Source organism: Gobio gobio (assembly GCF_949357685.1).
Source record: "Gobio gobio genome assembly, chromosome: 14".
In the NCBI taxonomy this organism is placed as follows: domain Eukaryota; kingdom Metazoa; phylum Chordata; class Actinopteri; order Cypriniformes; family Gobionidae; genus Gobio; species Gobio gobio.
Genome location: NC_137107.1, coordinates 25,649,459 through 25,909,950, shown reverse-complemented (window position 1 = coordinate 25,909,950; position 260,492 = coordinate 25,649,459). Strand labels below are relative to the sequence as shown.

General features: G+C 38.2%; 12 protein-coding genes across 16 annotated transcripts in view; 7 read left to right on the top strand and 5 right to left on the bottom strand.

The window, feature by feature from the left end:
* Positions 1 to 5,621, top strand: part of esrra (estrogen-related receptor alpha) — a 22,767-nt gene extending 17,146 nt beyond the window's left edge. Inside the window, exon 7 of the mRNA XM_079834565.1 lies at positions 2,330 to 5,621. Coding sequence (XP_079690691.1) covers positions 2,330 to 2,640 — 311 coding nt within the window. The 3' untranslated portion in view covers positions 2,641 to 5,621. The remainder of the gene's footprint in view (positions 1 to 2,329) is intronic.
* A 3,184-nt stretch (positions 5,622 to 8,805) lies between these two features.
* On the top strand, positions 8,806 to 13,848 carry prdx5 (peroxiredoxin 5). Its single transcript, XM_079834786.1, has 6 exons — positions 8,806 to 9,148; positions 10,671 to 10,805; positions 12,633 to 12,764; positions 12,874 to 12,912; positions 13,031 to 13,095; positions 13,473 to 13,848. Exons 1-6 carry the CDS (start codon positions 9,026 to 9,028, stop codon positions 13,576 to 13,578), a joined length of 600 nt encoding a protein of 199 aa, XP_079690912.1. The 5' UTR covers positions 8,806 to 9,025; the 3' UTR covers positions 13,579 to 13,848.
* Positions 13,849 to 13,955: 107 nt separating this feature from the next.
* On the bottom strand, positions 13,956 to 27,881 carry nxf1b (nuclear RNA export factor 1b). The gene is made up of 21 exons (XM_079834785.1): positions 27,617 to 27,881; positions 26,277 to 26,529; positions 23,214 to 23,388; positions 23,027 to 23,110; positions 22,824 to 22,928; positions 22,552 to 22,632; positions 22,390 to 22,459; positions 22,201 to 22,289; positions 20,206 to 20,313; positions 20,015 to 20,124; positions 16,400 to 16,436; positions 16,175 to 16,246; positions 16,035 to 16,090; positions 15,842 to 15,949; positions 15,693 to 15,751; positions 15,243 to 15,358; positions 15,121 to 15,163; positions 14,960 to 15,029; positions 14,693 to 14,875; positions 14,532 to 14,592; positions 13,956 to 14,430 (listed from the first exon to the last, which is right to left on the bottom strand). The coding sequence occupies exons 1-21, from the start codon at positions 27,648 to 27,650 to the stop codon at positions 14,392 to 14,394; spliced, it is 1,953 nt and encodes a 650-aa protein (XP_079690911.1). The 5' UTR covers positions 27,651 to 27,881; the 3' UTR covers positions 13,956 to 14,391.
* A 476-nt stretch (positions 27,882 to 28,357) lies between these two features.
* On the bottom strand, positions 28,358 to 35,130 carry bscl2 (BSCL2 lipid droplet biogenesis associated, seipin). Of its 5 annotated transcripts, none has more exons than XM_079834715.1 (11): positions 34,871 to 35,130; positions 33,850 to 34,437; positions 33,590 to 33,671; positions 33,066 to 33,209; positions 30,587 to 30,721; positions 30,401 to 30,498; positions 30,173 to 30,314; positions 30,003 to 30,084; positions 29,836 to 29,910; positions 29,648 to 29,713; positions 28,358 to 29,113 (listed from the first exon to the last, which is right to left on the bottom strand). In XM_079834715.1, the coding sequence occupies exons 2-11, from the start codon at positions 34,164 to 34,166 to the stop codon at positions 28,917 to 28,919; spliced, it is 1,338 nt and encodes a 445-aa protein (XP_079690841.1). In that variant the 5' UTR covers positions 34,167 to 34,437; positions 34,871 to 35,130; the 3' UTR covers positions 28,358 to 28,916. The 5 variants fall into 5 exon arrangements, with proteins under 5 accessions (XP_079690841.1, XP_079690843.1, XP_079690842.1 ...); XM_079834717.1 differs by having other exon boundaries at positions 30,185 to 30,314; positions 34,871 to 34,980; XM_079834716.1 differs by having other exon boundaries at positions 34,742 to 34,979.
* A 1,070-nt stretch (positions 35,131 to 36,200) lies between these two features.
* Positions 36,201 to 42,163, top strand: gng3 (guanine nucleotide binding protein (G protein), gamma 3). Its single transcript, XM_079835837.1, has 3 exons — positions 36,201 to 36,494; positions 37,899 to 37,998; positions 40,617 to 42,163. Exons 2-3 carry the CDS (start codon positions 37,900 to 37,902, stop codon positions 40,743 to 40,745), a joined length of 228 nt encoding a protein of 75 aa, XP_079691963.1. The 5' UTR covers positions 36,201 to 36,494; position 37,899; the 3' UTR covers positions 40,746 to 42,163.
* banf1 (barrier to autointegration nuclear assembly factor 1) lies at positions 41,945 to 43,535 on the bottom strand. Its single transcript, XM_079835836.1, has 3 exons — positions 43,437 to 43,535; positions 42,673 to 42,855; positions 41,945 to 42,579 (listed from the first exon to the last, which is right to left on the bottom strand). Exons 2-3 carry the CDS (start codon positions 42,796 to 42,798, stop codon positions 42,433 to 42,435), a joined length of 273 nt encoding a protein of 90 aa, XP_079691962.1. The 5' UTR covers positions 42,799 to 42,855; positions 43,437 to 43,535; the 3' UTR covers positions 41,945 to 42,432.
* Positions 43,536 to 46,630: 3,095 nt separating this feature from the next.
* slc3a2b (solute carrier family 3 member 2b) lies at positions 46,631 to 50,672 on the top strand. The gene is made up of 9 exons (XM_079835037.1): positions 46,631 to 46,780; positions 47,540 to 47,777; positions 47,867 to 48,051; positions 48,413 to 48,586; positions 48,839 to 48,927; positions 49,039 to 49,184; positions 49,407 to 49,716; positions 49,793 to 49,849; positions 49,946 to 50,672. Exons 2-9 carry the CDS (start codon positions 47,563 to 47,565, stop codon positions 50,288 to 50,290), a joined length of 1,521 nt encoding a protein of 506 aa, XP_079691163.1. The 5' UTR covers positions 46,631 to 46,780; positions 47,540 to 47,562; the 3' UTR covers positions 50,291 to 50,672.
* Positions 50,673 to 51,529: 857 nt separating this feature from the next.
* Positions 51,530 to 56,150, top strand: calm3b (calmodulin 3b (phosphorylase kinase, delta)). Its single transcript, XM_079835542.1, has 6 exons — positions 51,530 to 51,940; positions 52,719 to 52,749; positions 53,157 to 53,300; positions 53,380 to 53,486; positions 53,589 to 53,724; positions 53,960 to 56,150. Exons 1-6 carry the CDS (start codon positions 51,938 to 51,940, stop codon positions 53,986 to 53,988), a joined length of 450 nt encoding a protein of 149 aa, XP_079691668.1. The 5' UTR covers positions 51,530 to 51,937; the 3' UTR covers positions 53,989 to 56,150.
* On the top strand, positions 56,079 to 215,606 carry pcxa (pyruvate carboxylase a). Its single transcript, XM_079835538.1, has 21 exons — positions 56,079 to 56,469; positions 65,948 to 66,089; positions 66,817 to 67,001; positions 69,005 to 69,170; positions 69,910 to 70,055; positions 70,268 to 70,385; positions 73,295 to 73,446; positions 89,752 to 89,870; positions 107,147 to 107,309; positions 142,387 to 142,569; positions 189,947 to 190,091; positions 191,367 to 191,456; positions 191,983 to 192,204; positions 194,710 to 194,866; positions 195,725 to 195,965; positions 196,180 to 196,429; positions 200,328 to 200,572; positions 206,861 to 207,040; positions 209,572 to 209,820; positions 209,969 to 210,109; positions 213,381 to 215,606. Exons 2-21 carry the CDS (start codon positions 65,948 to 65,950, stop codon positions 213,630 to 213,632), a joined length of 3,546 nt encoding a protein of 1,181 aa, XP_079691664.1. The 5' UTR covers positions 56,079 to 56,469; the 3' UTR covers positions 213,633 to 215,606.
* lrfn4a (leucine rich repeat and fibronectin type III domain containing 4a) lies at positions 157,139 to 168,031 on the bottom strand. The gene is made up of 3 exons (XM_079835539.1): positions 167,621 to 168,031; positions 163,722 to 165,380; positions 157,139 to 159,057 (listed from the first exon to the last, which is right to left on the bottom strand). The coding sequence occupies exons 2-3, from the start codon at positions 165,356 to 165,358 to the stop codon at positions 158,037 to 158,039; spliced, it is 2,658 nt and encodes an 885-aa protein (XP_079691665.1). The 5' UTR covers positions 165,359 to 165,380; positions 167,621 to 168,031; the 3' UTR covers positions 157,139 to 158,036.
* A 14,494-nt stretch (positions 215,607 to 230,100) lies between the features above and the next one.
* On the top strand, positions 230,101 to 232,047 carry fkbp2 (FKBP prolyl isomerase 2). Its single transcript, XM_079834326.1, has 6 exons — positions 230,101 to 230,178; positions 230,584 to 230,744; positions 230,825 to 230,937; positions 231,227 to 231,273; positions 231,361 to 231,396; positions 231,636 to 232,047. The coding sequence occupies exons 2-6, from the start codon at positions 230,586 to 230,588 to the stop codon at positions 231,695 to 231,697; spliced, it is 417 nt and encodes a 138-aa protein (XP_079690452.1). The 5' UTR covers positions 230,101 to 230,178; positions 230,584 to 230,585; the 3' UTR covers positions 231,698 to 232,047.
* Positions 231,903 to 239,273, bottom strand: ppp1r14ba (protein phosphatase 1, regulatory (inhibitor) subunit 14Ba). The gene is made up of 5 exons (XM_079834327.1): positions 238,712 to 239,273; positions 238,380 to 238,576; positions 233,423 to 233,506; positions 233,104 to 233,136; positions 231,903 to 232,987 (listed from the first exon to the last, which is right to left on the bottom strand). The coding sequence occupies exons 2-5, from the start codon at positions 238,569 to 238,571 to the stop codon at positions 232,904 to 232,906; spliced, it is 393 nt and encodes a 130-aa protein (XP_079690453.1). The 5' UTR covers positions 238,572 to 238,576; positions 238,712 to 239,273; the 3' UTR covers positions 231,903 to 232,903.
* Between the last annotated feature and the right edge of the window lie 21,219 nt (positions 239,274 to 260,492).

Genomic DNA, 260,492 nt, shown 5'->3' with positions numbered 1-260,492 from the left:
CTTGTACAAATTCTTCCCCACTTGGAAGAACTCATGAAACTTTTGATTACTGTAAATAATAAATTCAACCCCCGTATCTGCTTCACCCACAGAATCTGTATTTGTTATGCAAATACTGGGAGTCGCATGCTTTGAATCTTGAACACACCCAAGACCTCTTCCTTACCCCTCACATATCTGTGTGTACATGCTAAACATTAACCCCCACCAACAGACTTATCCATGGGTCAGTGACATTTAGCACACGTGCCAACAGTTAATAATTAGCACAAAATGAATATTATGTGTATCAGATTTATTTCATTGTTGTTCCATACCTGTATTCGTAACCGCTTCTTGCAGTAATTCTCAAGCTGGGCATGCAGAATTTCTTTGAACATAACAAACTAAATATGACGGTCAAGCTCTTCGTTTTAATAAATGATAAATAAATAAAAATTACAAAATGTGAAAATATACACTTAGCATTCAAAAATTGAGTCAATTTTTGAAATGTCATACTTTTATTTAGAAAGGATGCAGTAAATTGAGGTATGGTTCTTTAAATTCGGCCATGAGGTAAATTTGTAGGTCCTAAATTGGTCAAATGTCTCTGTGACTTGCCAATTCGTGTGTGACCAAACTTGATCTCTCAGGTTTACATCTACATAATTTTATGCAAAATCTAAGATACAAAAAATGTCCTACGTGCACATACAAAATGTAAACATTCGCTTGAGGTGGAGAATGTTTTATTTCAGTTAGAAGGTCTGTGCATAAACAATAATAGAATCACATTTCCTGGATAAATTCATTAAAATGTCATTATGACTGAATAATTTGCTCTGAGAAGAAAAGAAGATATTGTTCTGGTTATTCAGATACGCCAACATTTTTGGCTAATATAACCTCACGGAACGGTCTGACACGTCACGCCAGATAAAGCATCTGCGACAATTTCTGCCTTGTCCACACTAATACGCTTTTGTTTGAAAACCAATCTTTTTTTTGGCCTCCCATCCACACGGAGACTTTGAAAACGCATTCCCAAGTTGAAAAATGTGAAAAAGGTGTTTTTGCGTTGTAGTGTGGACTGTGAAAACGGAGGTATTTGAAGGCGATGACACGTTTAGTCATGTGATACATATTGAACCGATTATAATTATACCGGTATTGTGCCTGTTATGTGCTATTCACTTATTTCACACGGTTGACTAAAAATATACTCGCAATTGCTGTCCTACTGCGTTTTAGACCAAACATATAATGGTGTGAGTGAGTGCGACCTGGACGCATCAGTGAATGGTGAGAGATTTTGCTTTTGAGGTTTTATGCATGCGTAGTAAGGTGAATTTAGAGCTTCCCGACGTTTCAGTGTGGATGACAAACACTGATGTGGACTGAGAGCAATTTGAAACGTTTTCAAATGTATCCGGATTAATGTAAACCTAGCCTTCATCAAAGGGTTTTGTCTGCACGCTCTTAAATCATGTAATTTATTACATTTAATAAAAGTGTCTTCAATAATAATTACTATTTCTATTCTGTGCTGGTTTCTCTGGAAGTGACTATTTTGTTCTTATAAACACTTGGGATTGAAATGTTGGTCACTTTTTAGGTTAGGGTCCAATTCTCACGATTAACTTTTGCCTCAGTAAACTCCTAATTACTGCTTATTAATAGTTAGTAAGGTAGGTAAGTTTAGATATAGGGTAGGAATAGTATTAATGCTGCGGTCCACACGAGGTTGGACGTGGGAATATCCCAAATTAAATTTCCCACTTCAGAGTTCCATGCAATCAGACATCACATGTTCATGTTGACCACAATGTCGCCGCCACAAAACAAGAGCATATCATGTTTTTGTGTCAAATATGGCAAAAACCAAATTAAAAACAACATAAAATCGCTTTGAAAACAGTAGGTGAAAAACAAAAACGAAAGCATATTATATAAACTTAGTGTCTAATGTTTTTACGTTTATGCTCAATGGAAGCAGGACTTGCCGACATCTTGAAAGTGACATCAAATGACGCAAGTCTCGCTGAGGTCGGGGTTGATCGAGTTTACATTCGAGGAATGTCCGACTTTGAGTGACGTCCCAGAAGATATTCCTTAGAAGGAGGTGGGAAAAATCTAAATTCCGATCGGTCTAGATCACAGCATAAGTGATGCAGAATTAGGCATTAATATGTATACTAATAAACAGCCAATATCCAAGTAATATGCATGCTAATAAGCAACTAGTTTATAGTGAGAATTGGACCCTGCCTAGAAAGACCTTGATTAGCTGGTTCAGCTGTGTTTCATTGGGGTTGGATCTAAACTCTGCAGGACAGTGGCCCTCCATGAGCAGGATTGGACGCCCCTGGTCTAAACACCCGTCCTCTTCTTCCCCTCTCTTCAGATTCGGTGTACATTGAAGACATGGAGGCTGTGCAGAAGTTACGGGACCTGCTGCATCAGGCTCTCCTGGAGATGGAGGTCCAGCGACGTCCTGAAGACCCCCAGCGTGCCGGACGACTCCTCCTCACCCTGCCCCTCCTCAGGCAGACCGCTGGCCGGGCCCTCACCACCTTCTACAGCATCAAGACCCGCGGCGGGGTGCCTATGCACAAACTCTTCCTGGAGATGCTGGAGGCCATGATGGACTCACCCTAGACTAGAGAATAGACGACGGATGGATGAAGGATGAAGAAAAAGCGCAAAAAAGTCTGCCCATAGTCTTTTTGTGTGCGCAAGGGCTACAAAAGCCAAAAGATAACTTTTTTGGGGGTTGAATATGAAGAAGACGCTTTGTGTAGATGTCCGCCAGTACTGGTCTTTCACATCCAATCCTCATCCTTCATTTGATTTCAATGGGCTCGGGCCTGATCAGACACACTTCATATTTATATCAGTCAGTGTTAGGTGAACAGCAGACAACGTGTAATTCATTCTGTCACTTCACGGCCATCCTGATAAGTGTTTCTAGGAGCTAACCATTACTGTAAACTCAGAGAAATTTACGTGCCAAGGGCGCCTACTGAGACTGCAGCAATATGAACTCTTACCTGAATCGTACGATTCAGTGATATCTCCTCCTTTACCGATAGTAGGCCACCGTAACAATCTCTATCACTACAGTTATAATCATGCGAGTAAGCGTTCTTTCTCTCCTTAAATTGGTGCATAAAAGGCACTTGTGTAGAGTTAATGTCTTTTATAATGCACTCGCCATACTACAAGTGCTATCTTACTTTGTCCCGCTAGCTTTTTGTGGAATATGCAAAACATAAGTGAAGACTTACTGGAGGAAAGACAAACTTCAGTTTACTGGTGTACGCTGGTACTGCAAATATACTGCAACATCATATTACGGAAAGCAATATGAAAGACTTCATAACCCATTTGATGTCAGCCATTTTTAAAAACCGCGAGTCTGCCCTGCCACGTCCTGCTTTGAAGCGAAATTTAGTAGTGGAGTAGTCGCGTAACAACGTTTTTTTTTTATTGTAGAAAATTTCCAAGAAAACCAGGCCGTCCTTTGTATAGTAGCCAGTTGTTTTAAAAGATTAACGTCATCGTTTTTGGGATATGGATTGTGTGAACAGGAGACTATGGGTACTTTAAATGCTGAACTGAACCAACAGTGCATCTAAATCAGGGTAAACGGGGAGTTTTTCCTCCTGTAGGCCACTGCTGTCGTTTTGCTGTGATCATTTGTTTGGACGCCGTGGGACCTTCCGGTGGCGTCCTCGATTCTTCAGATGACACTGGCCTGCTTGTGACCGATTGAGCCATTTGTTGGGAGACATTTTTCACTCATTCAGAGGACAGATCATATTCCTTATTGTAATCCTCCGTTTATACGTGGACGCGCCTTCTTCTGAGGTTCATTCTGTGATATTCAAATTCAAACTGAAAGCCTCTGTGGTGCAGAGCAACATTAAATGCAAATTGGAAAGCCTCACGAGACGGGCTCAACCCGAGCCGTCGCTTCGAGACTCTTTGTTCGGTTCTTTTAAGATGTGTTTGCATAGTCTCCTCATAGTTGTTGGTTTGCAGACGCTTGTCTGGTATTATATGCAATCATACTCCTTTCAGAGTGCTACAACTCCGCTACCTTTTATTTATTCAACACGTGTGAAAACAGGAGGAAGAAAAGCCAGTTGCCATTTTGGCATCTTTACCAATTTAAGTTCTGAAAATGAAAACCACTGATGTACTGAGTCGGACCTCGGAGGTGAGACGCCACATTTTCAGGGTGATTTTTTTCACTGTATGTTTGCAGCAATGATTGTATGAGCGCTCTGAAAGTGGTTCACTGCAAATAGTGTGGATGGAAAGAATCTTCCATGGTTGATGATTTCTTATATTTTCAGCTCAAGACTAGTTTCAATCTGGGTCTGCGTAGTTTTAGTCCAAAATACTAAGGAGACATATTGTGATTCAGGCCTTTCAGATGATCATGATGATATGAGTTGCTGTTGCTCATTCTGTGCTCATGGCATGATTTTAGTTTTTGGTTTTCCATATACACTATGAAGCTTGGCCTCAGGTTTGGTATTGAAATAATAAAGCAATTCATTTGGGAGATTGTTATAAAATGTCTGTTTTGTATTGAATTGGTTTTTTAGATTTCTCTTTTTGTGGTTGAAGTACTAACTTTTAAGACATATGAAAGCCAGTGGACATTATATTCTTGTGTCTTTTTTTGACATTTTTGTTCAATATACTATTGCAGGTTTCAGGCACTAATAGGTGTTGATCACTGCAAAACTTTCCTTCTGTTTTTTTCTCTCTCTCTTAAAAATACTGCCAGTTTGGCTGTTAAGGGAATTTAGGGATTTTTCAATAACTCGATTTCATTTTTGACTCAATCTATATGCGTTTATCGAAGCTAAAAAAAAAAAAATTCCCTAACATTTCAATAGGTTTTTTTCTTTCACGCACAGGAGTTAATGTCTCTCCTAAGTGGTTATTGGGATGTCATGATTTGTGTACATAACCATGAATGAGTGGGTCCATTCAAAGACAGCTGTAAAATATGTCAATGTTTGTGTCAATAATAACTAATATAATGATGATATTACAGTAGTGTTTTCATAATGGTAAGCGTTATATAAAGCCATTTTGTCTGTCAAACTTAGAACATAACATATGACTGAGAGATAAATTAAATTCATGGCTAGGTGTTTTTGTGTGTCTGTGTATATTTATGTAAATGAGCAATACCAGAATTTACCAAAATGTTTGTTTTCACATTTTACTGTATATTCATATACTGTAAATCAAACCTCAACAGTAACACTAGTGACAACAGTCGATAGTAATAAGTACAGTAAAGAGCAAATCAATATTTGTATTCCAAAATATTGTATTTAAAAGATTAAAATCTATTTTTTACTCAATTTGCGGATGTTTATTAATATTATTGTTCTGGTATTTGTGTGGGTTGAAGTCAAATGATTGTAAATGTCTGTGCTTTTTTTTGTTTCCTTTTTGTAAAGCTCAGTGGTTCAGCAGTAGTAACTATTTCAACACGTTGTTCATATTGAATCACTGTGAAGAGAAAGCAAACACTAAAACAACAGGAAAAATAGAGGTATTTTAAAATATTGTCAGTGTCAATGTGTTTTGTAATAAATTAACACGCGTCATCACTTGTCATTGGATTTTTATGTCGTTTTGTCGTTATCCTGTCTGTTCTTTCATGTGCTCGAAAACAAACGGTCAGTTTTTAGATTCGAGGTTTATTTAACTGGAATGATATTCGATGAGCATTCATGTAGTCTATGGTCCATTCCATTGTTTTCATGTTTTATGCAAATGGTGCTAGTCTTTCATTGATAGTGCCCGTTGTTTGCAGTTACTTTAAAAGTATGTTTGTATAAATTTAGCGATTTTATAATCTCGTTTTGTACTTACACAGACAAATCACTTACTTACTTACTGCATGTAAACAGTATATGCTAATAATGAATACTGCTCCCATGTGGTTTTGTGCTGTATAACGTCAAACACGTTCACACGACCAGCAGGGAAACAGCGCCATCATGAGGCCATTTAGGGTCAGAATTAGTGTGTAAAAGGGCCTGTTTTATTGAAAATATTCTGCATAAAATAAACCAGTGGACATACCAGCTATTGAACAATATTTCATATTCATTTCGAAGATTTAACTTTATTTTAAAAAGATTAAACATTACATATTTACCTTTAGTGCGTTTGAGGCAGTGCTGTAGATTTGATTGCTTTTAGTGAGAAAGTCACATTTTTTATGTGCTTAGCATTGATATTGTGTACATTTAAATTTTAGCCTTCAAACACATTTTGATGCTTTCCATTCATATTAATCACATACCATCATTCTTTAGTAATATAATACTGAACAATGGTATTTTCTTTCTAGTATTCTTTAGACGTTGGAAATTAAAAAATGATGGTTTCAGCTGAGAAGTCATTTTCAAAGTATTTCAGGAAGGGAAAATGGTACCGCAGTGATTTCCTGCTTATGTTTTGTCCTGAGGGAGACATTACATTACATTACAAAAAATGTTCTATGACGTATTAATTCAAATACTATATGTCAAGACATTATTCCCATTATTTGAATTCAATTGTTCTTTTGTATCAGGCTACAAGCCCATATTTCTATATGTTCTATAAAGATAATGTCAAAATAATCTTATGAATAAACCTGTATAATAATTTCCAGCATGATTAATTGCAAAGTGTGCATATTGCACATTGATCTTTGATTTTTCATGATTTCGACTGATACCTCATCTAATGTGCCAATTGTCACATGTCTGTCCTGTCTCGTTGAGCACATGTGGTGTTTTGTTATTTTGGGCCATGTGCTCCTGTCTGCAGTCTTGACCCCACCCTTCTTGTCATCTAATTAGTGATTCATTTGCCCCACCTGTTGTCCTTGTCACCTGCCTTGTTTGTCTCCTATTTAATCTCGTTCCCGTGTTCCTGGTGTTTTGTTCCAATTTTTTTGTTTGTTATTTCATGTTTGATTATTTCCCCCTCGTGGGTTTTTGTTTTTGTAATATGTTTAATAAATAATCCATTCCCTGCACTTGAGTTCTCAAACCAGTTTATCCTAAGTTAAAGCATGACACCAATTTTTCTTTTCCCCACAAACATTACAGGTGTCCACTGCTTAATTCTGGGCTCCCTAACTGATGCCACCTTTTTACATTTTAAAAATTATTATTGGCCCCCTTGACCTGTGGGTAGCTAGAATATTTTCCCATACGCCTCTGAAGACATATTTTGTAAGATATTTATTCTGTCAATATTTTATCATTCAAAGGTATATTGCCAAAAGTATTGGGACACCCCTCCAAATCATTGAATTCAGGTGTTCCAATCACTTCCATGGCCACAGGTGTATAATATAAAGCACCTAGGCATGCAAACGCTTCTACAAACAATTGTGAAAGAATGGGTCGCTCTCAGGAGCTCAGTGAATTCAAGCGTGGTAAGGTGATAGGTTGCCACCTGTGCAATAAGTCCATTCGTGAAATTTCTAAATATTCCACGGTCAACTGTTAGTGGTATTATAACAAAGTGGAAGCAATTGGGAACAACAGCAACTCAGCCACGAAGTGGTAGGCCACGTAAAATCACAGAGCAGGGTCAGCGCATGCTGAGGCACACAGTGTAAGATATTACACTGTGTGCCTCAGAAGTCGGCAACTTTCTGCATATTCAATAGCTACAGACCTCCAAACTTCATGTGGCCATCAGATTAGCTCAAGAACAGTGCTTAGAGAGCTTCATGGAATGGGTTTCCATGGCTGAGCAGCTGCATCCAAGCCTTACATCACCAAGTGCAATGCAAAGCGTTGGATGTAGTGGTGTAAAGCACGCCGCCACTGGACTCTAGAGCAGTGGAGATGTGTTCTCTGGAGTGACGAATCACGCTTCTCTGTCTGGCAATCCGATGGACGGAACTTGCCTGTGTAAAGTTTGGTGGACGGGGGATTATGGTGTGGGGGTTGTTTTTCAGGGGTTGGGCTTGGCCCCTTAGTTCCAGTGTAAGGAACTCTTAATGCTTCAGCATACAAAGACATTTTGTACAATTTCATGTTCCCAACTTTGTGGGAACAGTCAGGCCTTCTCGCCCAACATCAGTGCCCGATCTCATAAAAGCGCTTCTAGAAGAATGGTCAAACATTCCCATAAACTCACTCCTAAACCTTGTGGAAAGCCTTCTCAGAAGAGTTGAAGCTGTAATTGCTGCAAAGGGTTGGCCATTTCCATATTAAACCCTACGGATTAAGAATGGGAATGGGATGTCATTAAAATTCATGTGCATGTAAAGGCAGGCATCCTTAAACTTTTGGCCATATAGTGTCGTTGAAACAGCCTTGTTGCATCATATTTTCCATTTATTATTGCATAACTCAAAACACAAAGAAAAAAAAACCCTTTGTTGCAATGACATCATCCTTCTTCTTCCAAGAAATAAAGTGACTTTAATTGTCCTTGAAGAGTTTATCACATTATGTTGTTAAGTTTGTAAGTATAGCAGATGACTTTGATGAATAGCAGCATTAACTCTTTTTAAAAGCACGTTGTAATTTAATTTGACCTTGAGCTCAAGGCTTGTAATGCAAAGTGTCAAAACTCATTAAACTGTTATCATTAACTTTATGAAGGCATAATTATATCCCAGCTTAGTTTTCAAGATGGCGCCACACAATCGATGAACTCTTAAACACATTATTTGTCTAAAATAATTCCTACAGAAATGAAGCCTACTTGTTTCATAATAAAAACATAGCAACAAATCTGTTTTTATTGTTATGAAACAAGGCAAGGGGAAACGATGTCATTCAACTAAACTAAAGGAGGGAGTGTTTTTTAGTTTCCTCCTGCATAACGGTTAATTGTGACGTTATTGTCCAAATAACAGTGTATTATCTTTATTATAATATTAAAGTTAATAGTCGCAGGTGAGCAGGTGCTTTGATTCAGATCCCTATAACGGGGCGGGGAGGTGGAGGCGTGACGGGACGGCTGGATGAGTGTGTTCCCGTAGGCGCTGATGGGCCAGTCTACGCTGGTATATAAAGCGATGATTTCCACTGTACTGCTACAGAAAGGCGTCCGTGCCGCTCACAGTATTAGACTGCTACACTCCACACACATCGCCAGCATGCCGATTAAGGTAAGAACTTTTAACAGGCACATCCAGAGACACTGTCGTCGGCTTTTACACATGACCTTGGCACTATTTTCGCCGCGCGGTGCCTAAAATAAACGCATTAGATGCTTCTGGAATACTGTGGCAGCTATGGGTTTATTTTTATTGCGCGCATTTCATAACATGAGCACGGGTTTGTGTTCGCGATGTTACGTGATCAGAATGACATTTTTGCTGCGGTTTCCTTTCCTGATTCTTATTCAAATAAGCTGTGGGTGATCAGTTAAAATCAGATGTTAGTGAAGGAAGTAAACGATTTCCTTGTAGGCCTGTGACGCGCAAAGGAAAGCACGGAAGCGTGCGCGCTTGGGGTGTAGATCCGATGTTCGCGAGCAACACCACAATTACGTACTTAAGTTTATGTTATCGATTATGTGTTTAATATCGAGCCAATATGCGCCGAGAGAAGAAAATGTAGGCTACTTACGTTTTATCCAACAACAATATCACTATTAAGTCATTTTACATACATTAGCAGACACGAGTTTGGAAACCTCCATTCTTTATTATGGATATAATAATTAATATTTAAGTAAAGCCATACAATTAAGTTATTTAAAATAAGTAAAGCCATATAGATTATGAAAGACCATAAATGGCTGCCTACTTTGGGAATTAGGTAGGGGTGATTTTCAGGGTGATTGGGACACTTTTTGCCATTAAGATGACTTGGAAAAAGTGTCCCAATCACCCTGAAATCACCCTATTGCTTGACTGTTCCAGTTTCATATAGGGGTGAATTGGGACACTTTTTCCAAGTCATCTCAATGGCAAAAAGTGTCCCAATCACTCTGGATTCACCCCTATTGTGGTGTGGGTATATATACATTTAATTTTACGAACTTTACCAATATATATTTCTACAGTATTTTACTGTTAAAATTACAACATTTGTTTTTATACTGTGTATGGATTTTTATTGCTAGAGAAATGCACAAATCATGGAAAGTTTCCAAATTGTCCCATATTTTAGTAACAGGGATACAAAAAAAGCATAACAAAATGTGGGTTTTGACCTCCTACAATATATAATCCTTAAATATATTGATTGATAAAATCTATTTTTATTTAAGGTCCTTGTTAAGAGTGAGCCATGAAGGAGTTCCCATGTTTGCTGGACGCTCTGCTCTTTGGCTGCTTTTCCTTGACTATCGAATACAACGCATAAAAATAAAATATTACAACTTTAGCTTTTGTCTGTAAATTAATATGTAGGCACAGCTTATATTTGTATACAAAATCAATTTAAGCATTGAAGTACAAGACTTTAGATCATAAGGTTTTTAAGATCACAAGAATCATTTATTTAAGTGTGTCCAAACTTATTAAAGTGATGTTGGTGACAGCGCATGATCTCTGAAATTAGAACAATTGTTGTCATCAGAGCTCTGGTGTTTGTGTTGCTGTGGCAATGAATTAACTCACTGATAAATAACTGATTAAGAAATGAAGCTGTTTGATCAGTTTTATGTGTTTTATTCTTAAGGTTGGTCAACATCTTCCCGCTGTAGAGGTCCAGGAGGGAGACCCGGGGAATAGCATCTCAATGGCTGAACTCTTTAAAGGCAAAAAAGGAGTTCTTTTTGGCGTGCCAGGAGCATTCACTCCTGGATGTTCAAAGGTACCAACATGGGATCTGCTGGAATTAATGCTGACAATTGTTATTCAATTTCAAGCTAACATAAAATACACACTTCTATATATCCACCTTATTTTTCAATGCGGAAGTAAGGTGTATTTTCTGGGAATGTGCGAGACTTCTGATTTATTTTCCGCTATAAGGAAATAATGGCAAGAATATATCAAAGTCCAGTAAACTGTAAAACTGTTTGCACAACAAACCATTGTGTTTATAATTAAGACAATACATTAAAATAATATGGTAAGAAATACCAGTTTGCAGTATCAAGCAGCAAAACAAGCTGTTTTATACAGCTAAAAATAACTGGAAGCGTTTGACACCGGAAGCCAGACACATTCAAATTACAAATGGCAGCGCCCGCTCTTACCTGTTAAAATTAGGTGGATACAGTGGTTGGACAATAAAACTGAAACACCTGGTTTTAGACCACAAATGTTGATTAGTATGGTGTAGGGCCTCCGTTTGCAGCCAATAGAGCATCATTTAGTCTTGGGAATGACAGCTACAAGTCCTTCATAGCGGCCAGAGGGACTCTTCCAGAACAGCGGCCAGGTCACTATGTGATGCTGGTGGAGGAAAACGTTTTCTGACTCAATCCTCCAAAATACCCCAAAGTGGCTCAATACTATTTAGATCTGGTGACTGAGCAGGCCATGGGAGATGTTCAACTTCGCTTTCATTTTCATCAAACCACTCTCTCACCAGTCTTGCTGTGTTTATTGGTGCATTATCATGCTGATACACAGAACCCCCTTCAGGACACAATGTTTGAACCATTAGGTGCACATGGTCCTCCAGAATGGATCGGTAGTCCTTAGTCATCAAGCACAGAAGGGAATGCCATGATATTACGGCCCAAACCATCAATGATCCTCCCCCGTGCTTCACTCTGGGTAGAAAGAGTCCGGGTGTTAAGCCTCTTTGGGTAACTCACACCACACCGTAACTCAGTGAAGGTGGACTCATCAGAGAATGTTAAGTTATTGGCATTGGCCCAAATGACTAAATGTTTGCTATAGCAGCCCTACGATGAATATTGACCCTGTGGAGCCTGTTTTTCCCTTTCAGACAGCTTCCTCATGACAGTTACTTCTGTTGGATGTGGTTCTTCCTACGTAGTGGTGTGCCGACATCACCCTGGATACTATAGCTCTCGATACACCACAAAGACTTGCTGTCCTGCTCACAGATGAGCCAACAATTTGTCCTATTTTGAACTCTGACATGTCTCCCATTATTTCACGAGTTCGCACTTAATAATAAAAAATACGTTACTATTAACTTCAACAAATGCTAAGAAGCTAAAGTTGCAAAAATTTTCTTTCTACCACTTTAAAATGTAATGTACTACGGCTCAGTACATCAATAATAAGAAACAGAAGGTTTTTTTTTTCTTCTCCCTATTGTGACGTATATGAAAAAGAAAAAAGAAAAAAAATGTAGGGCGGGTGTTGATTTTGTCCATTGGGAATTGATTGGATCATTGTGGTTTGCTATTGGTTGATCTCATGTGAGTGACAGGTTGTTATGCCCTTGCGTCAGTAAAGCTATTTAATAGCTTTATAATGCATTTATATAGTACTATATGCATGTTATTAATGGCCAGGCCTGAAATTCGACACTCAAGTGGTCCCTGAAAAGCTTAAAGACCCCTTTATAATAACATAATTTGTGAAGGAAGTATAATAAACCTAATTTGATTAATAGTTTTGAATGAATGTGTGCATGTCTCTTTTCATCGTATTACTGCAGCACCTGTCACAGTCTCTTGTTTGTCTTTACTCTGTTCACCCGTGTTTTTTTCAGACTCATCTCCCAGGGTTCATACAGATGGCTGGGGATTTGAGGGCCAGAGGTGTGGGCGAGATCGCATGTGTGTCGGTTAATGATGTGTTTGTTATGTCCGCCTGGGGAAAGGACAACGGAGCAGACGGCAAGGTGGGGAAACTCACCACCCTTTAATTGACCTGATCTTTACTAAATCACTGTCTAATTATTCTCTTTAAGGATTTATCTATTTAGTCATTATATGCTTGACTTATTATAGGTGCGGATGCTGGCTGATCCCACAGGAGCATTCACAAAGGTGACACACAGCACATATTATAGATCTGGATGCATTGAAATGAGGAAATAGTGTTTTTACTGTGCCAAATGTTAATTGCTGTCTGAGATTTATAGATATTATACATTTCTTTATACAGGCTGTTGATCTCTTCCTGAACAATGATCACTTGTTCCAGGTGCTTGGAAATTTGAGGTCTCAAAGGTGAGATGGTCTTCCTGAAAAATCATAATTATGGTGTCCACTTTATTCTGCAACGTATTTTCTATGAATGTACGAGACTTTCGATTCATTGGCCGCTATATGTAAATAACTAGAAGAATGACAAAGGGCAGTAAATGATAAAACTGTTTGTTCTACAAATCAGTGCATTTATAATTAACCAATTCAATTATTGATGAACAAGTTTGCAACATCAAGCAGCAAAACATAAACGGCCTTACATAAATAAGGTGAACTAGTCACAACTAGACACAAAATATGTCATTGTGAAATAAATGTATAATTCAGTCTACTTCTCGTGGAGGTGACACTTTCACTTCTCAGTTGCATCTGCTGATCCTGGTTGTGTGTGTGTGTAGGTATGCCATGCTGATTGAAGATGGAGTGGTCAAGAAGCTCAATGTGGAGCCTGATGGGACGGGCTTGACCTGCAGCTTGGCCACAAACTTTCTCACAGAGATTTAGGTTACTGACTGTAACCAGTTTACACTGTATAATCGGTCACCCCTTGTAATCGACCTGATTGCCCAATTATCATTCTAAAAAAATAAAGGACGGAAATTCTCATCAACAACACTATTGTATATTCTGTAGGGAAAACCATGCAAGGAACTAACTTGTTTACTTGGAGCATAAAAGTTTGGCTGTATAGCGCACAAATCTTTGGTTCTGATGGTTGTGATCTAACCTGTAATGGTTACCCAGGCTGCAATAAATGTTTTCCTCATGACTGGATCTAATTTTGAGAGTTTTTCTTTTAGAAATGCATGGGTGCTCCATGATGTAACTGATTTTATGATGGCCCATTCACCTTTTTTGGTAGACAGAGAAACTTAGTACATAAGATCATAATTAATATTTAATTAATATTTATTTTACAAAACACAACAAACAATGAAGACATACTTTATTTGTCATATATGTCCCATATTGAACATGACAACACAGTTAAAACTTACAGAAAACTTGAACCACAAAGTTGGAATGGGGAGAGGATGAGTATTCACAAAAAAGGAAGTGGAAAACAAAATTGGTCTTGGTGCCTTCCTGAGTTTTCCCCTCTTTCTCTTTATTTCCTTCTTTTTGTCTCAAATGCTCAGTAAACCTTATTTCCATTTCTTTTTAAATTATTGTGGATAACTTTCTTTAGAAAAATTTACAGGGGGGGAAATTAAGACCAAATAATAATAATAATGAGATTTTATTTGAGATGGGAGGATAGAATTAGGAAGGCACCTTGTGGTTCAGAGTTTCCATAAAATCCCCAACAATAACTCTTCATTTGACAAATGCAACATCTGGGATCTTTCCTTGTGCCTGTAAGAGAAGAGACCCTTGTAAGATGAATGCAGGACACATGATTCTTTATTCTAGAAGACTTCCTGTGAACCATGAGAAAGGGACACTGGCGGTAGTACCTTAAGGCCGGTGAAGATCTGAGCAGCTCTGTCAAAATCCCAATCGTTGTCTTGTAGGCACCTGAAATAACAAGCAAGTCTGACCTTAACAAGCTGTCCATCTTTGTATGAATCTAGAAACAGGACTATATCTAGTAGAAGCAATGTATTTTAGTCCTTACTTTTGAGACCATTCTAGGTTCATGCCAGACTTTAGGGAGAAAGCAGCAAGCATTTCTTGTTGAGGGGCGGACAGAGTGGGCACAGGGCTGCTGGACGGTGTGGGGGCGGGAGCAACGAACGCACGGCGGATTTCTTCTGTAGTGGCGTTTCGAATGAACAGCTCGTCATTCACAATGCACAGACTGAAAAGTTGAAAATAGGTTACAGTGATGTGACCAATGGCACATTTTATTTTTATTTACATTTAATTTTAAGCGAGACCGTACCCATTTCCAGCAGGAACAGCAATGAATACTCGAGAGAAGGCTCTGTGTAGTTCTCGGGATTTGCCGTCCACTTAAAAAGGAGAAGAGGAAAACATGAGGCCATGTGTCTCAGCTCAGAGTAAAGCTGCCGATTCTGAATCATTCTAGATAGAGGAACTCACTTTCTTTGAAAACTCCACTGACTGTAAACGCCAACAGTGTAGCCTGGAAACGACAAGCAATTAGAACTGCAAATTTGATGTCAAATATAAAACCAGCAAACTGAACCGCGAGTTTAACTCACTGTGTAGGTGTTGACATCTACGTTAAAGGAGGCGATGTCGTGCTGGGTTTTGGGGAGTTCGTTTAGGAAAGCCACCACATTTAATCGTGTGTGTTTAATCAAACGAAACCGTGTAGCTGAAAGAAAATGGCACAACTCATCACAGAATTCAGGACACAAACTAAAAGGTGCGGTCACATTTACCACAGCTCTGTGAAATCCAGGCATTTCAACATGAATCTGTGCAATCGGGTGTTTTTGCGTGATGCCGAAAAAGTTCCCCACACAAGTTTCACTTGTGTTCAAGTTAGTCATGCACATTTTACTAAAAAAAGCTGCTTGTTTTGTTTGAAATGTAGCCGAAATGTGATCGCACCTTGATGTTGCAAAAACTAACCCACAGAAATTAGATGATAGAAACTCACAACAGAGACTTTCCAGATTTTTTTAGATTATTTAACAATTACTTACTGAGGTCTTTCATGCGCTTGATATTGCGACTGTCTTTCTGGTAATCCCCTAAACTACTCCTGCGGACAAAAAGATGAACACACTGTTCAGAAGAAGTCAACAGTGGTGATGCTGACAACATGATATAGCACAGAGAAAGTATACTGTACTTTGAAGGGTTCTGCACGATGAAGGGAATGGTGAGGGAAAAAGATGCTCCATCATGGTAACCATCCAGGAGGGGCTGTCTGTTTCCTGAGTCATATATGCTGTAATACCTGGAGGGTGACAGAGGGTGAACATTTTGATCTGAACATATTAGTTCTTAAATATATGCATGTGTTAAGACCAAAAAATACGTACTGTTGCAGGAAGCAATGGATGATGTTCTTGATGTCTTCAGAGCAGAAGTAGCTAGGCTGTGTTTAAAGTGAAAGAGAGAGGTTAAGTATGAAACATGATATAAAATAGATCTCAAATTGAAGAACAGATCTCGATCAAACCTTGCAGGGAGGAAGAGTCGAAGGAGCGACCTCCAAATCAAAACCAATGGGAGGCGGAAGGTCGTGTCCATCCTGTTGTAAACAAGGAACATACAAACAATGTGTCTAATACCCAATTAAGCCAATGAGCGAATGTGATAACATTTCAATTATGATTACCCCACTTGTGTTCTCAAGCAAATAACGTTGGGTTACAACAAAAGATAAACACTGTGGATTTCCTACCAGTTTGAGCAGCTTGGGGAATCGTTCCCGAATGGCACTGTCCAACAATCACAAAGACAGAACAAAAGAAACGAGGTTAGTACGAACTGCACATGCGCCAATGAAACAGTCACAAACAAACACTCAAAAACTTGAGCCGGGACATCTTAAGTGCAGGACAAATAGGTAAAAGGTGTATTCAATCAGAGAAATATTTACTCACAGATAATTATCCATCGGGCTTGAGATATTGTGATACTGTGAATTTATTTCCATGTACACTACCGCTCAAAGGTTTGTGGTCGGTGCGATTTTTAAATGCACACCAAGGCTGTTTTTTTATTTAATAAAATACAGCAAGAACCATAATAATGTGAAACAGTTGCACAATTTAAAACAACTTTTCTAACCGAATATATCTTCAAATGTAATTTATTCCTGAGATGGCAAAGCGGGATTTTCAGCATCATTAGGCCATTCTTCAGTGTCTAATATGCTGATTTGCTGCTCAAGAAACATTTAATGTTATCATTAATTTTGAAAACAGTTGTGCTGCTTCATATTTTAGGCAAAACAGCAATACAGGATTATTTGATGAATAGAATGTTCAAAAGAACAGCATTTATTTAAAATAGAAATCTTTTGTAACATCTTTTGATCAATTTAATTATGTCCTTAATGAATAAAAGCCTTCATTTATTTCCTAAACTTTTGAACAGTAGTGTATGTAACCAAGTTTACACCAACACCAAAAAACAGTAACCATTACTTCCATTTGGATAAGTAGTGAAGGTTTACTGAATACTCGAGCAAGTTTGTCTTGTACTTATGAGAATGAAAAACGTGGGCATTTGTGCCATGCCACCAATGAGCCAATCACAGCCCTGCTCCAAATCCCACCCACCCCGGCACATGGTACTTACCCATCCACAATACTCACCACTGGTGCCCCCTACAGGCCGAAACAGACACAAGCAGGCTGGCAAACGATGGGGCCAGTGGGGTGTTGTGAGGGGTAGAGTTTGGTGAACATTCACACCAATCAATCAATCAATCAATCAATCAAGCAGTCAGGCAATCAGTCAGTAATTTTTGCACAATTAGGAAGTGTGCCCAGTGGAACGGGATAGTTTAATGTTCCTGGACCAGATCTGACGCCCTATAATCTGGTAATACTAGTGGTTGTAAATGGCAAAACTCTATGGGGCTTTTTTATTTATTTTTATAATTCATATCATCAGGCACGGACATACAGATTGACAAATATTGGCACGCTGAGTTGTTAAGAGCAAAATACAATGCTTTTTCATAACATGCTTTAATATCTCAAATTAACGATGTACGCATCTACGGAGGAAACAAATTTCCTCGAGGACAAATATAATGATCATATCATATGATGCAGAACCAGGCTGCTCAAGATGACAATAAGAGAAATATGATAGTATGAATAGCTATTAAGAGTTTATGGGAAAAATTATAAATTTATAAGACATAATTCGTAAGTGACTCTTCTCTTAGGGAGTGAGGTTTCGATTTACGGATCAGCCACAAAGCAGACAGCTATACAGCGAGAAACCACACCAAAAGAGTGGAAAGTTCATAAAAGAGTCAGATTTAAATAAATAAACATTAAAATCAAAAGGAAAAAAAAAAGGTGAACCCTGAGCCTCTGAACAGATCATAATATGATCAAATGAGTGTTATAAAGGTGTATGGGTTTTATGGCCTACTTAATTTGGACCCTACTATTGAATTTAAGAACAGCAGGGTATATATATATATATATTCAAGCAATTAATTAACGCTACATTTGAGCCCAGACACCTTACGTTTCTATGTCCTATTTAGTCTAATTTGTACTTTAGTCGATTTCATATTGAAATTAATAATTGAAATTTGTTTCCTGTGATCCTCCTCCAGTATTTTCCTCTCAAAGTTTTGTCTTTGACGTTTTTCCTCCAATGTGCTCTAGGACGAGGATCATGAAAGTGGTCAATCTGACCAACTATACTCCACCTTGGTTTGAATACTGAAACAGAGAGAGACAACGAGAATCGCCTCTACTCTCATTATTCATTATGCACTATGCAGCAGAGCTCATGCTTTTGAGCGGTGCTTGGCTCAAGGTTTCTCTTAAACACCTTCCCTCTCCATCTCCACCCATGGCATCTCCTCACGAACAATTCTTCATCTTCTGTGATCATTCTTCGTATCCAAGGCGTTGGCTGTGGCCAGTTTTGCGGCTGTGCCTGCCTTAGGTTGTCCCTGAATCATGAGGTGGGATCTTACCCGTCTTTGGCTAACCAGCCTCTCACTGGCCAAACAGCATCAGCAGTACTTCAGGTGTCAGACATGTGCAGAGTGGGTGGAGGGAAGAGGGTGCCAGCATTTTAGAAAGGTGGAGTACAAATGTACTTAATAGAGCATCATCTCCAAGGTTATGTTCTGTCTTTCCATGCCAACTTATCCATGGATATTCTGGGAGGTCACATGTCGAAGCTGCTGCTTAAATTGAATTAACTACTGAAGTGTAAACTAATGAAACTTACAATATGCTAAAATGCTTGGATATTTACAATATGCCAAAAAGGCACTCGCTGTGTTCTGTGCAAAAAGCTACAGGGCCAACCAGGTGGGAACAGAGAAAAAGGTGGTGGTGGTGGTGGGTAGCAAGAATGAAAAAAAAGCAGGTGTGAGAACCATAAAAAAAGAACCAGTGGTGTTGACAAACTAATGCTGCTTACTCGATTGCCACTGGAACACGAACAAGTAAATATCACATGCCTGATGATAGAACTAGTGGAAAATAACCAAGAGCTTACTGGTTAAGAGTTAATACACCTGCATATTACAGACAGGCCTGAATGACTATGGTGGATGGGACTTTATGAATTATGTTTTATTTTCTTTAGAATAACATGCAGTGATTAGAGGCAATAATTAAGAAATAGCTCATTGTTTTCAAGTGTGATAAAAATAAAAAAAAAGCTTAAGGACACTTTCTACTAAGAATGTCCTCGCATCAGATTCCTGCCGGGCAAATATTATTCCTCCAGAATAAATTAAAATGCAATTATTATTCCTCCAGAACAAATTAAAATGCAATGTATTTTTAATGTTCAACAAACATTATATGTCTGTCTCTAATTAAGCTATAAATAATCTTCATGTTTTCTAGGTGCATTTTACACAGTTTTGTTTACCGTTTTTGTTAACGGTGATACAAATGTCCATGCATATACATGCTTTCAACCACACAAATGAGCGCACAACCACACAAACACTCAACTATTCTATTCCAGGGCTGAAACATACTCTACAAATGTACGTAGAAGCATAAACTTGTAACTGTGCAAGCTAGACTTTGCATTGTGTTCCTAAAATGGTCACATTGCAATTAATGATGCAACACATGTATGCGTTGTATTCTCAGTGCTGCCAGAGTGCTTTAGTGGCCATTAGCACAAACTATTTTTCTCTTTCATATCAACCTCTATAGTTTGAGGCACACAGAGGCTCGTTACTGCTGAGTAATGTAAAAGCACGTTTGCAAGTCTTGTGCTTGGATTTGTGTACTTGTGTATAGTATTTTTCTGGCTTTATTTTCAACAGGCAACAGTTGAGAAGACTAACCTGACATAGTCGGCCTGGATCTTGAAGTGGCCACACAGAGGATTTCCCTCCAATGAGAGATCCACCAGCTTCAGATCTCTCAGTTTATCAAGTTCTCTCTCTGTCTTCAGCTACAAGACGACACAATGACACATGACTAACAAGATTACAGGAAAAGGCAAATCTATAGGTCTCAGACAGCATACTCATACCTCATTGTGTGACAGATTGAGAATTTTCAGGTTGGGAACCTTGTTGACAATTTCTGCCAAGTCATCCAGCCTGAATATCCGGTTGTTACTCAGGTTCAAACAAACCAGCTTTGAATGGGGGGAAAAAAGAGAGATTTAATTGGCATCGGTACAGTAGAATTCATGTGCACTACCGTTCAAACATTTGGGATCTGTAGAATTTTTTAAGCTTTTGAAAAAGTTCACCATTCATTGGATCAAAAACATAGCAAAAACTGTAATATTATCAAATATAATTTTAATATAAAAGATTTGTTTTCTATTTGAATATATTTTTAAATCTAATTTATTCCTGTGGTGGTTAAGAAAATTTGCAGCAGTCATCACTCCAGTGTCACATGATTAGGGATGAAACGGTATGGAAATTTCACATCACGATTAAAGTGACCCAAATGATCACGGTTATCAATATTATCACGGTTTTGTTCAAATGAGATGAAAGTGATGAAAAGAACAGACGCACACACTGAAAACAAATTGTTTTTTGTTACATGTAAATGAGCATTGTACACACCCAAATCAAGTCTACATGAAATGTATACCATGACAGGTTATCAAATAGGCCTATTTAGCTCTGATAAGGTTATGTGTAAAGCTCCTTAATCTAGAAACACTAACAGTTGCCTGTCTGAAAAAATAATAATTTGGTGTAAATACAATCTCAAATATTATCTCTGTAAATATATTCTCAAGCAATATTCTCATCAGTGTTCTATCAGCTATGACGCATTTAAATCTAGCATATTTTGAGAACGAACAGTATCCTAGTGAAATAATACATATCCATATTTTCATATGATTTGACAGTTTATTTTATTAAAAATCCATAAAGGTGTGCATTGTACACTGACGCCTAGATGAACACTTTACAGTTGGTTTTATGACTAAGTAATTCTCTTCAAATGCTATTGAAGTTAGAAACGTGTATATCAATGTTGTATGTAACTTTAGAGACGGTCCCTAAATTTACGAATATCAAACGTAAAGCCAACTTTATGCCAGTCATATCAGATGCACTATGGTTCTGTTGTGTTTGTTTGCAACTATTTTCGCTGCTGAAATAGAACAAAAATAGTCAATCAGTATGATGAATGAACCTCCGGCATACATCGCATGTTCATCTCTGCTATGAGTTGAGATTTCAGTGAGTGAGAGCGCGCTCTGAACAAAACTCTGGCTAATCTGAACGCCTCTGATTATTAGACATTGCATTCATAAACTCACGGAAACACGCATGATTGGTTATAATGCGCAGCGCGATTATAACAGATGGCTTTTGAGAAGACAATAATAAGTTAAACCGCCAAAGTGGCTAGTGGGAGTGACTGTGTTACACGCCACAGCCTTAATACACCAGCAAATGGCGAGCCCCGATTATTATCCCATAAATGTCACCCTAGTCTTGTCTGAACTTGTTCGTTCGTCTTTGGCTCAAGCTTCACATTATTATTTCCCAGACGTAGTTGTGCCATTGAGATCAAAGACCACTTGCCTTGCTTTTGCAGATTTGAAGTGTTTCACCCCATTACAGCGACTTTCTTCTGGCATTTTCTACATCTTTTGTAAAAGCCAAAATATGGCCACACCTCAGATTTGGTCCTTTTAGAAGGCTGAACAATTGCCCCCGAGTGCTGTCACTGCCTTCTGCCATTTCTTCTCATTAAAAAAAAACAACGGTGCGTGCTGCGCCTGCACCAGACTGACGCTGACTGGACAGGATTTAAAGCGAGTTTTCCAAAATCGTGATAATCACACATGGTTTTAATGATACATTTTAAACAATATTACTAACCGTCAGTACATTTTATCGTGTTTTATGGTGAAACCGGTAATCGTTCCATCCCTACACATGATCCTTTATAAATATATAAATATCTAATATGCTGATGCCTGCTAAGCTTTTTGCAAGAAATTTATATTTTCAGGCAATCATACATGTAAAATGTCATTTCATACCTCAGGAATGTTCTCCTCAATTATTTTGATAACTCCCAGCATGGAGTTCCTCCTATTCAAAGTGACCTCAATATTTTGAGAAACCAAATCTGGCAGAAAAGAAGGATCAACATTTGAGCAACAGCCCACAACAAACAAAGCTGAACAAGTGTTTTTGTTTGGAAAAAGAGGACTGTATGCAAGTCAAACCTGGATCAACTCTGATGTTGTTCAGATCAAGAGCCTGCTGTGATCCATCAAAGCGTTTAGCCATGCATTGCTGCAGAAGACAGTCAGGTTTATGTATATTATCCATAAATAAAATGAATGAGAACACCCTCTTAAAGGCTGCTGCAGGTAACCATTACTCACCTTCAAATGCCCCAGATCTGAGGTCTTCAGATCAGTGTGAATCATAGTGGGTGGTGGACAGGTGTTCATAACAATAGTCACCTATCCATCCAACAGATTGACACTAAATTAGATTCTCAAACCAATGATTAAACTAGAATTTTACACAGATCTGCACATAAACCGAATAATAAATAACTTAAAATATAATTAGAATGATGACTAAATGCATCATAAACACTGAAAGATGGCAGAAATGGCATCAGGTGAAGTGAAGGTTTTTTTTTTTTTACCTTATACCCTTCTTTGTCTGTTATTTTCCTTGACACTTTAAACAAGGCATTAGCAGTTGTGGAGTCTTCAATATAAAACTGGGCCTTGTTGCCATCAGTGTGATACTATGACCAAAAAAGACAAGACAGAACAGATTTAACAATTTGACATATTGGCACTTTTCTATGGCATGCCGAAGAAATATATTTTATCGTAGACTTACTTGAACTGCATGGAATGGCATAGAACATACACTCTGAAGTGAAGACAGAAGCCAATCTTTGTCGTATTTCTTCCCGAAAGGAATCTGTGGTACAACCACAATGCAATAAGGTCATAAACATGCTTTCAAGTAAGTATAAATATGCTTTCTGCTTAATTCATGCGCTAGTAATGTCTAATATACTAACAGTCATTTTAAACCAGTTCTTGCGACTTCCATCAGCACCACCGACACCTCCGCCACCTCTGCCTCCATATCGGTTGCCAGTGCCACCTCGATCTTCATTTCCACCTCCACCGCCACCTCGTCCACCTTTGCGATTGCGCTCCTCACGGCGATTCTGTGGTCGGCCATATGGATTGCTGAAAGGAAGTATAAAATCTTGTCTGTTGTACCATGACGATTACATAAGAAAATATGTATAGGGTAAACGTACCTATTAAGCTCAAGAATCCATTAAGCACACTACTATCTTTGAGCTCAGATTATAAAAAGAAAAAAATATATATTTATCATCCAACTCGATGTCTTACCCAATTGATGTTTTTTTTTTTTTACTATATACCTTGTGTAATTTCAAGCTAATCAGATCATTGTACACTGAGATATGGGTATCTGTGTGTTCACACTGTCTGTGAAAGCTGTCTGAAAACTTTGACCAAAAGGGGAGCCCCTTAAATGTGCATTTTTTTTTTTTTAGATGTTTAACCCTTTATTTTCGATAAATATAACTTATTACTGCAAAATTAAGAGATTAATGTTTAGACTTTTGCATATTATAACCTAGATGTGGGAATTAATTACAGTTAGATCCAAAAGATAGTTTTAGCAACATAGCGCAGGTGCTACGGAACATTGTTAGCTTACTAGCTATATAAGATTGTGAGCTACACTAATATATTACTTCAAAGGCATTACTGGCTTGTACTTTTAAATCCATTATATTATACATTTACAGTTTATTGATGTTCTGTGGTTTACACTGCTGTATTTTTTTATTAATTCATATTATTGTATGGTGAGCTTAAAGGGTGCACTACTATGAAAATCACAGCTTCAGTGTGAAATCGACAAGAAAAAGTATAATTTCCTAGATATTTTCAATAATAGCTGTTCATATTAAAATATGTATGAACTTAATACATGACCTAGATAATTTATTTAGCAAAATTGTCCTTTTCAATTTAATTTAATAAAATGTATTAATTAAAATAAAGGTTTGCTGTTCCAATAAAGCTCAGTGTGCTCCCTTTAAGCTCATCCACATTAAAGGTCTATGTAAATACTTCATAAATAGACTTTAAATATTAACTGATGGTTGTCACTTCAAGTTTATCTTCATAAAATTATTCTTTAAAAAAAGTTTTCCCCAAAACATTGTTGTGAGCTTAATGGCAACAGGGGTGTGCTTAAAGGGTACAAACATGTACCCATTAAGCACAGGCAGACTTTTTGCATTTAAAGATGTATATCTTAATTTAAATGCTTTTGTAATTTAAAATAAAATTAAATATTATTGTGTGAGAGATTAATATTTTATTTTAACATATCTTAGCCTGATGTTGTCATACCCAATTCTAATCAGAATATGAGACTGATTCTGCTCCGTTGGGCTGTGATTATGGGGCGTGTTTCAACCGAACCAGGAAAGACCTCAATTGGATAGGTCTACAACTAGAGCTGTACGATGAATCGAAAAATAATCGAAACCGAAATTCAGAACCTCTAACCGACATATTTTTCCCATGTCGGTTATTTTGGTTTTAGTCACGTGACGCCGCCCCGTCACTCACATCAAGTGCAGTTTGCAGGCACACAGAGAGATGCAGGAGCAGTTATCTGTGTTTATAGATGTCCAGAATCACTATAGTAACTGCATGTTTTACACAGTTATATAGGCAAGTTAATTGCCGTTCTTCTAATAGCCGACACACACACACACACACACACACACACACACACACACACACACACACACACACACACACACACACACACACACACACACACACACACACACACACACACACACACACGGTGCGCGCAACCCCCGAAGCCAGATCGCTTTCGTCCTCATAATGTTTGTCAAGTAAATGCGTTTAAAGTCTTGAACATTTAAAGCGATTGTGCACTATTCAAAAACAACAATAAGGAAAACGTATCCGTTCAGTGCTCAGCTTTTTTCTGTGACACAGAGAGCCGAGCCGTGTCACGTCTCTGACAACGTGCGTGTGCCCTGAAGGCAGAATCTTTCACCTGCGTCCTCACAAAGCTGTCATTTGTATGTGTTTTAAGGCCTGCCAGTTTGAACATTGGTACGATTTTATACCATCAGATGTGTGTTATGTTGAACTATTGCCTGATATATTGTGACCAACGAACACTCAGACAGAAGCTCGCACATCACGTGAAGATCGCGCGCAGAAACGCAGTGTCAACGCTGTCCTGTGACTAAAGTAAAGTCACTAAAGTAGCTTAGAAAATCAACCGTTATAGGTGTACATTTTAAAACCTTTGAAGCAAGTACAAACCACAGCTTCATAATGAATAGAGACGGTATGAGTAATTCACACACACAATCACCCTCTCATTAATACATTCAAATAAATATAGGCTATGTAGGCCTACTGTGTTAATTTATCTGAATTTGATGTACAACAAACAGAAATCTTCTGCCCCATTAACTGCTGAAAGTGAACTGTATTTCCTTCAAGTATTGTAAAATGATAGAATGAAAGAAGAAATGCACTTTCATTAGAAAAAAAAAATCCACCTTTTATAGTAGAAAATATTTACAGTAAAAACCTTATCAGGAACTTACTCAAAAACCTTATGAGGGCAAAAAATGGAAAGCAAAGAAAAAAAAAAGCAAAAGCAAAATAATCGTTCATTAATCGTAATCGAGGTAAAATGTTCAATTAATCGAGGTTTTTATTTTTGGTCAAATCGTTACAGCCCTACCTACAACCAATCAGAGCAACGCATAACGTTAGTTGTCAAATGTCAAACTCAACTGCACACAGGGTTGCCATGTCCGCATGTTTCTCGCGGGTTGTTTTTCCATGTCCGTGGGTTGAAGTGACCCCAATTATGTGATATTTAGACCCGGGAATGTACATTTTAGCAGGCAACCCTGCCAAAAAACACATATTTTACTCCCCAAGCGGCATTTTTTCAGAAGAGTTCGGCTGGCATCCAGGCTAGAGCTTAATAGGTATGTTTACCCTAATTATGCATCACACGATCTTACAATCTGCGCTGGGAGCCGCTGTCTTGTGGACCTTCCGCCATGGTCACATCTCCATCATCATCATCATGAAGTCTCGACCGGGGACCGGGACCGGGACCAGGGCCGCCTCCTCCTCCTCCTCCACCACCACCACCACCATTGTAACCGCCTCGCTGCCTTGGCCGAGAAATCTGCTCGCTGTACAAGGGGGCCCTGAAAGGGCCTCTGCCTTTGCGGTTGCGATGCTTTGGTACACCGACACGGTCATCATGCTCTGAAAGATGCAAGATGAAAGAGTCAGAGGTGTGAAAGATTGCAAGTGACGTGTCGTAACCCCTGATCAAACAAGTGCTAATGTGCAACTGCTTGGATATTGGCTGGAAAAAGTTTTTTGTTGCTGGACAAGAAACAAAAAAAAAAAAAAACATTTCACGCTATATAGCACATTAGCTATACCCCCAAAACCTAATAAATCCTGGAATTAATGTTGAAAGTGTCACATTTTAGAAAGAAATGCTGGGTTGGTACACTGGACAGAATACGCATTAGTACAATATGTGCTCGTCTCATTTACCCCACCTCTATCTGTTTTGTTGTATATGTTTAAAAAAAAAATAATTTTAGTTAACCAAATTATCAATAAAGAGTAAAAGCTGCATCAAATTTGATATCCAATTTTCTAAAGATCAAACATTATAATTATCAAAAGAAACTATTTGAAATATAAAACAATTACATTTTAAAAGTGAGCGAGACAACTAATCATATAAATTACATTTAAATGATTCTAAGCAAAATAGTCGGTTATAAATCTAATTTAATTATATTACAAGCTGTCAGAATTACATTTTACATTTGGCTAACTGCATATATTGCTCAGTGAGGGCCTCTGAATTAAAGTTAACTTCGAATATGAGCTCCATATTCTCATTATTATTTCATACTATATTCAACTTTGGTCAAATTTGATAATAAACAACACGTATGCAAACTTGGCAGTTCAACACGACCTCAACACACATTCTCACCATGCGGTCAGACTGTTCACCCCGCTCAATTTTCTTCGACAAAATCCCCAAATAAAACACGAAATGTGGCTAAATCAGCTGAGACAATGCGATTACTGTTAGTCTAAACTAACTGCTAACAACAAAAACACATCACGCACCTACAAAAACAAAAGCTAGCTGGCTAGAGGTAACTTATGTAAATGTTAGGGTAACGTCACAAGGCAAAAGACCCCAGAGAACTAGAAAATGGTCTTTGGGGTGCAATAAGAATGTGAATAATGTAACTTAAACTTCATTAATGGTACAGATTTTAAATGGATGTAAGCGCTTTTGCTAACGGCTCAAACTTACCATTATAGTAGCGCGAGCCGTCCGCTGTCGCCATCTTTAAAGAAGGCTTTTACGCTACTTTATACTTAAAATATAGGATTCCCACGTATTATTTCCTATTTTTGTAACGTTATATAAAACTAAATCAAGATAACGCAAGATAAACGCACTGAAAGCCTGCGAGATCTGAAGAGATCCTTTCTTGACAGTGTTTTGTGTCCGAATCCGTCTCAAACGCAGCTGCGCCAGATTCTTCTTCTACCGCTCAGTTGTACGTTTGCACACCACGTCACCGTTGCCACCTAGTGACAGTAAAGGAGTGACTGTTGCTTTAAAAAAATGGAAAGCAATTGCTTTAATGTCTGATTTATTAAATAAACACAAAAACCATCAAAGTAACATAAGGCTATATGAACGTTCTTCGTTTCATAATAAACTACTGATATGCTTTAAAATTGCTCTGCAAAACAATAAAGCAGATATAATAGCGAATCTTTGGTGAGAGTGGACAAATATGCATAAACTATTAATAGAATTTAATTCAATAAATATTACAAATAAAAACACCATATCCTTACATATTAGTATTCCATGTAGAGTTGGAATATTATTGTAAATTGTAACCGTAACAATAATAATTTATAATTATATACACACACATTATTTATATATATATATATATATATATATATATATATATATATATATATATATATATATATATATATATATACATATATATATTTATGTATAGTTTTTTTTCTCCCTCCCATATATCATTTATACTTCTGTGTCTGTGTATTTTCGATTATATGTTACATGGTTCTCTTAAAATATTTTACTTTTTTTTTTTTTTTTTTTACATTAAAATAAATTAAACAAAATAGTTTTCAATACCCCCAGAAGTTGAACGGAACTGCTAAACCTTGTTAAATATTTTGTAAGAACATCACAGCGCAGAGGAATGCAAAGAAATATAAATAAAATGGAAATGCTGACATATTTTACACACATAGTTATACTTTACATGCAAAACTGATATTGTAACAGAACCACAAACCTCAGCAATAACACATTAAAACATGACTCTAGAGGTGACGTTTAAGTCCTATAGGAAGCATTCAGCTAAAGGAAAACAAAATCAGGAAATTCTGTCGAGCTTCACATCAGCACTATGAGGTAAACTGGTTTCCAAATGCATCCGAAAAATTCTTATGGTAATACATAAAGGAATGTCTCAAATAAGCTAGATATGAGTCACACAAGGTGTTCTAATGTAACAGAATGCATGTGCGTATGTGGTTACTCCAGAGTTTGGAGCTCAGAGCCTCATCCAGGGTCCATGCCTTTGTCTAAGGCTGTTGTCTGAGGACTGTGGTTGGGCTGTTTCTTCTTCTTGAGTCCCATTTCCTATTCCTGCTCCCCTCTGCTCTTGATCTGGGTCCCCCTCACTCAAACTGGTCTCTGCAATACGAGGAGCCTCAAGGAAAATGGGAGCTTCATCTGTAGAGTCCTGAGCTGATGGCAGAAACATTAACCAATGACCATTGAGAACGGACTTGTTTGATAAAACTACATATATATATTTTTGTTGTTGTTATTGTTGAAAGAAATGAATGATTTTATTCAGCAAGAATACATTAAATTAAAAGTAAAACATCAATATTGTTAGAAAATAATTATATTTAAAATAAATGATGTATTTTGGTTTCCACAAAAATATCACAACATTGATAATAATAATAAATGTTTCTTGACCAGCAAATCCGCATATTATAATGATTTCTGAAGTATCATGTGACACTTAAAGATTGGAGTAATGGCTGCTGAAAATCCAACTTTGCCATCACAAATAAATTACATTTTTATATATATTAAGTTAGAAAATAGATATATTACATTGTAATAACATTTCACAATATTGCGGTTTATACTGTATTTGTGATCAAATAAACACAGCCTTGATGAGCATAAGATATTTTGTCCAAAAGCATTAAAAAAATCAGACCAACCCCAAATTTCTTATTCGTATGCTTTAGTTAACATTTTTACCAGCTTCATCCTCTTGCATCTGGTTCAGGTCTTCTGTCCCGATCACACTAGGAGTGTCCAAATCACCTGCACAAACAAACATGATTTGCATGATTCTTCAGTGACTTGATCATTGCATTTATTGTACATATATGCAATTTATGCAAATAATGTATTACAGAAATCCACATTTCCCTTTTGTCGTTTACCTTTGTTTCGAACTGTTTGTTTGGGTTGTTGTGGTGGATCTGGAAGCTCACTGCCTTCTCTTCCGTACGTAATGACTGGGGACAGTCAAAGAATGGTGTATTAGTTACTGATCTGTTTGACTGATGTGTTTAGGTGTGTGAGGCAGTAAACAGAACTGTGTTCTTACTAGGAGAGCTGGAGGATGAGTGCATGCGTTTACGTGCTTCTTCCCTCCTCTGCTGAAGACGCGTCGAGTCTCCCATCATCACCTATGTATGCAAACAGACATCTGGAATGAATCCAATGGAAGTGTGATAGGATGAAGGTTGAATAGATTAGGCAGACAGATGGTCTTACCCTCACTCTGACCTGCTCAGGGGGATAGAGCCCTCCCCAGATGAATTGCAGGTAACTGAAGAGCACAATGACACTGAGGAAGGTGAAGTTACTCGCCACCCCAACGATTGCAGACATCACAGGGAAATTATACAGGAGGTATCTGTTGCAAGAGAGAAGGACATTACAGGATGGTAAGATAGAAGCATCATTTGATGGAAAATTATACAACCAAATGATGGCAAATACCTAATGCCAGTGAAGTAGGCATGGATCCTGAGCTGGGCAGAATAAATCTGGACCCTGCGAGACTGAATCTCAATCACAGCACCAATGGCAGGTTGATACTGCGAAGGACAGATCAATTTAATGCATGTCTTTAGTGCAAAACATTTTTTTTTTTTAAAAGGTCTTGTTCATACTTTACAAACTTACAAGGTCTGATTTGAAATCTGGGAAGAGCTCCACTTCAATGAGCTGTTTCTGCTCAGACACACCTGTGAGCAGGAGTGGCGAAAACAGCAGTGTGCTCATGGTCTGCAGCAGATCTGAGCGGTAGTGCAGCATCGTCTGATGAGAATATACAAGGAACAATACTTATGAGTTCAACGGCCAATTAATGACTGTCATTACAATATTACAATATAAAAAAACCATTAACTTTAGAGTCACATGATCCTTCAGAAATCATTATAGTATGCTGATTTGCTGCTCAAGAAACATTTCTTCTTATTATTATCAGAATAATGTATAAACCGTATACATTTATAATTTAAGGATTTTTGATGAATAGAAAGAACAGTATTTATTTGAAATAGAAATCTTTTGTAACATTATTAACCCCGGTTTCACAGACAAGCCTTAAAATAGTCCCAGGCTAAAATGCATTTTTGAGCTGTTTTAACTTCAAACAACTTGCACTGACATATCTTAAAACATGTCAGTGCCATTGTTTTGTCTCAAGATGCACATCAGTAATGTTTTTTTCTAAGACACATATATAAAAGAGTCCTAAATTTTATACATATACATTATAATTTTAAAAAAAGTCTGTAAACCGACTGATACAGGATATTTAATTGTGCAGGCTCATTTCTCTTATTTTTACATTGACACAGAGGAAGGTAAAGTTACTCGCAAGACGCAACCCCAATGATTGCAGACAACACAGGGAAATTGCAAGAGAGAAGTAGTAGTGTATACCGACTGATATAGGATATTTAATTGTTCTTGCTTATTTCCCTTATTTTTACATTTACATTATATTTACTAAATATTTACTATAATTTATCTTAAGCTCACTTAAAGTTACTTAATAATTTAAAGGGTTAGTTCACCCAAAAATGAAAATTCTGTCATTTATTACTCACCCTCACGTCGGACGAGACTAAAATAAATAATGAATGGCTTGATTCAACAGTTTCTTCTCTTCAGTGTCAGATTCCTATGCTGTTCACGTAGTAAACACAGTGCAACGCTTCCAGGTTCTATGTCAGAATGCCGGCTCCCTATTGGCTGGCTCCTGCATCAGCACATGCATCGTGGTGCTTATGCGAACAGCGTCAGAGACTGACACAGAAAAGAAGAAATTGTTGAATAAAGTTGTTTTTTTTTGGGTGGGGAGGGTGGGGACAGGGGTTTTGCTCACAAAAAGTATTCTTGTCACTTCATAAGATTAAAGGGTTAGTTCACCCAAAAATGAAAATTAGCCCATGATTTACTCACCCTCAAGTCATCCTAGGTGTATATGACATTCTTCTTTCAGACGAATACAATCTCAGTTAAATTACAAAAGTCCAGGCTAATCCAAGCATTATAATAGCAGTAATAGTTGCTCAGTTTTTTGAAGTCCATAAAAAATGCATCTGTCCGTCAAATAACATGCTCCACGCGGCTCCGGGTGTTAATAAAGGCCTTCTGAAGCGAATCGATGCGTTTGTGTAAGAAAAATATCCATATTTAAAACTTTATCAAGTAAAGTTCCAGCTGATCGCCTTCCGTGTTCAATTTATGGAAAAAGTGTTGAAAGGTCCTCTGCCGATCGAAAGACTAACGTGACCAGGTAGGCTCGTCATGACGTCACGTACGCATCTTGAGTTTCACTTTCAACACTTTTACACGGAAGGCGATCGGCTGGAACTTTACTTGATAAAGTTTTAAATATGGATCGTTTTCTTACACAAATGCATCGATTCGCTTCAGAAGGCCTTTATTAACACCCCGGAGCCGCGTGGAGCACATTATTCGACTGACAGGTGCATTTTTTATGGACTTCAAAAACAGAGCAACTATTAATCCAGTTCTAATGCTTGGATTAGCCTGGACTTTTTTAATATAACTCTGATTATATTCGTCTGAAAGAAGAATGTCATATACACCTGGGATGACTTGAGGGTGAGTAAATCAAGGGCTAATTTTCATTTTTGGGTGAACTATCCCTTTAAGGTTGAACCACTGTAGTCACATGGACTCTTTTAATGATGTCTCTACTACCTTTCTGGGCCTTGAAAGTGGTAATACAATTGCAGTCTATGGAGGGGTCAGAAAGCTCCTGGATTAATAAAAAATATCTAAATTTGTGTTCCGAAGATGAATGAAGGTCTTATGGTTTTGAAATGACATGCGGGTGAGTAATTAATGTCTGAATTTTAATTTTCGGGTCAACTAACTCTTTAATAATGCTATTAAATGTAATCTTCCAAAAATGTCCAATTGAATATCCAATTTTCATACTGTACATTTTAATGCTTAAAATTACTGGCAATTAAAATTGTGGTTTTGTTATTATTTTTAGGCTAAATAAAACCCCTGATATATTTGATGGTCGACTTAGCAACAACTGATTTGCTAAATCTTTTAAATCAGCCATACAGAATAAACAGCAGAGAATTTGGGGAGAGCAGTCTTCACTCACTGAGCGGACCACAGAGGGAACGACTGTCCTATCAGTGGTATAGCAAGACATTTTGACCATGAACATGCCGAGCTGTTCGTTAACAGGAGATTCAGGCATTTCCAGCTCCAGAGAGATCCTGTAGGCCTGACCGGACATCATCACCTACCAGAAAGAGTGAAGCAAATCAGCTGTAAATATGACAGAAAAAACATTTTTATTCTCAACCATTAATATTAGTTATTTAACATACAAGCATTATAATTTTTCTTGTTCATCATTAATGGGCTTGTTACATAATGTATACAGCAAAGCTTTAACAGGTCATTTAGGCGAACCCTGTAAAAACATGTCTATAAATTGTACAGATGTTACGTGAGGCCCTTTTCTACTAAAAATAACTTTTAAAAAATTCAGGAGCTACTTCAGTCTTACTCTGATGGTGTATCCCCCAAAACATTGACCTTCATACATTAAGTGTGGCTTTTTTGGTCCACTGTATGTAGTCATTAAATGATGTCACTCTGAGTGGGATTGGGATGTACCTGGTCTCTTCCATTCTTCAAGAGTGAGACATTAGCCGTGGGGAAAGAACAGAGGACTGAATCTGAAGCATCGCAATCTGTACTGTTAAGAGTGAAATGGAAGAGAAATGAATCAACCACAATGCATTACGAACTCTAGTAATGCCTCCAACAGTATTTGTTCATTGGACCAGACTAATTAAGGACTCAGTCATGCGCAAACAGACGTTGTCAAAACAAGACAGGAATGTTCCTGATCAGCCCTGATGATGTGTCTGTACCTGTAGGAGAAGTGAACAGGTGTGGAGAAACTGACGCTGGGCATGTAAGAATAGTAGAAGCTTCCATACAGGAAGATGGAGACCCAGAGGAGAAGCACCAGGACACACAATAGGATGGCGACTCTTAGAAGCGTCCTGCGAGCTCTCAGCAGGGTCACCGCTGCCACATCCTGGAGCCAAAGCAGTAACGGTCCCATTGCTGCTCCCATAGCCAGCAGTCCTTCAGTGTCACGTCCAGGCGAATGACCTCTGATCTCACGTTGTCTGCCCAACAGTCCTCCCACTCCCGACAAAGGCGTCTGTCCCGCTTTACTCATTCAAACCTCCTCACACACTATCCAATAATGTGTCCCATCTGCATCACTACATCTAATAATGCTTATCTACAATAAGAATTAATTGTTTGAAAACACAGAGGGTTAAAATATCATGATGACCAAAGTCAAAATTAACATATATTCAGAGAGTAATGTTTGGATCTAGTTGTCGTTCTGTGACTGAAGATATGATGTGCCAGTTTCTTATCTGACCAAATGAATTTGCTTTTCCACCGTTTGTCTGTTACCGTCAATGAAGTCATAGGGTGCCCTAAAAAAGGAACAAGAGAAAAAAGATGGAATTAAACAGTAATATATTATAATTGTTCTAATTACTTTGCAATTATAATATAATTATATTATACCACAATGCATTAATAATAAATTATTATTATTATGTATAGTTATAAAGTAATTATAAGTATACAACATAATAATTACTGCAAAATACATTACTGCATTATGCATGTTTGTACATTTGACAGACTGACTCGAATGGAACAAAACAAATTGTAGTAAAATAGGAAATAAAATGTGTAGTGTCACTTCAGCACGTTCTTTACATACGACTGTACCTTTAGAACTATTTTTGGTGTGTCTCTGAACTGGATTTTAAGTGCCTTCCTGTCTCCATTTCGCAGTTTTTCTTACGCTGTTGTCTTGTCAGTTAAGTATATTACATTGGGAAAAAACGGCAAACTCACCTTCTTTAATCAAAAAATACGCCATGGACAAAACAAAAAATTATGCTTCAGAATAAACTGATGAACAACTCCAGTGGACCGACGCCTCTCTTCCTTTCCTCTGTTGTGTGCAAGAGTGACGCATAATTTATGCATTTCATGGCAGAGCAATTGATCTCCAAATCATATTTAATCAAAAACTAAAACATTCGGTTGTCATCTACTTTATATAGATCCGAGAAAAACAACCATCTCTTTAACTCAGTGGGGCCCCTAGTGGTGTGACAGAAACATAATGTACGGCAACAGAAGAGGTACAAAATATGTCTGTTCGAAGCGTTTGCGTGTCAGCGTTGGTTTAATTTACGTAAACGAATTGTGGCAGAAAAGTAAAATCCCAAATACAAAACAATATCTTTTTCCCCTTCATTTTGATTCATTTATATATATTATAAATAAATATATATCTTTACCAAAGTAATAGTTAATGGTCAATGACGTGACACACATTTTTAAACCATTAAAGAAACGAATTAAAATGCGATTCATAAATTACCTGAAAACACATAAAACACCTTAAATTAAATTTAAAACGTATAAATCAAATTTACCATTTACCAGGCACGTTTTTTATTTATGTAAAAAAAAAACCTAACCTATTGATATTCGTGTATGTTTATGTTATGATCATAATAATAATAATAAAATAATCATCGTCGTCTCCGTTGGTCCGAAACTATTAATTTTGGTTTAAAATGGTACAAAAATATTTTTCTCTATGTATAAATCCAACATGAATAATACTGATTAGAAATTATTTTTAAAACAGATTTTTATCAAATGATATATTCAGTGTATCGAACCATTAATCAATGTCCAATTGAATGTTGCTTAGCATCAAAAAGATTTTCGATTTATTCTTTCTTTCCCCCGCAGATATTTCAGATTAACAGTATTCTCATTTCTCGGGAGGAAACTAGGGGGCAGATGTGCGACAATGTGAATGTAACATGGGAATGAATGCAGTGGGAGGGTGGAGTGATGTAAAGCTGTGGGGGGTATAAAATCTTAACCAAGGTGGGAGAGACCACTGAGTCAAAATGGTGCCACAAATACAAGACAAAGAGGCTGAGACTGCAGCAGTTCCCATGGTAACAGAGCAGAGAGAGGGAAGGCTCGCGCATTCAGGAGGTTTAGCAGCATTACTGGCAATTAACTAAATACGTATTTCATGCTATCAAATGTTTCATTATAATTCGTGACAATATAAATCCATCTTGTTAGATTTTATTCTTCATACACTGCCTTTCATCATTGCATTTTCCTCCCCCTTCCTCCACCCCATGCTGCTGGAAAGGTGGTATGAGCCACCCCACAGAATAAATCAATTCCAATAGGGCGCCCCTCCTCCTGGTTGGCACATTCCACTCGCTGCAGAGGGGAGTTTTATGTATGTACCAAGAGACTGGTGTTCATTGTAGCAGAATTGCAGTGCACTGGACTGTACAGAACTGGGTAGCATCCACACTGTCTATGAGGGTGCGGTCCGGCTGCACTGAAAGCAACAGCACAGGCAGATAGAGAGAGAGAAGGAATAAGAAAGAAGAGGAGGGAGAGAAATCACCACAAGAGGAATACAGCAAGGGTAAGAAATAGATTGAATGGGGGAAAGAGGGTAAAAAAGGGCCCAGAATGACAAAAATAGACGATTACAGCCCTGTGGTCTTTTTATGCTTCTTGCTCTCCATTCACTCTCCATTCTTCTTTAGATCCTTTTAAATTCATTGCTTTTATTTCATTTGATCAATTTAAACAAATTGCATATTTTTTTACACATTATATTTAAGGGTCTTCCAAATGATTACTGATATCTGTTTGAGCATTTATGATTGTAATTTCTGTATCTGGCCTAGTTTTTTTCTCCCCATGTGATTTCCATGCCTAAATGTTTACGTTCAGTCAGGTTACGTTCAAAACGGCTGGTTTTTGTGTGCTATTGCTCAGAATAATATGGTATATTCCATGTGGTGATGGATCCCTGCAAGCACATCCTATGAGCAAAATGGGGCCGGCATTCCCCATAACACTCCTGAAATCCCATTCAAAATCATTAATGTTACCCAGACCACTTTAGGGAAATATATTGATATTTAGATTTTTTTTTTTATAGCTCTAAATCTATTAAAATAACGATTTCTGATCCTCACCTGGTACTGAAAGGTTTCAGGATGATGAAATGTGTTGCTATCAGATCATTGCATTCCAAGGTGAGGTTTTGGTTTTCTAGGGCAGCAGCTTTTAGCAAAGCAGTAGTAAATGATACCAAGGGAGGAAAGACAGGAAGTGAAGGAGAGGGTATGAGAGTCCTGGACCGCAGGAAGATGCTTCCATTAGAGGGTAGAGACTGTGCACTATTAACAGAATCAGAAACACTTTACAATAAGGTTTCATTTGTTAACATTAGATAACAGCATTAGTTGTCAGGGACCTGATCTGAACAGTGTTGTTTTTAAAATAATGTTAAAATTGATTAATATACTGTAACAAATGTTTTGTTCATTGTTAAAGCATCAACTAATGTTAACTAATGGGACCTTATTACCACAGAATCTGTACATAATTTATCCCCTAATGTTCTATATTAGTAGTGGTAGCATCATACATGTGAGCAGATTATGTGGCAAAATATATTTTTATTGGCTGGCTTGTATGATAATCAACTTCTTAAACAAAATATCAAAAAAGGTTCTTGGCTCGTAATCATAGGGGAACCTTTTTTAGTGCTATATAGCACCAATTTTGGTACTTCAGTGGTTCTTCAGCTATATAGCACCTTAGTCAAAGAACTGGTGAAGAACCTCTGAAGAACCGCTGAAGAACCACTGAAGCACCAAAATTGGTGCTATATAGCACTAAAAACTTTACGAGCCAAGAACCATTTTTGGTGCCATTTAGAACCTTTTTTTTTTTGAGTGCCCTCATGTGTATTTTTGTATTTCAAAGAGATTTAGCATTGACATCTGTTTAATTGTGTGGGTGTATGTGGCAGAATGAAAGAAGACACCCCTGTGAACAGCACCATGAGCGTCGGTCAGGCCAGGAAGCTGGTGGAACAGCTGAAGATTGAAGCCAGTTTTTGTCGAATCAAGGTAAGGGCTGCCATGCAAAAACAACAGGCAAGCGAGAATCAGATCAGTGGTAATCCTGCATGCCTATAAATGCGCCTTATTATCCCAGCCTGTACATAGCAGACTAATTTGTATCAGATGTGATCAAAGATGTGGAATCAGGTTAATAGGTATGACCTATTTCTACAATCCCTCGGTAAAGTGTGTCCTACAAGTACAGTTTGAAGCATTCAACAGTCTTTACGCTTTGACCTCAACCTTGCATTTCACTCATACAATGTTCTATTTTACCTAAAATGCTGTTTTAATAAAGTATTAAAGTGTAGTATTCATCATAATTTACTATTGTTTTTTCATGCACTGGTCAATTTTGAGACTATTTTGCTTCCATAACATCTTGTCTTCTCTCAGAATACAGTGAAAGAAAACCTCCATAATACACATTTATTACACTTTATTTGTGTATGTAGTTTTCCATTACAATACATATAGCTGTTTTCTCAAAATGAGTTTTTTCTCCTGCACTGAACCAGAAATCTAGACCGAGTAAACCCAGCCTGCATCTGCCGGCGATTTGAGGCTGGAAACCTGTACATTAATTTATCATGGTTCTGTTACACATTTATGAGAACCAATCACAGACTGGCTTATCCACCTGGCACACTATTGGTGGGTTTAACACAATGACGGATAGAGAAGTGATGGATCGATGCTCGTTGATCACGCCTCTTGTGGTCTGATTGGTTGAAGGAATATCCAATTGCGTACAGAGTCAGTTGAATTAAGCTCGTTGATCACGTCTCTTGTGCAGACTCCGCAGACCAATGTTCAATCTTAAAAGATTGAGATAGCCAGTCAACAAGAAATCTTCACACAGAGAGACAGTGTAGGGGAAAGTTACTATAATGCATAACAATATTGCGTTACTCCCTAAAAAAAGTAGCTAATTGTGTAACTTAGTTACTTTTTATGGAAAGTAATGCGTGATGTTACTTTTGCATTACTTTTTTTCATCTGGGATGGGCTTGCTTGTTTGTTTTTAATATTTTTGACAAATGCAAATGCCCTTTCAGACCAAAAGTGAAATGAATAAGCCTCAGGCTGAAGGAAATGCAAATTCAAGCCTGTACAGTAGAGGACGGACCTCAAACAAACCTTTCAGCTGTGCTGCCATTCTGGATTGCAGAAGAATAAGATGCAGGAGAACAAAGTTCAACACTATTACTTCAGCAATAAAAAATAAAATAAAAAACACAAAAGTGATGTTTGTCTAAAGTCATTTTTGATTATTAGTATGGTTGAATTGGATAATTGAAGGTCAGCAGCAAAGACATTGCTTAATAAAGTGAGATTAGTGCTGTCAAATCGATGAATCACATCCAAAATAAAAGTTTGTGTTTACATAATATACAGTATGTGTGTGTACTGTGTATAATTATTATGTATATATAAATACACACACATGCATTTAAGGAAATTGTTATTTATATATAAAATATTTAAATATAACATAAATGATATTAATATATATATACAGTATATACATGCAACTATTTCTTAAATGTATACATGAATGAGTGTGTATTTATACATACATATTAATTATACACAGTACACACACATACTGTATATTATGTAAACACAAACTTTTATTTTGGATGCGATTCATCAATTTGAAAGCACTAATATATGCATAAAGTATATTTGTGTAATTTAACATTGAATTGTTGCAGGATTGCATAATATTCTGAGTTTGCATTTCACTGTTTTTATTCATTTTAAGGAATACTGAGGGTTTTTTCGTGCAAGTGAGATGAGTAAATGCTCACATTTAGATTGGAACTACAATAACCATCATGTTTACACAGCGCATGCACACAACGCATCTGCAACTTACGCCCGATTTCTCTCAACATGGAGACATGCGAAGTATCAGTCAAATGGGAAAGAAAAGTAACTTGCGTTACTTATTTGAAAAAGTAACAGGTATTTTCTTGTAAATTTAAAAGAAATGCGAACACTACAGAATGACTGTTCATATATAACATTCGTATTTCCTAAAAACATGGTGAAAATGTAATTTTCTGTCGTTTGACAGTATTTTCTGATGTATGACGTGGTAAAAAGTGTTATCCAAAACCCCCTCTGAAAAAACCTTATCTCTAATATGTCCACAAAATGAAACTGGGATGAATTTTGAATTTGGCTTTAAACAATGTTCAGATTTGTTCTGGAATGAGTGCAGATTTAATTAGATAATTCCGTATTTACATATTTAAACATAACAATTTATAAAACTACACTGTAAAAAAATTTATATGATCAATAAGTTATGATAACATCTTTTTATATTGCTTTAACTCAAGTTATTTTAACTTTTTTATTAGTTATACAAGATTCAACAATTTTAATGAGTTGAATAACAAGTCAGTCTAATGTAAGTTTATTTAAACATTCAAGTTGATTGTACTTTTTTTCTTACAATGTTGTACAAAGCCTTAATGTACTGTGATTGATCAACTGGGGAATTATGGTGATATCTATTAATTACATTTTTTACCCTCTTCACCTGAGGTATCTTGCTTGAAAATCCATATCTGATAAAATTTGGCTCTGACAATCTATCCTGCATTCTATAGGTGTCTAAAGCAGCGGCAGACTTGATGGCCTACTGTGATGCCCATGCATGTGAGGACCCTCTCATCACCCCAGTGCCCACTTCAGAAAACCCCTTCAGGGAGAAAAAGTTCTTCTGTGCTCTCCTCTGAGCAGGACACAAGAAGGGCAGGATTAGTCTCATTTAAATAATAATGATCATTTGTGTACGCACATCACACAACACAACACTCAGAGACCCGACACAGAAAAATAAATCCCAAATTAAGGTTCAATAAATGCAAAGTTGTTTCTAAATTTCAGCAATTGACAGCGTCAAATATTTACAAAATCAGGTTTGTGAAGATATGTTTAATTTCCTGTTTTTTATTTTATTTTTTGTTGTTGTTGAGAAACCCTGTTCCTTTTCATCAAGGGGACAAAATAACATCAAGATCAATGTAAGTTGATCAGATCAAATGACACACTGATACACACGTATGCAAGCACAGTTTTTTAATCAAGCAAAAGGAAATAGGTGTGGGTCTGGATATTTAAATATTATATTCGAAACATTCGTTGCTTTCTTCACATAGCATACTATGGAGATTTACAAATTCTGTATGTATATTTTGACTTTTTTTGTTTTGTTTGAGGTGGCAATGTATGCTGGTAGACATTTCTAGTGAACTGGTAGAGCTTTTAAAGTTTAGATCATTGTGAGAAAGCTAATATCTACTGTGCCGTAGATATTAGCACTCCTAAAGGGGTTTGTAAAACAATTAAATTTTTTCTGACCACTTAAACAAGTGGTATCTAGTCACTAATTGTTGGAAATTAGCTCAAAAGAAGAACTGTTTAAGAAAAATGTCAAGAGAACATCTGTCAAATAGTTGTGGTCCCAAGTAATGAATTAAAATACTGCAGAACCCAATGAAGGAATGAATAAACCTTTTAAAACACACACTTATGTACATCGCTTATTGAGATTTAGGAGAAAATGTAATACATTACAGATAAATGCAGCTTTGGTACGCATAAGACAAATCTAACAAAAGTTTGAACATTGATTTTTTTTTTTAAACGGTTACATAAAGGCCTCTTATTTAACTTGAATAGGTAATTCCACTTTTGTAACAGCACGTTTAACTGGATTAAAATGTCCACGCACTAATAACACACACTGCCAATTATTACTTCTGAGATTTTCTTTTCCAAAAGAACCAAGATGCGAAACATAACAGTTCAAAAAGATGGACTTGGAGCCATAAGAACATTTATCAGTTTCATTCAGGCAGATGTCAACCAATATGTGAGTTAAGTGGCTACACCACAAAGAACGATTCAGCCCACAAATCTTCAAACACACATGCACAGTTAAAACAAATCCATATCTTTATTAAGGCAATTTAGGGGTTGGAGAGCATAAAAAACATATGGCAATATGACACCATTATGCATGGGACCCTTTGGGCAATACATAGAGAGCAGTGACAAGTTCACAAACCTCGAAAAGCTTAAGTGTGCCATATTTTGGACATTGTCAGTTAAAACCTGCAAACGGCATCATAATAAACAAAGTCGGATCTGTGTTGTGCCCAGCGAATGTGTCTTTGCACCTCTGGTGTATGCACATATGTAGTCTGGAACCAAACTGCATATGATAAATTGATTTTTGGATCATTTGCATCCTTCTGTGAAAACTAAAGATACAGTGTGAAAGATGTTTGAACAAAAAAAAAAAAGGAGCAGTGATCTTACAAGTGTACCAATCTAGGGATCTTCTAGAGCTTCTACAATTCTGGGCTAAGAGTTAATATTAATACATCCAAAAAGAAAATACAACAGCAGATGAGTTAACTACAGGAAAGAGTCACACCACTCTCGCAGACAGCCATAACAGTCGCCTTGCTGTTTGGTGTTGGCTCCACATGTATCCTTCAACCATTCCCGAAACAGCTCCTCATCTTTCCTTAGAACCAGAAACTGTCCTAGGACAACATATGCCTGTAGGAAGAAACATGAAAGAAATTAAAAACTGACAACTTAATGACCAATGGGCTGTCTACTGTACATATGAAACATGATGGTAAAAATCACCTTGTCAAAGCCCTTCTCTTCCAATCTTTTTCCAAGAACGTCCCCGATTCCTGCTAGTGAATTCACAGACTTCTCCCCCATGGGCTCTGCCACAAAGTCCTTGTGTTTTTGTGATGTCGACGACATTGTTGATTTGTAGTATAGAGGGTTGTTGGGAGAATTCAAGTTGACTTTCTTCAGTGGCTTAGAGGATAAACAAGATATGAATATTTATGCTAAAAGTCATTTTGAAATGCTCCAAAACTAACAAACACAAGTCAAAAGAAAATACACACAGAGTGTATTGAACAAATAAGTTTTAAAAACTTCAACTCAATATATACACTAATACTATATATGTATTATTGACAAATAAGCGGATCTCCTACCAGACAGGCTATATTAGCCCTTTATACACCCCTCGTGTGTTATACTGTAAGACTGATAATGGAAAGTGAAGGTAAGCTACTGAACTAACTTGCTGGGAAAATGAAAGTGAAAACTACACAAACACAGGGAATTAATAAACCCTTTAACAATGCGACGGAAAGATAATAGCGGACTCAAACATTATTATAATGAAAAACAGCAGTTCATAATACAGTGCTCTCAATTTACACGCTTTGGGGGTCCCGCTTCATTTCCTCGCGTTCAGCGGCACACAACGACAGCTAACACGCCATTCTTCACTCATTTATAAATAAAAAACAACCTAAGTGGCAAAAACACCAGTATACACAGTATCTATAAAAACACATGCGGCTACAACATATTTTAAATCATACCTGGACACTTTCATCGAGAAATGTCGATCCTCGTCCACAGGCGCCGTGCTGTTCGCAGACTCAATGCGCCCAAAATAACTCACACAGCGCAGCTTCCTGATCCCGCCTTTAGAAAGAACTTCGCCACTTCCGCTCTTATGATGCTGCTGTGCAAAAAGAGACACTACTGACCCCTGGTGGCTCCAGCTATTTGCTGGAAATCAATATATATATATACATCTTCACATAACAAATAGGCGTTGTCATCGTTAACAAAAACATGTTTTCCAAGCAGACACATTGAAAGTTGATGATGATAATAATAACTATTATTATTATTATTATTATTATTATTAATATTGTTAGAAGTAGTATTATTATTAGGCCTATTATTATGCAAATTTATTACAAATTATTAAAAAAAAAAAAAAAATTGTTTTGGCCGTCTGAAGTGTCTGAATCCCTTTCAGTTTAGCTAGTTTAAACTGTTTTTTTTTCTGTTTTTTTTTTTTTTCTTGAATATTGAAAAAACTTACATTTGCAGTATATTTCTATTTCGCTATCACACAGATTATTCTCAGCATTTTGGAGCATTTGCCAACAATGTAATATCACTACAAATGACATTAATATAAAAGTACTGCTTATCTTGTAATGCTCTTTCATTAATGCTCAGGCAAGTTGATAATCTTTTGGAGAACTTGAAGAATGGTAGGATTATTTGAACATAAAGCATTGGCACATGAAACTCAAAGTTTGAAATAATTAATAAAATAATAAAAAATCTACATAATTTCATCATATATAATTATTAAATCCTTAACAACAGCAATAGGGTCTCTGAAGATTTATATTTGAGTAAAAGCGTATAGTTCAAATTTGAGTACAGATTGTCTGCAAAAACTGGAAAGGGACCGGGTCCGGAAGAGCGCACACTTCTCACATGAACACCAGGGGGCAGAGATAGATTAAAAATGATAGTTTTTGTGATAAAGGAATTTTTATGCCAAGTAGAAATGTGTGGAAAATAGTTGTTGATTTGCACCAATCATTTGATCATTTGCACTGATTAGAACAGATGCACAATTTTTATGTGGACTTTAAAAAAGTGCTTTATTTGGTTAGTGTGCCTACATTTTGCATGGTTCTCTAGGACGACAGAGCTAATCATTTTTGTTCACTAGTAGTATTAATGAATTACTTGTAAGACTACCTCAAGAGGAAATTTTGGGGTGAATGTTTCAGATGTCTCATGCCGATCAACCATCATGATATGACCAGTAGGCCTATGTCTTCTCCCAGGCTCCAATCCAAGAATTGGTGCTGTGAATACTTGCCTGGAAAGGAATGAGGGCACAGCATGCTGACTCAAACTGGCATGGTCAAAAAGTGTCTTGGCATATGGAAAAGGTTAGCCTGTAATGCTCTACAACACAACCCAGTTGGCTTAATTTAGTTTTGTTGAACTTTTTTCACACAATGGTTTGTGTAGTGTTGATTGGCTTTCAAGATGCTTGATTGATTTCTGGAGAGATGATCAAGGACAGTGCAAATGAGCATTTATGCTCTTTTGTTCTCAAGTTTTTGCTACTCTCACTTCTTCTTCGATTTCATTACAACATACTGAGGAATGATGAGATGATGTATTCTTGATAAGAAGCCAGTTTATTAACCAAAAGGAAGAAAACTTTTGTCCCTGCTTGTAAGCCACAGGTCAGAACCATGTGTCTTTAATGTGCAGTGGACACAATGTGCTCTGCTGTGTTTACATGATATCTGAGACTAGAGGGAGGAGCTTCATTCTGTGAGTTAGGCTTATGCTCACTTATTCTCCGTATTTGAGAGAAAAAAAAGTGCTATAGAAGTTTGTGTTGCACATGTAGCGCTCCACAAACATTCAGACAATTACACAATGAACCTTTGTGTTTCTACAAAAATGGTATATTAACCCAGTCAAACATGTGCTCATGTTAGGCAAAGTTGTGTTCAAATATTCCATATTCTCTCATCAAAATACTAGCACGTGTTCTCCTCACTGTCTGCTGCTAGATCATATTTCAGTTTTCCTGACGGGTTCTTGGAGACACGTATGTTGTGAATGTTTTTCTGAAGCATGGGTCTGTACTGCATTGAATGGACATTATTTATCACTAGGAACGCAAAAGACAAGCAAATAAGGACAATAAAGTTATCAGGGTTTTTATACATTTAGATTTTTTTGAATAAGCGCTTTTGTGTTTCTTTTGCTGTTTCATTAAAATTCCTGATTGATAAAGCATTTTTACTGTACTCCATGTCTATCGCAAATTCAAATAAGAGCTTTGGAGCTGCATTTAATCAGGCTTAGCTGCTTAAATGACCAAAGCACATGATTAGGGTAAAGGTTGAGCAAAACATATTTTGAGCTATTTTTCACTTAGTGGTCTTTTTAAAAATACATTAAACAACAAACAGATTAGGCTACAGTATAGATATAGGCTAAAACCTATTATAGCCTAAATAAAGCATGATTATAATATAGAACAATTTGGGAAAGTGACTTTGAAGATTGAATAGAGCACTGAAGAACTACTGTACATTGAGATTCCTGTTCACAATGTGTTTTGCTGTTTCTGAGATCTTTCTAGGAAAGAAACTCAATACCTTCAACCCCCCAAACATGTTTATGGAGGTCTTGTACAGTCACGAAAACAACAGGGAGGAGAAAGAATTGGGTAGTAATGACAGGCTCCTTTAAGGTGGACTATCTCAAATGCTATGAAATGCTATAGAATTAACAAACTGAGCATTGATTAATTAATTTGTTTGTTTTCTTCTCTATTCATGCCACAGATATAATTCTAATATACACGATTCTCTAAAATATATACTGACAACAATAGTAGCTAAATAGCCAAACTGTTTCAGCTTTAATGTGCTAGTTTCACTCGATTCACGCCGTGGACCATTTATAAACGCATCGTTCTTTTGAGTCGGATCTTAAGAGTTAAATATAACAGGATTTGACTGACGTAGCAGATTTTTTTTTTTTTTTACTGATTAAAATGTAGCAAAATAAAGCCTACTGGTAATATTTTTTTCGACCCGATTATATGGCAGTTTTACCATGATACAAAGAAACATATTCTTGAAACGAATTGTTCAAAAGAATCGATTCGTGTAAATAATGCAGGCTAAAACAGGTTTTATGGTGATGTTCCCCCTTAAATGTGGGCGGAGAAACTTGTAGGCACGCGGCTCAGACTCTTTGCCATATAAAAAGCTTGAGCATCACTGTTGGAAAGACACGAACGATACCAGCAGGGTATTTCTTATTTATCACCGTCGATTTAAACGAAGATTTCATCATTATTTCACTGCAGCTGGTAAGATCTGGGATTGTTACAAAATAATTTTGCGTAGTTCCTAAATTTGCCAACGTCCTTGATATGTGCGAGTATTACGAGCTGTAACTTACGTTATTGTTTATTCACATTCACATTTAAAAGCATTAACGTTACATTGGCATGGCTTCTGGTTTAAATGGATTATTATTTGTTAACCGGTGTAAATTGAGGCTGAATGAGTCAGTGAACAGACAGGCGCAAACAGAACTGGACCAATCCGGTTTACAAAATGTCGCGTTATCATTTACATTTACATTGGAGTTTCCTCTGAAAAGTACTGCTTTGAACGAATCGATAGGGTAATATACTATTAATCTCACAAAAGCTCTATTTAAGCCCTACGTCAGTTATATATAAAATAATAACTAACGTTAGATTCGATGAGCGTAGTTATGCTGACCTGGCACCCGGCGTTTGGTTGCTATGTCTACGGTCAGGGCCCACGGGAGGTTAGATTAACTGTTGTTTTTCTAACAGCCCAAATCTTTATGGTCTACCAAAAAGCTTTGGTGTATTTGTGTAATTCGGGGTATTAGTACATGTCATAAATCGCTTTTTTGTCGCCATCTCCGCGTGAATTGATAAAGTGATGCAACGTTCAGTGTGTCTTGCGGCTCTTGAACGCGTGTCTTGCCCATGACGTCAAACATCTGCTTCCTCAACCTGTAATTCTTGTGCCGTGACGGCAGTGATGTGCTTGCTGCTAATGTACTTACATTCTCATTTAAATATTTCCAGGGCATCCAACATAAACTGACAAAATGAGCAAGGATACTGAAGTGGATATGAAAGATGTGGAGCTCAATGAAGTGGAGCAGGAGAAGCAGCCTATGAGAGAGGGAGAGGCTAGAAACAATTATGCCAATTCGCCTGTAAGTGAGAAGAACGGCATTGTGAAGGTGAAGATTCCAGATGAGGAGACTAAATTCACTGGGTTATCCAAAGAAGAACTCATGAAAGTAGCTGGAACACCAGGGTATGACATGCACCATGGATAAGCCTAATTTATTTTCAGTTGGAGCTTGGTGTGGAGTTTGCAGGTACTCAGATGTTGTATATTCTTAGGTGGGTTAAAGTTCGTTGGGCACTTCTGATTCTGTTCTGGCTTGGTTGGCTGGGCATGCTGGCTGGCGCTATTGCCATCATTATTCAAGCTCCTCGATGCAAGCCCCTCCCTGAGATGAACTGGTGGAACTACGGACCACTGTACCAGATTGGAGACGTGAACTCCTTTACTTCAGACCTGCAAGGTAAAGACAGACAACTCCTTTGGCCTACATCCAATAAACCAAAATGGATCTTCTGGGGAAAGAGGGAGTGTTTAATTATTTGCAGGGTTGGGTCAAGCTCTGAACACATTCAAACGCATAATCACTCTTTCTTTATGCTGCTGAATCAACAAATCCGGTTTCCTCCACTTGTATGCCATCCTGTTTGCTCCGCTCATATATCTGTCTGCAAACTATATTAAGGAAATATACACTGATTTTAAGTGAAGGGTTGCAGAATGTCTTTTAATGAATATTGTTAGGTACAATGAAGTTGGTATTAACATGGATGTGGTCTTTGATCTGAATATCTCCCTATTTATTCTCTTTTTTCCCCCCTCAGGTTTGGCTGGAAAGGTACAGGCGCTGGATGAGTTAAAGGTGAAGGGTCTTATCATAGGCCCGATCCATGTGTCCAGTGCCGACAAGCCTGAGGATCTCAACTTGACTGAGATTTCCAAAGAGGCTGGCAACGCGACGCAGTTTAAAGAAGTAATCCAGGCTGCTCACAAAAGAGGTGAGCTAGAGTTTACTAATACTATAAAATGTAGTATTTGCTATTTATTGTATTTTGTTGGCTTTTATACTAAAAGGACTTACTGACACCACAATTTTATGAGTACACAAGTCATCTATTTATAATATAATATCTCAAATAGTTTTTTTTAACTTTACTATTTATCAAAGAATCCTGAAATGTATCACAGTTTCTACAAAAAAAATTACTTTTTTCCGCATTGAGTTATATATGTTTGCGTTTTACCCCTAGGTATATCTGTTGTTTTGGACCTTACCCCTAACTATAAAGGAGAAGAGCCCTGGTTTGCCAATGTTGCTTTCAACTCTTTGGAACTTGAGGTATGACTTGGATCTGGATAATTTTGTCCAATAATCTATGTTGTCACTTGAACTTGATTTGTGTACTTGAGTTTCCAGAGTAATAATTAATTATGATCCTTTTCTTTGTAGCCTGCTCTGAGGCATTGGCTAGCAGAAGGTGTAGACGGATTCCTCTTCTACGGTGTCGAGAAGGTTTCCACTGTAGCCCCATCCCTTTGGAGGGATGTTGAAGACCTTTTCCGCAATCAGACAGAATCTGATGGAAAAACGAAAAAGTGAGCACTCAACAGTTACTTACTTCACAAACGGACTTGTAGATTCTTCTTGTGAAGTAAAGGAGCCACCTTGTGGTAGTTGAGAGCAACTTTAATAAACTGAACTCCAGTTGAGGGGACTTTAGTGGGCTGTTTATTGGTTTGAAATTGTATTGCCAACAAACTTACTCCATTCAATACTTTTATTAAATAACTCAACCTTACTGACTTTTTTCTTTCCAGGGTCTTAATTGGCGTTACAGAGAAGTCCTCTCCTGATGATATAGCTGCTGTGTTGAACAAAACTGGTGTTGACCTGCTCCTCACTGGTGCTCTACGGTCCAGATCTCCTCTGGATGTTGCCCATTCTGTTGCTCGCTTGTATTCCACTTACAATCAGACCAAACTGACTTGGAACATCGGTGGGCGTATCGCTGGACACCTGGCTACAATAGTGGGGCTTACCAAAGTCAAGCTGTGTCAACTGTTGCTGCTCACACTGCCTGGCACACCGGTGTTTAGTTATGGGGATGAAATCGGATTGCAAGATGAGGTAAGTCAACTGAAGGTTTTTATCAAGAGTAAGCAGCAGGTTCAAGTGTTTAAAATGCTGTTATCCTTCCATTTAGCCTACCAAAAACCCAACCATGGTGTGGGACTTCTCTAATGACACTGAGACTCCAAAGGTAAGAAGCTTGTGCACATGGTGCTAAAGCCCCAGAGTTACAACATTTAATATTGTGTCCAGCAGTTTTAGTAAAATGTTAACGTTTGCTTTACAGAACACACTGGAGGAAATGAGCGTTTTCCGTGCGTTCTTCAAGACTGTGAGTGAAAAAAGAACGAAGGAGCGCTCTCTGCAGCACGGGGAATATTTGCCTTTGTTCAACTCGACCTTCGCCATGGCCTATGTGCGAAAGTGGGACCAGAATGAACGCTACATTATTGCACTCAACTGGCACTCGAACGAAACGGTCACTCTTCAGCTGAAGCATGCTGAGATTCCTGAACAGGCTACAGTAGTGTTTAGTACTATTGATAAAGATGTTGATAAATTGCTTGACCTTGCAAGCCTAGAGTTGAAGCCAGAAGAGGGAATAATGCTGAAGTTTCCTTACACATCCTAAAGACACACTTTAAATTTGCAGTTAGTGTGAGGACATGGATTTGGCTGATCTGTTACATTATTTGTCCTTTTTAGGTACATAAACACTGGCATACAGCATCAGATTGTACTGTTACATGCATCACATGCACTGCATGACTACTAAACAGAACTTTTAAATGGTAGTTTTTTTTTCTTCATCTGTTACATAGAATACATTCCATAGGAAGAATTCTTTTTAAATGAAACCCTTTTTTTTATATATAGTTTTGTTTTTCAAATGTAGTGCAATTCTGCACACGATAAGTGTCCTGTCAATCTTAAATTGCTGTTTCTTCAATGTAATTGGAAAAAGATGCATGAAAACGAAAGCTGTGGACAATAAATTAAGTGAAGCAATTCTTCTTTGTTGTTTGTCATTGTATTATTTCAGGGGGGCTTCCCTCATCTATTTTCATAAGTGTTGCCAGCATAATGAGATGTAACGGAGACATGGTTGAATTATTAAAATCTACCGCCCTAAAATGGAGCAGCTCTCAGTGTCTCCACCATAGCATATCGGGTGTCTCTACTGATGACTTCTTTATTTAGAGCTATTCATTATGCATCTAGAGAGCTCAGTCTCACCTGGCTATTTTAACTCATTACAGATTTACGAACCCCTGCTAAGATCGGCTCAGTGCCTTGAGTGATGATGAGGGAAATTGTCTCAAGTGTATAACAGGTCTGAGAGAACAGACCTACTCATCCCAAACAAAGGCTCGTCAACTGTCTTCACAAAAGATATTTGTACAGTTTATATAATTTGTTAGTTGCTTTGGATAAAAGCGTCAGCTAAAGGATTAAATATAAAAGGGAAAATGAATGATGAATGAGTTCTCTTCTCCTTATGTCCTCTACATTTTCACAACTCAAACTTTTCTAGGTCAATTACTCATTTGGGACCACAAACCTGACCAAGAATCTCCACTTTTAGGCAACGCGTTGTGATCCCTTCTAATCTAAACGTGTTTTTTAGTTGAACTTTATTTCTTTGAATAATACATTCAAAATCACTGTATTGATCATAAAATGCGCCTAATTATAACAACAGACTCTTGCTTTGACATGCTGCCAGTACTGCATCTGCAGCACTATATATTCTGACTGCACTACTCGATTTGCTGCGTCTGTCTCTTTAAGAACTGCTCTCTGCGAGGACTCCCTGACGCATTGCAGGTGGCTGAAAACCAATCAAAATATATTTCCTAGGTCAGCTGACGAGTGCCATCAGACTTCTATATATAAACTCACCGGACCATCCATTCAAACCTGAAAGCCACCGATGTATGCTATGGCTATTCAAAAGAATAATCCTAAAACAGAAAGTTACAGTCGATAAACAACGCCGCACAATATATCGTTTTAATAAACGAAAACGGGAAAGTTTCACTGTGCTATTTGGAGTTCAATCATTTTGACTACGTGGCGTAGGAATACCTTAGTAACAGCTTTGTTGTCAAGGAGTGCGACGTCCCAGTTTGGACCGAAACACTAAGGCGTAGTGATATTGAAATTTGGGCGCACAGCAGCAGAAGATAGTGCTTGACAATCTCACGGGTGGAAAGAAAACGCTTGTATTTCCAAATTTTCTCTACGTAAAGAGCAACGTAGTTCACACTAAAATACAATGGTAAGTAAGCCTTTATAACACTTTATTCTAATAATTAAAGTACAAAGTAGCTACAAAAATGGCTGAGCGTCCACGGCGAAATGATAGGTGTGAATGGGCTAGTGTTAGCTTAGCTCCTTCCGAGCTAACCGTCATTCTATGGAAAGAGCGCGCCAGCTCCCGGGCTAACGTCATTTAAACGGGTTACACACAGTTTTCATATTTCTCAATGTCGCGTAAACGGCGATGTCGCATGCCGTGTGACATTTGGCAGCACTTCCTATATTTGCAAATAAGCGCGAGACATTTACAGCATAAAATGTGCTATATTAGCACATCCTCCTTGACTGATTCCCTGTTGCTAGCCCGCCTCATGTCGGCGTCAGCAGGCAGCGGCTTGAAAATAGATGCACACATCTCACTTATTTACATTAGACAGGACACTTGTGCAAAAAATAGTTTCCCACAGCACGCTCACTAATTCATTCAGCTCGTCTCTAACAGTGAACCACATTATAGAACAATACAAATAATGCACATAAGTTCGTCAAATGCCGTAAAATACAGCAATGTAGTCTGCTGTGACTGTTTTGTAGTCTGCTCATTCACATAGTCCTGTTATATAGTCCTGTTATATTCGCTGCAGTTATGAATGACATCATCAAACTTGTAAAACACAAGCTATCACGTGTTAGACGCGTTCAGTTTAACACGTTGAGATTCAGACTGAATCTCAGTGCTATCTTGCTATGCTTTAATAATAATAATAACTGATTATGTGTGTTTGTCCTTCCTATAGGCTGATCAGCTAACAGAGGAGCAGATTGCTGGTATGGAAGATGAACCTTTACCTTAAAGGGATAGTTCACCCAAAAATGGAAATTCTGTCATTTACTTCACCCTCGAGTTGTTCCAGGCCTGTATGAATTTCTTGATTCTGCTGAACACAAAATACCACATTTTAAAGACTGCTGGAAACCAAACAGGTGATGGATCCCATTGACTTCCATAGGATTTTTTTTTTTCAATAGTATGGAAGTCAGTGGATCGACTGTTTGGTTAACCATATTCTTCAGAATATCATATTTTGTGTTCAGCAGAAATTCATACAGGTTTGGAGTAACTTGAGGGTGAGTAAATTAAAATTTTAATTGTTGGGTTAAAATTAAACCAGCAAAATGTGCTAATAATTGTAGAATATTTAACCCATTATCTATGCTTTGCATTTCTTTTTCAGAATTCAAGGAGGCCTTCTCCTTATTTGACAAAGACGGCGATGGCACCATCACTACTAAAGAGTTAGGCACTGTCATGCGCTCTTTGGGCCAGAATCCTACAGAGGCAGAGCTTCAGGATATGATCAATGAAGTTGATGCTGATGGTGAGGAACCCCTTCCAAAGAGTAATGCCATGTTGCTGTAGCTGTTTTCTAAATCGGTTATCTTTTTTACCCCTCTCAGGCAATGGAACAATTGATTTCCCAGAGTTCCTGACTATGATGGCCAGGAAGATGAAGGACACAGATAGCGAGGAGGAGATCAGAGAAGCATTCAGAGTGTTCGATAAGGTAGAATAGGTTTTCTTGGAAACGTGTACTCACTTATTGAGAAAAAAAAAAAAAACAAATGGGAAAGAATATTTTCCTCACTCAGTGACTAATGCTTTACAGGATGGGAACGGTTATATCAGTGCAGCAGAGTTGCGTCATGTCATGACAAATCTGGGGGAGAAGCTTACAGACGAGGAAGTGGATGAGATGATCCGGGAGGCAGATATTGACGGTGATGGCCAGGTCAACTATGAAGGTATTTCCACATGTTAATGTCATTCATGCATAGTGATCTTTTCATATGCAAGTGTGTATTGTCCTGCTTTAACGCCAAGCTTGTGGTTAAGGCATTTAGAACAATACAAGGGTCACATGGACATTTTTAGAAAAAGCCATTACGAGAGGTTTATTTTGTTGTAGATTGTTGTTTTTTTATTTGCAGAATTTGTCTGTAAAGATTTGCTAATTTTTCTCCCTCCCCAATTTTTCAGAGTTTGTCCAGATGATGACGGCGAAGTAAAACTGGAAACCAAAAGGAGCACAACAGACCAAACAGTGGGCAGCACTCTCACTGTCAACCTTCAACAAGCATTCACAACCCAATCTTTCACTCCTCTCCATTTAGTTTTGCTCTCCTCTACTTTCCCTTAGTTGAAACAGTCCCCTGCTCTGCTTGTTTTTACTTATGATCTTCTGTAATCTTTTTCCTACATGATCTGGTTTTCTTTGGAAGAAAATATTTACATGCACAACAAAGTTTAAATCTTGCATATATGATGGTGATAACAGCAGTGTAACACATGTATCAATATTTTAAAGATTGTGACATACTATATGGACAAGAGCAATGCATGCTTTGTTTACGTTTGGCATGTTTCTGTGTTTTTTTTTTTTTTCTTTACTTCCCAGCTTGCCTCTTTTTCTAACTTGCTAGTTCTCCTTTAACTGCATGTTTCTCATGCAACCTCTGCTCAGTGGTCTTAGAACTGTATGGTGAATAACCATTCATGGATAATCAGGGGCTTTATATAACAAAATGGCTCAAACTTCCATGTCATAGTGTGATTGTTTTTAGTGTAGATCTGTGTGTCTGAGCGAGTGCTTGTAGTGGGATTTTAAAGCGGAGCCACTCAGTAAAGTTTACGTTCTGGTATAGGGCTTGTTCTTAGGGACTGCATAATTAATGTGCAAGATAAATATTAAAAAAAACTTAGACGAACATGTGTAGAATAATCCAGAGATGGTTAATTGGGGACCAATTATTTCAGTTAGTCTGCTGGTTTTGCCCCTTTTTGTATTATTTGAGAGAAACCTGGTGGAAAGTCTTTAACCTTCTTTCCAACTTCAATTTCCTCACTAATTTTAATACCCCAAAGCAATTGCCACCTATTTGTTCTAGACTGGTGTTGGGAGGTTTAATGTTTGGTTTGAGCTCTATAAGTGTGGAGTTTTGCTGAAGATGTAGAATAGTTTTCACCTTAATATACAGTCTTACATTTTGATGCTGCACTTGGTGTCCTAGTCAGTGGACAATTTCTGTCTAGGGAAAAATATGAAATTTAAGCTGTGTGCTGATTCTTCCTGCAGGCTGTTCGATATATTTGATACATCCATAGCACCTGCATTTTATGATTTTTTTTTTAAAAAGAATAATTTCTCAGAAACAATGGTATGCTCTCCTCTTCCATGGTCCTGTAGTTGTGGTCCATGCACAGTGGCAATTGGGATGCTTGTCATCCAGTTAGACTTTTGTCTGCTGTGTTGGTGCATCAACTGCTGCCATGAAGTGCAGCTTTGAATGAAATCTGTTTTTTTTGTAACTGTATAGACCGTTAAACAAACAAGTGGTTAAGGTTAAACAAATGGCGTATAATGGTAGAATCACATACATTATGGTGGTAGTATTGCATCTTCTGCCCCAGTTCTTAATTTATTCTACTGTTATGTTTTTTATTACCTTTATATGTTGTTGTTGTTGTTTTTTTTCTTCTGAGATCTAAGTTTACGGTCTGGTTCTTTTTTCTCTCTTCCTCTGCCCATATGGTAATATAGTAAAAAGAGAAAGGTTATGCATTCCATTGCAGAACTCTGGTTTTCTTGCTAAATAAACATCTTGGACCTCTGTTTCTAAATTACCTCTTTTTGTTCACAACACTGTTGCCTATATAACTGTAAATCTGCATGGGCTTATTATTAAAAAATAGTGTAAGAGAGACAGAAAAGTGCATTTAATGTATATCTATTGTGTTTATTGTCATTTGTTTGCACACGGCAATATTAGGCCTTATTTTATCATTTTGAATTACATGATTACTTAAGTAATAAACAAGTATACGTATCACTTAGAAACACATGCATACACCTTTTTTTTCTAACTTTGGGATGTGTAAAATTAGAAACGAGTGAGTGTAACAGAAACGTCCACATGACAAAAGTCTGCAGTTATTATAATCCGTCTGTAGTTTTGTCCCGTCATGAAACTACAACACCCAAGGTTCCCCCAAACGTCCAATACCGGTACTGTTCAGAGCTGATGATGATTGACGTGACGCAGAACGAATAGGGTACCGCCAATTTCAGCCAACCAATCACATCAATGACAAGTGAGACGTGGGCGGGGACGCCAGTCTCAGAACATACACCAATAGTTTGCCAGTATACAGATGGGTGGTTTATTGATTCAAGAAAGAAAAAAAATGTTGCAACGGGCCAAATACTAAAGGGTATTATATTGATTTGCCAACTCAAACAATTTGAACGAGTTGAACGTCCAGCCGGGAATCTAAACACATCGCCTGCGATATAAGTTAACGCCCTGTCAGGAGATGTAAATACGCGAGTTCAGGCCAGGCGCATTTAGTTACTTCACCACGTATCCACGATTGACGTACAAGTGATATTCACTGAACTTACGCACCGAGGTATTTACGTCTTCACGTTCCTTCCTCAAGGAACAGGATTGGATACCAGAACGCAACTGCTGTGAGAGTAGAATAAGAAGGTAAGACTGCATTCTCGCATTTTTGTCAGATTAAATTAGATGACACGGGTTTTTGGAGACTGCTGTCATAAGATATGTTATTTTGCAAGTGTGACGAGCAAAAGTTGCTGCCCTAATAAACACTAGCTGGTTGATATGTTAACTTGGTCATAAATGCAATTGTTTAAATGAACACAGTCGTGGCTTCTGCAGTAAACATTTATGAAACGTGTTAGATGGAGTTTCGTGCAGCATGCGACCAAAGGGCATTGTGCTCTCATGCTTCCTCTGTTTGCTAATACATCTGCCAATCGAATGAATCAAACTGGAGAAATGTATGTAGAACATAAGTTACACCAATAGTTTGCCAGTTTAGATGGGTGGTTTATTGATTCAAGAAAAAAATACTGACCTATTAACTATTCATTGCCACATAACCAAACATAATCACTTCATGGATGCACGTCCGTTTAAAGAGGAAAGTTGAAGCTTTCTAATGGGACAGTGGTTATTCATTACGCAGCAAATTCATGTTCATATTTAAGCTGGCAACTGTCGATGACAGTTTTAACGCCCATCTATCCATTCCAATCCCAACCCAGGTTCCTTATGATGCCGAAAAGTTTAATACAAATAAATAAATGAACAGTGATTTGCATATCAGTAACATGATTTTAGATTTTTTGTAATAAAAAAACAACTTTTAAAATCTTTTATTAAACTTTTACTTGTAGGTCGTTGTAGCTACATCTGTCATGTACTTTAAGATCCAGGTTTTATTTGGTTGGTTGAGGAGATTCAGCATGACTTTTTAAAATCCCCTTTAAAACTACATGCAGTTCACATTAATTAGAGCTTAAATAAAATATTTGAACTAAAAAAAATGCCATAGTCCATTTAAAATGGACTAGTGAAGTCAAAATGTAATTTTAAAAAGAAATCGAAGATATGGTGAGCAGTTACAAAACAATAGTTCTCTTATGTAAATCTTGAAAAAGGATGTAGTTCATGGATATGTTCTAGGCTTTATCTACTGGTTTTCATTTTTGTTTACTGGTCACCCCTGACTTTCCTTATATTTTATACACAGTAACGCAACACTGAACATGTTTTATGAAAAGCGGCAGGTGTCTGATAATATGACACTTATGGACATCTTCAGAAACCTGATGACTCTTGAACTATGGGATACATTGGAGTGGAGTCATCATCATCAGCCACATGGTGGCAACCGATGAAGTGCTAAAATAGCAGAACTGTGCAGGCTGACTGTCTTCTAAGCCCAATTCACATAGACCTCTTACCATTGCTTGAGATATACTGTAATGTAAAAAAGTACACCCAATTTTAAGTTTTTTCTTTTTTTTTATCAGGTTATAATAAAATGGATCTGGCCTTTAAAATGAGATAAATACATTAGATGAACAACACATGAGATATTACACCGTGCCATTTATTTATATAACAAAACTAGGCCAAAATGGAAAAGCCATGGGTGACAAACTAAATACATTCTTGCTTGCAGAGCCCTTTTTAGCAGCAATAACTTGAAGTAATCATTTTCTATATGACTTTATCTCTCACATTGTTGTGGAGGAATTTTTGGCCCACTATTTTTTACAATGTTGCTTCAGTTCATTGAGATTTGCGGGCATTTGTTTATACACTGCTCTCTTAAGGTCCTGCTGCAACATTTCAGTCGTGTTGAGGTCTGGGACTTTGACTAGGCCACTGCAACAGCTTGATTCTTTTCTTTTTCAGCCAGTTTTTGGGATCGTTGTCCTGTTGCAGGAGTCATGACCCAATTTCGTTCAAGGTCTAACTGTCAGACAGATGACCTCACATTTGACTCTAGAATACTTTGGTTTACAGAAGAGTTCATGGTCAACTCAATGAAGTGCCCAGGTCCTGTGGCTTCAAAACAAGCCCAAATCATCACCCCCTCCACCACCACCGTGCTGAATGTTGGGATGAAATGTTTGTGCCAATATGCTGTGTTTGGTTTTCGCCACGTGATGCTGTAGCCTAGAAATCTAGACCCACCCTTGCGGCAGCAAATGTAATCTGCCGCGAGTATATACTCTCGGTTGACCTGCGAGCTGGAAAAACCAAACTCTGGTATAGTGTATAGAGTCGGTGGGCGGGCTTAACATAATGACGGCACGTTGTGGAGTTGCGGATGTTCTACGTGCTACTTGTAAACAAAGAAGCTGGCGAAGAGCGGTCTTTCGAATCGGCTTTGGCTGCGACTCTGGAAGACTTTGAGTTAAGCTTTTCTTTGAGAAAAGAACAAAGAACGGCACTGAAGTCATTCTTAAGAAAAGAAGTGTTCGTAGTTTTGCAGACTGGATACTAAATTTAATCTATCAACTAACGTTAGCTCCGCTTCACCTTCTTCTTTGCTCTGGTTGGTTGTGGCTCTCATGGCGCTATCCAATTGCGTGCAGAGGGAATTTGAAAGACAAGCGTTTATCCCGCCCCTGGGATTGAGCCCTGCTAATGGTGAGTTTCCAGACCCAACATCTTGATGTGGGTCTGGCTTGTCAGGCTAGTGATGCTGTGCATCATCTCCACTATGGTCTCATGGGTCCAAAGGAGATTGTTCCAGAAATATTGTGATTTGGTTCAGATGCAATTTTGCAAACCTAATCCGTGCTGGATCTGTGCTTTTCCACTTATGAAAAATCTTCCTCAATGTAAAATGATGGACTTCAAATTGTTTGGAACTAGCCTTGTAACCCTTTCTATATTGATGGGCAGCAACAATTGTTTCTCTAGGATCATTGCTGATGTCTTTCCTCCTTGGCATTGTGTTAACACAAACCTGAATGCTCCAGACCAGCAAACAGCCAAAACTTCTGCTTTTATAGAGCTGATCACGCTTGCTGATGATCAGTTAATCAAAGGCATCTGATTAGCAGCGCCTGACTGCTACTAACCCTCTTAATTCCCATGAAAGCAGTAAGACTTAAGGCCCCAACCACACAAAGCCAGAGCTTTCCTTATGGCTGTCGTTTTCAGATTTATCCACTCCAAAAAAATATCGATTTCAGGCTCCCAAAACGCCGGATCCGTGTGGACAAAACGCTGATACGGTACAAAATTGTTATGTAAACAGCTAAACGCATCTCAAAATGCCAAATCCCATGGCGTTTTGGGAGCCTGAAACCAATATTTTTTGAAACCGGGTCCCAGAGTGGATAATTCTGAAAATGACACCCTTGCATTTTCGTGTGTACAGCCAATCCGTATATTTTGTGAAACCGTGATGTCATCACACCACGTCCCGCACGGGAAAGACTAGAAGGGAAATGGCTACGGGCACTGGGCAAGCGCACATCAATATTGCATTATTTAATCACTGTATTATTAAATAATACAGAGATTATTGTAAGGGTAGGTTTAGGGTTGGGGTAGGTGTAGGCGTTAATAAAACATCTGGTAAGTAGCAAATGTATTTATTGTTATTTTATTGTGAGATTTTGCCTCACTTCCTACCATTGCTGTACCCCTTCTTGCCACAACTCTTCTCCGTTTTTAGTATATCTCTGTGGCAGAATTACAGCGCCACATACTGGTCTGGCATGTATACTGCATAGTTTTGAGTCGGTTTCAGTGCTCTCGTGTGTACGCAGATATTTCTTGAAAGGAGGGGGAAAAAAAAGATCGAATAGGACCCTGACCTCACTGGCTTCGTGTGGACGGGGCCTTAGTTTGGCACACACAACAACAACTTGTCATGGTTTATTTAACAAAAACTAGGCCAAAAGGGAAAAGCCCCATTTTGGCCTAGTTTTTGTTAAATAAACCATGACATGTTGTTCATCTGAGGTTGTGTTTACATAATTTTAAGATATGCCAAGCACTAGATTTCTTTTTTTCCTGAAAACCATATAATTCAAAAGGGTGTCCTACTTTCTTTATCACATGATTTGTATTATGTACATCATGCATACATTGTGATTGACACAAAGACTGCATTGTTTGTGGTGCATTTTGGGATTGGAATGATCCAAGAAGAAAGTTGTTGGTTTATTGCATGTTTAAATATTGGATTGGTCTTGTATGGCAGAATGAGTAAGACTAGAAAACATTCTGGACTTGTTTTTTTCTCTATTGTATAGGCAAATAAATGGCCCTGTGTTCTCATAAGTTGGGCTGTGAGTGCGTTTGTAAGTGGATCTCTGAGCATTACTAAGGTTTTCTTTTGAGTAGAGTAATTCTTTCTTCTTCTTTTTTTTATAGACCAAGCCCACAGGTTGTGCCAACATACTCTTGATAAAAGGTTTTATGTGAATGGTTCACTAAATCTCTAAAAGCCAGCTGCTTCCACCCAGTCAGAGTGGAATCATTTTCATGAAGATAATCATTTTGCTACCAAATCACACCAATTCACCCCTCACTGTTTTACATGGCCCATTACACATGCAGAATGCCATCCAATACATCTCCACAAACCTTCACACAAATGTCCTGCTGTAGTTTACAGCAGCTTCATATTGTGTCTCTTCTGCAGTGCTCATGTATCAGTGTCAGGTTCTCTCTTTCAGGCAGGACACAGTTGCTGTATTGTTGTGATTTTGGCAGAGGTATGTCCCTTATTCAGGAAAAGACAAGTATAAGGAACAGTCAAACCACTCCGTGACCACAAAAGAGTTGGAGTGAAATGGGACACCTTAAATATGCTCCCATGTGAAATCAGCCTTAGCTTTTGTAGAGGAAATTTGAGTTTTGCCGATTTAGATATATATATATTTTTTTCTCTGCCCTTTCATTTGAGGGGCCATATACTGTGCAAATACCTTTCCTTTGCAGTAGGTAGACTTTGTTTATGTTTTTGCAATATCTTCCTATGTAACTCCTTATCAAAAGCATGTGTTCCTTTGGAAATGGGCAAATATGAACTAGATCTGTTCTCTCTCTTTTTTCCCCAACTGAATTGATTTAAAACTGAAATTTTCAACTGGTTTTACTTCAGTACATTGGATGTCATTTGACCCATCATAGTACCAAGATGACAAGATGTAAAAAAAAAAAAGTCAATAAAATATTACAGTTTTAAAAATCTGCAAAATTATTAAAGTGTTAGTTCTCCCAAAAATGTTGTATATTGAATAATTAATATACAATTAATTACTTTAATTTATTACTCACCCTCATGCCGTTCCACACCCGTAAGACCTTCGTTCATCTTTGGAACACAAATTAAGATATTTTTTGTTGAAATCCAATGGCTCAGTGAGGCCTGCATAGCCAGCAATGACATTTCCTCTCTCAAGATCCATTAATATACTAAAAACATATTTAAATCAGTTCATGTGAGTACAGTGGTTCAATATTAATATTATAAAGCAACGAGAATATTTTTGGTGCGCCGAAACTTAATAGTGACTTATATAGTGATGGCCGATTTCAAAACACTGCTCAATGAAGCTTTTGAGTAGGGTTGGGTACCGAAATCCGGTTCCAATATGGCACCGGTACTTATATAACCGGTATGTACCAGACCGAATCAGAACGCAGATTTCGGTTCCTCATTTCGGTGCCAAAATTCAAACGTGCTTTCGCGCTTTGGCTGAGCCAGAGACAGACGCTCAGCGCTGGTCACATCACAACTATTCAGTGTTTTCAACCACATCATGTTTATTTCAGGTTTCAGACATTTAAATGTTCATAAGTACTAGCAAAAAACACACACTGATGTCTATGAAAGCGGCAATGACAATCCTTTCAGACGTTTATAATTTGACTAACGTTACGTGTTTTATTCACATCAGATACATGCACATTATATAGTAACTATATAGTTTACTCTATTCTTCTTCCAGTTCACTGGTCACTTACTTTCATGTATTTCGTGAGACGAGAATGAACTCAAGTGTTGTAAATCCGACAAATCCGATTCTGAGGCGCAAACTAACATGGCGCCGCCCATTGCGCTTTATAGATCAACTAACACACATTGACTCACACATTTGAACATCAGATAGTTCGTGACACAGTTAAGAAGTTTGTGAATATTTTGAATAAAAAGAAAAAACGAAATAAACCCGATACAGCTGAGCTGTCAGCGCTATTGCGGCTGCTGTGTGTCATGTGAGAAACATGACGCGTCACCATGGAAACATTAAGGCGACGTGTTCTAAAATATTTAGCCAGAGAATATGATCATATTTCAAAATAAAGCTGAAGCTCGAAGCTGGTTTGTAGCAGAGCAAGAATACAGACAACTGCTGTTATTACTGTAACTGTTATTTAGAGTTATATTAGGCTTGTTGTAGTTGGGTGGCTTAGGTTTTACTGTGAATGTGTAAATATGTCAATTATAATTTGTAAATAAGTAAATTGTGTTTTGTATTTATTTATATTCATACATTTAAGTATACATTAAACTTTTAATAAATGGTTCAATTTAAATAATAAATAAATAAATAAAAAGCCATTTAATGTCATCCACCTCGTTTGGTGGCCTTTAAAAAAAAAAAAAAGTATCGGTTCAGGCACCGTTTAGGCACCGGAACCGTTTTAAAAGTATCGGTTTGGCACCGGAATCGAAAAAAACCCAAACGATACCCAACCCTACTTTTGAGCGTTATGAATCAGCGTATTGAATCATGAATAGGATTGCGTGTCAAACCGCCAAACTGCTGAAATCACGTGACTTTGGCGCTCCGAACCGCTGATTCATAACGCTCCGAAGTTTCATGAAGCAGTATTTTGAAATCCATCCAATTAACAACTAATAGATGGAACCAAGTCACCATCCTACATTAAAAAAAAAAAAAACTTTTTTGATAATCCGTTTCACTTGGATGTACATCACAATGCGGAAGAAAAGATCTGTCGCTATGTTTCATCGTGACTTTAAATGCATTTTTGGATGCACATTTACATTTTTGGTGTTTAATTTTGAATTTAGACAAATAATAAATACATTATCATGTCATTTTGCATTTTTAGTTGCATTTTATTATTTGCATTTTTGCCTTGCTGTCTATAGTCCACCAATTGAACCCTAATTTAAAGAGCTTTTTTTCAGAATGACTTTAAAATTCCATTAAGTCTTTTGTTACTGTACAGTTATCCATCCATCCATCTTCTTCCGCTTATCCGGGGCCGGGTCGCGGGGGCAGCAGTCTAAGCAGAGATGCCCAGACTTCCCTCTCCCTAGACACTTCCTCTAGCTCTTCCGGGGGGACACCGAGGCGTTCCAAGGCCAGCCGGGAGACATAGTCCCTCCAGCGTGTCCTTGGTCTTCCCCGGGGCCTCCTCCCGGTTGGACATGCCCGAAACACCTTCCCGGGAAGGCGTTCAGGAGGCATCCGGAACAGATGCCCGAGCCACCTCAGCTGTCCCCTCTCGATGTGGAGGAGCAGCGGCTCTACTCCGAGTTCCTCCCGAGTGACTGAGCTTCTCACCCTATCTCTAAGGGAGCGCCCAGCCACCCTGCGGAGAAAGCTCATTTCGGCCGCCTGTATCCGGGATCTTGTCCTTTCGGTCATGACCCAAAGCTCATGACCATAGGTGAGAGTAGGAACGTAGATTGACCGGTAAATCGAGAGCTTCGCCTTACGGCTTAGCTCTTTCTTCACCACGACAGACCGGTACATCGACCGCATTACTGCAGAAGCTGCACCGATCCGTCTGTCAATCTCCCGTTCCATCCTCCCCTCACTCGTGAACAAGACCCCTAGATACTTAAACTCCTCCACTTGGGGCAGGAACTCTCCACCAACCTGGAGTGGGCAAGCCACCCTTTTCCGACTGAGGACCATGGCCTCGGATTTGGAGGTGCACAGTGTACAGTTAGTAGTTAAAAAAAAAAAAACATAAGTGAGAGGCTGGTTTATGGTTTGTGACCGGCTGTATGACTGCAAAATCACTTGCCGATGTTGTCCAACTTAGCCAAGTGAGCCATTTTACTTTGGGATTGATCCACACGATTCATGTTTTGATTAGTCATGCTCTTTCATTAGATTTTAACTTTTATATCAATTAATCTCCTTTTATTTAATGTTGCCTAATCTGCGGTTTTCACACGGAATTGGGATACTTTTACACTGTTGCCATGGGTTGTTTTTTTTAGTCTGTGGGTTGAAGTATTGCGTGAATTTTTACCACCTCATAACGCAATTTTTCCTGAGGGAACTCCCCACCCCGAATGCGATTGGGCTAGTTTGTGCGGGTTTTGTTACACAAACCTAGCAACCTGTCTGTTTTGTAGTCTTTATAGCCTTTGGGCCAGATTTACTAACAGCTTGCGCCAGCGCAAACCCTCTTTTGGTGTTTAAAACTACTTTCAGCTTCCACTACTTTGCACTGGGATAGTGATGGCAGAGAGGAAGAATATATGTCATGTCTTATGCTACTATCATTGCTTTGGAATTCCAAGAATTATTTTTGAAACACTAAGACATGGTTTCACTACTTTCCAGGCAACAAAGTTGTATCTGGATTTGTCAAGTTTTTGACATTTTCTCATGCAAGTTTAAATAAAGTAGCATAAGATGAAATGGAATGTTATGCTTTTTAATGTTTTTTTTTTTTAAACACTAAGACCTTTTTTGTTACTTTTCAGATCGTGAAAATGCATTTTAATGTCCGTGAAGTTTCAGACAATTTGCCAAAAATCGTTTACCCTATAGGACAATGTCAGAAACCCTAAAAAAAAGGTACGATTTTGAAAACTAGCTTTGGAAAAGGATTTTAGTCTTAAATATATGTAAATATATAATATCATTTATTTTTTCTAGGTGTGATTTCATAATTAGTCCCATGGAGGGTTAAATCAGATGCTAATTTGTGCTGCTAGATTGCGTTGGTCATTATGGAAATGATCCGGCTGCGTCTGCGTTCTTTAATTTGTGCGTTGTCAGTAGATCACGCGCAGAACTTTCCACTCCCATTGGATTTTATGGAATTGTGTTCTCATGCTAATTTGCCCTGTTTAGTAAATCTGGCCCTTTGCCTCCTGAGGCTTCGTAGACTCTTCATAAACGGGTTCCCACTGAGTTTAATCAGTTCTTCTGTTGTTTCAGGTGTTCAGTCTCAGCCTTTGAAGCTTTCTCCGCAGGCAATAGGATCACAATATGACATTGTTTTGTTCTTTATGGCCCTGTGGGTACTTGACCTTGTTCATGTTTTTCAGTATGGGAGGATACGCTTGAAATTCAGCATTTTTTTTAAAGACAGCCTTGAGTATATTCTCACGTAGTAGAGGCCAGTCTTCTTTCTTCTGTTTTAGGATTTGTTTGTCATTATATTTTGCAGCACTCATTTGTACTATATCAGGCTCACATATGCATTCTTATCCCTGACCTCACTTTCCCTTTAGTTCGAGTGTTGACTCTTATTATCTCCTGAGCTCCTGTGTGAAACACTGCAAGGCTACTAATCACTTTGGTTCTTTACAGATGCAGATAACACTCTGTAGATAGCACTACAGCAGCCTGAAGGAACTGCTTTCTGTAATGCCTATCTTTTGGCTTTCGCTCTCTAGATGCTGCTACAGGTGGGAGGACAGCGCACTGCCCTGGGGCTGTTGGGCATCAGGAGGGTGTGGGTTATGACTCGCTCCGCCCATACCACACCCCAGACACTGGAGTACAAACCCATCAAAAAGGTCATGGTGGCCAACAGAGGTGTGTCAGCGGCTGTGTTTTGAATGGAGTACTAGCATACTGCATATTAATGATGTGTGCTGCTTGCTATTAAATTATACAGTTATAAAAACATTAATTTGACATTTAAAAAAACTGATTTTAGTTTAGATAATTTTTTTGTTGTAGTAGTAGTAGTATATATTTTTCGAATTAAATAAATATAACTTAGAAATTAGTTCCTTGTAATGCTGCTCTTATGATATAAAAAAATCTGAAAAATGTTTTTCCACAAAAAAGTTTTCAACATTGATAATAATAATAATACATGTTTCTTGAACACCAAATCAGCATATTAGAATGATTTCTGAAGGATCATGTGACACTGAAGACTGGAGTACTGATTCTGAAAATTCAGCTTTACCATCACAGAAAATATAAAATATGTTATGCATAAAATATATTAAAATAAAAAAATGTGATCATCTAAGGGACTTCTTTCAAAAACATGAAAAAATCTTACATACCCCAAACTTGTGAACTATTAAAAACCCCCAAATCTGATTAATGCAATCAGACAGAAATTTAAAACCAATGCATCAATAAAATATAGTTTAAGATGCCGTTTGCGGCAGAAATAACAAAGGTTGTATCCTATTCTGAACATAACTATTCTCAGTCTCTTTGTGTTCTGTCGTTCCTCAGGATATTAAAATACATGAATGAATTGTATACACATGAATTGTAATTTATGAAATGCTCTTTGCAGGAGAGATTGCCATCCGGGTGTTTCGGGCATGCACAGAGCTGGGTATCCGTACAGTGGCCGTCTACTCCGAGCAGGACACGGGACAGATGCACAGACAAAAGGCAGATGAAGCTTACCTCATCGGCAAAGGGCTGCTACCTGTAGCAGCCTACCTGCATATACCAGACATCATCAAAGTGGCCAAGGTCAGACTTTTCTCGCACTCGAGTGGGTTCAGTGAAAATTTGTGCATTTATTTGAACAAAAATACAGTAAAATCAGGATCTATTATTACAACTGAAAATCAACAGTTGTAATGCTTAATATACCTTTTTCAGGATTCTTTGATGAATAGAAAGCTCAAATTATTTTAAATTGATTTTTGTAACATTAGATTTTTTTTTTTTTAATGTAATGATTTAAATGAATAAAAGTATTAATTTAGAGTACTATGCCCAAACTTTTGAATGGTAGTGAATTAAATTTTAAAAATTAAATAAATTTTTGCAATATTATGCATTTGTCACACACAAATAGTTATTTTTTTCATCCAATACGTTTCGTTACAAAGAAAAGATGAAGTAATAGCTAGAAATGAAACAAATACTATAATTATCCAGGAAACTCCAAGACTTTGTTATAAATTGTTACTAATTGGTTTTATATTTTCAACCCATTATTACTGAACTGCCAAGACTCTCCAATTCTTATTGTCATTCTTATTGTTTCGATTAAACCTCATTTATTCCTGCCAGCAATGTAAATTTAACTGGCTGAATCAACAACCAAATGTCACAGAAAAACGAATTGTTTGATTTTGCAAAGCATAAAAATATAAGACATAGCGCTGACACAACATGGTAAGTGACAGTTCCATCAACTGTCCCATCGCTGTTTGTGTGTCAAAAACCAGACCGTGTTTGGTTCAAAAGCAGCAATGTACTCACATGTTTTTAACACCTGCGACTTTTGTTGTGTTTGTGTGGTGAAACATTAGATTACGATCGCGTGACCTGTAAAGTACAGTGTGCAGAGATTGGACTGAGCACAAACAGACCTGCAAAGAGCAGTAATTGCACATAATTATGCCTTCTAACAAAAGAGTTCAAAGTCTGCAGCCAAGAAGCTGTAAAAACCCTCAATAAGCAGGTGTTGTTCCACATCTCATTTTCTGATTAAATACTGAATTTATTATTTTTTTTATTTTTTTTTCATTTTCCGAAAAATATACAAGTTAGTCAGTTATTGGCTTAATCAATAAATAAACAAATAAATGAATTGCCTTTGCTTATCAATTCAACACTATACCTAATATGTGTTTTAGAAAATGTCCTATGTTGTGTTAAGTGCATGAAACATTCCTAACACCTTGTCATGACTTGTTTAAGAGAGCTTCACCAGTTAACCTTAAATACAGGTCAAGAAACAAAAGGATTCAGTCATTTGGGGAAGTTGGGCTGTATTCTTGGAAGGAAGCCACTACTGAGATTTAGCTGATCATGAAATGAGAGCCATATCTACAACTTTGTGGCTCAAAGTAATGATGTACAGGATTACTGTCAACACTAAGGTCATAGGTTCGAGTTCTCAAGGTATGCATACTGATAAATCTAAACTGCGAGCACGCTAAATTACAGTAGAATAAAAGCTTCCACTAAATGTGTAAATGCATTGGGGTCGTTAGGATATTTTAAGATTTTTTTTTTAAAGAATTCTCTTTAAACAACAGTTTTCTATTTAATATATTTTGAAATGTAATTCATTCCTTTAATGGCACAGCAGAATTTTCAGCAGCCAGTCTTCAGTGTCACATGATCCTTCAGAAATCATTCTAATATGATTATTTTCTGCTCCGGAAATATTTCTTATCAATGTTGAGCTGGTTAATATATTTGTGGAAACCCTAATACTTTTTTCATAATTATTTGAATAAAAAAAAAAATCTGGCTTTATTTAAAAAGGACATTTATTTAAAATAGAAATCTTTTGTAACAATATAAATATCTGTCACTTAAAAGTAGCCATTTATAAAAAAAAAAAAAAAAAAAATGTTGAATGGTAGTTTATATGAATCTCCTCTTTTTGCGTTTTCACTTGTCATTCTGAATAATAAATGTGACCATACCGCATTCATAATGGGTTATGAGGATTCATTGTGACAGACTACTTGTGCTCCAAATGTTAATATTTCACAATATGTGTCTGGCAGGAGAATGACGTTGATGCCATCCACCCAGGCTATGGCTTCCTGTCAGAACGAGCAGATTTTGCCCAGGCATGTATGGATGCTGGGGTACGTTTTATCGGCCCCTCCCCAGACGTGGTGCGCAAGATGGGGGACAAAGTTGAGGCTCGTACCATTGCCATCAATGCAGGTAAAGTGTTATCACCTACCCTGCTCTCTCTCATCACAATTTATCATCAGTTGTGATGTTGAATAGAGTGCAATAGTGCCCGTCCACTTTTTCAGTTACTTTTTTTTTTGTTCCTGAAGTATTTCCCCCTAGGGATGTTTAAAAAGATCTTTGTCAAAGAGCTTTAAGTCATGAACCAAACCAACCAGCTTACGAGGTGATTCACCGACTCACAACAAAGTCTTGCTTGTATATACTCAATTTTTTTGTTCTTCCCTGCCGTCATTTTTTTATGCTGGCTGATGGCTTCAACAAATGCAACCAAGTAGCTTAAATGGTTTATAGGGGTGCCCAATCCTGTTCCTGGAGATCTGCCTACCTGCAGATTTTAGATCCAACCCTGATTAAACACATCTGTCTGTAATTGAAGATCTTAAATAGCTGGTCCAATTGTGTTTGTTTAGGGCAGGAGCTGAAGTTTGAAGGAATGTAGATCTCCAGGAACAGGATTGGGCACCCCTGGTTTATAAGTTATCACTCAAAATTCATTCCCCTATGGAGAAAAATAATGGGGTGTTATTTTATGAAAAAAAAAAAAAAATTGTTTAAATGCTTTTTAAAATGAAAATCTTAAATGACTCTTTAACTTAAAATTGGTCTACTAAACGAGTTTATCACAATATTTACATGGTACTTAAAATAATGGCATGGCATTGCTATGGTACATGTCCAAAAAAAGATTTTTCTGGTCATCCTGCAGGTGTGCCGGTGGTACCTGGAACAGACGGTCCCATTTCATCTTTGCAGGAAGCTCAGGAGTTCTCCAACAGCTACGGCTTCCCGATTATCTTCAAGGCTGCATACGGGGGCGGTGGCCGTGGAATGCGGGTGGTCAGAGAGTATGAGGTATTGTGTCTGAAAGTAAATTTTGTTGGGGATTGGTACACATTTAATCTTTGCTCCAGTTGCAAGCTTTGACACTGGAGGGCTTTTAAATGAGCGCTAAAGCGAGGCCCTTGTGTGCACTCAGATTTGTGTGCTGTTCAGTTAGTGGTGCTGTATGAATTGGTGTGCTGGGCATTTGCACTGGGTGACCCTGTGGCTGTGTGTGTGATCAGGAACTAGAGGAGAACTATCAGCGAGCGTACTCTGAGGCCCTGACAGCCTTCGGCAATGGAGCTCTGTTTGTGGAGAAGTACCTTGAGAAACCCAGACACATTGAGGTACAGATCCTTGGTAAGTGAGTTTGTTTATTATTGGTTTGTGTTGGGCTAGTCTCTTGTCAAGAACTGCAAAAAAGTGGTTTAACCAAAAATGAATATTCTGTCATCATTTACTCACTTTCATGTCATTCCAAACCTGTATGACTTCATGTCTACTGTAGAGCACAAAAAAGTTTGCATTTATTGTGAAAGGAGTCTAAGCATTTAATCTTCAAAGAGGGCACAAAAGCACCATAAAAGTGGCCCACATGACTTGTTTGTCGGTTTGTCGGTTAGACAGACTGAAATTGAAGTCATATTAACCGATAACCTTCCCTTTTAGTGGGCTGTTAAACACTGATTGGATCAGTAGGTATGTGTACATTCACAAATTTCCATCAATCTGAATGAATCCAATCCGGTTTCAGATTCTGAAAGTTCTGTTTATATGTACCATAAACATTGCAGTCCGATTGACATATCTCTACATGTTATACATGTGCATTACGAGTATTCAGAACCAAATTTCAGCACATTCAGCCACATTTAAAAATGGAGAAATTCAGTTTTTAAGGCCTAATCCTGACTTAATCTAAGCCTGTGAAACCGGGCTTTAGTCTCCTCCACTGACCAGTTTGAAAGGCATAATGCGTACATTTGGAAGACATTTGCATCATGGCACTGCACATATGTACAAGGTACCATTTACATGGCTAAAATCTTTGTTAAATGGGTTAATAAATCTACACCCCCTATATCGAAATGTCAAGATTTCCAGTGAATAATATTTCAAAATACAATTATACAGGTGCTGGTCATATAATTAGATTATCATCAAAAAGTTGATTTATTTCACTAATACCATTCAAAAAGTGAAACTTGTATATTATTTTCATTCATTACACACAGACTGATATATTTCAAATGTTTATTTCTTTTAATTTTGATGATTATAACTGACAACTAAGGAAAATCCCAAATTCAGTATCTCAGAAAATTAGAATATTACTTAAGACCAATACAAAGAAAGGATTTTTAGAAATCTTGGCCAACTGAAAAGTATGAACATGTACAGCACTCGATACTTAGTTGGGGCTCCTTTTGCCTGAATTACCGCAGCAATGCGGCGTGGCATGGAGTCGATCAGTCTGTGGCACTGCTCAGGTGTTATGAGAGCCTAGGTTGCTCTGATAGTGGCCTTCAGCTCTTCTGCATTGTAGGGTCTGGCATATCATATGCCAGACCCAACAATGCAGAAGAGCTGAATATCGCATCTTCCTCTTCACAATACCCCATAGATTTTCTATGTGGTTAACGTCCAACGATTAAGAACAGGGATACCATGGTCCTTAAACCAGGTACTGGTTGCTTTGGCACTGTGTGCAGGTGCCAAGTCCTGTTGGAAAATGAAATCTGCATCTCCATAAAGTTGGTCAGCAGCAGGAAGCATGAAGTGCTCTAAAACTTCCTGGTATACGGCTGCGTTGACCTTGGACCTCAGAAAACACATTGGACCAACACCAGCAGATGACATGGCACCCTAAACCGTCACTGACTGTGGAAACTTTTCACTGGACCTCAAGCAACGTGGATTGTGTGCCTCTCCTCTCTTCCTCCAGACTCTGGGACCCTGATTTCCAAAGGAAATGCAAAATTTACTTTCATCAGAGAACATAACTTTGGACCACTCAGCAGCAGTCCAGTCCTTTTTGTCTTTAGCCCAGGCGAGACGCTTCTGACGCTGTGTGTTGTTCAAGAGTGGCTTGACACAAGGAATGTGACAGCTGAAACACATGTCTTGCATACGTCTGTGCGTAGTGTTTCTTGAAGCACTGACTCCAGCTGCAGTCCACTCTTTGTGAATCTCCCCCACATTTTTTTAATGGGTTTTGTTTCACAATCCTCTCCAGGGTGTGGTTATCCCTATTGCTTGTACACTTTTTTCTACCACATCTTTTCCTTCCCTTCGCCTCTCTATTAATGTGCTTGGACACAGAGCTCTGTGAACAGCCAGCCTCTTTTGCAATGACCTTTTGTGTCTTGCCCTCCTTGTGTAAGGTGTCAATGGTCGTCTTTTGGACAACTGTCAAGTCAGCAGTCTTCCCCATGATTGTGTAGCCTACAGAACTAGACTGAGAGACCATTTAAAGGCCTTTGCAGGTGTTTTGAGTTGAGTAGCTGATTAGAGTGTGGCACCAGGTGTCTTCAATATTGAACCTTTTCACAATATTCAAATTTTCTGAGATGCTGAATTTGGGATTTTCCTTAGTTGTCAGTTATAATCATCAACATTAAAAGAAATAAACATTTGAAATATATCAGTCTGTGTGTAATGAATGAATATAATATACAAGTTTCACTTTTTGAATGGAATTGGTGAAATAAATCCCATTTTTGATATTATGCTAACTATATGACCAGCACCTGTATGATTTCAGAAGAGAATCTAGAACTCAAGGCATATAATTTTTTTTATAATACATTATGGTGCTTTTGAAATTTGAAAGCTTCAGTCCTCATTCATTGTAATTGCTTGCAAACGAACAATCAGGACTCTTTAAATAGCTCCTTGTGTGTCCCATTTAAAAGAAATTCACACAGGTTTGGAACCTGAGGGTGAGTAAATGATGACAGGATTTTTCCTTTAAATCTGTTCCCTGACATCCTCACTTAAGAAATGCTCAACCTCCAACAACAAATTTCATTTAAATACATTGTCTGGCAGTTAATTAAAACATTGGATATTTGCATATAGCACACTGTTCTCAACAGTGAACAGAATGGTGCAGTGCTCTGTTGCCTGCTAATTTGCATAGTGTTGTTTATTGATCTGTGTTTTTTTAAATTTTGGAGAAATACTTGCAGATGAGTTTGTTTATACTGCCAGATGGGTTTAAGACTTCAGTGTAATGCTCAATTTGTTGGTTGGTCCATTGTGTGTAGGCGATAAATACGGAAATATCATTCACCTGTACGAGAGGGACTGCTCTATCCAGAGGAGACACCAGAAGGTGGTGGAGATAGCACCGGCCTCACTGCTGGACCCACACCTCAGAGACAGACTGACTGCTGACTCCGTGAAGCTCGCTCGACAGGTACAAGTCAACACTTCTGACAGATGTCAGCTTCCAAACTGTATGCAAATTCAGATGTCAAGTTACAGATGTCAAACCCAAAACACCCATTTAAAACTAAAATCTAAATGCTGAATAAACTTGCAGCATTCATTTTTACAGTTTGTCTTTTGATGAAGACATATATTTTGTCTTGTCATATTCATTGTTTGTCAATTTACTCTATTTACTGATCTGAAAAACTGATTTTAACAATATATTTATAGTAATACTATTTGAATTAATAATAATACTATTAAAATGATTACTTCTTAACCAAATATTAATATTTAAATATGTAACAAAAAATAACACGAATACTGTAAATAAAAATAACACGGATACTGTTGTAAACAGTGCATAATTTGATCAGATGTAAGCTGTAATATTATGTTTATGTTGTTTATATATCTGATTAGTGACCAATAAGATGTTAATTAACCCGCTCTCAAAGCGCTTCAGTTTACTGGTTCAGCTTCATCTTGCACAGGTGAATCTTAGATATTGACTGTGGTTGTATAAAGTTTCAAACAATCACTTTTTTCCCTTAGATTTTTTCTTTAAAAAAAACAAAAAAAGATTGATAGTGTATTGTTAAAGGGATGAAATTAAAATTCTGTAATTTACTCACCTCAAGTTGTTCCAAACCTGTATGAATTTCTTTCTTCTGCTAAACACAGAAGAAGATATTTTGAAGAATGTTGGTAACAAACAGTTGCTGGACCCCATTGCCTTCCATACTATTTTTCTCCCTATATTTTTGAGTGAACTATTTATTTTTTTCTTGCCATATGTCCATCAAAAGTATGTTTTAGTTAAAATCGTTTACTTGTCGTCATCATGTTTTTTTCCCCCTGAATATCAGCCAGTGAGGATTAAATATTTGCGAAAACAAAAATGTTTGACTAAATTTAGGTCTATTGCAGTACCTGAGGATACAGTACACTGAATTAGACAGCAGGTGGTGCTGCTGTGCCATTAGTTTTGAGAAACCTAATCAAACTTTTCCCTTCATTCATTTCACTGCATAAACATATGCCAAGACCAAAAAAATGGTTTGTTATTGCTGCAGCAGACAAGCTGTTAGAGAAGCACAGTAACATCTGCCTTAAAGTAACAAAGCTCCTGAATATCTCTATAGCAATCCATTACTTTTATTGATAACCGGTTTCGACCGTAAAATTACTTGTGGTGAAACCTCTTAGTGTTTTTCAGATGATATCCAGATGGGCCTTGACATTGATATCTGTTCATTATTATTAGTTTTTTTTTTTTTTTTTCCCACATGTTCATCTGGCTGACTCTCATCTCTGTATGCCAGTCTGAGCAAGCATATGGAGTGCCTGCACTGGCATTTGGTGAGGTTTGAACCTCTCAATTGGAACTTTAATATTTTAGCTGTAATATTTTTTGGCAGAGATTTTCGCCACCAGGTTAGAAAAACGTATGGGTCCATCTGAGGCAAGCTTTATATAATGTCTCAAAGAAAATTAGATTTTTCATGTAAATGCGATTTTCAGTAATATACTAATAAAGAGGTATAAATGGATTTGGATGTTATTCTTAAGTAGGCTGGAGTGAATAAGATCATTGCACAGCATTTTTATATAATTTTTATTTTAACAAAATTAAATTACACGATCATGTGATTTAAAAACAGAATTGAGGTAAACACTTAAAGCATTTTGATGGCAAAAAAAAAGCTTATTTTGAAAGAGATTACAGCTGATGTCATTAGTGTGAAGTGTCCAGAACGGTTCTTCAACACTCACCAGCACTGTGAACTCTGCTTTGACCTGAATCAATAAGAAAATGAATTAACTTCTTTACTTAGTAAGGTTAATTTACCTTGGAGCAAATGTGGGTGTCCTTACCGCTTATTACTATCTCATTTGGGAGCAAAGGCTGACATATGACAGCACGCACCTGTCAAGATTCATTTTAGTTTTGGAAAAAGCAAAACAAATACCATTTTATTCTCTGTTGCTAATCCACTGTTCCACTGCTAATCGCTGTTGTAACACATTTTTGGATAATTTCTGAATAATTCCGTTTAAAAGCATCCAAATAAACAGGACTTCAGTGTACCTACACTATATTGCCAAAAGTATTGGGACACCCCTCCAAATCATTGAATTAAGGTGTTCCAATCATTTCCATGGCCACAGGTGTATAAAATCAAGCACCTAGGCATGCAGATGCTTCTACAAACATTTGTGAAAGAATGGGTCGCTCTCCCGAGCTCAGTGAATTCAAGCGTGGAACCGTGTTAGGTTACAATGCCTCCTGTGCAATAAGTCCATTTGTGAAATTTCCTCTCCACTAAATATTCCACGGTCAACTGTTAGTGGTATTATAACAAAGTGGAAGCAATTGGCATGCTGAGGCGCACAGTGCGCAGAAGTCGCCAACTTTCTGCAGAGTCAATAGCTACAGACCTCCAAACTTCATGTGGCCATCAGATGAGCTCAAGAACAGTGCGTAGAGAGCTTCATGGAATGGGTTTCCATGGCCAAGCTTCTGCATCCAAGCCTTACATCATCAAGTGCAATGCAAAGTGTTGGATGCAGTGGTGTAAAGCACGCCGCCACTGGACTCTAGAGCAGTGGAGATGTGTTCTCTGGAGTGACGAATCACGCTTCTCTGTCTTAATATCCGATGGACGAGTCTGGGTTTGGCGGTTGCCAGGAGAACGGCACTTGCTTGACTGCATTGTGCCAAGTGTAAAGTTTGGTGGAGGGGGGGTTATGGTGTGTGGTTGTCTTTCAGGGATTGGGCTTGGCCCCTTAGTTCCAGTGAAAGGAACTCTTAATGCTTCAGCATACCAAGACATTTTGGACAATTTCATGCTCCCAATTTTGTGGGAACAGTTTGGGGATGGACCCTTCCTGTTCCGAGATGACTGCGCACCAGTGCACAAAGCGAAGTCCATAAAGATATGGGTGAGCGAGTTTGGTGTGGAGGAACTTGACTGGCCTGTACAGAGTCTTGAGCTCAACCCAATAGAACACCTTTGGGGATGAATTAGAGCGGAGACTGCAAGCCAGGCCAGTCCAAAATCAGTGCCTGATCTCACAAATGCGCTGGTTAAAAATTCCCATAAACACACTCCTAAACCTTATAGAAAGCCTTACCAGAAGAGTTGAAGCTGTTATAGCTGCATAGGGTGGGCCAAACCTATTAAACTCTATGGCTTAAGAATGGGATGTCATTTAAGTTCATGTGCATGTAAAGGCAGGCGTCCCAAAACGTTTGGCAATATAGCATGTTAGAAAGAGCATAGGCTTGTCTGATATGGCAGATGGCATCTATTGCAAACATAATATTGATGATTAATTTTGAGACATTTTTTTCTTTTATAAAACAAACTACAGACACCGTATTTTGATCACACATAAGTGCAAGTAGATTTCTCAGTCTGATTTTAGTGTAAAAACTTGAAAACTCTAGTCAACCTAACCCAACAGTTAACCTAAAATCAGAAGAGTGATTTCTTGACAGGTGCCTTTTGCTAAGTTTTTGATCAAATACCAGTGAGGACACGGATATATGTGCAATTTGCAGCAAGTCATTTTGGATAAAAATATCTGCCAATTGTATAAATGTAAATGGAAACCCCATGTTGTCCTCACATGTGTTCTTCATCTGCAGTGTGTTTACATTTGCTGTTCTGAAGTATTTTTGAGTGACAGTGGAGGGTTGTATTTAAAAATAGAGTTATTGACTGATTATTGACATGCCTGTGCCAATGAGCTGACCTCATGAGTGAAAGAGTAATTCTAAACCGAAAGAAAAGATGAATTACTCTTGGACTGAGAGAAGATTGAATTGACTTCTCTGGTCAAGTTGAAGAATTGCTTGAAATGTAAAAATTTTTGTGTTCGTCGTTTAATGTGCTTTTGCATTTTTTTTGTAATATCTTCCCAAATTTGCATGACTTTTGTCTGTTTTTTTTGTCCACATTAAAAAACAATGGGGCCCAATGTGTTTTGGAACCTAATGTTCTTCAAAATATTTTAATATTCCACAGAGGAAAGGGTTATACATGACATGAGGGTGAGTAAATGCAGCCAAGGGAAGACTGGAGAAAAGGGGCGCAAATGTCGTGAGGTGGAATTGAACTTGCAAAACCCATTTGAGCAGCATGGCTCAACGTGTTGGAGCGTGGTTTCAGAACCCGGCTTCACACTGGAAATGTAATTAATTTCATGGTTATGGTAGCAGTTTCCTCAATTTCTGTTGACTTGTTTGTGCGAGTGTGTGTAATCATGTCCACGCACAGATACACCACGTCCTACTATGTGCGCCATTGCACATCTTCCCCGCACGTCTGATGAATCACAAACATGACATTTCTTGCATAGTATTAATAAAGCTTTTGACTATTCATGAAAGTTCTTGCACATGGTGGATTTTTCCTAGTAATGTTGAAGACATTTACTTTTTGCAGTCAATTTTAGATGTAGAGTTCCTGAATAAACATGCATGATTACGTTCGGATAGGCTGTAATCAGCTGCCACATTGAAAAGATTCATTCAGTGTGTTATCAGTGTAGAGTTCCTTTCGACTTCCACTTCTGAATTCAACAGACACCCGTTCAGATAAAATACAGCGCCGATCACCCGTCTTTCACCCCTTCTGGACTCTCTGCTGACAGTTGTTTAGCGTTCTGCAGAATATGAATGCATTAGCATTTATATGCGTGTGTGTGAAGTGAAGGAACTTGGTGAAGGAGGAGAGCGGGAGAGATAAAGGGAGAGGGAGAGCTAAAATCTCTCCTCCATCTGTTCTATCATATGGACAAGGGAAATGGAGATGATGGCCAGGCTTTCAGATTTCTCAGAGCAAGCATTAAAACCTCATTTGAGCTTTTGACATGTTCCCTTAGACGCTTGAAGCTCCCCTCAATCTCATTTTCTAATGCTGAGTACAGCTTTTCTCTTAAGAGCAGCGGGATGTATTCCTCTGTTCTCTCACCGTTGGCTCCATTTTTAATGTCAAAGAAAATTCTCCCTGGCTCTTTTAATTGTCTAATTCTGTTTTTGAAGCGTGGCAAAAGTTTCGCTCGACTCTGTAAGAATGAAATGGCCTATCACCATCATGTTTAATCATTAGGACTGTATGTCACAGAAATGGAAATGTCATGTGTGATCATGTTTCCCCTTCTTCATGTTGGGGCAAACATGACTTGAACTGACATTTAGCAGACGTTCAACATGGTTTCTAGCACTAGCCATAAAAATGTGAACTGGGTCATTCTATGAGACGGCTAATTTAAAAAAAAATTATATTTTCTTCTATTTTGATACGGTATAATTCTCTTAGGTTTTCGGTGTATTTTTAAACATTTGAATGCGTGAGTATTAATTAGTTGCGCTGTACCACCTTAAGCTAAATGTGTACATTTTCATATTTCTTTAAGAAAGGTAACACATTTGATGGTAACATTTTTCCAGTTTATTATGCTCCAAGGCCATGAAACTACAAAGCATTTTTTCTCGCTAATTTGCCCTGTTTAGTAAATATGGCCCTATGTGTTTTATTAGACAGATGAGCAACTGTTTGGATACATTCATCGTCAGGATCATTGTTGTATAGTTCAACACAGTTCGTCTTATTGTTTAAATCTCGTTTTCTTGACTTACATCGAGTTCCATGTTTTACCATGCCTAATATCGATCTAACTTGCTGCAGTGTGGAACAAGTGTCTCATAGTAGTCGCCCAGTGAACGCACCGAGTAGCACAGTCAAATGTATATAATATGATAAAACAGCGCTGTGTTACCCCACAAACGCTTGACCAGAAGAAGCGGAAGCGGTCGTCTGCGGCTTATAAAAGCTCCACTGCACAAGTGTCCAAAACCCCTCTAAAACCAACCTGGGAGACCAGTAAAGAGAGAACTGGAAAACAAGCAAAAACAAAATGTATTTATCTGTACAAATTGCATCTGTTTTTGTCTCAAGTAGATGCTACAGAGTTATGAGATACATCATCCATGTCCTTGTTAATAAAAAAAAAACGGAGGATGTGGCATTGTTCTCTCAGAGCATGAAATGGCAAAAGCTCTGAAGGTCAGTGTTTTTGTTCTCCTGTACTGGATGTCTGTCTGTTTGTCTCTTTCTGTTCTCCAAGGGCTTGAAGCAATGTTTGCCGGCACAGATTTCCTCTCAGTAATCAATTTAATTTTTCCATTCAGTTCTCCATGCTGACACAATGATGTTCAGACTTATAATTTGTCCTTTTTGTCGAACCCCTATTAAACGGGTAATCGTGTTGTCACGGAGGAAGGAATATGTGAGAGGGCTCTTTCCTCCAATTATGTTACGTACATTTTGTTGACCTTGTTCTTCATCGGGGTGCTGCTTAAATTGTTGCGGTCACTTTTACAGATTTTTCACATGTTGTGTTTGGTCAGACGTCAGGATGGGGAATTAAACGGCATTAACATGACAGAAACATCTCTCCTGTTTTAACGTCTTTTTTCTTTTTTGGTTTTATGGCAGCTGTTGCCATGGAGACAGCTGCTCTACCCACGGTGCCTGAAGCACAGGTTGGGGATCACAGCCTTGATGTGGTTTCAGACCCACAGTCAACACTCACTGTCATAAACCCTGTTTGCGTGTGTTTGAGGCAAGCTGAGGTTGATTGTGAACATAAAGCATCTTCGCTGCTAATCATCAGTAAAAGACGGGGGTATTTACATAATGCTGTTTAACTTCAGTGATTGCATCGTCGTTTAGAGTTGTTCTTCTGTCTTCTCTGCTTGTCAGAATCTCTGTTTCTCACCCCCACTGCTGTCTCTGTCTTGTTCATGCAAGGATGTAACTGAATCTACAAAAAAACCCAAATATCATTTATTCACCATCATGTTCTTCATATTATTGACTTGTGTAAGAACAAAATGTCTTTTTGGCACATCAAGACTTAGTTTGCATACAATTGATTATTACAACCCCATATTATTTTTTTCTTTCTTCCACTACTCAACTCGAGAAGACATTTAAACTGTCAGTTTTGAATACGAGGAAAATAGATTTGATAAGTGAAACTGTGAAAAGGACTGTTAAAGTAGTCCATGTGACTCATATGACCCATATTCCAAGTCTTATGAAGTCATATGTCTTTGAGTGAGAAACAGACCTTTCCTTCACACCTCTAAAAATGTTTGCACCGGTGTTGAAGATGCAAAACACCATTGTTTTTCTCATTCACATGACCAACTCTGATTGAATTAACATAATTGAGAGTTTGATATCTACACCAGAGGAGACATTATCAGTAAACAACGACACATTTTTCAGACTATTCCTTACATGAACCTATCAAATGACTTCAGAAGACTTCAATATAGCTGCACAAGTCAAGTAGTAAGCTCTACTTTTATGAAATTTTAATGCTGCTTTTTTTTGTCGTTTTTGGAGCTTGGCAGTATAAAATCACAATCCACTTTCCTTGTAGTAGAGAAACATTCTGCCTAAGATCTCTATATTTGTATCTCATGACAAAAAATAATATGGGGTTAGAATGACATTTGATGGTTTTATGGTTATAAACGAAAAAGTGTTTTAAAATTGTGAAATATTATTACAATTAAAAACAACTGTTTTCTATTTTATTCCTTTCCTGTGATGGCTGCTGAAAATTCAGCTTTCTTGTTACTCTAGTCGTCAGTTTCACATGATCCTTCAGAAATCATTCTAATATGCTGATTTGGTGCTCAAAAAAAATTTCTTATTATCAATTTTGAAAACAGTTTTACTGCTTAATATTTACTTAATATACTGCTGTTTATAAACCTACACTATATTGCCAAAAGTTTTGGGACGTCTGCCTTTACATGCACTTGAACTTTAGGGAACCGTAGGGTTTAATATGGAGTTGGCCCACCCTTTGCAGTTATAACAGATTCAACTCTTCTGGGAAGGCTTTCCACAAGGTTTAGGAGTGTGTTTATGGGAATGTTTGACCATTCTTCTAGAAGCGCATTTGTGAGGTCAGGTACTGATGTAGGACGAGAAGGACATCTGCTCTAATTCATCCCAAAGGTGTTCTATCAGGTTGAAGTCAGGACTCTGTGCAGGCCAGTCAAGTTCCTCCCCACCAAACTTGCTCATCCCTGTCTTAATGGACCTTGCTTTGTGCACTGGTGGGCAGTCATGTTGGAACAGGAAGGGGCCATCATTAAGAGATCCTTTCATTGGAACTAAGGGGCCAAGCCCAACCCCTGAAAAACAACCCCACACCATAATTCCCCCCTCCACCAAACTTTACACTTGGCACAATGCAGTCAGGCAAGTACCGTTCTCCTGGCAACCGCCAAACCCAGACTCATCCATCGGATTGTCAGACAGAGAAGCGTGATTCGTCACTCCAGAGAACACGTCTCCACTGCTCTAGAGTCCAGTGGCGGCGTGCTCTACACCACTGCATCCGATACTTTGCATTGCACTTGGTGATGTAAGGCTTGGATGCAGAAGCTCAGCCATAGAAACCCATTGCATGAAGCTCTCTACGCTGCTCTGTTCTTGAGCTAATCTAACTGCCACATGAAGTTTGGAGGTCTGTAGCTATTGACTCTGCAGAAAGTTGACAACTTCTGCGCACTGTGCGCCTCAGCATGCGCTGACCCCACTCTGTGATTTTACGTGGCCTACCACTTTGTGGCTGAATTGCTGTTGTTCCCAATTGCTTCCACTTTGTTATAATACCACTAACAGTTGACCGTAGAATATTTAGTAGAAAGGAAATTTCACGAATGGACTTATTGCACAGGTGGCAACCTATCACGGTACCGTGCTTGAATTCACTGAGCTCGGGTGAGCGACCCATTCTTTCCCAAATGTTTGTAGAAGCAGTCTGCATGCATAGGTGCTTGGTTTTTATACACCTTTGGCCATGAAAGTGAATGGAACATCTGAATTCAATGATCTGGAGGGGTGTCCCAATACTTTTGGCAATATAGTGCATGTTATTTTTACACTCATTTGAATTTTAACTGGGACGTTTCCCTCTGAATGTTGGTTACAGCTCCACTCAAGCCCTCTCTTTGTTTTCCATATTTTGACTCTTAAATGAGAACCAACCCAAAAAGTCCCTCCATGTTTGACCTCTCTTTTGTCGTAGACTGTCGGCAGACCCTGTTTATGCTATGGATGTTGTGAAGTAATTAGAAATTGTATCAAGCTGTGAAACTCATAATTACTCATCTCTCTCCCTCATTCTTTCTCACCCTCTTTAGTCCTCTCGGTGGAATGCCATCTGTCCTCTTGTCTTGCTCTCCTTCCTTTCCTCCTTTCATTTTACCCATTTAATTACCTGTCTGTACCTTTCTTCTCGTGGGCACTGAGCACTCTGTTTATTTTCATCTCTTTCATTGTGACGGTCTAATAGTTTTAATCTGCTCACCGTATTTCAGTGTGTCTGAGTGTGAGAAGTGCCGAGAATGATAGATGTTCTCAAGTCTGAGTGTACAGTCTTCATGTCTTCTCGCGGTCTCACAGGGCTTGCAAGATTTTCGAGCGGGTGTGAGTATGAATATCAGCCAGGAATTTGAAGGGTTGGTTGTTTGATCTCAGTGTGTGTTGGCAGCCATTTATCAAGGATGCTTTACTCTCCAAATGCTATATGTCTGTGTATGTGTGTGTGTGTGAGGCAGTGTGTATCCAAATTTGGCAGCTGAGACAGGCCTAAGGAAGAATTAGATTGCATTTCTGCAAAATTTGGGGACAGGATTATGGAACCTCCTATTGGGCTTTGTGGTGTGTGTGTCAAGATGTGGCCTAGTAAGAGGCAACCTGCTGTCTTGGTGCCTTTCTAATAATCTGCCCATACCACAATGTACTAGCCTGGATGCCAGCCGAACTTAGCCCCGCCCACAACATTTTTACTCGGGCAGTTCGGTCTGGACTCGCTCAATAGAGAAATAATTATGCCCGAACAGAAGCTGTTCGGACCAATGAAATTGTCAGGGCGGGCTTTATACGATGATGGACAGATGATAAACAGTAACGTAATAATCCACGTCATCAAAGAGCGCTTGGGTTGAATTTGTTCTAATCCTAAACGGAGAACTTGTTCATATATGCATTCACCTTTACTATTTCTCTCAGAAATGATGATCGTGATGGTAAGTACTCTGTGTATCCTTATATTCTATTTTTACAACACCAGCAAAGTTCGTTTACACTCATCTTTTTCTTCTTACGTTAGGCTACTTATTCCAGCGTGCGTGCAGACAGGGTTGCCAAGTTTTTACAACAAAACCCGCCCAATTGCTAACGTTCCTCAAAACTAGCCAAAAACAAGCCCAATAGCTTTCCAGGGGGGTTCTCTGGGAAAAAAAGGCATTTGGGGGGTAAAATATGTGTTATTTTGGAAGGACTGCCTGCTAAAATTCGCATTCCTGGGTCTGTATATCACATAATTGGGGTCGCTTCAACCCGTGGACTTGGCAACACAGTGCAGTTGAGTTCTGTTAACATTTGACTACTAACGTTATGCGTCGCTCGGTCGCTCCGTTGCTCTGATTGGTTGTAGGTCTATCCAATTGAGATCTTTCCTGGTTCGGTTGAAACACGCCCCATAATCACAGCCCAACGGAGCAGTATCAGACTCATATTCTGACTAGAATTGAGTATGACGACGTCAGGCTAACAATGTACCATAATTTACACTAAAATATACCACAGTTGTTATTATTCCTGCAATAGAACTGGTAACATGGTATTAGACACAATTACCATAAATTAAATAAAAATTATTCTTATACATTTTTACAAAAAAACACACATGATAAACCATGATTTTACAGTAGTAATAATATTCAAGTGTGGGTTTCTGCAAGTCGGAGTAATGGGGGTGCCGAAAGGTCTTTACAACTGGTCACGAAAGCTGCCTGTTCCGCACAATGGCGGGCCGTAAGCTTAAGCGCTATTGGCCTACAGATTAAAAGAAAGTAATAAATCCAACATAGACAATAGATGTGTACCTTGTAGTCATAATCTTATCAGCCCAATTCCCTTCTTTAACTTTAAAAATGGCTAAAGTGATGTTAAAAATATTAAATTTGAAAGTATCTTTGGAACTTCATTTTGCATGGATGGTTTTTTTTTGCACCCGCAAGGGGGTGTTAAAGAGTTGGATTCTCATGCTAAACATGGCCAAAATTTCAAGTTGGATGTATGACAGAGTATTTCTGTGCCAAATACACTCCTTCAGGATTCGAACAAGTTTCTGAAAGTTTTTTTCAAGTATGGCCCTGTATGACGTCATAAAATGCGGAATTCCTTGTATAGGCACTTCTTCCTGAATGAGTGTGTGCGCACATCAACCAGAGCGAGAGCCAGAGCACGCCCATCAATGAGCTTCGTTCGGGTTATTGAAGCCATCGGCAGCGCTGTCATTTTTTTGTCGCTAAAGAAGTGTGTTATGTACCCTTTAAAATAGCACCGTTAGAGTCACACTAGCTTTTCATAAGTTCTGAATTATTATTTTATTATTATTTTTTGTGTCTGCCTATGATTGCACATGATAGCAAAAATGTTATAGAAGCAGTAATTTCTACTGTTTTACTTGTAATACAACTTGATTTACAATTTAATGTTTTTTTTTTTTTTGGTAGCTATAGTTGATCATAAAACATTCACCACACATTTATAAGAACACAGATTGCTGTTTGTATATAATTTAAGAATAGTTTATAACCTTCTGTTAAGTGGCATTTAAAGGGTTAGTTCACCCAAAAAATGAAAATTCTGTCATTAATTACTTACCCTCATGTCGTTTGACACCCGTAAGACCTCCGTTCATCTTCGGAACACAAATTAAGATATTTTGGTTGAAATCCGATGGCTCAGAAAGGCCTCCATTGGCACAATGCACTTTACACTCTCAAAGACCCATAAAAGGTACTAAAGACGGCATTACAAAGTCCATCTCACTACAGTGGTTCTACAATAACTTTATGAAGCGACGAGAATAGTTTTTGTGCACAAAAAAACCCTAAAAAACAACTTGTATAGTGATGACTGATTTCAAAACACTGCATAATGAAGCTTCAAAGCGTTATGAATCAGTGAGTCAATCATGATTCGGATTGCGTGTCAAACTACTGAAATCACGTGACTTTGGTGATCCAAACCGCTGAATCGATTTATCGAATTTTATCCAATAAAACATATTAAAACATATAAACGATTATAAATAAATAAATAAATAATTTCAACACAATTCACTCATCACTCATTCATTCATTCATTCACTCACTCACTCACTTAAATAGTCTGTTTTTGTCTCACTGTAATGTGTCTGTCAACAACAATACAATGACCAAACTGTAAGATATAACATGAAATAAATAAATAAAATGAAATAATAAATTGATTGTAGTTTAACAAGCTATTGTAATTAGTGCTTTCAAGCTTCTTTTTTCCCGAAACTGCATCTGAAGTGGCATTTAGCTATATTTACACCATTTAGCTCAAGAGCAGTGGCATGAATGCAGTTAGAATTATGTAAATAATGCGATTAGAGGAATTGGTTTTGAATTTGTATTAACCGGTTTATAAAAAGTAAATATTGAAATATGAAATTTAAAAAAATGAAATGATACTTTAATGAGTGATTCATCAGTCATTCATTCAACCATTTCATTCAAACCGCTGATTCAAGTGAGACTGTCTTTATGAATGGGTCACTGAATCATTGACTCAGTTGATTTGTTAAACTGGATTCATTCAATAACGTTGCTCAGAGACGCACAACAGTTCTGCTGTGGCTTTGCTGAAACTATTTTCGTTGATGAATATTGACCTTGTCTAAAATGTAACACAAGATTAACTTCTTGTTTACTGATTGTATAAAATCAGAATCACATTTGCAATAATGCAGATACTCGGCAACCTTGCTCTTGTGATTTATATTTGTATAATATGATCTAGCCATAAGACAAAAACCCATACAGGGGCATTTTTTCCCTTAATATCTTGAATTTTAGGGGCATTATAACTGCATTCTAATAGACTTCATCACAAAGTCAGTCTTTGCAGTGCATCATGTTCGTCACTAAGCATGCAATGTAAGATCTGAGTCCGAGTAGGAGTTGAGGGCATTAAACGCATTAATCATTTTAATGTGTTAATTTTTACATAATTAATCTCACAAAATGAATGCGTTATATCAAAAGCAGAATTGTAATTATACGTATCTGTGAATTATACGGCATCACACCATGTTTGCCATCATCTAAGGAATGCCAGTCTAAAGGAATGACGTGTATGTATTATTAACGCTGATTGACCAATGCAACTGTCAACAAGATGCTTCATTGACCAATGAGAAACCTTTCGGCATGCCCCCTACGGTCACATTTTGAGTTTATTTGTTCATGTTTAGAGTGTTTTTTTTTTCTTTTTTTTTCTCTCTGTTCTGTTCATGTTTGAATTTCATTATGAAGCCCCGTCCACACGGAGACGTGTTTAGCTGTATACGCAAAAATTGTGTACTGTATCAGCATTTTGCCCACACGGATCTGGCGTTTTGGGAGCATGAAACAGATTTTTTTTTAAACCGGGTACCAGAGTGGATAAATCTGAAAACGACACCCTTGCGTTTTCGTGTGTACAGCCAATCCGTATATTTTGTGAAACAGTGATGGCATCACACCACGTCCCACGCGGGAAAGACTAGAAAGGGATACAACTACAGGCACTGGGCATGCGCACATCAATATTGCATTATTTAATTACTGTATTTGTATTATTGTAAGGGTAGGTTTAGGGTGTAGGCGTTAATAAAACACATCTGGTAAGTAGCACATTTATTTATTGTTATTTTATTGTGAGATTTTGCCTCACTTCCTACCATTGCTGTACCCCTTCTAGCCACAACTCTTCTTCTCTGTTGTTAGTTTATTTCTGTGGCAGAATTACAGCGTCACATACTGGCCTGGCATGTATACTACATCGTTTTGAGTCGTTTTCATTGCTCTCGTGTGTACGCAGATATTTCTTGAAAAGAGGAAAAAAAAAAAGATTGGATAGGGAAAGCTCTGGCTTTGTGTGGACGGGGCCTTAATCTTATGCTGTGCTCCAGGCAGTTTTTTGAGCCCGTAAATTACAACTTCAAACCACGACTCGCGACTTTGTACGCAGACTGCAAGCTACGTTATTTGTATATTTGTTTCATAAACACTGCATCCGTAGGGGGCTGCCATTGTTGCTTCGCGGGCTATGTGACGTCAAAACTCTTTAACTGGGAGTACATCGATCTAGTACGAGTTCACGGGTGGGAAGTCACGGGTTTGACTGCCGTTCCAGTCCACTTTCACGGGTAGAAGGTTGGAAAAACACGGGTTACGGGTTGCCTGGAACGCGCCATTATAGTTTTTATTTTATAGTTCTTCTGGCTCCTCTCCCTTGCTGCGTCCCAATTCGCATACTATCCATTCAAAATACTAATTCTATTTTTGAATATTATGTCCCAAATTGTAGTATGTTGAAAAGAGTATTCCAAAGATACTAGAACTACAAATGCGGATAAAAAGTGTTAAAAAACTACAAACATGATGGGTGTGTGAATCCAACGGTTAAGTAGAGCGGTTTAGATAAAGGGGTTTGAGTGATCAATTATCAGTATTTAACCTGACTAAAAGATATTTATTCAATGTTATCCACATTATATTTCACCTGCTGCTGCATTGAGAACCAAATGATCCATGGCTGTTTTTTTGTTTTGTGATTGTTGTTCAGGCGTCCCTTATTTGTCCTGAGCAGTTAAACTGCCCAATGTTCTTCAGAAAAATCCTCCAGGTCCTGCACATTCTCAAAAATCTCAAAATCATACAGTCCCTGCTGGAGAGGGTTCAAATATGCAAAAAATGCTGGAAAACTGAAGAATGTGCAGGACCTGGAGGATTTTTCTGAAGAACATTGGGCAGTTTAACTGCTCAGGACAAACAAGGGACTCATGAACAACCATCACAAAACAAAAAAACAGCCATGGATCATCCAGGGAACGACACACCGTATTGAGAATTAATGGTTATTTTACAGGGTTTTACGGAGTTATTTGAATAAATTCAGCTATTTTTTTTGTCTTGTGGACTATATGTAAACTTTTTTTTAAGTAAAATATCTTATTCAGGACAGTGCTAAATAAAATATAATATGCATCTTGTATGATCTATTTTATTTAGTTAAAATTATTCACATTTTCTCAGATTCTGCAAGTGGTTCACATACTTTTTCATGCCACTGTATATCCTTATACTTAAAGGATTAGTTCACTTTAAAATGAAAATAACCCCATCATTTACTCACCCTCAAGCCATAAGGTGTATATGACTTTCTTCTTTCTGATGAACACAATCGGAGTTATATTAATAAATAACCTGGCGCGTCCAAGCTTTATAATAGCAATGAAGGGGTCCATTGAGTTTGAAGCTCACAAAAACACAGCAAAAGCACAAAAGCACATCCATCCATCATAAACATACTCCACACAGCTCCGGGGGTTAATAAAGGCCTTATGAAGTGAAGCGATGCATTTGTGTAAGAAAAATATACATATTTAAAACTTTATAAAGTAAAATATCTAGCTTCCGTCAGACCGCCTTTCCGTATTCATTTTACGAAGCTTTGTAGCCTCTCACAGACATATCTGTTGAGCATGTGAACGCAATGGCCAATCAGATGTTTTTAATCCACTCAACAACGCTCAAAACGGTGGAGTTTTTGTTTAGCATGACTTATGCACACTCACAAATCCATTCATTATATAACCAACAAAGTATAAACATGATGTCAATAAGAGATTTATTGCACAGCGTAGACAGCTTATGGATTATAATGGGAGGTTTCTCAAGTGTAGCTTTGTGTACCTGACGTGATTTATTTTTTCCTGACAGTGATTTATATTTCATGAATAAATAGGATGAGTTAATATTACAAACTGTTTCTTGGTATTTATTTTGGATTTATTGTCAGTACTGGGATTGCAGTTTGCATGGGTAGTTTACTTTGTACTGTGTGTGTGAATGGCCGTGTTTGTCCACCAAAAACCGATGAACATTTTTCACTGTGTACACTATTTGTTGATTTTTGCCTAATACCTGTGTGGTTTGGAGGAAAGTATGACTAACATTGTAAATGTTTTTAAGGGCCAAATATCATTTTAAAGACTATGTGTTACAACACTAGGGCATCACTCCATTCACAATTTTTTTACTTTTTGTTTGAACATAAAAGTTTATATTTTTCATAGCTCAATCTGTTTCCTCTTTCCTCAGGTCGGTTATGAGAGCGCAGGCACAGTGGAGTTCCTGGTGGATAAACATGGTAAACATTTCTTCATCGAGGTCAACTCCCGTCTGCAGGTGGAGCACACAGTTACTGAGGAGATCACAGAGTGAGTGTCTTTAGTTTCTGTCTGCCTTCTCATCAGTAAAACATCTCTGAGGAGCCTCACAAAAGTGTTTTTAAAATGCATCACCTCACTATCTGACATTTAGATTCTGGGAAGAATTTTTCTTTTTTTTGTGCAAAATAATGACTCTGTTAAATATTCGTTGACATTTATGAAGACATTTTTGTGTGGCCAAATGCAATTAAACTTGCATAACTTTGGGGCGATGTTCAGCAGCCCTATAACACTAATTAACGCTCAAAATTTGTATTGTACTCTGGCTGTTAAAATGTCAGTGTGGCAATAAAAAAAAGATAATAAGTGCAAGACATCATCATCTTAGACCCTTTGAAACCTGTAAGATACTCAGTGGGCTTGTATCTGAAACAAATCCCTCCTCATTTTAGTAAAGAGCTCAGATAGAAGTGTGCCTTGGAGAGAGAAGGGAAGTGCTTTGTTGTTATCTTATTCATACCAGAGGCAAAATGTGGGGGGGGGGGGGGATTCTTCTAACACGTTTTGATGCCAACAAGTTATTTTTATATTCACTGAGTTTATATTGCGCTTAAAAGGGAAAATGATTATTTAAAACTCAAAGGATTAATTAATGTGTTGGAATTTGAAGTATGTACACATGCACACTTGGATGAATACTTGTGATCCTGACTTTTCTGGACGATTTCCGTCTTTGCTGCTGGTTTTGACTTAGTGAATTAGTAGAGTGTGACTGCCTGAACAGACGTACAGGGGCTCCATTCATTATAAATGTCCATCTTGTTGCATGAAATTGAGGCTGTCAGCTTTGCAATTCGCATTGCGTGGCAACCCAGCTGTGAGTGAGAGGCCTTTGAAACGCATATGACTGTAATGAACTTGATTTCCAGCTCTCTAGCCAGCAGTGGGGCTTGTATGCCAAGACCTTCACCAGCAGCCACATTATGTTCCTCCATACTGAGTCACTCTACACCCCACCTGCTCTGCTATCTCGCTGGCTTTTACGCTGGACTGCGATCAAGTTTTCACACACGCTTCAAATCTGAAGCTTGACCATTAACAGCAAGTCAGAATCATGACCAGTCACATTACGCCAATACCATATGTATCAGTCTCACTCTTTTCAGGCTGTTAATATGTGTAGTTTAGTATATGTACTATATATGAAACATATTATTAATATTTTTATAATCTAAAAAATAAATTAAAAAAAATCAACGTTTGATAATTTGCAATATTTTAGACATCAGAGGGTTCATAAAGATGTATTGAGCTGAATACAGTGCATCCATAAAGTATTCACAGCGCTTCACTTTTTTTCCACATTTTATGTTACAGCCTTATTCTAAAATGGATTCAATACATTATTTTCCTCAAAATTCTACAAACAATACCAAACAAGAAATTTGTTTGAAATCTTAGCAAATTTATATTTAAAAAAATGTAAAAATCACATGTATATAAGTATTCACAGCCTTTGCCATGACACTCAAAATTAAGCTCAGGTGCATCCTGTTTCCACTCATCATCCTTGAGATGTTTCTACAGCTTGACTGGAGTCCACCTGTGGTAAATTCAGTTGATTGGACATGATTTGGAAAGGCACAGACCTGTCTATGTAAGGTCCCACAGTTAACAGTGCATGTCCGAGGACAATCCAAGCCATGAAGTCCAAGGAATTGTCTGTAGACCTCTGAGACAGGATTGTATTGAGGCACTAGGGCTGTCACTTTTTATTCGGTATTCGAATATGCATTCGAACATGACGTGAAATATCTGTAATCGAACTATAAATAAACTATCCGGTTTTTAAAGTACCATGCAGAGTCCTGTGGGGGTCCGGGTACCCGTGAATATTGCTGAAATGGGTGAAAAACATCCTAACTGTGTCGGATATGGGTGCGGGTCGGGTCGGACAAGGGAGAACACGGGTCTAAACACGGGTTTTAAACAGTCACGTGCAAACGAATATATATAAAAAAATATATGCATGTATATTGTAGATGTACAAAATCATCTACAATACATATGCCTTGTCTGTATTTCAAGATGATAAAATCATTTCAAATCGATATTAGTTTATTTGTGTCCGCGCAGCGCGCGCCCTCCCAGGAGAATCACAACCGCGCGCACGATCTGCCTGCACTCGTCGAGATGGATCCTGAGGAGTTGAAGAAAAGATAGCCGCAAATGTGGAATTTTCATCGCTGAGGAAGCACGCAGATAACTGTAACAAACCAAGCACACGCAGTTCTATCGAACAGTATTTGTTTTATGTTTCCTGAGTTTGGTCTCTTAATAGCACTGTCTTAGTACATTAAGCCACGTTAAGCATTTTCTTATAGCCTATTGGTTTTCAATGGGAGAAAAACGGGCGCTCGTAGATATTCGAATATATTCGAATACATTGCTTGATATTTGATATCCATTCGAATTAGATTTTTCTCAAAAATGACAGCCCTATGAGGCACAGATCTGGGGAAGGTTACAGAAACTTTTCTGCAGCATTGAAGGCCCCAATGAGCACAGTGGCCTCCATCATCCGCAAATGGCAGAAGTTTGGAACCACCAGGACTCTTCCTAGAGCTGGCCGCCCAGCCAAACTGAGCAATCGGGGGAAAAGGTCATTAGTCAGGCAGGTGACCAAGAACCCGATGGTCACTCTGACAGAGCTCCAGTGTTTCTCTGTGGAGAAAGGAGAGCCTTCCAGAAGAACAACTATCTCTGTAGCACTCCACCAATCAGGTCTGTATGGTAGAGTGGCCAGACGGAAGCGTCGACTTGAACCCGATTGAACGTCTCTGGAGAGATCTGAAGATGGCTGTGCACTGACGCCTCCCATCCAACCTGATGGAGCTTGAGAGGTCCTGCAAAGAAGAATGGGAGAAACTGCCCAAAAATAGGTGTGCCAAGCTTGTCACATCATACTCAAAAAGACTTGAGGCTGTAATTGGTGCCAAAGGTGCTTCAACAAAGTATTAAGCAATGGCTGTGAATACTTATGTACATGTGATTATTTTTTATTTTTATATATATTTTTTTTATACATTTACAAAGAACTTCTTTCACGTTGTCATTATGGGGTAGTGTTTGTAGAATTTCGAGGAAAATAAGGAATTGGATCCATTTTAGAATAAGGCTGTAACATAACAAAATATTGAAAAAGTAAAGTGCTGTGAATACTTTCCGGATGCACTGTATATACCAGGGGTGTCCAATCCTGATCCTGGAGGGGCACTGTCCTGCAAAGTTTAGCTCCAACCCCGATTAAACACACCTGAACCAGCTAATCAAGGTCTTATTAGGTATACTAGAAACTTCCAGACAGGTGTTGAGGCAAGTAAGAGCTAAACTCTGCAGGAAAGTGGCCCTCCAGGTCCGAGTTTGGACACCCCTGGTATATACCAATGTGACTTAATGTTAAAAGGCAACTGCGAGAAACAAATATTACTACATATAATACAAATAAAATGGTTGCACACAATTTTACAGTATGTGCACTTTTAAAGTACTCGCAGTGTACTTATCCACGAAAGTACTGGGTAATATATGGGTTAAGGCTAGGTTTAGGTGTAGGTTCAGGTTTAGTACCTAGTTATTACAGTTAGTGTCATTACTAGAATAGTACTACATATTATATTTATGCGAAACAGGACTGTAAAATAAAATGCTACCAATAAAATAATCTGTGCGGAAAGAAACGCTGTAAAAAGCAATCAATAAAATTGGTGTGAGCTTATTATACGCTACTGTTCAAGTTTTTTTTGTGTTTTTGAAAAAGTCTCGCTATGGCTGCATTTGATAAAACAATCATGTGAAATATTATTAAAAAAAATTCTTAAACCCTAAACTTTTGAACTTTTTATTTGTTTTATAATATACTATTTTATTACAGCAGCTGTATATATATATATATATATATTTTTCTTTATACACCTCCCTCTGTTGCTATATCCCCCCCTTAAGATGGAAATTGCTTTATCATATGGCTTGTATTTTGCTTTTAAAGCAGTATGTATTGCCAGACAGGCTTATTATAGCATGTGAATGACAAGAGTGCTTTTTCGGTTGGGTTCCTTTGTGTGAGTAGGCCTTTAAAGCAAGGCAAAAGGGCGGGATTTTTTTTTTTCTTCTTCCGACAAGCCATTTTAGACTCCAGTAACAACAGCCTCGTTCCTCCTGACCCTTCCTGCCAATTACTCTTTCTTAATCACTGGTGTGTGTATTGTTGATCCTGAGACAACCATATTCAGCTGTGTATTTGTATTCAGCTGGTCTTTCCTCTGTCCCCCAGTCTCATTCTTTGTGTTGATGATATGACCTTCATTTGGGCACAGTAATTAAGATCAATTACCCTCTGCCACTCTGTCGTTCCATGCCACTGGCAAGGTAATAAAATATGCCAGCTGCCCATAATTACCCATCATGTTTTCATAATTTGATATCTCCTCCATCTTTCTGTCATTCCTTCGGGTCAGAAAGTCTTAGGACAGTAATAAGATGGCTGACCACAGTGAGAGTTGGTGGTAAAATACAGTTTTGTACAGTTTCAGTTCTGGCTTGTTGTTTCCCAGTCATTCTCTTAGACAGTTTACAGGTCTGTATGCATATTGCATACAAAAATGGCTGATTGGCTCCCTTCATTAGCAATTATCCTGTGACATGAAAGGCAGCAGACAGGGAAAAATTAGTCACACCTGAAGAAAATCTGGCACTGGTTCAATATTTACTGTAGTATAATACAATTTGTTATAGTATAATATACATCTGAGGAAAAGACAGGAGGAAGAGCTAGAGGTAGCAGAGCTGAAGATGTTGAGGTTCTCTTTGGGAGTGACGAGGATGGATAGGATCAGGAATGAGTACATCGAAGTGACAGCGCATGTGAGATGTTTTGGAGACAAAGTAAGAGAGGCCAGGTTGAGATGGTTTGGACATGTTCAGAGGAGGGAGAGTGAATATATCGGTTAAAGGATGCTGAGGTTAGAGCTGCCAGGCAGGAGGTCGAGAGGAAGACCAAAGAGGAGGTTTATGGATGTAGTGAAGGAGGACATGAAGGTAGTCGGTCTGAGAGAAGAGGATGCAGGGGATGGGGCTAGACGGAGGCAGATGATTCGCTGTGGCGACCCCTGAAGGTAACAGCCGAAAGGAAAAGAAGATAATATACATCTGAGCTAAAGGAATTGCATTTTGATTGTGTATTAAATGTCTTTTTGAAAAGGTTGTCTTTTATAATGGTGACAGTGGCTCAGTGGTTCATGTAGGTTGTCTACAAACCGGATGGTTGGTGGTTCAATCCCCGGTTCCACCTGACCAAGTGTCGAGGTGTCCATGAGCAAGACACCTAACCCCAGCTGCTCCCAATGAGCTGGATGGTGCCTTGCATGGCTGAAACCGCCGTTGGTCTATGAATGGGTGAATGTGAGGCAATATGTAAAGCGCTTTGAATGGCCAGGGGTCTGTTGAAAGAGCTATATAAATGCAGTCCATTTACCATTTAATATTTGTAATTTTCATTTATTTTCTAAATGTACATTTATATATACAATTATTATATTATATTAATTATATTATTTTATTATAAATTGTATTATTTACAAATTGTGACTCTACATTTTAATCAGCATTATTTTGGTATTATTTATAAGCTATTATAGTATTTATCTTTTTATGTTTTCATTTTAAAGTGCATTTTAGTAATTTATTTACATATGTTGTGCTTTTGTCATTTTTATTCGTTTTTAAATGTCTTTTTAGATTTATTTTTAATTGATATTTTATATAATTTTGTTTCATTTTTCAGCTTTATTTAAATGACCAAAAAACTTTTTAAAATAGTTTTAACAACACTAATGTAAAAATGTTTTAAAATAAGTCTTAATAACTTTATGTCCGTTACACTTAATTGTCCTGGTTAAAGTAGAACTAGGTAACTTTTCAACCTTTTATAATATATTTTCAAGACTCTTGTGATGATACATCGACTTACAATAGGTTGAATGACACGTCTGCCATAGCCTGACGGGGGCTGTATCGTTTTTAATCGTACTTTTAAACTTCGGGTTTCGGGTAGTAACCCGAGAACAAAAAGAACTACAAAATTCGACTGCTTTACGGCATATACGTCACTTCCACCACTTAAATTCGGACGTGCGAGCCCAACTATCATTTGTTTGCCGAATGTTATAGTCATGGCCAAAGCAGCACAGAAGAATAAGAAAGCAAAGGTTTTGTCGGAGGAAAGCAAAAAGAGGAAACGAGGAAAGTGATGGGATTAAAGGCAGGACGAGGATCAACATTGGGCCAGCGTTTGCTCGTTGGCGTGAGCTGAAGGAGGAGGGGCTACATTCTTGCAAGTAAATACATAAGACGTACAAAATCATATTTTAGGATACCTAACATGTCTGTGATATTGGTTTATTTGTCTTGCCTCAAGCTATAATGAAAATTGATTTTTTCAAATTTGCAGATTAATCTATGGTAGCTTGATATTATAATATTGACGATATATGGTTATTACCTACCACTCAAACATTGAATTGAAGTATCATATAGATTCCGTAAAACGGGAACCAATAGACTAGACTATAATGACGCTGGCTTGTAAACGTGAGCATCGCGATCATTTGGCGTTTGAAAAAAAATAAAACCCATGAAATTATATTCATATGACATGCTGAAACATATGCCACTGTACCTGGGATGAAGACATTTCACACGCGACGCAAGCAGAACACCTGCATGTGAACTCCTGCAGTGTTCAGGGCATTCATGCCGCATTCACACGGGCCGAGAAGCATTGACGCCGACACCCCGTGTGAATGCGGCGTCATGGTTGTCATGTCAACAAATGCACGTGCGATGCATCCCCTGATGAAGGATGACAGAGTTTACGACAGTAGTAGAGGACAATACTGTTTCCCAACTGTAGGGGGACCCCGAGAGCAAAACCTACCTAGTGCTGCTTTAAATAAACATTCCATAAAAAAGACAGACCAAACACAATTGTATTTTGTATTTTGTATTTTTTGCACTAACTATGTAATGTTCTATTGCAAGTATACATTTCATCAAGTTAGTGTTTTAAGCATTTTTAAATTTATTCCAAAATACTAACTAAAGGCAGTAACAATTTAAACAATATATATTATTTGTAAACCGATGTTCAGCTTTTCTTTTTAATACTCAATTTATTTTCAGCAGTCATCAAGCTTGTACGCACTGGTCACTGATACAGACATAAAGATGTACCTTTAATTTCACCAAGCTGATTGCTAACTAAAAAAAAACCCACAGTCATCATGTTTTCAGGCCATTTCAAGTTTGATTTTGATGTGACATAAAGCAGTAATCTCTAAATGGCTGAGAGTCGTTTACTTTCTTTTTGAATTAGTCTTCCCATTAATACTATTGTTGTCTTCATTCAGGCTGATGAGAATGCACACAAAATCAAGTAGCAGGATTTATCACATGAACCAATCATAACCGATCATATCGTGATGGAGGCCTTGCCTCCTCTCACATGACTTTCCCCCATTCATTCTCATCCCACTAAACCCACCACACGCTTTAGGGTTAGGGTTAACAATACAATTTTTTTTTTTTTTTCTCATTAATTTTTTTTTTTTTGGAGGAGACACTTCCTCTTCAATTAGATTCCATTCCTGGCATCTAACAGCATAGGCTAACTGGACCATGCTAACCAGCCAAAGCCTGACCTTTTCCAGACTTCCAGACTTTATGCTGATACTCTGGCTACACAAGACTACTTTCCCCATTTCTCCCCAATTATGCTGAAGCCTGCAAGTGCATGGCAAAGAGTTGATTGAGTGCTTCAGTTCTTCACTCACTGCCTCCTTCCACGCCTCACAGCTGTGCAGTTATGCTGTGACTTTTCATGCTCATTCTGCATTCATGTTTGTTTGCTGTGTGTGAGAGAGTGTGTGTCGTTTGTGTTTGTGTGTGTGGGTGGGTGCGCTGTCTCTGGGTGACCCTGGTAATGGGTTTCTAATTACTTTGGGTTGTTGCTAAATTGCAGCTGCTCATTTGTATTGGTCCATTTTTGCCGGAAAGAGATTGGACAAGGGCATTAGGGGGCTTGGAAAGACAGAGTGATGGAGGTGCAGGAGAGAGTGAGAAAAAGACACGGCGAGAGAGAAACAAGATGAATGAGGCGGATGAACCTTTCTCACCTAACAGGGGAACGGGCCGAGACATTAGTGCATTGTTGTAGGGTGTTTTCTGCAAGCTTATTGATTTATTTTTTAATGGACAGGCAACTAATGGTATAGATCATTATGGGACGTACAAGATGCCAAAAGTTTTAAGGGTGAAAGTTAGCTGGAGGGAAGACTTGGTAATTAAAGGTCAAATATGAATTTGAGGTTAATGGCAGGAGGAAGGAAAGAAACTGATTTACGTGAAGTTATTTAAGCTGAATGTGGACTACCCACACCATCTCGTTGCTCTCTCCTGGGGGGAGTTCATTCCTCTGTGGTTTTGGTCTTATGACCTTTTGCTTATAGTGTTGCATCAGATAATGGAGCGTGCGTGTCAACGTGATTTTAGTTGTTTGGATTTGTTGTGGTATTGATGTCTAAAGTATCTGTCCTTTCTGATTTGGCTCTGAATGGACCAGATAAAAAAAACAACTGCTCCTAGGGGTCCCTTGAGAGCTCTCTATGTGATGACAGACTTGATCCGTGCCAGTATCCCTCTCCAGGTGTGTTTGTGTGTGTTTCCTTAGCAGCATGTAACCATAGACTGATTGGCTCAAGCACTGTGTCAACAGCGGTGTGTAATGATGCTGTTTAAACAGGCTGGTTGGACCCGACACCTGCGCACACTTATGACCAGAGATAAGATGGTGAGGGACAATGTTCCTGTGAAGCAGCACATGCACTCATCTAATGTTTTTCCCCTGCAGACAAAAAGAAAATGTCTGTCTAGACTGTAGAGTTCTCTCCAGCGTTCTGTCGGTCTGTCTGGCGGTCTGTCCGCTGTTCTGTCCCCGTCAGTCTGTCTGTCTGTCTAGAGTTCTATCTGTCTAATGTTCTGTTTGTCTGTCTGTCTAATGTTCTGTTTGTCTGTCTGTCTGTCTGTCTTATGTTATGTTTGTTTGTCTGCCTGTCTGTCTAATGTTCTGTTTGTCTGCCTATCTGTCTAATGTTCTGTTTGTCTGTCTGTCTAATGTTCTGTTTGTCTGTCTAATGTTCTGTTTGTTTGTTTGTCTGTCTAATGTTCTGTTTGTCTGCCTGTCTGTCTGTCTAATGTTCTGTTTGTCTGTCTGTCTGCCTACCTGTCTGTTTGTCTGTCTGTCTGTCTGTTTGTCTGTCTGTCTAATGTTCTGTTTGTCTGCCTGTGTGTCTGTCTACAATTCTGTTTGTCTGCCTATCTGTCTAATGTTCTGTTTGTCTGTCTGTCTAATGTTCTGTTTGTCTGCCTGTCTGTCTAATATTCTGATTGTCTGTCTGTCTGTCTAATGTTCTGTTTGTCTGCCTGTCTATTTTTCTAATATTATGTGTGTGTGTCTGTCTGTTTAATGTTCTGCGTGTTTTGTTTGTTTGTTTGTTTGTCTGTCTTATGGTTCTGTTTGTCTGCCTGTCTGTCTGTCTAATATTCTGTGTGTTTGTCTGTCTAATGTTCTGTGTGTTTGTCTGTCTGTCTAATGTTCTGTGTGTTTGTTTGTTTGTCTGTCTGTCTGTCTAATGTTCTGTGTGTTTTTCTCTCTGTCTGTCTGTCTAATGTTCTGTGTGTTTGTTTGTCTGTCTGTTAGGGATGTGACGGTGAGGAAATTTTCCCACCGGTTAATTGATGTGTGACAACACCGGTAATACCGGTATCACCGGCGGAGGCTTTTAAATCACTAATTCTATCTAACCGAAAGTAACATGCACACCACCGCTCTGAACTGAAAACGCGCCAGTGTTGCGTATTCACACACCGTGAATTCATTCATTCATTTTCATTTCTCTTTTATTCCTTTCATGAAAATGGATTATTTGTACAAGGCACATAAAATTCATGCAGCTTGTTGTGTGAATGACAGCTCGTCTGTTAATGCGCGCTCTGTGAGGCCATGGGTGCGTCTCAATCAGTTCCCTAGTTCAGTAGTCAGGGCACTGATCAAGCATTGATCAGTCTATGATTGAGATGCACGCCATGAATGAATAACAGTTCGTCCGTAAAGCCTCGTTTATACTCGACGCGCCCGCACGAGCGCGAGGGTGCGCGCGGCAAAAAGAAATGCGCGCAGTCAGCGTAGCGGAGGCTCGCACTGCGGAGCCAGGCGAAAGTAAACAATGCGCTCTCTGTGCGGCCGTGCACATTTAACTTTCGGTTTTGAATTAGCGCCAATTCGGCTGCGGGTTGCTTGAATTATGGGTTTATTAGTCTATTATTTTTAATGAAAAACACAACAACAAAACAAATGACAAACTCCCTTAAATAGGCGCTTTTACGTTTCGCTTTGAAACCAAATCTTCCGCGATCATCTCAGTCAGCTCCTCACTCTTAAATCTGATGAATGACTCCTGCCGCTGCCGAGACTCACGGTCGGATCCTGCTTTATTAAGCAGATACGTTCAGTTTTTATTTGTATTGTCTGTTCTCTAACTGAACAAAATTATTTTATTACTATAAAAAAATCAAAAAGACGGTGGGCGGTGCCACGGTGGGCAAGTGATGTAACCGGTGTTGAGTCTGGACACCGGTAACACCGGCAACACCGACTATCGTAGCAAGCCTACTGTCTGTCTGTCTGTCTGTCTAATGTTCTGTGTGTTTGTCTGTCTGTCTGTCTAATGTTCTGTTTGTTTGTCTGTCTGTCTGTCTGTCTAATGTTCTGTGTGTTTGTCTCTCTGTCTGTCTGTCTAATGTTCTGTGTGTTTGTTTGTCTGTCTGTCTGTCTGTCTGTCTAATGTTCTGTGTGTTTGTCTGTCTGTCTGTCTGTCTGTCTGTCTGTCTGTCTGTCTAATGTTCTGTGTGTTTGTCTGTCTGTCTGTCTAATGTTCTGTTTGTTTGTCTGTCTGTCTGTCTGTCTGTCTAATGTTCTGTGTGTTTGTCTGTCTGTCTTTCTAATGTTCTGTGTGTTTGTCTGTCTGTCTAATGTTCTGTTCTGTTTGTTTGTCTGTCTGTCTGTCTGTCTGTTTGTCTAATGTTCTGTGTTTGTCTGTCTAATGTTCTGTGTGTTTGTCTGTCTGTCTAATGTTCTGTGTGTTTGTTTGTTTGTCTGTCTGTCTGTCTGTCTAATGTTCTGTGTGTTTGTCTCTCTGTCTGTCTGTCTAATGTTCTGTGTGTTTGTTTGTCTGTCTGTCTGTCTGTCTAATGTTCTGTGTGTTTGTCTGTCTGTCTGTCTAATGTTCTGTTTGTTTGTCTGTCTGTCTGTCTGTCTGTCTAATGTTCTGTGTGTTTGTCTCTCTGTCTGTCTGTCTAATGTTCTGTGTGTTTGTTTGTCTGTCTGTCTGTCTGTCTGTCTGTCTAATGTTCTGTGTGTCTGTCTGTCTGTCTGTCTAATGTTCTGTGTGTTTGTCTGTCTGTCTGTCTAATGTTCTGTGTGTTTGTCTGTCTGTCTGTCTAATGTTCTGTGTGTTTGTCTGTCTGTCTGTCTAATGTTCTGTTTGTTTGTCTGTCTGTCTGTCTGTCTGTCTGTCTGTCTGTCTGTCTAATGTTCTGTGTGTTTGTCTGTCTGTCTGTCTAATGTTCTGTGTGTTTGTCTGTCTGTCTAATGTTCTGTTCTGTTTGTTTGTCTGTCTGTCTGTCTGTTTGTCTAATGTTCTGTGTTTGTCTGTCTAATTTTGTTTGTTTGTTTGTCTGTCTGTCTAATGTTCTGTTTGTTTGTCTGTCTGTCTAATGTTCTGTGTGTTTGTCTGTCTAATGTTCTGTTTGTTTGTCTGTCTGTCTACCTAATGTTCTTTTTGTTTGTCTGTCTGTCTGTCTAGACTGTCTGTCGAGAAGTCGGTTTAATTATTTTAATTGAAACTTTCAATAATGTTCAATCAATGTTATTTTAAAATAAATAAAACATTGTGTATATGTAGACAAACAGACACTTAACAATGGGTCAATAAAAATTAAAAGGAGATATTGATGAGGGTATATTGCCACACCTTTCTGACTCTTTAAAGTTTGGCTTGGCTTTGATGCACAATTGTCATCATATATTGGTTTCTTTAAACTCTGGTATGATCCTATTCAGCAACATTGGCAGATAATAAAAATTGTGGGAGAACACACGCAGTCAATCACACGACAAAAGTGTCACTCAGGGGCTCAGTCTATGTTGTATGACTGACTGGGACTACTCCACTCCCACATCATTTCTGCATATACTGCTGCCTGGCTTTGGCAATTAAAATGGAATGGAGAATCAGACTGAATATATTAACATGGCTCCCCCACCTCATCACTGAGCAGCTCCCATAACCATTCTCTTGCTGTTTGCTGCAGTCGGATCTCTTCCACTGTCCTCCTTTTTTGCTCTGCTCTCTTGTTTCCTCTGTCTACGGCTCCCCGTCTTAATTTTTTGTGTCTCTCTTTGGCACTCGCTCACTCTCTCATCTGTCTGACTGTAGGCTGCTGAAATTCTCTACTGTATGGAGATTTAAAAGGTACACAATGGCAGTTTGGGGGTAGCAATTTTGTGGTGGTGGTGTTTTTTTGCTTGTAAATGTGAGGTTTACCTTTTTAGAAGTTATTGAAAGTGCTGTGATTTATTCACGTGGTACATGTTCTTCTGTCAACATCCTTGATCCTCGACAACTGACCTAACAAACAATCACGGTCCCAACTAGGGCTGGGTGATATAATTAAAGAATAGAAAGAAAACTGACAGGGAAAAAAATTATGTAAATCTCTAGCTGATACTTTTCCAACTTGTGTAAATCAAATTAAAGGGATAGTTCACACAAAAATCTAAATTAATTTACTTAACCAAGCAGTTGACGGTAGCCATTTACTGCCATGGCTACCATCAACTGTTTGGTTACCCACATTCTTCAAAATATCTTCTTCTGTGTTTAGCAGAAGAAAGAAATTCATACGGGTTTGGAACATCTTGAGGGTGAGTAAATGATGATAGAATTTTCATTTTTGGGTGAACTATCCCTTTAAGCTTATTGCGGAATATTGAAGTTGCATACATTGACATTTGTATGAGAGAGACATTCCTCCATTGCCACAACTAGGGGTGGGTGATATGACCAAAATATTGTTTCGCGATATGAGTAATTTTATTTCATGAAAACAATATATATCAAGGAAAAGTTATTCTTGTTGTTAAAAATAAGAAGAATAAAGAAGCAAAGGACAAACTATAGGACAAATACAATATAACAAAATATGAATTCAATTACGTTTTTCAGGTACGATGGGTTCATTTAACATGTAGTTAGAAATAGTATAGATATTGAATATGAATTGAAATAAAATACTTTTTAATTTATTCTTATTAAAGCTATAAAAGTTATTTTTATCAGTCATCTGTTATCAGTCAAGAGCAGTTATTTTCCTTTTTGTTTAAATTAACATTAAATGGTACAGAGAGCACCAGGTTTATTAGGCTACTGTCACTTTAAGAGCAAATGCATGGATCTATTATACTGATAAACATCCTTTTTACGCCTAACTGTTTACTTTCACTTGAGACGATTGTTTATGCATGAATGCTCCACACGTGCGCATTTTGACATAATTGTGTCGACCATTCAAGGCCAATAAGACTTGAAAGAGATCTGAATTTGCAATCTCATGCTGAGAGACGTGGCTTTCTGTGCATGCACTTCAGCTGTGTGTCAGTCAGCATGATCACCATAGTTATGCGCTTAATGACTATTTTTAACATCAAGCACTTCCCAAATTTGCAACCACCTTCTGAGAGACGCAGCTTTCTGTCTAAATCTATGGGAGATGATGAAACCGTTTTCTTAATTAGGATATTGTGTATTTTGGGAAGTTTGGTAGGCGACGTGTGTTTGCTGAATCAAAGCCTGTTCATATAATATTGCAGCAATCCTTTTAAAGGGGCTATATGCAACTTTTTCCCCAAAATAAACGTAACAATAGCCTTTTTATTTTACCATTTATGACTCAAACATCTCCTGATGAGCATACTGACACCTTGTCCGCTCACAGTGGGTGCACCTATAAGCCTGTATCCTATCTTTCCTATTTTCTGGCGGGTCGTCTTTTCCTGCGCTATCTGCGGATGTGACGTCACCACCAGAAAATGAGAGCAGTTCTGTTTTTTGGCCACAGGTGTCAGTCGCGAGTTTAAATTTCAGAAAAACGCATATAGCCCCTTTAAGTTATTGTTACACATTATTATGGAACTCATTGTAGCTTTCCGGACTTGGATTGCTATGGGAGCAGTATAGATGCATATAATCAGGAGAAGCTTGAGTGAGAGAGGTAAGGGAGCGTGGAAGTGAACATTGTGCCCTTGAGACTGGGTCAGCGGCCCCTTATAGCTGTGATTTTATGAGTACATTGAATCCCAGAATCTGTTTTCACTGCTGCAGATTACTCTTCCTGTCCAGCACTGAAAAGCCAAACTGCTAAATAGATTATACCACACTGATCATTCTTTTGAGACAACATTGTAAATAGACAGCTTTTATAAGCTGTTTTTTAATTTAAATGAAGAATCACAAATTCCCTAGTTATCTGCTTAAAGTCCCTGTGACATCAAAATTGACAGTTTTTTTTTTATATTGCAGTTTGATTAATTATATATCTGTACACATTATTTTTAACAGTCATGTGTTCTCATAGTATTTAATAAAAAATGACATCTCTTCGCTAATGACATGCACCGACGATCCCAGCAATTAGCAAAAGACAACAATCCAATCAATTCCCAATGGACAAAATCAAGTCCTGCCCAACATTTTGATTTCACTCGATAGAGAAGAAAAGAAGTTTGCAATTTCGGTTTCATTCCAACTTTAAATCTTTCTGTTTGACTGTTCGATCACTGTTTCTTTCAAATCATCCATTGAATCCACTCGAGTATTACTGTTGATTTCTGGTTTGCTTAAGTGTGTGTGTATGCATGTGTATCTTCAAAAGAAAGATTTCTATTATGTTCTAACAGAACAAAGTAAACTTATTATGAACTTATTTTATTAGGTTTCAAAGCTGTATATTTTAGTCAAAAATGTCAAATAAATCCCATTCTGTATTCTCAATTCATTCTATCTAATTTAAATTCAATGCTAGATTTCTCAGTTTATAATAAATATTTGATATGACAGTTCTATTATTTATGTATCAGATTGTTTTGACACATATTGTGTGACAGCCAAATAAGGGGAAAACACATTTTGCCGGGTTTGTGAGATACAGATTATATCAATACATAAATGAATACTTCTGAATCCTACAATAAATACATTAAAATACATATAAACTTAGATTTTTGCTCTTATAGTTTTCCTCCCAGTACTCAAAAGTCAGTTTTAAATTTATTCGGTGGGTTTTTGAAAGATATTAACTAACATTTAAAAGCTGTTCTTCGTATGATGGCACTAAAACTTTTAATGTTGTAACCATTTTAGCTCATCCACAGTGACCTTCCCTGTCAGTTCAGTAATTGCAGGGACATTTTTTGTGGGTTAAGTGTGTTGATCAGGGTCTATGGATTCAACTTGCAACCTAACAGTTTGCCACTCAGATCCCAAATGTATCATCTGATAAATATAATTTTAACTATTGCACATTGGTCTGCTGGAGTATTTACACAAAGAAAATAATAGGGATAATCCATTAAGCTGATTTTGATGTTTCATTTGGTAATTATTTCAGCTTGCAGTTTTTATGACCAGAGTTCATGTGAGAGATGTTATCATTAGACGCAGTGTCATAAAGACATATGCGTGCAATATTCAGAGCTTGTTTGTACCATTGTTAAAAAATTAATGAGGCCTAGCCAGATAATGTTGAGAGCTGTGCAAACATATTGCCTTTGCCACCACCATGTGTGTACTATGTGCATATAAATATATTGCTGTAGTGTTATCAAAAGCATGCTGTGCGATTTATATATGTTGCCCTTCAAGAAATCCTACATTTTCAAAATGCCTCTGTGCCAGAGATGAAAAAAGCAGACAATTTGTAGCATAAATTATTGATGCACAGCATGAAAGCAAATACTCGCTCTTCTTTTATTGGTTAAAAATATTTTGTGACCCACTGGGTGCTTTCACAGTTGTCTGGCGCGCACACACACACATACACACACACACACACACACACACACACACACACACACACACACACACACACACACACACACACACACACACACACTCTAGCACTTTGTAATTTGATTATTCATTCATCATAAAGAGGATGAATCGTGAAGTTTTAGCCTGGAAGCTGTTTGAATGCCTTTTATTCCTTCTGATATGGTGAAACAAGCATGAGTAATTAGGAATAAATACCTTGTAGCTTTTCCCTTACATGTCAACAGTGATTCCAAACAAAAGGCTGCGGGTTCGTAACGCTGACAAGTTTCTATTCCATACATGCATATTTTCCTCCATTAGTCAACCCTGGTTCACCCCTTCTCTTTGTGCTATAAGAATAAAATGGACCTGATATATGAGGATGAGGAATTGTGGGACTTGAGGAATGAGTTCAGTGAATCTAGGGTGAGTAAATATATCACTGTGATTTATATGGCTCTTAATAAATCCAACTTTACACTGGGGAAAGCACTTATCCAGTAAGATGGCAGATTCAGCCAAATGTAGCCAATCAGCCCTGGAAAAGCCTGGTTCATTCAATTGAGCTGAGGGAGTGATTTAATTGTGAAGCTATTGAGGCCGGAGTGGATCAGGCACTAGCTGTTAGCCCTGAATCTAGCAGGCATTTCCTGTTTGTATGTCGTTGAGTGACTCGCTTGTTTCCTTCTACAATCCACTCATCCCACTCCTTGTCAAGCGAGTGCAGTGTTGTGAAGCGGATTGCTAGTTGTCAAGCCTGTCTAATAGAAGTTATTGGAGCAAGCAGGCATCTTGCATGTTCTCGCCTCACCGGGGTGAATATTGCCTCAGTGTTGCACCTGCTGGAATGTCAAGCAACTGAGAAGAGTTTGTTTGACAGAATCTGTTGTGATTCCAGATCACTGAACGGGTGTGGCCTGATAACATGCACTTTTCTGGAGTGATAAAGTATCAGTGTTGGATGTGATCTTTTGAGGCTTGCGGCCTGTGGCAGGGTGTGTTTTTGTTGTTTAGCAAATGCAATATCACCACTGTCTCTGTTTCTCTCTTCCTCTCTTCCAGTGTGGATCTGGTACACGCTCAGTTGAGAGTGTGTGAAGGTCGCAGTCTGCCCGAGCTGGGCCTGAAACAGGACAAGATACGGATCAATGGCTATGCCATCCAGTGCCGTGTGACCACAGAGGACCCAGCACGTGGCTTCCAGCCTGACACGGGAAGACTGGAGGTAGGTTAACATCCTACATTCAACAGCTGGGCACTCGCACATCTCCCCTCAGAAATGTTTTCAGAAAGAAAAAAATACAGATTTATATTTTTAAGATGTAATAATATAAAGCATGTCTGGCATTGCATATATTAGGGGTGTAACGGTACACTGCGGTTCTGTACTTACCTCAGTTTATGAAGTCACGGTTTGGTGCAGCGGCAGGAGAAAACTAAACATAATTTTTATTTTTTATTACACAGTGGTTTACTGATCAAATTGTGTCTTTAAATGAATTCAATTATGATTAAAATCTTAAGGATAAAACCAAAAAATGACCTCTGCTAATAATGCTGTAAACTATATTGGGAGCCCTTACTTGCACATTATATTAAGTTAGCTACAGAGGCCAAACTATTAGCTTAAATTCAGTTGCTATTTATTTTTAGATATAATAATCAACCCTCAAATAACAAATTCTATGCAAACATGTAAATTAAAGGCAGTTTTTACATTAACTTTAAAATCAAATTATAAAATTATGTTTTTACTCGAATTTGTTGTTGAAATATATTAATTTACACAGTGGCTGTCAATTTCATGACAGAATTATTTAAACGCATAAAATATAAAAGAGGAAGTGATGATCGCGTTCACTCACTCTGTGTTGCCACTTGAACTGAGGCGCCTATACAGTGATCGGTCACGCCACATTAAAACGGCAAAACAGAATTTCTTTTAATTTCGTAATAAAATGGACAGAATTTGAAAGATGACACTTTGTTTCTTATTGAAAGTAACAAAACACAGAGTTTATTGCGATTATTGGTGGTTAATAGTGGTTAGGCTACGATGCTGTATTCATCATGTAGACATACGGGCCTACTGAAAATTTGCGGGACGAATACGGGTACCGTTACACCCCTAATTACAATTTAATCAAATGTCAAGGAAGAAAAATTTGTTTCGTGAGACAAGGTTAAGTGAGGTCATCCTCAACAATGGGCCAGGTCTGGGCTGGGGCAGCAGGGGGCAAGGCGCGTTTGGTATGCCATGAGTATCGTGTTATGTACCGTGGGTACAGTGGTACGTACCGTGGGAGACTGTTCAAGGATCATGAATAACTCTTAATAGTAGTGTCATTGTAGCAGAACACAAATGTTAAAATACGACATATGATGTATTTTGTTTTTGATGTGGGCACATTTTATGATTCAGTAAGGATGCTCACGAGCAGCCAATTTTGGGGTTGCTATGTGCCCTTGGTGAGCACTTTTGCTAGGGTTTCATTTTCAAATATTAGACATTGCTGAAAGCTTTGGTGTAAAACAAACACTGACCACCACAAACACCAATACACACATACATTACCACTGCAGCTGGGTTTTTCTGAAGTGTGTATGTGTGTGGTGATATCAAAGCGATATGAAATTGTCTGAGAGTTTGCCGATGGGAACTTTTACCTTTTGAGGCTTTATGGAAATGGTTTGCTTGTGGATGAATAATTGGACAAATATTGATATCAGCTTTCTGTGCCCAGTCACTGTTGAGCTGCTAGCCTTACATCTGTCCAAACATCTCACAGAAACAACTCGTGCTGTCGATCCGCGCATGCAAGTCTGAGCAGTTATCTGGTTTTGAGCTGCAAGGTTAACTGGGGTCTCTGATCAAGAGATTGCAGGCTAGATGTGTGTGTGTGTGTGTGTGTGTGTGTGTACATGTATATATGTGTATATATATGTGTATATGTATGTATGTATGTATGTATGTATGTATATATGTGTATATGTATGTATGTGTAAATATATATAATATAATATAATATAATATATATAATATAATATAATATAATATAATATAATATAATATAATATAATATAATATAATATAATATAATATAATATAATATTATATATATATATATATATATATATATATATATAATATATATATATATATATATATATATATATATATATAATATATATATATATATATATATATATATATATATATAATATATATATATATATATATATATATATAATATATATATATATATATATATATTATATAATATATAATATAATATATAATATAATATAATATAATATAATATAATATAATATAATATAATATAATATAATATAATATAATATAATATAATATAATATAATATAATATAATATAATATAATATAATATAATATAATATAATATATTTATAATATATATAAATATACTTAGATATACTCCAAGGAAACGACTAGCCCACAAACCATATGCTATAATCATCCAGTTATACCCACTAGCTTATTGGTTAGAGTTAGACAACCTTGTACCTGCATCCTTGGATGTGCCGTGCCTGGGTGAAATCTTTGTTCTTCTATCCAGCCACTGGGTCTTGGCTGTATCAAAAGAGAGCTGGATCACTCTGATAAGCATGTTCTTCCATTACCTTTAGAAAAGTGTTTGGCTCTCAGCTTCAAAGACTGATGTGGACATCCTGTGATGTTGGAAGAATGTTTCCACTCCATGCAGATGGAGAGATGAAGGGAGAGGGGCGGGAGATGCAGAGAACTTGGGCGAAGTTTAAAAGTTATTGTCTATCTATATGCCAGAGCTAAAATAACGGAGAAAGAGAGCGAGAATTCCCTTAACGGAGCGTAAGAGAGAGAATATGAGAGGGAAAAAGAGATGTTGAGAATTTGAGTGAGCTACCCGGATCCAGGAAACAAGAGCTTCAACATCAGCTTGCTGCAGTGGTGCATTAGGGGTATGCATTGACCAATAAATAGGCTGGGAGTCTAGATGGATGGTTGGGAAAGAGGATAAACCAGGGTCCAAAATTAACACTTACCATGCAAGAATAAAAGTGGGCTTAGATTAACCCTTAAATGCATACCTCGGGTCTTTAGCGACCGAGACGTCATTCACTACCCTCCTCCTCATTCATTTTTTTAAGTTAGACATCAACCTTCTTAGTATTCCTTAATCAATCCATTTTAAACAATATAACAAGAAAAAAATTATAATTAAAATTAATATAATTGTTTTTCCACTAGTTTTTTGTCAAAATTGTATAGGGTCACTAACGACCGAGGTGTTTAAGATTGTACTTTTTTTTCTGCACAATAATGAATTAATCTATAATGACGAAATAAGTGCAATTCACCTTTATTCCGCAAGGTGGCAATGTCTGATACACAATGATGAAGTGACGTTTCACTCATAATTACCCTCAGACAGAAAACGAAACAATAATAATTATAATCTGCAAAACTTGAAATTGCTAAGCGATTTACTGCAGAGCAAGTACTGAACACATTCAAATATTAGTGTCACTGTCACTTGATGATGGATCTGGTGAAGGAAGCTGTCAGTGATCAAAATATTTATTTTGAAGACGTTGAAAATGAGTTTTGAGGATCTGCGTGAGATCGCAAATATGAGCCAGATGCTGAATGTACTGGTAAATGAGCTCTAACGAGGACAGTGATGATGGTATAAAACATCTGCTCAAACTGAACCCTTCCAAGCTCCAAAAGGTAACGAAATAGGTTTTATTTTATTCTTCTTTAATTCTTACTCTAATATAAGGACGTTTATATATTATCGCGACAGGTATAGATCTATCCATGTTTGATATAGATCCGGGTCGCTAAAGACCCGAATATGTAAGAATGTTTGGCGAAACAGTCATGCATTTAATGGTTAAATAACCCCAATACAATTGGTTTTGCTAGCATTCTAAAAATACGCAAAACTTTGAGTCCTGACCTCAACCCGATAGAACACCTTTGGGATAAATTAGAGCGGAGACTGTGAGCCAGGCCTTCTCGTCCAACATCAGTGCCTGACCTTACAAATGCGTTTCTAGAAGAATGGTCAAACATTCCCATAAACACATTTCTAAACCTTGTGGAAAGCCTTCCCAGAAGAGTTGAAGCTGTTATACACGCACTATATTGCCAAAAGTTTTTATATATATATATATATAATTTTATTTATTTATTTATTTTTGCTATGCCAGCCAGGGCTAATTGGCACATGCGGTAAAAGTACAAATTGTACTCTAGGGTAAATGTTTCTTTTGGCCTGGGATAGTGAAAAAAGAAGAGAAACAGACCGGGAGAATGGTGCAGCTATGAAGGAATAATCAGCCACACGTTAGATCTTCTCCTATTTCACTATGTCAACACTAGCTCTCCTGTGTTTGTGTGCAGTAGCGACTGATGTGAAAATAAGGCTGCAGGTAAAGAGAAAAGAGTCGCTCTCTCGATTCCTCTGTCTGCTTAGAAGTTTCTCCTCACTTTCTGACATGCCTCATGTCGTGCTTCTGAGGCAGAAGAGGGCGGGCGGTGCACAGGTCGGCCGAGCTCTTGTTTTGTAAGGGAAAATGAGTGCATAATGGGTAAAGTGAAGTGCCAGGATGAGAGCGTGCAGGGAACAGGCACTGAGAGCTCTTCTGCGCTTTTGTTTCTGTGGGATAAAAAAAAAAAATGGCTGTTGTCTGAAGGGTGCTCTCTGTAATCAAATGAGAGCGAAGGAGAGGAGAAGGTAGAAGCATTTAGCATAACATGGTGCACCAGAGGAAATATGTTCTGTATACGGGCAATTAAAATCTCATATTCACTCTAATTCTTCAGATACGAGGCTTGGATGATTTATACGTGTATTTTCAGATGTAAACTGTTATAGGGTCTGGGCTTTGAATGCAGACTTTATTGAAGCATAGCTATGAAAAGATTACAAGCCTTTTTGATGGTTGTGGTACTCGTTCAATCCTCATGTTGCATGTGTTTGAGCAAGTGTTGGTTCATTAACGCTTCGGCTCTTGCTCGTGCGCTGAGAGAACATAATGCTGATGAGGAGAATCGAGTGATTTGCATTATCATCATAATAAACATAATTATGTTGTTGAATGTGCTGATGATGGTAAATACTGCTGTGGTGGAAATTGGAGTCCATAATTCACGAGTCGAAGAACAGCGTCACTCCTTCATTTGATTTCTCGTTTGATAAATGGAATTTCAGTGTGCAGAAGTAAACTGCTCAGAAAAATTAAGGGAACACTTAAATCACACATTGGGATCTCAATGAATGAAATATTCAATTTGAAAATCTTTATTTATATACATTCTATAATTTGTTAAGAACAAAATTGTGACAACAGTCGATAGAAGCCAAAATCATCAAGACACTGAGGGCTGAATTTGTAATCATACCAAAAATCTATGTAAAAAACAGTTACAGGCTGATTCAACTTGCATTAAGTTCATCTCAGCCGCTCATAATGTAAGTCAGTAGTGTGTATGGCCCCCACATGCCTGTATGCACTCACGACAATGTCTGGGCATCTCCCCCCAGACCGGTATCAGGGCATCAGTGAGCTCTTGGACAGTTTGTGGTGCTACTTGGCAGCTTTGGATGCTCCGATACATAATGTCCTAGAGGTTCTCAATTGAATTTAGGTCTGGGGAACATGAGGGCCAGTCAATGGCATCAATGCCTTTTGTCATCTAAAAACTGCCTACAAACTCTAGCCATATGAGTCCGGTCATTATCATGCACCTGGAGGAACCCAGGGCCCACTGCACCAGCATAAGTTCTGACAATGGCTCTGAGGATTTCATCCCAGTAGTAACGGAGGAGTAACGGCTGTTCAGCTCTCCTCGTGTAACAACCTGTCTCATGGTATCTCCTCCATGCTCTTGAAACTGTGCTGGGAGACGCACCAAACCTATTGATATGCCATCCTGGAGGAGCAGGACTGCCTGTGCAACCTAACAAAACACAAAACTAAAGACAGATCAGTCAGGAAGAATAAGGAGAGAACAATTGTCTATGGCCACCATCTGCAAAATCCTTTCCTTTTTGGGGGTTGTCTTGCTGTTGCCTCTCCAGTGTACCTGTTGACACTTTCATTTGCACCAAAGCATTCACAAGTGATTTACAACGTTTGCTTCCTAACAGGACAAATTGATATCCCTTAAGTTTATCTGACTTGGTGTTATACTGTCATGATTAAGTGTTCCCTTAGTTTTGAGCAGTGTAGAGTGATTTGTGTTCCCTTTGGTTTCTGCACCTTTACTTTGAACTTCTTCCCTTTGGCTCCTCACTAGTCATTTATGTGACTGGCACTTTCCAATAATACATTTTGTATTTGTGTGTTTGTGTGTGCGCATATGTTTGTGTATAACATAAATTATTATAATTATAATACTAAATGATATTACTACATTTTATATAAGTGGTTTTCGAGTAAATTTTTTATTTATTTAAAAATATCTCTCAAAATGGGTTGTAGGTAACAACCCATTTTGAGAGATATTTTTAAATAAATAAAAAATTTACTCGAAAACCACTTATATAAAATGTAGTAATATCATTTAGTATTATAATTATAATAATTTATGTTATTACAGATAACAACCAACCTCAGGGTTGCAGATTTAGCCTAAATGAAGCTATCACTATCACCAGTTTTTGATAAGCTTGATTTCTCATAAATTAAAGAAAAATATGATTTGTTTGACCTTACAAACAACACGCGTAACGTTTGAATAGCTTAGTGTAGCAAATGCATTCAGCAGCATGACAGTTTGTGTAAAAAATGTGAAAATACTTTGATAATATACATATTAATCAGTTATGCTGTCAAAAATAGGGTTACAATTATGTTAACTTCTTGGGTTACACAGTTGTAAAGAGTGTTAACTGAGTTTTAGGGTTAATAATCATGTGGCAACAGGGTTGCACACAGCTAAATATTATGTTTTTGGTTGGTATATTATATTATGTTGTGATGTGTATAGTTACATTGTGTACTAAGACAGACGTAAAATTAAAAGTTGCGATTTTCTAGACCGATATGACTAGGAACTATGAGTATACTCTCATTCCTGCGTAGTAATCATGGAACTTTGCTGCCGTACCATGGGTGCAGCAGGCGCAATGATATTAGGCAGTGCCTGAAAATAGTCCCCAGCATGCTCTCTGTGCAAGCAGGTTGTCACGTTGACGGAAGTTAGCCTATTTTCAGGCGCTGCGGCCTGCCCTATGCCAAGAAGTAAAACCGTGGGACATGCCAGAATCTTCAATACAGGGTGTGATGTGAGGAGGATACAGACATGTGATGTTTAAAAGTAGCTACTTTTTTTATATAGGCTATTTTTATGTTAGTTAAGAGTTCATCTTGCATCACTAGTTCTCACAAAAGAAAAAAAAGTGGATTTGTGCATCAAATGCTTTAATACATGTACACTATTCATGTAAACAAATGTTTTGCTTTTTATTTCCTTTCTAAACGGCTTCACATTGACCATAGGTTAATATGATACTGTCTTGCTCGTGTTGAGCGAGCCCTCTTGCCAAGTTAAAATATTACTCGCTTGCAAAAGTCTAAAAGCAGCCCTCTGGCCATTGTTCTCAGAGCTTCCAATTAAAGAAAACAAATGGAGGATGAATAACCATGCTGAAAAATTTCTGGGAAAGATTCATGCCTCCTAGGTAGGTGTAAACCATATGTTGATTTGTGTGACATCGCCTCACTGGCTCCATGGGCATCTCTGGAGCAGATCTCCATGACCACAAGCCTTTCATCTTTCATCCTGCCTGCCAATAATACACACAGAGCTCCCTGAGAAAGAGCCATCTCGCGTCTTCCTTTATTAGAGAGGGAATGAGAAAATATTGTTTTCTACTCCAGATGGCTGGCGCGAGACTTGTCTCCTCTCGTTTACGTGACATGCTCCTCTTTTGTAGATTGTAACTGATGACGGTGCATTTCCTTGCTGCCCTTCTCCCAAGGTATGAATCGGAGACCATACTGACGCTAGCTTTCCCTCGCCACAGCTCTGTAGGAATCTGCTGCTATCTTATTCAGAGATGCAAACTCCCTCCGTCGCCACACAATTTGAAACAATGCTGCTCCGTCAAGAGTCACATTGCCAGGCTGTCATTTCCAGACACGTGAGCATGGAGACGACTGGGGACTGGGTGTTACTGTGGTTGCATTGGTATTCTGGAAACAGCAGCAGCATCGCAGGCCATTTACAAACATTATTGGAGAGTCCCCCAAGAATGACAGCGCATGGAAGTGGAGTGCTTTTTTGTCAGTACGTGATATTCGAGAAATATGCTACACACATTCAATGTGCCAGAGGTTGTTGTTCTTGAAGAAGTCCAATATGGACGACTAGTCAAATTCACCCATTGTTGAACACAGTGTTGATAAACTATTAACAGTTAACTAACCAATGAGATTCTTATCATTTATTCACCCATATGTCATTCCAAACCTGGATGGCTTACTTTCTTCTGTGGAAGACAAAAGAAAATATTTTGAAGGATGTCATTTGACCCCATTGACTTCCATTGTATAAGCAAAAAACTGAGACATTTGTCAAAATATGTACTTTTTATTTTTTTGTTCCACAGAAGAATGAAAATCATACAGGTTTGGGATGATATAAGGGTGAGGAAATGATTGACAGAATTTTCATTTTTAGGTGAACTATCCATTTAAATATCCTCTGGGGCTTAAGGAGGATCATGGAAGTCGGGTGTAACAATCATTTTGGGTATTGGTTCAACCTGCCCTGCAAAATAAATGCTTCATTTTGGCTACAGGCTCTTTGCAATATTATTCAGTTCAGTGCAGTGCTGATGAACAGTGATTTATATAGGACCTTAGAGGAACACTTAAAGCTCAAAAGACTGGAAATGGATCCAACAGGAGTTCTGAAGCCTCAGGCATGCAGCTAAAGACCGGCTGATTGTTCAGCAACACTACTGGCGCAGTGCTCAATGGCCTAAAATGCTCAATACCAACACCCAAATCTCATCCCAACTGAAGAACTGAGACGATGTAATGAGGTGGAGCTGCTTTTGCTGCCTCAGGGTCTGTATGTCTCACAATTATCAAAGAATTCCTAGTTGTTCAAAGAGAGAGTATTTTTATCTGAATATAAAGCTGACTGTTATCTAAAACTGATGATGAGTCGGTGCCATCAATGACCCAGTATCAAAGGATAAATAAAAAACAGTGGCTTAACAACTTACGAAGGTCATGTAATATTCTCATGGTTTTATCTGTATGGGGCCAAAGAGGACAACACATCACAAAATTATTTTTATGCAAACAGAATGGTCTTTCATAAATCCGAAGCCACAAAAAGCCTTTATTTCCCTGAACAAAGGCCTTCTTCAAATTTTTGAGAGGATTTTAAATGCAACTCCCAAAATTCTTGTATCTTTTGAGAATTAAGTTGTGAACAATAATTATAGATAAAGGAGTTTGTTTGAAATGTTGTGTCAGAAATGCTGCCTTCACATGTCTAAATTGTGCCTTGCATGGATGATTTACTTTAAACTATAATTTTGTCATCAGCCAACCCTTATGTTTCGCCCAGTTCATAAGAATTTTTATTTCTGTGAAACAATATATCAGATCTGCTCTTTTACATACAACAAAATTGCAGTTTTCCTTTTGTTTATTAAAAAACGATAAATTAGGTCTGGATTTGAACTTGCGTCCCTTTTCACGCTAACAAAAAGAGTATAACACTAGACTAGACTATTCCATCTAATCCATATAAAGAGATGCTATAGTTAGTTGTTTTTTTCACCAAGTGAAAAAGATTTTTAAATATAAAGTTAAATGTTATATACATGTACTTTTTAGCTAAAACCATCTTTTATTCATTATTTTGATTGGTCAAGATAAAACCATGGTGTTGGAGCCATTTTTCTTGAAATTCAGAAAAAGGTTTGCAGATCTTCTCCACGCATAATGAGCTCCTTGTTCGATAAGAATGTCTATCTACCCAGTGTAAACTGAGCAGCAGAATTCCTTTGAGACCAATTGATTCAACTCTGCTGCCCTTAAGTGAAGAGATTTTGCCACATCGTCCCAAATGTGTTTACTAATTCATTTGATCCTGCAGAACCTGAGAGTTCCCAAATGGCCTTTAGACCACTGCATGGCCGTGGGAGACATATGTCTTGATATAAAATCATGGCCATTGAGACCAACTCCACGAGCAGTTTGCTGTAAGTAAAGAGCGTCTTTTTCCTTAAAGGGTTTTTCTCCTTTTGCTCTTGTCAGCAGTCAATTGGGTACTAAACCCTTCCAGCTTCAAGATAACACCTCCAAGTGTAACACAACTAAATCTAGCACAAAACAAAATTCAATACCTCAGGCAGGTATACCTTGTGTGCCACGTGTGTAGACATACTTGCACAGATATGTCTACAAAAAAAGGTTTTTGAAGGATCACGTCTGCTGATTCCTGGGTAGCCTGAAGCTTTTCTCTGGGTACGGACACCTGCCTGATTTCTTAATTATACTAGCTTGACCTCCAACGCACTGTCTGCACCCTTGAGTTGCCTCAAACAATCACTCCTCAGTACTGTCTCTCATTTATGTGGAGCAGTTTGTCATGTCCATACCAATAAGAAACAGCTGACTTCCCCTACAGATATAAATGGCTTCTAAAATGTCATGGAGATTTCTTCCTGCAGGTTTTATCATATTCGGATGTAGTTGGGTCCAGGAAGTATTTAGGCACTTAAGCCATGCTTCTCCAAATGACAGCCAACATGAAATATGTTACTTCCAAAATGTGACGCATTTTAAAGTGAAAGGCATTGGGAGTTGATTGGATTATGAAAAGAAGCTTTTTCATAACAGATTTTTCTTTTTAATTACAGTTACAAAGATATGACGGGTTACAATTTTTTTTATTTAGTTATTTAACCAGTGAATCATGCACAAGAAGAACAGTTTTGTGCAAATACTTAGATTTCATGTTGATTTCATTGTTATTTTAAAGAGGGGATTAAAGAACTTTGGAAAAACTGGCTTTTTACTTTTTAAATATTAAATTGTTTTTACCTGTTGTGCCATATACATATCGTAGCTAAACAAGATGAAAGTGTCTCAATGCCTCCGTTGCCCACACATATCTGTTCATGCCTTTTGACGTAATGCTGGTTAGGGGACGACAGGTGTTTCTGGGATTCAGGGATTAATGTGGTATACATGCTGTGTTCCATCTTCCAAAACAGCTGGAATGCTGTTGACCTGTGTTTATCTCAGTAGGGCTAACTGATGAGGTTATTTTGAGCACTTATTTGACATTCAAAGACTGTTATTTCCTGATATTTTCTTACCTGGTTTTCTTTCTAGATTTACAAACTTTAAAAAACCTGTATTCAAAGGTCCCATGGCATGGCATTTTTCTATTATTTATAATGTTTCCTGAGGTGTACTTATATTGTTAGTATGATTTTTACATCAAAAATTCATAATTTAGAAATAAAAGGCATTTTTTCTAAACTGTTATTACCCCTTTGGCTGAATGACCTATTTCAAGGGGCGTGTCTGCTGTGAGACTTCAGTGAAAACGCTCACTGTTGTGATTGGCTGACATCTTTGCATTTGAAATGAGTGTTAGATTATGTTGCAGAGGGGGCGTGGTTTAGCGAGGCACTGCACGTGCTGCATGCATGAGAGAGAGAGACTGACTGGGCACTCGTGAACCACAGAGAGCTGGAGGAAGTTTTAGTTGTTGAGAGCGCTGTGCTGTTAGCACTAGCTTATTTGTAGCTGAGAGTTCTGAATAAACAGTCCCAGTCACGTCGACTCTGTCTTCTTCCACCTTATTCTGCGAACTTTGTAACACATGTAATGTGCCATTACAGGCGTCGAGATGAACGAATCGTCAAAGTGTGGATTATGGCATTATTTTATGATCTACTACTATCACATGAAAAGCTGCAGTGATGAGCATTGAGTAGACAGACAGTCTGTTGATCGCGTGAATGCAGTGATCTCGTCTTTACAACGCGTTTTCTCTCACAAAATGCTTTGACCACAACCAACAGCAAACACGACGTCGATATGAATACAGTAAGAGCTTCGCTGTGCTGCATAACAGCACCATTCATTATAATGGCAGTTTGGGCAAGTGTGCAGATACACTCGCGACGTGTGATTGACAGATCCGAACATTATAAAGAGTGTTCTTTGATCGCTCTCTGTAGTTGATTGGTTTCATGCTACTAACAGAAACGATCGTTTTAGTCACTGGCTTGATTCACTGATGCATTACGCTTAGGGCATCAAGACGGCGATCATTAAACGATCTAGAAAGAAAGTCTGAGTTAACTTGAATGATTAGCTACACATCAGAAATCACTGATCAGAGATCAGGCATTAATGAACGCTGTTACTCAATGTTTGTCGCGGTGCTGTCGAATCCATATCGTAAAGCCTGTGCTGACATAAACTGAATCCATTTTCTCCGAATGCTCTGGGCTGGGCGGGCAAAGCAGAGGAAGGGGAGGTAACATTTCCTGGTATGACGTCATAACAGGAAAATTCAAGATCAGCTTGTCTGAGCTGTCATTTTCTCAAAGGCAGAGAAAGACAGCCAGAACTCGGTTTACACCCATCAAAATTTCTAGCCACTTAGGGACCATATACAGGCTAGGGGAACTCATATTAATGTTAAAAAAACTCATAAAATGAAATTTTCATGCCATGGGACCTTTTAAAGGTTTTGAAATTTGAAAATGTATACTCCTTACGTACAGAGGGAACAATAGATAAAACGTTACATTGGATGGATGGATGTATATTATAGATGGATAGATACACGCATACATATGATAAATAGATGGAAAGATGGATATATGGATGAATAGATGGATATATGGATGGATAGATAAATAAATGGATATATGGATGGATGGATATATGGATGGATGAATACATGCATACATACGATAGATATATGGATAGATAGATAGATGCATGCATACTAGGGGTGTAACGGTACATGTATTCGTATTGAACCGTTTCGATACAGGACTTTCGGTTCGGTGCACACGCGCGTGTACTGAACGGTTATGAATGCAATCTTTAACAGTTAAAAGTCGGCTTGTTTTAAGTGCAGAACACACTTCAATCCGAGTTCCCACACTAACATATTGAGTATTCAGTTTATTTTATCACGAAATTCAAACGATAAATGCGGTTTTAACGCTCTTTAATGTGCCGTGACTGATTGACGCGTATCAGTTCAACTTCAAGCGGCAGCGCGCGGTGCGCGATCATCTCTTCCTAAAGAATAAACATAAATTAATATCACTTAAGGTATGTTGAGGATACATTACAACTTACTGAAACGTATCATATGTTGTGTAATCGCTAGGGCTGGGACGGTATGGATTTTTTCTTACCGCGGTTGAAAAGCAATAAATTCCCGCGGTTCAGCGGTAAACCGCTTTAAAGGGCTCCCGCTCGACTTTCGCGCACAGCCGCACACGCACACACCAGCGCAGGCAATTGAACATAATAAGGAACATGTTTATTTTACATTTATTTTTTCACGTTTAGAACAGGAACAATTAGAACAGAAATGGAATGATATCTGAAAAAAAAGTGCTGGCAAAACGAAATCTAGACTAGACCATGGTTTACATCCCAGCCTTCATATTTTGCTGAGAGATCAGATCCCGACTGACAGATCTGAAGATGGAACAGCATAAACAAAGACAAACAAAAACATTTTTATTTATCGGTATTGATCAGTAATATATATTTATTTGTTTATTCTTTTCCAATATTTTTAATTTCAGATTACAGTCGTCGTCATCAAACAATCACTTAAACTATAATGACTTTCGCGCACACCCGCCCATATAATATAACATATTATTTATATTTATAGTATTTATATTTTTATATTACATATTTTTAAATATTCTGGCTATTAATTTACATTTACAATTTACATCTTGTGTGCGCTTTTGTCTCAGTGGTTAATGAAGAATAACGAAGGCTCAAGGCTATTTAATTTAACAAAGTGTAGTCACTCGCTGCTCACACCTTGATTGTATATTATGCTACTTTTATTATTTATATTTATTTTTTATATTTTATAACATTTACTTATATTATTTTACGTATCTCGTGTGGTGTGCGCTTTTGTCTCAGTGGTTCATGGCTATTTAACGAATACTTTTTAGGCTAATGATTGTACATACATACATACATACATACATACATACATACATACATACATACATACATACATACATACATACATACATACATACATACATACATACATACATACATACATACATACATACATACATACATACATACATACATACATACATACATACATACATACATACATACATACATACATACATACATACATATATATATATTAGGCCTATATATGTTATTTATATTACATAAATAATTATATAGGCTATATATATATAATTATTTATATTTGTTATTTATATTAGCCTACATAAATAATTTTTACATATTATATTATTATATTAGGCATATTTTACATATTTATATTAATTTATATATAGGCTATATGCCTCTCGTGTGCGCTTTTGTCTCAGTGGTGCTATTTAACGAAGGCTATTTAATTTAACAAAGTGTCGCTGCTCACACGCCTACCGTTATTGTATATTACTTATTATATATATTTATATTATATATGTTTACATATTCATATTAATTTATATATCTCGTGTGCGCTTTTGTCTCAGTGGTTCAAATATTTAACGAAGGCTATTTAATTTAACAAAGTGTCGCACACTACTGTGATTGTAAGCCTGCCAGACGGATATCTTTTTCGATAGCCTTTTAATGAAATTGGAATTTCAGAATCACATACCCAACTTATATTTAATTGCCTACAATAGATTATTTATTGATTATATTGAATGAAATTTCGCAGGCACAGCTTATTTGTAGTCAATCTTTCCCAAACAGAGTTGGAAAAGAGTTAAAACTTACCAGTACTAAGGCAGGTCCAGCTCAGTTTGTTCTTTCTGAAGCCGTGGTTTTTGGAGAAATCGGTCACCAGCGGTCGACGCAAACCCATGCGTTCTTCTTCTGCTTTCATGACTTCTATCTCCCTACCCGCTATTGTCGGCTGCGCAACCATGTGAGAGAATTGTGTTAAGCACGTGCAATTAAAACGTGCACGTCCTGCTTATGCGCCTGTATTTTATGCTTTAGTAAAATGAAATGCAAATTATAGGCTAAAAGACATTACACAGGTACAAATGGAATGTTATAATGGAACATTGCGCTCCCCAACTCGCGAAAGGTCGGATTTGCTCCATCTTTTGATTAAGTTTTGTTTAGAAAACCTGGAATCCATATAAGACACACGTCCTTAGACACAATCCATGTCATTAGAATCAATGAATCCATGGAATTAGACACAACGTGCACACGTGCAGGCCAATGTTTTTTTTTTTTTTTTTTTTTTTGGCGGTGATGGCGGTGACAATATCAGACCCGCGATAGGCGTCACGTGACCGCGGTATTGCGGTAATGCGGTAATGCGGTAACCGGCTCAGCCCTAGTAATCGCTCCATCTGCGTTTCAACCGCGGAAAGACAATAAAACAGCTTGTAAACAATGTCATGTAGAATCACGTTTACCTCAGAAGTCATTCAGTGTCACAGCTGTTGCTCACTAGAGAAATCAACTCTTTCACTGAATACATGCACTATATTAGCCTATTTATTCATTATATTAGCCTATATATATTCATTATATACTACTTAGCCTGTTAGTGATGTCTTGTTTACTTAATGTATGTTTAAATAAACCTGTCATGAAAATTACAGCCACTAAATTATTATATTTCAACAACGAATTGGAGAAAACATAATAATAATTAGATTTAGAAGTAAATGCAAAAACTGCCTTATGTGAAGCTTATGAGTGTTGATTATTATATCTAAAAATAAATAGCAACTGAATTTAGGCTAATAGTTTGGGCTCTGTTGTTAATCTTTAATAGCAATATGTAAGTAAGGGCTCCCTATTTACAGCATTATCTTTGAGAAACTTTTAGTTATAACTGAATTCATTTAAGGACAGACACAATTTATTTTTTCATTAAACCACTGTTGAATAAAAATTAATAAAAAGCAATTTTGTAAAACTGCTGTACCGAATCCGTACTGAGCCGTGACTTCAAAACCGAGGTACGTACCGAACCGTCAGTTTTGTGTACCATTACACCCCTAATGCATACATACATAGATGGATGGATAGGTGGATACTGTAGATGGATGGATACTATAGATTGATGGATGGATATTATACATACACTCTAAAAAAAAGGTTCTATATGGCACCAAAAATGGTTCTTGGCTCGTAATCATAGGGGAACCTTTTTAAGTGCTATATAGCACTATTTTGGTGCTTCAGTGTTTCTTCAGCGGTTCATGCATGCATGCATGCATACATACATACAGACAGACATATGTAGATACCAATCCATATATCTATGTCTACATTTCTATATTGTCTACCTTTTTATATCTATTTATGCATATTTATATCTAGATGAACATCGAACATCAGACGGGCAGTGAACAAACTGTGGGCGGTCTGAGGATGAGACTAGAAAGCGATCAGTCCACAGAACACAGTTTTTGCTTCACATTAATAATTTTGAGAAAAGTGCTGGCTTTGATCATGCCGGAAATAATGAGGAGCAAATGTAATTCATCTGATGCATGTGGAGACAAATTGGATGCATCCAGTGGAAGCATGCAGTTCATGTGAAGCTCTAAATCTTAAATCCCTCATTGTTACTCCATAAATTACCTTGTTCTTTCCCCTCTTTTAAACGCCTGCTCTTTCTATTGATCTTAAATTCAGTCTCACATTAATTTGGGAAGTTTTGAGCATCAACAACAGGGAAATGTATTTTCAGCTGGTGACGAGCGTATTTTGTCTGTCTTCCTCTTTGACGCTTCTTAAGATTCTCTGTACGTCTTCATCAATTTCCCTGTATATTCCAGAACATCTCAGCAGATTACCTTGGTTGGGCAGCCTGTCATACAGCGGATATTTTGTGTCCTCGGGTAATACGTTTGTTGAGACCTCCATTTCGTTGGTTCCAGCGTGCCATCACCTCGCGGAAACAGTATATTTCAGTCTGCCCCTGAAATGAAATTGAAAATTTCCCATTTACTGAATTGTGCTGAAATGAACATGACTTCCTCTTCGTCTGCCCTTCTTTTCCTGCTGGGAGGCCCAATAGGTAGGGTTGGAATTTAACTATGATTGGCATTTTATTCCTAATAAAATATGCTGCAAAATCACAGTCTATTTGTGGAGGTAATGAAATCCTTCTTTCTGGCACATCCCAAGATTTTCTTTACTTATTTCTTCGTTTTCCCTGCAGCTCCTATCTCTGTTAACCCCCCTCCCCATCCTCCTCTTGTTGTTTTTCTGTTTTTTTTTTTCCTCTTTCCCTTCAATTACTCATGTCTCCCGCCTCTCCTTGGGTCTATTGGTGTTTGTCCTTTCTAATTTTTAATTTAGGTTTGTGCTGCTCTTTTGTCTGTTTTTTTTATCTGAAACATTCTTGTTTTTCCCCTTCACAATCTATCTCCCATTCTTCTGTTTTTGGTTTGTAATATCTGTTGTTGTTTCATTTTGCGAGTGGTCCTCTACATATCACTGTTTCAGTGCTTGCAATTTTGCATCATCTTGACTGCTGGAATTACTTCTCTCTCTCTCATTCTCTGGTGAATTGTGGTTCAGTCGGAGCTGTAAGGACTGTTTTTATAGGAAAAGCCGGTGGGTAATGTGCAGGTTTGTCACACGGAAATCATACAAACGCAGAATATGTATGGAGTTCAACCTCCTCCGGCTACCTTAATTCATGGGTTCATCCTTTTCTCCACTTTGTGATTACTGTTGTGCTTTTTCAGTTCTGAGTTAGCACACCATCTTGGTTTCATTTTTCTTCACTTTTCCAAGTCAAAATCCCTTTTTTCTCTCTTATTGCTTTACTGTTTTGTGGCTGTGTAGTCTTTATGGAACATACTAACAACCTGTCAGAACACCTTAGCAACTGCATAGCAATGTCTTGGCAACCACAGACGTTAGCATTGCATTTGGGGATGAGATATATCCAATAAGGAACACAGTAGCAATCACCCCAAGCACCTTAGCAACTTACTTACAGCCAATCAGTATACTTTAAAGGTGCAGTATGTAATATTGTCTAGCGGTTGAAATGGGTACTGCAGTCCAAGTTCAAAATATTGGAGAGGGTTGTTTCTCCCGCCCCGCCCCTTCCTCCTCAGACTCGACGCTCACGCTGGTTGCCAGTTTGAGAACATACAGCAAGAACGAGCACAATTGTCAATGGAAGGTGACGAGCCTTACACTGAGTTGATGAGTTGATTTTTCCGCGTTTTAATATGCCTCTGGACATAGAGGCTTTTTAGGTCGGAAATTTTAGAATCTGCGATCTCTGACCCATTTCGTTTGCTGGCTTCCATGGTTACAATTAGTGATGGGCGGTATACCGGTTCATACAGTATTTATTTTTGTTATGATATGAATTGCAGTGTTTCCCCTAGGTTTACAGCTTTGGGGGGGGGGGACCTCACGAAACTAGGCTACTAGTGTCGCGGAGCGGGAGTGTTACGGATACGTGGTGTTGCCATAGACAATAAATTAATTAATTTGGTAAATAAATATAAACAATATATATACTTTATTTCAGGGCTCAATGCTAAGGATTTTTTTCAGGGGTTAAAATTTTTACTTGCCCTGTCAGAATTTTCACTGACCCCACCACAAAAAAAGACAAATAAAATAAAATAGGCCTAGTATTGTTTTTGAGCCATATAAGCTTAATAAATAAGGTTATGACTCTAAAAACGAATATCCTAACTCATATATTTTTTTTATATTGTTAAAGACCGTCAGTAATAAAATAAGAACACATAATCAAATTATGAGCAAAAGCACAAATAAATAAAGCAGAACAAACATATAAAAATGAAATAAACAGTTCTTTTCATGTAGGTCAAAACTAGATTGTCAGGTAGCCTACAAAAATAGTAATCAAATGTAAAATATAACTGCATAGTCTGCATAAAATGATATGCCACTGCATATAAATATAGATGAACCCTTATTAAAAGTTATTCAGTCAAGAGCAGTGAGTGATTTTTTTTTTTTTTTTGTCTTTTGTTATCTCAATATTTATATAGCCAATGACGATATTTTCCGTCTTTCCATGTTTTCACTGTTATACGGTAGGGGGCGCTGTAGCGCATTTCCTGCACGAGAACAGAATCTCCTGATCAAAACACTGCCGAAGAAGCAACGTGCGATATCATGTGTAAGCAGATGCATATGTAAAATAACGCGATCATCACCATTAAACAGCATATAAATCACAACTGCCTAATGTTATTGAATGAAATGTCAACCCAGGACGAGTTCTAGGACTGTGAAGCTTTGGGCTGTTGATGGACTCGATCTACAACATCTGTGTTTTGTTCATCGTTCGGACGTAACGTTAGTCTTTTACAAAAACGTGATTTTTTCAGCTTTATGCTCAAAATGTTGCTTTTTCATGAAACTTGCAACATTCAAGTGTTGATTAAAAAAATTATATATGAAGCTGGAATAAAACAGTGGGTCTGTTCTTTCTTTTGATATATTGCATGTTTAGATATTCTGTGGACCATTAAAACTTGTGAAAATGACCATAAATGCTGGCGGTGACTGGCAAATTTCATGTTTACGTTCATTTAAAAGACCTAACCGACTATGTTTACAATGATACTCAACAAGACAGTCATTTTGATATAATTTTGTGTGAATATTCGCGCGCTGTGAGACGCGTGGCCGTGCGTGCGTGTGTGTGTGGTGTGTTGCTGCCCTTCGCGACGAGCAAACTGAGAGAGACACTTTCTCGTCTATGAGCGCTTGAATATTTAAATTGGCAAGGCTTAAAAATGCTCAAATGATCAGTTTCCGTGAAGATGCAGCATTGGCCCGAGTGTCTTTCACGCTGGCACTGAGCCATCGGGCAATTCTTATTGCCGACCGTAATGACAAATATTTTTTGTCATTCATTCAGGGGGGGCGGGGGGTCGTTTTGGGAGGGCGGGGCGCCCCCCCAAAACAATGGTAGGGGAAACACTGAATTTTGATGATACCGCAATACCGGTATGTGTTGCTTAACCAACGTTCGGAACGCGGCGCAGCGCGTCACTGTTGAGAGGGTCCCGTTTCACTGTTGCGCTGTAGTGAGTGCACAGCTGAGATCGCATCACAGCCTATGGTGAGTCCGAAATCATCCCCTAAAGCCTCATTCACTTTTCCCTACGTTATCCACTTACTCACTTGAAAGGGTGAATGAAAACGAGTGCATGAAGTTGGACAGACGTTGAGTGTACATCGGCTGTACACTCGTTATTGCGGTGCAATGTGGGATTGAATGAGATTCAATAACGTCCACTATGGTTTCGGAACCCACTACAAACGGCTGTCCCCTCAAATAATGCCCTATTTGAGGTTATAGGGGGCGATTTCGGATTCAGCCCTTGATTACAGTAGAGAATTCAAACTACACGCGGCGCACGAGAGAGCGGTTTCTGCACGGAGCGCAGTGATGAGATAAATGTTTTCCACATCGATCATATAGCACATACAGTGAGGAAAATAAGTATTTGAACACCCTGCTATTTTGCAAGTTCTCCCACTTAGAAATCATGGAGGGGTCTGAAATTGTCATCGTAGGTGCATGTCCACTGTGAGACATAATCTAAAAAAAAAAAATCCAGAAATTACAATGTAGGATTTTTTAACTATTTATTTGTATGATACAGCTGCAAATAAGTATTTGAACACCTGTCTATCAGCTAGAATTCTGACCCTCAAAGACCTGTTAGTCTGCCTTTAAAATGTCCACCTCCACTCCATTTATTATCCTAAATTAGATACACCTGTTTGAGGTCGTTAGCTGCATGAAGACACCTGTCCGAGGTCGTTAGCTGCATGAAGACACCTGTCCACCCCATACAATCAGTAAGATTCCAACTACTAACATGGCCAAGACCAAAGAGCTGTCCAAAGACACTAGAGACAAAATTGTACACCTCCACAAGGCAGGAAAGGGCTACAGGGAAATTGCCAAGCAGCTTGGTGAAAAAAGGTCCACTGTTGGAGCAATCATTAGAAAATGGAAGAAGCTAAACATGACTGTCAATCTCCCTCGGACTGGGGCTCCATGCAAGATCTCACCTCGTGGGGTATCAATGATCCTAAGAAAGGAGAGAAATCAGCCCAGAACTACACGGGAGGAGCTGGTCAATGACCTGAAAAGAGCTGGAACCACTGTTTCCAAGGTTACTGTTGGTAATACACTAAGACGTCATGGTTTGAAATCATGCATGGCATGGAAGGTTCCCCTGCTTAAACCAGCACATGTCCAGGCCCGTCTTAAAGGGGCTATATGCGTTTTTCTGAAATTTAAACTCGCGACTGACACCTGTGGCCAAAAAACAGAACTGCTCTCATTTTCTGCTCGCTCTCGCAGCGGTGGTGACGTCACATCCGCAGACAGCGCGGGAAAAGACGACCCGCCAGAAAATAGGAAAAATAGGAGACAGGCTTATAGGTGCACCCACTGTGAGCGGACAAGGTGTCAGTATGCTCATCAGGAGATGTTTGAGTTATAAATGGTAAAATAAAAAGGCTATTGTTACGTTTATTTTGGGGAAAAAGTTGCATATAGCCCCTTTAAGTTTGCCAATGACCATTTGGATGATCCAGAGGAGTCATGGGAGAAAGTCATGTGGTCAGATGAGACCAAAATAGAACTTTTTGGTCATAATTCCACTAAACGTGTTTGGAGGAAGAAGAATGATGAGTACCATCCCAAGAACACCATCCCTACTGTGAAGCATGGGGGTGGTAGCATCATGCGTTGGGGGTGTTTTTCTGCACATGGGACAGGGTGTCTGCACTGTATTAAGGAGAGGATGACCGGGGCCATGTATTGCGAGATTTTGGGGAACAACCTCCTTCCCTCAGTTAGAGCATTGAAGATAGGTCGAGGCTGGGTCTTCCAACATGACAATGACCTGAAGCACACAGCCAGGATAACCAAGGAGTGGCTCTGTAAGAAGCATATCAAGGTTCTGGCGTGGCCTAGCCAGTCTCCAGACCTAAACCCAATAGAGAATCTTTGGAGGGAGCTCAAACTCTGTTTCTCAGCGACAGGCCAGAAACCTGATTGATCTAGAGAAGATCTGTGTGGAGGAGTGGACCAAAATCCCTCCTGCAGTGTGTGCAAACCTGGTGAAAAACTACAGGAAACTTTGACCTCTGTAATTGCAAACAAAGGTTACTGTACCAAATATTAACATTGATTTTCTCAGGTGTTCAAATACTTATTTGCAGCTGTATCATACATTGTGATTTCTGGATTTTTTTTTTTTAGATCATGTCTCTCACAGTGGACATGCACCTACGATGACAATTTCAGACCCCTCCATGATTTCTGAGTGGGAGAACTTGCAAAATAGCAGGGTGTTCAAATACTTATTTTCCTCACTGTATATAGACCAGAGCGAGCACGTTTAAGTTTTTTATAGACCTATTTCATATACTCTAGTGCTCTAAACATGAACCAGCAGCGTGTATGTGTACATATTTCATCACGTCTTCTTCAAATGAAATGTATGCAAAGGACACTGAACGGTACGTCTGATCACGACTGTGATGACACGATGGGTTATTCTGCTACACAGAAGATGATACAAGTTAATAAATAGACTGACAATTCAAAGAAGAATGGGCAAAAATTTAACAGCTTTCTTCTTTCTTTCTGTTTTTTAAACTTACGTGTGTCATTTGTTCAGAGACTGTAATGCTCAAAATGTACTGAAAATATCCTTAGACCGTTTAAATGTTCTTCTGCGTTTCTCCCTCGTTTCGGCAGTTTGTTGTTATATAGGGTTAGATTTTTAAAATGCTTAAGGTGCCCTTAACTCTTTAACTTTTTTTTTTATTTTTTCTATCTCCATGGTCATATTTTAATAATCAGGTTTCTGTAATGTGTGTTGCAGGTCTGTGTTTTATTGGTTGTTGTCTCCCCACAGCATCATTTTGTGGGGCTTTGCAAACCTGTATTAACTCTAGTGTGGAATTTTTCTGCAATATTCATTCATCATGACAGTAAAATAGGGCATTCTAGTCGATCTACTGCAGTATTTCCTCTCTCAATCAGTAGAAAATGTGGTTAACACCCGGTCATGCATAGGGGGAAAAATATACCGTCATATACAGCGAAGCCGATATAATTTTGAAAAACACTGTGATATACATTTTTGGTCATACTGCCCAGCACTAGTTACAATACAGTGTGTTGTCCGCCAACTGGCAACCTGGGGTGTCGAAATACTATTGGGTAAATTGGCAGTGGGCAGTGTCCCACAGACCACAACAAAAACAGACATTCCGTCATGGAACGCACATTGCACAGTAGAATAACTGGCTGTAGCATTGTTATTCAGAGAAACGAGTATGTGAACTTGCCATGTTTCCAAACATGGCAATGGTATTTTTGTGCTTTAGTAGAGTCAAAAAATTATATACAGCACCTTAAACAATTGCATAGCAATGCCCTGGTAACCACACACAAAAACCTTGTCTTGTGCGGGTGGTTTTGCCACTTGAGGGCTGGATCATTTTGCTTAGGTCAGTAAACAGTCCCCTTGCAACCACCCAGAACACATTTGTAATATAATGTAAAATCTAGCAGTTTTTTTCCTCTGTCCCTCCGTTTGGACTCATTTTTTCCTCAGTGCATATCAGCGGGGTGTGCGATACTCGGAGTGAAGGGGTGATAACGTGCTCACATGAGCGTGATGTTTCATGGCTCTTTCATGGGTATGTGCACGTGGCATTTACGGTTCCATTTCCACAGGGTCCTTTGTCGCATCTTTATTTCATGACGTCTGCGAATGTGTAATTATGACGCTGCTCAAAAGCTGCCAGCACTTGTCTCTGAGGACATGTCCACGACGTGAACTGTGTGCCTTACGCCGGCGCGACGGAGGGATAATGGAGGAGAGTCAAGGAGGGATGGTGTCTCCCCCTGATACTCTAATTTCTCGACGGCAGTCACAGCTGGTTTGGGCTGATGCCATGTCACTGTGATTTGTTCGATCTGTGAGAGCTTGAAAGAATCAGGGGCCAGTTTTTTTTGTGGATGGAGATGCCAAATGTTTGTTTGTGAGTGTGACACTCAGTTAAACTAAACAAACATAAAAAAAACCCCTCAGTTTAAAGCTCTGCAAAACTCGTACTTATTAACTAGAAAATTTATATTTTCAAATAATGCATTTAAAACTCCTTTCAGATGTTTTTCATCCTCAGCTCAGTGTGGATGATCCACAACCTCACGTACAATTGCAGAAATCACATTCATTTTTCACTCCATGACATCAAATCCAGCTAATCCGCTGTCTTAGGAGAAAAATGGAGCCCTCGTGATTCAAGCGGAGCAAACTTCTCCTGCGCTGCATGAGACCGCTTTGAGCGAGCACTCTTTAGTCATACCTTGGAGGCTCTGGAGGTCATGACCCTTTCAATGCTCCGTGCTTCCTCCCTCCAGAGAGACCAGGAACGCTTACAGATGAGGCCAACAAGACCGTGTGATCTATTTTTCAGCACAGTGAAGCTCGCACATGCTCCTTTTGGACTTGTCAAAGTGCTGGTGGGTTTCTTCTTGTCCCCCATTTGGGGAAAATAGGCTAGCATAACCAACAGAATGGAGCATGAAGCAACGTTAAAACTGAATTTTGTATCGTTCTGATATGGGTTCACCATGTTTTGAAAATGGCTGCAGGGGCATGATGGTAAATAAGATGATGGGTAGTCGAATGTTTATAAGGGGTAGAACTGAGCAGTCTAAGGGTGTTTACAAGACACTGATGTACAAAAAAACAGATGTCAACATTGTCAAACGATCCCCATTTACACGGATCTGCAAAAATGACTAAAAAGGCTGTAAAATGAATGCCAGGTCAGTTGGTGATGTAACTTTGTCAAGAAACCTGGGAACATGCAATACGCATTTTTATGTTTACACGTTTTTGTTGTTTATATGGAGATGGTAAAGACATGTGGTGGTGTTTTAAAATGAAAAGGCAAAATGCTCATCTATCTATCTCTCTATCTCTATCTATCTATCTCTCTATCTATCATAACATTATGACCACTGACGGGTGAAGTGAATAACACTCATGAGTGGGATATATTAGGCAGCAAGTGAACATTTTGTCCTCAATATTGATGTGTTAGAAGCAGGAAAAATGGGCAAGCATTAGGATTTGAGCGAGTTTGACAAGGGGCAAATTGTGACGGCTAGACGACTGGGTTAGAGAATCTCCAAAACTGCAGCTTTGTGGGGTGTTCCTGGTCTGCAGTGGTCAGTATCTATCAAAAGTGGTCCAAGGAAGGAACAGTGGTGAACCGGCGACAGGGTCATTGGCAGCCAAGGCTCATTGATGCTCGTGGGGCTCAAAGGCTGGCCCATTTGGTCCGATCAAACAGACGAGCTACTGTAGCTCAAATTGCTCAAGAAGTTAATGCTGGTTCTGATAGAAAGGTGTCAGAATACACAGTGCATTGCAGTTTGTTGCAAAGATGTACCTTTAATTTGCTGATCGCATACTAAAACCCCCCACTGTCATCATGTTTTCAGACCATTTCAAGTTTAATTTTGACGTGACATGAAGCAGTGATATTTTATTAGTTACTTTTTAATTAGTCTTCCCATTTACACCATCATTGTCTTCATTTAGGCCAACGTCACATTGAAAGTTGTTTTATTATTGCAATATTGATTATTTTCTCATCTAGTTTTTTTGAGAAGGCGCTGCCTCCCTTGGCCTCTCGGAGGAAACACCCCTGTTTGAAACCCGTTTTTAAAAAGCGTATGTTTTCAGTCCCCCGAAATGCTGTTTTCGTATAAATGAATGGCCAAAACGCATAAAAAGTTTTCTGTTTTCAGTTGAAAATGCTGTTGTGTAAACATACCCTAATAAAAGAGTGTTAGTAAATCAATTTGTTTGGATGATTTATGTTAATGAATTGGTTCAAAGACTAATGCATATTTAGAATTTTTTAAGGTCAGTTCTCACTATTAATGCATATTGCTATGATGTTGGCTGTTTATTAGAACTTTTAAACCACATATTAATGCCTTATTCTGCATGACCATATTAACTTAAAAAACCTAAACTTAGCACCTACCTTACTAGCTATTAATAAAAAGTAATTTGTTTGAGGCAAACGTTGTAGTTAATAGTTAATGGTGAGAACTGGACCCTAAACTAAAGTATGACCATTTTTTTTTTATTTTAAGAAATTGATACTTTTATTCACCAAGGACATATTAAATTAACAAATAAGTGACCAAATTGTGTTTGCAATGTTACAAAATATTTCTATGTAAAATAAAAGCTGTTCTATTAATCAAAGAACCCTGAAAAATGTATCATTGTTATATTAGGTTCCACAACTATTTTGAACATGGATAATAATAATAAATGTTTCCTGAGTATTAATAATAAATGTTTCCTGAGTATCAAATCAGCATATTAGAATGATCAGAAAGATCATGTCAATGAAGACTGGAGTAATGATGCTGAAAATTCAGCTTTGTATCACAGGAATAAATTACAATGTAATGTTATTGTAAATTGTAATGCTATTTCACAATATTGCCGTCAAGTATATTCAGCTGATGAGCATAAGAGACTTTCAAAAACCAATAAGATCTGGCCCAGATCTTACTGACAGAATAGTACAGAATTGTAATATCTGCCATAAGTTATTGGCAGTAACATGAAAATAACAATAGGATTATATTAGTAGTTGAAGTAGAGTTGATGATTCATGTAGATGCTTAAGATACATGAGGTTATCTAGTTTTTTTCCCAGCAGGCTGGCCTACCACAATTAGTGTTTGCCTTGCAGTGGGCTGCTGGGCAGACCTCGGGACAGACATGTGCAGGTTAAGCACTGCAGAATAAAGATGCTAACATAGACTCAGGGTAAACAGATCTGAGGCTGTTGGGGAAACGGGGGAGGTGAAGTGACCTACTTAAGAGAGAAAGGGATGCTGTGTAAACACGAGGGAAAGAAGGGGTGGGCAAGAATAGACCAGATTGGCAGGTGGCAATTTTGAGTTTGCCCAACTGCTGTATAGCAACTCAAGAGCGCATCTAATGTGCACGGATCACCGCGCAGACCGAGCCTTGTTTATTCATACGCATGTATGTGCATATCCCATGTTGCACCGACACTCCCAGATCACGACACTTCACACCTCTCATTGGTTCGATCTCCAGATGGAGTGAGATGCATGTGCCCAAGCGCGCACACACCTGCACACTGATGAGCAGGAGCCTGTGGCATTACTCACTGTAATGTGGAAATGTCACTGCACACTCGCGCACAAAAGCGCATCTGCGGCTCTCACACAGACTGCATTTACCCTGATAGATTTCTGTCTCACCAGGCAACCAGTGCCCTTTCTTCAGGTCGCATCCGGTAGGCCTGTGTCTCACCTCTTATTCTCTAGCGTCTGCCACTTCTACTCATACTTGACTTCTGCACTTTAATACTAAGCCAGGAGGGATGGACTGAGTATAGGGAGTTTTTGAGTCAGTTTGAGTTTGGTAAGATTTTTTCACGTTTTTTTAAAACGTTTCTTATGGTCACAAAGTAAGCATTTATTTGATCAAAATGAACTGTTTTTTACTTTGATTTATTTTAATGTCATTTATTCCTGTGATTACAAAGCATAATTATCATCAGTATTATTCCAGTCTTCAGTGGCACAAGATCCTTCAGAAATAATTTTAATAATATATATTTTTTTATTATTATCATCAAAGTTGAAAATGGTTGTGCGGCTTAATATTTTTGTGGAAACGATACATTTTTTCCAGGGTTTTTTGATGATCAGAAAGTAAAAAAAAAAAAATTGAAATTGAAATAATAAAAATCTTATAATTAATTAATAAATATCTTTAATGCCACTTTTTGATAAGTTGAATGCCTCCTTGCTCAATAAAATTATTCCTTTTCATCCATTCATTAAAAAAAGAACAAAAAAACAGTAACTCTTTACTTTAAAGCCCTTATGTATAATGCATTATAAAGGTATTTATAATGTACATAATCCTAAATAATTGTAACTACAGTTAAAATGCATCATTATATCTGTAATTGGTTGTTTGTCATGTGTTTTAATGCATTATAGTTTCTAAAGGTTTGTTCATTGAATGGACAAGTATTTTAATGCATTATAACAATGGTTACAATTATTCATGAGACCATACAATGCATTATAAGGTGCATTACATGGCATAATTAAAAATACTTTTATAGTGCATTATACATAAGGGCTTTAAATAAAGTGTTAAATCCAAAAAATCTTACTGACCTCAAACTTTTGAACAATAGTGTACATTTATAAGAATTTGTTCTAATCGTATCTTCTCTTAAAATATTTATATCTTTTATAGTTATAGTTTAAAAAAAAATAATGCTCCCTTCAATAGCTTTAATGTACTGTAATTAACGTCCAGTTAAGCCAGTAAAATCAAACTCTCGGTTCTGTGATATTATTGTAACATTCTAAATATTTAACCACTGAAAACTTTAACTGTGATTTTTTGTTTTGTTTTGTTTAAACACACATTATGTAATTTGTTCTGTTTTTGTCATGTAAAAAGTTTGTTTCACATGTCATAATCCTTCAATATTTTTCGACTAGGTGGGTTTTATATACACATATGATGCAGTGGGATGTTTTAGTCCCAGTCCATCCTTTGCCAGAAGGCAAAGAAATGCTGCTCTGAACTCCATATTGTGCATCATCTTTTAGAAAAGACAACCTTTCAAACTAAATCAGATCTTTTTTAAGAGGAACGATTCTGATTAGGTTGACATGCTCAAAGACACGATCTTCCATGCGTCAAATTTCATATTCCCTCCGAGATAAAACAATCGGGTAAACGTTTCTCGCTCATCTCCCTCCTGGCTTCCTGTGATGGTTTTATGCCTGTTAGAGCATGCAGGGTTGCTAGGAGCTCAGAAACTGTTGGATCTCTTTCCCTCTATTACCATTTTTCTCTTGCCATCTCTGAAACTCTACCCTTCACCTGCTGAAATAACTCTCGCCTGCTCTTAGTCTCCCTGTTGTTCTCTTTCATGCCTGAGAGTTTCAGGAAGTGACTCTAATAAAAGTCTACAGGCATGTTCCAGTCGCCCAATAGTCCCCTACAAAGACCTCACAGGGTATTTGACCATCTTAAGCAAGATTCCACATCGTAGAAAGCGTACATGTTTAGTCACGGTTAAAGACATAGGGAGCAACTGGATATCACCTCTATGGAAGTATAATTATTATTGTCTTTTATCAAGTGTTTCAATGTATTGTTTTTAGCAGTTTGTGAAGCATGTTATTTGAAGTATGAATGTTTAGAAAAAATGCATAAACAATAAGACTTATGTGATTTTAGCTAATAGTATGCTGAGACACTATATTGCCAAAAGTTTTGGGAGGTCTGCCTGCACACCCTTTGCAGCCATAACAGCTTCAAATCTTCTGGGAAGGCTTTCAACAAGGTTTAGGAGTGTGTTTATGGGAATTTTTAACCATTCTTCTAGAAGCGCATTTGTGAGGTCAGGCACTGATGTTAAACGAGAAGGCCTGGCTCACAGTCTCCGCTCTAATTCATCCCAAAGGTGTTCTTTCAGGTTGAGGTGCAGACCAGGTGCAGGCCTTTATGGACCTTGCTTTGTGCACTGGTGCGCAGTCATGTTGGAACAGGAAGGGGCTCATTCCCAAACTGTTCCCACAAAGTTGGGAGCTTAAAATTGTCCAAAATCTCTTGGTATGCTGAAGCATTAAGAGTTCCTTTCACTGGAACTAAGGGGCCAAGCCCAACCCCTGAAAAATAACCCCACACCATAATTCCCCCTCCACCAAACTTTACACTTGGCACAATGCAGTCAGGCAAGTACCGTTCTCCTGGCAACCGCCAAACCAAGACTCGTCCATCAGATTGTCAGACAGAGAAGCGTGATTCGTCACTCCGGAGAACACGTCTCCACTGCTCTAGAGTTCAGTGGCGGCGTGCTCTACACCACTGCATCCGATGCTTTGCTTTGCATTGCACTTGGTGATGTAAGGCTTGGATGCAGCTGCTCTGCCATGGAAACCCATTCCATGAAGCTCTCTAAGCACTGTTCTTGAGCTAATCTGACGGCCACATGAAGTTTGGAGGTCTGTAGCTATTGACTCTGCAGAAAGTTGATGACTTCTGCGCACTGTGCGCCTCAGCATGCGCTGACCCTGCTCTGTAATTTTATGTGGCCTACAAGTTCATGGCTGTGTTGCTGTTGTTCCCAATTGCTTCCACTAACATTATAATACCACTAACAGTTGACCGTGGAATATTTAGTATTGAGTTAATTTCACGAATGGAATTATTGAACAGGTGGCAACCTATCACGGTACCACGCTTGAATTCACTGAGCTCTGAGAGCGACCCATTCTTTCACAAATCTTTGTAGAAGCAGTCTGATTGCCATCTGTGGCCATGGAAGTGATTGAAACACCTGAATTCAATTAATTCAATGAATAAAAATAGAAATATTGTAAAATATTATTCAAACTGTCCTATTTTAGTCCTGTGATTGTATTGAATTTTCAGCATCATCAGTGTCACATGATCCTTCAGAAATCGTTATAATATGCTGATTTGATGGTAAAGAAACATTTCATTTTATTATCAATGTTGAAACTGCCATGCTTCCTAATGTATTTGTGGATTTTAAGGGATTTTTTGATGAATAGAACGTTCAAAAGAACGGCATTTATTTGAAAAAGAAACATGTTATAACATTAAAAATGTCTTAGCCAAGTAAAAGTAAGCTGGGTAAACCCAGCCCGATCTGTCGGCGATTTGATTTCGCCCTGCAGCTCAGGCTGGAAACCAGTACATTTTTCTATCCTGCTTCCGTTACAAATCTGCGGGGACCAATCACAAACTGGCTTATCCACCTGGCACGCTATTGGCAGGTTTAACACAATAACAATAGAGAAGCGACGGCAAGCAGCTTTTTGTTTACATTCAACACGAAGTCCACCGAAGCGCAGCAACCCGTTGATGCCGCTTTTGCTGCTGTTCATAGGCAAGTTTTCTTTGAAACGGAACAGAAACTTGCCCTGGAACAATACCTACAAAAGAAGGATGTGTTACTTTGCCTTACTACCGAGTCTATTTAATATAAATACACATGGTTGTAAACATGGTTTCTACAAATGAGAGTATGGCTATTTGTATTTATTTACACCTACACTCACCTAAAGGATTATTAGGAACACCTGTTCAATTTCTCATTAATGCAATTATCTAATCAACCAATCACATGGCAGTTGCTTCAATGCATTTAGGGGTGTAACACTCATCTCCACTTCAAATAGGAAAAAGAGGCTACAATTTGCACGAGCTCACCAAAATTGGACAGTTGAAGACTGGAAAAATGTTGCCTGGTCTGATGAGTCTCGATTTCTGTTCAGACATTCAGATGGTAGAGTCAGAATTTGGCGTAAACAGAATGAGAACATGGATCCATCATGCCTTGTTACCACTGTGCAGGCTGGTGGTGGTGGTGTAATGGTGTGGGGGATGTTTTCTTGGCACACTTTAGGCCCCTTAGTGCCAATTGGGCATCGTTTAAATGCCACGGCCTACCTGAGCATTGTTTCTGACCATGTCCATCCCTTAATGACCACCATGTACCCATCCTCTGATGGCTACTTCCAGCAGGATAATGCACCATGTCACAAAGCTCGAAAGATTTCAAATTGGTTTCTTGAACATGACAATGAGTTCACTGTACTAAAATGGCCCCCACAGTCACCAGATCTCAACCCAATAGAGCATCTTTGGGATGTGGTGGAACGGGAGCTTCGTGCCCTGGATGTGCATCCCACAAATCTCCATCAACTGCAAGATGCTATCCTATCAATATGGGCCAACATTTCTAAAGAATGCTTTCAGCACCTTGTTGAATCAATGCCACGTAGAATTGAGGCAGTTCTGAAGGCGAAAGGGGGTCAAACACAGTATTAGTATGGTGTTCCTAATAATCCTTTAGGTGAGTGTAGTAGATGTCATCCTACCAAGAATCCCTAAGTGTTGTCTGTTTAATAATGTTGTGCTGTTCCCAATAAACAAATTTTGTTGCGATTATCCCTACTCTGTGTGAAGGCTGTGTAGGGATCCTGTGAATCAGAACAGCTCAAAGTTTTCCCTCCTTCTTTTTGTCTCATCGCAGCATGGCAGGTAGAGGTTTGTAATTGTATTTAAAGCACTCATTTGCCTCAAACCCCTGGCGGTGGAGAAGACTAGCATCAGTTTCAGCCTCTATTTGAGCCCTTCTCACAAGCTTCATAATTACAACCAGTAAGGAAAAAAACAGAATGAAAGAGGAGAAGAGCAAAGAGAGAGAATAAGACTGACCCATGCAGAGCTTTGGCTTGCCTTCCTTCCTTTTCAGTTCTCTTTGTGACATACACTTCCTCCAGAAGTCTTGCTGTGACCCAGATCAGTGGCGCTTCAACAGAAATCCTGTCCTAAAGCATCTGTCTGGTAATGAAAAGCCAAGTACACAGCTTTGGATCGCTGTTATGGCTGCCCTGTCTCATTTTTCTGAGCAAAGCTGAGCCGGATGGATCAGCATGGAGCTTGTCGGATAATGATATGATGGTATTTCTTGTGTTTCTGCAAATTTTTTTGACTGTAAGTGAAATGAACGCTAGTTTCTGAAAAGGCAGCGTGAGTCCTAGTTTGCAAAGTTCTGAAATGTCACTATATTCTACAAGAAATATAGGGTGCAAAGTTGTAAAAAAACACTCAAAAAATATATATATTATATTATATATATATTATTGGAGTACATTTTACAAGAAAATACTATTTCAAGAAAATGCATATTTTCAGTGTGGGACTTTTTTTTTCTTTTTCTTTTAATTACTGTGTACATTTTCAAGAAAGTAAACAACATCCCTTTTTGTTTCATGTAGACTTCTCGATAATAAAAACAGCTATTTGCGTTCATCCGCTCATTACAGGCATTCAGGGTGTAAATGACAGAGAAATTCTGTCTTATCTCTGTGACGGTCATCTCACTGGGTGGCAGAAGCCATTAACAGCGCCAAATCAAATTTCCACTCAATTTGAGTGATATCAAATTACTCTTTTGGATTGCCATGGCGATGCTTGTATAATCCCTGGTGGATTTACTGTTCATTAGCATGTCTTATGTCGTAAGTGGCGACACAATCAATGTTGAACAATCGTAGCCATTACCCAAAGTGCAACTGTAATGAAGCCAAGGCATCGGCTTCTTTCTCTATTTCTGTTTGTTTCTCACTTCTCATTATATCGCTCTCTACAACCCCACCCTTACAATACCTCCACTGATGCCTGTATCTCTGCTGCGCACATCAATTTTACTGTGCTGATGATTGTAATGTGGATGCCAGAGGCTGAGACAGAGCACAATTGCAACAGAAAATGACTGCTGCCAGTTGGCTGCAGTGTGAGTGTTTTTGTGTGCATGTTTGTGTGTGTCAGTGTTTTTTTTCCCCTCAATTTGTTCTTATTGCCTGCACACTCCCCTGAGGTACTTGTGTTGACGGTTGCTCTATTTTTGCTGGATGAATGTTTGTACAGTTCAAGGGGCAGCTCTCTGTGAAATGTTAGATTTTTAAATTGTTGTTTTTTTTTTTTTTTTTTTTTAACCTCCCGCTAAGGTAAGCGACTGAGCGGCCGCATCCTGTGCCTCGCCCCGAAGAGCTGTTTTGTTAAATCGCTCAGTTGCACCTTTAAACACTGCATTCAAACCCTTCAAACCACACGACATATTTTGAGATCATGCGCCAAACATTTCAACAGCCAATTTTACCTGTTCACCTTTGAGTAACTACACCCATCAATGGCACTCATGCAAAATACCCTGCCCCTTGTGTGTTTATTTAGGGAATATTTGGTTCATTTGATGTGTTATCTGATAACACTTTAGAACTCTCTGTGTGCCACGGAACCCATTTCACTAAATTTAGAAACATTTCGCCGAATCAGCGTAGAAAATTCTACCTAGAATGTTCACTAACATGAACCAACCAGCTATAAGCTCATAGCGATGTATTAGCAACAGTAAAATAAAAATAAGATCCTTTTTTCCCAACTAAAATGTATAATTGTTGTTTTAAAATAGTTTGGCAAAGTTAGAAATTGGAAATTGTTTAGAAAAAATATTTAAATTTGAAGCCCAATCATGGCTTGTATCATAATGTATTATTATTATTATTATTATTATTATTATTAATAATAATAATAAAAAAGTAAAGTAAAATGAAGCTAATCATATTTTTTGTAAGTAATCATATGTATAATATAACATAATATTATTATATTTTATATATATATATATATATATATATATATATATATATATATATATATATATATATATATATATATATATATATAATCTCAAAATTATAAAAAGAAAACATTATTTATAGGGAAAATTAAGTGGATTAAGTGAAGTAATTTTTGACATTATTGCTGCAACTGCGTGACTAGAAACGAGCAGAAAATCATGATCTGGCTTTTTATGTAACCGTCATAATATATTTAAAAATTTAACAAAATAAATTAATTGAAAAGGTTATTATTATTAAAGTAATCATATTTTATATATATATATTTTTTATATTATGTTAAACAATTATTATTTCAGATGTTCAGGGGAAAATTAATTGGCTGAAGACAACTGATTCTTCCAGCGTTTACAACTGCATTGATTATAAAGAGTGCGATTTTGTGAGTCATGATGCTTTGTTTGCATCTGGTGCAAGTTAACTATAGACTATTTTCAAGAATCTAAAATTACTTTTCCTGGAGTGTGAAAGTAAGGTGTAAAAATGTATTTGTAATAGTGTAAAAAAAAAACCCTGTCAAAATTAAAAGGGCGTTTGCTTTGTACCATTTAAAATGTTGTCTTCCTGAAGTGCAAAATCTTAGTTCTTTCAAGTGCAGTCCCTTGTACATGAAATTTAGTCTAAATCTGTATTCTGACCATCATCTTCTTTCCTCTTGGGCAGGTCTTTCGCAGTGGAGAGGGCATGGGTATCAGGCTGGACAGCGCGTCTGCCTTCCAGGGTGCTATCATCTCCCCTCATTACGATTCCCTCCTGGTGAAAGTCATCGCCAGTGGAAAGAATCTGCCGGCGGCCTCTGCCAAAATGAGCCGAGCATTAGCGGAGTTCCGCGTCCGTGGGGTCAAGGTAAGGCTTTTCTCGACAGCAGTGCTTGCATAAACAATCAAGGGCAGCACGACTGCGATCAGCGGAGACCTTTGGAAATTGCTTCAGTGGCACCTTTAAAGGTGCTGTGGTGTCAAACTGAGATTGTGTGTATCATTATTATAGTGTGCTGGTCAAATAGATTTTTAGAGTAAATGTCATGCCTTTAGTCAATTCCTTTAGAAAAAAATCAATTATAATACTTAACAGCTTCCATCTTACCATCTAATTAATATTCAGTAGGCTCAGTTGTTTCATGACCTCGTCCTCTTATAATGGCTGCTACACTCCTGGTCTCAGCGCACAATGGCGAAAATGGTAACTTCCCATGAAAAGCAAGCACGGCAGGAGCACGGGAAGCCTGACATGACAAACTGAGTAAGAGATCAGATGAGAAGTGATTTTTTTTTCCATGACGGAACCTATGGATTTTCATTTCCCCGGTTAAATGTGTTGTTCTTTTGAAACGCATCTGAGCAGCAGACATTTCACGGTCTTGTCACCCGTCATGCTGGCTGCCATCTGAGGCTCTGATCAGACCTTGAGTGAGCTAAAAACATTTCCATTTTCAAGATCTTGAGCTTTTTTTTATTTTTATCTCCCACACATGCAAACCTGAACACACTGGATGAGTCACATTAGACCATAGATGGTAACACACACATATAATATGGTATTTATAAGCATAATGTGATCAGAGTTGGAGTAATGGCACTCTCAGATAAAGTGTGCATACCTCACCATTTTCTGATGTGCCGGTTTCAGAGGAAGGGAGGGGTGCCGATGGGAGAAGTTGTCATAGAGTGTTTGCACTTAATCAGCCTGAATAAAATAAATGTGTTTACATAAACCATTAGGGAAGGAGCATTCTTGTAAGCGTCTTTAGAAATTTGTTTTGGAGACTGTTAGGAGAACCTGTCTTTGTTTTGCCTGCTTTAATCAGGGAGTTTTCAGGACGTTGCATTTTATTTGGGATCAGTGGCGGCTGGTGGTTTTAAAATAGAGGATGCACACAAAATTTTAGTGGTCGGATCCCCTACCAATGTTTATTTTTAAACTGCTTTAAATTGGCTTTTTTGCACACTTTTAGACAGAAAATGTACAGAAAACGACATATAGACAGCGAGACAATATAGTATAATATATAGTTTCACTCACCTAGCCTATCACTTGAAGCAAAAATCCACCCTTCTGTCCTTTTAAAGGGTTATTTCACCCAAAAACGAAATTTCTGTCATTAATTACTCACCCTCATGTCGTTCCAAACCCGTAAGACCTGCGTTCATCTTCGGAACATGAATTAAGATATTTTTGATGAAATCAAAAGAGAGGTTTCTGAATCATCCATAGGCAGCAACGTCATTGCAACTTTCAAGGCCCAGAAAGGTAGTAAAGACATCGTTTTAATTCGTGTTCCGAAGATGAATGAATGTCTTACGGGTTTGGAACGACATAAAGGTGAGTAATTATGATAGAATTTTCATTTTTGGGTGAACTAACCCTTTAAATGTCAGTGTTAAAAAAGCATGTTCGGCAGTTTAGTGAAGCTGATTGTTATAGCCTATATCTTAGCTTAGCTTATAGGCGTGGGGTCTTCCTTCATTTTGACTGCACAAGTCTCCGACCATGGATTTGCCTCACTCTCCCCTTCTCTATCCCCTCAGCGTTTTGCGGATTTGGCACATTTGGGGAAGTGTGCTGTGGTTACACTTACAGAGGTGAAATTACAAAAAATAAATACAAATTTTGAGACATGAAATTAATGACTGGGAATTTTATTAACAGTAAATCGTCCTTCTCCCATTTTCACCGTAAAATTTTGGGCCTCCCCTTGACGAGCCATCACTGTTTGGGATGAAATGAGGATATAGCTCTAAGACTAGTGAGCCGCCTATAAAGGGAACATTTAAAAGCCATGGTTCACTGAAAAATTTAAATTCTGTCAGTGTCATGCATGGTCGTACCCATTGAGGACCCTAAGGACGTATTTTTTCCCCGAGGTGTATATACTAAAAGTTGAGAAATAATTGCCTGATTTTATTTTAACTTTGGTGCTTGAGATGATCGATCAAAATAGGCTGGTTATGCCAAAGCCGCTTTAAAGCCAGCCTCTAAGTTTAGAAAAAGAAAAGGAAAAAAAACTGACGACGCGCTACACAGGCAAACAGACCAAAGGCCCTTTTTTAATGGATGTCAATAGAGGAGACGCCTAAGTGCGCTGAATAAACTGCTTTTGTGAGGAAATGGCTCATTACTTAATGTATCGACAGCCTGCCCACTAAGCTTAACATATTTGCAATTAAACATTTGTTTTGGATTTATCTATTTTTAGTTTCATAAAAGAAGTTGTAGACAATTATGTGACAGGAAGGACTACTCATCCATCTCTATGGTATCTGCAAACAGTGATTGAATGTTGCACAACTCTGAAATAAATTCAAAGACGTCAAAGCTGTAATACTCGTGATCCAAGTTGGCCGTTGCGTTTTCTCCAATTGTATTGCTGTGTAGACCACGGTATTTCCCCAAAATAAGACCTTCTCTGGCTTCAGTTGGTGAGTATAGAGTGCGAGTCGAGATGTAAGTAGCTAAACTAAACGTTTAATATTTGCCAGCTGTTTTATGATAGAAATGTTGACATAGTTAATCAGGGATTTAAATGAATAAACTTTCACAATTTTGAACTGAAAATATATAATTTACGAGATTCATATAATGGAATTCGTAGATATCAGTGTGACGAGACAAGAAACATTTACAGAGCTGTTTTCGGCAGCTTAATAATTAATATACACATATTGTGAATGAATTTACAAAGCTTTCCTGGTAGCCTTCAGCAAATTCACTAGTGTAAGAATATGATTCATAAAACATAGATATAAATATCAGTTGGCCAGTTGATTACTTTATTCACTGACAGACAAAAATGAAAAGACTGCATCAACTAAAGCTCAGCTTTTGGAAGGGAAGAGAAACAGAGTAAGAAAGAGATTGAGAGAAGAAGAAAACGAGAAGGTGATAGAGAGATGAGAGCGGAAGAGCAGGTACTGCCCACTGAAACAAAAGTATTTTTGGTTTGGAACAACATAAAGGCTGAGTTAATGACAGAATTGTGGTTTTTGGCTGATCTAATTCTTTAAGGTATCATAGGCGCGTGATGTGAAGGCAGTTTAAATTCAAAGCATTCTAGCATTTAAATTGACAGACGACATGACTGCAGCGTGCTTACAATAAACAATGTTATTGTGCGTTGATGTGGATGCTAATATAGCTATTGTTATAGTTCTTTTTCTTGTTGTGAAGGCCTTTAGTCCGACTTCACAAAAACTGAACCAAAGTGCAAAAACTTTACCTTTAGTTTAGTGGTACAACAGCTTGTCACTGGGCAGTACTCACAAAAGGACATATTTTGTACCTCATTTACCCCTAAAGGGGCAATTGTAGTACCTTAAGGGTACATACCCTAAGGTACTAGTATGCACCTTATTGGGATAGATAAGGTGTAAATTTACCCCAGAGGCCAACTGTTTTATATTTTTACACTTTTTTTATGACCGTATACTTGACATTGACGTTTCAAAAAATGATTGTTAACTTTGGTCTGACTGAAATAAATGTTTTAAAGTGCATGTAAACGCACTTAAAAATAAACCCTTTCTGTTAGGATGCTGCCTATGTAGGCAGCTCAGAAGGTTTTGTGTGTCTCATGTGATGGGAGACATATGCATCCTGGTCCAGCTATGCTTTGAAGAGTTGGCCGTCAGGGAAGCTTTTAAAGCACCGCATCGTTTTTCCTTCTAACACATTTTCTCTCTCTCTCTGCCTAATCTCCCTCTCATCTTGCCCTATGCGCAAATCTTAAAAATTGCTTCAACATGACTTTAAATACCTTTCAAGATGATTTTTTCTTTCCTCCTCCGGAAAGATCTGCTGTCCATTTGCTCGTGTTTCTCCCATCTTAATTCCCCCACAGCTAGAGTAAAGTTTGTGACAGAACATCTCCGAAAATTGCCTTGCACTGACTCTGTCATTCCACCCCAATATTTCTCTTTACGCCTCTCTGCACCTTGCGCTCTCTACAATCAGGCAAGTCCTCGATTACCCTGTGGGCCACATTCCCAAGCGTGACTAGAGAACCTGGCCTCGGAAGAATTCTGAGAATCACTTCAAGCTGCTGGCCGTCATGGCCGGAGCTTGAGCTGTGCCGCGGCCTGCCTGTTTTTAATGAAGACTGATGAAGTGCGCTCCAGGATATGCGCGAAGTTCAAACCTCTCCTGCTGCCTTAATTTACAGGCTTCCTCTTCCTTCCACATTTGATTAATCTCGCTTTCTCGTCTTCACTGCATTAATACACCATGTTTTTTTTGCATGATTGCTTACAATATTTTTTCTGTCTCTTTTTTTTATCACTTTCTCCCTCTCTCACTCGTTCCCGTCGCTGCACTCGGCGGGAGGGCGGTCGTTCTTCTCCTTTGAGGCTTGGGAGCTCCCTTGTTTTTATTAGGCATCTTCAAATAGCCAATTTATCTAGTACCGCCACCACAAGATTTAATTAACTGTTCAAATAATGGATTGTGGTTATGCCATCCATTTGCAGAGGTAGAATGGAGAGACCAGTATCTCTGTTTTTTCCAAAGATCTGAATCAGGACTAGTGGACATATTGGACATTAGAAGTAGTAACATAGGACAACTACTAATTACTAATTTGTCATTTAGATTATTCCTTTATTCACAGTGACTTACTAGTGCAATTATTACAATGGCAGGATGAGGGTGTGAATTATGGGGGTGTTTGGAGAGGTCTGACCCCTCCGAGATTCGATGAATCTTAAAAGTGTGTATACATTTCAACAGCGTACAGCAGACAAACAATGATTTAGAAGTTAGATTACAAGTTAGTTAGAATCAGACTAGACGTCATTTCTGAGGAGGTTACCATAGCAACAGCAGGCTGCTCGAGTACTTTTTGGTAGGATCCTTTGCAGATGGAATATGAAGAAACAAGTACTTTCATTATTTATCACTTTGTTGTAAATTTAGACATCAGAAATATATATCAACAACAACAAAAATCTCAACTGACCATGCTCAGATAAATTACTGCTGGAAATGTTTTGGGTTTGAACCCAGATAGTTAGCATTTATATTTAAACATTAATGCCGACACTTTTGTTCAAGGCGACTTGAGGAATGAGGAGAGCAATAGAAGAAGTTAAACCAACAAAAGAGCAACAATATGTAATTGCTGTGACTACTCCCAGTTAGTCCTGCACAGTAGTTTTTTTTTCTTTTAACTAGAGAAAATAGAATAGTACGTTTTAGTATTAATGGCTCAAGTGTTGATGAAAAATATGCATTTTTAGCTGTTTCTTGAAAATGGTTGAGTTAGGCTGGTCATTCCACCAGCAGGGACAGCCCAGGTAAAGGTCCGGGAAAGTGATTTTGTGCCTTTTTGGGATGGCACCACAAGGTGCTATTCACTTGCAGAACGCAAGCTTCTGGAGGGCACATAAGTGAGCAGATGTGTTTGTCCACACTAGCCGGGGTTCGCTTACAGATTTGTGCAAAACATTTGCGACATTTTCTAAATGTCTATCAAAAAACTATTGCGAAATGACGGCGTTGCCATTAACTGATGTTATGCAACTTAAACAAATGTTTTTCCTCTCGCGATAAGTCATTCCAAAACTCATGGTGTCAGATGTTGATAGGTTCACATATATCGCAGCAACCGCACTAGCCATTATTTTTAATCGAAGAAGAGATGGGCATGTTTTCCGAGCATTAATGACAAGGAAAGCCTCTTATACTTATTATAAAGCCATGTATGAGGTGTTTCTTGGTGTTTCTCCCTCCTATCTGCTTCAAGGTCTTAATCAATTGTGGCATTTGTTGTTTAGAATCCAGTTTTCCCGTAATTCTTGGGTCCTTTATGAGTTTAATACTCATCGTCTTCTGTCCAAAAATACTGTGTCATCTTTAAAGAATGATTGACTTTCACGTACGCCAGGTGACCTGTAAATGCGAAAAATTGCAGTTTTGCGAAATATTCCTTTTTCGAATGGCCAGAAAAAGCACCTTGTGCAAGTTTTTTTTTTTGATTTATGGAAGTTTTTGCAAAATTATGTGTTTCTATTGGGCTTATTTTCAAATTGCGCAAACTGAAGGGTAATGGAAAAGCAGCTAAAGTGAAAATGCTGTGTGGTGCAACCAAGCGGCAAGCTCCCGCAGTTTCTCATGAAGCCACCACAGACGTGACTTAAAACTGCAATTCATCGACTGGCCGCTAGAGCCTGGCTCCAAAAGGGAGTCAAAGCTGTATCTCCCCCATGCTAAAATACCGAACTTTATAGCAGAAAACAATATGTTTACAGCCTGGTACAAAAAGTGGTTATGGTCTATACAGCTAATTTTGCCCTTCATGACAACTGTGAGAGTAGTGGATTTTTTTATAATAATTATATTAAGCCTTAAAGTTCTGCATAATTAAGGGCGTGGCCTCTTGAGTGAAGTGGAGCACTAGAACTAGTGTTCTGTTGTGAAAAAAAGGAATTTTTGAAAATATTTTTTTCCCCTTTCACTCCTGTTCTTTCTCTTTCCTTTTTAAACTGCAAACTTTCTAGGTGTGCTTTTAGCATCATTCAATTTCTGCAATATGATTCTTTATCTTTTACCCCTAAAATGTTCAAATGTATTTTGGTCACAGTGTGATTTAAAATATTGAATGATATATGCCTAGGCTAGTACACTTATGCAAGGTTTTTGACCCCAATCTCTGGCTATTAAAAAAACTCATACACACATTCATACTCTGTCACACCATGGGTAGCTCTTGCATGTTTTGAATTGCTTTGATAGCCATTGTAGAATTCTTACAAAGCTGAAAGCAGTGTTCTGGACAGCGGTTTGAAGAAGCAGGCTGTTTCTTTTACAAATTATTTCAATTAGAAACCACATGGCATATCAGGAAGGCGAAACCATTGGTGCCAAGGCTATGTTCCTGGTTCTAACGGTTCTCTGTGATTTTAAATAAAACCTTGAATGTTTCATTATGTTTTCTAGCACTGTCCTGCTGGCTTTAAAAGGCTCCTACTGAGCAAGCCAAGTTTTATGTAGATCTAAAAGAAGTCGTCATGTTCGCTGAACATTTAGTTCTTTTAGTGTCAGTCTCCCATGCTTTGCTGTCTCTGCTTTTCCTTCCTTCCTTCCTTCCTTCCTTCCTTCCTTCCTTCCTTCCTTCCTTCCTTCCTTCCTTCCTTCCTTCCTTCCTTCCTTCCTTCCTTCCTTCCTTCCTTCCTTCCTTCCTTCCTTTTTTCCTTCCTTCCTTCCTTCCTTCCTTCCTTCCTTCCTTCCTTTTTTCCTTCCTTCCTTCCTTCCTTCCTTCCTTCCTTCCTTCCTTCCTTCCTTCCTTCCTTCCTTCCTTCCTTCCTTCCTTCCTTCCTTCCTTCCTTCCTTCCTTCCTTCCTTCCTTCCTTCCTTCCTTCCTTCCTTCCTTCCTTCCTTCCTTCCTTCCTTCCTTCCTTCCTTCCTTCCTTCCTTCCTTCCTTCCTTCCTGCCTTCCTGCCTTCCTGCCTTCCTGCCTTCCTGCCTTCCTGCCTGCCTGCCTTCCTGCCTTCCTCCTTTCTTTATTTTTCCGCAGTGCCTTTTCTCTGTGAGGGCTGCTTTTATATGATATCAAGATATGTTCATCACTGTCAGGAAGTTGAGCCGTGTCAAGAGCCTGGAGGCCGTATCGAATGAGGGTGGAAGCTGTGGAGAGTGAAAGACATAGTGAGACTGGGGGAGAGAGAGTCTCTGCATGAAGGCATCAGTCGAAGACTGATGGAAGCTGACAAACATTAAGAACCCTCGAGAGAAGGAGGGTGTATGGAGTAAGAAGGGAAAAAAAGAAGCCCTCTCGCTCTAAGTAAATATGTGAAATTGAATGAGGACGCAAACTCAAATACACCATCCTATTCTCCCTGGAGAGTCATAGTCTGAAGTGTGTTTGTCCTTTCGCAGTCACTATGGCCTTTTCCCCTTCTATCAGTCAGGGCTGGACTGGTAATCGGGCATACCAGGCATTTTCCCAGTGGACCGCCGATACAAGATTATTTTTTTATTTTTTTTTGCCACAGACTGGCCCATCATGCAGGGACAGCGGCCCATTGGTTTGTCTTCTGAATTGACCGAACTTGACGAACTTGTCTTCTGAATTTACTGAAATTCCTCCATATTAGGCGCTGTTTTTTTTGTTTCGTTTTTTGTTTCGTTTTTTTTTAGTGCATGGGAAACAGCAAAAAGCGAATATCCGCACAGTGTTGTTTCTGACAAACGTGTAAAAATTGAGAAAATTGAAGGAGATTACATTTCTTTGTGAACTAGGAAATATCTTAAAATCTAGTAAATAATGTGCTAGGAAATATTTTTGTGGAAACCTTTTTTTTTCACAATACTTGGATGAAATACAACGTTCAAAAGAACAGCATTTATTTGATATAGAAATATTTTGTAAAATTATGTTTTTACTTTCACTTGTAATCAATTTAATGCATCCTTGCTTTATAATTTTTTTTTTCAAAACAAAAAGGCAAACAAATAATCTTACTGAAATTTTGAACATTAGTGTATCTATTAGATCTCATAGCAACAAACACAGGATTTGTGCCTCTAATGCTTAAAAAAATGAATAAAAATGTACCTTAATTTGCACCCTTTTCATGATAGTTTTGTCAATGTCTTTGACAAAAGATAAAGTATTAACAAAAGATAAAGTATTAACTCTCCTGTGGATGTTTTCATCCATGATAGCTTTTTTATAATGCTCCATTATTACTCTGCAGTCAAATGGTTACAGAGCTAGTGAGCCTTCTACTGGCCATAAAAGAAAGGAATTGGTCTTATAGCTTCACGTGACTCTCATCTGTGCAGCATGACACCATAGAATCGTTATCTGGCCTTACTTGGATGAATACAATGGTTTTGCGATCACTTTGTGCAGCATTTATGGTCACCAGTGGACGTGTACAACACATCTCAATGTGTCTGTGTCAGTTTTAGCTTTTAATTGATTATGAGACAATGCAGTTGTCTAGTAAATCACAGGCCATGTGCTAGTTTTGCCTCTGTCGACTTCTCTCATCATTACTGCTGAACAAGGCCTTCTAACGGCCTAGAGGTGTTCTTGTCAGAACCAGCCGGGTGCCTCCAGCTAGATGCTGTAGTTCTCCCATGAGGATGCAGTTTCTGGTATCAGGGTGTCGTCACTTATAATCCTCAATACACTGCTTTTGGAACACAGGAACTTGGAAGTTTTGACACTTTTCCTTAGAATTACAGGTTATTATTGGATCATCATATCATGAGAAATGGAAACAAGGGTAAACAAGTGCATCATCAGTATTTTTAGTCCTTTTTAAATGAAGTCAATTTAATGTTAGCGAAAGTGGAAAAAAGATCTAGGTACAAAATATACTCAATTACAATATGTATTCTCTGAAAATAATATACATTACCATTCAAAAGTTTTTTAAAGAAAAGTAAAGACTGTGAACTTTCTGTTTTTCAAAGAATCCTTCTCACAAAAATATTAAGTAGCACACCTGTTTTCTTACTTTATGTTAGAAATTTATGGTATAAAATAATGGAATAAATTAAATTATTTTATTTCACAATATTACTGTTTATACTGTATTTTTGCTCAATTAAATGCTGCCTTTCATGGTTAGCATAAGAGACTTCTAAAACATTAAAAGAATAATTTGCAAGATAGTGTAAATGTATCTTAACATCTTAGTTTTCTTTTTAAGTAAATTTATCTTGTTTTTAATGTTTAGATTTTTTTGGTAGTGCATGAGTTCGTCTAAACCCTTACAGAGATAAGGAAGTCTGCGATAAGAGAGTGTTTTCCCTACTCAATCTCTAAAGAATCCAGATTGCATGTTATTGTGGATTATGTGAAAGTAAGAGCAATATATCTGCTAGATATAAAAGCCAATGTGCACAGTTGGCGATGTCACATAAATTACATGTCCTAATAAGACTAGTTGAGAGCATGTATGCACTAAAAATCTGCAGCGCGTTCAATCTCTCACTGACTCCATGAAAAATAATAGAGGTGCACACAGGAGAACAGAATCAAAGATTGAGGAACAAAGAGTCTGCGTGAATAGAACACAGCACCTCACAACCTAAGAGACATTACTTAATGCTTTTTCAAAGTCCTGGCTAGCGGCACTGGCAGCTGAGGCCTGTTATGAATGAGAAATCTTGCTACTGATGAAGAGAGAGTTACTAATAGTGAGAGTGAATGCACCCTCGGGGTACCCGGGAGGGCCGAGGGAGCTGACAGCTCGAACCTCCAACAGAAAAGCTCCTGTCAGACTCCCACACTCCCACATGTCCCGATGGGAAGAGTGGTGGGCCTTGAAAAGAGTGGGAAGGGAAGAAATTAAAGCGAGAGCAGGCAGAGGTTACTGGGTATTTTGTTGCTGGCAGGGGGGATAAGAGAAGGGGTGGTTGGAAAGTCACGGAGGTGGTGCTCTTGTGAAAGCTGTGTCTCTTTACTTCCCTTTTCCTATCATACTTCTCCACCCTGCTTAAATTGACGGAAAAGCGGGAACATCATGACCTACAGGCAAAGAGAGAGGTGAGCAGAGTCAAAATGCATGCTTAAGTGTTCTCTCTTTGTGCTTGGTGTTGGGTTTCTGAGAAAAGAGCTCAGCAGTGGAGAATCATAGGAACATAAATACTGTATGCTTTATATTGAATACTCTGTCTAGTATTGAGCACAGAACTGGCCATGACCTGGTCCTTTTTCCTCAAAATAATATTAGTCAGCACAAAAAAATTTCACTCTACACAAAATAAAATGGTCAATAATGTTTACATTATTAACCATTTTATTTTTGTAGCGTGACATTTTTGTGAAACAGAATATTCAAAATGTTTGTTTTTTCTCTTCTCTCTAAAAACAATCAGTGAAATTTACTAAATAAAACAAATGAATTTCACTGTAATATTACTGAAAGTTCATTACACTTAATTACTAAATGAGTAATATTTTTTATTTAAAAAGCAGTAACATGCTTACTGAAGCAGTGGTAGTCTCTTTTCTAGTACCATTAGCACTAGCACGTGTGTGCTGTTGCTAGCTAGAAGTTAATTGCAAGAGATTTAAGGTAATTTAATGTTTCTAATTTTAGTAGTTTTAAGCAATACAGAGAAGTTACTGTGTCACATAATATTTGTATGGAGTGTATATAGTTTAATTGAACTTATTTAATCTGAGTTCACTAAAAAGAAAGACACAGTGCTTTCTAAACTTAAATGGATTGAAGCAATCAGTTTACAAGTATCTTCCAGAATCAGTTTGTCAGAATATCTTATTTTGTGTTCTGCAGAAGAAAGCAAGTCCTACAGGTTTGGATTGACATGAGGGTCAGTAAAAGATGGACTATCCCTTTAAGAACTTAATATACTGTAGCTAGCTCTGTGAATACTGTAAATGTTAACCATGATGAGTTTTGTGGTGGAAACCCATAGTATAGTAGGTTAGAGTTTGGCTCTCAAAGGACTGAAGTTGCTTAGGCTGCGTGTTTTTGTGTGTGCGACTGTGCGTGTTTGTGTGTTTGTGCATTGCACTAGCTATCGTCTTGTCAAGACTCTCAGGAGAGAGAGAGAGAGAGAGAGAGAGAGAGCTCAGCTGCTGCAGCTGCAGTGGAGTCATCACAGCCAGAGAAAGAACAGGCCAGCTCTGTCTGCATCACTGCTCCTGCATGCATGATCGGCTAACCACCTATGTGCCAATCAGTAGGTTTTAATTGGGTAAAGGAGGGCAGAATGTTGCCTGTAGCAATCATACGGAACCGTTCCATCCTCTCCTCCACAATCTTGCTTGCAGTCAGAGTTGTGTGTTCTCCATGGAGTTTGTAAAGACATTTATGCACTCTGGGGGTGCTTTAGAAATAAAAAGTATGCTCATGATTTTAGACATCAGGCTCTGACAACAAATGCACCGGTCAAAATGAGACCATGCGACTAGTACATGCTGTTCCTGACTGGAACTAGATAACACATCTCTGTTGTGCTTTTTCCCAGCAGTTTTTGCAATCTGATCTTATGGCAGTCACTTTTTTCCCTATGATTTTAATTTTTTTTCTTTTATCTTTGGTTTTCCATCTTTTATTATGACAATGAAATGAGGGAGGGCCTCATCATAGATTCCTAGTGTGTGTAGCTTTGTTCCAAACTCTGGGTGTGCTTTAGAAATAAAATGAATGCTCATGATTTTAGACAGTGAGCTAATGTATCTTAGGACCCTACTGGAAAAGCCCACTTAAACCAGCCTAAGCTGGTCTTAGTTGGTCTCTCTGTTGATGAGGATTGGGCACTTTTTTAGCTGCTCAGGCTGGGAGACCAGCTGGTCACCCAGCTAAACCCTAGCTTGGCCAGGCTGTAAAAACCAGCTAGACCAGTGGTTCCCAACTGAGACGGTTCACAACAAATGATTTCCTAATGCAGCACCAAAATTGTCTATCATAGAAAATTAAATTATTAATATATATATATATATATATATATATATATATATATATATATATATATATGGTGCTGGGTAGTAACTGATTACATGTAATCTGGATTAAGTAATCAGATTCCAAAAAATTAAATACATGTAGATTATATTATGTTTCATAATACTCATAATCAGACTTTTTTATGATTAATTTTACATGTTATTCTCACAATGGTAGTAAATTAATCATAATTCAGTTATTCTCCCCCTTTTACTAATTTTTATTCTTTACATTTTCCTTTCTAAAAAAGCCTACTTCTTATATGTGTTCAGAAGTTCTTCCAGGTTTGTAAAACTGCACACACAGACCATCCTCTAGTCACTTGGCTACCACTGAAAATCCACACAGACCCACACAGTACTTCTTCACTGGATTTACAGAAATCATTTCACTTTAAGAAGTGTTTTCCTCAACATCGCAACACTGCACATCTGATCAGCTCCTGACGAACACATTAATTATTATTTCAATTATCACTCAGTCAGTCATTTAAACATGTATTACTGTCTTAGGAAGTTTTGTCTTTCAAACATATTCAAATGTACAAAATCATGTCATTTCATATTTAGATGCAATGCAGGGTTTCACCAACTTTTTTGTCAGCTGAACCTCTAAAATTAAATACATTTCATGGTTCTCCGATGTCAGTTAATGTCACATGACATGCAGGTAAACATTTATTTTTTATTTTTTTTATTTAGCAAGTGTTTTATTTTGATTGTTTTTATTTTCAAATGATTTATTTGAATTTTACATTATGATTTATTTAGCTTTTCATTAAACTCACAAACTCCTGCAGCTCCTTCACAAACCCCAGTCTGGAAAACCCTGGCATAATTTAATATTTAATGTACTTCATGTTGGTGATAATAAAGAATTAAATATATTTTCTTTCTCTTTGTATTTGTATATCAATATGGTACAAGATTATTCTATTCAAATCAATGTAACAAATTAATCAAGTCAAAAGAAACGTGTAACGTAATTGATTTAGTTAAAAATAGGTTTTTATTATATAATTTATTTTATGATATATATAAATAAATGAGCTAGACCATCTTGACCTGGGTGGGAGACCGTCTCAAACCAGCCAAGACCAGCTGTCTACCTTTCTGAAAACCCATGTAAACAAGCCTAAGCTGGATTTCTGCCACAATAGGTGAACCCCCTTCCTGAAGTATTACAAAGCATCAATCAATAAAGAGTATCACAAAGTTATTAGCTTACCATATTAATGTCAGATTCTGTTGGAATGAACTCAGACTTTAAGCATTAGACAAGGCTCTTAAGCTCTTATGAGAAGCACAATTTTTTTTGGCTTGTATGAATGGCTTTAAATCAGACTTGCATTTTGATTTAAATGTTAACTTGGAAGTTAGCAGTAAAGAGTAGTTAGTGAAGTAGCTCGTTATGTTTTAGAAAACAGTGTGTATTGGTTTAACACAAATACTGTTGATTCCATAAACTCGCACTGATGTATGCATATATTCTCTCTCCATATAATGTATCGGCTATGACCTGAGCTTCAAGGACCATTTGTGAGATTCATTGTTACAAAGCGTTTAGCATAAGACAGGAAACCTCCCCCAACTGTGCCACTGTCCTCTTTTTCTGGTTCACACCTTCACCCCTGCCTCTTTCCTTTTATCTTCGTCCTGTTTTCCTCCTCTTCTGTCGCCTGTTATATAAAATAGTCTGTAGTGGGCTTGACACAGCCGAAATGAAGAAATATAACAGGAAATTAAAAACTTCATCTTGAAGCCTTAGTTCATATAACGCATTACTTTTTGAGGTCTTGCAGATTAACAGACCTTGTTGTTGTTGTTGTTATTGTTGTTATTTATTATCTGCAATTAAATCTCCAGTTAAGTTAGCCGAGCTAGAATTAGTACACTAGAGACATTAAGCTGATTATCCTATTTGACATTTTAATCAGGTTTTTTTAGGACTGTATGCCGTGCTGCCATTCAACTACAGCACTCTTATTTTTTGGTTCATGTGCCATATGGCTTTTTATTCCAGCTTCTCTTAAGCAATTAACCTTGGAGCTATCATATCAGATTGATCTTAATCAGAGCTTCATTACAGCTTCATTCCACAATACAGAATATCATTTTTACAGAACAGCTTTTTATTCTTTTTATGTCTCTGGAAAAAAGGCTGATCAGACAAGAACAATTATGACTATTCAGACCACTGTTGAATGACATTTGAACAAATGGTTTCCTCATTCTTTGTTGAAGTGTTCTGTGAGTCCCCCTCCTTCCATCTTTTCAATTCATTGAAAAACATATCCACCAGAAAAAATAAAAAAGTGAAGAGAAACTTTACAGCATATTTATATACTTTCCCTCATTAGAAGGCCCAGACATGTTGTGCTTCTTTGCAGCAGTGTATTTCAACAGATAAAGCATTCTCTCTTTGGGTTTGAATTATTATTGTTTTTCTGTGATATTTACCCCCTTAGTTTTTCAGCTCCTTATTAGCATTCAAATAGTGTTTCTTCTACATAAAGTAGAGGCTAATTTATTCAATAATTTATTAATTGGTTAATTAATCTTGTTGAAACAGACGCTTTAGGTTGTAATCCCCCATGCCTTGGGCCTGTCGTAAAAAAAAAACAAGCCTGTCCTTGAATCTCATTTCTTCAAATCCTACTTGTCATTCTTTGTCTTCACATAATTTGATTTTGAGCCTTGTTGTGGCTCAGAATAATGGCGGTCATCAAATAATAGCCAATCCTTTGTGTCAGAAGCATTACTTCTCATCAATCCTGCCCTCCCCTGATAATTTGTTTTATCTAATTTTTTTTAGTTCTCTCTTTTGTTACTTTTGTATCAGCCTTTCTTAGGTGTCACTCCCCCCAAATTCAACTCTTTCTTTCACAATCTACACCACGCTTTCCTCCAGGTCTCTTGGATTGACGGTCATGCTACTGTTTGAGTTTGACGTCGAGTTGGAGTTGTTAGAAGTGAAGGCATGTAGATAGTTGTGCGTTAGGCCGTTGCCATACTGCTCACTGCTACCCGTGCTGGATGTGCTGGTGGTGGAGGCACAGTGGACAAGCATGCCATGTAGTGACTGGCTACGACGGGTCCAGATGACGCTCAGCCGCTTGGCGTAGCTGTAACACGTGGTGGTGGTGATTTCACCCACGTCAAAGGAGCAGCTACGTTTGGTTTTTAGTGCCTGCCTCAAGTCTGAGCCTCCTTCCCTTCCATCATCTCCTTCTTGTGTCAATGCAAATGAGGCCAAGACCTGTCTGTCCGTGTCTCTGTCTGTCTCCAGAGACTTCCGCAACTTGAGCCTACCTGCTCGCTTTTGTGTCGGCATGGGCAGTGTGTTACTTGGGGAGTAGAAGAGTGTCAATCTCTCACTTTCTGGTGTGAGAGGACTAAAACATTTTTCCCTCACTGCCCCGTCATCCCTTTCGCGTGTGCCATGGTGTGGCTCCGGGCTCTGTTTAGGTTTTGGGAGAGAACTGGGCTTGTTTTTGTCTTTTGTTCTTTGGGCCAAGACTCCGTTTGGCAATGCCACCATCATCATACTGTTGTTTCCATTCGTCTGGGCGTAAACATCCACCCCTTTGGCTGGCAAGAACTCCCTGTTGGCATCATCCCGACACTCTCCGCATACACGATGGCGCACCATCATGGCCACGGTGAAGACCAGAAGGGTTACTACCACCACGCCACCCACCATCACTGTCAGTGTGCCGCCCAGGAAGTGAGCGTGCAGAGAACGGCATTCTGGATAATCCTCTTTAGTGCTGAACTGGATGCAGCCCAGCACCTTTGTAGTAGCCAAGGAGGAGATGCCATCATCGAATATGGCCAAGACACACAGGCTGTAGTCTGCTCCTGACACCAAGTTTTTCAGCAGGAAACTATTACTGGTTGGAGGCAGAATTCTGTAACCAAATAGAAAAAGTGAAAATTTATGAGAAATTAAACATTATATTGAGGAGAAATGCAGCCAGAAATACATCAAGCACAATAAGGTGAGATCTGTACCCTGCAATAAAGGGAATTGAAGAAATTAGCAAATTAAGAATAAACTGCAGATGTTGAAGATGCAACAATCTATCAAGCAATTAAGCATTTTTACATGAAAGCTGAGAGGGTGCTGACATGCTTCTTGTTTCTTGCCTGAAGGAATCCTGCCCACACTAGTCTTTACAATCTACCATAACTGGTCTTTAAAGTACTCTTTAATAGACTTCAGTTTGACTGTGTCCACTGCATTTGCTTTGGCTGCTTGGTATATGTGTCTGTAATGAAAATGCTTTGGATGGCTACACATGATTCAAGTCTTTTAATTCACTTTACTTCTAGAGGCAATTGGCGTTTACAGCAGGAAGGACCTTGAATAATTTTAATCTCTTTTGCTCTGGTTTCAATACGCTATTTGCCTCCTTCCTTTTCAGATTCAATAATCTTTTGTCAATTGTATTAATTAATTCATTTTTTTCACTACACCATATCTTTCCTTGAGTATCATCCTCAGTAAAAAGGGCTGTAGTGTTTTTGTGCTACACTGTAAGGAATCGAAGACGGTGTTCACATTCAAGTTGACTTGTCTTATTTTTGAGCTCAGTGTGTTACTGCATACCAATGAGACATTTGCATGCTTATCTGCATATAAAATTTCAAAAATCTTATGGATCATTTGAATTACAAGCTTCACAGGAAACTGTGAAGTTATGCTGTTAATGATATGCGAATGATATGCTGTTAATGAAGCCCTTGATTTTCTCCATGAATCGTGCTGAGCAATGATTTGAATTTGTTTTCTCTCATTATTTGTATAGGGTGGTTTGCATTTTGAGATCAGTTCAGGTCAGGTCAATTCAGTGGAAACTAGTACATTTTGAGCCAGTTGAATTATACATGTAATTTATCAAATGTATACATTTTAAGTACATTTTTGCAGTATTTTCATCTTCCAAATTCATCTTCATGTCAACATCACTGGACGTGACATTTTCTTGTACTATAGTACATCAATGACTGATTGATTGGTGTCTCATAATTATTCATAAGACTGCGTGTCCTTATCCTATGTGAAGACGCCTTGCTTAATTATTCACAGCAGCAATGCATGCGTTCTTTTCCTATGACAGGCGCTTCAAAATAGTGAGATCACATACACTAAAGCCCAATTTATACTTCTAAGTTGCGTGTACACTGTAGCTACGTCGTAGGCTGTGTTGCACGAGTAGCCTACGACGTACCCTGACGTGCACCTCTCCAAAATGTAACAACGCGTCAATTCTACGCGGACCGCAAGCACTGTGATTGGTCTGCCAGAACCCCTCCCTCAGGTCAATAAATAAATAAAAAATCTGCTATTGGAGTGTGTGTGTGTGTGTGTGTGTGTGTGTGTGTCCAGAAATTGGATGATAGTTTCATCCTTACATTTGCTATATAACTCAATATTTTGTAGTCCAGAGATTCTTTATGCTGGTGAATAAATACATAGATCCGCTGTGAGTATGTGTGAGCTCTTGATGGTCTTGTGGTAGAATTTTTGTTAAGCGTGCCAGAGGTTCTGGGTTCTAATCCACCATTGTATAGTTTATTTAATTATTTATTTTCTCATTAAAACCAAAGATGTTAATCAGTGATTGCATATCAAGAACAGGGACACATTTGGTTGCATTTCGTTTTATGATTTCATCGGAACGAATAAAGTCTCCGCAACAGCAATCGATTGAAGCGATTGTCTGTGCATGAGCCACCGATACTGAAAACAGCGGCCACGAGCACTCTGCATGATTTCAAAAACGCATTCAAGCGCCAGATCGCCTCTTATTTAACTCTACTAATCAACTAGAGATGCTTAATTTGTATTAGATACAACAACTCAAGCTGCAAGAAAAGTTGCTATCTATTTGCTGCCATCACTGCTGCTGCTACTCCGACAATGTACACAACAAGCTGCTTCTTCTTCGGTTTTTGCCTTGATACTGTGGGTTACACCATCAACATGCCCGTGGACACTGCCTACTAGCAGTCTGCATGTGTAATTGCACATTGACTTGGACAACAATGCTGAAGTATAAATGAAAACCGACTTGTAACTTGCGGCATAGAGGATACGGCGTAGGTCAGACGCAGAAGTATAAATCAGCCTTAAGTGAGAGATGCATTAATGGGTCAAAATTTGTTTTTGCTTTTGTAACTACGCTGGTTCTCTTCCATAGATGAGTTTTTGACACAAATGTGATTTGTGTGTAACAGGTCTTTACGGCCCTATAACCGATCAAACGGCTTATAAAACAGCAAAATGCCTCAAAAGTTAAAGGTGCAGAAGTGCATTCATGTATATATATTTTCGATGAAAAGCACAAATGCTAATGGATGTGCTTTTATTTGTGCATTAAACAATCACGGGATATGTATGTATTTGTGTAATTTTACGTGAGCTTACAAAAACATATATAATTTATGTATATTTTGTTGCATGCAATGGTAAATTGCAGCATGCATTTGTGGGAAGCTTTGATGCTTTTAACTGAGCAAATAAAACTGTCAATCAGAAGTCGTTGCTATGTTGTTGGTCCCTATTCCCCCTCCACTATGCAGCTTACCACACCCACTTTTATAGCATTTTTTCAAATCTGTGGTGAGAACTGACTAGTGCTGAAAAGGATTATAAACTGGTACATTTGTCTTTCTGAATGGGTGCATGATGATGCTGTATGGTATAGAAGCGTTCATTGTAGCATCCCAATAACCCATTTTCTTTGTGTTAATGACCGGTTTAATCTAAATGCATTGAATTTTGGCTTGCTTTTCTGTAATTAAACCTGTAATCAAATTTTCCCATACTTCACCTTTAATATTAGCTCTGTCGACATAGCTTGTGCGAAACTTAGAACATAAAAAATCCTGAGAAACAAAATTGTTTTCTGTAGTTATTGGTAATATGCCAGAAATGTTGTCAATAGAGCTTAACTTGTATTGAATGTGGAGCGTTCCTTGAATGCGCAAAAATATCTAAGAAAAACCCTATCTCTGTAGTTTAATAATGCACTCAAGGTGGCCAGTCAATGTGTAATGTCTGTCTTCTGGTCTAGAGTGGCTTACTGTGTTTACTCTTGCAGATTCCTGCATGTTGATAGGAATAGCTGTAGTAACAGGTCCATTATGAAGATGCCTGGCCTCCCACTCATCCACTTCTCTGCCTGCCATCACTCAGCAACTGCTGCTACTTCTGCTACCCTCATCCCTCTCTCTTTAGCCCATCCTCCTTTATCTATATATATTTATCTTTGTGTCACACAAACATGCCCCTCACCTTCACCATACATTATTGATCCCAATCCCTGGACATCCCATTGCTTGTTCCTTTTGTTAAGCCTCCTAAGATATGTCCTTACCATGCCAGAATATGTTCTCGTGTGTGCATGTGCAGTGCATATGTTGCATTTGTAAGCCCCCTTCAGAGTTATTGAGTGTTTATAGCTGAAGAGCTCTAGGAAGGTTGCTAAGAGAAAGGAAAAGGTAATGAGATGAGAGAGTGAGATAAACAAATGACATCATAAAATGAAGGCTACCATGGAGGAACTTCTTTGACACAAGTAGGACATTTGAATTCACAGTATACAAAAAGTAATACAACACCTCCTGTGATGAGTAGCTAAACAATACCCAGATGATGCACTGCCTCTATTAAGATTCTGAGGTGTGCAAACAGTGGACACTTCACTATCCCTTGAGAGAACAGGAGCTGAGGTGGCGTCAGATTCAAAAGATAAAAATGTCCAAAAACTGTAAGCCAGGTGCCTTTTTTAAAAAAGTGCAAGTACTGCTTGTACCAAGAAAGTTTCTTCTGATTAAATTGTACTTATTTAACAACAGCCAAATATATTGTTTTCTTGTTCGTTATTAGTCTTTCACAGGTTAAAGAACACAAGGAACACAGGACAACATGGCAGATGTTGTATGTCTGGAAATGTATTTATACTATAAACCTGCATGCCAAAGGAACATCAAATGTTAAGTTCTTCAATTAATTTAGTACAAACTATAAATGTGTGGGAATTTGGACACTACTACTGTGGAACTACTGTGACTACTCCCAGCTGTCTTAAGTAGAGTTAGTGTAAGCAACTCTCACAGCCCTTCCCTTGTGACCTGCCCCATCTCTCTCTATTCCTTTCTCCCTCCATTTAGATCCATTTCACTCTTCCTGATTCATTGTGAAGGTGTAGGTTTTGCCCTTTTAAAGGGTCCATCCTGTTTTCCCCAGAGTCAGCAGGTCCTCTCACTCCACTGCTCTGCTTTCTTTACCCCTTCATGGCTATAAATAGCTGCCTGTATCTCTTTTAGCCTCATGGCTCAACTTGAATCTTCCATCCGCTTTGGGGCTGTGACTGTTTCCTTTGGCCTTATCCTTTCATCAATATCTGAAGCCTATAATCCATGAACATGAGCACCAAACATGTTTACATGCGTTCACTTGGAACACATGAAAACCAAGCACTGAAAACCAACATCTTTTTTTGTCAAATGTGCTGCCACAATACAAAAAAGCTAGCTGCGAGATCAAGAAACATGATATCCTTACCTATAAACAAGTGCGTCGTCAGCAGTGCTATTGTACTGGATCTGATACATCCACACCAAGAAAGGCGTTGAAGATCGACCCATTTTCCAGCGAATCTGAGCTGAATTGGATGTCACACCTAGAACTCCCACCAGGGTTTCTGTTCCTCCGTTACTGCTTCTGCTTCCTCTTTCTCCAGTATCTCCTTTGCCTCCAGTGACATTCTGTACAGTCACCACACCAGTCCCTGCCCCTTCAACCCCTCCCCGCCCACTGCTAATATCAGAGGATCCAGGGTCTCTATGGTTGATAAGGGATATTGTACCATTCCCTCTGTGGGGAAGAGGAATGATCTTCAATTCTACCAGAGCTGTAGATTCCCCTGCAGCATTGATGGCAATGCACGTATAGGTGCCATCATCTCTGGCACGGGTCACCAAAAAATCCAGTGTGCCATTGTAGTAGGAACGAATGCGACTGGAGTTGGCCACAATACGGTCATCTGGTGACACCCAATGAATAACTGGCTCAGGGTCACCGATGGCTCTACATTTAAGTGTGGCTCTTTGGCCTTCCAACACCCACAGCTTGTTGGTATTACGGGTGATCAGTGGTGGCTCACACGTGAACTCTTCCTCTGGGATGGACCAAAAGTAGCGACCCGCCAGATGAGCAGGTGTGGCACATGTCTCCATGTCATCTTCCCGAATCAGTCGTCGTAGCCACAACAGTTCACAGTTGCAGTGCAGGGGATTCCCCCCAAAGTTAAGGCTGATGATAGAATTGTATGGTGTTGGACTGACAGCCCCAATCTGGGATCTGGAAAACAATGGATCAGGGGGAAGAGTCTGCAATCTGTTTGAGGTCATATCCAGTCGAGACAGTTTGAAGAGCTCACTGAAAGAACCCTCAGCAATCTGGTCTATTAGATTGTGATCTAGATTTAAGGTGTGCAGGCTAGCCATATTCTGTATAGAGTCCCAAGGAACCCTGCGAAGGTTATTGTAGGAAAGGTCCAGATCTTCCAGAGTCATTAGGAAGTCATCGAAAGCATCCACTGAAACATCTGTGAGCTGGTTGTTGTTGATGATGAGATGCTGAAGGTTAACAAGTCCTGTCAGATCCTGAGGTCCCACCATTGTGAGACGATTGGTGTCCAGGTGAAGTGAACGCAAGCTCTCCAGATCAACAAATGCCAGTGGTTTTAGAGCATGGATGGTGTTGCGTGACAATGTCAGGTCAACTAGTCCTGTCATATTGGCAAAGTCTGCACCTCCCACTTCCAGGATGTAGTTGTCAGCAAGACGAAGCTCCACAGTGCGGCGATCAATGTTCGGTGGCACAAAAAGCAGACCTTTATTCACGCAGAGTGTGCTTAGAGACTCAGATAAGTTCCGACAAACGCAGTGGATGGGGCAGATGGACACCATGCCCCATGTCTCCCCTGCCAACACACCTTGCTGCGGAGTGGACAATACAAAGCCTAGGAGACCCAGCCAGAAAAATGTTGATTGTGGCAAGGGACAGGAGCGGACACTTATTGTGCTGAAAGAGTTTGAGGAAGCAGGATGTCTCCTTGACAGGATCCATTTTGAGTTGCCCTGTTCTTGCAACAGATTGGTTCCTCTAGATGGACTCCCTGGTTCTGTGCGTGGCATGGTAACCAGGTTGTCCACAGACCTGTGCAAAGAGAATGAACATTAGTGGATTCAACTCATAACTTGAACTGGAGAAAATGTTAGGACTTTCTGTCTCCCTCAATCCAGGGACTGCGTTTCCATTCACTAATCCCCTGCACAAATGTGGTTATTCACTGAGACTTGGTGTTATATCTTATCAATCATCCAGTATAAGCTCGCTTCATCCAACAATGTATCAAAGATCTAATCGTGATCCAATCTACCATTGGCCATGTTTAGTGGTTCAGATTAATGATCTACCTGGAATCCTTTGTCAATTGTTTGGATTTTAAGGCATTTATCATGTGCCCAGCAAGTGCAGCAAGAACCTTAAACTTTTCCCCTGTTTTGTGAGCGAAAGAGAGACTCGATTTGGCTGCCAGGGACAAGCCCCAAGATGATCAGTCACATTCTAAGTGATGAATGCCTTGGCTGTCTTTTCATCGCAGATGTGAGATTGTGTGGCTGTTGTTGTGGCTGTGTGTGCAGACAAAGTGTATCTATTTACCCAAGTCTTATGTCCTTCTGTTTGTTCTCCTCTCTGCTGCTCCCTGCTCTCCTACAGGGGTCTGATTACTCCATTAACCTGATACATAACTGTCTGTGTGTGTCTTCTCTGTCGCACACATGGACAGAAACAATCCAACCAGTGCAAGGAGTGTAGGGAGCAACACAAGCGGCAATGGGTGTGTAAATGAAGTTTAATTGCTTTCACAAGACTGAAGACCTGTGTTATCTAACGCACTATTGTAGATGAACATGTGACTTGACTTGGTTTAATTAATCCATCAGTCACCATCAACAAATGTGTTATGCTGCGATGGTGGTATGATAATGCTTCTATTTGTTGCTTACGTGTTTTTGGCGTGTTCATTTCAGTCTTACATAATGGGAAAGTGAGAACGGGTGAGATGAAGGGATAAGATGGGGCAGCATAGAGAGTAGTTATATTCTATAAATAACCATGTGCAATTGGCTCAAAGCTGTATGTGTGCAAAATTGCTATAAAGAATGAATACCCAGTGGGATTTAGATTCATTGTGCTGAATCTGGAATTGCACACTGTAAATATCCTGCAAACAATTGACAAACCTCATGAGGTCCTACCTGCCAGCAGTAGGTTAGTTTGTGCAGACAGGGAAAGGAGAAGATTAAAAACAAAAAATACTGTAATTTTTCATACCTGTCTGTTCTGTTTAATCAGGATTTAAAATGGTTTCCATTCTTTTCAGTTCTGTTATAAACAAATTGCCAAGCTAGTCCTATTATTGCTTCAGATGAAAATACAGAAGTGACACTGTAAATAATGGAAATATTAAGGTGTGCTGAGGGTTGACATGTTCCTCATAGTTAATGATCAAAATCATGATGATTTAAATTTGATCTGTGCATGGTCAAATGGATGAATTACTGTCACATCATGACTGCCTTGCCGTTCTTTTCTTCGCCATGAGTCACTGTTTTCATAATCTTCTGTGAACCTCAGTTAAAAGGAAGTTGGTATGTCTGGATTTTTTTTCTTTCTTGATTTTCATAATTTCCTATGTTTCAGGAAATGAATAATTCCTATGTTCCAAATTATCCTTCACTTAACAGCATTTTTAAATTCTAAATCCAGTGAAAGCTTGTTTTATTAAAATCTTATATTTGCAAAGGTGCTTCCAGTAGCAAGGGTTTCCAGTCCATTTAATCTCAGAGTGAACTGCCAAAAGAAACACAAACCCCTCTTAATAAATATAACCAATATTAAAAGCTCTCATTTAAAAACAAAAACAAAAGAAAGAAGCTCACATCAGTTTATCTTTCTCTCATTTTTCTTGCGTAGACTTTTAGCTCAGATGCCACATCTCAAAGTGGAAAGCATGTTGGAAAGCAAAGACATCCATGTCTGTTTGCTGATGTCGGCGTCTTATACTATTGAGGTTCCTAAATTAATTGATTCTTCCTGTAAACTGGCGCATTAAAGCAAATAATCCAATTAGACCTGCTTTCAAGCAGACCCTGTGGGTCTGACTGAGCCAAATTTGTCTGTGTATGTGTGTGCACGGCACGCACTCTTGTCTAGATGGACTTGAGGTCTATACACTAATTTTCACTGCACAATTCCCTCCTTATTGTTTTTTTCCTTATCCACCCTGAACTGTTAGTATTTTTTCTCTGTCCTAACTAATTCCAAATCTATGTCTCCACTCCTTCCCAGCTTCTTAAATACCTGAAGGGTAAAGAAAAACATATACCAACCTTTTTTTATTTTCAAATTCCTGCTTGCGTCCATCCGAGAGAACTGCTGCTCTTTCCAGGTATCCCTTTTCCTCTACATCTCAGGTTGCTCCAAGAGGGATTTTGAGTAGCATCCTCACCCCTCGTTTATCTCCCGACAGCTTCTTTTGTTTTTACTTTTGCAAACGGTCCCAGGAAACCCTGCCCACAAAGTAGGCAACCATTACCTACAGCCTTGAAGAACCTTTATATAACCGTGCTGTTGAGTCCCAGCTGATGTCGCTTTTTTGACATCGATCAATGCCTTCTTTTTGCTTTTTCGGTCCTGCTCTATATTCTTGAACTGCGCGAGTCTGTGATTTGTTGGTTTTGATGCAGGGAGCAAGCCGATGTGAGTGTGAGCATTTGCGACTGCAATGTGTCTGCTACAGCAAGGGCAGAGTGAGCGGGAGGGAGGGAAGAGAAAACGAGAAAGAGAGAGAGAGAGAGAGAGAGAGAGTGAGAGAGAGGGTGGGGGGGAGAAAGCGACGGAGGGGAGAGTGGTAGAGCCTAAAGCAGTCTTGGCTCTCGGTATGAGGGGAGAGACGAAATGCAAGGGTAAAAATGGCAGAATGAGAGTGCATTGGCAGACTGGGGTGTGGGGTTGGATGTGGATGTGGATGTGGATGTGGAGAGGAATTGCCCAAAGCTCTATCACTCTGACAGTACATTTTTAACAGCAGCGCATCATCTGTCAGCAGACACACTTTTGTCACAAATCCTCCCATAGAGTCGATTTTCACCTTATGTAAATGCCAATTTATTCTATATCATTAAAACAGATACTGAAAGAGCAGCTGATTTTGAGAAATCTGTTATTAGAAATAGATCTTTGAATTCTGGTGATGATTCAGATGCCTTTGACAGGATATGACATGGGTCCACCCAATCCCTAAAACAGCATAGTTGACTATCGAAATTTTCTTTTTTTGTAGTATAATATTAAAAATACTGTAAAAATTGGCAAAACATTTTTAAAATAATAACTAAAACACTTTCACAATAATGTTCAATTTGTTAATATTAGTCAATGCATTGGGTATTATGAACTAATAATGGGCTAGTTTTATCAATCAAGGTTAATGTTCATTTAAAAATGTACTTTGTTGTTAATCCATAATTATTCATAATACATGAACTAATGTTAATGTATACAACTGAAAATGTAAAAATGTATTAGGATAGACTACTGTTTAAAAGTTTTTGAAAGAAGCCTCTTATCCTTAGGCAGCATTTATTTAATGCAAAAATATAGTAAAACAGTAATATTAGGAAATATTATTACATTTTATAATAACTTTTTTATTTTATAAAAAAAAGCCATTACTCCAGTCTATAGTGTCACAAGGTCCTTTCGAAATCTGTTTAATGCTGTTTAAAGGGGTGATGAATTGAGAAATCAACTTTCCCTTGAGCCTTTGATATATAAAATTTCATTGTGATATAAGAATATCCTGTAAGTTTCAGAGCTGAAAATGTCCTTGTTAGTCAAAGAAAAGCTTTTATTGACATCAGGCCCAGAAAACTCTCAATCTCAGAATATGTCGACCATTGAAGTCATAGAATGCAGAAATGCCGCCTCAATAGATAAATATGTACGCCTGCTTCTGTAGCCCCACCCACCGACTCGTGGAGCTAAACGGATCGGGCTACGAGCCGTAAACTTGCCGGTTCCAGCTCACATGTGTAAGACATTGTGCGTTTGTCCGCTTCATTTCACCGCAGAATCGTTTGTAAACAAGTTAGAGGTCGAGACTGGATTTGCAGACATATTGAGATTAAAACACAATGCTGTGCCTTCTATATTGGATCCGACAGAAATGGTGCAACACACTTATGTGAGTAACTGAATATGTGTTAGTATTTTATATGTGATAGTATTGCATTGTTACACATCGTATTGATTATGTGTACATGTCTAATTTAACATACCTTAGCACGCTGTCAGGCTGGAGTATCCTTTATTTGTGGTGTTATTGGTTCATTCGTGATCAGACGCGTGTGTACGGGTCGTGGTTATTCACCAATCGTGTGTGTGTGTGGACGGGTCATGGTTATTCACCGATCGGGCCGGCCAAGTAATCATTGTGTTTGTTTGATAAAGGTATTTTGCGAGCCCTGTGAGCATTTCTCCACACGCTTTCCACATGTACTGAGGGAGCTGAAGCTCATTAAATATGCAAATCTTATCCAATCCTAGCCGTGGGCATTTACTTCCAAGTCTTCAGTGCGGCAAGCCCATCAAAACCCAGCGTGTCTTCAGAGAGCCTCAAAACCAGGGCAGAAATTAGCCTATTACTGATTCATTACGATATTTTTCAATGTAAAAACCACGCGAATGTCATAAGTTGACCTCAGACAACAGTATACAATTTTTTCAAAAATTCATGACCCCTTTAATATTTTTTGTGGAAAGTGATACTTTTTAGCCTGATGTTGTCATACTCAATTCTAGTCAGAATATGAGTCTGATGCTGCTTCCCAATTCGCCTATTTATACTACGACCTAAAAGTATGTACTCTTTTTGTGAAGAAAGTGTGTGTAGCAGAAGAGTATACAAGCTTTGGGACATACTACTTCGTCATCTTTAACGTACTCTGACGCTTAGTTACGTGCATCCCGTCACTGTTTAACCTGCCCTGTCAATCATTGTCACAGTTCAAATCCTCCACATTCAATTTAATTTCCTACCGTATCGGAGAGAAATGTAGACGCATATTGATCTGCCATTCATGGGTCTTTAATGCAGAGACTCCCCTCATATGTTTGCAGTTTAAATATGATGTATTTTAAAGTTATGACCAAATGTATCTTTACAAAAGTTCACAGTGCTGCTGCAGGTGAAATATAATGTGGATAGCATTGAATAAATATATTTTCGTCAGGTTAAATACTCATAATTGATCACTCAAACCCCTTTATCTAAACCTCCGACTCGCACATCAGTCATGTTTGTAGTTTTTTTAACACTTTATCCGCGTTTGTAGTTCTAATCGAATCCTCGTCCAACTCACAATGGGTTGTGGGCAATATCAGCCGTTAAAGTGTGCGTCGATCTGCACTTCGGATTCTGACCGGAAATAGTTGACCATCGGGTATCTTTGGAATACTATTTTCAACATACTATGATTTGGGACATACTATTTCTATTTTCGAATACTATTTAGTACGTATAGTACACTGTAAAAAAAAAAAATCGTAAAAAGAAGGTAAATGACTGGCAGCTACGGCTGCCAAACAAAAATCATAAAATTAAGGTAAAATATCTTAATTCAAATAAAGTGCAAAAAATTTTTACAGAAATTTACATTAAAAGTTTTAGTGAAAAACACTGTTATTTTACTGATTTTTTTCCTTGTTTAAATTAAGATATTTTACTTTAATTTTACGGTTTTTGTTTGGCAGCCGTAGCTGCCAGTCATTTACGGGGTTTTTTATACAGTGTTAAACTGTTATTTTACTGATTTTTCCTTGTTTAAATTAAGATATTTTACTTTAATTTTACGTTTTTTGTTTGGCAGCCGTAGCTGCCAGTCATTTACCATTTTTTATACAGTGTTAAACTGTTATTTTACCGATTTTTCCTTGTTTAAATTAAGATATTTTACTTTAATTTTAAGTTTTTTGTTTGGCAGCCATAGCTGCCAGTCATTTAACATTTTTTAACAGTGTAAAACTGTTATTTTACTGATTTTTCCTAGATTATTATGATCAAACACCTTCAATAAAGTGACAGTACTAAAAATTCTGCAGAAAAACACTGTTATTTTACAGATTATTACAATAAAAAAATCATTCAATAGTGTTAAATTTACGGTTTTATTTTGGAAGACAAAATACAGTCTGTAAACAATACAATACATAATACATTTCAAATACAGATAACAGTGGAACAGTTTCATCAAATTTTTTAAGTTTAAAAAAATTTCAAACTGAAAAAAAAAAGTACAAAACTGATACATTTACAAGATTGTCACGGATTCACTATTGATTCTAAAACTTGTATTATTCAGATGTAAATTTATGTAAACAAATTCTTCAGAGCCCCCAGGAGGAATTGAAAAATTAAAAATTGCATTTATCTTGTAAGTTAGGGTTACTATTATCATGATGAGGTCATGATTTCACCTTATAACAAAATAACAAATTGTGCCATTTACTGTTTTGTATTTACTTTGTATTTTCCAAATAAGTTTTATATTGTTTTCCTCTATATTCAACTGACCCCCGAGGGCTCCATATAGCTCTGATAATTATGTGGACAAACATTTACCTTTTAATTCAGAATGTAAGCTATATAGTGTAATAAGAAATATAAATCAAAACATACAACAGGTCCATGATTCTGCACCAGAAGGGACAGACACAGCAGATAATGAGCAATCCTTTTCCAAATCTCCAATAATCAGCTGGATCTATAAAAGAAAGAAAGAAAGAAAAAGACATTGATTCACTGAAAAGTCCTTAAAAAGGGAGGATTTTGTTTTTGTACCTTTCCTTTAAACAACATTTGACATTGAGATATTCTGGCTATATGAACACAGAGTCCGCTCAGCTTTGAGATGGTTATTGGTAATTATTATGCATAAAATTTGGTCCAATGTAGCTTGGTTACCAACATTATTCAAAATATTTTGTTTCACAGAAGAAAGTCATACAAGTTTGATAAGATATGAGGGTGAGAAAACGATGAGGGAGTTTTCATTTTGAGTGAGCTATGCTTTTAAACTCAAGGTACGTCTGAACCAGAGCTCAAGTGCCTTGAGTTGCCTGTGTTCACATTTCCACACACATAAGGGTACCATAATAGTATCAATGTTGGATATGACATGAACACTCACTTCTTCTGAAGATCATGTGGCAGATTTTCATTCCCAAAACTTCAGGATTATGAGGGGGGAAGAAACATACACACACACAAATGAATATTCATTTATTTAATAAAACATTAATATTAATTGTCAACTTACTGACAGAGACATGGACTTGCAAAATGTACTCACCAGGTCAAAAACTTCACAGTAGATCCAAAATGCTGGTTTGCCTAAAATTCAGAGTCCAAGGATGGTGGATTCCTGTCCTCTCTGTTGAATGAGTGTACATGACAGTGTTCTCAGATTAACATTACTCATTCCAAAACTCTTTTACTTTTTATGACAAGCTTGATCTTAAAACTAGCTGACAGTAGGGATGGGCATTATGACCATATTATTCTACATACATGAGAAATTTTATTTCGCAATAACAATATCACAGTATAGTTATTTTATATATATTTTATTAAGAAATACTACAGAATAATACTGCTTAGTCTTCACTGCATGATATTCTATGCATTAATATCACTTGATTCTTAAAAACGCAGATGGTCTTCTCTAGTCTTTTGTTGTTTGATTCAAATTATGAGATGGCAGTTTATTAAGCTGCTGCCCCTTTAAGGCGAGACACGGCAGGTGAAAACATCGTTTTTTCATGCAGTGGTCAATTTTGAGATTTTGGGCCAGTTTGCTCCCTTAACATGTAAGCTTTCATGTCAAAATAAAAAAAATGTCAACATTACACATTAAGTTGGTTATTTCATTATATTTTGTCACCGTGCGCCTTTAGATTTCTACCCGAAATCATCAAACGTTATTCTAGCGCGATCTCTCGTGCCGTCTCCATTCACAGAAACATGTCATGCTTGGTCTCATTATAAAGCTCGCAGTCTCACGCACAGCACTGTCTAATCCAAATATGGACATTTCCTTTGTAGAACTAACCAACCGCGAAAGTTTGCAGCCGAACACCACATCTGATTGGTCGATGTGAATTTCTCACGCGCTGCCGCTTGCTTGTGTATTCTCTGCTTGAGAGAAAGTGCAGACAACGCTGAAATCGGCTCATAAACGCTCACAGAAAAGACCAAGTAGCAAGAGCAAGTAAAAAGAAAGTAAACAACAACAGATTAGACGACGAAACCCCGTCAGAATTAGATTCAAATAGTTATAGATGGACATATGCAACAAACAGGGACAGTTCGTCTGCAGTTTTTGTGACTGGTGTTTGTTAAGGTAGTTCTCTTAAGGTAGTTCTCTAATAGCTATTGCTATTAATAATTTATTCATTTATCAATTTCCACGTGTTTTAAATATTATACACTACTGATATTAATTAACTGAATATATATTTTGTTTGTAGGTTGGGGGTTTTATAGAAATGTATGCAGTTATACAGTATAAAACTTTAAAGGCCGTTTTCTCAGAATTAGTTTTTTCTCACACTCAGAGTCAGATATATCCACTTCAAGAGCACCTACAAGCACCAACTTTAGCAGTCTTATGCTGAACTATATTCTGAAGGCTTTTACAGAGGGATTTGTTGATATATCATTCCAATCCTGAGTTATAGGTCCTTTAACTCCAAAAAACATGGCGAAAATTGATTTTTTAAGGCTATTGTCAGTATTCTCTAATTTACTAAAGCACAAAATAAGATATCCAGAATCCCCTCTGTAAAAGCCCTCTCATCTAACATGTCAACAAATAGAACCAAGAATTTTAAACATGGTCCTTTCCAATTTCCAGATTTTGTTTTTGGAAAAGTATGCAAATGAGCGTATATTTAAGTATATAAGGCCTCATTTGCATATTAAAACATTAATTTACACAAAACTTGTAATACATTTTTTTCTTATGTTTATGCCAGTAATAAACTGGAGAAGTTTCACAGTGATATCTTGTAATTAAAAAAAAATCCCTATTCACCTGTAGTGTCTCGCCTTAAGAACGAAAGCACGATGACACGCATCCGGGATTCTCCACGTTAACTTGAACCGTTTAACTCTAACGTTACTTCAAACATAACTGACTGTTTAAATCAAGCGAATACCTCACATGACAGGGATTTTGAGATAACTGTGTGCAATATTGGATAAGTTAGTCACTATCATCGTCATAGTGCCCAGTCCTAGCTTAATAGTATTACAACATAACAAAACACAGAAACAGAATATGTAAGTAATATGTGATTAGCATAACATTATCACTTCAATGCACTATATATTGATGTGACAGTAGAAAAAAATATAAAGGTATTTATTTACCTTCTGCCGTCTGTTTTCCGCCATTGGTAACTTAAATGTCTGTTCATATCCATGTTTTTCGTTCTCAGTCGACATCCCACAATCAAAATTCGTCCAAAATAAGATTTTAACAGATGTAAAATGATTCATGTGATGCCGTTAATGGACCGACGAAGCAGTCCTGTTGCAGATTAGAAACCGCGCCCGCGAGCAGAGCACTCCAACGGCGACGGGTGCATATTCAAATTTGATCGGTAGAAGGCACGCACAGTTGTCATTGGCCAGATTTCTAGATGACGTTCAGATTGACCAATCACGCTCAAGTGAACACGTAAAGACAGCAAATAACCTTACAAATAATAATGTTTGTTTTAAACTACAGTTAGCAAATGTGTATATTTATATTTATTTGCTGTTATATTTAATTTATTGGTCAAGTGGTGTTTTGTGGTGTGGGCAGAGGCTTGAAAGTTTCAACCTGGAGAGCAGTGCAGATTTGTACTCTTTAAAAACAGATTATTGTTTGATATTTAGTTTCCTATATAGTTTGTTATATTTGTATCCAGAATTACAGTTTGAATGTAAAAATACACCTACACTGTAAAAAAAAAAGAAAATCAAATGACTGGCAGCCAAACAAAAACATAAAATTAAAGTAAAATATCTTAATTTAAATAAGGAAATATCTGTAAAATAACAGTTTTATTTCAAGCTTTTAATGTAAATTTTCGTAAAGTTTTTGCACTTTATTTGAATTAAGATATTTTACTTTAATTTTACGTTTTTTGTTTGGCAGCCGTAGCTGCCAGTCATTTACCATTTTTTTACGATTTTATTTTTTACAGTGAAACTAATACGATTTACTTTAAAATTACAAAGAATAATGTTAAATTGTTAGTATGGACATAAACCTTTAATATAATGAGCTAAATATTTTATTACAGATTAGTTCTGTAATTTTACATACATTTGTATGTAATGTAAGAAAACTGAAAAATACTGTATAAATAATACAGTAATTTCCCTGTATAAAAAATGAGAATGACTGTGATTTGTCATTAATGATAAAATAATGGTCAAGTTGTTAATTTACAGATATTTTTTGTAATTTTACATGAATTTGTGTGTAATTTATGAAAACAGAAAAATACTGTATAAATAATAGTGATTTTCCTTTATAAAAATGAGAATTACTATAATTTGTCATTAATGATATAATCCTTAAAATAACAGTCAAGTTGTTTATTAACAGATATTGTTTGTAATTTTACATAGTTTTAAACATAATTCAAAATTACAGGAAAATACTGTAAACAATTTAGAGTTATTTTCCGTAAAATTGGGATTTTTTTTCTACAGTGTATGCAAATTGAGACGCAGCATGATACTGCTCCATTGGGCTGCGATTATGGGGCGTGTCTCAACCAAAATGCCTCTGCACTCAATTTGATAGACCTACAACAAATCAGAGCAACGGAGTAAGTGACGTATGTTGAACAACGCATAGTAGTAATGGGAAGTTGGGATAATTTTACGGATTCGGATCTTTGAATCTCGTTCAGCAAAATAAATAAATCTTTTTTCAAGTCATATATCAAAGTATAAAGTATAATTAAAATGTCACATGTTAAATCCCCCAACACATCTAGTATTTATGCAAATGTTGATCACATTTAGAATAAATTATAAACTATAAGCTATTGCAGCCAAGGCCAGACTTTAAGAAAGAAATGATTCATTAATTGCTTAGCTGGGTATTCAGGCTATGCAGTCTGTTAGTTCACCTCAGCTTCGAATCAGAGTCGTTCTTTCTTTTTGTCACTTCACATTTAATCACGTCTGTTCCCTGGAAAGATTAGTTTCCCGTTCGAGTCCTTCGTTCACCAACTCACAGCCCCATAGGCTGAATGCATAAGATCCTGAACAGAACCGATGGCATATATAGTTCATGTGCAGTCAACACAAAATAAACGAATCGCTCTCTGAAACGACTCGTTGTCACATTAAAGATTAGTCAAAAAAGAATGAATCGTTCTTGAACGACACATCACTAACGCATAGTTGTCGTTTACATGTATCTGTACTGCTTTAATACTGTGATGTTTTGTAATGTTTAATACAAATTAAAAAAAACCTGCATAGTTGTCAACAGAACTCAACAGCGCACACGCTGGAAGAAGTAGAAGAAGAAGAAGATGACAAATGTTTTGGGTTCGGCTGGCATCCAGGCTATAGATATTTTTGATTCTTTGGTGAATAGAAAGTTAAAAAGAACAGCATTTATTTGAAATAGAAAATATTCTATTTTGTAAAATTATAAATGTCTTTACTGTCACTTTTGATTAATTTAATGCATCCTTGCTGAATCATTTTATTAATTTCCTTAAAAAACTACCTACTATGATTGGATAACAGTTTTGCATATTATAAATAGTTTCGACTTCCCCGTCAATACATGTTGGGGAATTGTTTTGAAAACTTCCAATGTGGTAAAACGGCATCCGGAATGATTCACCTACAGCCCTCGCAAAATGTATTTTTCAAACAAATACAATGATTTATCCACCCGCAATTAATTAATTATATTTTTTATTACTTGGCCCGCCCAATCGGTGGATATAACCGTGAACCACGCATCACTAACGCGCACGCATGCACGCGCACACACACACACACACACACACACACATACAAGCCAAGTACGTGTATCAGCAAAACTTCACTGCAGACAAATCAGCATATTTAAAGCTTCTGCAATTTGTATTTTTCCTTAAAATATCAAGTCAAGAGAGTAAGCAACGCACCTCATCATGAAAGGAATGTTAATTCACTATTTAAGATATCCCGTCGGGCAGGCCGATGATACATTTTCGTAGCCCAACTGGAAAACACATTAGCCTTATTAGGCTTGCGATTTTATGAGCCCTGGCCCATACATGTTCGACCCAGAGTTTCGACCCGAATCGCACCACAAGGAACCAACAACACCTCAAATACAAAGGATACTCCAACCTGTGACAGCGTGCCAAGTTATCGTTAATTATGTTTAGTTAGACGCGTACACATAATCAGTAGATATCAAATGATCTGTAACAATGCAATACGATCACATATAAAAAAACGTTTTTACTAACATAAGTGTGATGCATTCCTGTCAGATCTAATATAGAAGGCACAGCGTCGTTTTTTAATCTCATTCTGTCTGCAAATCCAGTCTCTTGTTTACAAACGAGTCCGCGGTGAAATGAAGCAAACAAACGTCTTAACCACATGAGCTGGAACTTCATTAAAAATAAAGTTCAACTGCATTCCTAATATTGGAAACTGAAGGAAGCTTATGCAGTGACTGTGTTCTTCCGCAACCAGGCATTGCACACTATTTTGTAATCTTCAACGGCATGTTTATTGCTTGGAAGTTAGATCCGGTTTAGCACCATGTAGGCCTATGTTATATATGTTACATGTCATGCGTGAATCGTTGGCCGTTGGTCTTCATCTGTTGAGGTGGCGTTTCGTGCTTTCTGACGTCACAGGGAAGCAAATTTGCAGATCGATCGTTTGATGAGCCAGCTGTCAATAAAAGCTTTTATTTGACTAACAAGGAAGTTTTTCAGCTCCGAAACTTACAGGATATCCTCATATTATGATGACCGATATTTAATTTATATATTTGTATATTACGATATATCAAAAGCTCAAGGAAAAGTTGATTTCTCAATTCATGACCTCTTTAATAATGTTAACAAATTTAATCTTATTGTAAAGTGTTAGCCTAAAATTAGTGTCTTGGTCCAGTGGTGTGACTATTGCTGTTGATGCAAGCAGTCAGGGGTTCAAAACCCACTGTCTGTACTAAATCATGAGAGAGTTGTTCTTATATGCTGAGCTGTTTAATCATCTTATGAGCGTGAGGCTAATACAGCTTTACACAGCCAGCAAAGTAGAGAAGTAGAGAAGGAGCCAAAGATGTCCAGTCCAAGTTGCACTTCTTCTCAGTTTCTGTTTTTCTGGGCTCTGTGATTTTAGGTGAGCGTGAGTCACTCACAGTCTTTATGCGAGTCTATATATAGAGGCCCAGGCACAGCTAAGCGGACCGCACGCTACATTGCCAGCGGCCCGCTGTAGCCCAGCTCCACACACTTGGAGCATGTTACCGGTGGGCTCAGAGTCTGCTAAACCTCACTGCGGCTGACGTATCAGACTCAAGATTTGGCTGGCGAGCCAGAAGCTGTCTTGGTTCAGTTAAATCATGTCTCTATGCGGAATTTGACTATGACAAATCATGAATAATACATTTAAGAACCATAAGACAAAGATGAATGATTCATGCGTGTGTATGTACGTTACACCTGCATAAAGAAAGAGACTGCAACTGCTGGATCTAAACCACAACTAATGGCTGTGAAAAGAGTGATACGTGCACCCCAGGGGAAATTTAAACAAGTTACTGTAAGATTTAGTTTCTGGTTCTTAAACCTATAGGAGAGAATTTGCAACCTAAAATATTAGGGTTGTAACAAAAAAGTATTTAAAACAAAATCCTGTTCTTCTATTCAGATGCTGAACTTTCTCTTAATCAAAAGAAACCTTGGAAAAAATGGACTGTGGTATAGAGTAAAATGTTAATCACCACAACAACATTGATAATAAAACATGTTTTTCAGCACCAAATCAGCATTGTAGAATGATTTCTGACTGGAGTAATGGAAGCTGAAAATTCAGCTTTGCCATCCAGGAATAAATTACATTTTAACATCAATTAAAATAGAAAACGATTATTTTAAATTATATTTCACAGTATTACTGTTTTTAATATTTTTCAACAAATAAATGCAGCCTTGGTGAGCATAAGAAACTTTTTTCCAAAATATTTAAATATGCACACTATATTCCAAAACATACAGTAAATGTGTAATGAAAATATGCATTATTTTAATAATATAACAATCACTAGCTATGTTTCCATCACCCGATTTGAATGCGCATTTGAAGTATCGCATCAGAAACGAGTGATGGAAACCAAAAAACATTTACGCTCGCTTGAGGTGGTTCTTTGACTTGTGCGAAAAAGAGTTAATGCGAATAAAGGGAGATGGAAACGCATTTGCCGAATAAATTCTGATGTAGCGAACACTAAACCCACATGACTAATTGTCTGTTTCCCCTGATGGGGACTTTCTAAAATGCTTAAAGATCCCATGACATGAAAATTTCACTTTGAGTTTTTATTTATTTATATTAAAGCTACACTATGTAACTTTTCCGTCCACTAGAGGTCGCCTGTTCAAAACAAAGGTGTAGTTTGATGACGCCACGTTTGAGCGCAGAATCTCGGGACATGTGGTCTTCACCTCACAGCCGGTGGGAAACAGTCAGGATAGGACTCGGGCAGAAATCATGTTCATGGATGCGATTATTAACATTACTGTAGTCTGAAGCAGAGCAGGAGCGAGTGTTGTGGAGCTGAGCAAGGCCGCAGGAGCGATTGAAGAGCGGGACTGTTATTATGGCAGAGTCGCTGGCGGGACTTTTATTATGACACGGTTGCCGGCGGCACTTCCTCTTCTCCAGTGCTGAGTGTGAGGTAACGCAGCTCTGTTTATCGTATTAGATATATCTGAGTGTGTTGAAAAGGAAGTTATGACGTTCGCTCGGCGGCTGATATGACACTTGTTCACAATGCAGTGAGAGTAAAGTGTTTCACTGAATAAAACCGGAGACCGAGGGTGACGCAGATATGACGCAATCGACAGGTGACTCCCTCAAACGCATAGCTCACACGTCCCGGCTCCTTGGTTAAAATAGCAATTTTCTCACGATTTACAAATAGTTGAAAACATTTGGGATATTCTAAGTACTCAACTGAACAAAATATATAACACTGGCCTAGTGGTTTCTGGATGTTTTACTGCAAAAATCCTACATAGTTCACCTTTAACCCGTAGAAGTCTGAGCTGTTTTGGGGCCCTTTAGACGTTTTGATATGCTCTTATATTTGTACATTTCAGTTGCGTGTAATTACACTGTATTCAGCACAAACTGGGCTACCATTTCTTTACAAAGGCAGTATGCGAGGAGGCGTGAAAGGGAGGACAAAAGAACGCATAATGACCTGCATAATGAATGAGCTTCAGGTATGTGACTGAGAGAGCAACAGGACAAAGGAAATATATTTTATAGTTTATTTAGAATGTAGTCAACAAAGGCCTATTATATTTTAAATGATGAAAAGATTTGACTACACTGCAAAACATACTCTTCTTATTTAGTTGAAAATTGTACTTATCAAGTAAATGCATCTTGATTTAAGAATGTTTAGATATTTAGACTAGAAACAAGACCAATTACTAAGAAGAGCATTTTTTTGCAGTGTACTATTTTTTATGTTTTTGAAAGTAGTCTCATGCTAAAAAAAATAAAATAATTAAAATTAAGATACAATTTATACAAAACGAAATTCACTTTCTACAAAACTAAAAAATTTACTTTATACAAAACAAAACTCCAGAATCATTTCTGACAAACTTTGATATTAAATTTTAAAAAAACATTAGGCTATAATATTTAAACATCAATATGAAGCAAAATACTTTTTACTGGTACTATATTTATAGCATCTGAGCAGATATTTGCGAATAAAAGCTTTATTGATGTGACACTAGGCTCTTTTACAATAAACACGTTATAATCTGTCCAAAACAGGCCAAATAAATCTTGTCTAAACAGTCTTGCGTCTATGATGTACATTTTATGTTGCAGCAGGATTCATATTTAAACGGTCTTTTTGCGTTTAATATTCACAGATGCTAACAGAATAATCTTAGCCTACCTTACAATCAGTGGCTGAATCTGTTGCCCTAAGAAATGAACAGCTTTTCATGATCGGTGAATTATACCAGGATTATTATTCAATGCTTCTCAAAACGATGTAACATTAGCTGAAATGTAGCGTTTCACTTGATGTGTTTGTTTGAGTTGATGTGTGGCCGTTGACGCATGGTTCGGCAGTATTTGAATCTCAAAGAATGCGCGCTCTGTGGGCGTGGTTGCATTACCGGATAATGAAGTGGCTCGCGAATGATTGATATCTCTCTCTTTTCAAACAGATTACATAAACACAGAATATTTGTTTTCGGTTTACATTATTTAAAACCTGACATTTCAACGTTTCTTTAGACATATGTCTCATGTGAGACAAGTATTCACTAAGCTAGAGTTCCTTTTCTGAAGACTATCAGAATGAACGTCTTTGACAGAGAGGCTGCATCATGTTTGTTTTATTTATTTTGCAAAAAGCACAAAAAATTTGTTTTATTGTGACTATACACAAAAAAAAGAGAAACTTAACAGATTATAATGATGTATAACACTTGAATGATAAAAAACTACGTTATTTGAGTCTCTTTGGCTCTGAAGAAAAAAAGTGAGTCGATCGCACCGGTGCGACCACTGACTCAAGGGGGTTAATATGAGTTCCCCTAGCCTGTCTATGTGTCCCCCAGTGGCTAGAAATGGAGATAGGTGTAAACCAAGCCCTGGGTATCTTGCTCTGCCTTTGAGAAAATGAAAGCTCCGATGGGCCAATCTGGAATCTTCCCTATATGTCGTCATATGGGGAAAAGTTACCCCCTCTTTCTCTGCTTTGCCCGCCCAGAGAATTTGGAGAAAATGGATTCAGTTTATTTTTTACATTTAATTCAGTCGCAATGTCAGCACAGGCTTTACAAACAGACTTTTACGATATGGATTCGACAGCACCACCACAAACAGTAACAGTGTTCATTAATGCCTGATCTGTGATCAGTGATTTCTGATGTGTAGCTAATTATTCAAGTTCACACAGACATTCTTTCTAAATAGTTTAATACAGTTTATGCATCAGTGAAATAAAAGCCAGTGACTAAACGATCAACTTCACATTGTTTCTCTTAGTAGCATTAAACAAATCTTTTATTTAAATTGTGATTTAAACTACAGAGAGCGAAATTGTGATTTAAACTACAGAGAGCGATCAAAGAACACTCTCTTTATAATGGCTGAAGCTGTCAATCACACATTGCGAGTATATCTGCACACTTGCCCAAACTCCCGTTATAATGAATGATGCTGTTATGCTGCACAACAAAGCTCTTACTGTATTCATATCGATATTGTGTTTGCTGTTAGTTGTGTTGAAAGCATTTTTTGAGAAAAATACCGTTGCGATGACGAGATCACTGCATTCACGCGATAAACAGACTCTAGTCTACTCAATGCTCATCCTTTCATGTGTAGGTAATAGTGACAGCTGTAATAGCAAAAAAAACGTAGTAAAAATATTTGAGAGGGGTTCCACATGTAATACGCATTTCAAATGCAAAGATGTCAGCCAATCACAGTGGGCGTTTACACTGAAGTCTCACAGCGGACACACCCCTTCAAACAGAGCATTCAAGCCAGAGGGCTAATATCAGGATTTCAACCCGTTTTAACAGGCTGCACTCCAGACTAACCCACATCACTTAGACATGTTACTTTTAAAAAAAATAAAAACCATACAAGGTGTGGATTGAGGTAGGCCTGCTATTTTTATTTGACAAAAAAAATATTCCGGTTCTTCAAAGCTTCAAACGGATTCAGTGTATTTTCATTTTGTCATCTTAATTTGGTAATTATTTAAGTGAAAAATATTTAGTTTAGGCCTATTTATTTTATTGTTTTTATTTATATTTTATCTGATCTGTATGCTGTACAGTGCAGTTAACGGTTAATAATCGGATAATGAGCAGCGGTTGTCGGTTGGGAAAATGAACCGAAATGAGCATCCCTACAGCAGTGTTTGTTTTATTTAATTTAATTTTAATTAAGAATAGGCAACATTATGCCAGGGTGACTGTCCTTCCTTCCTGAAGTTGCTGCATTTTGGATGCTGTCTGTAGATTCCTTCATGCACAACTTGTATTCTTTCGGATGTTTCATACGCAAATGTTTTAACAGCGGCTGTTGTTTAGGGTCCTTGCCACCACGAGACAAATCGGCATTGCAAATTGAACATGTAGCTCGACTGGAATCGCCTTCTTTTCACTTAAAGTACTGCCAAACAACACGTTTTCTGTTCACGAGTTCCATTTTCACTTTCTCACATTCTACTGCAAAGGTCCAGCTAGTAAACGCGTTCCCATAATCAACGGTGGCGTCATTACGTCGACCAGCGCATAGTGCAAGCCTAGGGTTCAGTTCGGTGGGAAAAAATTCTACGGTTCGGAAGAAACCGAACCCCGTCAAAAAGCCCAATATTCGGCCGAATCCGAACCCGAATCCTGGAATCGGTGCATCCCTAATGAGGATAAAAAAAATGCCTTTTATTTCTAAATTATGACATTTTATGATGCAAAAATCATACTTACAATGTAAGTACACCTCAGGAAACATAAAATAATAAAAAATCCACATCATGGGACCTTTAACATTGCTTACTGTACTAAGAAAGTGATATTAAAAGACCAAACTTGGAAACACAATACAAATAAAGCATACTATGCTCAGAAAAGCATACAGAATATGACGAATGAGCACAAATTTGTGTTCAGGTGAGAGAGCTTGTTGGAAAAAATTCTCCCTCTGTGTTTGACAATCTAAGTGTGACTACAGATTTGGATTTTGCAAATCACTAAAACCTGCCTGTGTTTCATTAATAATAATGTATAACATATTCTTTATAACTGTTTGGTCCATTATAAGTGTTTTCTTGGTTTTCTATGGGAGGAAAACGCTTAACATGTAATTTATACGGGTTGCGTTCATATTCTGGACTCATCTGCTTTTCTATACATAGTATGCGTTATTAGTTTGGTGTTAACAGAGTTTGGTTTTTTAATACCGCTTTCTTAAGCCACGTTATGCATTTTTCATATTAAGGTTAAGCTGAGGGAGTTTTATTTACTGTTGGTTACTATAGGTTACCAATACCAATAAGCGGCATCCGCTTGAACAACTTGATGGAAAGGCACCTAATTTGCATTTGTTTGTTTATTCTTTTTTGCAAACTTTGAAAAGATTTGCTTAATCTTATGTATTTGTCAAAGATGTTTTTGCTGCTGGTGCCCTTCTCATTCACATTTGTACAAATGGTGATGTATTTTGCTCATGGGTGGTATTTCTTACTGATTGAGGTTTGAAAGATGAGAATTAAAATCATACAAATGTCTTGAATTTAGTTAATGCCCCATGTGAATTTAGTTTATGAATACATTTGTTGTTAGGTTGTTCTCAGTTTTTCAGTCGATTGCCCTCGGAATTGTCAAAACTTGTGGAAGACCTCATTATAATAATGATAGGTTTTATAGTATTAATTTGATGTAATGTGAATATAAAGTGAAATAAAAGGAACACGTTTCTAGTTTGATTTTGTTTAAAGCATATTTGAGCCTTTCTAATGAGGCAGTAGAGACACACAGAAGGTTGGGAAACAGAATAAAAAGCACAGTGGACTTGAGATATTTCAGCACTGTGGACAGCTCCAAACTCTGAGCTAGTCAAATCTGTGAGACTATGTTGTGATATTGCCATCTGTACTTCCATCTGTCTTGTTATACAGGTCCCATGGTTGCGTGGTTGGCATTGTAACTGCTCATTTGAACCCTGCTTTCTTCTGTATGGCTGCTCCTTATTCTAAATGTAATAATTCAGACAGGTAGCATTAAAAATATACATATATACAGTGGGGAGAACAAGTATTTGATACACTGCCGATTTTGCAGATTTTCCTACTTGCAAAGCATGTAGAGGTCTGTAATTTTTTTTCATAGGTACTCTTCAACTGTGAGACGGAATCTAAAACAAAAATCCAGAAAATCACATTGTATGATTTTTAAGTATTAATCATTTGCATTTTATTGCATGACATAAGTATTTGATACATCAGAAAAGCAGAACTTAATATTTGGTACAGAAACAATTACAATTACTGTTTGCAATTACAGAAATTTCCTGTAGTTCTTGACCAGGTTTGCACACACTGCAGCAGGGATTTTGGCCCACTCCTCCATACAGACCTTTTCCAGATCCTTCAGGTTTCGGGGCTGTCGCTGAGCAATACGGACTTTGAGCTCCCTCCAAAGATTTTCTATTGGGTTCAGGTCTGGAGACTGGCTAGGCCACTCCAGGACCTTGAGATGCTTCTTACGGAGCCACTCCTTAGTTGCCCTGGCTGTGTGTTTCGGGTTGTTGTCATGCTGGAAGACCCAGCCACGACCCATCTTCAATGCTCTTACTGAGGGAAGGAGGTTGTTGGCAAAGCTCTCGCGATACATGGCCACATCCATCCTCCCCTCGGTGCAGTCGTCCTGTCCCCTTTGCAGAAAATTATCCCCAAAGAATGATGTTTCCACCTCCATGCTTCACGGTTGGGATGGTGTTCTTGGAGTTTTACTCATCCTTATTCTTCCTCCAAACACGGCGAGTGGAGTTTAAACCAAAAAGCTCTATTTTTGTCTCATCAGACCACATGACCTTCTCCCATTCCTCCTCTGGATCATCCAGATGGTCATTGGCAAACTTCAGACGGCCTGGACATGCGCTGGCTTGAGCAGGGGGACCTTGGGTGCGCTGCAGGATTTTAATCCATGACGGCGTAGTGTGTTTGTAATGGTTTTCTTTGAGACTGTGGTCCCAGCTCTCTTCAGGTTATTGACCAGGTCCTGCCGTGTAGTTCTGGGCTGATCCCTCACCTTCCTAATGATCATTGATGCCCCACGAGGTAAGATCTTGCATGGTGCCCCAGAACGAGGGAGATTGACCATCTCACCAAGCTGCTTGCCTATTGTCATGTAGCCCATCCCAGCCTTGTGCAGGTCTACAATTTTATCCCTGATGTCCTTACACAGCTCTCTGGTCTTGGCCATTGTGTAGAGGTTGGAGTCTGTTTGTTTGAGTGTGTGGACAGGAGTCTTTTATACAGGTAACGAGTTCAAACAGGTGCAGTTAATACAGGTAATGAGTGGAGAACAGGTGGGCTTCTTAAAGAACTAACAGGTCTGTGAGAGCCGGAATTCTTACTGGTTGGTAGGTTAGTCTTCAGAAAACTTTGTACAATTGCACATCCTTCTTGGAAATACTAATATAGTTATCTACATAATGTGACAGGAGTATAATAATATGGCTTAATACATGGCTATAATGCAGAAACATTAAGATTAGCTTCATGTTGATGTTATGGCCAATTTGTGCATTTCTATTCATGGAAATGATTCATGAGTTAGGCGTTGTCTTTCGGTACAGCATGTCAAATTAGTTTGTTGCCTGGAGGCAACTCGATACCATAGAGGGTTAAACTTGCTGCCTGGCAGCTACAGTGGTCACAATGGTTTTTCACTACAGGTTTATGCATCTTATTGTATGAGTATGTAAATTCTGTAGCTTCTGGCACTTTGTCCTACAGCTATACATTTTCTGAGCACAACATTAGGGACTTTTGAGTCTCTTGCATTATGTCTGGGTGTCTGTTTGAATTCTGTATGTGAGGCATAAAGTAAATGCTCTCCGTTAAAGTTTGGACACACTTGACTGAATTTGAATTTGTATTTCAGTATTAAAACCATAGAATTTTTGTTGTTATGCTGGTTGAAAGTCTCCTCATATCCTCATAACAATCACTATGTTAAGTGTTTAACTTGATGCTGAATTTGGAAATGTATTTATTTATGTTTCAATGGATGAGTTGGCAAAATAATGAAGGAAAGCCAATAATTGTCCAGAACATGGGTTCTCAACTCTTACTAGAAAGCTACAAGCAGTTGAGTTTGATCAGGGTGGGAGATAAACTCTGCATGACGGTGATCTCAAGAGCCAGAGTGGAAAACCCCTGGTCCAGAATATATAGGAACCCATTCAATGCGGTTTAAAAAAGTATCCCAGCATGCACCTCTTGAAGCTGTAAATCTAGAAAGGGTGGCATCTCAAATATACAAAAAAATAAAATAACATAAAAATACATAATTCCAATAATTTTGTTTTTCATTTCATAGTTTTGATGACTTCACTATTATTATAAAATGTTTAAAATCGTAATAATACAGAATGAGTAGATGTGTGAAATTTCTTTGACTGGTAGTATCCACTTTATTTTTCAACAGAAGAATACTAATAATAAAGTGCATTATACAGTAAAACTATTTGCACAGCAACAACCAGTTTGTTTATGATTATTATAATAAATAAAAATATAACAAAAATGGCTAAAAATAAGGTGAATATAATGTGCTGTGAAATGCATACAGTTTGTTTTTTTGAGAGGAATCCTGTGAAAGTTTGGAATGATTTGGAATGAGGAAGAATCCTGCAGTCAGAAGAATCTGGGTCAGAGTGCTGGCGGATTAGAACGGACTCTTTCCAACTCTCAATTCTTGGGAGAAGATTTGGACTCAGCCTCTCTTTTGTTTTTTTGTCTTCCTCATCCTTGATATTTCCTTCACTTTTTTTTAAGGTCTCTGCTAAACCCTTCTGTAGGGAAACAATGTGTGATGCATGTGTGGCAGGGGTGCAAATTTCAAGCGGCAAAACTATAGAGCTTCAATTAACACTTTGCTGATTCTTTCAGTCTCTCACATCTGCTCCCTCTCTATGGAGTTTCCTTTGAGTCTTTTTTTATGTGTTTTACTATGTTTGAGAGGAAGACAAATTATTTTGTAATTTAGAAAAAATAAAAGATTGCAAAAAAGTCTCCTTAAGGCTCAAAAATACAGAATTTCATTACAAAATTCTTTGCAGTGCGTGTAAATATTTGAAAATCTTTTTTTTTTCTTTGTGCACTTCAAACACTTTTCATCACAAAACCACAAATTATCTTTTTTTGCAGGTCCAAATCTTTTGCTTGCAAGTTGAAAAGTTTTGCTTGCGAGTGAAGCTGTATCTCAGTAGGCGGTCTACCCACCAAGATGAAAGTGACAGGTTGACCATGCTCACTACGTTTTATGCACTGCAAAGAATTTTATCATCAACTTCCTTATTTTTGAGCCTTTAAGTCCCCATCAAATCAAAAATGTTTTGGCCTTAAGGTCCAAAATGGCCTAAGGTTTTGTCAATAACATTTACACAATATATCATCTAAAGTGTCCCGCCCCCTACACTGTAAGGGTGCTTTCACTCTAGCACTTACTTCAGAGCCTCGGTGATGCTGGCGGCTGCATAGAATTGTTTCCAATTCATATGATCCAAACTTTTCCAATAACTCCAGAGCATTGTGAAGTCCAAAAGTCAAAATCTGTTGAAAAAGATGGATCTAACAATTTCCAAAATGCACACCATGTTTATATCTAACAAAATATTCTTCTTCAATCCATATATGTTGGCGTTTAGACTTTCAAAAACACTGCAGTGAAAAGACTTTGCTCTCCCCCTTGCCACACACAAAGCAATTTATTCAAATTGAGGACTTTGACACTTTTTGCGGTGATGCCGTCATAAAATATGACAACAGAAATATAAAGCTTCATTCTAAGACCTCAGTAGAAGCTTTGAATGTAAATATGACATGACAAAAAATACATTCTGTGCAGTCTAGTACAAACGGTCAGAATGACCGTTATGGCCACTCTAGTAGTTATTGAATTCTGGTAGTTCTAGTGTTAAACACAGTATGTTTGATTGAATTTAAAATACACAAAGGAAACTTCATACCTATCAAACTCGCTATCTCTCCAACCATCTTCCAATTTCATACTCTTTCTTTCATGTCTATCTGAATCTTTATTATTTCCCCTCCTCTGGCTGCCATCAGAGTCCAGTATCGACAGTCTGGCTAATGGATTCTGGAAATTTCTTCTCATTCAGCCGTTTCAGCTCAGAGCTCTGCAGGAACGCATGTAACCGACTACAGTATATAGAGAATTCAGGACTTCAAATGTATTGCGTTTCAGCTCATGATATGAAGTTGTGTCTTTGTGCTGTAACAGTACTCAGTGACCCTAGCCCAATTTGCACACACTCAAAGGCAGGTTTGATAGTGATGGACGAGAGTATTGAGTGTTTGGATAATGGTATTGATTTTAGAACTGCCTACCGAATGGCCCCATCTGCCCTGTGTATGACCATTAGCACCTACAGTAAGCTCAGCGTGTGTGTGTGTGTGTGTGTGTGTGTGAGCGCAGTCTTGGAGTGGTCTTCATCTCTCAAGAGCTGCCCACTTTAGGCTCTCTGCAGCTCTCAGGTCATCAGTTCCTCAAAACTAGTTAAAAATGTATTTGTCTGTTCTCTTTTCTCTCCCCAGACAAACATCCCGTTCCTCCAGAACGTGCTGAGCAATAATCAGTTCCTGAATGGGACGGTAGATACTCAGTTCATAGATGAGAATCCAGATCTCTTCAACCTCAAACCGGTGCAGAACCGAGCACAGAAACTGCTTCATTATCTAGGTAACCTTTTTTTGAACAAATGATTCAATGAACAGAATGTTGCTTTGTGACATTTCATATTTTGTATTTATTGATTTTATGAGTGGTATCAGTTTTTTTCAGTGTTGGAAATTAACTTTTTTTACGCCAAGAGGCATTTCCTCCCCTAGAATTGATTTTCAGAGGCATTCATACCTTTTATGAGGTTTTTTTTCTAAACATAAAACACACAGCACGCTATCGATTTGTGTCAAATTCCTCAATTGAATTAGTTAATTACATTCTCAATATGACCAATAATGGCTGTTAAATATAAAATCAGATTAAGTAGCTGTAAATACTGCACAAGATGTCATGACACAATAAACACCCTGCAAGAGCATTTATTGCACTAATTGTAACTGATCACATTACTTAATAGACCTACAATAGAATAGAATATATAAACATATCAAACAAAATTAATAGAATGCATTAGGGTCATTTTTTGATCACACAATGGTAATATCTGGGCCTTTTTTCCCACTTTTTGCCTTGATCGTAATTTCTTTGTGTAAAATTATAAACATTATAAAATTATAAATTACAAAACAGCTCAGTGTTCCATTATGAATGTTTAATATCAATACAAGTAATACAAAGAGAATTGTGCAGATTTATATTCTGCTATTCAAAATGTTGGCGTCGGTAATATATATATATATATATATATATATATAAATATATATATAAATATATTTTTTTTATATATATAAGAAATTAATACTTTTATTCAGCAAGGATGTAATAAATGTATCAAACCTGACTGCACAGACATTTAGAAAATAGGAGCAAATCGGCATATTAGAAAGATTTCTGAAAGATCCTGTGACACTGAAGACTGGAGTAATTGCTGCTGAAAATTCAGCTTTGCTGTCACAGGAATAAATGAAATGTTAAAGTATATATATAAAAAACTGTAATTCTACAATGTAATAATATTTCCCAACAGTCCAGTTTTTACTGTATTTTTGATCAAATAAATGCAGCCTTGGTCAGACTTGTAAAAATCCTACAGAACTGTAAACTTTTGAACGGTAATGTATATTTGAACAAACGTGTGCTTTTCACCATCCCTGCTCTTTCTCAGCAGCCCTTTTGAGTTTCAAGTCAAGTCAAGAGCCAAAACCTTTAAAGTAACGTGGGCTGCACAGTTTCCAGTCCACTTGACCCATCCACTCACTGTATTATACCAGCAGAGGTGGATTTGAAGCAGTTTGGGCTATTTGTGTGTGATTGCTTTTGCTCTCCATTCAGGGCATGTTATGGTGAACGGCCCGACTACTCCAATACCTGTCAAGGCTAAGCCTTCCCCTATCGATCCGGTCATCCCACCAGTACCCCTCGGTAAGAAACGCACACACTTACCTTATCTCACATTCACACTGTCAGTTTCTCACGCTACAAACTCTGTATGAGCCGATATTTCATTGATGCACTGCACTGCAGAAGCCATGCTGTAGAGTATGTTTACGTCTTACAGAAGGTGGTCATAATTCATCCCACAGTCTTTCATGAAGTTACCCAGCATTACCCTATATTATGATTCTACACTGGGAGGAACATAAAATTAAGGCACATGTTTTCAAAAGAGCCCCTCCACCATGTTTTCATTCACTTTTTACTTCCATCTTGTGCGGATTTGTTTGGACATGTGCCAAAAGCGAAAATCAATTGTTGTGCTCTGGAAAAACTACTTCATTCTTTCTGGGTAATATGTCTATTGAGATGCATATTGTTGTGCGTTTGTGTCTTTATGTGAATAATAGCGCTGTTAAAAATTGTTTTTTCTTTGTAGTCCTACACAGTGTGGTGTTTGTGATAATGTCTGTATTATTAATTGGCTGTGTGTTTGTGTGTATGTACTCTGCAGGTGAGCCTCCAGTGGGTTTCAGGGATGTGTTGCTGAGAGAGGGTCCAGATGGTTTTGCGAAGGCGGTGCGTGCCCACCAGGGTCTGCTGCTTATGGACACCACGTTCAGAGACGCCCACCAGTCCCTCCTGGCCACTCGCGTACGCACTCACGACCTTAAACTTATCGCGCCTTTTGTGGCTCACAACTTCAGCAATCTCTACAGCGTGGAAAACTGGGGAGGTGTGGTACTAGTTTGTCACTATTGTTTTCTTTCCTTCCTCTTGCTTTCTCTCTCTGTCTCTCGCTCTCTCTCCCCCTTCCTCCCTCCCTGCATTCTATCAGCTGACCCAGCCTACTATTCTCCAGCTTGACTCACATATTCCCTTCATTCCAATTGAATAACACAGAGTGATCAAAAATACCCATCACTCTTAAAATTCTGGGGCCTCATTTATCAACGGTGCGTGTGCGTACGCACAGATCTGTGCGTAGTGAGTGCGTAAGAACAGTTTCATGCAAAGTGTGGGATTTGTGTGTAAGTATAAGCACACCTCTGAGCATGCTTGCGCAGATAATCTAGTGGTAGAATAGCGGTACTACACATAAAAAAGCATTTAAGAGTGTCACAGTATGTATTAAGTAATCTACATATGTCCTGATTTCCTTTAATTATAAAACACTACATTTTCATATACATTTTTTTTGTAATTTTAAACACAATGCGTAATTGGTGTCAAACCCTATAAAAGACAGCTGTGACAAATGTTGATGCAATTATTTCCTTGGACCCAACCTACAGTTCCCTTTCTGAAATCCTTAACAAGCCGAAATAAAATGGGGCTTTCAAGCTATCACCAGATTCCCAAACATTATTGGAGCCACAGAATGCACCCACATCGCTAGAAAGGCACCATCAACCAACAAATGTAATGATGTAAATAGAAAAGTGTTTCATTCTGTTAATGTGCAAATCATTTGTGATGCAAATTTGTTGTTGTTGTTAAACGTTGTTGCGTGACTCTTCTTTGCCATTATTGCGGTGAGGAAAAAACCCAATCACGTGATTTTTAAAGGGATGTGTTGTCACCATATATGGTTCATTGGAGGCGTTTCCGAAAGCTAATGAAGTGAACGTGAACGAGCATGGTACTTACGCACATGTGGGATTTATCAACAATGATTGCTTATTCATGTGCGTAAGAACTGTGTACGCACGTTTGATAAATACAGTCGTAGGATGAAATATAGGACCTTTTCTACGCACTGTTGATAAATGAGGGCCCTGGATCCTATTTTTAAGGAATAAATATTTGTTAAAATAATTATAATAATTAATAATAATTTGTTACCTTTATATAGCGCTTTTCTATAGGCACTCAAAGCGCTTGTATAAAAATAATATTTATATTAAAAATATGTACAGTTGCATTGTCAAATTATTAGATGATTTCAATAATAAATACATTTAAAACTATTTTTGCTAGATGTGTTTGCCCAGGCTTTTAATGCCACTTTTCACAAGTGGCATAAATGCAAAATTTGGCCATTTAGTATATAAAAAACAGCAACAGTAAACTAGCAAAACACATTGGGTCTCATTCACTAAGTATGCGTACTCACAGAAAAAATATAGGAACAACTGAAACCACACATGCGCAAACAGAACTTAGCTCTGTATGGCTTTATAATCGTGTTAAAAAGTTATATTTCATCCTAACATGACTATAATTACATTTAACTATATTACATTAATTGTATTATATAATCCATATATAAAATGATGTAATTAAATTATTAAATAGTACAATTTAATTTAATCTTATATACATTCAATCATATACAGTTAAAGAGTAGGAAAAGCTGCATTATAACTTCAGCTGCGAGGTTTCTCTTAATAACGCAATATATATACGCGTATGTACAGCTAGCTAATGAGGTCTGTAATATGAGTCTTTATTAAATGTGTTTTTTGTGAGAACTGGTGAGAATGGCACACTTGGCATTGCTCAAGGATCCGGGCAAAAGCGCGTCTGCGAACAGCAGCAAGTTTGACGAGAGTGACTAAAGGCTATAAGGAAAGCGTGTGCGGAAAGCCCTTATTTGGAGATGGTTTGGGTGTGTTTTATGCAAATGACTAACCTTGTGCACACGGCCGCTAATTTAGAATACTCCACATTCACTAACATCAGAACGAGGTTAAGAACAAATTCATGTGCGTACAAACGTTTTGTGAATCAGGTGAAGATTTGTTTGTGAGAAGTTCTCCCGTGCGAACAAATACGAAATAATTCATTATTCAATTCAATTATTAGTGAATGAGACCCAATGTATTTTTAGACATTGTCATATGAACAACCAGTCAGCAGTGTCATTAAAACTTTGTTAATTGAAATTATAAAAATAATTCAAAAGATTAATAAATGGCATAATATATAATGCCAGTCAAAAACGACACTGATTTGAGTCATTCAGTACTAATATTCATTACTTTTTTTCACCAAAAAATAATTGCTCATAATTTAGCCTTTATGAATTTCCGAAGGATGCTGTTGCATTTGACTTACAGCAAGGGTCACTGGATACGTGTTCAGTTCATTTCTGGAATGCAAATGTGGAAGTAGGATTCCAATGGGTTTACATGCTTCTTAGAGTTTTCCACATCTGTTCCACTAATGCTGGATATTCTGATCCTCTTATTTTATTATATTTATTTATTTTGCCCTGTCTCTCTTTCTTTTTCAACAGGCGCTACGTTTGATGTGGCAATGCGTTTCCTTTGTGAGTGTCCCTGGAAAAGACTGCAGGAGTTGAGGGCTCTGATGCCAAATGTGCCTTTTCAGATGCTTCTGAGAGGTGCCAACGCTGTTGGATACACCAACTACCCTGACAATGCTGTCTTCAAGTCAGTCATGTGCTATCTCACACCACAACCTGCTCACAGTCTGAATGAACTTCTCAAATGTAATTTTTTTTACAGGCAGGAATTTCCAAGGAATTAAATGTTATGATTTAGATTCCACTTACAGTTCTTTTTGTCCTTTTAAAGAAGCAAGTGAGGAATCAAGTAAGAAATTCTTCCACATCAGAGGAAGAATGCAGACGTTAACAAATGAACTGAAAAATCATTCGGTTCTGACTCTGGCCCTAAGCACCATTCAGATGACTTTTAATTCTTATTAGAATGTGGAGCTGGGGAGCATTTCTGCTCATTTAATGGCTTTGTTTCTGACCTTCCATAAAATGGCTGCTACCAATTTCCATTCCATTTTAGATCAAAAATCTTACATAACCTGTTAGCAAAATAAGCAAAATACATTTTAATTAGCCCAAATAGTTGTTTAAAGGGTTAGTTCTCCCAGAAATTTACTCAACCTCAAGCCATCCTAGATGTATATGACATTCTTCTTTCAGCCTAACACAGTTTGAGTTGTATTAAATAATATCCTGGCACTTTCAAGCATTATAATAGGAGTGCACGTTACCTTGCCCAGCCATATTTGTAAGGTAGAAGAGCAAAGGTTAAGAGCTTTTGCTATTTGTATTAGTTTTTATAAATGTATAAATATCTGTTTATTTATATATATATGTATGTATGTATGTATGTATGTATGTATATACATATAATATATGTTCTTTTTTATTTTTATTTATGCTTTTACATCTAATATATATTTATTTTATTTTATTTATTGTTTTACCAAGAACGATGTCAGTGATAAACCGTTACTCATTATCATATAATTTCCTCTGTTTTTGTTAGGTTCTGTGAGGTGGCCAAAGAAAATGGTATGGACATCTTCCGTGTGTTTGACTCGTTGAACTATCTTCCCAACATGCTCTTGGGGATGGAGGCAGCAGGTGCAGCAGGAGGAGTGGTGGAGGCGGCCATCTCGTACACAGGCGACGTTTCCGACCCGACAAGGATGAAATATTCTTTAGACTACTATCTCAAACTAGCAGATGAGCTGGTCAAGGCTGGAACGCACATCCTTTGCATCAAGGTGGTGGTTTGTTTATTTTTGTGTGGGTTTTATTTTATTTTATCCATTTGTCTGTTTTGTTAACCTCAACTCTTGCTCACTCTTTCATCTCGACTGCTGCTCCCACTCTCCCTCCACCCACACATGAAATACCACTGCATCACTGTCTCTGTTTGTTTTTAGTGCACTTCTCTTACTTTCCTTTACTTTCTCCTTCTGTCTCTCTGCTTTGCAGGACATGGCGGGTCTCCTGAAGCCTGACTCTAGCGCTTTGTTGGTCGGCGCACTAAGGGACCGATTCCCAGACATGCCGATCCACGTGCACACTCACGACACTGCAGGGGCTGGAGTGGCTGCCATGCTGGCGTGTGCAGAGGCTGGAGCAGACATTGTGGACGTGGCAGTTGACTCAATGGCAGGAATGACGTCCCAGCCCAGCATGGGTGCCATTGTGGCATGTGCCAAAGGCACCAAACTCAATACTGGTGAGAACTGTCAATAAAAATGTCTTATTAGAGCTAGTATACAGTATATTATATTATTGACAGATGGGCAGACAGAGGGGTAGATGGAAGAGAGATACAGTAAATCAATAGATAGATGGGTTAAGAGGATTAGATGGATAGATAGGTGGATGCATAGAGAGAGAGAGAGAGCGAGAGAGCAGACAGACAGACAGACAGACAGAGCTGGGTCACCTCATTGGTCCAAAATCTCACTCCACAAAACTGTACAGTATATTAAACATCAAATATGATCCTATTGACTTTGATTGTTGTGTGACTAAGTTTTGCATTCAGTGAGGGGGAAAAAAAACGTTGGCAACTTGGTCTCATCCTGGTTAGGACATGGTGTTAGATTGATTAATTATTTGTGTTGTTTTCTGTTCTTTTCTATGCACATAAAACAGTTCCTTTGTTTATTTTAGTTTGCCTGGTTTTCCATGATACAGCCCATCACTCATTTTCCAGGTCATGCGTTAGATGGAGCATGATGTAAACATTCTTCTTCTATCATAAAAGCTATTATCGTGTCTTTATTCACGAGAACAATTTACTCCTCACCCTTCTGCAGTTGTGAAGCTCTTACCGCAACCCAAAATGCTCTTCATGGTATTTAATATTCAACACACCTGTTTTACACAATTTTTCAACTGCTGCGCCTCATTTCATGCAAATGCCCCCCCCCCCCCCCCCCCCCATTTCCTTCTTTTGATATTTCTTTCCCCTCCTTCATAATCCAGGTGTGAATGAGGTCATGGGAAGTCAGTTGAAAGGAGAAGAAGAGCAAATAGAGCAGAGCAGGAATGGTAATGAAAGAAAGGGGAAAAAATGATAACACAGCATGGCCAGTCAGCCCTGGAAGGAGTAGAAGAAGAAAAAAATGATGTTGGGGTGAATGAAAAGAGTAGAGAGAGGGGTCAGAGTGGACAGACATAATTTGGATGTTGGTGGCTGACCCCTGACCTTTCCTTAATTGTGACATTACTGTGGCTGCTGGTGCTTAACCTTCACTGATGAGTCTTGTGCCCCATTGGGCCTTCTCAGTAGGGTGTGTGTGTTTGTGGCCAGAGACTGTGGAGTGTGGTCACTGTGTGGGAGACCATCTGTCTAACCACGGGTCACTACCTCACCTGTCGCTGTAGTGACCAATGGCATAAAGAGCTACCTCATTAAGGCTGATTCACGCTGTATAATTAACTTCACACATGCAAGAGTGCTGTTGTAGTGAATATCAACATAGCTGTGATTCAGTTGTTCCATACAACTAGGGATGCATCGATTTTTAACATTCTGGTTTATACTGATAAGCTGATAATTATTTTATTGTTATGACCGGGATTAAAATTCAATACTATTTTCAGTCATTTTAAATGATACAAGTGAATTTAGGCATCACAGCATTATAATGTACAGTATGAAATTATTATTATTAATATAATAGCATATAATAATTTCTACTATACTATATCAGCATTCAGTAAATATGCATTTATACTGTATTATTTAAACAAATATTTGAACATTTCATTGCAGCATAGGTTATTTACTATTTTTAAATTAAATAGTGTGATGTGATTTTCTTTTTTTTTTTTTGCTGGGACAGTGTGAACTAGCCTTTACAGTAGCTCTCAGGTACACTGTTATTAATATACAGGCTGTGTAAGTTAAATAATTAGTTTGCGCTTGCTAATTAAGCTACCAAACAACATTTTAATGAAGTACATAGACGTGAGCTGTGGCGCTCGCATACCGGAAAGCCCTGAATGTTGTTTCTATAAAAGTCCATCCCTTATGTATAAATACAACCCCCTCTCTTCTAGAGCTCCACATGACGTGGGTGTGTGACTTTGGCAGTATGAGACGCATCAGAGCACTCACATGATGAGGAGGTGTTTGCACTTTTGTTGATTCAGTTTGTTTTATTCCCTTAAGATTCAGCTGTACCCCCTCACTCTCAGTGCCTCACGTTTCTGTGATTTTCACTCCAGGAGGTATTTCCTAGGTAATTGAATTGTTTGGAGCCTGTCAGGATTCCTGTGGCAGTGTTATTGTAGTTTCTGTCTCTCCACACACAGTTTTGTTTCCATATGCAACATCCAGTATTAATCACCTGTTTACAGCTTTTTGAAACAAGCTGCTGTATGTGTTGATGTAAAAAGGAAGAGACGGCGCTGACACATGCTCGATTCTTATTACAGTAGAGTACGCAAAGGCAGCACTGTATTGATATTCCTCAAACATTCCATTTGTTCTCTCCTACTGAACCTCAGCCTGAAACTTTCAACATACAGACCAAAAAAAACTCAATTTAAGATTAAAATACGAAAATCTCCCATTGACTTACATTGATAAAGTGTTCACCGATCAAAAACCAACAGTGAAGTTGTCATTATTCTATTTGCATACTGAATTCTGATCCGCCACAACCAGTGTGTTTTAATTATGAAAATACATGACATCGGGAGCCTCGCACCTTCAGGTTACAAATGGCCGTGTCCACTCTTAATAAGGTGTGGGACTGCAAGAAGTATCACATTATGTGTTGATTTTAATGCACAGTTGACCAAAAAAAACAATGCTTTGTTTGTTATTAATTCCTGTCTGTCTGTCTATCGTTCTATCATTCTAAGTTCTATCTGTTTTATCTGTCCATCTTCTGTTCTGCCTATTCATCCAATCAGTCCATCCATCCATCCATCCTTTACTGATTTTTTAAAACATTGACAGGTAATTGACAGGACACCTAAAAATATAATATCCGCTCTGTTGCGTTTCCCTATTTTACAGGGGAAATAAATTTACAAACATTTCCACAATAAAGGATGCAAATACAGAATTGAATTGAAGGAAAAGGGAGAAAATAAAGGTTTAAAGTTCCCCTACGAAAACATGCCAAGTTGTGAGTGAGGATTTATTGTGTGAAACAGGAGATTCCCAGCCTGTCTGTCTGTCAGTCGTCTTATCAGTCTATCAAGATGGATGGATCGACAGATGGATAGATATAACATCCTGTCATCCTTCCAATTCTCCTTCAACTTGTTCTTTCACCATGTCATTTTATAATCTGCCTTTCTCGCTTACTCTATCAATCTCTCGTTGTCCTGCTCCGGTCCCTCTGCCTCCCATAGTCTCTTTCTCTCTCTCTGCTTCTCTTCAAGCCAGTTCATCACGGGAAAGGCCGCGTGGCAAGAGATCGATGCCCAGGCTGACTGACGTGTGCTGATTGATCAGTCTGCATGGGGAGGAGCTGGACACGCTGCTTTTACACCGTAACATCAATAGCGCCTAATAGCTTGTAGCCAGGGTGGCAGCAAGTAGAAGAAAAAGGCATGCAAGCGAGTTTTATGAGGGCGTTGTTGTGGTTCCCGCTGTTGCTCTCTGGTATAACGGGTGCACACGCACACGTTAGAGTGTGTTTGTGTGCGTGTTATCTTTTGCACAGGAAAGCTATTGTGATCACAGCGATGGGCAATTAGTGAGGATGAGGGAGCCAAACGAGCATGTAAACTCTGTTGCAAGTGGCGCGCCTCATTGATTGATTAATTGACTGACTGCTGCTGGTAAATGATGAAGCTGTGAGTGGCAGGAAGCAATCTATGCTCCGCCACCAATTCCCTGCTTCTACCACATACAGGCCCCTCTGTGCTGAGCTTTCGAGGACTGATTAAAAGCTTTGGAAGAATGCCTGATTAGCCAGTGCAGTCTGTTAAAGAGACGAGGACTTTCATTATTTCTGATTAAATATTAATGTCAGATAGTCATTTGTTGTGCTACTTGTTCTCAGATTGCATATTCCTCTTGGTAGGCTAATGATCTCTCCTCCTGTCTTTCTGTGCTCTTTCGTTCTTTCTCTTTCTCTTCACCCACATCTCTTTCTCAGGCATCTCTCTTGAGAAGGTCTTTGACTACAGTGAGTATTGGGAGGTGGCCCGAGGCCTTTATGCTCCGTTTGACTGCACCGCCACCATGAAGTCTGGGAATTCAGATGTCTATGAGAACGAGATCCCGGGTGGCCAGTACACCAATCTCCACTTCCAAGCACACAGTATGGGGCTGGGGAACAAGTTTAAGGAGGTGAAGAAAGCCTACGCAGAAGCCAACAAGCTGCTCGGTGACCTCATCAAAGTGAGCAATTACACCTGTGTTTTGGGACACAACATTTTCTTTATTTTCATATTCAAACCTATTTATAATTATTTGTGTTGAACTTTGTTGTCTTAAGCTCTGGTTTATAGAGATTGACTCGATTGATACATTCTGACAGACTTTCATACAACAGTCAGGTTGTCACATTTTATTTTCCCTATAGCGAAATTCATTGATTTAAGGTGTGGTAACATTTACATTGTTCTGTGAAATTTTGCATGCAAATTCATTGCAATAGCATTCCACACGATCAGGAATCGCAAACGATTTCTACAAGCAATTTCACAATGGCTGCTTGGTTTAAAAGTGACTTCAGGTAAAGGTAAAACCATTTACCTTTTTTGCCCCCAAATTTTGCTAATGTGACAAAATGTGGGACTGTTCTGAAATTCCAACTAATGTAAATCAATATTTACGTTGTATAATAGTACAAAATGTATCTCTCACACGTCCCGCATTGTACCGCAAAAAAAATCACATCTACTGTCCAGCAACAGAGCAATAACCAGGTGGACATCCTACCTTTAGAGCTAAATTTACTGTTACAAACTTCACTACCCATAAATCTGGATTGACTCATCATAGATGGGTTAGAAATTACAGCAAAAAAGTGGTGAACTAGCGATGTTTCCATCCAAAGTTGCAAATTTAACTTGTGCGTAAAATTGGAATATCGCATAAAACATTTGTTGAATAAAGCAGCGTTTCCATCCAGTGAGTCGAAGAGAAAAAAATCTTCACTTTCTGATAAACTGCCACTAAATATCAGTAAGAAAAGTAGGCGAAGCCACTGTATATAATAAATGACTTGCTTCTCAGAGCGTCCAGACGATCTTGCGTTCTGCTGCAGATGCCTGCTGTTTAGGAATGCAGTCGACAAACTTTTCTCAGGCATTTCAGAACAACCAAGACAGCATTTCTGATCGGTCTGCTGGTTAGTCCAGTTTTGCCACCCCATCGCTCAGTCACATGATTTTTTCATGCACATTGAGGAATTTATTCAGTAAATGTGTTTCCTTCATAGTTTATGTGCATGTTTTTTTAATCCGATACAACATTTATCAGACCTAAACGAGCGCATACAGGTTTTTTTTCACATTTTAGAATTTATACGCATCTTGCCCTTTCCATCCAGCATTTTTTAAATGTGATATACCACAATATGCATAAAAATAGGCGGATGGAAACAGCTACTGACTCCCATGGTGCATTGTGAATATATTTGTATATATCAGCTGATTATATTTTATAGTTATAAATGATTAAATCAGTAGTTTTATATAGTGCAATGCCATCTGTAATGCTTCATGGGAAGAACTTTTGACTTTCTTTTTTTTTTTTTGCTTTGGTTTAAATCAAAATGTATACTGTTGTAATTCTTCTTGGAGCTTATTTTATTTATTTTTTATTATTATTTGTTCATGGAGCTTGTTTTCTGTGGAAATTAGTAGAATTCTTTAAAACTATTTGGAGAAATTGGGGGGAAAAAAGCTTCCAGAACTAAGGCCAAGAAGAATTACTGTCACTTTTAGGCTACGCTGTGATTGTCAGACGAGGACTCAGGTCATCTAATTTCTCATGAAATGCCATAATGCTTAAAAGATTTTAGACATGATTAAAATGTCACTGCAGTAGTACATGAAATGGTGTCATGATGAACCCCTTTAACCTTTCATGTGTTATTGCTTATATTTATCCAGATCTTCAGTCTTTCTGAAATCAGACATTTGAATTTCTCATGAGTCTAGTCTTTATATGGAGCCACACCTTTTAGATAATTAGGTCGCTTTTTTCCCTCACTTGTTATGTTTCACACGCTGCAAGACTGAGTCGTGATGTTGTCAAATGCTCACTCTTGAGTCATTCCTTTTATTGTCACGTCTGTCCATTTCCCGGCTCGCTGATATTAATATGATGTTAGGCACATTCAAAAGTATTGTTATAATTATTTTGGTCAAATGCAAACATGTAGCACCAATTTCCCATCATACAAAATATTCTGTTTTTACACTTGTGCTTGTTACATCTGGTGCACATCATTTATTCAAAGGCTTTCTTGGACAGATTTCAGAGTTTAAAAACGTCCTGCTACCTCATTGAATGCCCTTATACACAAATAAGATAGATGTTTGTGCTAGAGGATTTTGAAGTTGTTTTCCTCTAATTTTGCACTGGAATAGATTCTTAATTCTCCTTGTTTTTTTTCCTGTGGAAACTAGTTCACTTGAAACGTCGGGTCCTGGCACGTAATCGCTTCAAAACACTCTAGCTCTTCAAATAATAAAACCCATCTCTGAAGAGACAGCTTTATAGCTTTTAAAAATTTGTCAGTCATCTGAGAATTCTATCATTATTGGCATAAAATCCACTCTCAAGCCTTTAATGTCTTGGATACTAAAGATAAATATAAAATTTTAGTTATATTTCTGAGAGGTTGGTAGCCTGACGTCGTCATACTCAATTCTAGTCAGAATATGAGTCTGAGACCGCTCCGTTGGGCTGTGATTATGGGGCGTGTTTCAACCGAACCAGGAAAGACCTCAATTGGATAGACCTACAACCAATCAGAGCAACGGAGCGACGCATAACGTTAGTTGTCAAATGTCAACAGAACTCAACTGCACTGTGTTGCCATGTCCGTGGGTTGAAGCGACCCCAATTATGTGATATACAGACCCAGGAATGCGAATTTTAGCAGGCAGCGCTGCCAAAATAACACATATTTTACCCCCCAAATGCCTTTTTTTCCCGGAGAACCCCCCCTGGAAAGCTATTGGGCTTGTTTTTGGCTAGTTTTGAGGAACGTTAGCAATTGGGCGGGTTTTGTTGTAAAAACTTGGCAACCCTGTCTGCACGCACGCTGGAATAAGTAGCCTAACGTTAGAAGAACAAGATTAGTGTAAACAATCTTTGCCGGTGTTGTAAAAAAATTATTTAAGGATACACAGAGTACTTACCAACACAATTATCATTTCTGAGAGAAATAGTAAAGGTGAATGCATATACGAACAAGTTCTCCTTTTAGGATTAGAACAAATTCAACCCAAGCGGCTTTTGATGACGTGGATGATTACGTTACTGTTTATCATCTGTCCATCATCGTCTAAAGCCCGCCCTGACAATTTCATTGGTCCGAACAGTTTCTGTTCGGGCATAATTACTTCTCTACCGATCAATTCCAGACCGAACTGCCCGAGTAAAAATGTTGTGGGCGGGGCTAAGTTCGGCTGGCATCCAGGCTAAGAGGTTGGTATATCTAAATGAAGAAAATATATATTTTATAAGCAGAATATACAGTGGGGCAAAAAATTTAGTCAGCCACCAATTGTGCAAGTTCTCCCACTTAAAAAAATGAGAGAGGCCTGTAATTTTCATCATAGGTACACTTTAACTATGAGAGACAGAATGAGAAAAAAAATCCAGAAAATCATTGTCTGATTTTTAAAGATTTTATTTGCAAATTATGGTGGAAAATAAGTATTTGGTCACCTACAAAAAAGCAGGATTTCTGGCTCTCACAGACCTGTAACTTCTGCTTTAAGAGGCTTCTCTGTCCTCCACTCATTACCTGTATTAATGGCACCTGTTTGAACTCGTTATCAGTATAAAAGACACCTGTCGACAACCTCAAACAGTCAGACTTTAAACTCCACTATGGCCAAGACCAAAGAACTGTCAAAGGACACCAGAAACAAAATTGTAGACCTGCATCAGGCTGGGAAGACTGAATCTGCAATAGGTAAGCAGCTTGGTGTGAAGAAATCAACTGTGGGAGCAATTATTCGAAAATGGAAGACATACAAGACCACTGATAATCTCCCTGAATCTGGGGCTCCACGCAAGATCTCACCCCGTGGGGTCAAAATTATCACAAGAAAGGTGAGCAAAAATCCCAGAACCACACGGGGGGACCTAGTGAACGACCTTCAGAAGGCTGAAGTTACCAAAGTAACAAAGGCTACCATCAGTAACACACTACGCCGCCAGGTACTCAAATCCTGCAGTGCCAGACGTGTCCCCCTGCTTAAGCCAGTACATGTCCGGGCCCGTCTGAAGTTTGCTAGAGAGCATTTGGATGGTCCAGAAGAGGATTGGGAGAACGTCATATGGTCAGATGAAACCAAAATGTAACTTTTTGGTAAAAACTCAACTCGTGTTTGGAGGAGAAAGAATGCTGAGTTGTATCCAAAGAACACCATACCTACTGTGAAGCATGGAGGTGGAAACATCATGCTTTGGGGCTGTTTTTCTGCAAAGGGACCAGGACGACTGATCCGTGTAAAGGAAAGAATGAATGGGGCCATGTATCGTGAGATTTTGAGTAAAAACCTCATTCCATCAGCAAGGGCATTGAAGATGAAACGTGGCTGGGTCTTTCAGCATGACAATGATCCCAAACACACCGCCCGGGCAACGAAGGAGTGGCTTTCGTAAAAAGCATTTCTAGGTCCTGGAGTGGCCTAGCCAGCCTCCAGATCTCAACCCCATAGAAAATCTTTGGAGGGAGTTGAAAATCCATGTTGCCCAGCGACAGCCCCAAAACATCACTGCTCTAGAGGAGATAGAGTTTTAGGTGGGAGAACTTGCACAATTGGTGGCTGACTAAATACTTTTTTTCCCCACTGTATATTTTAGAGTTCACAATTTCTCTTATATTTGACCCCCTTAGGTCATTTTAAATGGTCCTTTGGTGTGACATGAAGATTTTAATTATATTAATAAATAGATATTAATAAATAATTGTTTTATTTATATAGCGCCTTTTATACTATTAAATATTATATTATGATTGCACATAAAAACAGTAAAAAGTATTCCATGTAGTCTATTACAATTCTACATAATAGATGCATGCTTAAAGATTATAAAATGAGGAAAATTCTGTCAATCCAATTTCACATCACACCCACATGTCATTTTCCCAAAAGTATTTTGTTTGGACTACTCTTAAGGAGATTAAGAAAATTTTTATAATCAAAATTAAAAGGTGAAGATATATAATTTGTATTTTAAATCAAGTTCTATTCATAACCTAAGAACTCTAGGAATAAGTATATTTAGAATATTAACTGCTTTAGAATATGTTGTGATCAATATTAATGTTATATGCAACCACAGATATTCAGCTAGATACTGGATGGTGGAAATTAACCAATATTCAGTCTGACTCTGTTTACTTAAAAACCAATTTCATATTCTGTACTTTCTGTATAATGTGAAATCCATATCATGTTTAGATTTCCAGTCCATAATCCGGTCTTACAGAGATTTAAATCAGATTTCACCCCTTCATTGCATTTAAAGTTAGAAGCCCATTATGAAATTTGAGATTAGCAAATAAGTGTATGATTAGATCCATGCAGAAGTGCTGTTTTTGTTTTTTTCCTTCAATGAATGGAATATTTAAAGTTCATACGCTGTAATTGTCACTTGACCGCCACAAACGCGCAGTTTAAATCGCTTGTATGCAACATTCTCCCTGGTTAAATAGGGCTTAATTATCACCCCCTGCACTCAAAAGGTCTCACCCTCACTCTTGAAATCTGCTCACGCTCATGAGATCATGAGCACCGTGGACCCGAGAGCTCCTCTCTGAATCACAGATTTAATTGCTCGCTCTTTCCTCGTTCCTCCTCCTCCTCCTCATCCCTCTTATTCTGTTGCAACCGTCTCAATCTCCAGATGAAATTGAATAAAAAATAACTTGGCAAAAAAGGGAGGCAGAAAGAAGGAGCGAATAAATAATCCTGTCCCTGTCTCCTATGGCCCAGAGACAGATCAACTGGGAAGAGCTTTAAGCAAAGCTTATCTGTTATGTTTCAGAGAGGCTCTGACTGATCTCCTCCAATCAAAGGCGTCTGTGAGCGTTTGGTCTTGCCTTGCTGCGTTTCATTTCCCTGGGCTTAATTAAATGATCGAAGATAGTCGGTTTTCTGTTCTTGGAGTCCCCCTTGCTGTTAATATTGTCAATATCGGAGGCCGAGCGGCGCGCTGCCTAACAAGCGACAGTTAGTGCTGGGTTTCATTAGCGACTCTCCGTTCTCTCTTTCTCCCATTCTTCTCCCTTTTGTCCTTATGACAAGAATGTTATCTGCTCCCTAAGCCCTGTTTCTGTTTGCCACTGCACTCCGTCTCCTCACTTAATCCTAGTTCAGATTGGCTGGATGGCCTGGCGGAGAACTGAGATGTATCGATGGAGGCCTAAGCAAGCATGTCTTTTCATTTCTCGCTTCTAACTGTCCTTCTCCTGTCATCCCCTCCGTTCAGGTGACACCCTCCTCTAAGATTGTGGGCGATCTGGCACAGTTTATGGTGCAGAACTCTCTGACTCGGGCAGAAGTGGAAGAGAGAGCAGATGAGCTGTCTTTCCCCCTCTCCGTGGTAGAGTTCCTGCAAGGACACATCGGCATCCCCCACGGAGGATTCCCGGAGCCCTTCAGGTCAAAGGTACGACCTGCACAGCGCATGTATCACTCAAGCTGCTGAAATGCAATTAGTGTGACAAGATACCTTATTAAATGCTGTATGGCTATTCATTTTAATATTTTTTTACAGCTTTGTTCTTTATTGGGTGGGAAAGTATAAGTCAATGGGGTCCAGTGTTCTTTGTAGAATAGAAACATTCTTCAAAATATCTGTTGAACACAAAATAAGTTAGGAATAGTGTTTAGGGTTAAAATGTAAGGTAGTAACTTAGCAGGATTTAGAACTGAAGGTTAAGTATCTAGGTTAGAACTAGTGGTTGGAGTTGGTCAAGGTGTAGGTTAAAGGGTTAGTTCACCCAAAAATGAAAATTCTGTCATTAATTACTTCCCCTCATGTCATTCGACACCCGTAAGACCTCCGTTCATCTTCGGAACAGAAATTAAGATATTTTAGTTGAAATCTGATGGTTCAGAAAGGCCTTCATTGGCACAATGCACGGTTCACTCTCAAGACCCTTAAAAGGTACTAAAGACGTCGTTACAAAGTCCATCTCACTACAGTGGTTCTAAAATAACTTTATGAATCGGCGATAATAGTTTTTGTGCGCAAAAAAACCCTAAATAACGACTTGCATAGTGATGACGATTTCAAAACAAGGCATCATGAAGCTTCGAAGCGTTATAAATCTGCGAGTCGAATCAGCGGTTTGAATCGCCAAATTTCAGCAGTTTGGCGGTTTGACACGCGATCCGAATCATCATTCGGCTCACTGATTCTTTGGTAAATTAGTTGCAATTTTGTCGCAGGCTTTGCAAACAGACTTTTACAATATGGGCTCGACAGCAATGTTACACCATTTAAGTAACCGTGTTAATCCTAATACCTGGTCTTTGATCAGTGATTTCTGATATTTAATGATTAATGTACAGTCAGATGTTCTTTGTCTATGTGTCAGTAAATCAAACCAGTGACTAAATGGTTAACTTCACTAGAACGCTTCCTTTGCAATCACTGGAGCTGTCAATTTATCAGTGACTGAGTCTCGCGCCAAAACCCTTTTAGTTAAAACTTATAGTCAGCGAATCTCTTATTTACATTGTGTTTGCACTGTTAGTTATGATGAAAGCATTCGTGAGAGTGCAGAAATGGAGTTGCAATGATGAGATCACTGCATTCATGCGCTCAACATCGGCTCCAAGGCTCATCACTGCAACCTTTCATGCTGTGATCTAAATATAATGCCATAGATCGAAGTGTAATGCTATAATCAACACTTTTCACGATTAGTTAACCTTGAGAGCTGTAATAGTAAAAACTTGCTAAAAGAGTTCTCTTCAAAAGAGTTCCCCATGTAATACTTATTTCATATGCAAAGATATTAGCTAATCACAGCAGTGGGTGTTTACACTGAAGTCTCACAACAGACAAGCCAGAGGGCTAAAATCAGGGTAGGAAAAAATGCCCTTTATTTCTAAATGATGACCATTTTTGATGTAAAAATCATACTAACATTATAAGTGCACCCCAGGAAGCATTATAAAACAATAAAACAATGCAGTTCATGACCCCATTTAAGAGAATCAAGATATATTGTATACCAGAGGTTAGAATGAAGGTAAAGTACAAGGATCAGAGGGAATAGAATCGATTGTTGTAAAGTAAGTTGAATGCTTGAGTTGAGATCAGAAAGAAGAGAAAACCCTGTTTTGTACAGTATTCCTCAAATACAAGCTATTGAATATCTCTATGGTGGGCAAAATAAACTTTAAACTTCGGTTGATCGCAGTGATGTTTGTCTTGAGAGGGTTTTTCGGTGTCTCCCTACAGTCTCTGGAGTGCATTACCGCTGCGTTGTGCTTGTCAGAGATACGTAAGGGAAAACCATGTCATTCCTTTTGTCTTGAACGCCCCAATTACCCAGCAGCCATTCCTGAGCAAGAGTATCTGTTTCCCTGACAAATGTGTCCCCCACCAGAACTGAACAATGCTCGTGCTAAAGCTTTTCTGCGCATGCAAGTATGCAGCTAATTTATTTACAGTGTCTCTTTTTCAGAATTAGTAGGCCATCTGCTTTGCATATATTTTAGATAACAAACCAATTTGAGCACCGTGGCACTGGCCTTATTTTTTCCCATCTGTTTTGTAACATTAATATTGCTCATAATTATGCAAGCGTTTGTTTGCTTGTATAAAATTGTTTCCTTTTTTAGGTCTGCGGTGTGTATTCTGAAGTCTTTCTTTGTTCTACAGAATAAAAATACTTACATTTCATCATTTCAAATGTAATTCTTCTAACCGCGCTTGATTCTTCAGCCTCTTCAATTCAACTAAATGAAGCAATAGGGAGAGATTAATCCGTCTCCTGGTAATGATCGGTTATAAATATTCCTGGATTCAGTGTGGGTCTTAGGGGGATTGCGAACGCTCTACATCATCCGCTTACGAGCAGCTTGAAAATACGGTTTAGCACCAATATTTGAGGAAATTTAAGTTTATTGTCTGTTCAGGCACCTGCTCTATTCTCAGGCTCTCATAACTCTTTTGTGGCACAGGTTTTGAAGTCTCTTCCCCGTGTGGAAGGACGTCCTGGAGCTTCCTTGCCTGCCTTGGATTTCCAGGCCTTGGAGAAGCAGCTGCAAGAAGCTCACGGTGATGAAATCACCCCTGAGGATGTGATGTCAGCAGCCATGTACCCCAAAGTATTCCAGGAGTACAAAGAATTCACTACAACCTTTGGGCCTGTGGATTGTCTGGACACTAGACTCTTCCTGGATGGACCCAAAATTGCTGAAGAGTTTAAGGTGGGAGTATTTCTTTTTAATAAATGAAACATTTTCCATTATTAAACTGCCATAAATCTTCCTGTCATAAATAATTGTAAATGTCATTCCTACGTTCCAACCGTCAGTTCCTTATTTCCTCTGCTCATATCTCTGCTGTCTGTCTCAGGTGGAACTGGAGCGAGGCAAGACCCTTCATATTAAGGCTCTGGCTCTAGGAGACCTTAATAAAGCCGGTCAGAGAGAGGTGTTCTTTGAGCTCAATGGTCAGCTGAGATCCGTCCTGGTCAAAGACACCGTGGCCATGAAGGTGTGTTTCTGTATTTTACTTATGACTTTTTAATAGGAGGGATTTTTATTTCTCTACTTTTAGTGAAAGTTGGTAACTTTTTTTGGACTAGTTGCTTGAAGGTAGCAACATAATGTTTCCTAACTAGAGTTACAAGAAGTAAAATACATAAACAATGTAAATATATTTTCATTCACCCATTCACACCAATAATGATAACTAATAACTGTATTGGTGTCCACAATATAGTTACAATAACATTCTGTTTATTAGGAATGCACTGAAATGAAAATTCTTGGCCAAAACCGAAAATTCATTATGCACTTGGCCGAAATAATAAATGAGTAATCAATTCATTAATCAAACTTGATTAATAATCAACAGTCAAATAATTAAAACTGAGTTGTAAAAACATTTAAATTGCACATAAGGCAGTTTTTAGATCAACTTTTTAATAACGGAATTGTTTCTACTCCTGTTTGTTGGTGAAATATACACATTTAAACAACAATAAACTGTAAGTTGTTTTCATGACAGATTTATTCAAACACTTTAAATAATGAAGAAGACCTAACTAACAGGTTACTTAAAAATATAATGAAAATGTTATACAGTGCTTACAGTTTGTTTGTTTTTTTTGCTAACTAACTAGTTTATGAAAATCTAATAGCTATCTTGAGGTTGAAATACTGATTGAGAGATTACATGAAACAGGGATTCATAAGTTGTAATGTATCTTTCAACATGCCTTCTGGTGTTCTCCCAAGTTTATTTTGTGCTGTTACTAGTAAAGAGGACATGAGAAGATAGGTTCACATGCTCTTGATCCGTGCTGCCGCTTGAACTACAGTGATCTGTCACATCGTTTTAAATAGCACCAAAACAAGTTATTGAAGTTCTTGTTGAGTCATTGAATTTCGTAATAAAATCCACAGAAGACGTTTTGCGATTATTGTATGACAGACACAGTTTCTCTGTGTCTACTCTTGCTATTCTCATAGAATTAGAAATGGTTATTAAAACTTTGTAGTTACGGTGTAAATAGGTCTTTAGGGCTGCCAAAGTGAAAGGGGTCATGCATTGAGAAATCGAATTTTCCTTGATCTTTTGACATATATTTATTTTGCATTTACTATAAAAATATCCTGTATGTTTCACAACTCAAAACTTCCATGTTAGTCCAAAAACTTTTATTGAAACCAAGCTTGTTTCAGATTTTGTCACAATATTACATCATAGTGCTGCCCGAAAGACCACTTCTGCAGAAGATGATCAACACCTAATGCTACTACGTCATTGCCTCTTTAGCCCCGCCCACTGATTCATGCATACCATGTAGTAGTAATTACAAGAGAGACACAAACACAGGATTACTCCAACAACAAAATTATAGCGATGCCTCTGAGGATTTCAAGACGTTTTGCAGTGTGAAAAAACACCAGTCTTTACATTGCCATCCTTGTGATCCTAACATTAAGAAAGCTTGGATGAACTTTATTTTTTAAGTTCCAGTCGGATCGTGTCAGTAGGACACTGTTCGTTTGTTCGCTTCATTTTATTGCGTATTTGTTTTTAAACACAACACAGTTCGAGAGACTGAAAATAAAACATGATGCAGTGCCGACTATACTGGATCTGACTGCAATGTATGAGTAGTGTGAGTAACAACAACAGTTTTTATCATGTGTCCAGTCACGGCCTTTGCTATGTTTCACTTGAAACAGGCCTCGCAACAGAAGCGGCCTCTGCTTGCGCTCGAAAAAGAGCCTCACCCCTTGCCACCATGCAGCGCGCAACACAAACAGGGGTCAGAGATTAATGGGGGCTTGGGGCAAAAATGCCCCAAAATGAATAAAACTGCTTCCAAAAACCAAGATATGGTGCAAAAATTGACTATGTATAAGTTCTTGTTTTTAATATTTATAAGCAATACCACACAAGCAAAAGTGCTGTTTTTCTGATTATCAGTACGTTTGCAAATGTGATATTGATTTTATACAACAGTTCAATAAACAATAAGTTAAAAGGCTTAAGGTTAATGTCATTATTATCTGTTTTTCCTCTATTTTTCCAACTTAAATAGTTCCAGCCATTGCGTGTCTCCAAGCAACAGTTCCAATTCGTTACTGAACCAATCAGCATTTTTGAACCACCAAGACTTTTAAAGCATATGTAGTACACATTAATGTTTCAAATTGTTGGCAAATGTAACAAGATATTTTTCATCAGAAGTTTTCAAAACAATTCTACACTTGTGTAATGTCGGGGACGTTGAAAATGTATTTTAAAATGCAAAACTGTTACCAAATCATAGCCGTTTATTGTTAACTTCCAAGTCTTGAATGCAGCATGCCTAGCAAAACTGAGTGTTTGAAAGAGAAGGTCAAAAGCAGGAGAGAAAATAGCTTATTACTTTTAAATTACTAAGATTTTTGATGTAAAAATCTTGATTATAAGTGAACCTCAGAGAACATTTAGAGAGTGGAAAATGCAGTTCATGACCCCTTTAATGTGATGAATGGTATCTATTGAAATTGAAAAATGTATACAAATTTCACAACACTGTCTTGTGGCATTTTCAGATTTTACCTTTTTATAATACACCAGTATACCATAAAAATGACTAAAATGATTTTTTTTGTAAGCTTTGCAGCATATATTTGAAAAGTGTATTTTAGTTAATTTTTTATTGTTAAATATTTATTAATTGCACTTAATTAAAATTGTTTTAAGTTCCGTGTGTGTGTGTGTGTGTGTGTGTGTGTGTGTGTGTGTGTGTGTGTGTGTGTGTGTGTGTGTGTGTGTGTGTGTGTGTGTGTGTGTGTGTGTGTGTGTGTGTGTGTGTGTGTGTGTGTGTGTGTGTGTGTGTGTGTGTGTGTGTGTGTGTGTGTGTGTGTGTGTGTGTGTGTGTGTGTGTGTGTGTGTGTGTGTGTGTGTGTGTGTGTGTGTGTGTGTGTGTGTGTGTGTGTGTGTGTGTGTGTGTGTGTGTGTGTGTGTGTGTGTGTGTGTGTGTGTGTGAGAATATAGATATATAAATCATACAGAATTAGTTTTTTTTGAAAATGTAAAAAAGTTTTCTGTCATAGGTAGGATTAGTGTAAGGGGATATAATATACAATTTGTACAGTATAAAAACCATTACGTCTATGGAGAGTCCCCGCAATGATAGTGAACCAGTGTGTGTGACGTGTGTGTGTATGGATTTCTTGGGAATAGATGGTGAGGGTCGAATGCATAGTGTAAATGAAACTGTCGCCCCTGCCAACCTAAATCAATTTTCTTGGATTTACAGGAGATGCATTTCCATCCTAAAGCCCTGAAGGACGTTCGTGGACAAATTGGAGCTCCTATGCCCGGTAAGGTGGTAGAGGTGAAAGTGAAGCAAGGCCAGCAGGTGGAGAAAGGACAACCGCTCTGCGTCCTCAGCGCCATGAAGATGGAGACAGTCGTGAACTCTCCTCTCTCCGGCACCGTGTCCAAGATCTATGTGACCACTGACAGCACCCTGGAAGGAGATGATCTTATTCTGGAAATCACTGAATAGATATCATGAAGGCCAACAGCAGGGAACATACTGCCAATCCCTGCAAGGCTATACACACACACACTCTGCATTACATATAGAGGCTAACACCTTTTAGTAGAAGCACACATTAAGGAAGGGCATAATCATATTTTTACAGAATATCAAAAAGTGACGTATGAATCTGAAACCGCTTGAATTTGTCTTTGTGCTTTTGTGATCCTCATTCACTTTTAATCTATACATGTCGTGATGAGGATGTGAGCTAGTGTTATTCTGTTGACAGAGAAATGTTTGTCAGTCTATAATTAGTATTCATGAATGTAGTAAAAACTAAAAGATTTACACTGAAAATATAACGAGCAATAAATGAATGACAGACCGAGATTGAATTAGTTGCATTCCTAGTTCCGCTAAATATTGCACACACGTTTCATCACTTTGGTCATGATCGTTTACATAAACTAAAAGCACTAAAAAAATGAAACAATTCTCACAAAATCATATGCACAATCCTTCCTTTATATATGGAAGTCTTATATCAGCGAGTAGCGTACTTGAATTACCAAGCAAAATGCAATTAATTTCCAGACAAATAGCCTTGTCTCACATACCCAATGTTTTAACCAATGGCCTTGCTTGCTTTGTTGCTGGGAAAATAAGTGCAGGAGTGGATCTGACCTCGTCTCCTAAGTCTTACACTTGAGTCGTGTATCATGTAAAGTGGGTGAATAGTTACCCAGGTGTTTTAGACTGAAGTGAGCCCCATTGAGGCCAACGAGGATCGATGAGTCTATACTCAAGAGCACTTATAGACTCCGCGGCAGCTTCGGGGCACATTGAGTTGGAATGTAGGCTTTAGGGGAACGTCCTTTTCCCAGGGCTCATCTTGTGCTTGTGTTCCAATTCCTCTCTTAATGCGAATTTATTTCACTGTCCTGTTACATTCCCCTTAGCAGCAGATGCCTCTAGGCTGCTGTAATGACACTGAACGGCTGTATTCTCCACCTTTCTTTAATTTCCCTTGTTGAACACGATTGATATAATTCCTAACAGATAATGTGAGGTTTTATTCAACGGCATAAGTAATTGAAAGCACTCAGGCTGAAATCTAGGGGACACGCAAAAGAGGCCCATTGGGGTGCGTCTGAAATGGTTTTAACAGTCTTGACTCAAAGTAGACCAATTCTTGATAAGGACCAATAGCCGGCAACGCGCCGTTTTAACTGTGTGAATTGTACAGGTCCATAAATGTGATGATTGTCCCTTCAAATGGATGTTGCCATTGAAATGGAGCTAATGTTGTTTAGATGTAGATTTTAGAGCACAAAACTTCTGTGGCTGGACCTCTAAACAATCCATCTCATCACCACAGTTAGATTTGAGTTTGTTCCTCTGTGTTATTTGACAAATACATCTCAGTTTACATAAACACAGTGCACAAAACTAGGGGATTTGTTGGGAGAGGCTTTTGGACTTTTATTTGGTTCATATATCAATATGTGGCACTGGCCGGGGTGCCTGAAAATCTCTGGAGAACCGTTTGCTACAATTCTGAGAGTTTGTGGATGACACCTGGCTTTGTTTCATGCTGCCAACAATGCAGTATTTAACAAAGTTGTTAAATGGGTCACGCACCGTCTTAATATAGCATAGTACGCTGCTGATGCATAGGTAGGCTACTTGGCACATTGTTAATTCAAACTGTTGAAATTTACAGGGTAAATATTTCTGTGTGTAGATTATGTTTGAAATTGGGAATGTTCTGAAGGGAGTTGGAACTAATCTGTGTGACATTTCAGATCTGATGCCTTTAATAGCATTTGTTATCTTTTCATTTGAAAGTCTTTATTTCTGTGAAGTTCATCTCTTTCGATCTGTTTTGATAATGAGAATTATATCATGCAAATACTAATGCACCATACCCTTGTGTGTTATTTTAGCATTGGAAATGTTGGAGAAAATATATAAATAAAAGAAAGTTAGCAGACTGTCTCCTGTGTCATGTTTGATGGTTGATATTTTAGCGTATAAATTTAAAAAATCAAACACGTGGTGCAATTGTTTCGATTTGTTCTCTCAAGGAGTCGATATGCATGTGAATACATAAACCACGTGTTAAAAATAGCTTGACATGATGCTTTTATGAGTCGGTGTTGAGTGGGTTCCATTCAAATCAATATCTGCGATCGCGTGATCTCACGTGCGGATGACATCATATACCTCCAATAAACTCTGCTTATTGATCGTCTGTCTGCCTGCTACATGTGGCTGGGAGGAACCATCTGTATAATGGAAGAGATGGAATAATATAAGATCTATCATCTGAATAATTAAGTTCATTAGCTTCTTTGAATCTTATGATTAGGGGTAGTCAGCCTGCCAACGATACTGCTGACTGATAGCTCCATATTGGTGCGCTTGTGGCAAAACGGGGTATAGGATTGTGGGATAATGTAGGAGTGATGGATGAAGCTCTCTGGTGCATCCATATGCTCGTTCTATTCTGGCAGCAAGTGCGGGGTGAGTTGATTTGCTCAGCTGATGGATTGATATATGTGGATGAAGCTCAGCAGGGTTTATTTTTATGTTGGTCAGTCTCGTATCTGATGTATCTCATAAATATGATGACAGTGAGGGTGTTAGATTGGAAGGAGAATGACTCAGAAGCATTAAATAAAATCTTTTAGAACAGTTTTTTTTTTAATTGAGACAAAACGCAATGACCCTAGTGTAGGTGTGAATGTCGCATATGTCCTTGTGAAAACAGTGGATTACGCCTTTAACTCCTCAGCAGGATTTAGTGTTTAGTTTGTGTCAGTTATTCACTCACTTTGGCAGTCTTATCAGCAGATATACGAATCAATGTTCCCTGCTCGTGCATGTCGATCCCACAATCCTATTTGCATCACCCAGCTTTCATCTCTTTTTTTACACTCCCGTTCCTTCGCACTCTGATTTGACTGTTTCTCTCTCGCTTCTTACCCTAGTCTTTTATCACTACAACCATGAAGGCCGCCAGATTATTCCACGTTCCTTCTGGCTGTTAGAGCTCGCTTGTTTAAGAAGGTTATCATGCATTCAAAGAAAGTATTGGAACCCTTGTCTGCACCTGGCTGTGGGTACAGTGATGAATTAGATATGAATATTCACAGTCTGGTCCTGCCACTCTGTAATACCACAGTGTCACGAGATATTCATAAGCGCTGTGTAATTCTAGCCTTTCCTCCTTGCCTTTGGGATATCCTACACATCCCTCTTGCATAAATCAATGAATCTCAGCAAAGCCACAGTCGATACCAATGCAATGATACCGTCCAAAAAGCCCTTTAAAAAATATTTCATTTTTTGCTGGTCCTCTAATGTGCATAATTTCCTGTGTGTCTCTGTATTCATACCGTAGGCAAACAACAACCCAGATGACACATGTACTGCTGAACATTTGAAGAATTCAACCAGTGTTCCTCATGGTTATATTCAAGGATTACACGCTCTTTTGAAGGTCCAACTTTAGACATCCTACTAAGTAACTTTGTAACTTTATGTGAACTAACTCAAATTAGAGTATAAGAAGACTGTAGTAAACTGTTAGGTTAGGGTTAGGTATTATAGCAACAGCGAACAGTTTTGGAGAATTTGATGTTTGCCCATTCAAATAGATTATGAATTCACTTTAACTTTAGTTAGTTGTGTGTAGCCTAAGTGTGTAAAACAACATCTGCAGTTACAACGCTCATAGTTCAATGCAAAGAGAGATATTTTCTTTTACAGAAATTGCTTTTTAAGGACTATACGACAAATGGCTGGTAAGGACACTAACAAGCTTCTGGTGACATCACAAACCCTATAATTGACATAAACCCTGCCCCCAGGAACACGCAACAAAGGGGGTGAGGCCATGTTGGGCTGCTCTAGAGAAGAGGAAGAGTTTAGAGAGAGATATTTCCATGCCGCCGAAACGCTGTTATTTTCACCCCTTCACAGACTCTGCCGTATTGGCATAGACAAGTTGTCTCGTAAGCAGATCAGGTGTTTTGTTGTTGATGCAAGAGAACATCCCGACATCAGAGCCGCTGAAGACGCAGTGGATTCATTTTGTTTTTGAAGAGAATACGCCCCCACATACCGAAATTTGTTTATGTCTGCAGAAATCATTTTACACCAGACTGCTTTGTGAATGAGGGTCAATACAAAGGGACAATACCAAACACAGGTTGTTAAAAAGTTGATACACAAGGATGGATCAGTACCAACTGTTCGTGATCCAGCTTATAGAGCAATACTGGTCACGGCAGTAATGAAAGGGGAACACACACTTTATTACAGCTCATGGGAGTTGTTTTATGGATATTAACTTTACCAGTATATTAAGCGTCCCCCGAAAGGGCATTAGGTCTGTAAATATTTGTTTACTGTTAGTTGTAACAAGTGTGTTTGTGTAATTCGCTGTGTATGTTGATGATATGCAAGGGACAAGACTTTAATGTGCACTTCTGGAGTGAAAACAGGCGCTTCATCTTTTGTGTGATCATGATGTACAATAAACTTCCTAAAAATCATCAGTAAAGTTTTGGCCATCATTCGGACGGGGTCCGCTACAACAGGCTTGTAAGTTACTAATAGAGGGTATTGTATTGATGTCACTTTCCCAACGGCACACCCGGACCTATTGGCAGAAGAGCTGCTGTGTGACTGGATTTAATAGGGGAAAACGTGAGCGAAACAAACGATTATCCGTTTAAACTAAACGGTTGGACTTGATATAGTGCTCCTTACAACTTACCAAAGATCCAGTGATCGATGGATATTGACATGTAGCCAGGAATCGTGTTTTCCTGACATTTATAAGCCTGATGCTGGGGAAATACATAAAGCAACTTTGCCCGTGAATGCTTTATATTAATACAACATAGGGAAGGTCTAAATCTGGGTGATCACTTATATCATATTGACTTGTCCAGCCCTAAAACTTATATAGTTTTTGCAAGTTTTTATTTCAAAAACATTCAATTATGCAGAATATATTATTGTAAATATTTAATTGATGAGTTGCCAATACAATATATAACAAAACAATATACAGGGTATGATCTAGTTTTGCTGCCTGGAGTCCAGTTGTTTCTGTGAATTGCAGAGATCCATTTGCTTCTCTTTTCTGTAGCTTTCTGCAAAATGTAAAATGTACCTCAGATTTCTTGTACAGTCAATCTTTAAGCTCTTTCCCATTTTAGATGTGTTTTGTGTGTTTTTCACAGCATTCATGCTGAAAACCAATGCTGCCTCTGTCTTTTTGCCACTCAGTGGGCTTAACCGCAGTCACTCTGGACGACGGTGACGTCACGTGCATACCTTCTATATAGTGGATAAAAGCAAGATGACAACATGAGTTATAACCATAATTAAACTAACCTATACCCGTTATATCTCCATGCAGCATATATTCTCTGTCTCTGTAGGCATCATTGTCTGACTCCGGTTCAAACTGAACACAGCTACTGACAGTTTCTGACATTTCCAGTGCGCGAGATTGTCCCGACACCGGAGCATGAGCTCTTGAAGCTCCGACCTCTTCTTGAAAGGGGGTCGGTTACACAAAAAACGGCACATTTTTGCTCACCCCCAAAAAGGGGCAATTTTAACATGCTATAAAAAATATCTGTAGGGAATTTTGAGCTAAACCTTCACATATATACTCTGGGGACATCAGAGACTTATTTTACATCTTGTAAAAAGAGGCATAATAGGTCCCCTTTAAGTTATTTAACTTCTTAGTAAATTGTTTTTGTGGTTGTTGGTCATAAACATGGGTCGAAGACAAGGGTGAACACAAGAAGAAAAGTTTTAATATTTTGGAGCCAAATTTCAAAGAAATTGTGGTTGTATCTTATATTTCAAGTAGGGTTTTTAATATGTGTTTTAATGCAGTGCTTACTGTTAAAAGCTGGCAAGATATCATAGTGGCTAATTAATATTAATTATGTAAAGCTGGTAAGTGGACGCCGCTAGTACTATAGGCCAGGCAAAACGAAGCTCTTGAAATATAATGATTATTTCCCAAAGAGTGGAAAGGACAGACTTAGAAATGTATCAGTGGTTGATAGGTATAGTTTTTTTTTATTATTGATTTTTATTCAGTGTAGGCCTACACAATGAAAGTAGCGGTAGGTCTGGGAATTGAAGCACAGCCTCTGTGTTTTATCATGACCTTCTAGGTTTTCTGGGAGTTCTTCAAAATCCATCAGTGAAATGACGGCTGCTCACCTGGAAAGGAATCCCTCGGTTCCATCTGTCCGACTGAAGATCTGACACCGCCTCACAGCTCTTTAGACTAGCTTCGGTCTATCTGTCTGTCCTTCGCGCTGTTGTCTCTTTTTCCCGAGTCGGAGCTGAGAGGAAGGTGATTATGGAAGTCTGCGTGCGTGTTGGAGTGAGATTCAGTTTGTTTCCTCTCATCCTCGGGGGCAGCTGGCAGCAGAGTACACTCATCCATCCCTGTGCTGGTAGGCAGGCAGCTCTTGTACCGCTGGGAGTTGAACAAGCTGTTTGAGACCAGTGCTCTACTCTTGGTCCTGCTCTCCCATGCCTGAATCTGTAAACCCTGTTCACTTCTCTTGTTCATGTGGACTTGTGCCATGTCATCATTACGGGCTTGACTTACACGATTCTGGATCAATCGGAGGCCCACTCATTGGATTAGTATGTAGGCACATTTCTACCCTGTCGCGTTAAGACAGGGGGCAGAGAGAAGCTGTCTCTTCTCAGAGGAGTGCAAATGCCTAATTGGCTTCATTTGTGTGGCTTGAATATGCAGCCATTTGCTTAATTTTCCTAGTGAGTGTACAGTCCAATTTGCAAGCCTTGTTTATATGCCTTATGAAAGAGCAGCTCTCACTGAGATGAGAGTATAATGACAGTCTGATTGGAAAAGGTCATACCTTGCGCGTTAATGCTGCCTCACTCGAGATATGGGGCAGACAAGTGGGAGTTATCGGCAGAGATTCGGTAAAAGGTGTTTGATTGCTCTGCAGTTCCTTGTACTTCAGATTCAGTTTATTTCAGGAACCGTTTGTCACATGGGTCAGGATACACCACATGCAGATCTGTCACCAAATGGGTTAGGGTTTGCATTAAATGGGCAGCAAGATAGTTAGTTCTAGGGCAGTGTATCTCAACCTTTTTGACTTCAAGGCCTCCACAATGTCCACGACAAATTTTAAGGCTCCCCCACTTACAATTTCTACCGAATAAAATAGTTTAGAGCTTGGCATAACTAGAAAAATATATAAACATATATTTGTAATAAAAATATTAAAATACTAAGAAATATCTTGATTTTTAGTTGTTTTAGCTTATTTTATTGTTTTTATCTTATTTTAAATACAGTGCCCTCCACTAATATTGGCACCCTTGGTAAATATGAGCAAAGGCGGCTGTGAAAATAAATCTGCGTTGTTTATCCTTTTGATATTTCATTCAAAAAATGCACAAAGTTCAAACCTTTAATTGAAGTAAAACAATTGAAAGTGGGGGGAAACTCATATTATGAAATAAATGTTTTTCCTCTAGTTCAGGTTGGCCACAAATATTGTCACCGAATTATTGCAACGTCTTTTTCCCAAGATAACAGCCCTGAGTCTTCTTCTACAATGCCTGATGAGTTTGGAGAACACCCGACAACAGATCAGAGACCATTCCTCCATACAGAATCTCTCCAGACCCTTCAGATTCCCAGCTCCATGTTGGTGCTTCTTCTCTTCAGTTCAGCCCACTCATTTTCCATAGGGTTCAGGTCAGGGGACTGGGATGGTCATGGCAGAAGCTTCATTTTGTGCTCAGTGACACATTTGTGTGTTGATTTTGATGTTTGTTTTGGATCATTGTCCTGATGAAAGATCCAAACACGGCCAATTATAAGATTTCTAGCAGAAGCAGTCATGTTTTGATTTTTATCTGCTGGTATTTGCTAGAATCCATGACACCATGTATCTGAACAAGATGTCCAGCAAAAAAAAAAAAAACATTTAAATAAAAAGGCCCACCCACAACATTAAAGATCCAGCTGTATTTTTAACCATGGGCATGGGGTACTTTTTATCCCTGTTTGCACCAAAGCCATCTGGTGGATTTTCTGTCAAAATGCTCTTTTTTAGTTTCATCTGACCACAGAACCAGGTCCCGTCTGAAGTTCATGTCTGACAACTGAATATGCTCAAGTTTTTTTTGGATGAGCGAGGAGGATTTTTCTTAAAGGATTAGTTCACTTCTAAATAAACTTTTGCTGATAGTTTACTCACCCCCATATCATCCAAGATGTCCATGTCTTTCTTTCTGCAGACGAAAAGAAATTAAAGCTACACTGTGTGATATTTTCCCCCATCTAGCGGTTAAAAGGTATATGACCATCCATATGATAATCTTTAGTCCAAGATTAATTTGGCTTCCAGTTCGACCTCGTCCACATTCGACACGGTGCCATCGAGTGTCAAAACGCGAAAGGCGAAGCTTGAATTTAAGGGTATGTCCCTCTTTGGCTAATGTACTTTCAAGATAGAGGGGCAACATGGCGACCCGCATTCGAACCCCTTACCCGTATGTATTTTCAATGGCATATTATAAACTTACGAGAATACTTTATTACTTGAAAGAAATAAATATACATTAATGAGCACATATATTTTTGAAAGAACTAAGTGTTTTGAAAGAACTAAGTGTGTTTTAGCTAAGAATAAACTAAAAAAGTTACACAGTGTAGCTTTAAGGTTTTTGATTAAAATATTCCAGGATTTTTTTCCATATAATGGACTTCAATGGGCTCCAAACGGTTCAAGGTCCAAATGACAGTTTCAGTGCAGCTTCAAAGGGCTTTAAACGATACCAGACGATGAATAAGGGTCTTATCTAGCGAAATGATCAGTTTCTGTGAGAAACCGAGCAGAATTTATGCTATTATTTCACCTCTTATCAGACGAATGTGATAATCTCTGAGCTCCGCCATAACTTCCGCTAAGTGAGGTCAAAATACGAGCATGGTCATAGATATATCGATCATAGATGCCTCATTCTACTGATCCGTGCAGGCGCTAAAGAGGCATCTACGTATACATCTAGGACAACGCTCGTATTTTGACCTCACTTAGCGGAAGTTATGGCGGAGCTCAGAGATGATCACGTTTGTCTGATAAGTGGTCAAATAATAGTATGAATTGAAAATTCAACCATCACCCTAAATTCACCCTTAAATCACACCCATTTTTAAATGCATGTTTTAGATCTTATTGTTAGGAATTCATCCATGTATATGTTTACAGCTGGATCTTCCCGTGAAAACAGCAGACTCTCTGGAGACATATGCCGAACTTCTCCAATCACTTGTATTTCATTATGACTTTAAATAAAATGATAATTAAAGAAGGGTACTCCTCACGATTGTCACATGGCTGCTCCACATACTTTAAGCCATAAAAAGTATTTCAGAGCCACTGAAGCAGATCAGTGTACTCTTTTACTACTATTACTCTCAAGATCTTGAAGAGGACATCATCAGCACATTTATTATCATGAAGGACACGGAAGGCAGTGTGCTTCCTTCTCCAGCTCAGTAAATTCAGTCGCTCTCCACCAATGTGATTTTACACTTTTATCATGAGGTACTCTTACCTGATTAGTCACCGTCTGCTTTGGGCCGTGTGGGTTCACTGCAACAGGAATGTGAACCATATTATAGATCCTGCGTCACCTGTGTCTAATCAATGACTTGTACAGCGCCATTACTCACAATAGCTATCAATGACCTTCCTCCATTTCATACTGCTTGTATTTACCTTCTCACAGATAGCCTACGTATAGCACTGCAAGTGTGTTCTGACTCGAAGAACGTTTGCTCAAACCTCCTCATCTTTTCAATTGTGTATGCATTATATTTACACACTCTGTGTGTAGTTACATTTGCTGAAGGCATTTTACAAGTTCTGATTAGTTTGGAAATTGAACAAAACAAATGACTAAAACACTTCAACATACCCTCCAGCAAAAGTAACTCTTGTTCTGGACTGTTACATTATTTCACCATATACAGAGATAGAGTGCATTCAGCTGCCGGACAGGATTTTATGTGGTTGCTTTCATTAAAATGCATCACTAATGACTCCAGACCTTGATTAGTCATTCGAAAAGATGTGTTTGTGCTGAAAGGGGTCATCTTCTGCTAGCTTGGGCTTTCACAGTGTTTAGGAAAACAGCATTGTTGTGATGATGTTCATGAGTTTTCTAGCTACTGAAGCCCAACAAGGACACACAATGTTAATACAAGAAGCAGAGAAACACATACATGCATAATGCAATAGAGTGCAACAGTAAGGAAGTAACACCTCATTCACTTTCTTCATAAAGTAACAATAATATACAGTATAAAGCTTTTAAAACAGACTTGGCTCCATGAACCACAAAAAAACAAAAAACCACAGGCTCCATGAATGTTGAATAATGATATTCGCATGACAAATGCTCTTTAAGCTCTATAATTTTCCTTATAAATACAGCGAATAAGCTTCCCACAATCCAGTTTCCCTACACTCTCAAACTACTTATATATTTGTGTATAACTGAATATTTTGCAAAGTTATTTTATACTTATACTCAGTGACTGTAATCAGACATTTTATCTCGTACCTGTACCAGTTTTGGTTCAATTACTGGTTCAATTACCGTCTTATGTATGGTTGTGGGTTTATTTTATTTTTTATTTTATATTTAAACTTTTGGTTTCAAATCAAAGTTTGCATGCTATGAGTCATCTGGTTTGGTTCATGACATTAACTTTTTTTTTTGAGGGGTCATGAACTGCGTTTTTTTTTTATTATTATTGTTTTATGATGTATCCTGGGGGTGCACTTATAATGTTAGAATGCTTTTTACATAAAAAATTGTCATAATTTATAAATAAAAGGCATTTTTCCTACCCTGATTTTAGCCTTCTGCTCTGAACGCTCAGTTTTAAGGGGGGTGTCTGCTGTGAGACTCAGTGTAAACACCCACTGCTGTGATTGGCTAACGTCTTTCCATTTGAAATAGTATTGAGAATGAGGAGATGTCGTCACGACACAGCGCCCCGCCCCCCTTCCGCCATTTTGGGGGTCTGCCCGCCAGGTAATGAATTCGGACAGAGACTGGAGAAGAGATATTCTGATGATTACTATGTACATAGTTTTCCAAACTCAACTGAACATTAAGTTTTAATCCACCCAAGCCGATCTGAGAAAGCAGCGGCTGGTAAACGTACGCCATTATTTCACCACAGGGTGTCAGTCATGGTCTAAACTAGTGAGCGCGATGCTGAAGTGTGAGACACTTGATCAATACGAACCTTTATTTATTTGTATTAAACATGTTGATCACTATTCTGTCATTTTTCATTGTCGGTCATTTTACTGTATGCTATAAACATGTTTATGCCCAAAACGCTTAATTAATATTCAAGGTAGGCCTAGTTGACTGTCATTTTCCTCTACTGTGCATCACTGTTTAAGATTAATTCAATAGTTAACATGGTTAACATTACATCCATTTAAAGCACGTACCGAGCATTAATTCTACTCAAGAAGGCTGGAATAAAAGCACCAGCGCACACAAACGATCATTTAAATTTTTAGTCAAATTAATTTAAAAATATAAACTCAACAGGTACAAAATATGATCAGTAAGAGAAAAACACTGCTAAGGATGACGAGCACTGGACTGCTGCAGGATAGTGGGGAGATATATTTATTATTCAGAATGCACAGGAAATATATTTATAGAAACATTTCAGTGCAAGGTGGTAAAGAGTTCTGCCGTGGCAGCTCGTATGGGTCAACGTTTTTGATATCAGCTTCTCTAAATACCTCAGCTTGGCGCTGGTAGTAAGTTTCTCCCTGTACGAGACCTCTTCTTCTCCATTTCAAGTTTTCTCGTAATTTCTCCGCTTAAACGCCGCGATGATAATTCCTCGAGCCGTCTTTCCTGCTCTGATCTCTGTTTCGCTCTTACAATGTTACCCCTGGCAACCGATAGCGTCGGATCCCGGAATGGTGTACGGGCCAGACTCCGCCCACGACCATGACGTATCTCCTCATTCTCAATTACTCTCTCTTTTAGCTCGTTTTTACTATTACAGCTCTCATGGTTAACTAATCGTGAAAAGTGTTGCATTACATTTAGATCTATGGCATTATATTTAGATCGTGGCATGAAAGGTTGCAGAGATGATCATTGTAGCCGATCACACACATGCTGAGCGCATTAAAGCAGCGATGTCGTCTTTGCAACTCAGTTTCTGTACACTAACGAATGCTTTCGTCTTCACTAACAGTGCAAACATGATATAGTTTAGAGATTCGTTGAATCGTTGAGTCACTGATAAACGCAGCACTGATAAACTATCGCAGTTTGATTGGCAGCTCCAGCGCGCGCTGCTCCAATGATTGCAAAGGGAGCTTTCTTTGATCGCTTTCTTTATAGAATTGAATCACTGTTAAATAACAGATTATCTTCATCCTACTAAGAGAAACAACGCAAGTTGATGTTTAGTCACTGGTCTGATTTACTGACACACAGACAAAGAACAAACATCTGACTGTACATGGATCATTACATTTCAGATCAGGCATTAGAATGAACACCGTTACTTACATGTTGCCAGGGGTGTAACGATTCGTTTTAACAACGATTCGATTCGTATCACGATTTGAGGTTGTCGATAGGATTCAAGGACGATGTTGGTTCATTTAGAACGATACGATCCGAAACGATTCAGTGACTTGAAATCGATTCAGTTACTTTTTAGCCAAAAATTGTGTGACTGAAATGTATATATCCAGTAATATCTGGATACTGGTCAGTGCAGGTGAAGTTTCCTAGATTCCTGTTGTTTCTTGCAAACAACAGGAAGTAAACAACAAACAAAAAAACAAGTAAACAACAATTAATGGCAAATGCATTCAAATTTTATTTGAATAAATTGCAACCAACAATTTAGGTTGAATTAACAGGAAGTTAACCTTTTCTGCTCTCATTTTCAATATTCAATACATTTTCAATAAAAGCACAGTAAGTGCAACCAACATTTCAACAGTAGGTTATAAATATTATTATAACCTGCTACTTCTGCTTTTGTTTTCCAACATAAAAATATTACAATATTAATATCAAAAATAAAGTGCAACTAACTTCTCTTCAGGTTTAATTAAATGTAGGTTTACCTGCTACTTTTGCTGTTGTTTTTCAACATTAAAATAATACAAATTCAATATTAATATCAAAAATAAAGTGCAACCAACATTTCTTCAGGTTGAATAAACTGGCGGAACCTGCTACTACTCTCAGTTTAATAAACAAACAATATTTTACAAAAGATAAAATGTAACCAACTACTCTTCAATGACTCTACAGATTTTTTATTTTTTTTTAAATATCAACTGATCAACATGATCTGACCGCAGAACACTTCTCTGTGCGTTCAGTGCGCTCTGTACTAAAAACTCGCTCTGCTGGCACACTGGTGCCAGGAATGCACAGGTAACATTTAGCTAGGGTTGAAAGTACAGGTAGCTCTTCATCCTGGTGGCTTGATAATTTCTCGCTGGTTGGCTTCTCCTCTGCCATCCGCCATGCTATGTTTTGTTTTCTTAGCGCTGCTGCTGGTGCGTGCGTTGCGATCATGTCACAGATAGGCAGACTGAATCGAGTAACGTTTAACGCCGTTATCATTAAAAGTGCTAAGAAAAAACATCCATATAAAGTCTGACGTGCTTAAATCCAATGCGTTATTTCCTATGATCGATACAATCGATTGATTACCTTTTAAAACGATGTTAGATCGATATATGTCGTCCGGAAGGCCAACTTGCCGAGCACAGATCGATGTAGTTAGATCATAGGAAAATAAATCGATACATCGATGTAGTAGATGAATCGTTACACCCCTATATGTTGCATTACTGTTGAACCCAATCACTGCACAATATTTTGTAAGCCTCAACGGCATGTTTATTGCTTTGTAGCTCGATGGTTTAACACTAGGCCTATGTTACATGCGCAAATCGGTGGGCGGGGCTTCTGATTCTGAAATCGATCGTTTGCTGGGCCTGGTGTCTATAAAAGCATTTCTTTGACTATCAAGGAAGTTTTCAGCTGTGAAACTTACAGGATATTCTTATATTACCATGACCTTTTATATTTCAAAAGCTCAAGGGAAAGTTGATTTCTCAATTCATGACCCCTTTAATCTTTATGGTGAAAAATAAAAAACCAAGGCCACTGGAAAAAGTGCCCAATTGCTGTTGAGCTTGATAAGGAGAACAACACAAACAATACTGTTTTTCACTTTCAGTTCTGCTACAGTGAGTAACAAACTTACATACGCATGCACTGTGACTGTCCTCGGTGTAGAGCAGCATTACATTCTCAAATAAGACATGAACACATTGTTGAGGGAATGTATAGTCTTCGATTAATTTTAACCAACAATCTGTGATAGAGACATTTGGGAGGCACAGCATGATTACTGCACATCTGCCGAAGCCTGAAGTAATTTATTCATTTAAGGTCAAATGCAACACGCCGGCTCCCATAGATTGAGTCTGTTGTGATTTATTGGGGCAGTAAGAGGCAGTTGAGGAGGGGGGAGGGGGGGCATTTTTGGGAAGAGCATCTGACTCATTTGCATTCAGTCTGTCTCACTGAAACAAGCAATGGGAGAGAGTCAAACGATAGAATGAAGAAGGCTGTCTGCCCACCTTTGGTCACCCACAGCAACGGAAATCTTTTTTATTGCGGTCACATACAGTACAGTCACATGTGACTCATAGGATTGAAATGAAAAACCTTCATACAGAGATGAATGAAATGATTATGATGATGATTTTGTTCAGGGTGGAGGTTGAATATGTGCCACGCTCCCTGAGAAGATTTCTGCCACTTGTAGTTTTAACCCTGTAAAGTCTGTCATGAAATATGTTTGATGAACATGTACAAAATGGTATCTGATTAGGCCTACATGTGCAATCAGACTACAGTTCCTTTTCTAATGATTACATGTTATCCCCATGAAGGGTGTAAATTATTCATAATTCATTGATTCTACTTCTTTGTCATATTTTTTTTATTTTCTATACAAGTCTACTTCCAGGTTTGTGAAACTGCACAGGACAGCCTCTAGTCATGTGACTATCACTGAAAACTGAGACCCACACAGCATTTTTTCACTGCAAAAATCATTTCACTTTAAGTGTTTTCTCAACATCACAATATTGCATTTCAAATCAGCTCCTGACGAACACATTATTATTTGAATAATCATTTAACCATGTAGCCTATTGTTGTCTTTCTAAGTCTTTCAAACAAATTCAAATTCACGTCATTTCATATTTACATGCAATGCAGGGATTCTATTTGACCTAATATATTTACTTGAAATACCCATTGAGATTTTAAGTTAATAAGTTAGGTCAATAATGCATTTAAGTAAAAATAATAATAAATTAGCTATGATAAGTTCATGGTTCCCTGATGTCGATGAATGGTCACATGACATGCAGGTTAACATTAACCTTTTTAGTACATGTTTTATTTTGATTGATTTAAAATTATTTATTTTAATTTTTAAAAAAGAAAGAAAAAAAATGTAATTACTTAAAAGCTTTTCATTAAACTCACCAACCCCCTGCAGTTCCTTCAGGAACCCAAGTCTGGGAAACCCTGACATAATGTAGTATTTAATGCACTTCATGTTGCTGATAACAAAGTATGGAATATATTTTCTTTCCCTTTGTATTTTTATATCAATATGGTACGAGATTATTCTATTCAAATCAATGTGATAAACGAATTAGGTCAAAGGTCATCTAAAAAGCTCTTTAATTTTCATTGTGGGGGCAAAACATACAATGCAATGATTTACAGCTGGTTGCTCTTGAATACTAAATGCTGGCATGGTATAAAGATAATCTGACTCAATTTGGTGAAGATTTACCACCAAAATGTAGCACCATTATAGGTGGATTGTTATTGCAATTATAGCATTTTGCATTACATTAGTAAAACCTTCTTTGCTTACACTTTGCACTACACACACACACACAAAATTTCCTTACTAACTTCACTCCTCATCTTCATAGAAAATAACATTGTAAACATGTTTTTAAAGTTAATTACTAGGGTTTAGCTATTGATGGCAATAAATAAGAAAGTAAATAATGAGGATATAGCGCCCCCGTGTGTGAAATCGTATCATTCATAGCAACAAACAGAATAAAAGTCCCGTTTCACCACCCAAGTATTTCCTTCAAGCTACCTATAATATTGCCGTGTCTTGTTGTTACAGTATTACGTTTTGTTGATTTAAGTCAAATATTTAATGCAGTAAAAATACATATAGTTTTCTTTTTTATTTCTTAAGCCTCTTAAATACTCTGACGTACTGAAATCTGTAAAGCTAAAGCTAAGGAAGCCACGCTCGCTGAGCTGACGTCACTTCCTAAAGACAGACTCATTCTGAGATTCGGGACGGACGACTGTATTATTCCTATTACAGGTAATTGCCTTTAAATTCATCAATTAAGCATTCAATTGACTGCTAAAGAAATTATCCCTGGCATCTCTCTTTATTGGCGACTAAATCTACAAAACACGATACGGTATAAGCGATAAATCCTAATGATCCTAAAACCGTACGTAGCTGTCATACAATAACTTCCTCTAAAATAAATCCAGCACGCTACAAATAATGAATTAGTCGAAGTCTTTCGCTAGTTAAAATACACCTTATAGATTACTTTAAGCCATTTAGAGTCATGCTGCTGCTAACGCAACTAATTACTGCATCAATGATAACGTGCACATTTGGTAGAGAGCCTGCGCATGAGCACAAAGGAACACTCCTACGGTATATTGGAGCGGTCAAAGATTAATTTCTGTCATTTTGTGAGTTTCCCTACAGACATGAGGCTGAATCTGTTATTAGCTGTCACTCTGATGTCCATCCCCATGGCACTTGTGCAGGGGGCTGAGAAGAAAAAACTGCAGATCGGAATCAAGAAAAGAGTGGACAACTGTCCTATCAAGTCCCGAAAGGGTGACGTGTTGAACATGCACTACTCTGTAAGTGTCAGACTTCGCTAACCCAAATATTATTCATGTCCAAAAATGAATTATTTTACTGTCTTTTTTTTTATCTGCAGGGGAAACTGGAGGATGGGACAGAATTTGACAGCAGTATACCAAGGAATCAGCCCTTCACCTTCACTCTTGGCACAGGACAGGTCATCAAGGGCTGGGATCAGGGTTTGTTGGGGTGAGCTGAGCACCAGTACTTCTGTATTTCTAGATCTTCTGAGATCATTTCCCAGTCAGGATTAGGCTTTAAAGAGGTGAATTTAGAGTTAGTCTAATAAAGAGCAATTAGCAGATTAGATTTAAGAGGCAGTGTGCAACTGTGTTCAATATATTAGCATGTGTCAATGCTGTGGCCTAGTGCTCTGCAAATGAGCGTCCCATTCCCTTTCTCCCTGTGATTACTGCCTACCTGTCTTGTTTTATAAAAAGCCCGTTTAGCATGTGTTGTTTCTTCTCCTTCCCCTTAGGATGTGTGAGGGTGAGAAGAGGAAGCTGGTTATTCCCTCTGAGCTTGGTGAGTATGTCATGGAAAAGTAATGTGTTATATGAAAATGATTTTAGTCCATATCTTAATCATCTATGACTGTTTTATAAACTACAGGTTATGGCGATAGAGGTGCACCACCTAAAATTCCAGGTAAGATGATGCACAGTCCAATCCAACATTGAGTCTTATATCAAGCACAATTAGCTTTGTTAGGGATCCATAGCACCTTCTTACAGTAGCGATGAAAAGCATAGCTGCTGTCACAAATGTCCTAGATATAGCAGAGATACTGGCAAAAATGTTATCTTTGAAATTGTGTTGGACAATGGTGGGCCTTGGAGTCAAACAGTACCACATTGTCTCACATTTCAAATCTGTTTTCCCACCAGGTGGTGCCACACTCATCTTTGAAGTAGAGCTGTTGAGCATTGAGAGAAGATCTGATTTATAGTGACAGATGCAGTTTGTGGGCCTGTCAGTCTGAAGCATTAAAAATCAGTGTGTTTGCAATGCTGCTGTACTAGATATAGCAATTTCAGGTGTTAAAGACCCTTTTCAGTCATTAAAGAGGTTACAGAAACAGAATGAGCCCAGTAATCACACTTTTTTTTTTTTGTGAGATGTTTACCTTTCTAGAAAAAGATTGACACAGACATGTATGTAGCACCATTCTTTATTTGAGAGCCTTACTACATGTATTTGGTTGTGAGAGTGCACACAGTACAGTTTTTGCCATTCCAACAAGTTCTGATCAGTTTCTTAAATCTTGTTCACTTGAAATTGAATAAACGTTTTATTTACAAAAGATATGCGGGCTTTGAGCTTGATTTAGCATTGACCTTGGCCTACACCACCAAAGCACCTTCATTCATAGTCTTCATCATAATTTGGCATACTCCTCTTTTTTGTAAAATTAGTAAAAATATCAGATGTAACAAATTGGCAAATTCACTCCAAGTATTGCTCCTCTTCATCCTGAAAGAACTTCAAACTAGCTTAATTTTCCTCGGTCAAATGATTATTAAAAACAGTAGTACTAAGCACAGACCTGTCATGTTTTTGTATTTTTTGTTCCTAGAAATGGTAGATTAAAAATGGCTTACAAAACACAAGTTCACAATTCTCATCCCCCTCCCTCTTCCCGACTTACATCAACACACCCTAAAATCTGAAACGCCATACTGGATCTAAAACTAATATTTTCTGGCCTGCAAAAAATCGTTTCTCCCTTACGAAAGACAGCAGATGTGAGAGACTGACAAAAAAAGGGGGTAAAAAGAAATCAGCTTTGCTCTAACTTCCTACTTGATTACAGACAGACACATGAAGCCAAGTCACGAGGCTGGAAAAAAGTGTATTAGTGAACAGTGTAACCGTAACATCAACCATTCGGTTCCTTTCCCTAAATCACCACGGGGTTTTTAAGCTAAAGGGACACTACCACACTCTCTACATGTAAGATATGCTGAAACAGTACTAAGACGAAGTAAAAACAGTTGGTCAACCTGCAGCTGAGGTTTGGCTTGGCTGGATTAGTATCATTGATCTCCGTTTGACAGACGCTGTGGTTTAGTGGTTGGGTCTGCATGCCTGCATCTCTCCTCTGGGTTTGGAGTGACAGGTTGGATTTGTGGTGGTGGGAGGAGCTGTGTTGACATCATGGCGTCAGCTCCCCTTTCTTCTGCGGGGTGCTGAGTTTCTGCATCCCTCTGACCTTCTCCAGCAGTGCTGCCACAAAGTCCTGCAGGTGGCCAGAATGAGAATGATCTGTCCGGAGACTCAATGGCTCTGAGAATAACATGACTGCCTGTAATGAAGGCAATTGCTAATGCTATTGATAACCAAAATGGCACTTACATCATTAGGCTTATAACAGTCGACCAGCAGCATCTGAAAAACAAAAATGGAAAGAGAATTAATGCCTTTCAGACTCATTTTTCCTGCTGTTTTTTCCAATGAAAGCAGAAAGCTGACACAAAACGCTGAAATAAATCTCCTGCTGAAAATTCTGTCTTCAAAAAGAGCTTGTGACTGGAAGGATTACTGTCAAACCACCTGCAGAGACATACTAGAGCTCAAATTCAGCACAGAAGGGAGGAAATCTTGTGTAATGTTCTTAGGGGGAGATATCTGAAGCGAACAGAATCTAGTAAATGTATTAGACATCTGATTAGACCTTCACTCGAATGGCTCTCTCGACATCGTTGGACAGATCCAGAAGCTCATCCACATCTATTTCCAGCTCAGGCACCTCATCTTCCTGCAAAATACAGAACCACTGATGAGAGACGTTATTAGGGGCTCCTGTGAAAAAAAACGAGTGAATGTGAATAATTCACAAGCCACAGAAAGGGGGACAGATCATGAACAAGACCAGTATGGTAAAGAAAATCAATCATGCTAACATCTCTTCTGATCTCAGAGAGTTCACGCAGCCCATATGGACTAGCTGACTCTTATTTGCACGTCCCCAGTAGTCAGAGAAAAATGTGCCAAATTTGATTGGGGCAGTGCCCTTAAAGTGATAGTTCACCCAAAAATAAAAATTAGCCCATGAGTTACTCACCCTCAAGTCATCCTAGGAATATATATTCTTTCAGACGAATACAATTGGAGTTCTATTAAAAATGTCCTGGCTCTTCCAAGCTTTATAATGGCAGTTTCGGTTTTGAAGTCCATAAAAGTGCATCTATTCATCCTAAAAGCGCTCCACACGACTCCGGGGGTTAATAAAGGCCTTCTTCAAGTGAAATGATGTGTTTGTGTAAGAAAAATATCCATATTAAAACTTTACAAGGTGTAATCTCTAACTTCTGCTAGCTGTCGTATACGTGTTCACGGCTCCCCCGTGTGGATATCTTTTATGATGGATAGATGCACTTTTATGGACTTCAAAACAGAAACTGCCATTATAAAGCTTGGAAGAGCCAGGGTATTTTTTAAATATAACTCCGAATGTATTCGTCTGAAAGAAGAAAGTCATATACACATAGGATGACTCGAGGGTGAATTAATCATGGGCGAATTTTCATTTTTGGGCAAACTGTCCCTTTAAAGGGACAACTTTGTACCTCATCTACCCCAAAGATTTGAAAATTAGAAGCTTAGAGTAATAATGTGAACCCTTAAAGCGAAAATTCACTGAAAAATCTCAATTCTGTCATTTTCTTTCACTAAAGACCCGATAAAGGACTATAATGATAAAGATATAGTTCTAAAAATGGTTCTAAATATAAAAGATTAGCAGCTTCGTTGGAATAACTTTCAGAACAATTTTTTTTTCTAGCTGACAAACGATAAAACATTGACAGCCAATCAGAATCCACTCTGCTTTAACGAGCTCAAGCATTTAAAGCAACAGACGACCGAACCGCAGTGCGTGTTAACAATAAACAGGATGAAAACGTGCGTTGGAGTGGACGCTAATATAGTTATTTTCATAGTTACCGTTCTTGTTGTGAACGAGCCTCTAGGAATAATCATGATTAATCTTTGGTTAGTCACATTTACTAACCAAACCGTTTTGGTTCCAATTGACTTCCACTGTAGTTTTTGTCCATATAATGGACCTTATCTTAAAAAAAAAAAACCTTTCCTTTTCCTTATTTTCCTCTACTTCTTCCTTGTCCTAGTGTGTGATGCTCTGTGCGATGTCCAAAACTTAGTACTTCAGGCACTTTCTGTGTTTCGCTGCCTCACGACGGATCGCTTCCTGTACTCCGCCGCTTTGGATAAAAGCGTCTGCTAAATGCATAAATGTAAATAATAATGGAAGTCAATGGGAACTGAAACTGGTAACCAACATCCTTCAAAATATTCTTTAATGTTCCACAGAAGAAAGAAAATCCAGGTTTTGGAACAAAGGCGATTAAACAATTGAATTTTAAATTAATTGTGGTGGACATTCTTTTTGTGGTAGATAAGATACAAAGTACAAGCACTTTATTCTAACTATAGATATCAAGTCATCTCTGGCCTTTGTGCGTGACATCCTCTCTGCACAACAGGATGGGTTGATCCTCATGTCCATGTGCGATTTATTGTGTGCGTATGCTTGTGACAAAAACAATCTCCATTCACTTCCTGTTGGCTTACAAAGACAACATTTTGTCTCCTTCCATACAATGCTGTCCGATAGCTTCTTAGACACAGTAAGTGAATAGCAGTTAGTTTGCAGTCACACTCCTTTTCATCAGAGATTCACTCTCATTTAGCCGTTTCCTGCAGGGCTATTATGCTCCATTAGTGATTTTATGTGTGCTGAGGAAGACGGGGAAGGAAAGCTTCAGTGGACGAAAATTGTCGCAAGTTTTTCTTCACGTGTATGTGCTGTTGAAGTCATTGAGAAATCAGGTCTGTTATGAAACCCTTCACACTGACCCATATCGTAGAGTCGCTCTAGCACACTACAACTGACCTTCTCGTGAATTAAAACACTTTCTCTTGCATCTATTACTTAATCACAGTGATCAGCTGAAGGTCACCTTTATTTTACATTTACAGCACTTCATGAGACAGTAATAGGACTGAAGTGCATAGTATTGGCTCTTTAGTATACTTAAAGGGATAGTTCACCCAAAAATGAAAATTCTGTCATCATTTACTCACCCTCAAGATGTTCCAAACCTGCATGAGTTTCTTTGTTCCTCTGAACACAAAAGAAGATATTTTGAAGAATGTTTGTAACCAAGGAGATAGAGCAACCATTGACTGCCATAGTTTTATTTTCCCTACTATGGTAGTCAATGGTTGCTCTATATGCTTTGTTACAAACATTCTTCAAAATATCTTCTTTTGTGTTCAGCAGAACAAAGAAACTCATACAGGTTTGGAACAACTTGAGGGTGAGTAAATGATGACAGAATTTTCATTTTTGGGTGAATTATCACTTTAATTCTGATATGTCAATGGTCAATCATGGTATTCTGTGTCTAAATCAGGACTCAATAATGAGGATTGCTCAGGCCTATTGACACCTTTGTACCCTCTCATACAAAAGAGTGCATATTGGTTCCTCTTCCAACTTTCAGTGGGTTTATGAATTTATAGCGGTCATGGAGTTAGCTTTTATTACAAAAAAAAGATTACACATAAAAATATTATATGTAATATAAGTCCCTAACATACTTTTGTATAATGACCGCACCCTAACTGACCGGTGTCCCAGGCAACCGATTTCCTACATTAATAATAAAATATACACTGCCAATTAAATGAATATTTTGGAGTCAGTACGTTTTTGTTGTTGTTGTTCAAAGAAATGAATACCTTTTATTCAGCAAGGATGCATCGAGAGTAAAGACATTCATAATGTTATGAATTATATTTATATTTCAAGAAGAAATGTTTCTTCAGCACCAAATCAGCATATTAGAATGATTTCTGAAGGATCATGTGACACGCAAGAATGGAATTATGACGCTGAAAAAAATCAGCTATGCCATCAAAGGAATATATTGCATTTTAAAATATATTAAAATAGAAAAAAGGGTTTATTTTAAATTGCAGTAATATTTCACAATATTACTGTTTTTATTTTGTTTAAATAAATGTAGCCTTAGTGAGCAGAAGAGACTTAAAAAAACATTACAAAATCCACCTGACCCCAAACTTTTGAACAATAGTGTAAATACTTTATGTATGTTTATTTATTAACTTGATTAAGTAACCATGTAGCCAAGAGCCCCCAGTTTGTTTTGCGATAAAGACCAGTATATTATCCAACACACAGTATTTCTTTCACTGCTCTACAGTACAGTTATATTTAAATAATGGTGAGCTCAGTGAAAAAAAATGACCCCTGACTGTAAAACAGGCATTATATTCACAAAATGTTCTCAGTGGTGTGTGGAAATGATCTGAAAGCCACAGACCTATCATCTAACCTTTAAACAAAAATAATTTTGAGCCAACCTTTGTCCGTGCCACAATAGAAACCCGTTATGTAATTTGTCACTGTGCATCTTTATCCACTTAGGTACATTTATCTTCAGTTTTTGCTCAGGGCTGTTGTGATTTAAGATGTGCATTCTAAACATCAGCCTAATTGGACCAAACATTGCTGAGACTAGCAATATACTGGACGAGTTCTCCTGTCACACCACATTAATGTGAATAACCTGTGGGATTCAGGTGACATTTCACAAGTTTAAATATGTGTGCTTCTATTATCTTCTTCCTTATTATATGAGATATTATTGTAACTTGTAGAACTGTATTCTGACATCAGAAACCATTTTGTCAGTGGAAACTTATCACACGTAAGCAGGCTCTCAAACAAATCTAAAGGATTCGGGCTACTCTGTAGTATATCAATGAGACAAAGCAAAATGTGGATTTTAGCTCAGGATGAGGCCTACCGCTGCGCTGAAAAGAGCATTCAGAAAAATCTCGTTTCAAGAGCTGCCTAGTTTTACACCACACATAATCTAGGTCAGTTATATTAGCCCTGGAGGTTAAGTCAAGCTCAAAGTGAAGCATGCTTTGCATGTCTGAACAGATGACATCATTACAATGGCTAGAAGGGTGATCCCAAACATCCCAAGGGGCTGAAAGAAAGACCCATCCTGACCAGTGTCACCTATTATATTCATGTGGAATATACATAAAAATCCTAATCAGCGATATCTGGGTTTTGTGCACCTGTAGACAAAAATATTTTGGGATTGGAATTCATGTCTTTGTTAATGCAGCTGGAGCTCCATCCTCATATCTGTCACATTAACATATGAGGCAAGCCCACTTTTCGATGAAATATGAATGGATGCATTATGCATAAAGGAATCATTAGGTGCTCAAATCGTTTTTCCTCGCAGCACCTGTCCAAGAGGCACACCTTTGTTTTATGGCTTTGTCTGTAGTTCTGTCATGCCACGCCCTTCCATGTGTAAATGCATAACCATAAAATCAATATCGATTAAATAAAGACAAAAATAAAAATGCCATGCTGCTCTTAATTAACAAGCTATCAATTTATTAAAGCAAGCCAACTATCGCACAAAATGGACATGCCAAATGGAACGGGAGGAATGCCGGTTCACGAGTAACGTTACTGTAAAGAAAGAGCTGTCATTCCTTGCAACAAAGGATTGCACGCTATCAAAGCAATGACAGTGTTTTTTTTTTTGTCCTACCTCGCAGTCGTACAGATTCATTAACTGGCTAACTATCCACTCCTCCAAATTCAGCCGCCTCCTCAATTCTTTTCTGTCATATTTTACGGTCACTCGCCCTTGCTTCTGTGGCACTTCTTCTTCGGTACCGGGAGGTGTTTGAAAATAGACCCGGGGCTGAGGTGTCGTTTCCGGACTCGTTACCGCTGCCATTGTCCCTAATAAAAAAAGGTGAGGTGGATTTAATGCTTAAATCAATTAGAGCATCAGTTCAAAAGACAGAGCCGGTCATGTGCACATCCATTGCATGTTGCAAAAAAAGTGCCGGGCCCCTTTTCGTAAATGGAACAGACCTTTGGATTGCAAGGAGTCTGCAACGGTAGATGGGGATCAGGCATACAAGGAGCTTAGAAAACAAATTACTAATTGTGTGGCCGCGGTTTATCAAAGTCCATCTTCTCCAAATCGGTCCATCAATTGTCACAGAACCGCTTGTGGGCGCCTCCAAGTGTCCGCGCTGAAATAGCCATGCCGTGAACAAATCATTCGTTTGAGTCGGATCTTTTCAATGAATCAGTTAGTGTTTCCCTAAAACGGACTAAATCCAGCAACTCACTCTCAACTAGCACACTACGCCACTTCTATTTTACAATATACACTATTTATATCGCAGAAATAGTCATCTGTAGTATGCCTATAGTGCTGTCACTGATCGTTGAAGCGTCATTTGAATGATGGAGCAAAAAGTCCAAGTGCTTTCCAAATAGCAAATGACTCGACAATAAAACACGCAGACGTTTTTAACCTAGAGATGCAATTAAATAAATGCACCTTAAAATAGGTAATTAAATAGCTGCGCTAGATATGACTTCCCTTATCAGTATTTGAACCGCTTATTTGAACCGAACTGATAGAACCGATTCGCGAAAGAGTCGGACCTCTCATCACTATGAAATACCACCACGCAATGTTTCCTTTTGGTCTTTATACAGGCTGTGCCTAGTGTTATAATATGCCTAAATAGATTAATAGTTAATATCAGTTTTTCATAAAGTCGCATACAATAATTTGAGGCACCGATAGCATAGGCCTACTGAAATTTTATGCCCCGCTAGGCCACCCCTCTTTTCTGTATGTGGATTATTCCAAATCAAATATCATGTGCCAGTGCCTGTGCCCCTCTCTCTCTCTCTCTCTCTCTCTCTCTCTCTCTCTCTCTCTCTCTCTCTCTCTCTCTCTCTCTCTCTCTCTCTCTCTCTCTCTGTAATGCCAAGTGTTGCCCATTTGTCTTCTCATTTCATCGTAAAATCCAACATTAACTTATTCAACCCTAATTGGTTCATTCACTTTTGCATCCGCTGAATTTGAATGGGTCCCCTGCTCTCAAGCTATTTAATTGTCCATTTAGAATTTTATTTTATTATTATTTCATTGGGTTATTCCTTATTCTTATTGACATGAATGGCTAGGCCTACATTTATTCCTGTATGATATAAAGCACCAGAATAACTGTATTTAGGCTATTACAATAGCCCTTCTAAATACAATAGGCCTACTTAAATATTACCATAAGGATATTTTGAACAAAACACAAATAGGCCTACATGTACATGTCCTTACAATGGAAACCAAAGGGACAAGATACACGGAAGGGTTAAAAGCATAAATAGCTGTTATGTTGTTTAAATCCTAAAGTTTGTACCAAGTCCATCAGTGCTTTATGAATAATTATTGTCATCACGACCCGTTACCCCTTCCTGCTATCTATGGAGAGATATGAAAGTATGCAGGTTTACTTAGTTTAAGGATTTGTACAATATCTTTTTATTTAGAATATTTGAATGAGTGCATCACAAATCAGTATATTAAAAAGTATGCCAAGATGTCAGGATGGTATGCTTCCTTTCTTTTTCATTTATTATGTTGCCCACAACCCGTTCCATAATAATAGGATGAGGAATTTGTGCTGGTATTTGCACTTTTCAAGTTTTTTAAATTAGCAACAGATTCAGGGCTTGTGTTGTTTTAAATATGAACCTAAATCTTAAACGATAAATTAATTTAGCTAACATATATAGATATGTAGATGCGGTTAAAATGTTGACATATCTTACTAAGATGAAGTGAACAGACAGGTTGTGACTTTCAAAAAAGTCCAGCACAAATGCTACTCCTGTTCATTAACAGCAGCTGTAACAGTTGCTAGGCAACAAGAACAGTCCTCCACAGGCTAGACCGTCCCATTTAACAACTCTCAGTCCAACCTTTTCGGCCTTCGAAGGCATGGCCTTTGTATTGGGAAAATTTGAGTTTTCCAAGATACCACAACATTGTGCATCCTCTAGTTGTAAAACCCTCCGAGATTTAAATTCCAGAAGAAATGGGATAACCGTTCAAAGGTGAGAATTGTGTTGGTTTATGTTTTTATATGATGTTTTTTTTAACAAAGTTCGGGAGGAACACGTTCAGGTAATCAACCAAATTAGCACAGGAGGAGCATGTTCAATTAATCAACTCAATTAGCAACTTACCACGACAGTTTTCAGCATCCCTCCTCCACCCCATCTCCTCACTCCTAACTATTCCTATCCCAGCCTGGGAGGGGGGAGCACTCTGGGTTCGGGCTAAATTCAGAGGTTGGAGTCTTTCCCTCAGGCAAGGCAAATTTGCATATCCTTTACTCTATCTGTAACGTTTTATGGTTGTGTTAGCCAACACCATCTTGTTGCATAGTGTTGAGGGGCTGACAGTATACGACGGTATATAGATTTCGATTTCAGTATCAATTCATAGCCTGCTGTACATATAAGGAAAGAAGGATATGTACGTTATTAACATTTTAAAATTTCACATTTAAAGAAATCTAGTGTTTGATCATATCTAAATATTTATTAAAATGCAAAACTGCAAAACTTTTTTGAGCAACTAGATTAGATTAGAGATATTGATTAAAGAGCCATAAAGGCACCAGTGGGTAATGGCATTACAAATGGAAATTATTATTTTTCGAGCCACAAAATGACACTAATTTGCCTCTTTGAATAAGAATTCTCTAATTTAACCTTAATTACTATACTAATTGTTATATATATAATAAAAATATTAGAAGAAAAATATTTTAAGTGGTCATTAATGAACACAAATATTTAGTACCAAAATATCTCAAAATATTCAATAAATATTATTGAACTAAAATATAGAACATTATTCAATTGAAAAATAGTTAAGGTGTATGGTCACATTTGACCATCAATGAGTATGAGTGTGACCAATTAGTAAGGAATACCTGAGGGCTAAATACAATAAAAAACATTAACATTAATGTTAACATATTGTTGCTTCTCCATTACTCTCCATTATAAAACGATCCTGTATGGTTGATGTAATAATCAATGCACACTATGCTGTACTGTTTACCAAAACTTGCTGCAAACACCTGTAAAGTGGAGCTGTTGTGTATCAAGCTATTCAAATGTATTGACACAGCACTAGAAGTGTTGAGAGCTCCGTGAAGCACGTGACCGCGCGCGCCGCCGGGAGATGAGAGCATGTCGCAACTCCGTTTTTCAACACTCTGGCTTTAACTGTTATGCCATATTAGCGCCAAAACGCTATTTATTGTTTGAATTTCGCATTAAAAGCTTAGACTTTGTTTAATATCAAAAGCAGGTTTGGCAATTTGGCGTGAGATTAAGTTGGGCAGCGTGAGAGCGTGAGACTGAGCCTGAAAGCATGAGTATCACGCCAAATGCCTGAGAGTTGGCAAAATACTGCGAACGTCACATGAACCAACAGGTAAACAGGTCTCATTGCATCCGCTTTTCGGGGGAAAGTGTTAATGGCGGTATGAACTGAGGGCGATATGGGCTTTAAGGTCAGCTAACCTAGCTAGTTCTTTTTAGTGTTGGTGTTTTTTATTTGTATTTTTTATTTAAATATCAACATTTTTGTGAGAAGAAGAAAAATAAATATGCACATGCTCATTTGAAGGTATCTTGAGTAAAACAGCTCCATATTTTACATAAGTTTGTTGAGAATAACCCCCTTTGCAGATATAGATATTCATATATGCGTATAACTTAGATTGGCCTTCCATACTGATGTGTGTGTGTGTGTGTGTGTATATATATATATATATATATATATATATATATATATATATATATATATATATATATATATATATATATATATATATATATATATATATATATATATATATACAGTGAGGAAAATAAGTATTTGAACACCCTGCTATTTTGCAAGTTCTCCCACTTAGAAATCATGGAGGGGTCTGAAATTGTCATCGTAGGTGCCACTGTGACAGACATAATCTAAAAAAAAAAAAATGCTTTTTTAACTATTTATTTGAATGATACAGCTGCAAATAAGTATTTGAACACCTGTCTATCAGCTAGAATTCTGACCCTCAAAGACCTGTTAGTCTGCCTTTAAAATGTCCACCTCCACTCCATTTATTATCCTAAATTAGATGCACCTGTTTGAGGTTGTTAGCTGCATAAAGACACCTGTCCACCCCATACAATCAGTAAGATTCCAACTACTAACATGGCCAAGACCAAAGAGCTGTCCAAAGACACTAGAGACAAAAAAGGGCTGGAAAGGGCTACTGAGAAATTGCCAAGCAGCTTGGTGAAAAAAGGTCCACTGTTGGAGCAATCATTAGAAAATGGAAGAAGCTAAACATGACTGTCAATCTCCCTCGGACTGGGGCTCCATGCAAGATCTCACCTCGTGGGGTCTCAATGATCCTAAGAAAGGTGAGAAATCAGCCCAGAACTACACGGGAGGAGCTGGTCAATGACCTGAAAAGAGCTGGAACCACCGTTTCCAAGGTTACTGTTGGTAATACACTAAGACGTCATGGTTTGAAATCATACATGGCACGGAAGGTTCCCCTGCTTAAACCAGCACATGTCCAGGCCCGTCTTAAGTTTGCCAATGACCATTTGGATGATCCAGAGGAGTCATGGGAGAAAGTCATGTGGTCAGATGAGACCAAAATAGAACTTTTTGGTCATAATTCCACTAAACGTGTTTGGAGGAAGAAGAATGATGAGTACCATCCCAAGAACACCATCCCTACTTTGAAGCATGGGGGTGGTAGCATCATGCTTTGGGGGTGTTTTTCTGCACATGGGACAGGGCGACTGCACTGTATTAAGGAGAGGATGACCGGGGCCATGTATTGCGAGATTTTGGGGAACAACCTCCTTCCCTCAGTTAGAGCATTGAAGATAGGTTGAGGCTGGGTCTTCCAACATGACAATGACCCGAAGCACACAGCCAGGATAACCAAGGAGTGGCTCTGTAAGAAGCATATCAAGGTTCTGGCGTGGCCTAGCCAGTCTCCAGACCTAAACCCAATAGAGAATCTTTGGAGGGAGCTCAAACTCTGTGTTTCTCAGCGACAGGCCAGAAACCTGACTGATCTAGAGAAGATCTGTGTGAAGGAGTGGACCAAAATCCCTTCTGCAGTGTGTGCAAACCTGGTGAAAAAATACAGGAGACGTTTGACCTCTGTAATTGCAAACAAAGGTTACTGTACCAAATATTAACATTGATTTTCTCAGGTGTTCAAATACTTATTTGCAGCTGTATCATTCAAATAAATAGTTAAAAAATCATACAATGTGATTTCTGGATTTTTTTTTTTTAGATTATGTCTCTCACAGTGGACATGCACCTACGATGACAATTTCAGACCCCTCCATGATTTCTAAGTGGGAGAACCAAAATAGCAGGGTGTTCAAATACTTATTTTCCACACTGTATATATATATATATATATATATATATATATATACTATCATAAGTCTATGATATCAACATGACATTTGTTGACGTGATACTATAAATTGTATACTACATTGTACACTATTGTTTAAAAATTTGGGATCAGTATTATTGTAAATGTTTTTGAAAGAAGTCTCTTATGCTCACTAAGGCTGCATTTATTTGATTTAACAGCATTGTGAAATATTAGTACATACAATATAAATCACTTTTCTCTTTTAATATATTTTTAAATGTAATACATGTGATGGTAAATATTCAGCATCATTACTCGTTGTAACATACGGTCCACTGGAGGCAAGTGTTTCGAACCCATGTGCAGCATTTATTAACAATAAAAAAAACTTAAAACAAAGACTTGGCTTAACTTGGTCAAAACATAAAACAAAGTCATGGCTAAACAAAACTCACCACCAGCAGGTTACAACGTTAATAACAGACAAAGACACATGGCAAACATGAGGGCTTAAATACACACACAGACTAATGACAAGACAAGTGACACCTGTGAACAGTGATGAGACAATGAACCAATGACAGGACAAGACACAAGATCACATGAGGGCATGGGATTCACATGACACTGAAACATGACAAAACCAGGAAGTGCATGACAAGACTGTGAACAAGACACTAAAACAAAGCAAGAACATGATAAACTAAAACATGAACCAGGAACATGAACCAACACCAAACACCCTGTGACACTCGTCATATCACGTGACATGAATGATCCTTCAGAAATCGTTCTAATATGGTGATTTGATTTGAAGAAACATTTCTTATTATTATCAGTGTTGAAAACAGCTGTGCTGCTAGTATGTTTATGGAAACATATTTTCAGGACTCGTTGACGAGAAATAGAAAGTTTAAATGAACAACATCTACTTGAAATAGAAAATTTACCCTATCGAATAGAATTTAACATTGTCACAGTCTTTAGTGTCACTTTTGATAATTTGAATGCATCCTTGCTGAATAAAAGTAGGGTTAATATATATATATATATATATATATATATATATATATATATATATATATATATATATATATATATATATATATATATATATATATATATATATATATATATATATATATATATATATATATTTTATCTTACTGACCAAAACCTTTGATTTGAACAGTAGTGTACAGTATCTACTATAATAGTAAAATTTTTAAAACTGCTTTTCAACAGCATCCTAAATCCTGTAAAAGTGTAACACTAGAGGGCGGCATGTGATCGCTTTATTTCAGTGAAGGGTGTCCACTGGTGAGAAGACGACGTTATGTAATTCAGATCTTTTGTTTGGAATTGTAGCTGCTTCTTTAAAAAAAACTTACAAACGAGACAGCAGTTTGACTTGTGACAAAAAAAAACAAGGTGCTCTTCAAAGATGAATGAGTCGAACTAGAAAAAGATGTCATATGCAGATTTAGAACAACTTGAGCAATATGAAAACACCAAAAAGCAAATGCATTTTCACAATGAATAGCATACAAAAAACTCCACCCAGAATCATCATCCTGGATCCAATTACAGTCACTTCTTTCTGTTTACAGAACAAATTTTAAAGCAGTAAAACCCGATCTGCCAAACACAGAATCCTCTGTTGTCTGAAATTGCCTGTTAATCAGTTTTTATATTTCTGATTTGCTGCTTCTAGGGCAGACCCTGTATGAAATCGCTGCCAACAAGGCCGTTATCCTTCTTTTTAATGCACCGTGTAATTGGTTCAGTGGCCCCTGTGTGCTACACACCAGCTCTGGATTATGAGCTCTGGGTCCTGTGGGCCTCCCTTACACACTCTTCTCTTCACTCTACAGTCACAACTAAACCAATCGGAAGGCAGAACCGAGTGCTGGTACATGTTGCCTTCACCAAACCATTGGGGATATAATGCTAGTGTTTGAGATTAAAAGAGCCTTTCCAAACAATCCAACTGGAACTTGAAATGTTGCATAACCACTTGCCATTGGCTCATTGGCTTTTAGGAATTGGATAACGTTCAAATTGAGCATTCAGTTCTCTCTCTCTATCTTCCAGAGCAGTGTGCCTTTTTAATCCTAATCTAGTCTCTCTTGAGGGCCATGTTCCCTCCTTTGAGGACCTGTCAGTCATGGAGAGTGCTAAGATCATTCTGTGTGGGATTTCAAGACATTCATGTTAAGGCCTGACAGAAATTAGTCAGCAGCTTTCACGCTGCAGAATTTCCATCAAAGGTAAGCTAAGTTGAGCCTGGTCAGCACTTGGATGGAAGACCTGCAGGGACTAAGCAGACTAAATGATTGGAGATGTCCAGCGTACATCTATGTTTTCGAAGCTCGGTTATGATTTTGATTAATTGTAAGAATGTTGAGGTCAAATAAAAAAAGCAATTCATGCATGGATGAACTGACATGCATTTAGAAAATAGTTTGGCGTAGTGTGAATTTTAATTTCATGCAGACTTTAGGTGAACCTGGGTGAAGCTCCTATGTAATGCATTCAAGTCAGAAAATTACAGTTGTCTATCAGTTTTAGTATACTTTGCATTACTTCTTTTTTTTTTTTAAATCATTAAAATTTTCCCATAAGATCCATCTCGGGTCCATACAACCACAAGTGGTCAAATTAAGTTACTTTAAAGTCACCATGAAATCAAAATGGGCAATTCCAACACAATCACATGAAAGTGCACATCTATAGCACAAATTGTATTTACTGTGCAATTTATACACAAAAATCAGTTTTTGCGTGCATATGATACGCACTGTAAACCCCTTGGGTGGGTTACGTGCATATTATACATGCCATAAAGTGCATATCATATGCACGCAAAAACTATTTTTTTTGTATAAATTGCACAATAAATACAATTTGTGCTATATAGATATACACTTTCATGAGATCAAGCGGGCAATTCTTATTTTATATGAATATTGCAATGTATGTACCATCTTTAATCAAAATAACTTGCCTCTCTTCTTTGATGACGTGTTTATTGGCGCGAGGGCGGAGCAAACCTATCACTCACATGTCCAATCAATTCCCAATGGACAAAATCAAGTCCCACCCTACATTTTTTCTTGTTGGAGAAGCCGTTTCACTCAGATATGGAGCCCCGCACATGAAATGCAGGAAAAAACTAGTAGGCTAAATCGTGCGCACGATTTACTCATTCGTTCCCTCGCTAAATCATGCAAATTAGTAAATCGTGTGGACGGTTTAGCAAGTCGACGGAACAAAGTAGTAAATCGTCTGCACGATTTAGCAAAACAAAGGAACAAAATAGTAAATTGTGCGCACGATCGAATGTTAAACTGAGTTCTGACACCCTGCGGCTGCGTCATTATGAATCCCAAAGTATTTCTCAAAATGGTTTAGTAGTGTAACTGCGGTATCCTGGCCAAATGTGCCAATATTGGCCTTCAAATATGGCTTTACACAGCATCAGTACCTCTCCTTTCCTCTGATATCTGGTGCGTATGACGATGGGTTTTCTGGTGCGCAACAGCTGCCATCGCATCATTCAGGTAGAAGACATTTATCCACTCTCTGCTTTGAGTGTGACAAAAGCTCTACATGTATTCAGCTTATGCTTATATACTGTAAACAACATAAATACACTTTCAAAGCGACACAATTGTTTTCCAGTGAGATGGAACAACCACCACAGAAAGCAGGAAAAGTGATGCTCTGTTTCTCACAGTATCCTAATATTAGAAAGCTCAGGAGTGTTCAGCAAGACTACAGTGATAGTTTGCACTATGTGAATCATCCTCACCCTGAAGTGACACTATATGTGATGACTAACTTGCCTGAGCTAGTGATTCATGAAACAAGCATTCTTTCTCTCTCTCTCTCTCCTCTCCCACCTCGCTTTCATTTTCTTTATCGTTTTAATTCAAACCATTTCCGCCTGTCTTTCTGTGACATTCGGACAACCTGGTAGACAGAATGAGACCATTACATGTAATTACAGACTCTGAATGAAGGGGAATGTGTTATTTTTGTATTACTAGAATGAGAAGTATTTCTCTTTCCTTCAAAGCACAGTGGGATGTTGAGCTAAATTAGTGAAATTGTTTATCTGTTGGATAGATGCCAAGGTTTCTGACCCCAAGCTAATGCTTAATTTGGAAAAACTTCCTACATAAATTAGGCTGTAAGCTCTCAATTAGCAGTTATTGTGCCTTTCCTGCTTTATAAGACATAGAAATGTAGTTTAGTTGCTATCCTGGGTGTTTTTCTTACCTGTTGCATACTTGGCCCTGCCACCAATCCTGCCAAGCTCGCCAACGTCAAATCTGGCTGTGAGATATACAACATGACGGCTATAATTGGCCAGAGTGGAATCCACTTCTGGTAACAACTGTGGGTAAGTACTGAAGCACGGTGTGAGCTGACCCCACCACAGCCACGACCGCTGTGATTGATGACTCTAAATTGCCACTGTAATGTTTGTCACTGCAGCTGTGTGTGTGTTCTTTTTTTTTTGTCTCCCCAGTGATCTGGAAATAAAGCTGTGGATTGCTAAGACAGACGGTCAGTGAAAACAACGAACATCTGATTTCTCATCGGTCAAGAAGATAATTTTTCTCACAGAGCATTTTTAAGAAGGTGATTCTATAAACAACAACCCTCAACAACCGGTTAATAAAGGCCTTCTGAAGTGAATCGATTGGGTATTTTAAATATTGGCATATTTAAAACTTTATAAAGTAAAATATCTAGCTTCAGGCAGACCGCTTTCCGTATTCAACTTACGGAAAAAGCGTAACTGGCGCGACGTATCACTAGAACGTAGTGTACGAGTGGCGTACCTTGTAAATCATGGGGTCATTTTCATTTGGCAGTTTTTTACGATTGCTTAAGCACAAAGTTTTAAAAACAAGGCTCATTTTGTCAAAACATTACACACAGTTCACACATCCACACGAAAGTAGCAGAACACTTAAGTTCTCTTGCAAAATGAAACACTTCTTTCAAAAATTTACAATAATTTAACAAAACCCAATTTTGACACCGTATGGCACACACATGGTTCATATACAATCGGATTCCATTTGATTAATTTACACACTGCTGTTCTCAATCTTACAGTTTTTTCCAACTGCTTACACACAAAATCTTTTCATGTCACATGATTTTTGAAACCCCTCACTCAAAATGCAAAACTACACAACAAATCTCCAAAACCATAAGCTATTTCTCAGCCTCTGACTCTTTTTTCAAAACGCTACACACTATTCTCTACCTAAAACACAAAAATCTAACAGGAAGTGACTTGCTCTCCTTTTCCAAACAACCAATCAAAATGCTACACTTATTCACCAGGTCACACACACTCCTCACAAACACTAATTGCTTTACTGATCACTAACCAATCACTGCTTTATTGTAGTATAGGCCCTATAAATAGGTCAAAGGTCAGATTACCTGTTTTGAACAATGGATGTTAACAGCGTACAGAGAGCAAGAGGAGTAGGACAACAACTAGGACAAATTCAAAGACGAAGAGGAGGAGGAGGAGTTGGAGGAAGAGGAAGAAGAGGATGAGGGCAAAGAAGAGAAGGAAGGAGAGCCATCTCTGATGAGATTAGGGCAACACTTGTTGATCATCACGGGCCCCCACACACACAATTGTGTTCTTTACTCTATTCTAAAGAATATACTTTAGGTTTACATATGGTTTTGTTGTATGCTACTGTATACAACAGTAATGTTTGACCTAATAAATATTTTCTGTTTCTACATTGTATTGGTGTTTTTGTTACCCCTCTCAGCAGACTACTTTCACTGTAGAACATTGTATTGAAATTTAGATATAAGCCTATGAAAGACCAACAAGCTTTAGATTTAGAACACCAGTGTTTACATGGTATATCCAAAAATGTACTATTATGAAGGAAGTGTTGGCGATTTGATGCAAATACTTCATTCTGACATTTTTATGGCATTTTGAATGTAGTGCTACATTTTGAAGGAGATGTGAGGCAGTTTGCATTTTATGTGTGCAGTTTTGGGAATTGTGTGTAGAGTTTTGAAAAAAGGAGACATGGTTTTGAAAACATGTGTAAGCAGTATGATATAATCTGGGTTTGAGATATTGTTAAAGTAAAGTATGAATATATTGACCAAACAGTACACACAAGACCAGTACTGCATATTGATGAAAATATTTATTTCTCTCCACATTGTACAATCATTCGATTCATGCATGCATTTTCAAAGGTTTGTTTTTTATATCTGCTGAGGTTGGGCTGAACTCTCTGTCCAGCCTCTCAATGTCAACCAAGGTTGTTTGAATCGCATCTGATACATTTGGTCCCCGTCTTCTTTGTCCATGTCCTACTCCAGGTCTACCTCTTCCTACCCCCCTTCCCCTCTCTACCCCTCTTCCTCCACGGGCTCCCCCTCTCATCCTCACTCTTACTGCGACGTTGCATTCCATTTTTGTTGAAGACAGTTAAACTCACCTGTTGCCTTTTTGTAGTGCTTACCCCTGAATGTTGAGTTTACAATTAAGAAACTAAGTTTCTAGACACCTGATGACTGTGTTTGATCAATTGGGTATTTTGGAAAGCAGTGCCTTGAAATGGCAAACAAGTGACATCAGGTTAGATTTCTGTGTCTAATGTAGAGTAAGTTTTAAGTAAGTGTTTGTAGTGTTTTGCAAAAAGTGTGAGAATGTGCTTATAGTTGTGCAGATCTGGGCTGAGGTTTTGCTCCTTGCATGTCATTTTAGTGTGTTAGCAATTGGAAAAAAACGTAAAGTGAACTACTCTAAGGTCTTGTCCAATTTAGTCATATTAATATTTAGCAGGCACTTGTCCATGTACAAAACAGTTCAGATACTGTTGTTAGTGGGGATCTACACTTACCTAAAGGATTATTAGGAACACCATACTAATACTGTGTTTGACCCCCTTTCGCCTTCAGAACTGCCTCAATTCTACGTGGCATTGATTCAACAAGGTGCTGAAAGCATTCTTTAGAAATGTTGGCCCATATTGATAGGATGGCATCTTGCAGTTGATGGAGATTTGTGGGATGCACATCCAGGGCACGAAGCTCCCGTTCCACCACATCCCAAAGATGCTCTATTGGGTTGAGATCTGGTGACTGTGGGGGCCATTTTAGTACAGTGAACTCATTGTCATGTTCAAGAAACCAATTTGAAATGATTTGAGCTTTGTGACATGGTGCATTATCCTGCTGGAAGTAGCCATCAGAGAATGGGTACATGGTGGTCATAAAGGGATGGACATGGTCAGAAACAATGCTCAGGTAGGCCGTGGCATTTAAACGATGCCCAATTGGCACTAAGGAGTCTAAAGTGTGCCAAGAAAACATCCCCCACACCATTACACCACCACCACCAGCCTGCACAGTGGTAACTGTGGTAAGGTATGATGGATCCATATTCTCATTCTGTTTACGCCAAAAACTGGCTCTACCATCTGAATGTCTCAACAGAAATCGAGACTCATTAGACCAGGCAACATTTTCCAGTCTTCAACTGTCCAATTTTGGTGAGCTTGTGCAAATTGTAGCCTCTTTTTTCTATTTGTAGTGGAGATGAGTGGTACCCGGTGGGGTCTTCTGCTGTTGTAGCCCATCCGCCTCAAGTTTGTGCGTGTTGTGGCTTCACAAATGCTTTGCTGCATACCTCGGTTGTAACGAGTGGTTATTTCAGTCAAAGTTGCTCTTCTATCAGCTTGAATCATTCGGCCCATTCTCCTCTGACCTCTAGCATCAACAAGGCATTTTCTCCCACAGGACTGCCGCGTACTGGATGTTTTTCCCTTTTCACACCATTCTTTGTAAACCCTAGAAATGGTTGTGCATGAAAATCCCAGTAACTGAGCAGATTGTGAAATACTCAGACCGGCCCGTCTGGCACCAACAACCATGCCACGCTCAAAATTGCTTAAATCACCTTTCTTTCCCATTCTGGCATTCAGTTTGGAGTTCAGGAGATTGTCTTGACCAGGACCACACCCCTAAATGCATTGAAGCAACCGCCATGTGATTGGTTGATTAGATAATTGCATTAATGAGAAATTGAACAGGTGTTCCTAATAATCCTTTAGGTGAGTGTATTTGAAAAAGGAGCCAAAGATGGACCGAGAAAGAAAGTAAGCTTCTCATTTCATTTGGCCGCCAAAATATGCTTAAAAAGTTCAAAGGAGTTCACAGGATCTCAAGTGAAGAGTGACGCTGTTGTTATGAGGAAAATGTGCTTCGGTTTAAATGCATTATTGAACACTGGCCTTTGCTTTCGCTCGCTATTTCTGGTTTCCAATAAAGATCAAGGTTTCTCTTTTTATTGCATTTTTTTCTCTCAACTTTCCCCAGTGCATAAAACACTAGCTCTCTGCAATGTCCTGGAAAATAGAAATGGCATAAGTTTCAAAAAATACTAAATACACTGGAAAATGTTGACATTCATTTTTGACATTAGAACTCGAGAAATGATTTTCAGGAGAGAATATATGAGGATGTTTTGCAGAGGTGATCGCCGGGGAACATAACATGATTGAGAGCCACATAATGGAATGAATCTGGAAACATGAATGGATTTCTGGGAAATGGGAATGTGTTTTCTGTATGTTGTATGTAAACATATAAAGCTGTGTTTCGACGGAAGTTTTTTTCAGTATTGTGATGCAAGTCAGAGTGAAACGGATTTTCGGGAAAAAAAAAATTGGGGTTGATTGGATGATTGCGCAGCAGTTGATTGTGTGCGAGTCTGGCATATGTCCCTAGAGAGGTGTCTGCCGGTTCACTGGACAGTTGAGTTATGACATTTTGATTCAAAATTACAAGGTTGAAACAAATGTTGAATTGTTCATAATAAGATCTATAACATGCATTTAGAAAATAAGAGGAGATCAGTTAGTAAGATCAAATAATATTGAAATTATTATTTTTCCTGATGTCTGTGCTTTTTTGCAGTTGAAGCTTTTGTACAAACAAGATCACACCAGGGAAATTGCACCAGTCTTATTACACATATTTTTCTTCTTGCGGTCCAGTTTTAGAGGAAACTCAACATTCGCTCTGCCCATAGATAAGCTTGTCAGAATCTTTCTTTCGTGTAATTTTTGAGCATGTTATATTGATTTTACATCTCATATTCTTACTCTCATAAGGTAGCTCTTTAAAAAAGTCTTTTTTTCATCCTGTTCTTCCCCTATGAGAGTTTCTGTTGTGTTGTTCTGTTCTTGTAATTTACATTCTCCACTCCACAGCATTTCCTTTCCCCTGTCTTCCTTCTTCCTTTCTTTCCCTCTAATGACTGTTTTGTACTTCTGCGCTGTTCATCAGTCTGTAGGGGGATGGGACAGAGTCAGGAGCCATCTGTCAAACATTCTGGAGAACGCAAGAACTCGAAAAGAAGTATCGTCATTCAAGCATAGATTCGTTAAGGGGGTCATATGATAATTAATCAAATTTTCCTTGGTCTTTTGATATAAAAGAGATATATGTTCTATAAAAACACTTAAAAGTAAAATATCCAAAAACCACTAGGCCAGTGTTATATATTTTGTTCAGTTGAGTACTATATCCCACGTTTCCAACTATTTGTAAATCGTGAGAAAATTGCTGTTTTAACCAAGGAACCGGGACGTGTGAGGGAGTCGCCTGTCAATTGCGTCATATCTGCGTTACCCTCGGTTTCATTTTGCAGAAACGCTTTACTCTTACTGCAGTGTGCAACAAATGTTATAGCAACCGCCGAGCGAAAGTAACGGCATAACATCACACATTTACAACACACTCAGATGTATCTAATCCTCTTGTTAAGTCATGATGTAAGGAACGCCGTTTCTAGGTCCACTCCAAGCCAAACTCGTTTCACTTGAGAATGCCATCGACGGCCGTTTATGAACGCTTTTTATTCATATTAAACATCAAACATTTTAAAAAGTTAAATATTTAAATACTTACAGTCTACACAACACAACAACTGTGTGCTCACAGCGTCACAGGCATTAATATTTTAACGATTTATAAAAGATTAATCATTGTCTGGCCATCTGGAATTTTGGTATGGAGATAAAGGTCATGATTATAATTTTTTTGTAGTATTACCACATTGTGTGTGTATATTAGCACCGTTTGTTGTTTTTCTTGTGGTATGCCGTGTGATGTCAGACTTAACAACCGGATATGATAAACAGAGCTGCGTGTTACCTCATACTCATGACCGGGAAAGCGGAAATGGCGCCGGCGACTGTGGCATAATAACAGTCCCGCTGCTCGCGAGGCGTGTGTTCCGCTCTTCGTATTAAGAATCGCTCTTGCGGCCTTGCTCAGCTCCCACAACACTCGATCTTGCTCTGGTTCATACTACAGTAACTGTAATAATCGCATCCATGAACATGATTTCTGCCCGAGTCCTATCCCGATTCTTTTGTGAGGTGAAGACCTAGCCTGGATGCCAGCCGAACTTAGCCTCGCCCACAACATTTGAGGGAAAAATTACTTTTGCGGGGTAAAATATGTTTTTTTGGCAGGGTTGCCTGAATATCACATAATTGGGGTCGCTTCAACCTGTGGACATGGAAAAACAGCCCGCGGGAAAACTTTGTTTGACAACTAACGTTATGCGTCGCTCCGTTGCTCTGATTGGTTGTAGGTCTATCGATTGAGGTCTTTGCTGGTTCGGTTGAAACACGCCCATAATCACAGCCCAATGGAGCAGTATCAGACTCATATTCTGACTAGAATTGAGTATGACAACGTCACGTCACAAAATTTTCAGCTCAAACTTGCCGTCATCAAACTAACGCTACGCCTTTGTTTTGAATAGGCAACCTCAAGTGTACGGAAAAGTTACAAAGTGCAGCTTTAACTCACTTGCACACCTTGGGAAATGAGAACATCTCCTTAAAAACTTCTCAAGTTCTTAAGGTACAGTTCACACAAACCTGAAAATTCCGTCATGATTTTGTTCCTAACACCTTGACTTGCTTTCTTCTTTGGAACATATAAAAAAAAACGTAAAGAGAGTAAATGGGGACCAATGTTGCTTTGGGTCCACTGAATTTCATTATAAATTCTCAGAAAAAAAAAATGCACCTTTATTAATTTTATTTACACCTAAAGTGTTCATATTACTTTCTTTAAAAAAAACATATTAGGTAAATATGTACCTAAAGTTTACCCATTATGTAGATAGTGCATATTAGTTCGTTTTGAAAAGGTACCTCCCCAGTAATATATTTTGTGAATAGTGGATGGACCAAAAAAACAACAAGAAAAAACTGTTGAAATGTTCTTTAAAATATCTACATAAACATTTATTTTAAACATACACAGCCCATAAGAATAACCTTAAATGCTCATTTTGTTCTTTACATTGCCGTTAGATATTCGTTTATACAGCTATTTACCTTAAACATTACAGTTGGATATGAAGGTCAATAGACAATATACTGTATTAACAGAGATGTTGTGATTTCTTCGTCATTTGCTGGAGAAAAAACAAAGCCCTGTTGGTAATATACAATTCCAACTTTATTGTACTCAGTAATAAATTAAATAAGAAACAAAGTTTCACGCATTACAAACAGAGACTCACTCTCCATCTTTTGGCAAAATAATGTAGTTTCCCTTCACATTACAGCTTTAATGATTCCACATAAAATCACACTCCCTCACACACTTTTAGATACAACATTGAGAACATAAATTATTTTGTTGTTGTTGTTGTGATGATGATGATAAAGTACTTATGCAGCACTTTATTTATTTATTTATTTATTTTACCCAAAATATAAATTTGTTTCAGTACAGAACAGATCTCAAGACAATAATAGTGTCATATAACTACTGTAGGTAACAAACACTTGGCTTTAAAAAAACAAAGTCTTTTAAAACAGTAATTTATCAAATAGCAATACATACAAAACCAAACACAATTCATTTCTTTTGTAAATATTTCAATGTTTGTGATTAAAGAGAAATGCAATATTACGAGACGGATGCACACATACAGAGAAGACATGCTTTAAGATTGAAGTATCTCAAGAGAGCACATGTGACACCGGGACTCTCACACGACACAAGCACTCTGACATACAAGAGTGAAACGAGCATGCTATGATGGACTATGAATATTAGATATTCAAGGTCATATTGTTTATGCTAGGGTGTTTTGGGGAAGCTGTGACTGATTTATGATCAAGTAACAGTAGACGAGCATGGAAACAAACTTAAAGGGGCAGAAAAACATAACATTTTAAATGATTAACTGCCCTTTATATCATTAAAACCTTCTGTGTAGCACTTGTTTTTTTTGTTGACAAATGTGTATTTATTTTCATAAAATGAAAGTCAATGGGGTTCAGGGTTATTTTGGTCCCTGCTGACTTTAATTGTATTGACAAAAAAATCTTATTTCGTGTTCCACGAGAAAGCCATAGAGGTTTGGAACAACATGAGAGTGAGTTAATTACAACAGAATTCATTTTTGGATGAACTATTCTAATGTGTATCTTTGCACATCTTCTGTTATTTAATCATAAATCAGTCACAATGCTTTAGGCTAAAGGGCCGTTCACACCAATGATGATAACTATAAAGAAAATCGTTATCAATAGTAAACAATAGCAGAGTTCGCACCACAGCTATAACGATAACGGCACAGAGAAACAATATCGTCGGAATCACTTTCGGAACGATTTTATCCAGCTGATGAATGATTACAAAAATTGACAGCCAATCAGAATCCATCCTGCTGTAAGGAGCTTGAGCATTTAAAAGAGACATGACAAAACTGCAGCTAGCGCTTAGAATAAACAGAACGATAATGTCCACTGGTGTGGACGCTAATATAGCTATCGTTCTTGGTGTGAACAAGACCTCAAGTCCTCAAAAGAGGGTCCTTCCAGGTCCACATTCTAGTGGGACATGGTAATTTCCTTCATAGTTATCTACAGAGCGTTAAATACATTCACCACCATAATTCTCTGTAGTTGGTCTTTTTTGGTTTGATGCAACTATGGCTGCTATGTTTGAATATGTTTACCTCAGTAAGATCAATCACTGCTCTGCTCTCCACAAAGCAAAAAGCTCATATTAATATGAAGCAAAATTCTAAGGGCCAATTTAATGTTCTTAATTAAGGATTGTCCTTGAATTCGGGTGGAACTTTTAAGTTCATTAACCCTGTGCGGCCAGACACAAGGAGAGGGACGAGAGTGACCTTATAAAGTAATTACAAACCAACGGACCCCCCCACCCTAGAGCACTGACACCAGACAACATAATGACAGAAAGACAATGACTCTTTAAGACGTCGCCTAGCAACAAGAAGCACTAAAAATACATCACTCTGTGCTTTTTTTAATCTGGTATCATTGGAATGTATAAATACACATATGCCGGTATAAATGCGGACCGTATGTACATCTGTTTCGCCCACTTTTGTGTCACGCATTGCATGAGAAAGTGAGCAGAGCACTTGCAACATTTCCATAGATGGCTGACTGTGGATTTGTTGGACCTCTATGTTCTATCTTTCATGAAAATGGAGGGCAGTAGCAGCCCAGCCTCTTTTCAGACAATGGTATCTTCATAACAGATAGCACCCTTCTAAAGTGGTGCATTTGGCCGTTGGTGTCATTACGAATCTGGTGATGGGACTGTGCGTTCCCTCTTATCATATTTCAGAAAGCTCTTTAAAACGACTTTTATTTAGTGCATTAAAAAGTGAAGTGGGTCTGCTGGGGCCCCTAATAGCGAGCAACACCAGAATGTCCTAAAGCTATAACTTTCCATTTCCTATAGCATGTGTCCCAGGTTGGGCCAAGCAGATGGCTGATAGCTGAGAAATTGGGGACACGTTAAACCCTTGTAAACAATTATGTAATATCTGCAAACTGAAAGCCATAATCACTGTATCACTTAGCGAAGAGGAGAATGGGACGGATAGATAGATAGATAGATAGATAGATAGATAGATAGATAGATAGATAGATAGATAGATAGATAGATAGATAGATAGATAGATAGATAGATAGATAGATAGATAGATAGATAGATAGATAGATAGATAGATAGATAGATAGATAGATAGATAGATAGATAGAGAGAGAGAGAGAGAGAGAGAGAGAGAGAGAGAGAGAGAGAGAGAGAGAGTTAGTTTGACTAAATAAGCTAGTTTAATTCCTGGCTGGAAATGAACCAAATCCCATTACTTAAGGAGCAGATGGAGGACATTGACTAAAGAGATAAAAAAAATGAAATTGAACTGGAATCCATTATACATTAACCACGCACATAAACACAAATTCGGTGGCGGCGATGCTATCAGGAGAGGTAAGCGCTTGGATAATTGGATGCGGCTCTGGATTAATGCGGCGAAGGTGAGGGGCTCACATTTCACAGGTGAACGTGAACATCAAATAAACTCAGAGACTGACCTACTTTATGACCTAGAGACATTGTACTGTTGATATCAAGGCACCCATGTTGTGTTCACACACAACCACATGACGCAATGCCTTCAATAGCGAATAGAGCTTAAAAGCTTGACACAGTGAAGCTGTAGAACATAGTTCGGTTACTACAGGACAGTCTGCTCTCTCACTGCATGATGTAGGACCAACAGTACGGGAATGAATGTACCACATGGAAGCTGCACCCATTTGTAGATTAATGGATGATGGTAAAAGCTTTCGAAGCTCACAGGATGAGAGCCTGAAACTCCTGAGTGTGGCAGTGACAGACACACAATTCATACTTAATTCATTCGAAATTCGACACATTCACACATTAAGACACTCCTATTCATATACAAAGACTTTGAACACTGTTAGCACACAACACTCATATGTTTCATCAAATCCGTTGCACTCGTCCATTCGAATGCATGCGCTCATACACGTACAGCCTACAATATTTCCCCCACACAATACGTAGTTGATAATAATAAATATCAATAAATATCACATGAATAAACACCAACACCTTGGTTCTTATGTCACTGTTAAACTATTTCTTTTGGTCTCCATTCAACTTCTACCACTAATGTTGTGCCATGCAAAATGTGTATCTCTTCTAGTTTTGCTCATGTTCAACAAAAATAGCTAGAAAAGCTTGAAAAAACAAATCTCCCTACATTCCTTCTCTTGACTTCATAATTACCTTTCAGTAGCATGACAAAAATAACTAAAAAACACCAGCTTTACAACACCAGCATTTGACATTAAAAATAAATAAATAAATAGTAGATGTGAAGAGCGCGCAATATGTTCTGTCAGCGGTCGGGTCATAAAGAAGTTGTGGTTTATATAATATCGAGGTGGTGCCACAGATAAAGAAGTGTGACGCAGAATTGTGGGTAGTGATGGGTCAGGATGAGAGGTAAAAATTTGTGTTCAAATGTGTGTTCTACATCGGTTGCGGCTAGATGTAACCAATCGGCGAGAGTTGCCGGCTAAGTCAGCTGTCTGCTCTCGAATAGCTCTTTCGGTACTTTGATGCCATATGTCACAGTGACGGCCGTCTCAAGTCTGCGCAACGCTGCATGAACTCGAACAAGCCTATAGATAATGTAGGGATGGGGTCAGAAGTGAAGAGGGTGTTTCTTGTGTTGGGGGAGAGGTCATATGTAAATAAAGTGGGGCATAGATAGTTTGGGGGTGGGTTTGTGGACAGGGTCAGAAATGAAGAGAGTGTTTGTTTGTTTGTTGTGTTGGGGGAGGGGTCATATGTAAATAAGGTGTAGTAATATTTGGGTAGGGCCAGAGATGAAAAAGGTGTGGCACAGTAGTGTAGTGGGTAGAGTCAGAAGTAAAGAGGGTTTGGTGTATGTAATGATGGGGCAGGGTCATTGGTCAAAAAGTGCAGTATAAGTAGAGTAGTGCAAGGGCGGGGTTAATAGTGAGGAAGTTGAATTATTATTGGGGGTGATGTTGAAGTAGATTTGGTGTAGGTATCATTGGGTGTGGTCAGAGGTGATGAAGTTGTTCTGATTGTTGATAAAGGTTATATTGGGGGCGGAGTCGGTTTGGGAAGGCTCAGCCCTCATCGCATCACTTGAGCTGAAATTATAGTTGTGAGAAATGAAAAGTGCTAGAGGTATGAAAGTCTATGGGGAGCTGCAGTAACAGCCGAGAGAAGACAGATGAGTGTTCATGTCTTGAGGATAGGAAGAGGTGCGAGGCATGCCTAAATCTCTGCAGTGGGTCTATTGACAGCGACTGGGAGGGAAGCAAAAAATGATAGAAGAGGGATTTCTGAGAGAATATCAAAGTGAGGTGCAAAGGACCATCCTTGGAACAAAAAACAGCACTGAAGCAAGAAAAGCGCTG

Coding starts and splice junctions, on each gene's coding strand:
- pcxa (XM_079835538.1), top strand. CDS start 65,948: ATGCTGCTACAGGTGGGAGGACAGCGCACTGCCCTGGGGCTGTTGGGC. Junction 192,205..194,709: donor CAGCGTGGAAAACTGGGGAG/GTGTGGTACTAG, acceptor CTTTTTCAACAG/GCGCTACGTTTGATGTGGCA. Junction 194,867..195,724: donor CCTGACAATGCTGTCTTCAA/GTCAGTCATGTG, acceptor TGTTTTTGTTAG/GTTCTGTGAGGTGGCCAAAG.
- banf1 (XM_079835836.1), bottom strand. CDS start 42,798: ATGTCGTCGACATCACAAAAACACAAGGACTTTGTGGCAGAGCCCATG. Junction 42,580..42,672: donor AAGAGAAGGGCTTTGACAAG/GTGATTTTTACC, acceptor TTCTTCCTACAG/GCATATGTTGTCCTAGGACA.
- calm3b (XM_079835542.1), top strand. Junction 53,301..53,379: donor CAATGAAGTTGATGCTGATG/GTGAGGAACCCC, acceptor TACCCCTCTCAG/GCAATGGAACAATTGATTTC. Junction 53,725..53,959: donor TGGCCAGGTCAACTATGAAG/GTATTTCCACAT, acceptor CCAATTTTTCAG/AGTTTGTCCAGATGATGACG.
- prdx5 (XM_079834786.1), top strand. CDS start 9,026: ATGGGCCAGTCTACGCTGGTATATAAAGCGATGATTTCCACTGTACTG. Junction 12,765..12,873: donor ACAACGGAGCAGACGGCAAG/GTGGGGAAACTC, acceptor GACTTATTATAG/GTGCGGATGCTGGCTGATCC. Junction 13,096..13,472: donor GGAAATTTGAGGTCTCAAAG/GTGAGATGGTCT, acceptor GTGTGTGTGTAG/GTATGCCATGCTGATTGAAG.
- fkbp2 (XM_079834326.1), top strand. CDS start 230,586: ATGAGGCTGAATCTGTTATTAGCTGTCACTCTGATGTCCATCCCCATG. Junction 230,745..230,824: donor TGTTGAACATGCACTACTCT/GTAAGTGTCAGA, acceptor TTTTATCTGCAG/GGGAAACTGGAGGATGGGAC. Junction 231,397..231,635: donor TGCACCACCTAAAATTCCAG/GTAAGATGATGC, acceptor TTTTCCCACCAG/GTGGTGCCACACTCATCTTT.
- gng3 (XM_079835837.1), top strand. CDS start 37,900: ATGAAAGAAGACACCCCTGTGAACAGCACCATGAGCGTCGGTCAGGCC. Junction 37,999..40,616: donor CCAGTTTTTGTCGAATCAAG/GTAAGGGCTGCC, acceptor TGCATTCTATAG/GTGTCTAAAGCAGCGGCAGA.
- nxf1b (XM_079834785.1), bottom strand. CDS start 27,650: ATGGCGACAGCGGACGGCTCGCGCTACTATAATG. Junction 20,314..22,200: donor TTGAGGAGAACATTCCTGAG/GTATGAAATGAC, acceptor CCCCATTCAAAG/CTGGTTTGTTTGAACCTGAG. Junction 14,876..14,959: donor GCTGTTCCTGCTGGAAATGG/GTACGGTCTCGC, acceptor TCAACTTTTCAG/TCTGTGCATTGTGAATGACG.
- ppp1r14ba (XM_079834327.1), bottom strand. CDS start 238,571: ATGGCAGCGGTAACGAGTCCGGAAACGACACCTCAGCCCCGGGTCTAT. Junction 233,507..238,379: donor TGAATCTGTACGACTGCGAG/GTAGGACAAAAA, acceptor TGTATTTTGCAG/GAAGATGAGGTGCCTGAGCT. Junction 233,137..233,422: donor AGAGAGCCATTCGAGTGAAG/GTCTAATCAGAT, acceptor TTTGTTTTTCAG/ATGCTGCTGGTCGACTGTTA.
- lrfn4a (XM_079835539.1), bottom strand. CDS start 165,358: ATGCCACGCACAGAACCAGGGAGTCCATCTAGAGGAACCAATCTGTTG. Junction 159,058..163,721: donor GACGACGCACTTGTTTATAG/GTAAGGATATCA, acceptor ATTTGGTTACAG/AATTCTGCCTCCAACCAGTA.
- slc3a2b (XM_079835037.1), top strand. CDS start 47,563: ATGAGCAAGGATACTGAAGTGGATATGAAAGATGTGGAGCTCAATGAA. Junction 48,587..48,838: donor CCAGGCTGCTCACAAAAGAG/GTGAGCTAGAGT, acceptor TTTTACCCCTAG/GTATATCTGTTGTTTTGGAC. Junction 49,185..49,406: donor TCTGATGGAAAAACGAAAAA/GTGAGCACTCAA, acceptor TTTTCTTTCCAG/GGTCTTAATTGGCGTTACAG.
- bscl2 (XM_079834715.1), bottom strand. CDS start 34,166: ATGAGTAAAGCGGGACAGACGCCTTTGTCGGGAGTGGGAGGACTGTTG. Junction 33,672..33,849: donor CCTGTTCACTTCTCCTACAG/GTACAGACACAT, acceptor CACTCTTAACAG/TACAGATTGCGATGCTTCAG. Junction 29,714..29,835: donor ACAAACAGTTCGAAACAAAG/GTAAACGACAAA, acceptor TTGTTTGTGCAG/GTGATTTGGACACTCCTAGT.